Source organism: Petromyzon marinus, chromosome 9 (genome assembly GCF_048934315.1).
Source record: "Petromyzon marinus isolate PM22_M1 ecotype Great Lakes invasive population chromosome 9, UKy_Petmar_22M1.pri1.0, whole genome shotgun sequence".
NCBI lineage: Eukaryota > Metazoa > Chordata > Hyperoartia > Petromyzontiformes > Petromyzontidae > Petromyzon > Petromyzon marinus.
Window position 1 is genome coordinate 10,444,110 of NC_133675.1, and position 288,358 is coordinate 10,732,467.

Here is a 288,358-nt window from a genome sequence, read left to right on the forward strand (position 1 = left end):
TATTTCACGTGGGAGGGCACGCGCGCCGCTGGTTATATTAGCCGTTCCGGGGCCACACGGCGGCTAAACGCTCGCACTCCATCACTCGCGGTGGCCGGTGGCTCTGTGTCGGCGCGATATAAAACCCTAATGGGGCTCCTACGGTCGACGGCGGGGTCTGCTGTGCACAGTGGCGCTAGCGACGCCGGCAGTGGGAGCTGACGAGGGGGGGGGGGGCTGGGGGGGGGGCCGTAACGCTAAATGGGAAGCTGGTGGTGGTGGGGGGGGGCCGGAGGAGAAAAGGGGCACGGAGAGAGCGGTGAGTCACAGCGGGCATTAGCCGTGCCGTTTGCGAGGCGTAATCGCCGGGAGCTTCGGATCGCTGGACCTCTCTTGCCCCCCTCCCGAACCCCCGACACCATTTGGACCACCCGATCGTCCTCACTCCACCCGCGTGTTCCCGGGCCCCCCACCCCCGTCGTCATCATGGGTCATGCGCCCCTGCGGGAGTCAGTTTGGCAATCACTTATTAACGGCAAGAGCCGGAATTTCTTGACCTCACTCAATGTACAGTTTAATTGTATTGATTGTTTTTATTTTTGTTCAGCCAGGGGTGTTTTTGCGAAACCCCACTTAATTCCTGTAAGAAAACTAATTTTGGAGGCCAGGGTTAGTGGATCACGCCGAGATGAGTGTGGTGACGCGCACGCTGCTTCCATTTTCTGCACGCTCAAGGGGTGTGGCTGTAGGAGAGAGGCTCTCAGCCAGCAGGCCTCTGACCTATATCCGCGGTGCTTCGAGTGCTGTCCCCATCGGAAGCTTAAGCATTGCCCGGGCACTCTGGACTCCCCTCGCATGCAATGAACAATAACTTAGCAAGGAACTGACCAAACATTCCAAAGTACTGTATAAGCCTCCTGAAATAAAAACCATGACAACTCACTGCGGCTTTGCCTGGGTAAAAAAAAGAAATCTTCAACAAACTACAATTTAAATTCAAGAAGCATTCCCAAGTGCAAATGCCGATTAAGATGCAAATCATTATAAATCGTCAACAATAGTAGTATCACTACCGGTGACTGATCTTTTTTTGTTTTTCCTTTGCCGGGGCCACACTTCTTTCCGCGAAGGCAGCGATTCTTGCGGTGCGGTCGGTGGGTCATGCGGACGAGCCCGGTGCGATGCGCACGTATAATTGTTGAACTTCTTTCGCATCGTACGTAGCCAACCGTTGCTATTCGGCACCAACCACCGGCGCTGCAGGTGACTCGATCGACTGGACATTCCGATGCGATTACTCGGGAACACGGAGCGAACCACGAGTTCACCATCGCGAGCCGGGAAATGTAGCAACTGCAGCCTACTGGAAGCGGTAAATTACGGGCTTTCAACTGCACATAAAGCGAACCGCACAGCGGGTCGGACTGTGGCAGATTCGCTTGAGTCATCTCCGGCATGCCACGTGACACCGCGCTAACCCCGCCGCGTAATTCCATTGCAAGGTTCGGCACGCCACGGGCCCGCCACGATTCGCCACGGCAAGCCACGCCACGCCACGGCAAGCCACGCCACGCCACGGCACGCCACGGCAAGCCACGGCACGCCACGGCAAGCCACGGCACGCCACGGCACGCCACTGGCTCGCCACGCCACGGCAAGCCACGCCAGGCCACGGCAAGCCACGCCACGGCAAGCCACGGCAAGCCACGGCACGCCACGGTACGCCACGGCACGCCACGGCACGCCACTGGCTCGCCACGACTCGGCAAGCCACGCCAGGCCACGGCAAGCCACGGCGCGGTGGCTCTACGCGATTTTTTTACGAGCACGGAAGGAGTCGACGGGAGGAGCCGAATTTTTCCAAATGACATCAGCCACCATCGATCACTTCGCTGTCGCCGCCGCTGCCGCCGCCGCTGCTGCTGCTGCGAGCTCTCTCGGAAGGAACCCAGAAAAAAATATGCAAAAGGTTACCGAAGGCACATTTCAGATTTAAAACCCTTGGAATCACAAAGTCCTGGGATTCGTCAGAAAACGGATATCTATGGATAATTGAAGAGACGCGCCGAGTAAATCACGCGTGTTGGGGGGGGAAAGGACGTGACCTGCATGGGAGAGCTGAAAAAATATAAATATATAAATATATACGCGGCAGGGCCACAGTGGCCCCACTGGCTTTTACTGCCACTCCGCAATGAAAGATGTCAGCGGAGCATGTCTGGTACTGTGGGTGTTCATGCGATAGCCTTTACATAAGTCACTAATATCTACAAAACAAACACACACACAGAACAAAGATCTGTCCCCCCCCCACCCCCCTACAAACACCCTCCCCTTCCCTGCCTTTGATAGACTGTGCAAGGCGAGTGCTGTTAGCGAGCAGCTGTTTTAGTCCATGAGCCCACACCGCGTAGTTCACTCATCGGTGCCACCTCAGGTGGCATACCTTTATCGGTTCAAATTTCTATATGCGAGCAACAGCGGTGAATTGCTAACCATTTGAAGTGAGTGGGTTACCAAGTAAAGTCCACCTGTTCGCTAACCACGTGAATGATTCGGTACGACAAGAAGTTGTACTCTTTCTGGTCTGGAGCGGCCATTACCACTCCCGGCCACCTTTGTCTCCCCATTGCTCACGTGTACACACTGCAGCTGGCAGCATCGTTTCATTGTGCACCGTGCCGACTTTCACAGGCGCCTGCTAATGGCACATGCCCCAACAGTGTGCTTGGCTATACAGGAGTCTTTGTCTCTCTCAACACTCACGCACAAAGGCAACAATTCTCCCCCCCGTATTGGTGTGTCAGCCTGAATAGGTGCTCACTGACAGCACGTTCCCAAAACCAAGACAAAGATCCTACTATATTACCTACATAGGCTATTGGGGAAAGTGCTGTTAACGAGCACCTACGAAGACCGGCACACGAACGGGTCGAGTGGCCAATGCCACCCTCGGCCACCCCTTCTCCTCCCCAGTGCTGATGTTTAAACATCGCATCAGATACCGTGCTCAATTGTTGGTTAAGTTGTCCTAGCGGAGGCCCGGGACTGGCTCAGATAACAACCACTGGTGTTAGCCGTGGCCGGGAATCGAACTCGGGTGTGGCTGGATTCGTCGCGCAGCAGGATAACCGCGACACCACCACTCCCCTTTACGCGCGCACACCCAGACACACGTGACAGTGAACACACATGGAGCATGCTGTGTGTTTGTGATGATGATGACACCTGCCACAGCGCTGCCCTCAATCAAATGACGAAGCAGAGGACAAAGGGCGCTTTGGTGTGTGTGCGAGACGAATGCGACAAAAACGCCACGAGGCACGGTCCCATGGCTCTTGGCAATGAGGCTGAACCACGCTCAAATATACGACAGGGAAACGCGTCTCGCACGCGATCCTATTGCCCACTATTGTGATTATCCAGCGTGTCAATTCTTCAGGTGTATCCACGGAAATACACGGATGGTAAAACAAAATGTTATCATCCCAATATATGCGCTTACCTCCCGCATGTCGGAGTCACCTCAATGCGCATGTCCTGACAGTGCTCAGGCCTTCTCATTATCCGAGCCTTAGTGCGGATAAAGGGGAGCGACCCCGGCACCTCCCATTAGCACGGTTGGCTACGTACGGTGCAAAAGAAGTTCAACATACATACGACCTGGAAGTCATGGGAAATGTGGCCAGGTGCTAAACGTTCTGCATCCAGACACCCGGTGGCCTAGGTTCAATTCCTGACCGTGTGCACCAGTGGCATTTGGTATCTGACCCAGATCTGACATCATCACCATAATAGGAACTTGCCAACTCTCAACAGAAACTCGCTCACAATACTTGCTGCAAGAACAGTAGAGTTTCAGGCTGACGGAGGAATATTTACATGTAGAATAAGTAAAAATGTATGGCCCTTTGTCAATCCACTGCTGGATTAGGGTATTTCCACAGAGTTTTGATAGAGGTTATTTGTTCATGTTCGTCTATGTATGTTGAACTTCTTTCGCACCGCAAATAGTCAACCGTGCTAATCGGAGTTGTGGGGGTAGGGCAACAAGCTAAACTTCATAAGCAGTTCAATTTGTGTGTGTGCTAACTATTACTACCATGACCTATTACTACCATGACGTGCAGAACAATTGATGCAAAACCTGAATACTTCTCAAACGATGTATTATTTGTAATTGTCATCACCATCATCATCATAAAGCCTATGGTGACGCGGCCCAGCAGTTCAGCAGTTATTCACGGTTCGAATCCAGCAGCCGCCCGGGTTACTACTGCGCGAGCATTAACCGTGTCAATACGACTCCGATTACCACGGTTGACTATGTACGGTGCGAAGGAAGTTCTACATACACACATGCATGCATACGTGCCGTCTGCTTCATTGGCGGACGTTAAACACCACCCCTTCCCCGCCCCCTCTCCCCACGGCGTCGTTCGCAAGAGTCAGGCCATCACGTGCCGACACATCAGGGTCCAACTTTGTCAACATTCGAAAATAACCCCACAAAATGACACCGCAATCGGGGTTACGCACACAGCAGCAATCATCGCCCCCTGCTGGCGGACTAATGGCCCCGGGTCACTCTTGCAAGTGAGACTCATCCTGGTCTCTTGCGTTCTCACAAGCCGGTTAAAACAAAATAAACTTGATATTAACAGCGCAATACACGGCATTGCAAGCATCGTAGATGGTGCTACATAGCGAGGGGGCAGATTACAATGTGAATACTGTACACGTTTTCATGTTGGCCAAAGGCCTTCACAGGGACACACACACATACACTCGGCAGAGAAACGTCTACTGTACTATGACTTTTTTATTGTATGCAGATCCGTGTTAATGTGGCACGGCGAAATATTGAAGCGATTCAAGGGATGACATCCATGGAGATTAATGAGAAAAATTCACAGCTAAAACCGATAGCAGTGAAGGATGTACCCAGTGGTTTTGGGGAGGGCGTGCTTTGTTAAAAGAAGAAAGGGGAATGGATTTTCTCCGTAACAATCACTCTTACAGGTCACTAATCATTACGACAATCGCAGCGATAATTGAACGCAGCGGCAATCCTTCGTTTATCAAAACGCCCGGCGCTGCACGAACACCAATTGAAAAATAATTTATTTTATTTAGCGAGTGTTTAAAACGTACACGCGCGCGCACACACACGAATTGAAATAAGCGAACCACACCAACTCTCCCTACGCCTGCAAAAAAAACCCCACACAGACACCCACACACCCACAGCGTCCCAGCGCACTGCACAGTTTATCACAAAGCAATTCTAGAAATTAGGCAGCGTAATGCGCTGTCCGTCGCTCTGAGATGTGAGATAATAAAAACACGTCACTCGCACGCCCGCTACAGATGGGGGGCGGGCGGGGGTAGGGAAACTCAAGCCCAGCGTCGTTTCTCCCCCCACCCTCTCTCTCTACCCCCACCACCTCTCCAGACCTTCAACCACGTAATAAGATTTTTTTTTTAAGCGAGGGCCTCCACAACTTAACAAGGTTCATCAATTTGCACTTTTATTTTTATTTCGTTACGATGCCCCGAGCCTTCCGTCGCGAGACCCGTGCAGCGCGCGTCTCCACGTGGGACAATTGCATCACCGTTTTTTTTCTTAAACTCTTCACCACCCACCGCTCTTTCCCAATCCTCCCACCCACTCTCATGCCCCCCCCACACCCCCTCCCCCCCGGCTCGTCTTCTTAAAGGGGAGCAATAAATGGAACGCTTTTGTCCGCACGTTTTGTAGCCGTGTCTGATTTTCATTACGCCGCGTTCGTGATGAAGTGAGCCCATTTCGCGTGGGCCCGGATGGCCTGGGCTGGGCTGGGGGAGCGAGTGTCAGGTGTCGGCCCGCAAGAGCGAGTGGCTCTAACGCACGCGCCGCCAATGTCCACCAACCCACTCGCCCCGCACTCTCACTCCACTCTCTCTCTCTCGCTCCTCACTCATTCTCGATCCCCCCTCTCTCTCTCTCGCTCGTCCCCCCCCGCCCCTTCTCTCTCTCTCTCTCTTGCTCCTCTCTCGCTCCTCTCGCTCGCACGGCAAGGCACATCCCCCGTGCCCAGGCGCACATCTGGTAAAGAGTGCAGACAGTCGCGGGTTCCCGATGCGGGGATTTATATCAAAGCTCGGGAGTCTTTTTTTTTCGTCTTCTTCACGTTAATTTTTTTCTCCCTGTTCTTCGGCTTTTTTTCGTGGATTTTTTTGTACGTAGGTTTTTTTTTGTGTGTCAGCTCCGTAGTTTTTTCCCTTTTGGCGAGGCTGTAATTTGAGTAAGCTATGCGTTGGAAGGATAAATCTCTTTTCATGACTCTGGCCGACTCGCAGGTTATTTTTCAATAACGGGTCAACCGCCTCACATTCACCTTATTGAATTTATCCAAATGCGCTTCCCACCTGCAAAAAGGGAAAAAAAGAACATGTTTTGCCGTTTTCGGGATTATGAAGCCGCCAAAGATTTATCTGGCACAAGATATTTACAAAAATGGTCTGCTCCCCACTTTCATATATTATAATATATAATATGGATACAATTAAAGTCAATGCATAAAAAACATCGCTCCGGGGTTATGCGTGTAAAATATGACCGAGATGAAATATGGAAGCGGGGAGCGTGCATTTCTTGGCACACACAAAAAACTCCGTTGAGCACTCGCCTTTTCTGCGACTAAAAGCTTTTTTCCCCGTGCGCAATATGGTAATCAAACATTAGAGGACCCTCTGCTTTCAGTTAATGTGAAAAATGTCCTTCCAGAAATCGCTCTGATTTTCGCATTATAATCCAGACACATGTCCAGGCAAAGAGCGGAGCACGGTTGATGCGCTGTAACTTGTGAATATTAAAGTGCTACCTCCGGTAACGGAGCGTACATCTTTTTGCGTTTCGTAATAAAAGTGCCATTTTTTTTTTAAAAGCAGTGGTTATTTACAAAAAAAAAATGTGAGTAAACGTAACCACGAAGGAAAAAGCGCAGCCCCCTCAACCGCCCGCTCACGCCACTGCTGGCGGGAGTTGCCTCCACCAGAGGAGACCCTCTATACGGTCATTTTTATATTTTGGCCTCCTCTTCCACGCAGTGCCCAGACGTCTTGGACGAGGTGGGATTACCCACACTTTACCCCACTACACGTGACCTGCCGATCGACGAGGTGACGAGTGCACATGCGCTGCTGCGTGGACGGAGGTGGGCCCGAGGGATGTAAGAAACCTGCCCGTTGTTTTCGACTGCCAGGACGGGAGATCGAAACGTGAATCTCTGAATTGCCCAGTGTATGTAGGTAGGTATGTTGAACTTCTTTCGCACCGTACGCACCTAATCGTGCTAATCGGAGGTGCGGGGGAAGGACAACAAACTATAAACAAAAATAAGTTGAGTTTGTGTGCGCTAACCATTCATCCACGACGTGCAGAATAATTAATGTAAAACCTGAGCAATTTTCATACGATGTACCATTTGTAATGATCATCATTATCATCATAAACCATGTTTTACCCACTGCTGGATGAAGGCCTCCCCACGCTCCCGTCATCCCTCACGGTCCTGCGATGCCACAATCCGTCTCACTGCTGCCACGAGAGCCGATCGCATTGCTCCGTTTCATTCACCCAGCCACACAGTTATGCAAAGACAAATATCCCCCGTAGAGCCATTACAGACTTTTGGAATAAGTGCTGTTAGCGTGCACCTATGAAGTTCAACACAGCACGTGTACAGGGACATACACGCGTGTACGAGCTCGTGATTCGTGTTAACTCCCTCCGTTGTGTGTGTGGAGCGGTGGTGCAGTGGTTAGCGCGCTGCTCTACGAACCTGGCGACCCAGGTATGATTTCCGCTCACAGCCAACACCAGTGACGATTATCTGAACCGGTCCTGGGCCTCCCTTAGGTCGACTCAGCCTAAAATGAGTACCTGGTGTGGAGTGTAAACATTGCCACTGGGAGAAAAAGGAGGCCGGGCGTGGTGCTGGCCAACCACCACCTCGTGTGCCGTGCCGGCCTTTATAGGTGCTCGCTAACAGCACTTGCCCCTACAGTCTGTTAAGGATATACGGGGGATCTTTGTTTTTATATATGTATATATGGGAGTGCCCACTGATATATGTGAACGCATTTGTCACTCGAAACATCTGGGCCAGAGATACCTTCATTACGCCACACGAGGGCTTATTCACAGAGGACGATTCGTTTTGTCTCGGAGATTATTGCCTATTGATCGCGCCGCGTTAATTTGACTGTGACACAGGCGCACAATTGTCTACTCTTGCCGAGGGAGCCCTGGGATCCGTTAACGCACACGGCGGGCGGGCGGGCGGAGCAAATTGCTCAGCCCGACGATGTCCAGGAATACTTATTATTATTGGACACGGGGGTTCGCGTCGGCCCTCGCGCTGGGTTTCGCTGTCTGGCCGGCGACCTCTGACCCAGGCCGGGCCGTCTCGTGGCCCAGCGAGCAACGGGCCCGTGTCGCGGGCTCGCACGGTTTCTCGTTCTCTCGGCCGGCGGCGAGCAGCCTTCGGGCCGTTCGTGTTGGGCTTCGACTTTGCGTGGCCGCTTGAGAGCCGCTGTCGGCGTTTCGTTTTGGGGAAGAGTTTGGCGGCGCGCCGCGGGTCCCGGAGCCCGGGGATGAAGCTCCACGTGGGGACCTCTAAAGGTTTTTTAACGAACACGCCCGGTGTCGCATCGCACAGTCGATTGAAAGAGTGACGTTTCGTCAGCGTCTCACGTATTTTAATTCGATAAAACTTTGGAAAGTAAATTAAACACATACAAATGTAAGACGTCTTCTTGGTTCTTTCGGTAAAGTCACGTAGAATGGAAATAAAATAATAAAAATAAAACATAATAAAATAAATGTATTTTATAATAAAAAATTAAATAGTAATAAATTTAATAATATAATAAAATACATTTATCTTATTTTATTATGTTTTATTATTTTATTTCCATTCTACGTGACTTTACCGAAAGAACCAAGAAGATGAATCCCTGCAGTCACGAAAGCTTTAAATCGAAATGTAAGAAGCTTTGAGAATTCGCCGCTGGATGAGGGACCTCGCCAAGCCGTGTCATCGCATGAGTGGCGTCCGTGACCACACTTAGCTGCACATTCGTCAGCGCGGGTTTGGCGAAGGGGCGCGGGTAGCCGGACCGGTTCCGACACCGACGTTAGCCTTGGCCGGGAATCGAACTCGAGTTGCCGTCGAGTTCAGAGGTCAGCGCGCCAACCGCTCGCGAATAAAACACAACACCGGCGTGCTCAAGCGCTGTTCTACAATGCAACAATCACGCGTTCGCGCTTACGGATGAAAAAGGAACACGGAGGGAATGACGCGGCTAACGCAGAGACACCGCCTCCCCCCCCCGCGATATAAAACAACGCCGAGCGACGCGATCGGCACGCGCCCTCCCGCCTTCTCCGCTCTGCGCAATTGTAACGCGATTAGGCGGGAGATCAACAGATTGGCCGATTGCGTTATGCAAATCGCCTTCTCGCGGCACATGCATTGGTAATTACAGCTTGTCATCGCCGTGCCCTCCTGCCAGACTGCGAAAATGAAATTAAGCAACTTCACAATCCCCTTGTTAATCGCGTAATCCTTCTGTTCCTCGGCGCGCGCGCGCCGCCGCAGAGGGGATTGGGGGGAGGGGGGGGGCGGAGGGGGGTCATGCGGGTGGGGCATGGGGGATGAGGGGGTCTTGGGAGGGGACGGGTGGAGTGAAGGGGGATTATGAGGAAGGGGATCATGGGAAGGGGAGGGGGCGTGCTGTATACGTGTGTGGTATTTTAACCTTTCCTGTAATGGGTCTCCTCCAGATCAACTCAGCCTTTTATGAGCACCTTCTGCAGTGTGTGAATCTCAGCAATGGGGAGACAAAGGCAGCCAAGCGTCACGCCAGGCTACCTAATGCCACCGTACGGACGCACAGATCTATTCAGATTGGGCACCTGACTTCGATTGGTTTTACTCATCGGGCAAAGTCCACACTGCTCCAGGTGTTCTGATAATCCACCACCACCACCATCATCATGTATACAATCCCCATCATCATTATCACCATAACCATCAGTGGAGCGAATGATTCTCCCGCGGCAGAGCAACGCGCTAGAGCAGACCGGACGGGCACGACGCTCACAACGGGGCTACGGCAGGGGTCGGCAAACCTGCGGCATCGGAGCGGCATGCGGTGGCACTTTAAGGGCTGTGTCGTGACAGTTGTTGAGTGAGGACCACCGCATGCTTTGCGGCCCTTGACATATCGAGGAGGTCTTTTTTTTGTTCACCGTATTTCGAAAATATGGCTCTACTTGTTATTTTGTTTGCTGACCCCTCCTGGGCTACGGGTAACGCGAACCGGGCACCCGGCGGCGATTACACAGGCCGAGGCCTGCTGGGGAGACTCGGAAAGCCTGAACCGCTTCAGAATGTGCCCACTTAAAAAACACACTTGCCGGCGAACGGAATTGCAAAATTGCGAAACGTTTCTAAAACGTTGTCTACATCGTCGACGTCGTCCACAGAGGGCAGCCCCACAAGCTCTCAGCCACCCTCCGCTCACATTCCGGGGGATTCCTCATCCTGGGTGCAAGAGGAGGTCTGTTCGTGCGCAGAATCTCCTCGGTCTGCTCTATCAACCGCGGACTGTGTCACCACGGCGGAGATGATGGGCGGCGGTCAGGTGATGAGGAGTCGAAATCCACCCCCCCCCCACTTCGCTCTCCACCCCCACCCTCCCGGCCAGGCACTCCCCACCCCCCCCCAGCTGCTTCTAAATCGACTCTCGACTTCAGCATCGCCAATCAAAGAACTCGCAGGGGACGAGTTCTCACTCACTCGTTACTCAATTGCTGGGACAGTAAATCAGTTAGCAGACACGTGTCGTGACGCCGCGCGACGATCGCACGCACGCTGCCATCGCCACCAACAATGCCAACTGCGACCAAGGCTACAATCGTCAACGCTGCCACTGCCACCAAACTGCCCTCCACCCCCACACGCACGCACACACCAGCACCAACGCACCACCGGTGCCCACTTTCACCAACGCCAGCACCAATGCCACCATCAACACCAAAGACCCCCCGTGTAGCCTGAACAGACTGTAGGTGCAAGTGCTGTTAGCCAGCGACTATGAAGTCCGGCGGGGCACGCGAGGGGGTGGGTGGCCGACACCACGCCCGACCGCCTTTGTCTCCCTAGAGGCGGTGTGTTACGCACCGCACCAGGTATACCAATTTGAGGCTGAGTCGACCTAGAGGAGGCACAGGAACGGTTCAGATCATCGTTAGTAGTGTTGGCCGTGAGCGGGAATTGAACTCGGGTGGCCGGGTTTGTAGCGCAGCGCGCAAACCGCTACACGACCGCTCCCCACAACCCATCAACACCACCACCATTAACAACCAAAGCCACAACCATCAATGCTGCCATCGCCACCGCACTCCCCTCTCCCTCTACGCCCACACACCACCACCATTGTAGCCACTACCACCAATGCCACCACCACCAGCAAGCTCATCACCACTACTTTTTATAATACCCCCCCAAAAAACCTGTTTTATGGATGATATTGGTCGTGAAAGCCTACGTGTTAAACTCTACAACCTACTGCAACCGTTACTACTGCAAAGACCACTGCAAAGACCACTGCTATCACTACCACAGCCATCACCACCAACACCACCACCATCACCACCAACACCACCACCACCGCACTCCTCTCCAACTCCACCACGAAGCGCACACACCACCACCTCCACCACCATCCTCCCCGCCCCCCCCAAAAAAATAACAAACTCCCCATCACCGCCCCACGTTCCCCGCCCGCCCGCCTGCCCCTCCGCGTCACACTTAAACAAATTACCCCGTCCTCGCCTCGTCTGTCGACCAGCAGCCAGATGGCAGCCCAGCCCCACCGCGTTCTACACAAGCGACGAGCGCACGCCCGCCCGCTGCCAATCTCATGGCGGGAGCCGGAGCCGTTTGGGGTGGGTGGGGGGGGAGTCTTTAACGGCCTTTTAATTCACCTTCTATAGGGCGCGCGCTTTACATGCATGGCGCTGCTTAAGGAGATTTAAATGACAAGGCCAACAACTCCGATAGCGGGAGCGGACGTGGGCGAGAGCGGACCGCGGGAAGTGATCCCCAGGTCCCATTGTACGGGGTCAAGGGGGTCAAGTGGCAAGAGGACCCGGACTGCGCCCTGCTAAGGTGGCAGGTGCCCGTGACGAGTGATGTGTTTATTATTAATAATACTCATTTACATTTGGAAGGCGCATGTCATCCGCGTGACGGGGCCCTCTCGACGTCCGCTCCACACACATGGTCGCTCAAATGCCGGCTCACCCCTTCCATCCGGCTCTCTCTACCCTGGGTCTGCCTCTCGGTCTCTGCCCCGGTGCTTTCATATTCATGGCCTTGCTTGTTTTTTTATTGGGAAATAATTAACCCTGAGATAACAGCAGAAGAAGAAGAAGAGGAAGAACAACAGCATACAATACAACTTTGTTTTTTACGACTTAACTGTTTATTTTATTTTGCCAGGTAAGGGCCACTCTTTTCAGAAACAATCTGGCCAGAAATGATAGCCCAACGAAGTGAGTTATTACGTGGAAATATATAGCGGCCAAATACGATAAACGCACGCGACCACGGGGAGAGAGACATGCAAACTACAAATATACAGGCATCGAGATCGAACCCATGACCTCCTGTATATCTGGCGAGGTAGTTGACATCTCACCAGAAAGGAATGACAGTCGAGTTACGATGCAAAACAACTTTGGCACTTTTTCTGGCTTTCCTATCGCAGCGAAATGAGCACGTGGGCTACATTGGCAACGTTGTGGGCAGCAGAATCCACCATTGTACTGTGCTTCTATGCTCCCGCAGCAACGCGCACTTACCGGCGTGGTGAGGTACGGTGAAATAACCCCCACGACACAGACAGCTTGTGGAGGCCCTCATCTAGCAGTGGATTGACAGAAAGGGCTGTACATAAAGACTACGCTGTTGATGATTTCAAATCATCATAGACTTCTCCAAGAATGCGATGACTCAGAGAGTTAAATTCTCGCACCTTAAGAAAGCAGTGGATAGCCCTTAACAGAGTAAAGGGAGTGGAGCGGTGGTAAAGTGGTTAGCGTGCTGCACCATGAACCACCAACGGCCCAAGTTTGATTCCCAGCCATGGATAACATCAGTGGCAACTGGCAAGTAGTATCAGAACTGGTACTGCCCTTCACCAACCCGGGTGAAGCATGGTCTAAAATCCCCACGTGACCGCCAAAGTTCGAGGAGGCCTTCTTCCAATGGTGGACTGAGAATTGTTTAATTTCATAAAAACGCAAAGCACAGGCTCAATTAATGACATACGCAATTAACCAACAACACCAACAGACACAGAGCCTTCCAACAAAATGTTATTATTGTTGTTGTTTGCACGATTTTTTTTTTATATGAACGCGTTTTGTTACTGGGCGTGGGTGCCGTGCGCGCGGGAAGGAGATCTTCCCGCGAAGCGCGTGATTATCGCATTATTGTCCAATTTATCTCACTCCTTTACGTTGTTTAGCGAGCTCCTTGATGTAATTTACAAGCGAAACAATATGAGCGTATTAACCTCACGCTGGGAGAAGGAGCGCGCGCGCGGGCGTTAATGCTTTTGGCCTCATCAGTCCTGATGAAATGCTCGCGAAGGTCATTTGGGCCCCGGCTAAAATCTTTACTGCCCCCTGCACGTCTCTCTGTTTACATATAAAAATATATGCATTTGCGCGTTTTACTCCAGGACGGAGCTCCGGATCCTTGTCGGTCGGTGGGTCGGAGCCGCTGGGGCTCCGGCCGTTGGATCGGGAGTTCAAACCCGGGCCAGGGTCATCTCGGCGATCTCAATCATCGGCATCTCAGCGCTCGCGGAGAACGAACACCGCCCTGGCAAGGCCGCCCTCCCGTGGGAAGGCAACGGCGCGCCCCTACACGATGCCGACAGCGCCGCCCTCCCAAAACCGTAAGGAGGTCGATACAATTTACTCGGGTGTCCACGGTGGCGGGATTGCGCGTAGTAAAATATGAATTAAGAAATAGATCGGACGGAAGGTGTTTTTATTGATTATTTATCACCAAGCCATCGGCCCGGGACGGCACGTAATAAATTGTGCGCGATGCCGCGGTGGTGTTCCCGCGGTGTGTCCCGCGCGCGGATCTTTCTCACGAACATCTTGCAACTTCAGCGGCAGGCGTCTAATGGACCACAACCCTGCGGATGAGACTGTGGAAGTCAAATCTGGCTCCGCACTTTGGCACGTCTCTGGGACGCGTATACATGCGCAGGGCCCTCCCACCAATCCACTGCTGGAAGAGGGGAGTTCCCGACACCGTGTGGGTTCCTGTGGGGTTTCTTTGGCCATACCTCACCACGCCGGTCGGTGCGGGTGAATAACGGTGGACAACGTAGGCATGGGAGACAAGGAGAGCACAACAACAGGGTTCTTTTTGATTTAAAGCTTTCGTGACTGCAGCAATTCATATTCTTAGTTTTTTCGGTAAAGTCACGTTGAAGAGAAACAACAAAATAACAAAATATATATAAAACAATAAAAAATTATCACGACGTTTCGACCATAACTCAAACGGTCATCATCAGGTGTGTCGGTTTGCATAAATTATGCATACATTATGCAAACCGACACACCTGATGATGACCGTTTGAGTTATGGTCGAAACGTCGTGAGAATTTTTTATTGTTTTATATATATTTTGTTATTTTGTTGTTTCTCTTCAACGTGACTTTACCGAAAAAACTAAGAATATAGGGTTCTTTTTGTTTTCCCACAAGGCAGCCGCACAGCAGCCTACGACACCTGTTTTATGCAAGATATAACCGACCATCGAAGCACCCATCTGGCTTTCAGCCCTGTTCAGCTTTTGAGATCTGACGAGATCGGGGGCATTCTGCTGATTTTGTCCCAGGCCTGCTTTAACCGATGCCAATGAAAAGCATTCGTCCTCGAAGCCCATGGGCTGAGAGAAACTCCTCATCATAATATTAAATTTGTTGTATTCTAAAACTGATTCTAGTCTCTATTAAGTTACAAAAATGTGGAATTTTATGTGATTGCCTGAGGACTGTCAAGTGACAAACGCGCCGGCCAACATTCCTTTGCGCAATGGGACACTGACATTAAAACAAAATTATTTAAACACCGACATAAAATCACCGGGATATACAATTATTACCTGTTTGTTCAGTCACTATGGGAATAGGAAGTTGAAGTGAGTAAATCAAAATAACGACTCATCAGTAATTTATTTTAGTAGTGAAAAGATCCACGTGTCCGAATTGTTTGGATTTTTTTAAGGCTTAAAAACGTCAAGCAGTGATTCATGAAATTAGCGGCTTCTGCATATTTTCAAGAGACGTGCCTCTTGCAGGACGGCGTGGCCCCCACGAGATGTCAAGTTGATTCATACGACGGTGGAATAAATACTCACTTGCATCCCCTTTGTAAATCCATAGCTGGATGAAAGCCTCCTCATGCCGTGTCGGTCATGGGGTTAGTCTGACCTGCACTGCACCACGCCCGGTCAGTGCGGGGTTGGTGAAGGTGTGGGGAAGAGTGCGCCCAGGCACGGCTTCAGATATCACTCGCCAACTGACGTTAGCCGTGGCCTGGAATTGAACTCAGGTGACCCGGTTCACAGCGCCTTGCGTGATAACCGCACAGTGCCACATCTTTACCCTAAAATGGGGAACAATAAATTAATGGTATCAAAAGTTTTGCATTGTGCTTCGACGGAGATTTACACCCCGGATGATTGTAAATCTCCCCCGCCCTCCCCCCCCCGACAACTGCAAAAAAAACCCCTGACAAGACATCCTCATTAATCCAGTTTCATGTGACGCTGGAAGGTTTCTAGAAAAAATTACCTCCGTTCGTTTTTTTGTACTTCTTTTGTAAACTCTTCTGTGATTTTATTTAAAATAAATATATCCTTGACGTTAATTAATCATGAAATCTTATTTAGATTTACTGCAACGGGACACAGTATGTGTATCGTAATGTATTTTTTTAAGCAAGCATCGATGAAGAGAAATAATAATGGACTCGGCAGGACGAGTCCATTATTATTATTACCATGCTCCCAATCGCCGTAATGCCTTCTGTGCAATGTTAAGCGGTCTAATACATTTACAGAATGACACTACGCACATTTATATACACATATGAGACATTTTGGAATATTCCATTTGCAATGAGAGGAGTGGAACGGCGTATCGAGTCTTTTCCAGATTCTTAATAATCTCAAGACGGATTTATTCATCTCCAAAGCGGTTTCCTGCTGACACCATTTCTCGAGAACTGCCCTTGGGGCGTTCAGTTTGTTGCCCTTCCCCAGGACCTCCGATTAGCACGGATGGCTACGTACGGTGCGAAAGAAGTTCAACGTTCATACATGTTGAACTTCTTTAGCCACCAGTGCTATTCGGAGGAGCTTAATTTTGACTTGTCTTGGGCACTTACATTATATATATCAGTTAAGACCCACGAAGCTGTATAGCTATTCTTTTTTAGAAGTGAACTGGTCACAAATGATAGAGCTCAACGAAGTAGCTTATCGTGTGGAACTTCATAGAAGCCAAACACTCTGAACGTTTCTAAATGTAAAGGGAAAGACCGGAGGACCCCAGCTAAAATCCACGCTACCACGGTGAGAGAGGCACGCAAACTCCAAATACAGGCATCAGGGTCTGGATCGAACCAACGACCTCCTGTACACCAGGCGAGGCAGTTAACATATAGCCACCGCGGCGCCCTTTAGAAGCGGCGGCGCTCCAGTGAACGATTGAAGCACGTGCGGACGTGTGCTGTGCTGAATTAACAGTGTGACAGCCACCGCGGCTCCGGAGAACACGTGTCCGTGGAGAGAGATGGAGGGAGGGGGAGGGAGAAAAAAAAGGCGCAGATAAATGATGCGTTAGCCAAAGTGCAGCTCGGTGCAGATGAAAGCGTGCGCTACACGGAACGAATGACATTTTCCTTCTTTAAATCCAAACCAGAAAGAGATTTATCACGGGGGTAACGCGCGTCTATTTACCAAACGTGCCTGCCCTGTTTTGGCAGCAGCAACCTATGTAGCAGAATTCACGTAGGTGTACGTTCGCAACAATTCATACTGCCCACACCCCCACCCCCGCCCCTTCCCTCCCCCCCATGACCCTGCCTACCTGACCACCACCCCCTCTTGTGTGTACGCTGAGCTTCTTTCGCACCGTACGTAGCCAACGGTGCTAATCGGAGGTGCGGGGACGGGGGACAACCAGTTAAGCACACAAACACAGTTTAAAACACGTGAGTTTTCACGTCGAAATTATTTCAAAGTGCATATCTCCAGTAGCTACTTGCTGCGGTTCGGGGTCACGATGATATTCTTGAGTCGAATTTTGGCAGCTTTGAGAGGCCATCATCTGGCAATGGTAGTCGATGGACCAAGGCTAACAATGACGACGACGATGATGATGGTGATGATGATGACGGTGATAATGACGACGATTATTATGACGATGATGACGATGATGATGATGACGGTGATGATGATGATGGCGCGTGTTGGGGGTGTCGTCGTGATCCAGTCAATTGTCCATTTCGGGTTGTGATTTTATTCAAGAATCAATTTTGTCGTAAAATACTCTGGCAATGTGAACCCATTGTATGCATCATTCTCAACGACAAACGTACATCATGTACCTAACAATGTACTCGTATTATAATGTATTATTATTTAGTTTACAGCCTCTTGTCAATACTGCTGGATGAAGGCTTCCCGCATTGTGTCGGTCACTGGATTCGCGTGGCAATATTCCCCCACACTACTCAATGTGAATTGTTAAAGGGGGGAGGGGGGGTTCGCATTGGTTCAGATATGACATGCCGCCAATGTTAGCCATGGTCGAGAATCAACCTCAGGTTAGAGTGACGAGCTGGGTGTGCCAATCACGGCACCAACACTCCCCCTATGCAATACATACGGATTCGAAAAAGCACGCACGTATCAATCGTTAGCCTAAGAATATGTTTTCAGAAATGCATCGATGCATAATTACACCTCCAGGACACACACACACACGTTATGTATCTTTTCCACGTGCAAAAAAAAAACCCCACCACGTACAAAAATACATTTACTTAAATCCCATATACCGTACACAGAAAGATTAGTATTGACGACGCGAGCTCACGAGCAACTTTACATTTCATCGGCGCAAAGCTGGCTTTCGTTTTTATAGCGCAGCCCAAGTGCAGGTTCATAAATTATTCAACTGTTACCCCGCGAAAGCGTTCCGCCTCCAGAGTGATGTCCCCGCGGAATGGGCGCTCCGTGTTTAAATACACGTGCAGAATGGCCTTGCGAGTCAGGGCCGAATTAACGCAGAGAGGTGGGAGGGGGGGGGAAGGTGGGGGGGGGGAAGGTGGGGGGGGGGAAGGTGGGCGGGGAGGCAAGGTGGGGGGGAGAGGTGGGGGGGAGAAGGTGATCAAGGTGGGGGGGGGAGTTGGGGGGAGGAAGGTGGGGGAGAAGGTGGGCGGGGGGGCAAGGTGGGGAGGGGGGGAGGAAGGTGGGGAGGGCTCTTTAGGGGCTGCGGCCGGGGGCCCCGCAGACTTTGAAGGCCCTCAAACAAACAAAAAAGAAACACGCACTGCTTTAGAACGGTAGAAATGCAACCCTGTGTCACCGTGATACAATCTCACGAACGCATTATCCACTGCCGGTTACGGGGGATGAATTAAACATCTTCTGCTTGACCTAATTTCGTGGTGTCGCTGCTCAAGTTCGCGACATCACGCGACGAGCCGAGTTTCTGGAATAACCGCGGTGAGAGAGAAACAAAGCAAATGGCGAGTTTGCCCTTGCGCGTGGGCCGTGGGAAAATAAGTCGATATACAGAGAGCCCCCCACACACATACAACACGTAAACAGCCCCCTCGCCCCCCACACACAAAACACGCAAACAGCCCCCCCCCCCCACCGCCACTTGACACAGCGCTGCTCTCCATCAGCGCACTTTCCAACAAATCCCAACGCTGAATGCGACCTGTTTCTTGTTATGCTCAACTTATTTTGCACCGTGCATAGCCGACCGTGCTAATCGGACGTGCGGGGGAGTGGGAGGACAAGAAAAGTAAAAAAAAAACACACCAAAAGCAGTTCTAAAGAAATTAGTTTTCAATCTAGATGTAGAAGTCCATAGCTCCCAGTGGCTTCCTAATGTCGGAAGGAAGAGCGTTCCAGACGGTCGCACCCGTCTCGTCTAAGCACCGTCCAGACTGAAACCCGCTTAGCTTCCGAGATCTGGAGAGTCTGAGTGCACTCCCGGCGGATTCGGTCGCAGGTCGCTTTTGCGTTGCATGCGGTAGAAGAGCAATTCAATGATCGTACATTCCGATCTCTGCTGTCGTTTCATTCGAGAGCACGGAGTTGTCCGTCTGTCCCCCACGTCCCATGGTTCTAAGAAATTCTCATCGCGGTTGTGGTGGTGGTGGTTGTGGTGGTGGTGGTTGTGGTGGTTGTTGTGGTGGTTGTTGTTTACCGAGGTAGAGCCTCGCTCTTTCTCTCGTAGGGATGTCAATTGAGTAGCAGCGAGCATGGAAGCGATGTCCAGGTTGGAACTTTACAACGCAGGGCCTAGCTACACGGGGCCTTGCCTCCTGCCCTCGCCTGATCGCGTTTGCTTCAATTCTCTTGCTTAGTTGAGCAATCTTTGGAAGAACGTAATCAACCAGGCTATGCGTTAATTGTGTGTTGACCGACTCTCTGCGTTGCATTGCATGACATTTCCAAATTTTACTCAGTTTGTTTGATTAAGTGTGCTTTCTCTCTCTCTGTGTGTCTTCGTGTTGTCGCGCTATTATTTCCTGCAGTCACCAAAGTTCCAAATCTCTCATTGACACAAGGCCGTAATTATAATATATTATAATAATTATAATATATATTGGGGGACACACATCCCCCCCCCAATAATCAAATATGCTCAAAATGTCCCCCCCCAATATATTGATATAAAATATTTTTAAAAATAATAATTGCGATGCTATGTTAATAAAAATAACAATTTGCTCAACCTTGGCCACAAAATCTGGACTTGTCTTCATACAACAATGGATTGATTTCTGTTTATATGATTGCGTTGTACTTTATGAATCCATAATCTCTGCCATTACATACTATGAAACAAGAAAAGGTAAAAAAAAGAAAAACAGAGCAATGTAATACAATACACTATTAGACGTTATTGTATCAAATAAAAAAAACATTCCATCCCATGTGTTAGTGAAATTGTTAAATATTTTATGCAGGAAATGCATGAAATTAGTTTTCAAATTTACATTTTTTTTCTGGGGAGGGACCACAGACCCCCTGGAAGATTTAGTCCCCCCCAATGTTGACTCCATGGCTACGGCCTTGCATTGACATACTAATTTATCTACCCCCCTCTCTCTCTAATTAAGTTCTCGACACAGAGGCGATGTTTCTCTGTGTGCCTATGTGTGTATCTCTCTCTGTGTGTCTCTGTGTTATCTCTCTCTCTGTCTATGTATCTCCGTGTCTGTGTTTTGTCTCTCTCTCAAATTGAGCAATCTTTGGAAGAACCTAATCAACCAGGTGGGGTGTTGACTGTTGTGTTAGCCGACTCTCTGTGTTGTATTGCATTACATTTCTAAGTTTACTAGGTTTGTTTTGTATTTCATTTGTACCTGATGATGATTGCTTATGTTGCAATCGAAACGTCGTATGCTATTTGCACACAGCGTTGGTGTACAGTGCTTTTTCTGGAATATTTTGCAGTTTTTTTCCTGGATTTTCTGTTTGCACAGTCACATAGTTACTTTCTTGTTCATGTTTTAGTTTTTTGTTTGTTGCGGTTGCACCCGATTCAAGAGCCGAATGGCTCACTGAGCTATACCAAATAAATTAAATGAAACTGAAACTAAACGCGACCCCACCGTCCACGTGCCATTCTTCCTGTGGGCCGGGTACAACACATTGCTTTGGTTAAATACCCCCCCCCCTACAAACTCGAGGAAAATATCACTTAAGATAGTTTATGCAACGGACCACTGGACCCAGATGGCAGGATGCCGACAGCTTTGCCCGAGAGGCTAGGGCGGTGAGGGGGGGGGGGGTCTACCTCCTACGTGGTGAAGTATGGTCAAACAAACCCTCATGACCAGGGAGAGCTTTGTTCAGAAGTGGACTGACAAAAGGCTGAAAATGCAATGATATATGTTTTTTTTTACATATTATAACGTGCTATGATTTAGAATATTTATACTGTTGACTTTTTTTTAGTGCAAGCCTTCCAGGCACTGTGATTTTGGTCTAAAGGGAATTTTAAATTATCCTTCTAGTAATGTGCCTGGGATATACGTTGTTCTGCCTCATTAAAGCAAGCCAGTTCAACGGAAAGTATAGCGCTTGTCACATTATCATTCAATTAGTGATTTACGTAGCGGCTACATTTGCATATGTTAATTCAGCAAAGGTGAACAGGGAAAAACTTGAAATAATGCTATTGAAAGCTTGCAAAAATAGAAAAAATATATAAATTGCAAGCTTGCAAAATTAACAATCTTATTATTTAAAGCTTTTCCCAGCCATCCGTACTGCCGACTCCCTGGGCCCTATTCGAGTCCAGTAGTACATGAGCCCAAAAAAGTAATTGCCTACTAGGTATCACCTGCGATGACACAAATGTAGTCGTTCTAATTTCTTCGTGTGGTCAAGAGCAGTTAATTATGCGATGACCATTTGAAATGGATGGCTGTATGAAAAAAATCGGTAGCTCGTCAAGATGACGGTACCGATGTCTGCCCTGGGCGATCGACGCGAGGCTCCTAGCGAAATTAATTCAAGCCGCGGTGGCGAGATGTCAACTACCTCGCCGGGTATCGAGGAGGCTGTGCGTTCGATGCCGACCCTGGCGCCTGTATGTTTGGAGTTTTCGCGTTCTCCCCGTGATCGCGTGGATTTCTCTCCGGGTCCTCCGGTGTTTCCATCCACTTTTAGAATCAACATCGCGCGTTTCGAGTATTTGGCTGGTATAAAGTTCCACGTGATTAGCCGCTTCGTTGAGACATCATTGGTGGCCAGGTAGCCTCTGAAAAACACCTATACAGCTCAGTGAGCCTTACCTGGTAAGATAGAAAATGATTTCATAGTTTGACATGTAAGCTGTACCGTACTGGTATTGGATAATAATAATAATAGCAAACATACAAAGGGATAACGCGTCCACAAAGTATAAAAGAGTTCACAACGCGTGCTTTATGCATCCGAGGAAAGGGTGTGAAACGCAATAAACAAAAACCGGACCCGGGAAAAAAAAAAAAGGACGAGGGAGAGAATTTCCCCCGTAAAATATGGAACAATTGCGGTTACACACCGCGCCAAACAAACAGGGGCCCGCTCGATACGTCATATGAGGTGTCACGCGGAGCGGCGGCTCCGAAAGCAATAGCGGTCGCTGCAGCGCGCGGCCACGGCTGGGGGGAGGGGGGGGGTGTATTCATAGCTAAGATATTGTAATCTAAAATACATACGCACGCCGCAACATGAAGGATTAGCCGAGCAGTGCCCTATCACGAGACGGCGCAACAAAAGCGTCTCTGGGCGGAGGGGTCGGTGGGGTTGGTGCGCGCACGCACACACCGGGCGCGCGCAGAAGTCTGTGCCTGGGGTGTAAACATCGCCACAGAGGGAGGCAAAGGTGGCCGGGAGCGGTGTTGGCCAACCCGCCCTCCCCCCCCCCACCACCTCGTGTGCAGTGCCGGTCTTCGTAGGTGCTCGCTAACAGCACTTGCCCCAACAGTCTGTTAAAGGCTATACTGGGGAGCTTTGTCTTTGTTGTGTGCGTGGGGAGCGGCGGTGCAGCGGTGAGTGCGCTGCTGCACTACGAAGCCAGCGACCCCGAGTTCGATCCCTGCACTCGGCCAGCATCGGCGACCGTTACCTGAACTAGTTTTGGACCTCACCGAGATCACCTCGGCCACAACTGAGCACCTGGTGCGGTGTGGAAACATCGCCACTGGGGAGACAAAGGCGGTGGTGCTGGCCACCCACCCCCTCGTGTGCCGGACCGGCGCTTCATAGCTGCTCGCAAACAGCCCTGTCCCCAACAGTCTGTTAAAGGCTATACGGGGGGGGGGGGGGGGGGTTGTCGTTGACAATCGTGTGTGTGTGTAGTAGTTAACGCACTGCGCTCCGAAGCCTGGCCACTCAAGTTTGTTTCCCGGCCACAGCTACGCATTAACGACGAACATTTTAACCGACCTTGAGTCTCCCCTTGATCAACTTTGTTTTAAACGAGTACCTGGTGCTGGTGAGACAAAGACAGCATGGCGTGGTGCTGGCCACACCATCCACTTCGTATGTGCTGACGAACAACACCTGGTATTTGAATCCCGGTCAAGGCTAACGTCAGTACAGTGTGGTACTTAATCGGGTGTCCTTTCCCCCCCCCCCCCTGGGCTTCCACTTAGGTTGACTCAGCCTCAAATGAGCTCCCGGGTGTGGTGTGCATACATCGACACTGAGGAGACCAAAGGGTGGTCATGAATCGTGCCAGCCTTACCACCCATCAGTGGGTCAGCATCCATAGGTGCACACGAACAGAACTTGCCTCGAACATTCTATCAAGGCTAAACGGGGATCGTTGTCTTTTGTGTGTGTGTATATATGCATTACTGCTGTTGCTCAGAATGTACTTAAGGGTCGGGGTTAGGGTTAGGCTTTGGGTTCGTGGTAAGGGCGGCTCAGTGGGGTAGGGTGGTGGTGGTGGGGGAGCGAGCGAGACGGTGGGGTGGGACGGAGAGCTCGAGGAGAGATGAGGGTTGGGAATGTCGGTCTAATAAATAACGCTGGAATGGAATGGGATCAAAGAGTGGCAGGTCACATGCCCAGCAGCAGGGCATGCTGGGTGATCCAAACCAGACTGCGTAGCCCGCGACTGACGATAGGCAGGCCGCCCCTGCCCAAAAATTCACGGAAAGCAGTCACGGCGTGCATGATTGAGGTTATGAAAGAAGCAATCAGTGAGGCTGACCCATACGCCAGGCCACAGCACAACTTGCAACTGTCGACAAAAATGATTGCACGCTCTCACAAACACTAAACGATGGAACTCATTAGAGCATTGAAATTCATTTTAAAACATGCAGATTAATTTTTGAATGCTCTGCGCTTCTAAAATATGAAACATGCCACCCCTGTTGATGGAAACATTAACGTACAACCCTAACGAACAACCCTAACGTACATTAATCCTGGTGGAATGAATACGCTGAGGAAAATGACTTTGTTTTCAAAAACGCTCTTTTGGAATGTGTTGAAAAGGTATGTGATGGAGCAACGAAATATATTACATAAAGTTAATATTTTAAATGGCATGCGATTAATAGGCAGCGGGTGGCTATGGTAAAGCTGGGCTTAGCTGCCACCCCAAACCTATTCACCAGATTTTGCGTTCAAGCAGCCGGCACAGTAAAACCTCTCGAAGCCAGCCTGGACGAGAGAACAAGGTCACCATGAGCAGAGGACGTGGTGGAATGGCCCAATCGGTGAACCCGTGCCCTTGAGCGCGTCAGTCTACCACGTGCTCTGCTAGTGGTGCCCTTGAGCGCGTCAGTCTACCACGTGCCCTGCTAGTGGTGTTCTTGAGCGCGCCAGTGTACCACGTGCTCTGCTAGTGGTGTCCTTGAGGGCGCAAGTCTACCACGTGCTCTGCTAGTGGTGTCCTTGAGGGCGCCAGTCTACCACGTGCTCTGCTAGTGGTGCCCTTGAGGGCGCCAGTCTACCACGTGCTCTGCGAGTGGTACCATTGAGGGCCCCAGTCTACCACGTGCTCTGCTAGTGGTGCCCTTGAGGGCGCCAGTCTACCACGTGCTCTGCTAGTGGTGTCGTTGAGGGCGCCAGTGTACCACGTGCTCTGCTAGTGGTGTCCTTGAGGGCACGAGTCTACCACGTGCTCTGCTAGTGGTGCCCTTGAGGGCACCAGTCTACCACGTGCTCTGCTAGTGGTGCCCTTGAGGGCACCAGTCTACCACGTGCTCTGCGAGTGGTACCATTGAGGGCCCCAGTCTACCACGTGCTCTGCTAGTGGTGCCCTTGAGCGCGCCAGTCTACCACGTGCTCTGCTAGTGGTGCCCTTGAGCGCGCCAGTCTACCACGTGCCCTGCTAGTGGAGACCTTGAGGGCGCCAGTCTACCACGTGCTCTGCTAGTGGTGTCCTGGAGCACGCCAGTCTACCACGTGCTCTCCTAGTGGTGCCCTTGAGGGCGCCAGTCTACCACGTGCCCTGCTAGTGGTACCATTGAGGGCGCCAGTCTACCACGTGCCCTGCTAGTGGTGCCCTTGAGCGCGCCAGTCTACCACGTGCTCTGCTAGTGGTGTCCTTGAGCGCGCCAGTCTACCACGTGCCCTGCTAGTGGTACCATTGAGGGCGCCAGTCTACCACGTGCTCTGCTAGTGGTGTCCTTGAGAGGCCAGTCTACCACGTGCTCTGCTAGTGGTGTCCTTGAGAGCGCCAGTCTACCACGTGCTCTGCTTGTGGTGTCCTTGAGGGCGTCAGTTTACCACGTGCCCTGCTAGTGGTGTCCTGGAGCGCGCCAGTCTACCACGTGCTCTGCTAGTGGTGCCCTTGAGGGCGCCAGTCGACCACGTGCTCTGCTAGTGGTGTCCTGGAGCGCGTCAGTCTACCACGTGCTCTGCTAGTGGTGTCCTTGAGTGCGAAGTGTACCACATGCTCTGCTAGTGGTGTCCTTGAGGGCGCCAGTCGACCACGTGCTCTGCTAGTGGTGTCCTGGAGCGCGTCAGTCTACCACGTGCTCTGCTAGTGGTGTCCTTGAGCGCGCCAGTGTACCACGTGCTCTGCTAGTGGTGTCCTTGAGGGCGCCAGTCTACCACGTGCTCTGCTAGTGGTGCCCTGGAGCGCGCCAGTCTACCACGTGCTCTGCTAGTGGTGTCCTTGAGGGCGCCAGTCTACCACGTGCCCTGCTTGTGGTACCATTGAGGGCACCAGTCTACCACGTGCTCTGCTAGTGGTGTCCTTGAGGGCGTCAGTCTACCACGTGCTCTGCCAGTGGTGTCCTTGAGCACGCCAGTCTACCACGTGGTCTGCTAGTGGTGCCCTGGAGCGCGCCAGTCTACCACGTGCTCTGCTAGTGGTGTCCTTGAGGGCGCCAGTCTACCACGTGCCCTGCTTGTGGTACCATTGAGGGCACCAGTCTACCACGTGCTCTGCTAGTGGTGTCCTTGAGGGCGTCAGTCTACCACGTGCTCTGCTAGTGGTGCCCTTGAGCGCTCCAGTCTACCACGTGACCTGCTAGTGGTGTCCTGGAACGTGCCAGTCTACCACGTGCCCTGCTAGTGGTGACCTTGAGGGCCCCAGTCTACCACGTGCCCTGCTAGTGGTGACCTTGAGGGCGCCAGTCTACCACGTGCCCTGCTAGTGGTGTCCTTGAGCGCGCCAGTCTACCACGTGCTCTGCTAGTGGTGCCTTTGAGGGCGCCAGTCTACCACGTGCTCTGCTAGTGGTGCCCTTGAGGGCGCCAGTCTACCACGTGCGCTGCTAGTGGTGCCCTTGAGGGCGCCAGTCTACCACGTGCTCTGCTAGTGGTGCCCTTGAGGGTGCCAGTCTACCACGTGCTCTGCTAGTGGTGCCCTTGAGGGCGCCAGTCTACCACGTGCGCTGCTAGTGGTGTCCTTGCGGGCGCCAGTCTACCACGTGCTCTGCAAAAAAAATAACGTACTAAATCTTGCTTCACGATTTGCTGGCAATGATCATCACTGCACGCCAATTTAGCACATCACCACTGAGCCGTTATTAAGAATAACCTGTGGCCGCAGCCTCGGCTGCTGCATAATTTATAGCAAACAATTTCCGAAAAGCAAAAAAGAACGAGCGCTGATTTACGCACGGGTTCATTTTCTTTCTTTCTCATTTGTCCATGCAAACAAATTTGTCAATGTAATCAATTGTGGAATGATTTAAGGTGCCTGCCTCCACGGTACACTGTCGACGCGTGATTTCCGATTTCTCATCATCGCGGGCAAACGAGGCGGTCCTAATATTTTACAGCCCCTTTTTGTTGTCAAGCCACTGCCGCGTTGCTCTTGGGCGATTGTTTGACCATACTTCACCACGTTGGTCAGCGTGAGTTGGGGAAGATGGAGGGAGACAAAACTCAAGTGGATAAAAAAAGAGAATGCTGGTCTTGTATAAGCGACCTGGCCACAGATGATAGCTCAACGTAGTGGCTTATCACGTGGACTTTCATAGCAGCCAAATACTCGAAACGCGTGTTTCTAAATGTGGAGGGAGCAACCGGAGGACCCAGAGAAAAATCCACGCAACTACGGGGAGAACATGCGAACTCCAAATATACAGCAGGCGTCAGGGTCGGGATCGAGCCCACGACATCCTTAATACCAAACGAAGCATATTCTTGGTTCTTTCGGTAAAGTCACGTAGAAGGGAAACAATAAAAATATTAGACAATGATAATTTTATTGTTTTATATTTTTATTATTTTAGTGTTTCCCTTCTACGTGACTTTACCGAAAGAACCAAGAATATGAATCCCTGCAGTCACAAAAGCTTTAAACCAGACGAAGCAGTTAACATATCGCGACCGCGGCGCCCCTATCACTTCTCTCCTGGGGAATGATGTCTCAATATCCCTTTGTTCTAGCTCCTAGACCTATACCGCATGGGAGGCACGGCGTGAACAACGAGACGACCCCGACGATGATGGCGATGACAACTAGTTTGGCCATCGCTCACCAATACAGATAGCTACGGCCAGGATTCAAACTGGGATTCGCAGCGGTTTGAAGCACGCTAAGGCTAATAATAACAATTATAATAATAATTCTAATATTTGTGAAACCACCAAATATTCGCGGCATTAACGTGAAACCGGCGGTAATCGAACGCCGTTTGCGGGTGACATTTCGGCTTATAGCCTTAACAAACTGTTTGGGGCAAGTGCTGTTAGCGGGCACCTGTGAAGGCCGGCACGGAACACGAGGGGGTGGATTGGCAGCACCACGTCAGGCCGCCTTCGTCTCCCCAGTGGCGATGTTTACACACCACACCAGGTACTCATTTTGACGCCGAGTCCACCTAGGCGAGGCCCAGGACCGGTACAGATAATCGCCACCGGTGTTGGCCGTGAGCTGGAATCGAACCCGCTCCCCACACAGACACACACAGACACAACAACAACAACCACCATTCGCCACTAAGTGGCGGTGACGTCACCACGACGCTTGTGCCAGGACATGTGCATCTTGAGGCCACGTGAAGTGTCGAACGCTCGCTGGCAGGAGGTCACGGGGCAGACCCAGGTGCCACGGGTCGACTGACTGAGATGACTGGCTGATGCACCACCTGTGCCCCCTACTGTGCCAACCTGCTGTGCTTTAGCCACCCGGCGCTCCGCTCGTTGTTGTGAGCGTCGCTCCTCCGCCCTCCGTTGTTGTTGGAGGGCGACTGCCTCCAACTGCCTAGTAGCATCCTTCACGAGCCTCCTCCACAGAGGCCGATCTTGACACCGCTGCAGTCATCGGCAAGTCCACTCAGCTCCACGTCCTCCTGTACCACATCACTCCATCTCTTCTCTAGCCCATGCCGCGCCCGTTAAGCCAGCCAACACAGCCTTGCCTGCCGGAGGAGCTCACCGATGGGACCTTGCCCAGATCTTTCAAGGATTTGTGAGCTCCTCACACAATCCAGTCTGGTTAAACCCAGGATGGATCGTAGGCAGGCCAGCCTAAATGTTTCTAACCGGCGAAGATGTTCCATTAGGGGGGTCCACGTTTCGCAAGCGTAGAAAAGGGAGGGAATGACCGTGGCCGAGAAGACCTGAAACTTAGTGCGGAGCGACAGACCAGGTAGCTTCCACACAGCGTTACGCAACCGATGAAAAGATATTGCCGCTCGACTGATTCGGAGTGAGACCTCTGCTGTTAAACTGGAGCCAGTCATAAGCACACTGCCCAGGTATGGGAAACTCTCCACTCTCTCCACAACTGCCCCATCACCGATTGGGAGTTGTGGGGATGGAGTGTCCGATGGTACAAAATACCCAGGCAGGTGCTTAGTTTTGGTGGGGCTGATGGTAAGGCCCCACCTCTTAGTGGCACGCTCCAGTCTCAGCAGCAGCGTCTCCAACTCCTCCTCTGACTGAGCAGCTATTACCAAATCATCAGCATACATAACGTGGTTGAGCAATAGGGAGCCATCCCTTGACCACACCTGGGCATTGATCAGCCTCCCATTATATCTGTACCATATGGAGATTCCCCCGGTACAGCTATTGAAGGCTTCACGAACTACGTGGTCAAAATAGATGTTAAATAATGTGGGAGCCAGAGGACATCCCTGTCGCACTCCAAGGTGTACAGGAAATGGCTCTGACTCCCGGCCACGTAGTTTTACCCGGGCCCGCTCACCATCGTGAAGGTCCTTAATGATCGTGAGCAGAGGGTCAGGTACTCCAAAAGCACGAAGAACGACCCAGAGCCAGGCCTACTGATGGTATCATAGGCCTTGACCAGGTCAATAAAGCAGAGATGTAGGTCTTGTTGGAATTCCCTACACCTCTGCTGTAGCAGACGGACAGAAAATATGGCATCTGTGCAGGACCGCCCTTTCCTGAAACCGCATTGGGGCTCCGCAAGCCTCTCCTCAGCGTGCCTGGCAAGGCGATGCTGAATAATCCTTGCCAGGACCTTTCCCGGCACACTGAGGAGTGAGATGCCCCTGTAGTAGTTAAAAAGGGGGACAACCAGGGCATCCTTCCAATCCTGCGGAACCCGTCCAGTGGTCCAGACTGTTGCTATGATGTCATATAGGGCAGTCTGTGCACAAACACCACCCTCCCTCAGCATTTCGCTTGAGAGATCATCTCTGCCCGCTGCCTTTCCTGGTCTCAGACTCCGGATCGCCTTCAATACTTCCTCAACAGATGGCACCTCAGCCAGCCACTCACAGGGGGTGACTTCTTCCAATATTTGAGGCACCGCAGCCTCAGCAGGGTCATTCTCACTTTGTGCCACGATGTTTTCCTGGCTGAGGGATTTTCCCTCCCCCAGGACCTCACAGAAATGCTCAGCAAAATCTGCAAACCTGTTCCTGGGGGTCGGAGATTGGATCACTGTTTTTTCCCCTAATTATGGTAATAGGTGTGGCGCTGCAGGTTACTTTTTTGATGGAGTTAAATAGAGATTTGTGATCACGGGCCACTGAGGCAGACTCCATCTCCTCAGCAACCCGCGACCACCACCCATCCTTGCAGCGCCTCACGGCTCTCCGAACCTCCGAGCGAAGGCTGCGGTAAGCCTCCTAATTCTCTGACGTGGGATGCTGTAGACGATTAGAGTGGGGCTGTCGCTTTTTCTCAACCATCCTGAACACCTCCTCTGTCAGCCAGGGTCTCTGGGGAGGTCTGGACCGCGTACCTAAAGCAGCCATTGCAGCTGCATGAGTCACAGTCCTAAACCTCGCCCATTTACCCTCGACATCAGGAGGAGTCGGGGACGATGTCAATCCCAGCCGCAAGCGATGATGAAATTCTCGCTTGCAACTTTCATCAGATAACTGAGACCAGGCCACTTTAGGTCGGAATGGGGTCCTGGGTGTACACCCGCCACCAGAGTGGAAGAATGGCAAGCGCATCTTACAGATGACTAGTCGATGGTCAGAGGGCAGATCAGCTCCACGGTAGGTCCTGGTGTCAAGGACATGGGCTCGCATCCGCTGGTCCGTCACTATGTAGTCCAGCAGATGTTCTTGCTTGGACCCGGCATGCATCCATGATGTTGTGTGGATGCGCCGATGCCGGAACAGCATGTTGGTAATTACAAGCCCATGGGCTGCACAAAAATCTAGCAGCCTCCTACCGTTGTTATTGAGCTGATCTGGCCCATGCCCTCCAATCACTCCAGACCAGGTGCCAGTATCATGACCAACTCGGGCATTGAAGTCACCCAACATGATGACTCTATCCCGAGGGGCCACTTTAGCCAGCACCTGTGACAGGTGGTCATAGAAGGCATCTGACTCATCCCTCCACGGATGTTCATCTTCGGTGGGGGCATAAGTAACCACGACCACCATTCCTCGCCTCTGGTTGATGGGAAGGCGAGCCCAAAGTAGCCTGGGGCTTACAGCTTCCCACACCTCACCGCCACACTCCCACGCCCCCTTCATTCTTTTGTTCAAAAGAAGAGCCACACCCTGTTGTTTGGCAGTCTGCTGCCCCGAGTAGAGGACTGTCCACCCCTCATGGTGGCAGGAGCCAGAGCTGGTCCACCGGACCTCCTGAATGCCGCATAGATCCAGGCGGTACCGGTCCAGCTCCCGACAGAGGAGTGGCAGCCTCTCCTCCGCAGTGAGCGTTCGAACATTCCACGTGGCCACCCGTAGTGGCTTTTCGTTGTTTCTGGAGTAGCCCCGAGGGTAGGTATTCAATCTCCTGGCTCCGCCAATTGGGGTTTGGCCAGGAGACGTCATAGACGCCTGGCCCCCCGGGGCCTCCGGCACAAGCTTATTAGTTACATATTTCAGTTTAACTCGTGGTTTCGTGGTAATTAATTGAAGGTGGAGGGGTTACCAGCCCCTCGCACCCGTCCAGAGCCCCCGTTTAGGCCCTGTGGTGGACACAGATGCCATGAGGGGAGGAGCCAATCAAAATTGGATCTCCCCCCACAGCACCGTCCACGACAGAGTTGCCCGTCCGGCACCGCGAGGAGGTAGGGGGTTGTTTTGCCGGACACACAGACACACCTACACACACACAGCCACACATACAAATCCACACACACAGACACACCCACACAGACACACATACACACGCAGACACACGCACACAGACACATCCACAAACACAGATACATCCACACACACAGACACATTCACACAGACACATCCACACACACAGATACATCCACACACAGACACATTCACACAGATACATCCACACACACAGATACATCCAAACACACAGACACATCCACACCCACACAGACACACAGACACACACACATCCACACACACGCACAGACAGACACACAGACACACACAGACACATCCACACACACGCACGCACAGACAGACAGACACACACACAGACACATCCACACACACGCACGCACGCACAGACAGACAGACACACACACAGACACATCCACACACACGCACGCACAGACAGACAGACACACACACAGACACATCCACACACACGCACGCACAGACAGACAGACGGACGCACAGCAAACGCGCCCGCTCCCGGGGCCATGACCCCGAGAGCACGGCGAGGGCGAAGAGACTTTGAGGAGGGAGCCACTGCTTGTCTCTCAACTCCCCGTAATAGGATTTGCTTCGCATTCGAGGTAACAGGTAGGTGACACATCACGGCCGAATTTCATCGAGCCGGTGACAGATGCACCCCCCCCCCCTGTCCCCGGCGAAGCGCCGCGCGGCGCAACCCGTAATTTGATGTAACGCGATTTGTGTAGCAGCTGTGTCTGACAGTTATCGGAGTTATGGCGTGAATTATGGAGGTAATTACGGCAATCTGTTCCTCGCGGTCACTTGTCGCGTTTATTTTTTTTATATTTATTTACTTCCACGCCTGGACACCACCCCCCCCCCTTTCCCCCACGCCCCCCTCCCACTCCACCTGCCTGCCCCCCTCCCACTCCACCTGCCTGCGTCTCTCTCTTACTCCGTTCACATGACAGGAAGTTTTATAAACGTTGACCTTTCTTGTCCTAACCAATGATGGCGGCGCACGCAAGGACGATCTTGCGCAGGTCACGATGCGCGGCTAGCGTGACCCCCACCACCACCACCACCACCCCGAGCTCGTTACAAAGGTGATGTGTTCTTTTTTGCCCGGAATGACCGGCGCTTTCCCACTCATCATCATCATCGGCCATGATCTACACAGTGCTGCATGAAGGCCTCCCCAGGCTGTCCACCATCTCTCACGGTCTCGCGATGCAACGATCCATCGAGCGCTCACACGCGAGCTGATTTCATCGCTCCGTCTTCGCAGCGCGCCTCCTCTTCTCTCCGTTGTGGGGGAGCGGTGGTGCAGCGGTTCGCGCGCTGCGAAACCCGGCGACCAGAGTTCGAATCGCCGCTCACGGTTCAAAAAACAGTTGACGGTTATCTGAACCGATCATGGGCCTCCCCTAGGTCGACTCAGCCTTCAAAGAGTACCTACCTGGTGCGGTGTGTAAACATCGCCACTGGGGGAGACAAAGGCGGTGGTGCTGGCCACCCACCCCCTCGTGTGCCGTGCCGCCTTTCATAGGTGCTCGCTAACAGCACTTGCCCCAACAGTCTGTTACAGGCTATATGGGGGATCTTTGACTCTATTCTCTCCTTTGGCTGCCACTCGGTAGTTCGTCTCGACATTGAGGCGCTGAAGACAAACAAATGGATTCAAGAGCGCGCGCAGGTCAGACACACAATTGGAAACCGTTGCTATAAGGCCGTGGCAGCCGAGAGAGGCACATCGACCGTGGAGATGGAGCAGTGAAATGTATCTCGAGTGAACATCGCAGAAGAGCAAGAGGCGGCGGCGGCACCTTTGGGAGTCCTTCATCCACCAGTGGATTGATCATGGCTGCTGCCGCTGCTGCTGATGATGATGGTGATGTAGTGCTCGAATTGCAACACAATGGGCAATCTCATTAAATAAACGCAGTCGGGCTGGTACGGAATTGGACATAAACACGCGCGGCCGAGACCTCGCAATTGGCAATAAAAAAAACGCGAAATCTAAGCAATGTAATTTTGCGGAGAATTTGTAATGTTTAGCACCAAAAAAGATCTGCACATCGTCATATAAAAGAGAAATTAATTGCAGGATGTGAGCTGCACAGTTTGATGCGGCACGGTACAATAAAACAGTCGAGTGGCTCACGTCTCCTCTGTGGGGGCCCTCAGATGCCATTACTTTAAGTGGAATCTGAGTCGCTGCTGGGAGCGATGTTTCTGCTGCTTTTAAAACAGATATTACCATTAGGCACTAAAGGCATTGCTGGACGATATATAAAAAGAAGCAAATTCCCAATTATGCCTCTCTCATATAATTATTGCTCGTCAAGATGAGCACCAATTTTCATTAGCTCCGCCAAATTCCCGACACGAGGCCAGGCATATTCTATCAAACCGCATTACCTTCAGCCCTTACAATCACCACGTTTAATTTGTACTTGAAAAAAAACACGTCAACACAATAATTAATGCCCTGTGATTATCCAGGGACGCCTCACCCAGTCCAAAGACTCGGAAGGGTGCTGCTTCATTCGTATGTTTTGCCCATACTTTGAAAGTTTGGCTTGACTGGGGCGGTGACGTGGGCCCAGCGGGATCGCGTTTGCCGATTATGGCAGAAAGTTCTTGGCGCGCGAGCCCGGTGGCCGCCCTGGTTAATAGCGATAGTACACACCGTCTGCTTCAAGGTGGACGTTCAAGATCCCCCTCGACGTGTAGGCTATTGTCAGGGTCTAAATTTGCCAAGTTAGAAAAAGTGACTCGCAAATTACACACATAGCAATTATGCCCCCCGCTACCGCCAGAATAATAATACCCGTTGGCACCTTGTACCCACAGGTACAGCTGTCCCTGTGGGTGCCCTTTAAAATATATAAAATTTGAAAGGGCACCGATGTGAGTCAAGTTGCTTATCGCGTGTAAAGCGCTCCAAGGCGGCCGGGCGTATCGGACGAGATCTCGAAAACATATAATTGTGGGATGGAAATCGGAGTACCCGGAGAAAACGCATGTATACGAGGGGGGTGCTACTCAGCACTGCCATCTCCTGGCAACCTTGCGGGCCCCGCAACGACAACACTTGGCAAGCACTGGAGGTCACCCATCAATTTACTAACCAGGCTAAACGCGGATTAGCCTCCAAGGTCCGAGATCGGGAGCGCTTAGGGTGATCTGGTCTTACGCGCAGCGGCTGCTATGGGCTTATCGAGAACTACCGGTCCTCTCGAAGTAATATAATTCGTGTGAGAATATGGCTAACGCCTGTGAATTAAAACAAAACGTAAAGGAACAATATCAAGACCATTGAAAGGTTCCGCCTACCTCCATCCAGAAAACACTGCGGGATATCAATTTTTTGAAAGGTACAGAATGAAATGGCATCGGTGTGCGTGTTCTCTTGTTTCAGCGCACTGCCACAAATGCACATTTACATCGGAAATACTGAGAGAGAAGAGGGAAATGTGGCCAAAAAAAACAATAAGCGCGGACGTCACTGCCACAACAACCGACTGGGGAATTAGGAGTGAAATAAATGACAGCGGCGACCGAAATGTGAAAATGCGAAAAGAAAATGAATTAAGGAAAAATGAGAGTGGGGTATTTTTCGGAAAAGTGAGACAAAATACAACGGCGGCGCATGGAATGTGTACAGATACGCGGCGAGCGAGACACACGTTCGAAAGAGCAACGGGCGGAATCTGCAAGCTTAAAAGGACTGCAATATCTCAGGAGCTGAAACAGTGGCGGGCAATATGACCCAATCAGTCACTCACCTGCGTGGGCCGAGAGTTGAAAGCACCCAGGGCTGTCACTTGTACCAATCTTTTTTTTTTAGAAACACATCGATTCAGGCATCAAATATAAGTCTTCCGGGGCTGCGAATATAAATCTGGTACACGCAAAGCAATTATAATCTGAACACCTTGAACCCTTTTTTAAGATATTTGCTTGATTTGTTGTTGTCGTTTGTTTGAATTTGTTGTTTTACTGGTGGCCAGGTGGTTAGTTAAATAGTGTAAAAACAGACTGCAAGGGTTTGCAAGATGGCTTTTACCTCGAGCTGATATTTCCACACCACTTTTCTTCACTTATTTTGATCTTTTTTTCCTGCATTTTCTGTTTGCACAGTCACATAGTCACTTTAAGATGTTTTCTTGTTCATGTTTTTGTTTGTTGCGGTTGCACCCGATTCAAGAGCCGAATGGCTCACAGGGCTATGCCAAGTAAATGGAACTATGAACTATGAACACTTTTATTTGGCATTCTTACCAACTATTTACCATTTTCCCTTTCGGCGTCACAACGAAGCAATTTCCATTCGGGGCTTGGCGGCGAGCAGTGCACTACCCTGTGTCGGAAAACCGCCGTGGAACCTATCGTCGCGGAAACACTTCTGAATTTAACATCTCCGCCATGGGCACATTTTAATAATGACCTGTAAGGATTGCCCCTTGCAATGAATGCAACTGAAAATGTTGAGTATCGGAGCGGCATTGATTCGCAATTTATTTTTTGGGTTAGATCGTATGTGTGAGTAAATTGTGTGTTGTACGCCCTCCTCCACCCGACACAGCCACAGATCTATTACGAATCATAATATCTGTCAGGAAAGCCTACGTGTGAAATGTATAGCGTCATTCAGCGGAATTGTCTGAAAATTTGTATTTTATATTTAGGTTTGTTTTTGTGCAGTCATCAGTGACCGAGCTAAGACCATAAGCACACTCCACTGGAAAAAATATATATATTTTAATCAGAGGCAACTGAAACCAGGATTCGAACCAAAAATCTCAGCGGGTTCAGCTGTGGTCTGACCTCTGGGTCACCCAGTCACCTTAGGACATTGCTCTTAAACGGTGCACGTTGAACCGCTGTAAAATTAACTTTGAACACAGCGTGACGCCGTGCGTACTAGGCCAGGCCGCAATACGGCGGTGACACTCGTCGAATCCTCAATGCCAGGTCAAGAACGTCCTCCCCTGGGCCAAACCGCCGCGAGGCAATGACCGGCACGCAGATGATGACCGATCAATGTTTGTACTACAGCCGGTGCTGCAAATAACACGCACATTGCTATCAGATATGAAAATGTGGGCCGGCGTCGTCTTCGCAAGCAGTTCAAAGTGTTTGTGCACGCGCGGTAACATTTTTATTGCCGCACAAATTGCTCGAGCATGATAGCGTTTAAAAACGAAATCCCCTTGCAAACACTGCAAATTAAGTGCTACATGGGTTGCTTGGAGAGAAAAAAATACTGCTCAAAGGCTGGGAGCCTGTGAACTAATAACGGCCTGAACGGATCCCGCAAACCTTAAACGGTACTCATTTCTTCCATATCAAAATTTCGGAGTAAGTGGCATTGATGTTTTTCATTTTCTCAAAACAACTGCAATGTATTGCAATTGGAGGTAAATGAAATAGAAATTGCCCCATTTTATATTGACCTTGCAAAGTTTGGCAAGGTGCTGAAAACTTTAATGAAATCAATTCGCCGCAATTTCTTTTCCACGCGGGACACGGCAGGCGGCATTATAAAATATATCCACTGGGCAATATCGCCAGTAAAATGCTCGCTCCCAGAATGCAACATTAATAGACTTTGTGGAAGTTTGATTTCCCTGTATAACACATTAGGCAATTTTCGGCACAGCCGCCGCTGTCATTTCAAACGGCAAAACAAATTACGACGGCCGCAGACAGCCGCGAGAAACAGAATCTATCTCAATAGAGTAATCCCTTGTCCGTATGTTTGTATTGTTTAATTCTGACACACAATCACTTCATAACGTATAGGCTCTGAGCTCATAACCAGGCGATATCAATCTCTGGCTAATTGCATCTAGGCCATTCGCCACCTCTCTTTCCATCACGCCTGCCTAGTTCCATAATGTCATCTTTTTTTCAGGGCCACGGGGAAGTGACTTAACGGCAATCTATCCCACCTTGAATTCTGTTTGTTGGTCGTCTCTCCCCTCACCCCACCCCCCGTGTCCCGTCCCCCCCCTCCCCCCCCGTACGATCTCTCCCCTTTCCCACCACCGCACGCTTCCCCTTCCCTCCTTCCTCTATTTCCCACCCTACCAGCATCCTGTCACGCAGACGGCAACACCCGCCCGGTCAAAGCAAATTGACAAACTCATCAACGTAATGCAATTTTGGCCGGGCCGTCCGTGCGATATTACTCACATCAGTCAGGGTTAGCGAGCGTTGGCCGCCTCTGCGAGCGGCAGTAGCAACAACAGCACCTCCGGAGGCCGGCAGACGAAGGTGCATGGTCTCGGCAAGGATGGACGGGACGGAATTCGTAGAGCATTCATCAGGGTCACTTGTATTCAGCGCCATGCAATTCACAATACGAGGTGAATTTACACATCGCGTCTTGATGCCGGTGCATCTCAGGACGCTGTACAACCGCAGAGAGGTTTGAGTTTCTTTATTTTGAAGAGTTGCCAGTCAATGATAGGTCTATATTCGAGACTATGAGTCTCTGTGCGAGACAGATGCAAGACAAACATTGTGGATTTGTAAAGAGCGTTTAAATGCGACCGCGTCTCAAGGTTCTGTACAGAACCAGTGGGCGTATTTATTTTGCAAGAAAGAGGCGGTCAGTCATAGGCAGATGAGAGGCGATTCTTGGGCCTGAACATATGCCTATATATCTTTGTTTGTTGACATATTCGTGTATTATTCACTCAATATGTATAATGCTTCTGTAACTTAATTGTTTCCATAATAGAGGGGTTTTGTTTTGGCTTAGATCGCCTTCTAACCCCAAAACAACCTCGATTATATATTCTTGGTTCTTTCGGTAAAGTCATGTAGAAGGGAAACAATAAAATAATAAAAATATAAAACAATATATTTTATATTTTTTATTATTTTATAAAACAATATTTTCAATATTTTTATTATTTTATTGTTTCCCTTCTACGTGACTTTACCGAAATAATTAAGAATATAAATCCCTGCAGTCACGAAAGCTTTAAATAAAAATGTAACGTCGATTATGGATAATATTGGCTGTGAAAGCCTACGTGTTAAACTAACTTAATTGTAACTGTGCTATGATCAGTCTAAAAAAAATTATGCGCTAGTCAACTCCCGCTACGGCGAATGTATGAACATTGGTGTACGTGCTTGTGCAATATTTTACAATACCCATGTAACTGTGTTGTTTTTGCCCCGACTTCTATTTCCTTCACTGCTGTATTCTTTAGTTTCGACTGCCAACTTTGGCGACCCAGGGCCACTCTTAGAATTTTTTTTTACTCTCCTGGTCTCCCTCCCGATTTCTCACGTGGCTTCGCTTGATACATTTGAGGGCCAGGGAGTCAACAACAATGGTGGCTGGCGGTGGTTAGGGAGTTCCACACTATGAGAGCACGGTACGAAGGCCTGACCGTTGGCTCTGACGGAGAGTCTTGGTTGTTGCAGCAGAGAAGTGTGTGAAGGGGGCACGTTTTTCCCGCACTTACACGCATCTTCGAATCGTCGGGAAGTCGCGATTGTGGTCGGGGATGTGTCGACTTAATAGACTCATTTCATGGTCGAGGCAAACTTTTTTTTGCTGTTTGCACTTTTTGTTGTTTCGGTGACATTTCTTAATTTCATTATTCATTTTTTTTATTTTGCTTGGTAGTAAGGGTTTTCATTTGCTTTGTCGTGGCTGTATATGGGATTTAGTCCTTATATATAATTAATGTGCAGGGTTGTGGGATGCTGTTCGCATGAATGACGCTATATAAAATGAAAGTATTAGTATTATTATACACCCTGCTTGCAAACCAGGGGAGGAGTGGGGGGGGGTTGACAACCTCAGCGATGTTGTGCCAGCCGCGTCCAGGGCAGGGCTAATTGTTCCCATCGTGTTTGCTGTGCAACTTTACGATCGGCAATGCTATAAGCCGAGGTGGTTCAAGCACTGCGCGATAAATCTGGCGACCCGCGTTCCTATCCCAGCCACGGTTAATATTGGTGGCGGGTGACATCTGAACCGGTCCTTGGTTCACCCACCTTCACCAACGCAGCCTGACCAGTGGGGTGAAGTATGGTCAAAACAACTCCCACCATTAGTTTCAGCAGGTCTGACTGCTGATGAAACCATGAAGGTTAAAACCGCCCCAGAGTTTACCTCGCTGTTTTCAAGCAATGGTCTGGCAGACTCAATGGGTAATGGATAACAAAAAATGTTATTATATTTTATTTATTTGAAAAGAAGTACCATGAATATAAGAAATATATCTTGTTTAATAAGGATGTGGACAGCCACTGAGGGTGTGACGGATTTCTTATTTCATTCCTGTTGCTTCATGCCCCCTGTACCGTTCCCGTAAAAGTAGGCATTGATGCCTACTTTATTGAGGGCCATATTGGCACATAAAATAAAGATTGATTTATATGTTTTGCATGACTATATATACACACACAGGCAATTCATAGCGACATAATGACACAATTGACTCCACCAAATAAAGGAGCGGTATTTTTTTGGAGGCGCTAATGAAATGCATTAATAAAAAAAATATTTTTAAAAACCAAAAGTGTAGGCATGTCCAAGTCTAAATGTTACTTAATAAAATCCCAGCGCATTATAAAGTGCAATAATTGCAATTATGATGCATTGACCGTGTGCTCAGTGGCTATCTATGGGGCAGTTATCAATTTGTCTTTGTGAAACTTGTATGAGTAAAAAGTTCCCTGAAAATGTAACGTTTTGCAATTCGTAAAAAAAAATCAAGTCAAACTGGAATTTGTGTTAGGAAAAGATTTCTCTCATAGAGGTAAACGATACGACAGTGAAATTCAAGCAAAAGTGGAAAAATGTAACATTAAGACTTGAAGAAACTTGGCCGCTTGTGGTTTAAGAACTATTCCAAAGAATAAAAAGTGAACACTCAAGCAAGTATTACATTTTTATCACCCACATTTAATTTCTCGATATGCCGTGTAAAAATATTAAAACACTTCCTCGGATTGAAAAATAAAAGTTATATATAAAAAGCCATGCTTGAATTACTGTACATCGATATAATACAAACTCTCAGTATTCCAATTATTGGAAACCCTCATAAAACATGATCTCATACGTATAAAGTCGCAACATACGAACTTGCCTGAATGAGGCTCTCAATCGGTACTTATTGTCAGCTGTGAAATATGGATAAAATAACGGACACTGACAAAGAAAGCGGATGTGTTTAAGTTGTTCAATGATGCAATGAGAGATGCACGTTTGGAATAAACACAATCCTGTGGAGGGAGCCGGTAGGAACGTTGGGTTGCTCGGTCAATGGCCAGGGTCAACAGCGGCACGTGGTGTATTCCGCAAATATGCCCGACTGTGAGGGCGGGCACAAGCCGGCGTGAGTAGGTTAAACGTTGAGTTTTATAAGGGCACCACGGGGTGACCAGCCCCTCCCCAACCAGGCCCACCCCTCCCATTTTTGGATGCACGACGGACGGACGGACACAATAATCCCATGTGGGCTGGTGTAACCAGGAGGTTCCTACGAGTACAAATTCCAGAGAAGGTCAAACGCGTGCATGATGGAACAAGTGCAGTAACATCACATTGGCTGTGATGTCTCTGGGGGAAAGTCAGCGGGCTTGGCAAGGCCACGTTACTGGAAGGGATGATAGCCGATGGACAAGACTGGTGATGGAATGGTAGCCAAAGTAGAGTACAAGACATGCCTGAAAGGACAGCTACGGTGGCGAGGTGTTAACGACCTTGCCTGCTATAGAGATTAGGGGTTTGATCAAGAGCCTGACGCCTGTATATTTGGAGTGTGCGTGTTCTCCCCGTGTGTCGCGTGGATTTTTCTCCGAGTTCTCCGATTTTTCCCCTCCACATTTAGAAACACGCGTTTAGAGTATTTGGTTGCTATAAATGTCCACATGATCAGCCACTTCGTTGAGCTATCCTTTGTGGCCAGGTCGCTTCTGAAATTACCTATATAGCTCAGTGGGCTTTATATGGTCAAAATTAAAATAAATAGTTTAGTTTTAGCTTAGATAATGTGCAGAAAAAAAGACGGATTGTGGCATCGCAGAACCGTGAGGAATAATGTCGGCGTGGGCAGGCCTCCATCCAGCAGTGGATCGATTGTCACGTGGTGACTCAAAAACACGGGTCACTATAAGGGCAGACAGCTGCTCCGTATACGTGACAATAGCTTCTTCTGAACACGGGAAGTATTTCCCGATCAAAGCAAGCGTTTCTTTTCATGCCGTTTATCTTTTTGACATCCGTGAAGGCCGCCACACGCCGGTTCATGGGGGTGGGGGCAGGGCGTTACAGGGCAGGGCCGGCGAGGACCGGTTCAGATCGCCATGTCCAGGAACGGAACTCAGGACGCCGGCTTGCTTGCGCAGTGCTTATCAGTGTCACTGCCACGTTGTGGTGCACGTGCGCGCTCAGTTGAACCGCTTCCGTTGTAACGATGGGGTGTGTGTCGTTTCCGAACATTGATGGGGGCCGTACGACTACTACTACGACGCGACAGCCCCGCTGTGTGAATGCGAGGGAGCCAGGAGACCGTGGCGCACCGCCGTCTCTCTCGCCCGTGAAGTCTGTCAGCGCGTGCCGGACGGACTGATCGCCCTGCACGTGCTGGAGGAGGAGGCGGCTGTCACATGGCTCTGTGGCTACGTGGGCCGACGTCCGCTCACAGAACGTCCGACACACATGTGTATATTTATTATTGTTTATCTGGTGGTCTGTGTGAAAGTCACGTGTAACATCATTCGCTAAAAATATATATATCCATTGTAATTTATATGACTACATGAACCCCCTCCCCTCCCCCTCTGATCTTCGAACACGATTGGCTCACAGTAACGACATCACATTTACCCCTCTATTTAAGACCGAAAACAGGAGGATTTACCCACAATTCTGGCTGTCACCTGATGGGGTTGGATGTAATTACCGGCAAGACGTCGTACTCGAATTGTAAATGCCGTGGGTTTACTCTCCAACACACCGGTGTGCTGAACTAGTAACTAATTGGCACGTTTTGTTTACGCGACAAACCTGACTAATGGGTTCTGTCTAGTATTGGCGGGTTTAACGACACATTTATATTTAGGCGATACAATCCAAAACTCTATTATGGAAAAAAAACTAATTTAATATATCTAAGTGAACAACACACATGGGTTTTTTTTTTGTCCTCTGCTAGTCCTCGAGTAATGGAACACGTTTTAATTACTCCGAGCAGAATGGCTGCATCCCGCTATGCTGGAGTCAGATTGCCTGAACGACGTTCGCGAATGCCCTGAATCGTGTTCACCGTGCAGATGCGGTTCGTGTGCCAGGCGTGATCAGCGGGTGGAAAATCCGCTCAACGGGTTTAATCTCAGCAGAGGGAACACTGGAGTGGGGCGTGGGGGCAGCTTTGAGATTTTTCTAGGGCCCTATTGGGAACTATTGATGGGTGGGGGGGGGGGAGAGCTTTACCCGAGCACTTCCGTTTACTGGAGAAAATTATTTTCCTTCATAACCGGGTGATAGCCCATTGGGACTATGCCTAAGCATGAAATGGTGCATCGATTCAGAGATCCATATTGTTTCTTCTGCTCACTATAAAAATATGTAGAATCGTACGTGTGAAAATCGATTTAGGTTACATGGAAATGCTATGCTAACGTTACATTTAGGGTAACGTTGTGAACAGAATTGCACAAACGTGACCGGTGAAGTAAAAATAATACAAACGAGCAAAGACTGAGACGAAAACGAATTGATTTGTAACTTTGCTCCTTACCTGTGTATCGATGGTTCCATGGTAATTCACCAATTTATTGAGGGGCTGTTATCTTGGTGTGGTCTGAAACTGTTTTGGTGTTTTTTTTGCTGCCATGCCCAAGCTTGATAAATTTGACTGTTATATATATAAAAAAATCGTACTTATATTTAGTGACTTGCTTGCCTTCTCTATTTTGCAATCCTATAGTTTTGTTTGTTTTGAAACTTGCTGACCCGGCCACAGTGGACATCTGTGAAAAGGAACGTCATACCTCATCGGATTCCTGCAGGATAAATAAAGATTCTGATTTCTGAATAAAACTGTGAGCACGAATTCGGATAACTTAACACATAGTCACTGTGGGGTGAGGGCTGAATTGTAAGATGCCTACGTGCCTGACAATAATAATAAAACATTACATACATAACATGTACAATAAGAATAACTAGTGCATAGCTCTAGCAAGCTTGCCTCTTTACCTTTTCTGAATTAACATCAGCAAATGTATCCGCGACAAAAACAACTGGTTCATTGGATGTTATTGTGCTTTACTTTGAACCGGCTTGCTTTAATGAGGCAGAACAACGTCGTATCCAGGCACATTGCCAAAAGGAAAATGTTCCCTCTGAAAATCCCTTCGAAGAGAAACACATGCATCGAAAGCTTTCACTGAAAATTGTGAATTGCATAAAATAAAAATAGAATGTACAGCTCTTTGTCAATCCACTGCTGGATGAAGGCCTCTCCATACCGTGTTAGTTATGAGGGTTGCTTGACCGTACTTCACCGCACTGGTCAGTGCGCATTGCATATCATTGCCCATTTATTTACTTCACAAGCTGGTAATTTAACTACCCATTAGTTAATCCATGCCAACCCATCTACGTCTTAATCATTTGCAGCCCTTTGTCAAGCCACTTCTGGATGAATACTTCCCCACATCCGCTTGACCATACTTCACCACACTGGTCAGCACGGGGGGCTCATGAAGATGCCCCCCATCCCCCGGGCCAATTCAGATATCACTCGCAACTGACGTTAGCCATGGCCGGGAATCAAATCCAGGATTGTCAGCTTCGTAGCGCAGTGCACTAGCCACCACGCTACCACCCTCCCCCCGCCCCCCGCATACACAATCACCCATTACTTAATCCATCCTTGCACATCGCTCAAAATGCGGCAACTCGTGGCAACGGGTTTGTGGATTGGGGAAAACTCCCGCAAAGAGTGGCCTCAAAAGCTTAAGGGAGGCAATAAAACGCTTTAAAAAATCCTTTCTTATGCTGTGAAATGAAGGACCCGAAGCCTTTCCGACAGGAATATGATGGCGAGATGATTTCAGATCTCGTTGCTCGACAGATCGATACGGCTGGAACAATAAGGGTTATCGATCACTGGGCGGCTCAATAACGTCATAACAGTTTTATTAAAGCGAGCCTGATGTTTGGAAACAATATTTACTGTTGATGGAGGCTGTCAGACGGCACAAATTTACTACAGTTGCACTTTAACCTATCCTAAGCACGCGATAAAGGTTAGCTCAAAGTCCAGGATGCAGTGTTATTAAAAATAATTGCTTCATGCTTTAACACCCGTTATTCTATCGCACGCAATAATCACAGCACTAAATTGCATAAGGGCCAGGTATTGCATATTCCAAAGCACAAACATCGTGTTTTGCAGAAGACAGTAGAACTTCGTTTGATAACAAGTTGGCTACTGCAGATATTATAACCCATATATGACTATAGCACAGCTAATTTGAGTTCCAGTGGCTGTTTTTATTAAACAAGGCAGCCACGCGGCACGGCTTTGGGTGTTTCTACAACGTCTCCTTGGATATTCGATAAGTTGCTTTGGCTCAAATCTGAAAATGAGAAAACAAAATACACTGAACAATGCACAAAGGTATGCACTGTGTGTACAACAGGCTCTCAGTGTAAGCATTCGGAGAGAAAAAAACACCAGTTCCTGAAGAACTACAATCATGTCATCATGTCTTAAGTCACCATCAATAAATTGAGCAAATGTGACCAACCAAATGGCAGCAGTGAGACAAAGAGACAAACGTAGACCGGTTTCATACATATTAAGACTCATCAGTACGGTAGTCATAAATGTTCACAGCTGCGTAGTCTGCCTCTGCTGCTGCCTGCCGGTTTGTCAAAAAAATCCAAATGTATATTGACGGTTACTTAAGACAAGATAATACCAATGCAGTTAATCGGGAACTGGCGGTTTTACATAATACTGAAGGCCGAGGGCATTGAGTTACACACAGTTGCACGTTGTTGTGCATTGTTGAAACTTTTTAGTTTGGCTGTCGGGACCTTTGGCATCGACACAAAAACAAAAACGAGACGCATTATGTGACACACCTCGCGCTAATTGCTTCCCGCGCGCCACTATCACTGTTACGTAACTCCGCAACGCCACTAATGATTGTTTCGCATTATGTAACTGGAATGTTCTCATCTTAATTGGTCCATTGCGTGAAATTTTATTTTTAAATCGCGGGGGTAAAAGAAAAAAACCTACGCGTGCTTGTGATTTTAATGAACGCATGTCACAAATAAGAAGTCAGGAGCTTTCGTCCGATATAAGCCGTACGTTTACAGACGACGCGTGATGAAGATGTACATGAACATCAGAAGCTACATTATAAGCACACCACCTGCTAGCAATACCAGCTGTGCTTATACCAGAAGTAGTGTGCTTGCATAAGAAGTTGCCCTTTGCCTTTTCCCCCAGCTGTCTAATGTAACCATGTGGAGCTCATATTCCAGCCGTGCTTATATTAGGTGTGCTTATATGCAGCTGCTTCTCTATGTGACATGACCGAATATGTAATTACAGTGTCTCCCTATGGGAGAAACGTAAATGAGGCACGCATCAGCAAGAATGTGCATATCGCATTACGCAGGAACGTGTTAGTGCTCCACCAAACAAGGAGCAGAAAAAAATATTACTCTAATTAGATAGCTTTCCTTTGTTTATAACCAGGTGGATTAGCGACTATGCGCAAGTTGGAGACATCACAATGACTTAAGTGGGCTTGGGCAGGACGTGTCGCCAGGAGGGGTAACGGCCGGTAGTCAAGACTAACAAATGGGTGGCAGCCAAACTCGGGAACGCACTCAAAAGTACAACCAACGCGTAGATGGAGTAATGATTGTTGGATCGCATCCAGGAGAGATGGCGGTGGCTCCGGCAGGGAACAGTTCAAGGCTGATATTGATGAAAGCCAACTGAGATGTGTTTCCTTTGCAAGGATTAAATGTTGTAGTGAAAACAAAAACTTTCGCAAAAATATTTCACAGTGGAGAATGTTTTTTGTAGAACTGGACACAAAACAATACATGAGAATAAACCGTCAGAAAATACATCCAAGCCAGTATCTTCTGTGTCAAGTCATCAACGCCTACTATTGTCATGAAACAGAACACTTTTCACGATTGCAAAGTCTCGTTGTGTTGAAAATAAAATAATACAATCTAATAATTAATCTGGCAACACGAGTTCAATTCCTGGTCACGGCTAACATCAATGGCAAGAGATATCTGAACTGGTCCGGGGCCACTCCTTCATCAGCCCGCACCGACGTGCATGGTGAAGTATGGTCAAACCCACATAGCCAACACACCGTGTGGGACCCCCATCATCCAGCAGAGGGATTGACAAAGGGCTATAAACTATCATTATTAGTTCAATAATGCAAGATGAGACAAACATGATTAAACTTTAAATAAAGACAGTAAATCACAGGACACAGAAAACTAAAACGTGTGCATATATGGAAACCATTAAGGGATAACAATTACAATTTGAACCTGTTAAGGGAGAGAACTTAACATTTTACGACCATAGCAAGGGTACCTTAACATTAGCGCCTTATGCTGCTGCATAAACACATGTATTTAAATTAAAGAATGGATGCATTAATAATGAGTAAGGCAGACACTGCTGTTTTGATATTCCAATGCATATATATTTGACGAAACATAGTGATTGGAGTGATTGTGCAGCTGTTAGCGTGCCGAGCTAAGAATCCAGCGAAGTGAGTTTGAATACCGGGCCATGGTTAACATGTGGCGAGCAATACCAAAACCTGGGCCCTGTCCCACATTATGCCAATCTACACTCACCGACGTGGTGACATATGGTGACACAAATCTGACTGACATGGCCTTCATCCAGCAGTAGATTGACAAAAACGCAATGTAAATGGCTGTGAAAAAATTCAACACAGTACCTGCATAGTAATATCACAGACAGGAAGGAAATCTACTGAAAATGGTTTGAAGGAATACATACAAACAAATAAATCGGTAAACATTGATTCACAAGGTGAGCACAGTTAACTGAATTCTCAAAAATTTGAGATGAAATTGAAAAACTGCAAAAAACACGGTCATCTATTTGATCACATTGGTGTTAGATTATGAAACAGTAAAGGTCACATTAAAATAAATCATCACAAATACCCCGTTACAAATTGATTTGTGGCCAGATCGGTCCAGAATGATTTTGATGCCTATAAATAATTTTACTCCAACGATTAGTTTTCCAACAATTAGTGCCGTCTCTGGGACACTGTGTTACTTGGCACATTCAAACGCGTTTTTTCAGGGTTTTTTTCCCTCCAAAAAGGGTGCATTATAACTTTCTGGCTTTTGAACAAGGCTTAAATATGAAGCCACCAAAAGCACCAAACACACACACACCACGTATTGTCTTAAAAGTCACCGCAGCCTTAATTTGCGTTTGGCATTTCACAAATGCTAATGAGATTGCACATTTGGCAAAAGTACTTAGTCACGGTGTCACTTGTACCCAAACAAAGGCTGACAGCAAAAGAAATCTGAATTGGCTTCGTCTCCAGACCCAACATCTGTTCCATGAGTGTGTTTTTCTGACAATGACCTGATCAAAAGACGTCCAGTGAGTGTCCAGGATAAAAGAGTGTTAGCCACACTGAATATGCGCAATCTCATTAGATCTGAGAAGCTGTGCAGGGTTGAGTTTGCCTAGCGATTGGATGGGCAAATACTATAAGTTTAGCCAGGTATTGTAGGTGTGGTGTGATTGTGAGGTGGCCAGAAAACAGTGCTGAGTATGCCTTTGTTGTTTTTCTCTCAAACGCTAAACATATCAATGTAGGACCCTCCTATAAAAACTAAATTATTGAGACTCAGTGAGGCACTATTTGTGTAAATAAGGGGCATTATTATGATTGGACATCTTAGCCAGTTTTAGAGTTTTAGAAATGTTGTTTTCACGCACAATTGTTTAAAAAAATATCGGTGACTGCTTATAACACTGAGTTGCAGTATGAGTTATAATTTCCAGAAACGGGTGAGAACCAAAATACGTGACATTTAAATGTAGACGATGCCTCGGATGATGCTGCTGCTGAACTGCTTTTGTGTTGGAGCGCTGTCTTTCCGACAGCTGTTTCTTCACCTGAGGACGGCTGCTTGTGTTGTGGCCGTAACGTCGTGATAATTTTATTATGTTTTATTTTTATTATTTTATTATTTCCCTTCTACGTGACTTTACCGAAAGAACCAATAAGATGCTTTTGTTTTGTTTGTTGTCCTTCCCCCGCAAGTCCGATTAGCACGGTTTGCTATGTAAGGTGCGAAAGTTCAAAATACATAAATCACAGTTGGTGCTGGTTAAAAGCCACACATACCGCCAACATTTATGCAATACATTTTGGCAGGACTACTGCTTTCACAGTGAAAATCCTAACATTTTTTAAATTTAATTGAGGCTTGAAAGAAAATCCTGGATGGGTATCAGTTGCTTCAATCCACGTAAGTGCACATTTTTTTATGCACCAATTCAACATCCAAATTTAAATCTAAAGGAGTACGTAGGAATATGTTCACACACGTTATGTCACGTAATCAGCCACGAACTCCTGAGGACTTTGCTTTTCAGATTTTATGAGAAGTCTTATCTGTCTCGTAAAAATATGGCACAGGCTTATCACAGCCTTGTTAATAACTTACCAGGTGATGTGGACACACAATGCCATGTCATCACGTGACATAACACCATTGCACCGAAAGTAATGGAGGTGGAGTTGTGGCGCAGTGGCTAGTCCATTGCACTACGAAGCCGGCAAGCGAAGTTAAGATCCAAATCGGTCTTAGTTCCACACCACCTTCACCAAGCTCCACTCACTAGCATGGTAAAGTATGGTCAAACAACTCCCACGACAACAAACTAAACACAAAAAGCAGTTCTAAAGGAGTCTAACGCCTGGACAAACTCCACACCTGTGGATACATTTTAGTTGTATTAATAATGGCAATGTTGTACAGTACTGTGCAACGTTACGATGTTACAAAACTCTTCACATAGCTCCCATCACAGGTGTCCAACTGACACATTCCCAGCGTTCTCCCGCCACTTTACAGCACCACCATTACAAGGGCCACTTCTCCACATTAGCTAACCCAAGACATCTGTATCTCTCAAATGGTTCAAAATGCACCTTTAACAATGTGAGTTCAACCCGGGTAAAGCTTGGAGAGCTGAATGGAGTTCAAAATAACTTACAAACATCTTCTAAAAGACCCAAAGCAGAAGATCCCTGGGTTTGATCTTCCACGAAGCTCATGGTCAACCCTAAACCGCATCCACTGCACAAACCATGGCAGACGTGGATACCTGATGCACAAATGGAAAATGGAAAACTCTCCAGTGTGCGACTGTGGTCATCCAGAACAAACCATACAACATAACGACGCAATACCCAATCCACAAATACCAAGGAGGCATTACAGCGATGCACTCCGCTGCTTCTGATGTGGTTATCTGGTTTGATCGCCTGAATGTGAAATTGTGGTTGTTCATCTACATCAGTCAAACGAAAGAAAGTTTAAAACGTACTTTTGCAAATGATTATTTCGTGTTGTGTACAAAACTTTGCATCGAACCAGAATCCATATCTTCGACAGGGTCCTTGCCTATAACGTCCAACAGTTCACCATAGTTGGTTCAAGCAAGTCTGACACTATACTCTTTGGTTCTATTCGGTAAAGTCACGTAGGTATGGATCCTTGCAGTCACGAAAGCTTCAAATCTAGAAAAGTCTGACACTGTCGAAGCCGGTCCAGTTTGCTTGTTTTAGAAGGCCCTGTAATCGACAGGAAGTGTAAACATGTATATGTTATGTCGAGGGAGAGATATATGGAGGACATACGTTGCCTACTTATTCACATTAAGTAAAAAAAGCCAACATTGCCAATAATTATTCAATAAATATTCGCCAACACCCTAATCGTAGCAACCTTCCTCCACAAATGTGGATATCTTGATTTACGTTAACCATCAATGTGCACACATTTGGTGACGCTGGGTTGCCAGTGGTGTATAAACACAATTAACAAAACTGAACACGTTCGTATATAACGCTGCTTTAAATGTGAAACTGTCTAAATCTACGACCATGGCATTGGGTCCTTTCTCACAATTCTGGTCACAGTCTCACTCACAGATGAATGTTGGCGAGTTCGATATACCTGAGCCTTGGCTCAGTGGAACACACTTTTAACTGGAGGTTTTTTTTTCAATCCGGTAGTTTTCCACGGAAAATTTTCCATAAATAACTTTCCGCTTAGCTGGAAACCATAGTTCATAGTTCCTATAAGGACAACAGGAATACATATCTCTATAGTTTGGGGGTGTAGTGGTGGCGCTTGTTAAAGCAAGCACACTGATCGACCAGAGTTCGATTCTGGATCAGGGCTAACATCAGTTATAGGGGCCGTCCATAAATGACGTCACGCACCTAGGGGGGGGGGGGGTCAGACATTTGTGACGATGTGTGACGAGAGGGGGGGTTGAGAAATGTGACGTTACATCAAAATGCGCAACTTTAAATAAATATAGACAACACGTTCTACTTAATTACAGACTTTTTAATAAATGTTTTCTCCTACATCAGAGTGCAGCGCCACATTAAATACGTACTACAATGACAATAGTTTAAAGCGATTTGAAACATGTTTTTTTTGGGGGGGGGGAGGGCAGAGCTTTGTGACGTCATATTTGAGGGGGAGGGTCTGACTTTTTGTGACGCCATGTGACGAAGGGGGGGTGGGAGTAAGCGCTCCCGTAACTGTCTCACACGTGAAGTATGGTCAAAATACACGGGCCCCAATCAAACAGTGGTCACAGTGGTCGAACTCGCCCTACTGACGGGTTAACCCCTCCATACACTTCATATTCCTAGGTCAAGTCAATCTCCGTATAATACAGCAGGCAAAATACTCGTGACCATAATTAAACATTTGTTTAAGGGTTACGACTCTGCACCACCGCCACCACTCCCCTCCCCATGGGTCATGGGGTGAGATAATTATAAATTGTAGAATTCTGAGTACAAAGACAAAGATCCCCCGTGTAAACCTTAACAGACTGTTGGGGCAAGTGCGGTTTTGCGAGCACCTACGAAGGCCGCCGGCACGGCACGCGAGGGGGTTACTCAATGTCAGGCAGAGTCGACGCTCAGGGCCGGCCCAGCACCGGTTCAGGACCGGTTCAGATAATGGTAAATTTGTTGGTGTTGGCCGAGAGCGGGAATCGAACCCGGTTCGCCAGGTTCGTAGCGCAGCGCACCAACCGCCACGCTACGACTCGTTAGACTTTGTGAGCGGCAGACGCCGTCTCAAGCACGCCACAGAACTCATTCACCCTCGACCCCCACCCCACCCCCAAAACATTGCGCGACGCAGCCGCCCACGCGTCCCCACCACCGGGTGTAACAAGTGAATACCCTACCGTCGGAAGTGACGTCGGTCGTTTCTTTTGTTTCTTCTGAAAAAATAACAAAGTAAAGGCTAAATTAAATATCCTATTTCCAACATGGTTGGCAAACGTCTCTTTAAAAAAGCGGCTAAAAAAATAAAAAATTTAGAAATCATAAAAAAATAGATCTTCCGTGAGCGTCGCCGGAAGTGACGTCACCGAGAACGGGGCCCGCCTGACGTCGCTTCGTCTTTTATTTCCCAGCGTCGACAATTTTTTATTATTATTAATATTATTTAAACTTACCACAATCTAGCAACGAAAAGCACCCCAGCAATGGAAGCGAACAGCGTGCCCGATGAAAAAGCCGTCGAGTACATGGTGCGTATGAAAGTAACAACCAACGGTGAAATAAAGAGAGGCGTTAATCTTCCCGAGCGGAGCGGATTCTTCTGTGGTTGAGGCCTACTACCGCAGGCTCCATAGGCCCCGGGCGTCACCGTTCGTTTAACATTGGCCCCGCAGATCGTTATTAAGTAGACATAGCCATCAGTTAGCGCGCTCGTGATCATCACGACTGTTTAAAGGATGTCGTGATGATGTCTGCGGCGCTGTCACGTCTTTTCTTGGCGGGGGAGTTGTGTTCGCTTGTTGAGGTAATTAAGGGCGCGGGGGACGAGGCTGCGGCGTCATTGTGCTCAGTGTGGTTGTAATTGGATTCAAGCGCTCACCACGGCCCGTTGTGTCGGGGCTGCTCACGAGTGAATTCACGATGGACGGTGATGTCGATGTTGGCGGTTGCCGTTTTGTGGCGACCGCCGTTGCATCGCGCCGCAGATGTGGTCGCATCGCTTATGGCCCCATACGGGCGTAATGCCGCATAGAGACGTCACATCACGGTGTGCGACGTGGTAATCAACATCGCACACCGCGCGGGTAACATACGTGTGATTGTATCAATATATACCATGTCACAGTTGGTATCAATTTCAGAAACATCACGGATGTCGTGTCACATTTGATGTCACGCCACGGCTTTCATAATTTCGCATGTCAATGCTGTCGCAGCCGTCCTGTGGTTCATCACAGATACATCAAGTACATCATGGTCACAGAGTTGGGATCATAATATCAGTAACATCACGAATGTTATGCCACATTCATGTTATTACACCACTGCGATCACATTTACAAATGTCCACCTTTATGTCATTAACACATTGTAGGCACTGCCATTGCCACATTTGATTATCATGACGAACATGATTGATGTTATGGTCACTTTACAGAATCACAGATATCATGTCTCATCGTCTAACCACATACATAAAATGTCACATTGATTTCACCACCATTGGACATGTCATTTAATGTTTTTATCACACCGCTGGCATCAATCTCATAAGTTGGGGTAGCCATCAAACTGCTTACATCACATTGAGGGGTGTGATTATAACATCGTAGATTATCACAATTGTCATCACAGACATATAACATTGACAGATGTGATCATTACATCTTTGACTTTACATCACATAGTTATGGTAATCAGATCACAGATTATATCACTTTGACAGATGTGGTAATCTCTTAATATATATTATAACTTTGACATGTTCTGATCACAAAAAGGCATCCGCTTCGTGCACTGACAAATGTGACCAAAAATCATCACACCACATACAGACATCACACAACATAACTCTATCCACCCGTTCTTCGCGCAAATTGGAATAGTTTGTATCGGATGTGCTCAAAACATTTCGATAACGACGTACAGTTTATCACAGTTTCTCATTAACCGTACTCGTGTGTTTAATATATAATGATAGGGCTTAATGAAAAAGTGTGCGACAGTATTCGTACGGAAAGCTGGTACTTGAGAGTGATGAAAAAACAAGGGGTTGCGATTTTATTTGCTTCACAAAATACTTTTTTTTACACTTCCTGGTACAGGCCCGACAGTGACGCATTTAGTTGTGAGGCATGTCGTAAGTGTAAACGCGTTGCCGGCATTTCTTAATACAATAGACTAATGCTATTGTGAACATCTAACAGAAACCTTTAAAATTGAAAGGTGGCCTTTAAGTACCCATTATTTTATAATTTTTCGCGATCAACTCTTGTAAATGGTGGGGGATGAAGTTTTCCCGGCAATTTGCATTGTGTACACTGCAGACGAGATTTCAACAGCATGTGGTTTAACACTTCCTCTTGTGGTGACATTTTGAAACATTAGAAAATAAACTCAATTGTAGTTGGTTAAAAATGAAAGTGACTTCAGTGCTTCTTTAAGTTGAATAATATACATTTATGGGAATCTATCTGGAGTGGTCACTAAGAGTAAAATATAATGGATATCTTAGTGATAATAGCGTTGAGTCGTTTTTGTGAATATTATTGACAGAAATACTGTCTCCAGTTACCACATTCAAATGTTTTCTGGAAAAATATCATTTATGAGTTAAGTTTCATACTACAGTTTTTCTACAAGAGGGATTTTATGGCATACCCACCCCTGTCCAATGCAGTTATATAAACATAACTCCTGAGCATGGATACACTCAACAGGACACTTTCATTGACCTTCAGGGATTGATCTGAAAATGTAATATGGCATATAGAGTTAGCAATTGTGGAAACATTTTCCTTATACAATGTTTTTTTTTATGTGTAGCAGATTGCTTTATAAATAAAACACCGGTCTTGGTGTAACTGATGAGCCCTTCAGGTTAGTGGTTATACTCGCACTCTATTGGAATTATGTTTAGTGTATTTTGAACAGTCCTTACTGAGTGGATTACTTGGCAAAGGTTTGTCATACCGGTTACTTATCAGGGGCATGAAAGTAGATAACGTGATTGCATATTGTGGTAAGGATTCAAAGGGGACATAAGGACGCAGTGGGCCCGTCTGAGAATGTTGTCCCATGTCCAGTATTAGTTGCCTCTTGGTCTATGGAGAATTACATTATTTACATAATTAAGAATCAAGCATATTTTATTATATTTCTCTCACTGTTTAAGTGTATTGTTAGGAAAGACCTTAAATGTTTAACTTTTTATAACTGCATTCCTAATAGCAGCCGCAGGCGCATATAGTGAGAATATGGATTGCAGCAATGAGTCAATGGAAGTTTTCCTCAAAGACCTATCTTTGTCAAATTAATGTTTTGTTTATAGTGATTCTTCTCTTAACAGTAAACTAATTCCATGTTGAAGTATGGCCTAAATACATGTTATTTCCCTGCAGCTGATCGATGACTCGGTAGCATTTGGAATGTCACAAGTTTTGGTTCGTAAATCTACAGCCTTGGGAATAAGTTGTTTATCTGCAATGTTAAAAGTTTATTCAGTGTCTTGTGCATGAAGGGAAGGTAATGTTGCTGCTGTTGATATTAGATACTTAGTAACAATGTACACGGGCGCCGTGTATCATGGCGCCGTTAGGAATGATACTGTAGAATGTGTCATGTTCTTGTATTTCACCGATGGGTGTGACCACATCACCCACCTTAAATAATTTTTAAATATTGATCATTCCTCTGAGTCCTTAGCTCAAATTTTATATATACGAATCTGTAAAAGACTGACCACCTGTTTTGGTACCCCCCCAGGGCACCATCATATGCTACAGTGTAGAGTGGAATGGCATGGCCAAGCTTTCTGAAAGCAATGAAGTTGGGTCTGGTCAACAAAGGCTGTGTTAACAGTTGGCACATTTCCATTTTGTTCAAATCAGCTTTATTGCGCACACTTGGTGTGGTCAATATGTCAAATCTTGACATTTTTTTGGGAAAAAAACGGTCATTATTCTCATGATGTTTATTATTTAGTGTAATCTTTATTAAACCCATATGTTTCTTGCTCATTGAGGGTGTTTCTTTGGAAAACGGATTGTCCATTTGCAGTCAAAACTCTTTAACTGCTGATGTTCATGCAGAATATTGTTTTTTTCTTCAAAGATCATTCGTAAACAACATGTGGGAAAGGTTTTAACAAAACGGCATCTATGGTTAAATACTAGTTTTCATGCATGTGTCCAAGATATATTGTGCAAAATAAAAAATATGCATAGTGTGGCTGCCAAATATTACGTGGATCTCAGTGATATGAATCAGCAAGGGATCCTGAATATTTAGCATTTTGGTGGAACATAAAATGAAATAATCGTAAACGCATTGGTAAATTGTTAAAGCGAGTCTTATAAAAATAGGTGGCACATTTCGTGTTGTAGTACTCTGTTAAGTTTTAAATGCAGTTATTTTATTTTGAGTGTTTACCTTCCCCCACAGTGCTGACAATTCTACGAGAGCCAAGTTATGTTTACATTGCACTTCACGTGTTTTAATGCCATTGGATAAAACTAAATACAGGAAATATTGACCAAATTAATTCTATTGTATAGAACATTACACAGTTGTTAGTAGATTGAATGGTATATCTTTTGTGCTGTTTAAACCCAGGGTTCAACATGCAGCTAACCATACGCCATTGTGCAGTAATGCTCACCATGACGTCACAGTATATTTATGGCAGGACTGATTGTTATGTGAACTATTTGTGACGTGTATATTTACATGTGGTAAAGCAATATACTTACATTCGCACAAATGAAGATAAGAGATATTCTCTTTACAAGTTTTGGCTACATCTTTTAAGGGAAACTAAAATTTGCGTACTATCTTCACCTAGCTAAACTTATTGTGTCACAGAGAATACATTTGAAAACAAATGCTTGGGCATGCTTGAGGCTCTATGATGAGTAAATGTTTACCTTTGAAGCTGCATGCATTTCTATTGGATGATACAAGTATCTAGGTGCTAATGGCATTTTGATCGCAGGATACAGACGATGTGAGAGATGAATGTATATATTTTGTGTTGTGCCTGGCTGAGTGTGACTTCCAAACATAAAAATTGAATGTATGGAGTTTCATTTATATGAACATCTAAAATAAACTAACAAGTTTAGGGAAATTCTGACAATATAATGCAGTGGTGTTTCTAAGTTACATAATTCGGCTTTGTAAGGTGAGCACACATTTGCACGGGAGAAAAGTCCTATCATGCATCTCTTTGATGGATTATAAGTCGATTTTCAATCCACGCATGAATGCAGCTGCATTTGGAGTTGCACTACAAAAGGTGTTATATTTCTCTGGCACAAAGCGGATTAGCCCGCGCACGCACACACCTTTGGTTGGTCCACAGTGCGCGAATTGCAGTGTCCCCTGACTGTTTAGCATGCAATGTTACGAAGCTACAATTAGCCTGTTTGCGAATTGTGACAGGAAATTAAATTATAACGGGAATGAAAATAAACTTGTGGCTTCAGTGATGAATTAATAAGCTGTCTTTGATACACAGACTGGCTCTCAAGGTGACTTGACAAGGCAAGACTTGTTGGAGCGGTCTGATTGGCACACTGCACCGTGGCAGCAAGTTAATTGCAATGCATACCTAACCCACTGACATATGTGCTGGTGTGTTATTAGCAAACCCATTCATTGGTCTTGTTTTTTTGTTGTGTGAACTTTGTTATGCATACAAATGTAGTATTATTAAGACAATATGAACGTTTTAGGAAGATTTATGTCAGATAATTATTGTGCATAAGTAATTACATTCACTTATGTTAAATGTGGCCACCGTTGTATTTCTTTATTTGAGGTCTATTTCTATAAGGCTCAGGAATACGTTTTAGGGTTTTGTGACAGGCTGCTTTACAAAAAAAACGAATGGCACTTCAAGTTAGCTCCTGGTGTAATAAGCAGTACTTGGATATGGTTATTTTACGAAGAATAATAATTATAATCAGTCAGCTAAAGGCTACTGTCAGTGCCTGTTGTGTCAGAAGGCGGCACAACTTGATTTACATTGTTGTTGAAGATACTTTCCAACAAAAGCTAATGTAATGTGCTTTGTCCAAGTGCTTCATCCATTGACATTTGTTCAGCAGCTCTCTGCTGCAATTACTCTTCTTCACTGCTTTTCTTTGCCAATCTTATGACATTGCCAGATCTCAATTGCCAATAAATAAATCCCAAAGGAGGGATTGAAATGGCAATTGATTAGTCGGGTGTGAAATGACTTAGCAAGTGATTATATTTTTCTGCATAGGAGTATTGCCACATGCTCGTAATGTTAGATTAATAGTATTTTGCGAATGTGCTGTATTCTGAATGTCCCAAAATGCATTAATAGTTTCAGTGGTGGCTTAACATTTACTTTAATTCAATTAAGCTACAAGAACAACGTGCCCTTTGGAGAATGTTATTAAAGTGATGCCAAAGTAATTTCTAAAAATACTGAGCAATTACACATGAAGCATATTTAGCCAATGTGCATGCTGTGCCTTGAATAGCATGATCCCACGTAATAATAGGCACCTCAGCACTTGTTTTTCGCTATGGGTGTCCCTTATATTGCAGATGTGATCACTGCATGCTGTCTGGAACGCTAAGCAAGTTTTAAAATATATATTTTTGTTGCGTGAATTTGTTATTAACTTGTAATTAATGATATTGGGGTCTTGAGGACATTTGAAAAATACCACTCCATTGTTTTCTTCGTGCACCTGGAGACATAATCTGGAATTAACTTGTGCTGAGTTTTAACAATATTTTATTTAACACGATTCTGCACTTAGTATATAGCCCTGTATTATATATGTATTAAATTAAATATTTGACCAGGAAAATCCCTTGAGATGGCACATGTGATATGCAAGGGTGTCCAAGATTAATCCACTGCTTAATGACGGCTACCCCATAACATGTTGGTCAAGACTGTTATTTGACCTTACTTCATCACACTGGTCCATGCAGGTTGATTAAGAGGGGCCCAGAATCAACACAAGAGTAATAGAACATTATGTTCAATGCATGACTTCAGCAAAATGATTGGCATGGCTGTACACACCGAATAAAGCATTGTAAACAGTTGTAACACGAATGCGATGGAAGCAATAGAAACATTTGTCGTTCCGCAGGACAGACGTGGCCTCTGATAAAAAAGGCGCTGCAGGGAAACATAACTGGCAGTATCTTCACAGCACTGTTCCAGCTTTGTTAAACATCATGACCGCTTTTTTATGGAAATAGGCCTAAATCGTAAATGCTCATTAAATATATTTTTGCCTTGTTATTATTTGAACACGCTAGATGCCAATAAGGTAACATGTGCTGTAGCATAGAATTTTGATGGCACACGGCATAATTTCATTGCCTTTTTGCGATTTCTAATCATTGCGGGCTTCAAAAGCAGACCCAGTGTTGCTTGCTTAGGCAACGTCAGGTTATTGTTTTAATGTAAAATCCCTTTGCCAGCTCAGTTTTATCCCACTTGCGCCATCTCTTGGCTCCGTGGCCCTGAGCATAATGCGTTCCAAGGGAGGAATGGGGGAAACAAGAGGGATGGGCGCAAGAAAGGAGGCTCAACGGTCGGTTGGTTTTTATCGTGTCTTCGGGGCACGGCAGCGCACATGCTGTGCCCATTCCACGCCTTCAGCACCGAAACCTGCCCGTGATTGATGATGCTGTCAGTGGGCACTGGCACCTTGGGATGGGCCTGAGGCATGATGGGACCACAGCTAGTGCTTCTCATCCTCCTTTTGGCAGGAACAGGTGCCAGCCAAGCTGGGGAGGCAAAATTCACTTAATATGAATTATTCTCCCACTTTTTTTCCCCCTTCTAATTGAATTTAAGCCAAAACATGTTCCTGGTGCCTCCTGTGCTCTTATTTGTGCCGCTGGGCTGTGTGATGCTTTTCTGCCTTGTTTTAGACACCACGTGTCTTTCATTGGGGCCTTTGGTGTGTGTTGTCATCTATTTTGTTCAAGTATATCAATAACACGGAGTTTATAAATTGATTGAGCAGTTTTGTTTCTGTAAATGCAGACCTGCCATTCCATAAATTCTTTGTAGGGTTTCTACAGTAGTTTTTGCCATTTCAGTATTTTTTAGGATAACCAACAAAGCCTTGGCTATAATAGAATTTAAAATGGCCCTGAGGAAGAAGATTTGGGAGGACACTTTACCAATGGAGAAGTTAAAGGAGTTTTCAAGAGCCTTGCAGAGTTATAAAGTCTCAATATCCAACGTAAATGTCAGTTGTGTTGGGGTTTTTTGTTTGTTTATAGCCCCTTATGTGCATTTTGTTGGTAAACTCTTCCATTGCAGAGCTGAGATGTGTGAAAAGTGCTCGTCTTTGATTGATCCCGGTCATATGTGGCTGGAGGGCTGTCGGACATCAAGGCAAAAAAAATCAGAATTTGAACGAGGCGCTTTGTTTCCTTCCCGTTCTTGTCTTGTGCAGAGCACGTCTGCCCCTGAAGATAACAATGAAGATGAACCGCCTAAGAAGATTGTTGCAGAGAAAAATTCAAAACGCCTGGTAGGTCTTTAGTGGAAAGTGATATCATTTGCATTGTTAGCCCTGAATAGCTTTGTGCAGTATCAAGCAACCTGCTTACAATTTTACAAATACATTATTTATCGCTAATCGTTTTTTTATCTTGTTATTGACGTGTGTATCGTTGTTTTCGAAATAACATTTTGCGTGCAATGTGGTATATACCCGATGTTTTGTTCACAATTGTTGTCAGCGTGAGTAAAATAACCGACATATGCTTTGCCGTCAGATATAAGTTGCACAGTGTGATGTGATACTGTTCTAAGATATTGCTGACAGTCATTGCTATAGAGCCTGTAGAGCGGTTTAATATAACAGTTTCCATAATGAGTCCCATTTCAGCCATTGCGTGGTCCGGGCAGCTAAGCCCTGGTTACAACCCCTAGGAGGAGTAACTGGTTTCACTTGACCATTTCATTAAGAGCTATGAATTTTACATCTGTCTCATAATATATTTTTTACATATGTTTATTTTTTTTTATTTTTTAAGTGCCATTACTTTCAGTTTTTAAAAAAAAAAAATGTATGTCTGGCATGCCAGCATATAAATTATTTTCTAGAGCAGCCATTTTCTGCAGTGAAAATACATTAAATGAAGCCCCAGTTCTAGTTTAAAGCCAACACTTTTATTGATCATGTTTTCATATCAGACATTACCCCCTGTACATTCTGCAAAAATGGGAGTTCTTCATTGCAATTTGCAGTTTCATTTCGACTTATTAGCTTTCTATGGATAGAGATGCTTCTTAAGCATTGTATGTAATAGCTGAAATTGCATCCATGATAACCAAAATTCGTACTTTTCTAATATTATCACAGCTTATGGGATTTTTATTTCTTTGTGCTACATGATATTTGGGAAACAATTTATGATGTAATTATTGGAGCGCGAGCGGCCCCTGGGGTTAATTGGTACTACTTCAACGGAGATGTGGATGGGCAGAAAATATGATGTACTTGTCCTTTTGACATTGGCTTTGCTGATCAGATAGTTGCAAAACAATTTAAAATGCCTGTTTTCCTACATCTCCCGCACAAAAAAATGGCATTAGCAATTAGACTGTCGAGGTCTCCGCACTGTGGGTGGTCAGTCCTTTTTAATTGAAAAGAAAGAACGGCAAAAACTTTAAATGTTTCTTTAATCGGGTTGCCACTCAGAAGCTGCTGATCTGCCATATGGTAAGTCGTTTGAGAAAAGGAGGAATGATAATCGAGCCACTGCCACCCGTGGAGAGCATTTTGTCAATGAGCTTAGTTTAGCTGTGAGTGAATAGGCTGGGGCGTGAATTCAGTCTAGCTAAGCAGATTGAGGTTTTTATTGTATTAATCAGTTACTCTGTGCATTAGGGCTTGTTTCGGCATGTCTGCACAGTACTTTTTATTAAGTCACGCTGTGTAAACAGGGCTATGAACACTTTTCACTCTTGGTTGCGCCGCTGTTAAAATAGTTTCTCTTCTCGAAGTGCTTTGCTGCCTACTGGCACATCAGTATATCCGGGGTTATTGAGAGGTGAGATGTTTTGAAATTTTCTTTCTGTTTGGCCTTTGTTTAAACTTGGTCACGCATTAGCTTTCCAGATTTTGGGAAACGGAATTGTTAATGACATAAAAAGGCATTTGTTAATGATAAGTGAAAGGAATTCTATGGATGCTGTTAATGTTAAACTCGGATGCCTCTATAGCTGCATTTTTTTAATATTTGTTACTTTCTATTAACGTTTTCCCTAAATATTACTACATGCATTATACTGAAAATATATTCTATGTATTTAGTATAACATAAAATTTGTTGGTGTTATTTAAAAGTAAAATAAAAGTCATTCTTTATTTCTTAACACCTATTGTATAATTTCAGTGAAGCACAATGGCATCTGGCACGTTATGGTGCCTCTTCTTGTGTCCCTTATATACAAATGTTGATAATGCGCCTTGCCAAATCCACCTAACAGATTGATGTCGTACCCATTCAGAATTTTACACATTAACCCCAGAGTGCTGCCTGTGACACATCCTGCTACGAACCCTTAATAGATTAATGGACGTTGTAAATGTGTTACCACTTAAATGAACCACGGGTGGTAATCCTGTGTTTGTACAATAGAGAGACAATCTCAAGCTAGCTTCTCTTCTAACATACATATGCTGATACGGGGCACACTTTGTGTGATTTATTTTTATTTCAAGCTTTTTACGTTTGTGATATTTTGAAGTTATTTTGCAAATGAAGGTCATTTTAGCTAAATATTCCAAAGGAGGCATGAATAGACCATAACTTTAAATAATGTACCCTAAAGCATGTAGCCCTGCCGTTCTACGAGCATACATCTAACTTGCGTTTGCCCATAATAGCGTTGTGTATGATGGACCTGGTACCTAGAGTGAATGTATAATGCTTATTTCATTCAAGTGCATGGGTCGTGGAGGGAGCAGTCCTCTGAGATTAGCCTGGCTGTACAGCTGGGAGCTGATTGAGTTGTTCTGGCAGTCTATAAACCTTACGGTCCTGCGCTGTTTAAACCCCCATCGGCCGGATCTCATTTGCAGCATAAAGGAGTTTGGCCCGAGGGGGCACATTTTACAGTGTAATCCAATTAAAGCATTATGGGACTCTTGCAATGTTTTCTCTAATGGGAATAGCCCCGAGTGCTGCACCTTCTGGCCCATGACACCATCTGAACTTGTCAAACAGGAGGACCTCTCTCTTAGCAGTTTGCGGCAATATTGTCATTGTCTGTCTGATATGCAAAAAATATAATTATCTCTCTATGGCCGTATGCTTGGCTCTGACGTTGAGTGGCATCGGCTAGCTGCTGGAAAGTAATTTGCAATCGATTGCACCTGTTTGTGTGTGCAGGATTTGCTGTTAGCCAGAATGTTGTCATCAGTCTTGAGTAGAGATTCAAAAACCAATGTACACTTTACATTTTAAGTGTACATTTTATGGGTGCACATAGGACAGATATACCTAATAATTGACCAAATGTTGCTATTTCATTTTGTGGAATAGGGCTTATGACAAGCAAAATACATCATAATGCTATGAACACAAGGCTGTATTTTTTTTTAGCTTCTCACCACTTTAATTTAAGCATTGTATTTGCCATTGGAATGTAGCATGGATGTCAGAGATTAGCAAATGAATATGGGCAAGGAAGGGAACTGGGATTTGTGCAATACTGAAATGTCACAGTTCTCTTCAGGTCATGCTGACTGGGCATCTTATGCAGAGCTTGTCTAAACAACTTCTTCTTTAGTCTCTTTTTTCCCTCTCCAAAATGTAAAAATAAAAAAAAATAAACAACATTACCCCTAATAGTTGACGAGCGTAGTGTCTACTATACGTGCAGTTAAATGTTTAAATTGCATACAATTGTCAGACTTTTTCTCCTTGTATTTCTACAAAATATCCAATTACCATAAGTAAGAGTGCAGGGGGTAATGAATTAAATTACTTTCACCATAATCCCATCGGTTTAGACATGTGATCCTAAACGAGACATCATTGGTACAAGGCTGCCTGTCTTTAAGTTGTTGATTGGTTGAATGCTTCACTGATCATGTGTAATGGGGGCCAGTTCTCTGGGGCTTTTCAATTCCCATTTCACTTGCAGTGTGCATTTGCAAAGTGAAGTTTTTTTTTTAACAAATGATTAATCCAAAAGGTTACAAACAAAAGGTAAACAATACATGACATCAATTTAAATACAATTTGGAAAGTACAAGTAATGTGGCTGAGTTGGTCTGAATGTTCTAAACTGATGCAGTTTTACATTTCTAAGTAAAATGCCACTTTGGTAACTGATGTATACAGTTTTTTTCTTCAGTTTTGCAGAACATTATGGCTGATTTTTTTGATACTGTGACAAACTGACAATGCCGCTGCACATTTCCATCTTCCAGTGCACTTCCGTTCATTCCTCCACCTCAGACCGCTTGCACTTGCAAGGGGGGCTTCCTTTTTTAAAGTGTTTTGCATTAGCATAATCAAATTTATGGTGGCGGTTGATTGAAGCAAGGAACGCAATATGGTGTCCTGTAATCAATCATCTTCTCCCTGTCAAATTAAATCCCAGGCGTGAGAGCTGTGATGGGGGAGCAAGAATGGCAGCTAATCACACAGCCGAAAAATTGATGTGCTGTTTGTCTCTGGTTGCTCAAGCGTGTAATGGTAGTTACAGGGTATCCTCTCTTTGGCAGTGGCGGCAGGGGGGGGGTGCGGAGGAAACGTGCAGCCTAACGGCGCGCGCTCACGCTGGATTTAGTACTGCGTGCGTTAGCAGATTTGAAGGGCGGTTATTTACTGGTATTGTTGACTGCTATTGTATGGCACGGTACACGCGTTAACTGATTGAGCGGCAGGGCTCTCTTTAATAGCTGTGATATTTTCCTCACTCCTCGATTCCGTATTAAGAGGTTTGTACCAATGCATAAAAATAACATTTATTCATCCTGAAATGTTTTATATTGGGTAGAATTGCCTTTTTGATTTACGTGACAAAAAACATGCATTTTTCCTTAGATTTAGAAACTGTTAATTGACTACATTACCCAATGGTACCTTTATAAGTGATCGCTGGGGCGACCTACACCTGTATTCAGCTGGAGAGGATGCACCTGTGCAAAACTGCAACAGACTGGTGGTGCATCGTACATTTGATCATGATAGTTATGGTGATGCATCATACATTTAATGATAATGAGGCATTATAAGTTTATAGATGGTGATGATGAACCATGTATTTGATGATAATGATTCATCATGCGAATCATGATAATGATGATGCATCATATTTTATGACAATGGTGATGATCCAGCATTATAATAGGTGCGACTGAATGTAATTAATGGGTGAATCACTTGCATTAAGATAAAGAGTGACCCTGCTTCTGAATAAATCATTCTAAAACGCAGAGGTCCATCTGCTTGCCTTCTTTAATCCCTCAACGCAGGACAATTGACACACCCCTGCTGAAACACTACTGTGTTGACCTTTCATTTATTAACTAAATTGTAAACTGTGTTTGTGGTGGAGTGTTGATGGTTGCTTGACTTTCACGCAAATAGTGGTGTGTTGCTTTCAGAATCATACCTTTTCGATCCTTGATTCATTTTCTTAAATTGCGACAAGTCACCATTTGATATCTTGCAATGGTTACAGAACATCACTTTTTATGTTGAGAAAGTACTTAGCATATGTTAACCATAGTTATTATTTGTATATTTTCTGACCAGCTTACTAAGATTTGTTCGCAATTATTATTTCAGTTATTTATTTTTTCAATTTATTCGTGCATTAATGTTTCATTTGTAGCTCTTCGTAATTTTTTTTCCATTTTATTCACAGTTTTTACATTTTGTATTGACATTAATGCCTGAAGAAACATGCTAGACTAAAGAATGTAACTTTAGCTTACAGATATTTCTACTTTTTTCAGAGCAACTATGGTGGTGCAAGCTCGGATGAGTCACGCTGCATTGATCAAATGAGTTTATTAGGAATTACACAGGTATAATTTTATTGTTTCTACTTTTCCGGAAAGATGCTGTCATGATGTTAATCACTGGAATTAATTCTGGCTGCCATTGTTTGCTACAAGTAATGCGGCCATTTTTTAAAATGTTGTAACTTTGGAAATTGTGCAATTAAAGATGAAGGCACATTTTTAAATGTTTACGTAAATGTAACGCTATTAACTCAACGTTCATGTATCCATATCACTAACGAAAACCCGTTTTAAAAAAACGAGAGAAAAACCCATTAAATCTTAATATAATGAACAAATGGTACCAATAAAAACATCCTTAACAGCTTTGTAATGGTATTGCTGTACATTTATGGCCCTGTATTACATCTTTGGCAATATGAAAACTATGATGATATAAGTATTGTTTTGATTTAAAAAGTAATGAAATCAAATCTATATTCTCCTTTGTCGTTATGAACATTTCCATACTTGCTGTCAACACATTACACCCATAAAGCCTTTTTCTAAATTATGAATTTGAATTGTTTATATAATATGTTTTACCCTTCAGTGTACATACTTTTTCCTTCTCAAAAACACTGACAACTATAAGCTTATAGGGCTGACATTAATATTGGCTGCATACACTACTTGTGGCATGCAATTTGTTTCACCAAGAATGGTAACATTCAACATTTCTTAACAGGCACGTGCTAAAACATCTTGATAGTATAATACAGTTTGCCTGGAAACAGAAGTGTTCCTAACGATCATTGTTTGTAATTTGCACTTAACTGCAAGACTTTCTGTGAAATATAAAATAACCAATGATTGCTCTGGGATTTTTTTCCCCCTTGTGTCTTCATTGGATGCATTGACAACAGTTGTGTATATGTAGGTCAATCTGAATTTCTGCATTCTGGCGTTTCAGGTGCACGCTGCACTCTTCGCACTGTGTTTTACAGCCTATAAAAAGTAACGGGCATTGGCCCCCCATACTCTGAATTCTATTACAGACAAAAATCCTCAGCAATGGCAACACCAATGCTCTCGTTGCCAAGCGGAAGTCGTCGGCTAACTACGAGAAGGAACGCGAAGTTTGTGTGAAGTACTTTGACCAGTGGTCCGAATCGGACCAGGTGGAATTTGTGGAGCACCTCATATCGCGCATGTGCCACTTCCAGCATGGCCATATCAACTCCTATCTCAAGCCTATGTTACAGCGGGACTTCATCACTGCATTGCCGGGTACGTAGTCCAAAGGTCGCCGCGTCCGGTGTGTTTACCATGTACACATAGAACCCTTTGTCACTCCCCTGCTGGTTTAGGGCCTTTCTATGTGCTGTGGGTCCTGGGAGATATTTGGCCATACTTCATACTTGCCGATGCAGATTGGTGAACGTGAGGAGCGCACATACGTTGGAGGATTGTACACGGCAACAGCATATTTTGCCCTCTGATGTCAACGTAGCCCTGCAGCCTTTAACCTATTTTATGCATTGTGGGGGTCCCTCTTTAAAGCACAATCCAGGCTTTCAACCCGGTTAACTTTCGAGATCAGGGTGAATTTGTCATGATCGTGTTTACCATAGCATGGCACATTTTTGCACAGGTACACTTGTGGTCTGTGCACTTGCCACAGGAAGTTTGATTCCTGGAAGTTTGCCACTTGGAAATTCGCGTAGAGAATTTCCAGAGTGAGTAATCTGCTGTGAAATGCACCTAAATTTTTCCGGTGATGTCATTCACTGCACTAGAGTGGGGGTCATTGTGAGCCCTAGTCAAAGTTTATTTGGAAATTACAGGCAAGTAAATAAAACATGGCTTCAATTATATGTACCCCTTGATTAATAACTTTTAAGGCACAGATTGTTAATATCAACTAATTTAAAGTAATCTAAAAACTCCATCCCATTTAATTCAGCCACAATGAGTTATGTTAACCTGGCAAAGAGTTGCACTCGTGCTTTTCTTTGTTACTCAAGTTTGTAAAAAAAAAATCTATAGATTATCTACCAGTGCAAACACCTTATTTAAATTACTGTTTCTGAGCACTGTCTACAAATTGTGCCATTGTGGAATAATAAGGGTTTTTTTGTTCATAAGATAAAGCATAAATTGCATTGTCTGTGCGGTAATACAAAGCTGGTGCATGTGCCACTGAATGACTCGTACAATAGCACACCGTGTCGGTTTTGGTACCTTCCCTTCTTATTTTTCCTTCCCATTGACCTGCACTGGAATGATAAGCCCATCCATCATCTCGGGCAGGATTTTCATAAACTACGATAAATCGCCTGGGCCGGCTCTTGCGCCTGTGCCCCTGTGTTTAACATCATACCGTATTCAACTCTGCTTTCTGTCACTGTCGGGCCATCACTGACCATGCACCCAGCCTTGGGATTATGAAGGACTTTCTTTTTTCCTGCAAATGTCTCAGCAAGGTGAAGACATCTGGAAATGCGAAGTTATATTTTGGTGGTGAATGTTTACGGCCATGCGGTACGCTCGTCATTGCAAAATATGACTTAATTTTCATCGCAAAATTTATCTAACCATTAGGGACGTAAAATGCCCCGCAGGCTGGACGCAAATAATCTCAAAACGTTTAAAATATCCATTGGTGCTACAGCGTATTGCATTTTTTACGGTTCCCTAACTGCACTTGGTGATCATGCAAAAGTCCACGTTGCGAGTAATTATGTTTTGCCCGAGAGTTTATTGACACTTTGATATAATGCCTCGACGCATATTGGCTTAGGTATTGAAGGAGCCGCAGGCTATTGCTAATAAAATTCCATTCTGTACCGATGCTCGGCTAGCCAAATCTCTGCATCAAGAGCATTGGGCACGCGGGTCGGTGGATTTTTGGATGCGAGCGCACAATCCAGTGCTCCATCTACAGGCTGCCAGCTGACCTTGCAGATAACTGACATGTGCGTTGACACCCCATCTGTTAGCTTTTGCCGTAATCATTGTAATCCAATAACATCTGAAGAATTGATAGGTGCATGTGTTGTGTTAAGAACTCATTTGTCTCATTAGGGTCCCACTGGGCCCTTGGTTTCTCTGACAGGCAGCAGTGGCTGCTGATTGTTGCCAGCATGGGGTATGAGAGGGAGAGGGACGGCGCTCGAACATTATCAAATTGGCTTGTTATGTCTAATGCTCCTGTATTGTCTCATAAAATAGAGAATGTTTTTTGTGTTTATGTAGGGGAAGAGAAATTAGATAAAAGACAAACGTGAATAATTATGCATCCACATCTCTGAATTACAGGTTTATTTGTACGTCCTCATGTAAGCGTATGATATAATGCATATTACATATGATTTAACAGTTGAACCCTCTTAATGGAGCATGGTTCAAATTAATTATAGTACTTAAACATTATGAGAATTTAGAAATATCTTAGTGAGAGAGCAACTGAATGAAGAACTTGATTACTTTTGATTTAAAGCTTTCGTGACTGCAGTAATTCATATTCTTAGTTCTTTCGGTAAAGTCACGTTGAAGGGAAACAACAAAATAATAAAATATATATTTTTTTATTGTTTTATATATATTTTATTATTTGTTGTTTCCCTTCAACGTGACTTTACCGAAAGAACTAAGAATATAACTTGATTACTGTTGAGTTTTGTTCAGAGTAACATATATGTGATGTGTGTTTTATTATAATTCCCTTGATTTTAGCATTTTATTATTAGATAACCAACTCCGTTTAGTCAGAACACTATTTATTTTGCTGCAGCAATATGAAACAGCTTAGAAATAGTCAAAATTGCAGAGCTGTTAATGTAGTGAGAGGTGACCAGGTGGCTCAGACGTCAGGAGTGCTTAGCTGATTCAACCAGGTTATCAAGCGTAGGGATTACTCTTTGTTTCTTTCGCTAAAGTCATGTAGAAATAAAATAAATTAAATAATAGAATACGACGTTTCGATTGCAACACAAGCAGTCGTTATCAGGTAGAACTACGTTTGAGAGAGAGACAAAAGACATACTAGGAGACACACAGACAGACACACAAGCAGAGAGAGTCAACTCAGAGACACAGAGACACACTTTACCGAAATAACCAAAGAGTAATTCCTGCAGTCACGAAAGCTTCAAATCAAGTGTAGGGAGTTGATGCCTCAGTCCAGTCATCAATTATTTAAAATAACCTATAGCATGAGATTTGGTTTGCACTTAATTTGGCTAATTTCTTGCTCTGAGAAATAAAAATGTCAGCTTCACTGTCCTGTGACAAATATTAATCTTGGTAGTAGGGTGGGTGGGACATTTCTGTGTGTCGATGCCGTCGCCCACTGTACATGAATTCCTCTTCTAGCAGGGTGGGTGGGAAAAGTGCTGCCCCCTACTGTTTAGACCAGAGGTCACTTGAAGGAATCTTGAAGGTAGTTCTGGTATCCGCTTCATTCCGCCGATCTCTATGAGAGTTGCAAATGAATTCTTTGTCTCACAACACGATGCCATTTCCAAAATTGGTGGAAAATTTAGAAAAAATTATTAAGAGAACAGCTGTGCGGTTCGAGAGAGTGCTTGGTGGGTAATGTCTGGTGCGGCTTCACACTACCACTTTGTTGCAGCACGAGGACTGGACCACCTGGCGGAGAACATCCTGTCGTACCTGGACGCGCGCTCACTGTGCGCGGCTGAGCTGGTGTGCAAGGAGTGGTACCGCGTCATCTCGGATGGCATGCTGTGGAAGAAGCTGATAGAGCGCATGGTGCGCACCGACTCGCTTTGGAGGGGCCTGTCGGAGAGGAGGGGCTGGTACGTGCTAGCGGTGGCGTTTTACTTGTCCTTTTTTCCTGCTCAGCCCTGCATTACATGTCAGTCTATTGTTGAATGAGGGCCTCCCCATTCCAGACAGCTATACAGTGCTATGCTCCCACATCCACTCCAGTATCCAAGGCCTTGTCTCAAAACCGTCAGTCAACCGACCCGCAATTGGAGGTTACTCTTTTTCTGATGCCGCCCCTCTAGTCTCAAACTCTCTTCACCCTGCCTTCTTTGCTGCCAACTCAAGTCTATGCTCTGTGACTGTTTCCTATCTATGAAGTCTTATGACAACATGTTTCTATCCTTGTTTTGGCAGTTTCCCATGACACACAGTGTCTTGAGATGCAGCTGCGTGCAGATGCTATATACATTCAAATTGAATTGTTTTCTGTTGAGATGGGACAGGACTTTTGATCAGCAAACATCCTGGAGATTCAAATAAACTACAGGGATTTTATACACAAGTGTTTGTAAATACATGTGTATTACATGCTGTGCAATGGATGCGTATATAATGTAGATGAAAATGCATTGATTCATATTTTAGCTACGATTGGTTTTCAGCAATGTATTGTGGCATATATAAATTTCTTAAAGCCGTAAGTTGATACAACTATGATGTTTGTGTAGGTTTATGTGTGCATGTACACTCAAGCAATATTCTGTGCTTCTTTAAGTGACATTTAAGTGTGGGAGCTGTTCTATGAATTTGGTGATCTGAGTTGGATTCCTGGCCATGGCTAACATCATTTGCAAATTACTATCTGGGGGTCTTCCCCCCAACCCCCATCATTACCAACCCTTAATGGCCTGCATGGTTTAAAGTATGGTAAATAAAACCATCACCAACGTGGTGTGGTGAGACCTTTCAGCGGTTTATTGACAAAGGGCTGAAAACACATGTCACCTGCCTTAGCTATTTAACAAGTTGAAATGTGAGAATTAATTCGGCACACTGTGCCATGCTTTTTTTTATGTTGCCTTGCCTTTTAAGGAGTTGATGTAGCGAATGTCTTTGTTGCAAGTTCAACTTTTGAGAGTATAAATCAACAGTTTTCTTTCCGTAACAAAACTCACGAGCATCATAGACATTGCAAATCAATACTCGCAAGAAGAGATTGAACCATTGCTTTGCAGCTGCCAACCTGTTAAATGGGTACCTTTTTTCGCCTTGTGGCTGAATTAAGTTAAGAGCTGTGAACGTGTTCTTAAACTGTAGGGAAAAAAAAGTGTTTTTTAGGTACGAAATATTTACTCTGGCATTTGTCAAGATGTCACTGGCATGGGATATCATAGGTAGGGACAGAGGCAAGGTTGTGAATCTAAAGATGGGGGTGGGGGGGGGGCGGAGGGAACTAAAAAAACCTTCAGCTGTGAGCCGAATAGAATGTTTTATGCTCTGTTTCATGTCTGGGTTTTTTTTAGCTGAGCTTTACACTTTCTGCACATGCCACATGGGTAGCTCTGAACGACTGCCAGCTATTCACAGACCCTTATGGGAAGTTCTTTCAAGATGTCCTGTAACATATGGTGCTCTTTCTGTATGCGTGAGCATAACGTAATTATGAAAATGTATCTGCTAGAATGAATCCTGCTGCATTTGGGGAGATTTGCAGCATGTTTTGGGTATGCCTCAAGACATTACAGCAGATTGAATATTATGACTGGTCAGCAACACTGCCAGATATCTGCATTATTCACCAAACTTTTTTTGTATAAATTTCCCACAGCCATAAAATAATAATTGATTGCCCTCTAAATAGTCTTTTTTTTTTTTTTTTTTATAAAAGGCTGTTAATGTTTAATAGCATTAACATTTTATCATGCGATTTTATACATTTATTTCAGTGTGATTTAATGTAGTTTATTTAATTACATTTTAGGTAAAATTATTCACACGTATGTCTCATTTAAAATTACATCAAATTGTGTAACGTGTAGGATAGATGCTTTTCATTTTGCTTGTTCCAAATGTATTCCATGGCATTGGTGGGTTCAAAATGGGTACCAATTGAAATAAAATAAAGTAAATTAAAGAGAAACATTAATTAAATCATAAGAGGCTCTTTGACTAACCCCAAAACCCACAGAGCCATGAAAAACAATTCCTTGTCCTATTATGTAATAGGCCAGAACAATCTACTTTATATAAATCAGCACACATACAATTATGTAAGGCAGCTGGGCATTTAAATGCTATTATGTACTTTTTTATACCGCTTTTTCAAAGGCGAGCGAGCTTTATCCCCTACGCTCATGAATACACGCACGTCTGTGCATGTCCAAAAATGGAGCCTTACTGATAGCTTACCTGGGACCAGCTGTGCACACCACCTCCTGCAGGCTTAGTGGACACTAATGGGACTAATAGCTCAAGGAGGGGGGCCTCAACATTATGATTTCTTTTTCAATTCCTCCAGCTGGTTATTTGTCTCAGGACAAAACAGGCCCCTATAGAGCATGCTGCACAAGACCCTTATTACGTTTTTATTTATGTGGGGTCCGCAAGCAGGACTTTCCCTGCTGAGACCGCCTCAATATCGCCAGGACCTTCTTTGACAGCCTTGCATTAAAAATGTCACCGCTTTGAAAGCTGTTTAAAATTGCCTCATCCTTCATTGCATACCGCAAAAGGCTACAATAAAGCTGACAATTTGACAGTCTCGCATAATATGTAGTGTTCCGCAAAACTTTCTGCTGCATTTATTTTTACGGAGCAGAAAAATTTGCTTTATTAAAATGTTGAATAAAAATTCCCAGGGCAAGGTAATGCATGAGAGCTTGTCATAGAGTAAAAGATTGCAAGGAATTTTCCCAAACTTTCTTCCAGGGGCTCGTCTGAATATAATAATGTAATTTTAAAAGTTTGGCGCGAGTGACTATTTTGCCGATTGTCACACACTCCCATCTCTTTCCCAGGTGCTTGTATCTTTTCAGAAACTGGCCAAACGGTGGCCCACCTCAAGCCAACTCCTTCTACAGGGCCCTTTACCCAAAAATAATTGGGGACATTGAGGTTTGTGAAGAAAAAAAAAAGTATTCCACGTGAATTCATTTTGTTTCTTAGAACATATGTATGTAAATATTTGTTTTAAATGCATGGCCTATTACCAAATCATCGAATACAATTGATCTATGTTATATCTCGGAAGCTAAGCAGGTTTGAGCCTGGGCAAGTGCTCGTATGCTTGCCAAGCTGTCATAGGTGTCTGCGTCACTGTGCTACGCGGCAGGCAGCTGATGGCAGTCGCAGCAAAAGCCACTGTACTGTATTTTGATGCTTGCGCATGCATGCTCCCCACCTGCACCATGCTGTAATGACCAACACGTGGAGTATTGTCGAATAACCCCCACAGCCCACGTGGCATGTGCTGGCCCTCATCCAGCAGTGGATTGACAAGGGCTATAGATACATGAGTGCATGGCTCGGGGAAATACGGCTGTGCAGGACACGCCTGTAAGCATCAACACCGGTGATATTTATTGATTTTTCAGACGATCGAGTCAAACTGGAGGTGTGGCCGACACAACCTCCAGCGCATTCAGTGCCGAAGTGAGAGCAGCAAGGGTGTCTACTGCCTGCAGTACGACGACGAGAAGATCGTCAGCGGCCTCAGGGATAACACCATTAAGGTAAAGGCCACTATTAAGGTAAAGGCCACCACTGAGGTGGCTCCAGTGCAGCAGTGTTCATAGTCGTTGAATAAGCACCGCGGAAAATCTGGGTTTCAATTCCGGGCCGCCACCCGCGCGTAAATAAGGTTCTCGAGTGTCGTGAGTTTATAGTCTCACCAGTGGCCACACAAAGGGGGAAAAAAAATGTGTTTTTCACTTAGTTTGGGTAAAATTCCACCTGAGAATGAATGTCTGTTTTGACTGCCTTGTAATGAACATCAGTAGAGTAGGGTGTGGAACATTCAGCACCCCAAGTGGAGCAACCAGGTGGGGTTTGAATATTGTACGTAATTTTTTTTCTCTCCTTTTTCACTCATGACGTAAAATATTTACATTTGCAGGATATTAATGTGGATGGTTTTTCACAGCATCATGGTCACTTAATATTTTTTTAATGTTTTTATTGTATGTACAATTATATGTATTGCAAGTTTTTATTGGCAACAAGGGTAAAGCCTTTGATCCTGGCAAAAAGGTCTCATAGATATAGTTTAACTGTTTTAAAGACATTTTCTTGTTGTTCATATTTGACCATGCCTTTGTGCTCCACGCGTCTCAAACAGATCTGGGACAAGCAGACACTGGAGTGCAAGAAAGTTCTGACAGGCCACACAGGGTCCGTGCTGTGCCTCCAGTACGATGACCGTGTGATTATCACGGGCTCCTCCGACTCCACAGTCAGGTAAGTACTGTCATTTACCATGAAGAGACAACAAAATGTATTGCGTCATCAAGGAAGAATCATTCCACGAACAGAAGCTAACACACTTAAAAAGGGAATGTGTGGAACATTAAAGACAGGCCCGAAATTATTCACCACCCCAAAGAGGTTGAATAAACTACCACCTCTCTGGCCTCTTTCTGTGTGCTGTGAAGAAGCGCCATTGCCCAAAACGTCACCTATCATACACTTTTTCTGTTATGGCACTTATCGACAAATGTGTTGAGTTTGTTTGATATGTCTGGTTCTACACCTCTGCTGATACAAAATAACCAAATACAGAGTACGTCTTAAAGGTTTGCCCAAGTAATGTGTTTTCATATACAGTGAAACCTTGGATTGCGAGCATAATTCGTTCCAGAAACGTGCTCGTAATCCAAAGCACTCGTATATCAAAGCAAATTTTCCCATAACAAATAATGGAAACTCGGATGATTCGTTCCATAACCCAAAAATACTGTATTCATATAAAAATGATTAATACAAAATACATTTTTATATTTTTATTATTTTTATTTAATATAAAATAATCAAATTTATTAAATACATTTAATCGTGGCTAGTGTGAGGGAGACGAGAGAGAGGAGAGGAGGAGGGTTATTGTGTAGGACGACTTTCACTTGCAGTACAGTTACTAAAGAACAGTCACGACACTTGGACACAAAATTAAAAAAATGCTTTACGCACACACACGTAGTCACAACACTATAGTACTGTAGTAAACAGTATACGCTCGCACGGATGTTGACTATACGAGTGAGGCACGCCGACTGAGACCGAGCATGGGCGATGATTACCCACAATCCCGCAGCGAGAGAGAGAGAAGAACCATTGGCTCACATGACGCCCGGCAGACAAGGCGTATACTGTACACGTACTGCTCGTATTGCAAGACATCACTCGTTTATCAAATTATTTATTTACAATTTTTGCTCGTCTTGCAAAACACTCGCAGACCAAGTTACTCGCAATCTAAGGTTTCACTGTACTTGGGTGTACAATTTTTGTCCATTTTTTTCTTGTTTTTTGGTATATTAGTCTAAATGAAAATGAAGCGTTGCATTTACATATAAATTGCACATATTGAGGATGTCCAGGAAAACATTGATAACCCAATTAAATGTGTTTATATAACCCATACTCTAACGTCATGAGCGCATGGTTTACAAAGCAACTCGGAATTTCTTGGAGCACAATTTATTGCCCACACAATTAATTTTAAAATTCGTTCTTTCAGCAACTTAGTCTACTCGCTATCAACAAAGGTGAGGTGGGTTCTGACGTTTTTCCTCGGTCATGCCTTAATTGTGAATAAGCGATTAACATGCGTGATTATTTACATGTATCTTGAGCGTAAGAATACATTTTATTAGACGAATAGTTTTGCATACCTTTACATTCCCAAGTGGGTTGCCACCTGGTTATGCAACAATTAATTTGCTCGTATAAACCCCTAGGTGAGTGGTGAAGGTCCCATCAGCAGTTCTCAATTGGGCCTTCAAAAATCATAAACCTACCCCTGCAGGGTTTTATACCATTGTATTGCTAGGGCATCGCACCATACTTTATTGCACTGCCTCTAACACAATGCCCTGCATTAAAATGGAATGTGCACATCTCAAGGAAGATCCATCCACTACCATCACAAGTGGACATTAAAAAAAAAAAACCTCCGCATGAGATTGCGGAAAGACACAGCAGTGAGAGCCACTGAAAGAAATCCATCGCAAGTCAAATGAAGTAATTTCTTGGCTAATGTGAACATGGCCTTATATATTTCTATTCATCCAGACCTAATTAAACACATCAGACACACCCCTTCACACGTTTTTCCTGCACGAAAAATAAGTGGGGGTTGGGCAGGACGTGTCGCTGGAGGGGTTGACGGGCGTGGTTGCGACTCTTGATGGCGTGGCACCCAAATGAGAGGATGTCCACTGCGAATGGAGCGATTGAGATTTGCTCGTCTACAGGAGCCAGGCGTAATTGTTCCATCATGCGACCGTGAGCGATGGTGACGGTTTAGGGGAGGTATTCATTCACCAGTGGATATACGTTGGCTGACGACGATGATGCTCATGCAGGGTGTGGGACGTGAACACGGGCGAGATGGTGAACACGCTGATCCACCACTGCGAGGCGGTGCTGCACCTGCGCTTCACCAACGGCCTCATGGTCACCTGCTCCAAGGACCGCTCCATCGCCGTGTGGGACCTCGCCTCGCCCACGGACATCTCGCTGCGCCGCGTCCTTGTCGGGCACCGTGCCGCCGTCAACGTCGTCGACTTTGACGACAAATACATCGTGTCGGCTTCGGGAGACCGCACCATCAAGGCGAGCGGGGGCGAATGGGGACGTAACGGGTGGCGTCATTGAACCGCGTAGCGAGTGAATCCGAGCGGTCGGGTCAGTTGAGAGAGTCGCCAGGAAGCAGACGGCACGAAGGAGGTTGTGACGTCGCGACTTCTCCTTGGGTGCCGTTATTGTGGTTTTTCGTTTGCTGTTTTGCGTTTAGAATCTACACAATCGGTTGTTCTTCAATTGGCAGGGCCGCAGTCCTACGAGGGCTCAATGAGTCGTGAAAGGATGCAGATTAGTGAGATGAAAGAGAGATAAGCAAGTTATATAAATGAGAGAGCTGTGACAAGAAGTAAAGATAAGTGACATGAAAGCAAAGTGAACGAGAAGGATTGGAGACCTTTAGATATTAGGTACAAATTAGTGGTGTATATGCATTATGTTAAGATGCCTGTTAACGTCAATTTATGTTATGAAATATGACATTGGTGGCCAATGCATGTTACATTTAATGTAGTTGAAGGACCCTACTACACACATACTGCACATGTATAAGAAAGCATGTGCGCACACAAAATGATGCAATAGCCTACAGTGCCAGGTTAAGGCAACTTGGATTTTTACAGGTCAGTGTTATCATCCCAAGACTTAAAACGTGCATGCTCGTACAATTTTTTGAATGGTTAGAATTCAGCATTAATTCCTGAAGTTCACAAATTGAATATGAGGAGCAGCGTCGCTGCAAGAAGACACCTTTTCTGTATGGCATTTTTGGGGATTGCAGTATATTACAAATTGACGTCGAGATTTCATGTCCATTCGATTGCGTCAGGAAAAGCTGTGTAGATTTGTTTGAGATCACCGTTGAATGATCTGATTGAGCAGTCAGGATATTTAGCACCGTCAGAGATGTCGCATCTGAGTCACAAACTGGACTCTGGTTAATTTTCCATTTATGGAGAAAGTGTCCACCACATCTTCCATGGAGTGTCCGGATTCGATTTAAGGAGGACCAGATCTTCCTCGGTAGATCAGATTCGGGTTGATTGTGGGGTCGCTGATGATGAGTTTCTGCAGCAGGTTGGTGTTTGCCCAGGGCTTCCCTCCATTGTACTTCGATGGTCTTGTCTTCGTCATGGAGGTTCTTTGCATATTGCCAGAAAAGTTTTCTGGATTTGAGCCTGTGTGGTGGTGGCATGGAGATGTTCTTGTTGGGAGTTTTGAATTTTTGATGGCCTTGCGGGGCTGCAGAGGAGCGATGTTTCTGAGGACCGGAAGCCACAGCAGCGGTGTGCTCTTTAGCATTTCTGAGATGATCCTCATGGCTACAATTTGGCTCTGTATCCACCAGCTTGTGCACACTTTTATTCCAAGCGGGAGCGCAAAATTCTGTCGCAGAGACGATTAGTGCTGTGGTGGCCATCCGGAGCGTCGTTGCGTCTGCTTCTCATGTTGCTGCGGCCAGTTTACGCACGAGATTAACTCGTGATTTTGTTTCTACAGCAGTATTCTGCAGGTGTTCGCAGAACGTGAGGCTCCTGTCGATAGTTACAACCGAGGTATTTTGGGTGCTTCTCGTGCTGGACCTCTTCGCCACAGAAAGTGACGGCCAGTTTCTGGTCGGCGTTTGCATTGTTCCGGTCGAATGATGTAATGGCAGTTTTCTTTGGGTTTGGGCGAAGCCTCCGGTACTTGAAGCACATTTCGAGTTTCTTGAGGTCTTCGCACATATCGTTTTGGACCTCAGTTTGGGTCCTTCTTTGGACGGCAAGTGCAACTCACCGGCGTCGCCAAATTTCCGGCTGATGGTGACAGGGAGGTCACCATATATGTTAAGAAGTGCCGGAGCAAGCACTGATCCTTGTGGGAGCCCGTTATTGAGTAAATGGACTCTGCAGACAGTGTTCCCTAAGTGGACACGGTTTTGCCGGTTGGCCAGAAGCGATGATAGGAGTCGTAGGGTCTGCTGGCATCTAATGATCTTTTACACCTTTAGCATGAGGCCCTCCCGCCATATTGTGTCATATGCCACTGATATATTGATCAAAGCAGCTCCTTGTGATGTCCTTGCAGCTGGTAGCCAGCTTTGTGTGTGGTAAGTGCCAGCACTTAGTCGCATATGTTGTGGCCGGTGCTGAAACCAGCCTGTTGAGTTGGTATAGCCTCCTCGAAGATCGGTGACATACGGGTCGGGTGCATACTTTCCAGGAATTTGTACACTGTACTCAGCAGGGATATGGGATGGAATTTATTTGGGTTTGTGGTTGATATTCCAGGCTTCGGAATGGCAATGACCTTCGTTTGTCCCCATTTTTTTTATTTTGCCTGAGGCTATTATGTCCAAAAACAATCTGCCCAGCCGGCGGCATCCTTTATGGCCAAGATGTTTCAGGAACTGTGGATAAATCCCGTCTAATCCACCTCGTTAATTTGTTGATATACACACATTCCCTTGTATCCGCGAGGGATACATTCCGGAGATGCCCGTGAATAACAAAATATTTTGAATGAATTACCTTATACATAAGCTATTAAATGTGTAAAAAGTATCATAACACACAAAAGTGCGTAATATACATGAAGTAAATAATAGTTTATAAATGCAGTCATGTAGAGTTCCAGATGCCATTCACGGATAAAAAGTTTGTGAATATAGAGGGAATACTGTAAATGTACATTTAAGACAAGATTTTACATATTATATTAAAGGTCCTTTAGAAGGGTTTGATTGAGAAGTATGTGCTGCAAGAGTTGGGTGGCAAGGCTGCACCCAAGACAGGCACATGTGGACAGGGTCCATTTCAAGTGATTGACTGGAACACGTTGATAGCTGTTCCTTTAAGTGTGCCAATTTGGAGATATTGACTCTTGAGAATTTCGTTGTAAAAATCAATGCACATCCCTCCGACTTGTACAGCAGCTCTTTCAGATGTAGTCACTGTTGGATGCTTTATAAATCGCCGACGATGATGAATACAAAACGTCACGTTAAATTGGTACACCGGGTGGTAGGCGCGGCTGTTTCAAACCGCTCGCGCGTGGGGTTGTTTGCGAGAATGTTGATTTCGGTCACACTAGTGTGCAGCTCACAGATCAAACTGTGTGATTGCCTCGATGAGCAAATAAAATATTTGGTAATTTATACTGTTCTGGGAATGTACCCACCGAGATTCGCAGATGCAATTTGCAGATCCGTTAGGGGAAGGCTTCGTTTTTGAGACTCGGCCTCCGTATAGGCCAGGTTGTGCACTGTTATTGACCTGAATTATGATTTTTAAGATTCTGCATTTAACGCCCCTGATCTTTCTGAAGAGCACCATGGAACATTTAACTTGTGCACGGAATAGTTGGGATTTGTAATTATGAAAAAACAATCCTTACTCTTGTTCAAGTTAATAATTTCCAAAAAAAACCATAGGCAGCATAGCTCTGAGGGAGCTCCAGGCATTACCAGCTGTTCTGTCTGCTCTAAATCGAAAGCTCAATCCGTGGAAACATTTCATACCCTGTTTTGGCCACTAGAGGGCTCTGTCGTAACTGAAATATACAGCACTACGTAAATATTAAATATCTGAGCTTATTAAATGCACAGCATGTAGAGCACTTAACTTGTTTATTCCCTCATCCATTGCCCAACAATGTACAAGCCATTATTCATTCTAATTAAATTGTTTCTAGTTTCTTTCCTCTGCCTACTTATCCTATTTTTACGATATGTATATATGTTGTAAAAACAGAATGTGCTTGATTTAGAAATATCTGTTAATATTACTGGGCTGAAACTAAAAACCCTATTCTGTGCAACCAAAATGATTTGGTCCATCTGTTTTTTTATAAAGAAACCACATTAGGCACAGCCATTAGATATCATGTAACCTGCAGTGAAAGTAATAATATATTATTGGTTCTTTCGGTAAAGTCATGTAGTGTGGTTTTTCACATTGCAAGAAATTTTTCTTGCTGTGGTTTTCACACCTGAGGATGATTGCTTGTGTTGAGTCGAAACGTCGTGATAATTTTATTGTTTTATATTTTTATTATTTTGTTTCCCTTCTACGTGACTTTACCGAAGGAACCAAGAATATGAATCCCTGCAGTCACGAAAGCTTTTAATCAGTAATAATATAGTCGTTCTTTAATTGAACCATACCGGCTGCATTGATGTGCGCACTAGTAAATCTGGGCGGGCGCATTCTGCTCTGTGGAGGTGACAATGTCACTCTTCTTAGGCAGGTATGGGAAGTCTACGGCCTGCCACTTCAACTCCTTACAGCCCATCGCCATCCGAGGCCTACCACTTGAAAGCGACTTGCAAACGACATTTATCCATCGCTGCAAACATCGCGGCCACAGTAACCGTGTACGGGAAGATAATTCCAACCTGGAAACACCGTTTGTAACGTCAGCGCGGCAACTCACTCTTGTCACTGCACGCGCCTCTTGCAGTGACAAAACTTGACTGAGGTGTGTCAATGTGTGATGCAATGAAGGAGTTTGAAAGGCCTCCTGTTTTGCCCTCGGTGAGGGAAAGGTTCCCCCACCCATGTCTTAACGGGGATGCAATGGTGTGTGGGTGTGTGTACAGGTGTGGAACACGAGCACATGCGAGTTTGTGCGCACGCTAAACGGACACAAGCGTGGCATCGCCTGCCTGCAGTACCGCGACCGCCTGGTGGTCAGCGGCTCGTCGGATAACACTATTCGGTGAGCTGGCCTTTCATTTTGCAAAGCATAAGCGACTGTTATTTGCCAGTGGCCATGCATGCACAGACCAAGAACACCTGAGCGACTTCCTTTATCACGCACAACTGGAAGGCTCATGTTTCGGGCAGTGAAAGCGCAGCCAAAATAGTTAGGGGCTGAGGACCCATGCAGGTGTCACTCACCACTGATGTTAGCCCTGGCCGGGAATCAAACTTAGGCCGCCGGGTTCGTAGCACAGCACGCATACTACTGCCACCAATTAAGAGGGTAGCTTTCTTGGCTTTTCAACTGGGCTACAAGTTACAGAGCATTTTTCTGATGAGCCAATTCTGGAGTTGGACTTTCAAACTCATGGCCCAACTTCAATCAGCCATAAAATAATTAATATTTGGTTAACGATGTGATGATTCAACTCAAGACTGTCTCACTGGGCAAATGCTGCGAGTTATTTTGATTTTGGGTCGCGGTTTTATTCTACCGTCGTTTGCACTGCGGCTCATTTTGTTAACTACATTTGCCCAAATGTACATATGCCACCATTTGTAAATAATCGATGTGCACATTTAAATGCATATATAAACCTAAAAATAATACATATTGATCAATGGTTTGATGCACCATCGCGCGCCTGGAGGTCCATCGTTATCTCGTTTTCGGGATTGTTGAGCTGGCGCGTCTCTGCTGCCGCCTCTTACCACGCAGGCTCTGGGACATCGAGTGCGGCGCCTGCCTGCGCGTGCTGGAGGGGCACGAGGAGCTGGTGCGGTGCATCCGCTTCGACAACAAGAGGATCGTGAGCGGCGCTTACGATGGGTGAGTTGCTGCCACGTCCGCGCCCAGATGCTTTTTCCGGCGTGCGTGGATGGGACACACGTGTCACCTTTGAGGCCAAACTCGGCGATGTTACGAACTCCGTTGTGGCAAAATGAAAACACTTTAGATTACCTTTCCATCAATCTCTTCTTCATCGTCCCTGTTGTACCACGCTGTAAATTGTGACAGATGTGTAATTGTATTTTAAAACATATTGTGTACTATTGTGGAAGGTCATGGGCATCATAGAAACATTTCTATTTCCACGTAAGTGAAGGCAGCCATGGGCTAGTTTTTTTCTTAGTGCAGAGACACAATTACGATGTGTGGTTATGTACATATACAGTGGGGGTGTATGGATAATTTTTCACGTAGAAGTCGTTTGACCATTGGAGCTGCTGGTTTGAAAGTGTTCGGTATTGGAGAAGGGGTTTGTGTCTGCAGGAAAGCTTTCTTCAGCCAAGCTGCTCAGAAACATTATTCTTCACTGTTAACACGAAGCAACGTTATGTATTAAGATTAATGTCGTGAGAATTGTATTGTTATTTTTATTATTTTATTCCCATTCTACGTGACTTTACCGAAATAACCCAGAAGATTAAATATGTAACAAGGTACATGGGGAAAACTACTTCGTAGACATGGTATCGCGGGGACAAAGTATGTATATAATTTTTATTGTACAACAAAAATACTTAACATATCCCAATGTTTGTTTGTGGTGTGCAGTAAAATTAAAGTGTGGGACCTGGTAGCAGCACTTGATCCACGAGCCCCGGCCGGCACTCTGTGCTTGCGCACATTGGTGGTAAGAAACAATGAGTGTTGTAATTTAAAGAAAATTTTTACGATGATTATACATATGATTTGTGTAGAGTAGCATGAGATATTGTTTTAACTGCAAGCAACTCATTTATGCCGGTGTCAGCTGACAATTCAGAGCAAGTCTTCTACTCCTATTGTTATGGAAAACGATTGTCTTCAAAAAGCAAAGTGTTATTGTTATTCAGTAAAAAAGGTGAACTGTCACCTTTTTCGTGACTTTGTACACCATACACGTTGCATTCCGAAAATGTGAATGGGTTATATTTATGATTTGGTGCGGTCATTTGCCTGTAATCCAATAATTTGGGATGCGCCCGAGCTCCTCGGGGTTCAGCCTGGATAGTGCTCCCACGAGTGACCACAACACACAAACGCGTGGTCACAGAGTTTGCGTGGCCATGTGGTGGACAGCAGAGGGCAGTGCAGCCAAATCTGTTGTACTGAACTTCTACACTCCCACGTCTATGCTGCCCACCTTTACCAAAGCTACACCAACCAGCATGGTCAAGCATGGTCAAATAACCCCCACGACCTGCACGGCCTGGGGAAGCCCTCATCCAGCAGTCGAAGTAGCAAGAAGGGCTGCGCACGGGCAAGATAAATTGTACACTTTGTCCGTGCATGCTGAAGTGCAATGGCCAGGGCGGTTTCCGAGTGTAGCTTGCACATTTGTGATGCGCGCCGTCGTCTTCCCCGTCCCCCTCCCTCTGCCATGTGGAACCTCTGGCGTTGCAGGAGCACTCTGGCCGCGTGTTCCGTCTGCAATTCGACGAGTTCCAAATCGTGAGCAGCTCGCACGACGACACCATCCTCATCTGGGACTTCCTCAACGTACCGGCAGCACAGGCGGAGGCGGCCCGCTCCCCGTCGCGCACGTACACCTACGTTTCCAGATAGACGAACTGCAGGTCCGTCTCACCAGACTGGCGCGGCCCACGCATGCACACACCCACCCACCCCACCCGTCTTGCCTTTGGTGGGATGTGTATGGCAGCAATATTGTCGTTAAGCGGCCAATTGTAGTAGCCTAAACAAACGTTTAGCTAAATGAGAAACGGTCATTAGCATTGTTTAAACAATGTAACTTGATGTTGGAGTTTTTAAATAATTTTCAAATTGGCAAGTATGCTTTATGATCTGTTATTACTTTGACATATCTTGTAAAATGTGATGTTTCTACTAATAAGCTACCATAACCTGTATATTGCTTTTAAATCGAACACAAATTGGAGTTGTTTTTTTATATACAACAAATTACACCTTAATGCAGCAGTTGTGTTAAAGCACTGGTTCATCATTTTTCTTTTTCAAATTTGTTGTGTATTATATAAAACGTGCACCTAATGGCCACACTACAACAATATGACACACCTGCTCCCGACACTGGCGATTCGCGACCTGACAAAATTGCTTCGTTTCTCTCCAGGGACGCTGAACGAGCCTTCTCCCTGGATAATTTGGCGATTAGACGGATAAGCTATCAACAATATTAATTGTGTGTAGGCTTTGAATTTACCGAGGGATTCTGGATGAAACCGACCAACACTGAAGCTTGACCTCTGCTAACTTTGTGGGACATCTTGGCACAAGTGCATTTGGCTGGTGCCAGGGCTCCCAGCTAAACACGGTGGGCACTGTGAGCAGCCAGAAGAGTTTAGTTGATGGATGACCTTATCACTACAACCACAGTTCGACACTTAACTACGTACCTACATCTCGGTGTATTTCAACGCTCTTGCCCCGACCCCCCCCTGTCTTCTTGACTTCATGGCTGCTTTTTTCGTGGCATTTGAAAACCAGCCTCAAGTATGAGTTGGGAAAACTTGTAGCTATTGTGAATTGCTTTGTAATAGGACTAGTGAGGTCGTGCTTGGTTGTGTAAATAAATCTTGTTTCTTTTTTTAATTCTACAACATGACATCTTGTCACCAGGTGTTTGGCAGTTTTGACCTACAAACATGTATTGGATGCTGCTATGATTTCATGTTGAAGCCAGCTTGTATTTCATCATGTTTGCCCACTTGACCATTATACTATATTTATCACAACCTTACTGCTGAGCACATTATAATTGGTGTTTAGGGAAAGTTGTTTAAAAAAATAAATAAAAGTCTGTTACATCATTAACCAAAGGCTCAACTAAATTTATTGCTGCCACTTTTCAGTAGATGCCATTATAAGAGAAAATAACAAATTTATGCAGGTATTATCAAATGATAGACGGACAGCAGTGTTCTTACAGGTGAAATGAGTGACGATCTGCACCATCTTTGTTTTAATATTAGTTTAGTTGTGTATAGAATCCATTTTCTTTTTTGTACTTTATTTTTTAGTGTGTGTGTTGTAAATTCACTGTTTGACTATTGGCCACCGCTGGACTTGGACATCATCTCGAGTAGATTGCATGCAGCTTTTGCTACGTTTCTTTTGTAAATAATCTTTGCTCTTGTGCACGTGGATGACCCCACTCATAACATTAGTACTTTCAGTACGGTTTGGATTAAAACAAAACTGTTACATGTACATATATGGTAGCTTTGCTTTACAGTTCTCTTGACCGTGTTTCATGCATGTATTTGGAAAAAGAGATCAGACTTGCAAATCCCAATGCATTAAGAATTTAGTTAATTGCAAACTACGTACGTTTAGCATTTCAACACATTCGACGCTGCTTGAGTAGAACATCTGGTTTTGGATTTATCATTAAATCTGACCGATTTTCTGCTGACGTGACTTAATATTCCAAACAAATTGAGGTGGGGCATGTATTGAACATCTCTGCTTGCAACTCAGTCATCTGTGTGCATCATACAATTGCAAATAGTGCATATTTTCCCCTTTATGTATTGACATTAGATTATTAGAATGCATAGATAGCTGATTTCAGTGTCATGTTACCATAAGCAGTTTCTTTGGTCTTTGTAGTTTATTTTTGTACATTAATGTGTAAAGTCCATGATAACTAGGGTACTGATGTGCCTGCTGTGTTTGTAATGCTGTACGTCTTCAATAAACTGTGCTTAACTCCGATCCGTTTTAAACAGAAGCCTATCATCACAACCCCCAGTGTTTTATGGATGGGAATGTTTTTCAAAATAATTTTGTATCAATGTGTCTGATGAAAACTGTATGGATCCCTTTTTTTTGGCAAGAAACTTTAACCATGTAAAAATCCTACTTAACATGCATGTAAATTCATGTTAGCTTTCTATTTTCATTGGCTAAGCCATTGGATGCATTTTAATTGTGATCATAAAACGTGTGCACCTGTGTCTTATATTAATTAATGACACAAACGATAAGTGTAGTTGAATAATGCATCGGTTTTGTGTATGTATGGATATGGATTTTTGGCACTAATTGCTGTTCGTGTGTAAAATTTACTCTGTCGCTCATGCCGTTTGGAAGTGTAATCTCTCACCCTTGATTCACTGCTGGCAATCTACGAGACAGATATTACACCAAGTGGTGCGTACATTAATGTATAAATCTTTGCCCACGTCGAGTCATTTTTTTTTCCTGAATAAAAATAGTTTATTCACGCAAACAATCTTGCGAGTGAAGGATTGAAGCTGCCAAGTCACGGTGGTCTATTTTATTTATATTACTATAGCAAAACAATTATATTAACACTAAAATATATATTTGAATTTACAAAAATGGACAGTATAAGATACCGCTTGTTTAGTTGACAAGGCAATTCGACCAGTGTTATCACATGGCTTCAGTTAGCCGATGCATATGTAATACTGAATTTAAGACCATTTATACCCTTTTTCTGTTTTTACTCTTCCACATGTCGGGAATGAAACACATTTGGCTCAGAATTATAACTTTACAATGTTAGTCTTGAGTTAGACTGTAGTACATGTAGTAGAACCTGGAACCTTTCATTGATACATATCTATAACTTACAAAAATATACATAAAAATACCATTTGGAATTATAATACAGCACTTAAATATACAATTACCTTCCAGAGAGAAATGTCAGGTGTGCAACTACCAAGGCTGGCTATATACATTTCAATGTCATGTGACCAAAGTACCCGTGAACAGATTACAGGGGCTTGTGTGCGAGTAAGTAGCAGCATCGCTTTTGTGCCAAACCGATCTAGCCAGGGATTTATATTTGGATGCTTTATAACTCACCAAAAACAACAAACAAAGAAACGACCTGTGCTGTAGAATCACACAAATACGCAGCAATAATTAATGTCGAATAAATATTCTTTTTTGGGAAGCAAACAGGGCACTTCAGTGCTCTAGCGACTACCATGTCGTGAAGAAATACTTAGTCCCTGGTCAACAATTTTGTCTTGAATACGAAGCAGTCATCAGCTGACGGGGCCTTCCGAAATACTGTAGTACAAGAGCAATGGTGCTGGCTGCAAAAGAGAAGCGAAAAGGCGCGTGACTTAAATGCGTTGCATGTTACACTTTAAACGTTGAGCTTCAGCACAAATATGTAATGCTTCATTTAAGCGTTGACTTGCCTTTTGATACCAGTACGTCAACCAAACTTCCTTCAGTGTCGTGTCGTCCAAAAGCGACTCCTCCTCAAAATGTACAAATACCTGGACACACGAGCACAAAAATCGTACAACATAAAATCTTTTAACGTTTTAAGTTCAAGGGTTACAACACGATGGCGGCACGCGTCTTCGCGTTGCGAACGGTGGAATGAACTGGCAGTCTGGATGTGAATACGTGGCTGGACCGTAGATGGGGGTTGGGGGGAGTGCTGGTGATTGATCGCGCGTGGCTGAGCGCTGCGGTGCCACTGCGCATTCCGCGGCCGCGATTTCCTCGGCAGACGTCTCGCGCCACCGTGCCCGCGATGCCGTGAAATTGCGGCCGATTGGAAAACAAAAGTCGCTTGGGAAAGCGGCGCCCCCCCCCCCCTCAACGCTCGCTGCCCATCGCTACTTCAGCTGCGCAGGATTTTCTTCGCAGAGATGATTTTTAACCGGCCGTCGTAGTGACGGTTCGATTCATTCGTCGAAGGAAATACTTTTTTTCATGCTCCCGAGACACGCCTAATTGTGCGCATGCGAAACAGCCCATTATCTGTGCAAATTATACGGAAATTATGTTGTTACATTTAAGTTAATGGAACAAAGTTGAATGAATGAGATAAAAAAAAAATCTTAAATCTATTCCCTGAATTGGCAATCAAATCACTGGGGACGGGGTGATGAATGGTTATATGCTTAATTATTTGTGCTCAATAATGAACATTAATGTTGAAAAAAACATCTTTATTTGGATGTGTTTGGGTTGAACCATTCATCGACGTTCATTGCAGTCACCCAATTTTTTTTTTATAAACTAAAGACGCATCACAAATCTACACTTACCCACACAATTGCATATTTTGCTCATAACCAGATTGGAATAAGGAAAAATGGGCGGAGACGGGCATTATTTCCAACATTTCACGTTAATATTGTATGTGGGTAGAAGTGACAAATGAAGAACTCTTTACCGATATTAGATTTTGAAGAGTATGCGAAGCTACAGTGGAACGTATCTCGGCAGACACGAATCTGAATGAATCGCAGCCGTGTGAACCGTTGAGTAACGCACGCACCTGGGACGGGGGGCAGACGCCCAGCTTCTTGGAGAGGACCTGCCTCAGCTGTGATACGGTCGTGCGCACTGAACACCGTACAAACTTTTGCTGCAAGAAAAAAGAGGATGACAGGTGCACCACGTCAAAACCCTGATAAAATTCTTAACTGACGAGAGCGAAACAAAAATGCTCTCTGGAACACATCGGCTACTCATTGGGACAGAAAACGGGCATAGCGGTTGGGAGGATGCGATGTACAATGTTTAAGGAAGGTGTGCTATGCCTTAGGATGGCTATTGCCAATATTCAGTGCAAATTTAGGAAAAGTCCGAGCACGTGTAAAAGGTCCAAGGGTTGACGCTCAGCTTCAGGCTCGGCACAGCAAATGACTGACCGCCGTGATGTAAGCGTCAGGTACAGGGTACTGTGAAAATTCAAGCATGCGTTCATGATTTATTGTGCTCCTCAACAGCACAGAGGGAGTGATGGCATTGGCTGGTCCAGACATGCATACGAACTAGAACCGTCGTAAAAGTCCCAAGCGTGCATTGCTGGCAGTGCAAACATTCATCTTGCCCGTGATTTAACCCCCACGATATGCACAATGAACAGCATGAAAACCAATGTACCTCAACGTTCAAAGTCTACTGGAATATCAAGTTTTACATTGGAGACCTTATCAGTACCTTGGCTCAAGTCTCACACTCTTCATCACTTGGGCACGGAATTATAATTACCAAAAATGTGTTTTAATGCATCTGCATTTATTACATCTGCACACCGCACGCAACGGTGTGAAAACACTCAACATCCACACACTTCACGTTCGATGGCCCATGCTTTTGCAGCGCGCGACTCTTCCATGAGCACCTCAAAAAAATTCGTCGCCACAAATTCGTCGCCCACCGGCGGCACGCACAGCCGCCGCCGTGTTTTGTCACGAAAATAAGTGGAGGCCACGGCTGCTCGGGCTTGCCAAGTCCCAGCGAACGGAGGTATTTGTCAGAAAATTAATCAGATTTCACGGGCTGCTCCCGGCATGTGCCAAAGCAGTCCCGCGGACAGACGCATGCGGTGCATTCATTACTCGGCTGCCTCGCCAGTAAACGACCCCATCCATCATCATGTATTATCTCTGCATTAGCCCATCCTCCCGTACCCTGCTGACTTCATTTCCTACAACACGCGCGCTGCTCTTAACACAAACGCACGGGAGCCGGCCAGAGGAGGCGCGCTCGTCTCCGCCCCCCCCCGCCCGTCCCACACCCCCCGCTCGTCCCACACCCCCCACCCGTCCCACCCCCCCCACCCGTCCCACACCCCCCACCCGTCCCACACGTCCCACCCGTCCCACATCCCCGCTGCCTCTTGATTTGTGTTGCAAGGAGCTCCAGCGACGGTCGCCTCTTTAACCTTTTGCTTTCAGTGTGCGTGTGTGTCGAAGGAGTCGAGGGTGCCAATTTTTATTGCTGCGTTTTAACTTGCCGGGGTAAATGTGCCGCAGACGATGCTGTGCGTGCACGAGAGAAACGCATACATTTGGTTGTACAATTTCAGCGTTCGTTTAATATTTAAAAAAAAATCTTTAGGATAAATAGATGGACAAAATTACTCAAAATAATATGGAATATAAGCAAAGTAGAATATTTACATTCTTAAAATAGTTTCTATATATTGCTTTTACTCGGGTAAAACAAGTCATTCGAGCATTTCACAAAACAGCCGAAATGAATACAAATGCTAAAGCGTTAATTGTTTCCTTCATTTACACCGAACACGTGCTAATTCATCATGATGGGAGTTTAAGCACAGCGCAGCAATATGGTCCTGATCAAGCCCATTAGCCGCCAGCCCGGTGCGGGGGGGGGGGGGGGCAGCTTCCTCTCTTCGCCAGCGGCGCCATAACAGTGTAATTAGCCCACGCCGCTCCATCATCCTCCGCTTACCTTCAGCACCGGCACCGGTGGCTCTTTGCCCTCCGCCCCCTGCCTCGAGCTGCGGTAGGAGAGGGGAAGCAAAGAAAAAAAGTCAGAAAACTACAAAGGACACAGGGCTCCATCACCCCGTGCCAGGGTCGCATTGCCAGAGGTCGGGGTCACGTGTGCCCAAAGCCTTGGCGAGTATTCTTCAAAATAATGAACAAAAAAAATATCAACAACTGTTGTAACCAAAGTTTTTGTAGCTCTGAAATAATATACTTTTTTTCGTTGCATCTCATGCAGGAAGCCCACCCTTTTCGGAAAAGGTAAAGTATTAAAAAAAACGAGTGGACCCGCTCACAATATGCGAACAATTTTCAATGCAAATACATTAAGAGTAATAGTACGTCCTGGTCGAATAGGCCACGTGGAAAATGAGTAATATTGAACGTTCCGTGCTGAAGCTCAAAAATTACAAAGCAGGTGTGTTCGTGAAAATATACATGAAGAGTGGCTTATTTCACGTGCATTTTTCCCAAAATTCCAACCAGCTAAGTTGCGGACCAAAAATCACAGCAGGCGTAAGTATCGGTGGACAACATTTTCAGTGCTTTAAATGATACTGTTTTTTTTCCCCGTTTAACTGCCATACAGCGAAGTACTCTCGGTGGCAAAGCGCTGCCCTCTACTGTGTCGACCAAAGGTCACTTCAAGAGATCCCAGAGACAGTTCGGTGATCACCGCTTCCGCGGGCCATTCTCTAACACGACGTGTTGCATTGCAGTGCGAGAGTTCTGAATGGATACTTCATCACATGACACTACACCGGTAGGACAATCGTGATAAAACTGGAAGGAAACATACAGAATAAAGTGATCGCACTTATTCTCCCAGAGGTAGTTTAATGATGAAAGAGAAATTCTAATCATAAGAGCAAAAGTAGGGTTGGGCGGGGGGGGGGGCAGGTTTTATAAACGCTGTCCCCTGTGTATCTCCTTTCCAGGTAGAAAACAAAAACCAACAATGCAATCGACAGATCGATGTGTGTGGCCATAACGCGGGTGTTTTAACGAGGGCTGCTTGGCCAGAGTTTTCACTGAGTAATCAGAAGAGGGGAAATTAACGGCGGGGATGTGCTCAATGTTCCGTTACGAGCGGAGGAGGCCGCTAAGTGCGGCCATGAACAATCGTGGACGCGCGACACTTAATCAAGGCACTGCGGGGTGTAAACAACCGCGCTGATGAAAATGGCACCCTTCCCCGCGCTCCTTCTTAATGTGCGCTAAAAAACCCATTTGCATGACATTAATGGCTAAATTACTTCATCAATTGACAGCTGAAAAAGTGCAAATGTAACACACGACATTCATTAGCGTAATGAAGTACACGGGATACAAAATTGCACAGCTTTGCGCGCCCAATGGCCGGCAGTTTGTCTGCAGAGGAGACGTGCTTATTTCTGCTCCTCTTTCCCGTAGTGCAACGGCACCTTAAGAGGCTTTCTGGCGGCGACGAGGTCGTTGATATACAGCGGTGCGGGGTCGCGGGTGGCAGACGAGCGATCGGAAAGGGAGAATGACTTTTTGATCGAAATGCACCCGCAAGTGCACTTTTGGAAATGTCAGACGTTCGGTGGCAGTTTAAAAGAGGGACGTCACACCACATTTGCGAGAGCTTTCCAGCCTACACGGACACATTTTCAACCGTGCAGGATACCCACAAATTCACCCCGCTGAAAACTCAAAGCGTGCGATGTTTTAATATTGTTTTGATATTTTTTGCGGTGCAATTCTTTTTTGTCTTGCAAAATATATTTTTTACATTATTATAAAATATTTCCAAGAACCGCATGCCTCTTTGGTAAAAAAAAGCAAACAGCGAAGCCTCAAATTCTTCACGATTTCATTTCACAACTGTATTTTATCAGGTTTTATTGAATGATGATGAAAAATGTTTATGCGCCACGACAAAATGTTTATTCTTCACGATGCAGGCAGGTTTTTCTTTCTTATCGAGTAAAGGTAATGTTGAATAAGAGAATAATTAAAGGATTAAGTCTCAATAATGTTATTATGCACCTCGTACATTTGCACAATTACGAAGACCAAATCACATACCTGATTATACAAATAAAAAAAAACTATTACATGGAGCTCAATGCCCCAAAGCAATATCACGACATTTTAAAATGATGTTCACATGCATGCTAAAATAACAGAACTTGGATCGGGAGCAGCCTGAATAGAGTTCTTAACGCGGGAGAAATTTGCCGTTGTTTCAATTGTAAAGACACTTGTCCCAATCAACAAAGCAAAAAAAAAACAATCGCAAGTTGTACGCAGGAGAAGCGCTGAGCCAGACACAACGGCCACAGCAGGCTAATGGGGTCCGGCTCCAAAATTAACAGTGTCTTCTGCCAGCTAAGGCAGCCTCCAAAGCCCAAGCAATTACGGGCGGTGGACAACCTGGCAATGATGGATCTGGGCACTTAACCCGCTCCCTACTTTAATCAATATTTCATCATGAGCCTCGCTGAAAGATGACTCGTGCTCTGGTGCTCTCTCCACATTACCAGAGGAGAAAAAAATATATAGTGCCCCCCTCCTCCCCACTGCCCCCCCCCCCCCCACTTCCCAACTCACTCCCACCTACACTGTTAAAAAAACATAATACCACCGCACAGAAAGCATCAGTCCCTGTGGGAGGCTTGCGCAAAACAACTGCCGTCGCAAGCAAACAAAAGGATGATGAACATAAGGGGGGGGTTTCACACTTTGTCTCCATCGCAGTAATTGGACTTATGATTATTTGTGGCCGCTGAGTGTAATGGAGAGCGGAACCCGATTGAGGCATGGCGTGAGAGGGCCGCTCGTGCCAGGTGAAGCCGTCAGCAATCATTACACGCAACGCTTCGGAACAAATGATCCCATTTAATAAAAGGCGTCCGTTTTACCTTTTTGAGTACGGAAATTGAGTTTTCTCCATCGCCAGAGGAAATGTGCAAATCCAATTAAATGATGTACATGGCTGATCATAAAATATTTTGTACCAACCACCTACAATGAAATTTTAATATTGTTACCCGGAATGTACTTTGGCAACACTACACCAAATTACAAGCCTAAATTGCATTATATAGAAATGAATTTAAGAATATGTATATGGTACATTGCCCCATATACATTTTATGTTGACACTATGAACGGAGAGGAAGTGAATACGAAAACATAATGTAATGACAAATGTATATTCAACGAGGTAGCAAAAAATAAACTAAAGCAAAATAAAAACAAAATATTACATTGTGTTCATTTAAATATTTTCCAGGAAGCTGTGTGCGTACACAGGAATATGCATTATTCAGACGGTCTCCACTATCAGGCGGGCTTGACAGTGTTTTTGTTGATGTCATTAGCTCACAATGAAGACACACCAGCGTGCGGGTAGTCATAACTCAGGGCCCCGAGACAAACGACTTTCTCAAATTCGCACCTCGGCGCTGAAGGGCCCATTATCGCGTAATAACAAAAAAGACGGATGGCTCCTTTCACGGCGCTGCGGTTAATGCGATTCTGCCGCACGCCGGGCCCAGCGTTAACTCCAGCCTGCCCGGCGCGGCCGCCGACGTACTCCCGCCTAGACGGCCGTCTCGGCCCAACCGCGACCCGCCGCACCGTTTACCGGCCCCCGCCAAGCCAAGGATCTCCGGCCGATCCCTCCCCCCGCCCACCACCCCAGATCGTCGTGCGCCGTGCTCTGTCCCAGCGGCAGCTCGTGCACAGAAACGGGCGGCCGGGCGAGGCGCGCGGGACCGTGGCAAGACCGCTAGAGAGTTAAATAAGGGCAGAGGAATGGGCCCTGTGCGCCTAATCCGATATTCCTTCAATTATCTCAGCACGAGCAATGGCAGAACAGTTGCTCCCCTTCAGCAGATTAATATATTAATAAAAGTGAGAGGGCGAAATAGATGAGGTCGGCATTTTGCTTCCGCGACTCTGCCTGCCCTCTATCTCCCCTTCTCCTTCATCAGAATAATGTGGCTGTAATGAAAATGACATGGCGCTCAATATCAAGGTGAAGGTTTCCATTACGGGCGACCAATATTGCAGGGGCGGCCCCCAAGGAAGAGGGACGGGGGAATGTGCGATGACAGCTTAATTAAACTCTGATGAGCCAGATTATTTGTCTAATTCTCAATCTGGTCAAGAGGTCTCTGCTTTATTAACTGCATGCATTTTTGCGGAGTCTGCGCGAGCCAGGCGGATGGGGAAATGTGAAATTATTGCACTCAAGAGTTAATGCACAAGTATTAAAGATAAGCGCTGCTAATGAGCGTTTACACTTTCAGTGCTCGCAGCCATTATGCTCTTTCCTTGCGTGCTCCTTCACCGTAAGCAACGGGCGTCTGGGCACTTTTTTCATTGGATTTGCGTAAAAGTTCACCGTGTATTTAGCCTGTACATAATCAAAACTTCTCCAAATGACCGTCCGCGTTTACAGACGACATTGTGGCCGGCGTCTGATACTTGATAAACTCACCGTTCATTTTCCACCTCCAATGGTTTAAACGTTACCGGGGGGACTATGTTCACTCAAAATTTTTTGTTTTTTAATAAACGTTTTATTTTAATACTCGAAAAATAACGTTTGGAATCACGCGAGCGCGTGACTTTTAATGCCACCGCACGATCGCTTGCTCAAACACGATGTGTCCAATGGATTTTGCCGTTGCCAGCACGAACAAAAATACCCCCCTTGAAAATTGTGGTACGAGAGCGCTCCACACCAGCGCCTTCCCATTGCAAACAGCTTGCGTGTGAACTCTGACCAAACCAGTCTACTTACTGTTTGTTACCGCTCATTGCTTGTAATTTATATTGATGGATGTCCTCTTTTTCTTTTTTTTTATTCTAATCATCTGCGGACACGAATAATCACTCCTGCATGAACTAAGCTGTGCTATGCGCCATTTACCCGAGTCATTGGAAACTAGCTTTCCTGCCGCTGCTACTGCAGCAGCAGCAGCGGCTGCAAGTGGCCTGATTTTAATGCATTAAATATGCTGACAAGGCTGCTAATAGACTGGAATAGCAATGAATCTAAAAGTTATACAACCTCTAAAAACAGCCAATGTGTTGTGCATGCATTGATATTAAATTCGACGTGAAGATTTATTCCACCGTTTATTAATCGCGTCAACACGTGAACTATGGTCAACTAATAACGCACAACATCTAAATAACCCCCTCGTAGAAACTGCCATTAGGTGAGACAGTTTTTTTTCCGTTTTCATCCAAAACCCGGTATTTAATGATGGAAAATATACAGAAAATTGATACGGTAGCTGAGAAAACATATTGCTTACTTTGTTACAGAAGCTAATATTGCCGCTATGGCTGTAAGCTTTGTTCAAACACACCGCAAGGTGCTTGCCAAATCTTTCTGACAACAGAACATTATGGCGTGCGTATTACTTCAGCTTTTTGAAATTGTGTATTTTTCACTTTCATACTACGCTCCGTAACCTTCCCCTCGGCTCGCTGTGGCTCAATTGCACTTGAAAGGAGAGACGGATTTTTTGTAAACAGGGATGACAAACCGGCATTTATTTTGTTAAAGGTGGTCGATAAAATGCCGGAGATCTGATCGCCAGCCCTCTGTCCACTTCTGGCCTGCAGGAGTCACTAAAGCAGATTTTGTCTTCGAGCAGCAGTCAACCTTCAGCCTTTGCCCTTCCTCCCAGTCATTAAGAGCTGCTCACACATGCCTAGCAGCTCATTTACCCCCAATCAATACCCAACGCCAGACCCGGCTCACAACTTGACATTACAAACAGCCTCTCTCATTCCCGCTGCCTCGCACCCTTCCCGACCTCGCCTGCCCCACCCGTTGGCCATCGCACCCCCTCCCACCTTCTATAGTCCTTTTTTTTCCACCCTCCCCACGCATTTGACCCCCAACCCCATCGAAAACCTCGCCCGATATCACCCCAAGCGGGAATATGGACAGGGTGGCCGCAGCCTTGAACTCTCTCCGTCCCTTCTCTCCCCACTCCGTCCCCCCCCCCTCCCAACCCCTCAAGTGACGCGGGCCAGCCATCAACGTGACACACATTGCTTGAGACGCGAAGCGAGAGATTGGTCGATTTCAATTAGGGGCCAACTACACGCGGCAATCTCTCAAGCCCAATCACAATCCGTCAGCGGCAGGCGGTGAGATGGCGAGGGGGGGGGGGGCAAGGCGAGGCCACCCACCGCTCCGAGCCTCGAGGCTCCATCCCGCAAAGAGCTCGGTGTTGAAGAAAAGAGCGGGAAAAAAAAGAGAAAGTAAAACCGTCTTACAAATTAACTCGGCACGGTCAAGCCTCCAGGCCATTTTTTTCCAATCACTGCAGTATTTTCTCGTTTGGCCATTACCTTGGTAGAATACATTATTCGTATCACTGTGTTTTGGTTTCTCTCCCTCCCCTCACCCCCTTCACATTATTAATAACACCGTCAATACTTAACTAGGAACTTTTATGCATGTTTTTTTTTTACAAAGTTAAATAGTCATTTTTAATACATTCAATACCTTATCGTTTGGAATGTAACTTCTACAATCAATTTAAATGTATTGTTAATATTAATTTTCACTCCCACAAAGTGTACATTTTTAAACGTCAATGTAATTAACCAAAAATGCAAACATATATACCACGATCGGCTTCCATGGTCCTTCCACTGCTGGATGAAGGCCTTCCCAAACTGTTTCTGTCTCTCAAGTCTCATGAATCAGCTGCACATGATGCACATTTCCCCTTAAGCCACCGCTCCCATCGTTATTTCTTGCCGAACAGAAATGCGATGTCGCTAATTTGCGAACGTTCTCCGATTTATGTCTCTCCTTTTGTCTCTCAGTGTAGTGCCAAGCATGCACCTTTGGACGCTTCTTTTTCATCTTTAGTTCCATGTTAATTGCTCAACGCCCATGTTTCTCGTCCATTGTTCACAGCAGGTAATATATAATTAGGAAACACTTTCTTATTTATGGTATGCGATCTCTCTTCAACTACGACAAATAAATACCAAGAAAAAAATAAGTAAAGAATGTACACGAAAATACGTGCATGTGTAAAATGTCTGAAAAACCATAACGCCCCATCAAGCCGACAGGGACATTAAGGTTTTTTGGTTTTGCTAAAGGACTCGGTATTTCAACTACACTGCCGGTGATCAGATTGTACTTTAAGAGAATTGTTGAAATGTCTTTGTTTCATTCCCAGAAGCGCTTTTGTCTCATTTGGTGGGAGGAGATAGAGGATGGAGGAGGATGAGGATGAGGGGGGAGAGTTCGCGGGAAGAAACTGGGCACAAGCCCCCCTTCCACCGCACCCCCCCCCCCCCCCCCCCCCGTTTGCGCCGGCCTGCTGCACTTAAGCGCAGGCTTTTGCTGGTAGTTGGGCGGGCGGTCGATGGGCTGATAGACTGCAGTGCCGGCGCGAGACGCATGCGGTAAACATCTTTAACTGGAGCCATCAATCACGCACTCCGCCAACAGCCTCCCGCCGCAGCGCACGCGGTAAATCTCCCCGATTCGCGTGCACGGCCTGCACCGCAAAACGCTTAAATCAATTACCACCCCTTAAATACGTTTGCACCTTCTGTCCGATCGCTCCCCGCAGTAACAACTCGTTTTGGAGAGCTCACTTTCGGCACAGCTGTATTAACGGTGTATTTCTCCCTGCTCGCCGCTGCGTTGTACGGCCTTGCGGGGAGAATTTTTTTACATTTCACGGGGGCAAAAGCCTAATTTCTATGCATGTGTTGGGGCCAAAATGCATCGGCGTAAGAAGTAATTTAATGCGATTGAATAGCACCGTGACCAAAAACTGGTCAAACTCCTGCCTACACCCGATCAGATTCACATGCTCTATGCTGTTTTTGCTGTACCTATTTAAACCTAGGTCCCCCTTAAAGATACACTTCTCATCTCAATGGGCTTTACCTGGCCATAAATAAGAGTTATCTACGGGGTGAAGTGATATGCACAATGCACTATACACCCGACGGCCAGAGTTCAATTCCTGGCCATGGATAACATCAGCGGCGAGTCATATTTCAACCGGTCCCCCTGTGCACCTCTCCCTTTACCAACCCGCACTGACTAGCGTGGTGAAGTATGGTTAAACAACCCCCCATGGCGTGAAGGACTTCATCCAGCAGTGGAATTAGGATGGCTGCAAATTAAGTATTTTTTTATCCCATTAGGCATCTTACCTACTCGCTCTCCTTGCAATTTGATGTACTGTCACAATTTGGGGTTATTATTCTATTTAAGAATAGCTAACCTATTACAAACAACATACACAAATGAGAGCCAATCGTTTTCTCACGCACATCACGATTGGACGCACGTATCTTGAGCAAAAAAATCAAACTATAATTTATTAATCTGCACATCGTTACATACCGAGCCTACTATCCATCAACGCTTACAATCATGTCCTTTGTGGCACAGCTATTCCACACTTTAAGTAATTTATTACAGTACCAATTATCAGCTTGATGACAAATCAGACACCAAGAAAATAGCTGGGGGAAAAAAGCATTGCCCGTGATCCCACACGTGAGACTGGAAGGGAAGCGATGGGCGGAACTTGGTGACATCGTCAGCAACATCAGCTTCGTTGCGCTGGGTGCAGCTTCAAAGGGGATTCCTGTCTTCGGGGTGGCTGGATGTGGGGGTGGTGGCCCCCGTTACTGGGGTGCCACGGTAGTGAGATGTTAACTATCTCGCCTGGTATACATTATGCGTGGGTTCGATCCCGACCCTGACACCTATATATTTGGAGTTTGCAGTGTCTCTCTCCCCGTTGTCACGTGGATTTTTCTCCAGGAATTCTGTTTTTTTTTCCCTCCACATTTAGAAACGTGCGTTTAGAGTATTTGGCTGCTATAAATTTCAACATGATAAGCCACTGCGTTGAGCTATCATATTGTGGCCATGTCGCTTCTGACAAGAGCTACGCACCTCAGTTGGCCTTACCTGGTAAAATAGAAAATAGTCAAGAGTATTAAAGAGTCCTGAGTAATCGACCACAAGTCGATTACAATGTTTTATCGAGTAATTCACTTAATCGACGAATTATCCCAGCCCTCGTAACAACCCTAAACCTAAAATCCATCTCTACGCTCGCTATCCTGCCCTTGTGAGCCAGAAAAAGAGCCGGCCACGAGCCGCCATATGCTACCGTCAGCGACGAGTTGAGTCGCACGCACAGTGTGGGGGACGCGAGCGAGCGTGCCGCGAGGTACCCGGGTGTATGCCGCTCACCCGTGTCTCTCCAGGCATAGCCGCACCAGCTCGTCGTAGCAGTAGTAGTGCGCCTTGGAGAGGTCGAAGGGGAGACTCTGCAGGGACGTCTGCTCCGCAGCCGTGCTCTCTGCAGGTGCGACGCCGATAGCACAAACGTCACGTGCGTCGATCGCCGTAAGCCCGGCTGTTTCGCCGCATCGTAGTTTGCAACAATTTGATGGTGATCCAGACATCCCAAGTTTTTTTTATTGTTGCTGTTGCTTTCTGCCCCCTGGCTGCCCCCACCCCCCACCCTGATGTTTCTAGCAATTTAAGAACTGGTCCTAAAAAAAAGACGTTTTAAATAAATGTCCATCAGGCCCAATGATGTTCAGTGCAGTCAGTCTCCAACTCTTATGAACTCTCTCTTCTCTGGCCTCTATATTTATATTCAATGAAGAGGGGCCTTTGCCTGCAACATCACCACATACATTTTTTGTTTCAAGTAATTGTGCTTGTTCGCCACTGCCAATGAGTTACATTCATTCATTTAGAATATAATATGGACAATAATTAACAATACTTTTGTAAATATTGCGGTTTGCGTCTTGAAAGTACATTAACATCCTTTATACAATGGCGACGATCGTGCCAAGCACTTAATGACACTGATAAGGTGAACGAGTGCCACCATTGTATTCAACAAGTTCTGCGCATGGAATGGTTTGTATTTGCGCTTGCAGCCATAAAACACAGGCACATCAGCACACAGGCAACCGCTCACCCACCTTCAGCCTGAACGACCCGGTCAAGTCCCCTCGACTGATAAAATTCCCTGATGCGGCGTTCTTCATCTGCGAGTACACAGAGAGAGGGGCGGGGGGGGGCGTCAATGTTAAACGCTGCGAATCATCAACACATGGCCACAGCTGGAGGCCAGTTGCCACCGAGGGGTGTTTGCCAAAATGATCTCTCAGCACAGGTCATTGATGATGGGTGACCTGGTAGCCAGCTTGTGGTCAAGAGCACAATGTCGTTTCAAACACCACGCTCTTCTCAATAAGTTTAAACTTGTAATAGCATATAAAGGGGTGTGCCCCTTGTGTGGATAAAGAGCTATACTGAAGTGACTTCAGAAGTAGTTCTCCAAAGACGACTTTCAGGGCTGTTCTCTGATGCAGAATAGTGCAGTGCTTGCTGCACCAGTTCCAAATGGAGGTTCCTTCATCTCATCACGTGACATCAATAGCACAAATGGAATATAATCATGGTAAACATTTAAGATGGAAAAATGCAATTAATAAGTACAACTCATTCAAAAATGCAATCCCTCCCTCCCACAATTCTTCAGGAGTGTTTAATAATCCATATTGTTGACCCCCCCCCCTGCCCAGAACACAATGCAAATATTTACAGAGCCAAAAACACACTGACTACTACTGCGAGTCACATTAAGCCTCACGAAGACCAAATAGCCGAGAGGCGGGACGAATCCATTTCAAGTGAAAACAATCACAACCAAACGGTTAAGCCGGCTGGTCAGCCACAAATGACGGTGACGTAAACTCTACCTTTGGAACACCCAACCTCTTTTCGATTGTCATATCTGCTTCAGAGTGGGCCATTAAGATTTCACGAATTGCTATTGGTTTGTTAATGTGTAAGTAGGACCTGGCACGGGTTTTTTTTCCCCCCGCCCCTTCCGAGTTGTGGCAGCTATGGTAAACGAATGTTTGGCAGTCATCTTTTCGGGACAGCAGACTTCAGCCGGGAGATGGTGTCGCCTTTAAAAATGAACATGGGTGCCAAAAAGTCTTCAAGCGCTATGAACGTGCTCGCTGTCATCATGAACGTGACGGTCGTGGTCGTCATCGCTGTGCTCTTGTGGTATTTCATTGCCTTCGATCCAAGCGCTAAAAAGGAAACCGCAGACGAGGTACGTAAAGCAGAACAGTCACCACGCTTCTGTGTTCAGATTCCAATTGTTTGCTTAATCGTGACTTATTGCAATGTCACTTTTTCTTTTCTTCTTTGGTTCTTTCGGTAAAGTCACGTAGAATGAGACAGTCTCGTCCCTTCACCTGATGAAGGCCGCTTGTGTTGTGGCCGAAACGTCGTGAGAATATTATTGTGTTATTTTATTTTATCAATTTATTATTTTATTCTCATTCTACGTGACTTTACCGAAAGAACCAAAGAAGATGAATCCTTGCAGTCACGAAAGCTTTAAATCGAAAAATGCAATGTCACTGTTAAACTCTACTCTGAATATTGTTAGGCTTTGATTAGGAAGACTTTTAATAGTGTTGTATCCACGTCGTTACTCATGATATTGGTTATCAAAAATTATGCATGGATTTTTTTAACTGCTGTTAAAAAAATCTTGACTTAAAAGCCTTCATGACTGCAGGAATTCAATAGCTTTGCGTCTATCGGTAAATAATAAAAAATATCAGCAGCTCTCCCGCTATATTTTTCACCCGATGACGATTGCTCGTGTTGCGATGGAAACGTCGTGATATTGTTGTATTATTTGTTCTATCTACGTGGCTTTACCGAAAGACCCAAAGAATATTCTGTTTAAAACGTCTCTGTTTGCACGCACATGAGCCCTGTGGCTGCGAATGAATGGGAAAATTAAATGTATGCTCCAGGAATAAAGTTTATTTTTAAAAAATGTCAATCTTTGAAGAATGCAGATATAAAAAAAATGTTTGAATGTAGCTTCGGAATAAATCAACGCAGCCGGGCGAACCACACCTCTGATGGAGCGAGTGCGAGTGAGTAGTTTAGTGCATTGGCGAGTGTTAGTGCATTTATGAATGTTCATGTAAATATAGATTAAATGTTTGTTTTGTTTATTGTGAAGCATCTGGAGAAGCGATTGCATGTACATGCTGTATAAATCTAAAATGCATTGAATAGTGCATTGCGTATTGAAATTCACTTGATCTGGGGCTGCGATGCAATAAAGTGAATCCTCCATGCCAAAAACTCATTAACAGGACTTGCCAAACATCCCAATGCAGAACCATCCTCAAAAAGAGTTCCAAGACTCGGCGAATCTTCCTAAACAAATAAAGTGCATTATTATTATTACATTACCTGCTACGACATATGCAATAGAAACACGTGGACATTGACACAGATATTAACACATGCTAAAAAGCACACGAAGAAACAGAGACAAAGCAGACAAACGTAAGATCAGATAACATTTCACAAATTACACAAACAATTGACTGAAAAGTAAGTGGTTTGGGAAGCACACATTGCAAGGAGAGACGATGTCCGGTGTTCGAGACTAACGACTAGGTGGCAGCCAAAGAAAGGAACATGTCCGAGAAGACATCCACTGCAGAGATCGAGCGACAATATCAGCTTGTGTGCAGGTGTTTGGTGGATTGTTGTACCACAGGAACGTAAGAGATGGCGACAAATTGACGATATAGCCCTCATCCATCAGTGGAGAGATCGTGGCTAACAACGGGTACAAGTGTATGAGCTTTTAGGTTAATTTAATTTACATTTTCCGATTACCAAGCAGTAGATCGATGAGGCGTGATGATGACGATGCTGAAAGAGGGGGGGTCGCGCTTTGCGAGATGTTAGCTACCTCGCCTGGTATACAAGAGGTCGTGGGTTCAATCGCAACCCTGATGCCTGTATATTTGAAGTTTGCAGCGTCTCTCTCCCCGTGGTCATGTGGATTTTTATCCAGGTTCTCCGGTTTTCCCTCCACATTCAGAAACATGTGTTATACAGTATTTGAGATATCATTTGTGGTCAGGTCACTTCTGAAAAATAACTATATAGCTCAGTGGGCCTTCCCAGGTAAAATAAAAAAAAATGTTTCAAAGTTGAGTAAATTCATTACACCTGTGTCTCGAGCAGAACGTTCAGCTGGTGAACACGGCCGAGCTGGAGCTGAAGGCCAACGGCTCCTTCCTGCTGCGAAACATTGAGGGCAACGTCGTTCTGTCGGGGAGCCTGGGCGTGCCGCGGGGCGCCGCCTGGGACCAGGTCCTCCCCACGGCCTGCAGCGAGGCACCTGGTGCCGGCACAGTTGCCTGCTGGGAGTGGATCGGCCCGCAGGCTAAGGCAAGGGGCATCTGCTTGCTTAGGGGTCGACGCTTGCAAAAAAAAACACCCGCTGGGATTTTTGCCTGCACCTCTTCTGACGCGTTCTGCTCCGTCGTTGCCTGTTCCACTGTATGCATCACTCCGACGACGGTGTTGTTCTTGTTCTGTGCTGATGCACCGCGGATCTACCTTGCAAACTTGCTGGCTAACTTGCTACACAGGACTTTCCGTGTAACAAATACATTGATTGATTTTACAGGACCCTATGTCACACAGGTGGCCTCCTCCCATCTAATATATATACACAGATGCGTCGTGCTGCAAACTTGAATGTTCTAAAAAGGCTATGAGGATAATAACGTGCGCAATTATAATCAAGTATATGCTCGTAACTTATATAAAAACTTGAGTTTGAGGCCACCCCAAACGTGTTCCCCAGAGATCGCTGGAAAGGATCTAAAAGGTAGCTCTGTAATATGTTCTTCTGTGGACCGGTCTCTTAACATAAAGGGTTGCACTGCTTTGCGAGAAATCCGAATGGATAATTTATCTCGTGACACAATGCCAAAAGCAATAAACGTGTGCAAATAGACCAAATCAGAAGTTCAACTAAGTTAAAGCAATTAGAAAGCAGGTGACCAGTCATGCGTAACTTGTATCACGTAAATTTAATTTGAGCTGAAATGTAATGATATTTGAGACGAGCTCACCTCTACTCAAGTACTTTTGAGGCATGGATTGGTTAATTAGGTGGCCAAAAAATGTTTTACGGTACAACAAGTGAGCATATTCACCAATCTGTGTGGACATGTTTAGTGTCCAACCCTTTGATAGTGTGGGTTTCCTATAGGTTACTCCTCTTTGACACCTAATAAACTGTCAAATGGAATTTTCCAAACATCCCAATGCAGAACATTCCTAAAAAACATTAAGAAGTTGTCACCTACAGATACTTTCTGGATTAAAATAAGAAGTTGCATTATAATTCACGTGAGTATCATTATGTTTAAAAAAAAATTTTTACACAACACCGATGGTAAATATGGCAAAAGGTAGTTTATAATTACATGTGTTTGACGGACAGGTGAAACTAGGAATAAGTGTGAACCACTCGACCACATCAAACATCTCCTGCCACGAGTTCCACTGGGAGACGACCAGCGAGGACTTTGAGCCCTTGGACTGCTTCAGCATGGCCAACGCACACTGGTAAGGATGCCACGTGTTCATAGTGCCATGCGATAAGAATGTACAACCGTGAAAACACAAGCATGACTAAAAACATATATTGCAATGATTGCAAAGGCAGACCATGTGACATCCCTCAGTGAGAAATGTACGTGCAATGCTAACGGGACACACACGTACACGCACAGCCCTTCTGCCAATCCACTGCTGGATGAGGGCCTCCCCACACCCGTGCGGGTCATGGGGGTTAATTGACTGTACCTCATCACGCTGATCAGTGCTGATTGGTGGATGAATGGAGCACAGACTTTGGAGCATAGTACTGCACAATAGTGCATTTTGCTACACTGCCCCCTGCTGACAACATAGCCCTGCAGCAGCAGCAGCAGCCGTCAACAGCTGTTTCAATTTTGCACGGTTATCACCGATGCAGGCACTGTTCAGGCTACACCCTGCTTAGTTTAGGGCGCTAAAGTGGCGAGATGTTTACTACCTCGCTCGGTATACAGGAAGTCGTGGGTTCGATTCCGACCCTGATGCCTGTATATTTGGAGCTTGCATGTTTCTCTCCGTGGTTGCATGGATTTTTCTCCAGGTCCTCTGGGTTTTCCCTCCACATTTAGAATCAACATGTGTTTTTGAGTATTTGGCCGTTATAAGTTTCCCACATGATAAGCCACTTCTCTGAGCTTTAATTTGTGGCCAGGTCGCTTCTGAAAAAGAAGCCATGTAGCTCAGTGGACCTAACCTGGTCAAATAAAAAAAAATGTGTTTATTTTTAATGTTCATCTTCTGAGATTGGACACAATGCGGGCGATTTGGTCCAATATACCGAACCAAATTATACATTTCCCCTTGCGTACATTGTGGCGGCTGTGAATCAGCATCAATGAAGACGGTGGCAAAGCATGTTCCGTCGCTACTTCTACGCCAACGAGGTCGGCAACGTGCGGCTCTCTCCTGAGTCGCACGTGGCTCTTTAAGGACTGCTTCGTCACCGTGACTTATTAGGGACCGCTGTCTCGACGAGGTTCATCACGTGCGTCGCAGTGCTTGAAATGTTGAGTTTTTTTTTTACAGAATAAAAAAAAGAGCTCTTCTTTGTTATTTTGGTTCGACACCAATGCTCGTGGCACTACCAACTGTTTTATTTGGTTTTTTCTCACGCAGAAATGTTCGCAAAATTAGTCAAGCAAATTTCAACTTAACGTTCATGTCGATATTAACAAATTTAACCTGGTAACTGTGAGGCGAAGGTTTCTTTGCTTCAGTCAGCAACATTAAAATCATAGGCATCTCTTGCAAGCGCAATTCACTTTTACTGTTAAGCAAACAAGCACTGCCAACGTTTGTTTTTAATCTTACCGCCAGACAGCTGGCAGCAAGGGGCTCTATGTCCTTGTGTTTCTGTATAATTATAAAAAAAATATATGAGAACACCGAAATAAATCAAAGGGAAATTTGAAACCACTCACGGCGATGTTTACGAGCTGTCCATGTTCTGCTCTGGTGTTGAATGCCAATATAAATAATGACTGTCAATAGAGTTGGGCGATTCCAACAAGAATCGTATTCGATTCCAACAAGAATCGCATTCGATTCCTACAATTCCACCCTGGTTGGTTACTGCAGGAATCACGATTCCTCTATGGGCGTGTCTCACGTTAACGTCTCGGTACATTTGGATAGCATATTCAATAAAAAAAACTCAGCCCTGACAGGAAAAACCACGTGCAGCACACAGTCTCTGCAGTGCGGGTGGCTCCAGTGGTAGTGCCGGTGGTCTGAATAGTAACATTTGTGGTCTCAACTCTAGCAATCAGAGTATACGCACACACAGAAAGTGTTTTCAGTAGTCCCTCGGTTAGCGTTTTTAATCCTTTCCACGAAAACTACTGTTAACCGAAATAACTGTTAATCGAATTTACTTATGAGTTGGAAAAAAAAGGAAAAAGCACGGAGTCTGCAAGAGAGCTGTTTCCACTGCCAAAACAGAAAACATAACGTAAACAAAGCCATTCGGGGTCTATACACTCATAAACGGGCGTCGCTGATTGGCCATGGCATGCTCAGCCCACTTACGAGCGCTCGGATTGGTCGAAATTGGCGTCCGCGTGCATAACAGAAACACTGTTTCTCAAAATGTTTACATTCGTCGAAACCATGGGATCCTATGGGAGTCAAAACGTTCACCACATAACCGTTAATCGATGTCACTGTTAACCAAGGGACTACTGTATATATATACCCGTATATACGCATATATATCTAAATGTTATTTAAAGCCCAGTCTTGTATACTCAAGCTGTCCCCAGCTCTCCCGGTCCAGCCACATTTCCATATATCCACGCCAAAAAAAAGAAGCGAACAGTTAAATTTACAGCTGATGTGATATAATGAATCCACAGTGGATGGCCCGTTAACAAACGGCAGCCTTCTTCTCTCCCAACCAGGTACGGTGCTGCGGAGATGTACTCGCAGCGGTGGCCCATCAACTCGTGGAACAAGACCATGTCCTTCTACCTGTCGGGCGACATGTTCTCGGACGAGCAGCAGTACGGTTCTCTGCTCGAGCGCTACTGGCTCTCCTCGGCGGGCGCGGCGCTATGGGGGGACGCCACCAGCCCACTCCACGCCAGCATCAATGGCAACGGCGACGGCCGCATCTGCCTCAAGGGCTCCTACCGCAACGCCCCCTACCCATACCCCGCGGCTGGCGCGTGGGACGCGGGGGGCGTGCCGCCGCCCAGCCTGCGCTACGCCACGTGCTCGGGGCCGGACATCGTGAGTACGCACGCCCACGTGGTCTCCGAGCGGCTGGGCAGGCCCACGGACGTGCCCGACGAGCGGATGATCCGGCGACCCGTCTGGTCGACGTGGGCGCGCTACAAGGTGGGCATCAACCAGAGCAGCGTGCTAGGCTACGCGCGCGAGATCCTCGCCAACAACTTCGGCAACAGCCAGCTGGAGATCGACGACGGCTACGAGACGCACTACGGAGACTTCACCTTCGACCCCGTCAAATTCCCGGACGCAGCGGGGATGGTGCGTGAGCTCAAGGCGATGGGCTTCCGCGTCACCACGTGGGTCACGCCCTTCATCAACACGGACTCGCCCAGTTTTAAAGGTGACGGTGTAACCGGGGGCTTACGTCCACACGGAAATGCACTTTGGGTCGCTGATAACTATTTACTACGACAATTTTTTTATTTTACCAGGTAAGGCCCACTGAGCTATATAGCTTTTTCCAGAAGTGACCTGGCCACAAATGATAGCTCAATGAAGTGGCTTATAATGTGGAAATGTAAAGGAGCCAAATACTCTATAAAACACATGTTTTTAAATGTGGGGAAAAAAGCCGGAGGATCCGGTAAAAAATCCATGCGACCACAGGAAGAACATTCAAACTCCAAATATACAGGCACCAGGGTTGGGATCGAACCCAAAACCTCCTGTATACCAGGCGAGGTAGTTAACATCTCGCCACCGTGGAGCTCCTAGACTGCAGTAGGCACCTGACTGGTATCCGCAGCCATAGCGATAGGTATACTGGATGTGGTGTGCCATGTGCAAAAACAATTGCAGGTCGCCAACCTGGACACACCTGGCTAAAAAACAAAGATGTGAATTAGATTGTGTGTGTGAATGTTAAAGGAATCTTGTAGATTCCATTAGTTTTGTTGTGATGTTATCACAGATTTGCCGGTGAGGACGACTACTGGTTTTCTGTGACTGTTTTTAGTATTGAGGGAACAAGGTAATAGCAAATATTTAAACAAATCTATGGTTTTACATATAGCAGGAAAATTATTAAAGGTTTCTTTTCATTTTTACAAGTAATACTTTTTTACACATTGTATTTTTGTGGAGACACGGATGTAGGATTATTTATGACTATAATACCAATGATGCTCCAAAACAGCAAACCATATGCTATACTATGAATGATAATAATTAGTAGCTCACCTGGATTTGACATACTGCCATTGACTTGCATAATGCCCTTGATATGTAACTAACAACTTCCACAGGCATGCACAATTATCAATTCTGGATCTGCACGCTCGTATATACCGTGCGTTCTCGTTTGCGCGTGTAGAAGGGGCAGACAGAGGCTACTTCATCAAGGCCGAAAAAAACCACGTGCCGGGCCTGCTGAGGTGGTGGAACGGAATAGGTGCGACCGTCGACATGACCAACGCGCTGGCGCGCTCCTGGTACGTCGCCAAGCTGGAGCACGTCCGCACCACCTACGGCATCGACTCCTTCAAGTTCGACGCGGGCGAGATCAACTACCTCCCTCCGCGCTTCGTGACGCGCGCGCCAATGGTGAACCCCGGCATTTACACCAAGCTGTACGCCGAGACGGCGGCACGCTTCGGAGGCCAGGTCGAGCTGCGTGCCGGATGGCAAGGCCAGCGCCTGCCCGTCTTCTACCGCATGATGGACAAGGACTCCAACTGGGGCTACAGCAAGGGGCTGCTCACGCTCGTGCCCACGGCCCTCACCTTCAGCGTGCTCGGCTACCCGTTCATCCTGCCGGACATGATCGGCGGCAACGCCTACGAGGGCGGCTTCCACGGCACCGACTTCCGGCCCGAAGAGGAACTGTACATCCGCTGGCTCGAAGTCACCGCCTTCATGCCGGTCATGCAGTTCTCCATCTCTCCCTGGCAGTACGCCGGTAACTCCACGCACGACGTGGTGGGAATCTCGCGCCATTACGCCGCGCTGCACGAGACCATCGTGTCGGACCACATCGTGCACTTCGCGCATGAGGCCGTGCGCACGGGATCGCCGGTCATCCGGCCCATCTGGTGGCTGGAGCCACGCGGCCACGAGGCGCTCACCAGCGACGACGAGTTTCTGATCGGAGACCGCGTGCTGGTGGCCCCCGTCGTGCGCAAGGGCGCCTTGAAGCGCGACGTCTACGTGCCGGGGCCGGCGCTGACGTGGCGCGACGAGATGACCGGCGAGCGCGTGGCCGGCGGCGGCTGGTTGCTCGACTATCCCGTCCCCATCGACAAGATCCCTTGGTTTACCAGGGTGTAGTCACAGTGGTGGAGACGTAGTGCATAAACGGCTCGGGTAGAGCAGTTATATCTCTGGGACCTTTTTTCCAGAAAGGGTAAAGCCTATTGTTATTTTTTTTTCCATCATGTAAATCGCACAAGAGCATGCCTATTTTGTGTGCTTGGTACGTAACGGTTTGCCCACCCTCGTTATTTGATAATTTATCACGATTTGGCATCGTCATTTCACTCAATTTTAAAACTGTGGTGATTAATAATGACTTGAACTCATAAGGCACTTTTTTACAAATGTAGCACCTGTAAAGGCTGCAGAGGTCACATATAAACCAATGACAACATGTATGAATCAAACCTATTTGGTGTTCATCGATGAGTGAGCGCATTGTTACATGCCTACTATATAGCAGGGGTGTAATGATGCAACAATGATTCTTCAGCTTACCATGCATTCATCCTATCGTGCGTGAGAAGCTCGCATGACCTCTGCGGCCACTCGAGACGCTATAATGCACTACACTGTTATAAAATGTTTCTTGTATCACCAGGGGGACACTTTTGGTAATCATGTCCAGTGTATGTACATTGTAAAAATACTTTTTTTTCTTCATCAACAAAGCACAACAAATGCCTGCAACCTACATGCATATCTCTAAACTGATTGGATGCTAAAAACATCCAATAAAAAAATTTATCCAATCCAAGAATCGTAAAAACTTAAGCCAACTTACTTTTGGGTTTGATGGTATATTGGTTTTATTAAGTGCCAAGTTTCGTCAAATAAATTAGTACCAAACTAATTATGTTATTATTTCTGCAATGTATTCTAATGCATGGACTTAAATGTCTATATGATATGATGACAGCAATTAGCTTTGGATGTTGCAAACACCACAGTTGCCTCTACCATAAACAAACCAGATCGAGCTACGTACCTCTATTGATGTATGTACAGTGAGGGAAAAAAGCATTTGATCCCCTGCTGATTTTGTACGTTTGCCCACTGACAAATAAATGATCAGTCTATAATTTTAATGGTAGGTTTATTTGAACAGTGAGAGACAGAATATCAACAAAAAAACCAGAAAAACGCATGTGAAAAATGTTATAAATTGATTTGCATTTTAATGAGGGAAATAAGTATTTGAACCCCTCTCAATCAGAAAGATTTATGGCTCCCAGGTGTCTTTTATACAGGTAACGAGCTGAGATTAGGAGCACTCTTAAAAGGGAGTGCTCCTATTCTCAGTTTGTTACCTGTATAAGAGACGCCTGTCCACAGAAGCAATCAATCAATCAGATTCCAAACTCTCCACCATGGCCAAGACCAAAGAGCTCTCCAAGGATGTCAGGGACAAGATTGTAGACCTACACAAGGCTGGAATGGGCTACAAGATCATTGCCAAGCAGCTTGGTGAGGTGACAACAGTTGGTGCGATTATTCGCAAATGGAAGAAACACAAAATAACTGTCAATCTCCCTTGGCCTGGGGCTCCATGCAAGATCTCTCCTCGTGGAGTTGCAATGATCATGAGGACGGTGAGAAATCAGCCCAGAACTACACGGGAGGATCTTGTCAATGATCTCAAGGCAGCTGGGACCATAGTCACCAAGAAAACAATTGGTAACACACTTGGTAACACAATTGAATGTAAATCAATTTATAACATTTTTTACATGCGTTTTTCTAGAGTTTTTTGTTGTTATTCTGTCTCTCACTGTTCAAATAAACATACCATTAAAATTATAGACTGATCATTTCTTTGTCAGCAGGGGATCAAATACTTTTTTCCCTCACTGTATGTATGAGTTTTATCATAAACACACCACCTATTTCATGCAATTTGTATTCTTTACCTATTTAATGCCATTTGGGTGGCAGGGTGGTGCAGTCCTAGTACTTGTGCCCTAAAGCAAGAAGGGCCATGGTTCAATTTCTGACTTGGGCACCTTTCTATGCCAAGTTTGTATGTTCTCCCACTGTTCTGTATAGGTTTATTTTGAGTTCTCCGGTTTCCTCTCATAGCAAAAAAAATGCGAAGTGATGTAACTGATAGTGGCCAAACATTTAAATGCTGAAAAAAATTGATCTGCAAATTACGCAATTGAGATGACAGGTAGCAACATCGAATACTTGGCAGGACCCTCCTGAAAAAGTCTTGAGACTCAGGGAGGATTTTATGGATAAACAAGCAAACTAATGATAATTTGTCATATAAATTGTATGGGTTTACATACATGATTCTATGATTCAATGAACATATCGATTTTTTAAAATATACATATTAGTGAACATAGTGGCCGAGAGTGCCAAGAAGGGTCACATGATCCCATTACAGAGAACATATACTTTTAAAAATGTATTCCTCCACGCGAGATTCAATACAAGCTCCGTGAGCTTAAGAATCAATATTAATCAACAAATCGATGCCTCGTTACACCCACAATAACTTGCCAAAAAATCAAAGGTTTATATCATCAAAGTGGCAGTAGTCCCCTTCTCACAGTATTAAGATAGTTTCATAAGCTTACATGCTACACAGAAGAAGGCCACTCACCATGCAGGTGATGGGGCTTAATTGGCAATCAATCACCCTATTGGTCAGTGAGTGTTGGTCAAGGCAGGGGAGCAGAAACATTGGAGCACTGCACAGTATAGTGGACTTTTCTGCACTGCCCCCGGCTGACAACACAGCCCTGAAGCGGCCTACAATACCTATTTTATGCATGGTGGTCACCCTTCCAAGCACTATCCAGGATCCGTGATCTGACAACACCAGGCCCATTCTGAGTGATTTGGCCAGATGCACAACTGGAACACAAATTAAACAAAGAGAGCAAAAAAAAAACCCAGCACGAGCGAAAACATCTTGTCAGAAGCACCGCCACAGCAGCTCACCGTTCTGCAGGCCGGGCACCAACTTGTACACGATCTCCTGCATCACCCGGTCCAGCTTGAGGTTAAGAAGGGGCTGTGTCTCGTGGATCTTGATGTTGCACATGGGGCAGTGCTTGCTTGTCTGCAGATATTTCACAATGCAGCTCTTGCAGACTACCTCAGCAAACACAAAAAAACAATGGCAAACGAATTACACTCACATCTATGTATGTTGGTGGAAACAGAGCTGAAATGTCAGTTCTCTATTTTTACAACACATTGTAGTTAACTTGGTTTTCACCTCTTTAAATGAAGGACGTAATTATTTTTTTGTGTATAGGATAGTCGGAAAACTTTACCTAAGTATAATAAAGCACTCAACCCTGCTCGCACACACACCTGTCTTCTACAAAAACCACAATCGGTTTTCGCGTAGTTTTTTTTGTTCCTAGATTTGCTGTTAATGTGAATTAATAAGAGGGTTTAAAATAATCTACACTCTAAATCGAAAGTTCTATCAAATGTTTAAATGTATCCCACTCACAATCGGCATACATGTCCCATGATCATCCATTAGCTATGCTGGATGAAGGCCTTCCACCTCTCAGGGTTTCCTGCACGAGCCAATTGAATCACTCCATTTCCTCCTCGGACATTCTCAGAAGATGTATCCCTCTTTAGCTTCCACCCCTTTGTTAGTTTTGACCACTGGCCATCATCGCTAATGTGTTGTGCTCTCCTTGTCTGGCAGTTTTGAAGCAATGAAAAAAACACATGAAAGTTCTAGTGTGCAATTCTAGATTTGAAGCTTTCGTGACTGCAAGGATCCATACTCTTTGGTTCAATTCGGTAAAGTCACGTAAAAGTATAAAACAACAAAAATACTTCTAGTGAGCACCTGCTTTTGTATGTGGGAATATCACATACAAAAGCAGGAATATCATAATCCGCATTTATACTGGAGGATATAGACAGAATTTAGACGGGTCTTAACATATTCTCTCAAATATGTAAAGTGGCCTTGTAAAAGCGGAGTAACGTCTCCTGCTTCTTATTACAAACCCACGCCAGTGTGGTGTAAGGTAAGTGAGATCCCCAAGCTCTTTACTCACACGTGTGCAGACATTCTGTTATGGTGGTGGCATCCACGAAGTACCCGGCGCAGAGTATACACACGATGTGTTCGTTCAGGTCCTTAATTTTCACGTTCACCTCCTCCTGTAGGCGAGACAAAGCCAAGATTCACTACCAACATCGATCAACATATCGGCGCAGCATGAACGCACACAGAGACGCTACATTTACCCCCCCGGTTAGCTTTTAAGACCGCAGTGGCAAGTGCTGTTAGGGAACACTTCCACTGACTGCACAGCACACATTGAGATGGTGTCGTCAGAAACATACCTGTCCGCCTTTGTTTCCCTTCACATAACACCAAGTATGTACACAAAATGTCAGTGTGTCTTGGGAGTCCCAAGACAGATTCAGATACCACTCGCCACTGATGTTTTACAAAGGCAGGTATGGATCTCTGTTGTTAGCGAGCAGCTTTAAAGGCTAACACGACGCACGAGGGGGAGGTGGGTGGCCAGCAATCACGCCCGGCCGCGTTTGTCTCCCTAGCAGCGACGTTTACACACCGCACCATGTACTCACTTGAGGCTGAGTCGATCTAGGGGAGGGCCAGAACCGGTTCAGAACATCGTCACCGGTGTTGGCCGGGTTCGCAACGCAGCGCGCTAACCACTACGCCACCGCTCCCCACACACACACGTACATGCGTAACGACTACTGTACAGACAAATACACAACACAACCACACACATACACAGAATTAGATACCGCAAATACGCCAGACAAGAAACAACATTCGGCACGCATCATTTATTCATGGTGGCAAGCACTGTACAAAGACAAAGACCCCCCGTATAGCATTAACAGACTGTAGGGACAAGTGCTGTTAGTGAGCAGCACCTATGAAGGTCGGCACGGCACACGAGGGGGTGGGTGGCCAGCACCATGCCCGGCCGCCTTTGTCTCCCCAGTGGCGATGTTTACTACACACCGCAACCAGGACACTCATATTCTTTGCTTCTTTCGGTAAAGTCACGTAGATAGAAAAATAAAAAAAATCAAGTGACTTCAAATAATAACAACAAAAATGTTGAGACCGAGTCGATCTAGAGGAGGGCCAGAACCGGTTCAGAACATCGTCACCGGTGTTGGCCGTGAGCGGGAATCGAACTTGGGTCTCCGGGTTTCGTAGCGCAGCGTAGCGCTAACCGCTACGCCACCGCTCCCCACTGCACACACATGCGCACGTACTGTCCACGAACAACACACTTATCCCGCACGCAGTCATACTTCTTACACATTCTATTAACAGAGGCGCACACAAACACACGGGAGGCACACAACAACAACAACAAACAAACACTCTCCCACCACGCGTTCGCCACTCAGTCCCCCTCTCCCTCAAACTCCCCCACCCCCCTTTCCCACCGGGAACCCGGCCCACTGTCCCTGCCGGGTCGCAGCAACCTTCCGCGGGCAGCCCGCGCAGGCAAGCGAGGGGGGGCCCGACCCTCGGCCTAGGCGATTTCTCTACCACCCACTTTTCGGTCGACGCCCGGACTCCGCCGCGGCCCGCGCAGCGTCGACGATCGCGAGCCGCCGCGCGCGGATCGAAACACTTCCCCCCACCCTAACCCCACACACCCCCCCCCCCCCTCCGAGCGCCTCACCTCGTTGCGCAGCGGGTCGAGCTTGTAGACGCTCTGCAGCTGGTTGCGGAGCCTCATGGCGTTGGCCAGCGGAGTGTCGGACGCCATTGTCCGCGTCCGTGCGGCGGCGCGGCGCAGGACCCCCGCCGCCATCGCCCATTGCATTTCCCAGCGCGGATCGGCGCCGTAAGGGCACCCCCCCCCCTAACCCCACACACACCCCCCAACACCCCCCCCGCTAACACCAGCTGTGCCGGAACGACACGGGGATACACAAACGCGGAACAGCAACCACCGTTGACTTGAAAAAAAATCATCATATTTTTGGTTCTTTCGGTAAAGTCACGTAGGTAGAAAATAAAAAAAAATAATAAATACATTTAAAAATACAAATAAATTGAAAATAATAAAAGCAACAAAAAAACCCCCACGACGTTTCGATCGCAACACAAGCGGTCTTCATCAGGCGGAGAGAAAAGAGAAAATATTACCTCCGTTCGTGAATTTATTTACATGTGTATATATTTTTTTTAAAAATCGCTTTAACGTGTAGGGTTTCGCGACCAATATCAGCCACAATGTAGGTTTCTGTGTGTGTGTGTGGATTAGATCGCGTAAATGTGTCGTTAAACCCGCCACCACCCGACAGTCAAATTAGTAAGGTCTGTCACGGAAACAGAACATCTGTGTTGGAGATTGTAAATGTTGTGGATTTGGAGAGCAAATCTGTGTAGGAGATTGTAAATGTTGTGGATTTTCTCTCCAACACACATTGGGTGTGCTGTACTAGTAACAGATTGGCATGTTCTGTTTAGGTGACAACCCTTACTAATTGGCTGTGTCGGGTGGTGGCTGGTGTAACGACACATTTATATTTACGTGATCTAATCACAGAAAACCCTAATATTATGGAAAATAAAGCATGCGTTCGTCGTTAGTAGTGTGGTCTTAAAAGGAAATCAGAATATATATTTATCCTGGAGGAATCCGATGAGCTATAAACCTCTTTTTCATAGCTTTCCATTACACATGGACATCTTTCTATTTTTACAGCTGTACATCAGCAATGGACATCTTTATTTACTTGCTTTATCACTTATATTCTCGACAAGCACGCTAATGGGTGTCACAGGTGTCCATATATAATGGGCGACGTTTCAGGCAATGGCCCTTATAGCGCAAAGATTTACGGTTTGGGTTTTATTTTGGCTCGGGTAAAACCCATTGGGAATGGGTCGGGGGGCATTCTGATAACAGAAGGCTGGGATTTTATGCACACAGCGTTGGTGTACGGTGTTTTTTTTCCCAGGAATATGTTTGCTGTTTTTTTTTTAATGTATTTTCTGTTTGCACACACACATTGTCACTTTAAGATGTTTTCTTGTTCGTGTTTTTGTTTTTTTGTTTGTTGCGGTTGCACCCGATTAAAGAGCCGAATGGCTCGCAGGGCTATACCAAAATAAAGAAACTGAACTGAACGTGTTGAGTTTCTGCTGTGATTGTGCACCACTACCAATGCAGTACCATCAGATACCCATTAGCGTGTTTGTGGAGAGTACAGGAATCAAATAAATAAGCAGAGAATACTTTTTACTTTTTTTACTAAGTAAAGCTCACTGAGCTTTGTAGCTCTTTGTTTTCAGCAGCGACCTGTCCACAATTGATAGCGCAACGAGTGGCTTATCATTGTGGAAATTTGTAGCAGCCAAATAATCTAAACGCGTGATGATTCTACATGTGGAGGCTAAAACCGGAGGACCCCGAGAAAAATCCACACGTCCACGGGGAGAGAGACACGCACACTCCAAATATAGAAGCGTCAGAGACGCTTCTCAAACCCACGACCACCTGTATACCAGGCGAGGTAGTTAACATCTCCTAGCCACCGCAACAGCCCTCTTATCAGATATGGGTCCTAGTTCGACGCCTACCCATCCATATTTGTCTCTCTACGTAAAAAGATGTCAGCTTTATTTACATATCCCATCAGTTACATGATCGTCTGGGAGTGAATGGTTTGCGTCGAGCTCAGACCCATATCTAATAGAGGGCCTTGTCGATAATACCCAGCATTGGTTTGGACAAGCCAGACACTGTTAATGAGAATGATTGTGAAAACTGGTCGAGCGATTGCTGCTGAATAAAAATCAATCCCAGAAGATCGTGTGGCTGATGGGATTTGTTAAACAAATGTTGTTTCTTTATGTGGAGAGACAGATATGAATGGAAGGCATATTGTCCACTCATTTAGAGTCAGCATATGGTTCTACATAAGGCTGGGGCTGACGATTCCATGTGAAATATACAATACTCTCCATAATAAAGGTTTTTTGGTTAGATCACGTTATTTATAAATGTGTCGTAACCCTCCACCACCCGACACGGCCAATCAGCAAAAAAGTGTCACGTTGACAAAAGACAATTATATATTCTTGGTTCTTTCGGTAAAGTCACGTAGAAGGGAAACAATAAAATATAAAACAATATTATTTTATTGTTTCCCTTCTACGTAACTTTACCGAAAGAACCAATAATATGAATCCCTGCAGTCACGAAAGCTTTAAATCAAAAGACAATTAGTTCACTACTTTAGCCCACCGGTGTGTTGAAGAGTGAATCCACAACATTTACAGTTTGAATACGACGTTTCGCTAGTAATTACATCCAGCATCATCGGGCAATTCGCCAGAATTCTAGCCAGAATTCTGGCGAATGTTGTGTATTCACTCTTCAACACACCGGTGGGCTAAAGTAGTGAACTAATTGTCTTTTGTCAACGTGACACTGTTTTGCTGATTGGCCGTGTCGGGTGGTGGAGGGTTACGACACATTTATAAATAACGCGATCTAACCCAAAAACCTTTATTATCAATAATATTGGTCGCGAAAGCCTACGTGTTAAACATACAATACTCTATCACTGTTATATGTGTTACTTTTATTGTGAGTGTTTTTTTACGGATACGTTCGTTTATTTTTAACATTGTTTGTTCTTGTGCACAACTGCCAACGAGAATCGCATTTTTCTATATATGTATTTCCCAAACTCAACAGATTTGTCAATAACACATAATTTGAAAATAGAAAATATATACAATATGCGACGATTTGGGCAATGGCCCCATCTTCAGAGCACATATAAAGACCAAACATTTTGAGAAATTATATAGAAAACATTTTATTTCAAAGATCATGCAGTACATGTCTCCCACCGTTCTCTACACACTTATGTAGTCTTTTAAATTAATATGCGAGACGCAGAGCTATTGCGTTCACAGCATTCAATCACCCGTTCAGAAGAAAGTCAGAAAGAGGGCCATTCGACATCAGTGGTGTGTCTATACATGGATAATCGTGTAAATTAAACATAGTCGGTCAAGGACACAGAAAATACTTCCGAACCTACAACACCACATCCAGGTGTACACATCTCAATATTACTTTGGCTACTAGTCGCGTGCCTACTGCAGTCTTACTCGCGACCCAGAAAATCGTGAAAAGTTCAATCTTGAGTTTACTGAAGCGGGAATATCGTTGCTGCACAGTAGTGTAGCGTTCGACAATCGATGAGGGTCTGGTTTAACATGTTTAAAACATAATACTAAACAAAAAAATGTGTCCATTTACTGTAAACAAATGTTGGACTCGTGTTTTAATGGAAAACAAATGAGTAGAATAAAACTGGACTGTATTTTTCGATTTAAAGCTTTCGTGAATGCAGGGATTCATCTTCTGGACTGGTTTAGAATAATCTTGAGTCTCATCACTGTGTGGCCTGTCACACAAAATGGTATAAAGTACAAATGGGGTTTTAATTAGAAATAGAAGGAATAATTACGTTGATACAAATGAAATATTCCTCTTGCCATTCATTGCACCCTGAATTATTTCACTCAAATTTACTGTACTGTGTTTAAACAAACACATCATTCAGGACGTTGACATTTTATCCTGGTCGTCAGCAGGATACATTTCAGAAGCATGTATGGAAGAAAACGTGGTATTCATCCTATTTGTACAAATTTTATTGAATAACATTCACTCTATTCATTTTTTTGCCAGGAAAAAGTTCTACTTTTGACGTGAGACTAGTTGGTAACCCAATCAGATATATTCCTGCATAATCTATTTTTGAAAAGTATAAAATCACTGATATTTAACATTTCTCCTCCTTCTAGTGTAGTGCTCTGCATCAAGGTATTCGAATTTGGCTCATCTCAAACGCTTCTTCTTTGCATGGCTGACGTTGATGCAGAGCAACAGCTATAATTTTACGTTGAGGACGTTGAGCCAGATGATTGTATCAGGCGTAGCGGAGTGGTGTTGTACCGCTGTGTTGGTAGTCCCTGCGTATTTGTGAATCGGGCATTGCGTTCGTTGATTGTTCCATCGTCTGTTCTGTGGGTGGTGACCCGAGTCGTTGTACACTGACCGGAAAGTTTTCCATTTTCCATTTGTGGATCATCATCAAGTATCTGCATCTGCTGCTGCTGCCACGGTTTGTGCGAATAACGGATTAGGGTTGCTGCTGAGAAAATAAACTCGGGACATAAAATACACATCTTCACAAAATCCCGCTTTCTCACATAATTGGCTGCCTGGAATCTGAATTGCTCCGTTTTTATGCTCCCAATGATCTGCGTGTACATGTGATTTACTACGCGAGGCTCCATAGCGCTGGATATTAACTACTTTTTTGTTCCGTGCAAAGTTTGTTATCTATTTTTGACACTTCTTAAGGGTTTGATTTCAGTTAGTTTTGTTTTTATTTTACACTCAACACAAATGCATTTAAATGTATTTTTTCCAAACCAATATTAATACAAAAAAAACTACTGTATCTTTCGCTTTCGCTGCCTCCTACAGAATGCATTCAAAAAAATAACAAAGACATGTAAATTTAGATATTATAGTCACGAGGATACGTTTTAAAGCAGGTATATTACTTATGTTAACGACTGTTGAGCCGAATGAGCAAAAATCTTCAAAACGTAATAAACGCAGACCCAGCGAGTATAATGCACAGTTCTGGAGTGGTGGACAATACCAATAAACATGTTGTGGTTTTAGTACAGCCCGTTGCCAATCGACTGCTGGATGAAAGCCTTCTCGTGCTGTGTCGCCCATGGGGATTCTTAGACCATATTTCACCATGCTGGATGATGCGGGTCTGTGGGTGGGAGGCAAAGGATCAGTTTAAAAGTCACTCGCCACTGATGTTAACCGTGACCGGGAATCGAACTCAGATCTCCGGTTTCCAAGTGTAGTTTGTTCACTCTAAGAAATATATAAACATGGATATATAATCTAACGTCTCAAATTTGGTGTAATTGTGCCACTAACACAAACTTATTCTTGATAATGCTATTGTTTAAGTGCAAATGAATCCTGACTGATGTAAATGACCATGCCCTCACAGTTAAGTAAATGTAATTTTCAATTTCATGGTCTCCTTGTTAATGCAAATATTATCTCTACATTCATAGCAATGTGTTTTGCCATTGTAAATGTATTATCATGTTCCCTAAATAAGTAAATGGCTACAGTGTCCCCATATTCACGAAATGTATATCGTTTTCAACAAAGAGGTATATTAGTAATTATATTCAATATTTTCTTTAAAGTACTGTACTGTATTTACATGCCTATTTAAACACCGGTCATAACATTTAAAACATTGTCATCGTTCCCCCATGGTGTTAAGTGTAATCTCCATCTCTTGTTCTGCAACACTCTCTAGCCTCTGTTTATGTTAGTTTGGAGAAGGGCCATTTGCCCGAAACGTCGCCCAATATATATTTTACTTTTAAATCCAGTGTTATTGACGAATGAGCTGAGTTAATTTTTTTTCCCGACGCGACAGCATCGCCGAATGGTTTCTTTAATCCCCGTGAAGGTTGACTGAGTGGAGAGATATTCGAGCCCAAGCCACACAACGTGGCCTCTTCTGCTTCCGAATGGGGAAATGTAAAGTGGGCGGCGCGCGTTCGCGCTACCAAATACAACGAGACGCCCTGCCACGTAGCTGCCCGCGGAGCTCGCACGTGGTGCCTGGTCAATGCGACACCGCCGCGTGTGGAGACGTCAACGTCGCCTGCAGGAACACAAACTGCGAAAGGGTGATTCTAAAATGTGTTGTAAACCTCTTAGGGTATTGTCATTATTCTTTGGGTCTTTCGGTAAAGTCGCGTTAATAGGTTCAAGGGAAAATAGAAGCTGTTTACGTGACTTTACCGAAAGACCCAAATAATATGAATTCCTGAAGTCACGAATGCTTTAAGTCAATCAAGGTATTGTCATTTTTTACACGCGGCGTTAATATCGCACGATTGAACCGTCAGTGGAAACCTAAAATAGCCCCAGGTCGTCTTTAAATCCTAACACATTAAAGGGTTCAATGCATTCGCAATCGTCACGTGCAGCATCACATCATTCGTACGACTGTATTGCGGGATATACTCTTTGGTTCTATTCGGTAAAGTCACATAGGTAAAAAATACAACAACAAAAATCACGACGTTTCGGCCACAACACAAGCGGCCTTCATCAGGTGAAGGGACCAGGCTGTCTCTGTTTCACTCCAGCGCTGTCCTCGAGATAGCCTGGTCCCTTCACCTGATGAAGGCCGCTTGTGTTGTGGCCGAAACGTCGTGATTTTTGTTGTTTTATTTTTTACCTACGTGACTTTACCGAATAGAAGCAAAGAGTATGGATCCTTGCAGTCACGAAAGCTTTAAATCTAGAATTGCGGGATATGTTTAAAAGTACAAATTTACGGTTTACTTTTAAATGAAGACTTTACTTTTGGGACTTCATCCGATAAACGTACGTTGCTTTTTGTTGTAAAGTCAACTTACATGTGTATATATAAATACCGCTGAACTGCAATGATGTTCGAGGGGAGCGATGCGATACGAACTATGTTCTATTGTCGGTCACGGCTCTCATCAGTGGCGCGTGATATCTGAACCCCCCCCACCACGTTCACCAACCCCGCATAGACCAGCGCGGTGAAGTATGGTCGATGGCGAGCGGGCCACACATTCCCGGTTTGTAGGACTTACAAATAAAGTCTGTTCTCCTATAACGCGATCAATGTCTTTGGCGACACTTTTTAAACATAAAAAGTAACGCGTGTGCGAATTGTATAGAAGGCGACTGAGTGAACAGAAAGTCCGTGGCGTGAGTCGGAATAAGCTGCCCCGGCGGAGCATTACAACAAGGCGGGATGCTGCTGGGTGCTTCTCGATGCTTCTCGATGCTGCTGGGTGCTTCTCGATGCCGCCGGGCGCTTCTCGATGCTGCTGGGTGCTTCTCGATGCTGCTGGATGCTTATCGATGCTGCTGGCTGGGTGCTTCTCGATGCTGCTGGGTGCTTCTCGATGCTGCTGGATGCTTCTCGATGCTGCTGGGTGCTTCTCGATGCCGCCGGGCGCTTCTCGATGCTGCTGGGTGCTTCTCGATGCTGCTGGATGCTTCTCGATGCTGCTAGATGCTTCTCGATGCTGCTGGGTGCTTCTCGATGCTGCTGGATGCTTCTCGATGCTGCTGGGTGCTTCTCGATGCCACCGGGCGCTTCTCGATGCTTCTCGATGCTGCTGGGCGCTTCTCGATGCTGCTGGATGCTTCTCGATGCTGCTGGGTGCTTCTCGATGCTGCTGGATGCTTCTCGATGCTGCTGGGCGCTTCTCGATGCTGCTGGGTGCTTCTCGATGCTGCTGGATGCTTCTCGATGCTGCTGTGTGCTTCTGGATACTGCTGGATGCTTCTCGATGCTTCTCGATGCTACCCACACGCCGCAGTCTTTGTTCAGCCCGCGTCTCACGTGTTATCCCAGACTCTATCTTACCCTACATTATTGTATAACGACGAGATTTGTTTTTTTCCCATAACGCGGTGCTCTTGAGGAACGCAACTACCGCTTTATAGCAGGACAGACCGTGTTACTTTGGCGGGGCTGACATATGGGGGCTCACTTGCGTCGCGCGGACTTCCGATGCGCTTCTGCGGCCGTCTGGAAAGCTTTTCCGATATGAGGAAGCCAAGTGGAGCTAGGCACTCTATAAAGTAATCGAGGTTGTTGAAAACTCATTTAGTTACAGACGGCTTTTTTGCGTTTAGTTTGCTGTCCCTCCGCTCCTCCGTTTCGGCACGGTAGGCTACGTACGGTGCGAAAGAAGTTCACCATAGTACCCGATGAATATTGTGTAAAGTAACGATGCACACTCATAGCTTTCAATGCCACCCACGTCATGGCCACACACTATGGACAGAAGATCTTTCTCACGCCAAAATGGATGCAATGATTCGAACACATACGTGTAGAACATTGACACGTAAGGCTGTGCATTATACTGTACTAGCTTTACTACCCGGCTTCGCCCGGGACTTGGATTCACCACACCCGGCCGCCTTTGTCTCCCCAGTGGCGATGTTCACACACTACACCATTTACTCGTTTGAGGCTGAGTCGACCTAGGGGAGGCCAAGGAGGGGTTCAAATAATCGTCACAGGTGGTGCGCGTGAGCGGGAATCAAACTCGGTTCGCCGGGTTCGTAGCGCAGCGTGCTAACCACTACACTACAATGCGTTACGCTTCCACACACATACAGACACATACACAGACACACACAGACAGACACACACACAGACAAACAGACACACAGACACACACACAGCGTGCTAACCACTACACTACAATGCGTTACGCTTCCACACACATACAGACACACACAGACAGACACACACAGACACAAACAGACACACAGACACGCACACAGCGCGTTAACCACTACACTACAATGCGTTACGCTTCCACACACATACAGACACATACACAGACACACACAGACAGACACACACACAGACAAACAGACACACAGACACACACACAGCGTGCTAACCACTACACTACAATGCGTTACGCTTCCACACACATACAGACACACACAGACAGACACACACAGACACACAAACAGACACACAGACACACACACAGCGCGTTAACCACTACACTACAATGCGTTACGCTTCCACACAGACACACAGACAACAACCGCCATTCGCCACTAAGTGGCGGTGACGTCACCACGACGCTTGTGCCAGGCTATGTGCACCCTGAGGCCACGTGAAGTGTCGAACGCCCGCTGGCAGGAGGTCACGGGGCAGACCCAGGTGCCACGGGTCGACTGACTGAGATGACTGGCTGATGCACCACCTGTGCCCCCTACTGTGCCAACCTGCTGTGCTTTAGCCACCCGGCGCTCCGCTCGTTGTTGTGAGCGTCGCTCCTCCGCCCTCCGTTGTTGTTGGAGGGCGACTGCCTCCAACTGCCCAGTAGCGTCCTTCACGAGCCTCCTCCACAGAGGCCGATCTTGACACCGCTGGTACCAGTCATCGGCAAGTCCACTCAGCTCCACGTCCTCCTGTACCACATCACTCCATCTCTTCTCTAGCCCGTGCCGCGCCCGTTTAGCCCCCTCGATCCGGCCGAACAAAAGCTGTTTCGGCATGCGGTGGCTGGGCATGCGGGCTACATGACCCAGCCATCGCAGCCTTGCCCGCCAGAGGAGCTCACCGATGGGACTTTGTCCAGATCTTTCAAGGATTTGTGAGCTCACACAATCCAGTCTGGTTAAACCCAGGATGGATCGTAGGCAGGCCAGCCTAAATGTTTCTAACCGGCGAAGATGTTCCATTAGGGGGGTCCACGTTTCGCAAGCGTAGAGAAGGGAGGGAATGACCGTGGCCGAGAAGACCTGAAGCTTAGTGCGGAGCGACAGACCAGGTAGCTTCCACACAGCGTTACGCAACCGATGAAAAGATATTGCCGCTCGACTGATTCGGAGTGAGACCTCTGCTGTTAAACTGTTTAACAGTTTAAACTGTTTAACAGTTTAACACACAGACACACACACAGCGCGGTAACCACTAAACTACAATGCGTTATGCTTCCACATGCGCGGGTGACGTGACAGATTTGACGTCACAGCTCACTTGCCGTGCAAAAAATAAATGCATTATTGAGCTCCCCCCCCAAAAAAAACAAGTGTATTTTTATAATTTTTGCATGGTGTACAATCTGGAAAGTACCCACATGGCAAATTTCTAGTTTGTTGCATGTCGGGAAGTACACTAAACATTTTGAACAGACACACATTCACAACTTTGCCTTTTATATATATGGAGATTTGTTACTTTGTTTCGCTCTTCTTTGTTGCATGGCAAATTCGCCGATCTGACCAGGGTGAGGCGCTGTGTTAAAAATCTGCACTGGGCTGTATGCCTAACCTTGGTGTGAATTATTCATTCATATGTTCTGGTTAGAGGACCTTGGAGTTGGGTTTTTTCCCCTCATTTACATCATCTTCAGTGTCATTGTTAAAAAAGTGGCCAAAAATCGTGCTTTAAAAATATATATATTTAGATTAAATTAAGTGGATTTATTGTAGGTGACTTTTGTTTTGCTTGTAGTATTTGTCTTGATAATTACTGTTCTCTCATTTTATCCTCTTTATCAATTTTCATTTCCTAGATATATGCCCGGAGGGACGTTACTACAACAAAAGCATGTCCAACAGGAGATCCACTATGGAGATGTAGTCATGAAATCAGTTGCTAGATGGATTGCATAGCAGGCCTGTGAGGACACGGCAATGGGTTGGGTAGGCCTTCATCCAGCAGTGGATTGATCATTGCTGACTATGATTTGGATGCAGCATCACCCTTTAAAAGCTTCAGATGCAAACTTGTGTAGGCCTAGGTTTTCAAAATTTATGAAAATGTAGCCACCAAATTGTGTGACCTCAACATTAAAAGTGTTCCTTTTCGTATTTTGAATATTATACGCACAGGCTCAAATATATGTTTTACCAAATTTAAACTTTATAGCCGTTGTTTAACTGTTTTACAAGATGAACCAGTGGCCTGAATTACTCGATTATGAAAATGCATTTCGGAAAGTGTAAATGACATTTAGCTTATGAAATGGCATCATTTCTAAACTAAACTACTATTTCCAAATTGTTAATGTCTAATGTTAAATTCCATTGTTTTTTTAATTAACATCACTATCCTTTGTTGATAATGGAACACAATCCGTGCACTGCATTGATTCAATGACAGTTACATTTTCATGTTCAGCCTGTGACAAGGATATGCCATTGCTTGATGAATTTAGGAGCCACATTAAATAACTAAATAATGTTAACCTGTTTGTAATCTGTCTATGTCTCCCGTAGATTTTTTTAATGTCAGTGAGGAATTTTGCAATGTTTTTTTTAAGCCTATCAAAGGATACACATTTCACGTCACCTAAAAACGTTCAAACACTTACAGCCGGCACACGCGAAAAAATATTTTCCCCTTCTCACAACTTTTCCACATTTTCATTCCGTGCTCTTGAACGTGTGACTAATCAGCACAGGCATCTCATGTGAATTAGCGCCGACGTTTAGGATTATTGATGGCATTTCATCACGATGGGACCCGGAGTGGTTAATGTTGCTGAGTGTCTGCTCTTGACGGTAATGTTGCCATCTTAAAGGTTTGAAAGCGAGTGCGTACGGGCTTGACGTTCTCACAGTGCATAAGTGGTGTCAGTTCAACCCCCTTCTGAACTTCACCACTTGACGTGTTGTTTTTAATTCATTTGTGGAATGAGAAGGGTCTCTTGGGCATACCATGCAGCACATGTTTGTTTAAACAAAGCCCACTTACTGGAACTGAAAGCGTTAATAGGCACTCACATTAGCAGTTTGGTCTGCGTTTGTACAGCAATACCGGCTCCTCGTCTTGCGCTAGAATTTCCAAAATACACAAGTGGCTTTGACCCAAGCTACAGTAGTGACGAGTGGTCGATAATTTTTCGTCTTGTTACCGAGTGGCTCGCAGAGCCTGAATACTTTGTATTGATGGTAATGTCACTTTTGGGATGTTTGGTCAAATGTTAGTTTTTAGATTTTGTGAATTTACGTTGTATTTCTCTAAATTTATTCGTTTTGTGGTACAGAGCATTTAAAACACATTTAACATTTTTTTTACATGAATCAGTGATTACGTGTAAGGCTGGAATTTTCCAGGTTGTTTCTGGGCTTTTATCTAAAACTATGTGCATTCAGTCCAACATTACGTGATGTCTTGGAGGTTATTGAATCACCATCTGCAGCATGGACATGATGAGCTACTACGTTTTCCTTTGGCCATATCCGAAGATTCCCGAGGTTAAATTATGGTTAATGGTAAGGGTCTCTTGATGTGGTATGTTTTATGTGGCATGGTGCAGGATTTGTCTGAGTTATAAATCGGGAATTGTCTGATTTTATGGAATTTGACATTGTGGTTTGTAATAGTGCTTTGCTTTGTATTCGCTCTTGTAACCCACGTCTCCCTTAAAATAGACTTACAATCCCATTGGACTCTCATCTTTTGTCAATCCACTGCTGGGTGAAGGCCTACCGCATGCCATTTCGGTTATGGGGGCCGTATTACCATACCTCACTCAGTCAGTGCAGGGTTGATGAGGGGAAAAGCCCAGGATCCGGTTAAGATGCCACTCGCCACTGATGTTGGTCGTGGCCAGGAACCAAAGCCAGCTCGCTGGGTTTCACCATGCATCGTGCTCAACGCATCGCTACCGCTCCACCCCAGTGGTCTCTTGTTTATAAATACACATTATTATAGTTGTCTCTGTCCCGTAATAAATTCTCCCACTGCTAAGCAAAGCTGGGATAATGGGACAGCTGCCCACAGTGGTCGACCCCACCAGGTGTCGCTGCTACGATGCGTTCCGTCTCGTTCCACGCTCGGACACGGTTCGCGGGCCGTGATGACATCACAATTGCATACCTGCCTTCAGGAGGGACGGTGCGTTCCACGGTTAATGTCAAACACCTGTGCTCTCTTTAAATGGCTGTTGTGGCTCGTGCGCAGGTGTGGGACATAAATTGCAGAGTGCGCCAATTCTTGAAAGGGGTGTATACGTAAGCCTGTGCCAGAGAGTTGGCAGGTATATGAAGGCCACAGTACTCTATCTAGAGTGATAAGAGGGTTCATATTGGGTCAGGTTGAGAACAAATGCAGTGTGCATTTCTTAATGTGCTCAATTTTTTTTCTCTTGCAGAGTGTCCCATGCAACAGCTTCCTGAAAAACAGCCTTGGGACTCGGTTGATGACGTTTTGGGTAAAAAAAAAACTTTTAATATTAACATGCTCTAGTATTATTGAAAAACCTTGGATATTCATTTTGATGGGTTTATTTTACAGAGTTATTGCTATTGAAATGTATTAAAGTCTAGTTTTAGAAACGAGTTATCATAACTTGAATCTTGTAGGATGATATGATTTATGTCCATTAACAGTGCGTATGAAAACAAGACAGCTGGATGCATTTTAAATGTGAGTGACGTTTATTATTATTAACGTGTTTGTATACATTTGAATACAAATTGAGTTTCTGTAATAGGTTTTGGTGACAAGTTGTATAATACGTCTTGTATATGACAAATCAACTACACACATAAATATACAGGAAAAACAAGAAATGTGATATTTTTTTTTTTTAATGGCAAGTTATAGCGTAACTCTATTTTGATTTAAAATGAGGCATTAGGGTAGAACCTGAATTTAAATTAAAATATTATCTACATCTAGCAAGAACACCAGAAGGATCGAACCTCTGCAGACTTTTGACATCTTTATTTTTCTTCTCGTAGTATTTCAGCTAATGATAAAACATACCATTCTTAAGAAAATTAATAAACCGAAGGTAGAAGGGACTTTTCTTTTAATACATCTATTGTACGTCGGTGACAATGAGTACGATGAGAATTCGGTCTCGGAGAGAAAGGAATGTGTGGAAGAGGATGGTTTGCCGCTCGCAGCAGTAAAAAAAAAAGGACTGCCACGGTGCTTGCTACATTATTTCCACGCGATCAAAGGCGGGGGGGGGGGGGACACTGATCAAAACATCTTGGGTGTTCTCGGTCATCCTCCACTAGATTTTCCCACCAGCGCTGGGCCTCCATCGGTCGAGGCAGGAGTCTGTAATAGAATCCCCCTCTAATCAGCGTGGAGAATTGTCATTATTTCCACCAACCGCCTCACTATTTCAACCTTTTTTGTGTGTATTTATTATTTATTATGAATGCATTTTTTTTACGGTGGCGCAATGGCTAGCACGCTGGGGTGTGAACCCCAGTGACCTGATTTTGATTCCTAGCCGCGGCTAACATCAGTGGCAAGTGATATCTGAACCTGTCCTGTAGACCTCCCTTCACCAACCTGTAAACAACCATTTAGCAGTGGATTTGCCAAATTGTCATTTAAAAATAATTGTAAATTCTAAATTAGAAGTTTTCGTGACTCCAAGGATCCATACTCTTTGGTTATTTCGGTAAAGTCACGTAGATGAATTTTTATTGTTATTTTCATTATTATTTTTCATCTACGTGACTTTACCGAAAGAACCAATTTGTAAATGACTTGACTCATGACGTAAAAATTCAGATGAAAAAAAATAATGTTCAGGGCTTCTCCATCGGTTTCATTTGTATTGCCAATGAGATGTTCCATCGTTCAACTTACAAGACATTTACAAAGTTGATACATTTAATTTATGTAGTAAGACATGTTTCTATAAACTAATTTTTTCATCAAGCTTTTTGTTAATTCTTTGAAGAGAGGCCCCTTGCCTAACACAAATATATCTGGATATTCTAAATGTGTGTACCAAACTTCCATATTCTGTCTAATTATACTGAACTTATATATGAAACCACTCTACCATTGAGCTTAAAGATTAGAGTTTTAATCAAAGTATAGTAAATGTTCGACATCAACTGGTTGGCGTCTAGGGAGTTATGGCTTCCACTAAATTGGTCAATGATGCAGGATGCGGTAATATTACCTGTCATGTCCTGGATTAGAAACGTGGATATTGATGAAGGAAGGGTAACAAAAGCTGAAAAGTGTTCAAAGAAGCGTGGAGCGGTGCACGCTTGGAATTACACTGAGATACAGGAAAAGAAACACGTGAATTAGAGAACACATGCAAATTGGAAACATCACGTTCACTTATTCTTAGTTTTTTCGGTAAAGTCACGTTGAAGGGAAACAACAAAATAATAAAATATGTATAAAACAATAAAAAATTCTCACGACGTTTCGACCATAACTCAAACGGTCGTCTTCAGGTGTGTTGGTTTGCATAAATTTATTTTTAAACGGCGCATTTATTTATTTATAAAAACGTTAGCGCCACGCGCAACGATTTGGCAGTTTATTTAGGACTAGTCCATTTATATTCTGAAAAGAGGAGGGGGGAGGAAAATTGTCAGGAAAATTAAGTGGGATAGGATAGGACACGACGCTCGAAGGGATGATGGCCCGTGGTTGAGACTAACAATGGAGTGGTAGCCAAAGTAAAGGGCATGATCTCGGGAGGACGATTCACTGTGGAGATGGAGCGATGAATTCAGCTCGGGTGCAGGTGCAGATGGCTTGGTTATAGCATCGCCAGACAATGGAAGATGGTGGCAGCTTGCAGAGGCCTCACTCAGCACTGGATAGCTCATGGCTTTTGATGACGATTAATGTCATGTGTGTTGATAGTTTTTTTATTTTTTGTGCAATCGAAAAAAAACATCGTGGTTTAGTCTTAAACCACCATTACAATAAATGTAAGTAAATGCCTCTGACTGATCTATTATTCAGTTTTTCTGGGGTTTTTGAAATCTTCATTTACATATTTTATATTTCGTAGCTTGTGCTATCAAAAGCTAATTATTTAACGGTACAATATTCTTTTCAACATTTATATTCCTGACTGCATCAGTACTTTTTTCAAAGTCAATCAACAACATTTCTTATGAATACGGACGTACCGTAAATGCGGAATTAGGCAGCTGTGTTCGGTGTATCACATCTGTGTCCGCTGAGATGGAACGCATTTTGATGCTCTCACCGTTGCAGAACTGATGGATGTTTCTGTATTTTCCGGTACATGGTATTTTGTGTACAATTTACACGGGTGTATATACATTTTGACATGTTGCAATTTTTTTTTTAAAGTTTAATGTGTTTACAACTATCATAGGTGACGTATTTTGAGTGGCTGAAAAAGTTTATGACGCTATTGCAAGGGATACAAAAGTAATTGAACCACTATCACAACAATTATATTGCAATTGTCAGCATGCTTTCCTGAGTAATTGACAAACGCACAGACGCACGTGGCCACCACAATTAATGTAACAGCAGGTTTTAAAGCCCGCACATGTTGTGGTTTTAATTGTTTTTTTTAACGACTTATTCCCACCATTACATTGTTTAATTTGTTGTAGCTTTTATCATTTGCACATTGTCACATTGTACACGTTGTTACCTCTGCATTTTAAACGCCAACACGTGCACGATTTAGAAAATGGACAGCGAAACTTTTCCAACGATAAACTTTTCGTCTGCACCGGGATTGATGCCCAATTGGCCAATAATCTCGAGGACGCCGCTTGGACGAAGGCGCGCTGCGGAATTGCCGCGCACCGCACGCACGCGGCTCCTGGCCATAAGCTTCGTGCGAAAGCCGATCCCAAATAGCTTTTTAATGACACTCTGCTTCATTTAGCCCTTAATAAGCCGCTCGCATCGACGTGGTGTCCGGCGCGCGAAATGAAGTGCGACCACGGCCACTGTTGGGGGGGCGGGGGTACGGCGAGTTTGTTGTGGGGGGCTGGAGGAGGCAGGGGGGCGTAAGGAGTGGTTGGGGGTTGGGGGGGGCGTAAGGAGTGGTTGGGGGTTGGGGGGGGCGTAAGGAGTGGTTGGGGGGGGCGTAAGGAGTGGTTGGGGGGGGGCGTAAGGAGTGGTTGGGGGGGGCGTAAGGAGTGGTTGGGGGGGGGCGTAAGGAGTGGTTGGGGGGGGGGCGTAAGGAGTGGTTGGGGGGGGGGCGTAAGGAGTGGTTGGGGGGGGGGCGTAAGGAGTGGTTGGGGGGGGGGGCGTAAGGAGTGGTTGGGGGGGGGGCGTAAGGAGTGGTTGGGGGGGGGCGTAAGGAGTGGTTGGGGGGGGGCGTAAGGAGTGGTTGGGGGGGCGTAAGGAGTGGTTGGGGGGGGCGTAAGGAGTGGTTGGGGGGGGGGCGTAAGGAGTGGTTGGGGGGGGGGGCGTAAGGAGTGGTTGGGGGGGGGCGTAAGGAGTGGTTGGGGGGGGGCGTAAGGAGTGGTTGGGGGGGGCGTAAGGAGTGGTTGGGGGGGCGTAAGGAGTGGTTGGGGGGGGCGTAAGGAGTGGTTGGGGGGGGGGCGTAAGGAGTGGTTGGGGGGGGGGCGTAAGGAGTGGTTGGGGGGGGGGCGTAAGGAGTGGTTGGGGGGGGGCGTAAGGAGTGGTTGGGGGGGGCGTAAGGAGTGGTTGGGGGGGGCGTAAGGAGTGGTTGGGGGGGGGCGTAAGGAGTGGTTGGGGGGGGGGCGTAAGGAGTGGTTGGGGGGGGGGGCGTAAGGAGTGGTTGGGGGGGGGGGCGTAAGGAGTGGTTGGGGGGGGGCGTAAGGAGTGGTTGGGGGGGCGTAAGGAGTGGTTGGGGGGGGCGTAAGGAGTGGTTGGGGGGGGGCGTAAGGAGTGGTTGGGGGGGGCGTAAGGAGTGGTTGGGGGGGGCGTAAGGAGTGGTTGGGGGGGGCGTAAGGAGTGGTTGGGGGGGGGCGTAAGGAGTGGTTGGGGGGGGGCGTAAGGAGTGGTTGGGGGGGGCGTAAGGAGTGGTTGGGGGGGGCGTAAGGAGTGGTTGGGGGGGGGCGTAAGGAGTGGTTGGGGGGGGGCGTAAGGAGTGGTTGGGGGGGGGCGTAAGGAGTGGTTGGGGGGGGGGCGTAAGGAGTGGTTGGGGGGGGGGCGTAAGGAGTGGTTGGGGGGGCGTAAGGAGTGGTTGGGGGGGGGCGTAAGGAGTGGTTGGGGGGGCGTAAGGAGTGGTTGGGGGGGGGGCGTAAGGAGTGGTTGGGGGGCGTAAGGAGTGGTTGGGGGGGCGTAAGGAGTGGTTGGGGGGGGGCGTAAGGAGTGGTTGGGGGGGCGTAAGGAGTGGTTGGGGGGGGGCGTAAGGAGTGGTTGGGGGGGGGGCGTAAGGAGTGGTTGGGGGGGGCGTAAGGAGTGGTTGGGGGGGGGCGTAAGGAGTGGTTGGGGGGGGCGTAAGGAGTGGTTGGGGGGGGCGTAAGGAGTGGTTGGGGGGGGGCGTAAGGAGTGGTTGGGGGGGGGCGTAAGGAGTGGTTGGGGGGGGGCGTAAGGAGTGGTTGGGGGGGCGTAAGGAGTGGTTGGGGGGGGGCGTAAGGAGTGGTTGGGGGGGGGAGTAAGGAGTGGTTGTGGGGGGGCGTAAGGAGTGGTTGTGGGGGGGCGTAAGGAGTGGTTGGGGGGGGCGTAAGGAGTGGTTGGGGGGGGGCGTAAGGAGTGGTGGGGGGGGCGTAAGGAGTGGTTGGGGGGGGGGAGTAAGGAGTGGTGGGGGGGGCGTAAGGAGAGTGGTGGGTCAGGAGAGGGGGGGGCTAGGGAATGGTTGTGGAGGGGATAGAGAGGTGGAGTAGGGAGTGGTTGGAGGGTGGCGGTGAGAAATGGGGGGTCAGTGAGTGGTTGGGACGTGGTGGTGGGGGGGGGGCACGACCGCGACCTTTCCCAGGCGCGCTTCGCCTGCGCTCAGCGGCCGTCCAGGCGAGGCGCAGGTCCCGGTGGTCCGCCAGGCCCCCCCCCGCCCCCCCCCCGAGTTCCCGCGGCAACGGCTGCTCGGGGCAACCGTTCCGCACATTAGAGGACACACAGCCGTGAAGCCCTCACTCTATGGGATTACTGCAGGGTTATGATGTAGGTCAGGGATTAAAGCGGAGTGCGGAGAGAAGAACTGCGTGTAGTCTTTCTTTCTTCGTCGACGGAGAGCTTCGTCGGTTGTTTTGTTTCTCTGCTGCTGTTGCTGCTGGCTGGATTTGCGCTGTAAAATAATAAAAAAAGGCCACGCGGTTGTGACCCGCCCCCCTCCCCCCCCCGGGAATCATAGCGGCCACTGTGGCGTGTGGCCAACAGTGGGAATAATCTGCACGGAGCAAAATTGTGGCCAGTGATTGCAAATTAAAACTTGCGGCGTGAAATGAAAAAAACGTTTAAAGATCTATACCGTATGACGTGTCGCAAGTGGGCTAATATTTATGAAAATAAAAAAAAATTCCGCGTAGTTATTCCATTTTCAGTTTGTTGTTTAGATTTGCTGCTCTTCACATGAATCTATAATAATTTACTCTTTGGTTATTTCGGTAAAGTCACGTAGGTAGAAAAATAAAATTAAAATAATATATCACGACGTTTTGATCGCAACACAAGCGGTCGCCATCGGGCGGAAAAAAAAAATATTTGTAAAGATAATTTTACAGAAGTTTACATTTACGTAGCAATTCAAGCACGTACTAGTACAGTGCTGTGCTTATTTTTGTTTGTCTTAAATCAAATACTCCAAGACTATATATACTGTAATATTTTACGAATAATTATATCCCTTTATCATTCTACAGCTAGGTGAAGGCCTCCCTATGCCATGGCGGTTTTGGGAATGACTTTCCATTCTTTACCCTGCTTGGTGAGGTTTGAAGGGGTAGCCCCAGAACCGGTTCAGACATCACACCCCACCGATGTTCGGCATGGCCCAGAACCAGTTCAGATATCACGCCCCACCGATGTTCGGCATGGCCCAGAACCAGTTCAGATATCACGCCCCACCGATGTTCGGCATGGCCCAGAACCAGTTCAGATATCACGCCCCACCGATGTTTTATCATGGCCCAGAACCAGTTCAGATATCACGCCCCTCCGATGTTCGGCATTGCCCAGAACCAGTTCAGATATCACGCCCCTCCGATGTTCGGCATGGCCCAGAACCAGTTCAGATATCACGCCCCACCGATGTTCGGCATGGCCCAGAACCAGTTCAGATATCACGCCCCACCGATGTTTTATCATGGCCCAGAACCAGTTCAGATATCACGCCCCTCCGATGTTCGGCATTGCCCAGAACCAGTTCAGATATCACGCCCCTCCGATGTTCGGCATGGCCCAGAACCAGTTCAGATATCACGCCCCACCGATGTTCGGCATGGCCCAGAACCAGTTCAGATATCACGCCCCACCGATGTTCGGCATGGCCCAGAACCAGTTCAGATATCACGCCCCACCGATGTTCGGCATGGCCCAGAACCAGTTCAGATATCACGCCCCACCGATGTTCGGCATGGCCCAGAACCAGTTCAGATATCACGCCCCACCGATGTTTTATCATGGCCCAGAACCAGTTCAGATATCACGCCCCTCCGATGTTCGGCATGGCCCAGAACCGGTTCAGATATCACGCCCCTCCGATGTTCGGCATGGCCCAGAACCGGTTCAAAAATCATGGCCGGGAATGAAACGCAAGTCATTGGGCACATAGTGCAGTACACGAACTACACCAACGGCTGCCTAAATTAACGTTACAGGTAGGTGGACTGCAAAGTTTTCTCCTAATTTAGCTTCTGGGTTAATGGCTCATGTGTCATTCGACGTGGATACATTTGAGCGCCTGGGCTTTAGCTGACCGAGGTTTCCTAATGCGCGGGGGGTATGGGCGGGTGCATGTGTACGTACTGTATGTAGAACTTCTTTCGCACCGTACGTATGGTATGCTTGGCAAAGACTCTGGTCCAAATCGCGTCTAGTGGTCCGGATTGGGAGCCGTTAACCCCCTTCTGGACATAAAGGGTCCAGGCTACTTAACTACACATTGCCCTCTGCTGCTGCCCACCTGCTACATTTAGTCCAGAGGTGGGGAACGTCCGGCCCACGGGCCGTATGAGGCCCGCAAAATCATTTGGTGTGGCCCTGCCAAGGCAACCGCAGGCAGGACTCGAAATTCAATAAATATAGGAGCAAACCTGTAAAAGCAGTTGCAAATAGCAACATCATCAATACCAGCTAACATCACGCCTCACTAAAGAGAAGCAGTTCCAGCCATCGCATTAGGGGTGACTTAATTAAATGTTTGACCAAATATAAGAGACTCATTTTTAAGTTGATAATTTTGTATGGCCCGCGAATGATGTTATAAATATCCAAATGGCCCTTGGCAGAAAAAAGGTTCCCCACCCCTGATCTCGACCCACATCTGGATGGAGTCTAGATTCCTGGGAGTGCTTACTATGCTACGACAAGCTGTGTACGTTTTATATGTTTTGTGTTGTCACGCAGGAGCATTATTTATCATCGTCATCATCGGCCACGATCAATCGTGTGCAGGAGCTGGAGCTAGATGGATCGTTGCATTGCGTGACTGTGAGAGATTGGCATGGCCTGGGGAGGCCTTCATCCAGCGGTCGGGGTGTTAATGATGCCTCCCCACCCACTCCTTACTAGTTTATGAATTGTCACTTTCGATTAAATAACTAATTTAAACATTCTGATGATCTTATCGGTCTCCAACGATCGCAGGGGCCACATGGACCTATTACTCTGTATAAACAAATGCAAAAGCATGCACTGTGTTGCATATGCAGTGCGATTAATGCATCATTACATCCCTTCTGAGCACTTTTTGGTTGTCTGGTCCTGCTATTATAATTGCGACTTATTTTTGTTAAAGTCTAACCCATTGTCAATCTACTGCTGGATGAAGGCCACCTTGTGCTGTATCAATCATATGGGGTTCTTCGACCATACTTCTCCACGCTGATCATTGTGGGATAGGAAGGGTGTGTGGGAAGGCCAGAGCCAGTTCGCCATTTGTGTTAGCCGTGGCCACAAATCACCCGGATTCAATAGCTCAATGCGCTAACCACTTCGCCACCACTCCACCGTCCTACCAGCGTTTGACATCTGCAAATGGCACCCTCTGCTGGACGAGCAATGGTAATGCCAACAGGAAAACTGGATAACGTCTGGTGCGTACAATGGAGAGCGTTTTGGACATTGCTCCTGTCTCACACGACCATGGGTGAATGAAACCATCAGTAGCAGACTGTTAAAGAAAAGCTGGCATTTGTCATCATTGGCAGGCACACACCGGGGTGTAAGAGAGCATTAGGAGGCTAGTGAGCTGAGCTGTCATCATCCAAGCGGGATAGTTTTTCGCTGAACCAGCAAGGCTGAAATTTCCAGCAGTATCCAGAGACCCGCAACTCAGTTAACTGAGAGTCACTCTGGTTCTGAGTGCGTCACGATGGAAGAGAGAAATTGTGTTGAGTTGTGATGCGAAGAAGCAATTTCTCGCATGATGAATTCAGTACAGTAATTGTTATACTGGGATGTTAGTGCCGGACAAGTGAACGGTTTAAAGAAGAAATTAGTTAATTTATTTTGAGCAGTGCCATCTTGTGGACAAATAATCGGTGATTCCAGTTCTAGAGTTTTCCATCTGTGCAGAATTCAGATAATACCTTTTGGGATATTACTGACATTTTATGTTCGGTAACCTTTGGAGTGTTTTTGTAAAATTTATTACCATGTCAAGATTGAGATTTTTCGAATTTACCATGAAAATAGTCATTTAATAGCTTGTCACATACGTGCGCTATAGGCATGCCATTAATAAAGATATTCAAAGTTGATTTAATGCCAAAGCGGTTTTGTTATAGCCAGCAAACACCTCGTTAAACCCTCTCAAGCGACGCATACAAGGCTCGTAGAGCCAGACTAAGTCACTCTCAACAGAACAATTGCGTTTACATCGCGCCTCACAAAAACGGGGTTACCGGAGGGCGGGTGGTGGGGGGGGATTACAGGCGCGCGCACGCGCGCGCCTCGTTCAGATGATGTTGTACACCTCGTGCCGTTTTGCCCTTCTGTCAGACGAGTGCGCTTATTACAGTGGCAACACGGGTTTGGATGGGCTCATAAAGACCCGACGGCAGGCTCAGCGCGTTTGATCCGTGGCGACAAAGCGGGTGCGGAGCGCCGGGCTCTGTGTGCGGCTCTGTCTCTCCTGAAATCCTGAGTGACAGTGTTGACATCGGGCTTGGGATCAAACCGCGGGGGGCAAGGGCTAACAGTTATTATCTGTTCGAGGCCTACCACACCGGCCGCCCAAGGGATTTTAAACATTTACATTTGTTTTCGCCACAAAATCTGTTCAAAGCTGTACAAAGGTCTGTCAGTGTGGCCCTGATGAAAACACAATGGGCCTGACAGTCGGCCAAATTAAGTCTTCCCACACAAACGCTTGAAACTGATGCCCGGGTTGCAAGGAAAACTCCGGGGCATTTTATTTTGGGTCCTCATCTTTTTTTTTTATGGGTTCCCCCGAGAATGGGCTGTGTTGTGCCGCATGACGGTGCTGCTTTTATTTTGTGCGCCCGCGTATTTCGTTTCGCTTTGTTATTGTGCGTGTTTCAGCATTGTGCTTAATGCTAATGTGTTAGTGCAACCATGCATCAGAGTGCAAGTGGGAACGTATTGTATTCCTCATGAGAATTCTGTGTGTAAATGTATGGAAACCAATCTGGGCTGTTGAAGTTGTACAGTATATAATTGTACATTTTCATTGTTTATTTGAATATATAAGTGGGAATTCCAACAAATCGAGCAACCGCAAAGTCAAAATAATTTCAACTCGTGTAACGTGCCGCACAATGTTTGCTCGCTCACGCAGAGCGAGCATGACTGAAGTGCAAGGAGGAACCACAGACGAAGTGGAAGGCAGCCATGAAGTGACCTTGTACCAAATTCCCAAATCCCGCAAAATTCTGCCATCCTCTAACATGCAGACGTTATCAGTGAATTAATGATGAGTGTTTACATGCGGGAGGAAACCAGAGCACCCGAAAAAAATCCACGGGTGAGAGGGGGCAACACGAACCACCACCACCCAGGCCGATAATGCACATGGGTTGCATATTGAAGGTTATTATCTATAGTGTTAAAAACATGGCTTGTTTGTGGAGTAATTTGACGCCTGTATGGGTAACGGAATGCATCATCACCAGAGTGGATGACGACGTTTGTTTGAGAATGTCTGACACCATGACATCTTATGATAATTCTCCCTGATCATTGGTTGACATGCTATGCCTGATTAAACTTAGGACTGAATCACAGTCCGTCCTAATTGGTTGACATACTCAATCGGGTATAGTACGAATGATTGCCGATGCTTTTTGAACATCTGAAATGTACTTTCGACATGGTGAAACTACCAACATGCACATTTTCAATTCCGCGTTTATGAATGAAAAATAAATAAAGGGCTTACAGAAAGTCATTAACACGCTGGCGTTTTTTTATGAACCCGCATAGCACATTGCACTCGGGTAAATACAGGGAGACCTGGGATGAGCAGATGTTCACCAAACGCTGCCAGTCGCGGCTCACCGAGGGAATACACATTGGCACCGTGAAATACACACTCGGTTTGCAGAACACCGCAGGCAGAAATTGGCCGGAATGGACGGCACAAAAGCGTTTGTCCACCTCAGGGCCCTGCCTGAGAGCCATGTCTGATTGCTGCCTCCGCATTTCTGTTCCTCCTTGCCACCGTTAATCCAATTTGCTATGTGTGGGGGCGATGCGCATAAACATTGCTCTCTTTTCTCGGCCGCTGCTCATCCCCACCCACGCACGCTCACACACAGCCCGTGCTTCCCGGCCCTGCCACGTTTCAGCATAACAATGGGCGCTGATGGTCAGCCTGGTTTATTAGAGGCAGCGCGGGGACCCTCTGGGCAGTGCGGAGGTGTGAATGAAAGGGGATGTGATACACAACACGTGGCTATAGCTCAGGGGAATTTTTTTTTTATCTCGTAGGAGAAGGATTGGAGAAGGGGATAAAAAGAGGGAAAGCAGGCTGGGTCGGGGGCAGGGAAGAGGAGGAAGAGGAGGAGGGCGTTAGGTCCAGGGTTCATGTAGAGCCTCCTGCAAACCCGGGCTTTCATCGAAGGGGCTTTGCATCAGATTTGACATGGCTTAGCCCGGAATTAAATCCGGGGCCTCCTTTCTACTATCTGGAGCAGTGAAACGCATCTTTATCCGCAAAGGGTCAAAGTGGTCAGTTGAAGTTGAGTCAAGAATGTGAACTTAGTGGCTCTCGGAGCCTAAGCTGAAGAGAATCGGCTGAACTTTGGTCCACGGTCATTATTGTTAGTGCGGTAAACCTTGCACCCTCCCGTGGGGACTGCTGAATAACGCACCTCCGCGCCACCGCCGCCAATGAAACGTTGGTTAAAGCGGCGTCGTTACTTTTGAGAATGCGCGTTCATTTGCACACGGCTGACCCCGCGCAACAACACCAGGGTCGGTGTATCACAAAGGACACCCCCCCCCCCCCCTCAATTGCCGACCGTCACCTGGGCTCGCAGATTTTTTTGCGTCGGCGGTGCTCGCCACGGCCTCCATGCAGATAAAAGCGGCCGAGCCCTCCCCGTGTTGCTCCTAGGCAGGTAGCAACAAGGGCTGAGATTTTGGCCCCGTGGAAACTGCGTATATCTATGTGACGCTTACATCTGCGTTCCTATGCGTGCGTGCGTGTTGTGTTGTGTGTGTGATGTGTGTTTTTTGTTACGCTTGTGTTATGATGGTAGTGCTTGTGTGCCGTATGCCACCATCGCCGATGCTTTGGGCTCGGAGCTGTGATGCAGGTTCACAATGGTAACAATAGCTCCTGATGAGAGAGATCGCTTGTGTTATGCTGGGAATGTGCGGTGAAAGCCTACCTTAGCTTTGAAGTTTTAAGAGAGGGCTGGAACACCTTCAAAGTGAATGCAATAAACCTTCCACCCAATAATCCACAGATTATAAATTTTGCTCGTGGCTGGCAGAAACACTTCTTATTTAATGCAAACGTTGTTGTGGAGAGTCGGGGCATAATTATATTTATTTTTATTTGTCTTATTAGTCGCAAGAGGCTTGATGTCTATTAAAGTTGCATTACTATTTTATTTCATTCAGATACGCATTTATAGCGCTTGTTAAAACGTCTGTCGTTTTTCTTCCATTTCGGTTGCGTTTGATCGCGGTTTTATTTGTTGCACCCAAGATAAGCACAGCAGTTAATGTCTGTAAATTGTACGACACTCAATCAAACATGGCTTGTTTTTTGCACAGATCTGGTTAAGATGCATGCTGGTTAGTAGGGGCGGGTGCGCTGATGTAGCGTTGTGTCGATTAATATCGATTCTTAAGCTCACGAATACACACGTCAGGTCGACGTGCTTAGGAATCGACGTTCTTAGGTTTGCAGATATTTTATGCGATGGAGTTCACCTGACACGTAAATTCACGAGAAGCTGCTACATTCGCCATAGCGTTAAGTTCAGATTATTGATATCCATCGCAAGCTTCAATACCGACAGTTGAATTAAAGCCTAAGGACGGACTTATGGGCAATTAATGTAATAGTCACGCGTGATCACGGATTAATTCGTGTTGATTATATGCGTCGATTTGATATCTAACACATTTGCCCTTTTTACACAGCTGTAGTTGAAGTTGGCGCGTCGCGCCCTCTGCTGCCATTGCATTGTTCGCAGCTCATTGGAGTACGTGTTACCACAATTTAATATTATGGGCACCACACGATATAAATGTTTTACGTGCTTTACTGTTTTCATACGGAATTTAACAAAAGGAACTGCTAGAATCGTGATTCGGATGACCACACAAACTCGCTCGGTGGCTCGCACCCTGATTACTGCGCGGGTCCTTTAAACATATGGGTAAACAATTTATTCAACCGTTCGTAGCGCTGTGTTTTGGTGAAATGCAGTCGACACAGCTTGTCAGCAGCGTCATCATTATTGTCGTCATTGTAGGGGCACATGCGCGTCTTGTAAATGTTTAAAAAACGGTAATTTAAAAGTTGAAAATAGATATAATTACCAGTGTGCCTCCATCATTATCATCGCCATCATCGTCAGCATTATCATTGTCGTTTTTTTCATCTGCAGCAGCAGCAGCACCATAGTCATTGTCTATAATATGGACGAATATAATCACACGGCCACATAAAAGCATAGTATATGGTAGTAATAGGTTGTTTCTGACGATGAGTGAGAGATGATGGATACATGTGTGAAAGTTGTATGCTGTCACATATAAAATTCCTACGGCATGCAAAGCAAACTTTCATAAACGAACCATCACACAGTTTCAAAGCAGGAAAAGTATAGAAAAGGAGAGACAAACACGTAGCCTTGGACAGGCACAGCTATTCAGAGTGCTCGCTACTGCATACGTGTGAGTGTAAATCTTTATATAGAATATACGACTGACACCATTACACTTATTTGAGGCCTTGTCCGTCAGCTCTTGTGCAATATATATGTTCGCACGAAGGCACAGATCACTCGCTGAGCAGAGACGACTGTCAGGGTAACTGCTCTTGGCAAGCACCAATTTGTGTAAGTGAGAGTGGGGTGGCTAGAACATACCTGACTGCCATTCCCTTCCCACTAGTGATGTTTACACTGCTCGATAGGGCCTCTCTTTTGAGTGAGTCAATCTAAGGAGGCACACCTGAAGGAATTTCTAAAGTAAATTCACCTCTGCTTGATTAACTTGAGCAAGGCATATGATATCATTAAGAGGCCAAGGCTTTGGATTTGGGTTGTTATGTTTTTTGGGTCCCTGACCCTCTGCTCATGATCAACAAGGATCTTCATGATGTTGGGCAGGTCCTGATAAACCCTGCGTGGCTGGGAGCCAGAGCCATTTCCTGTTCACCTTGGGGTGCGGCAGGGATGTACCCTGGTTCCGACACGTTAATATATTTTTTTAAGCACGTACTTTTGTACAGATACAATGGCTGATCAATTTGCGAGGGTGGATTCAAGGTGAGCTCCCTCTCGATTATTCATGTTATTTAATCTGATAATCTGGTAACTGCCGCCCACTCTGAGAAGGAGTTGGATACACTGAAGCTGGAACTTGGAGCTGGAGTAAAACACCTGCTTGGATACTCATGAAACACTCCATAGCTGGGTAGTGTGCTCATGACTATGCACACCTCTTGCTCTGAATTTATCTCGCGGAATTATCGTCTAAACGGCTACCTAATGCTGTGTTTCGTGTCTGCGTCGCCACAATCAATAGTTGAACCTGTTAATGAGAACACCTGCTCTGGCTTGAAGAATTCAGGCTGACCTACCTACGATTCATCCTCGGTTTAAACAGGCCGAATTGCATGAGCAGCTCACAGATCCCCGAAAGATCTGGACATTGTCCCATCAGTGAGCTCCGGCAGGCGGGGAAGTGTTGGCTGGGTCTTATAGCCCGCATGCCCAAGCAGCTTTTGTTTGGCCTGATTGAGGGAACTAAATGTGCATCACGGGTAAAAGGAGTGAAGGGCTGATAAGACCAGGAGGAGTTGGAACTCAGTGTACTTGCCAATGGCTGGTATGAGCAGTGTCAAGGTTGGCATCTGCAAAGGAGGCTCGTGCATCATGCGGTTGAGCAATGCTCACAGCGTCGATTAGACCGCCAACAGCTAAACCACAACACGTAGTCACAGTGGGGAGTGCAAATGGTATACAGTGAGGGAAAAAAGTATTTGATCCCCTGCTGATTTTGTACGTTTGCCCACTGACAAAGAAATGATCAGTCTATAATTTTAATGGTAGGTTTATTTGAACAGTGAGAGACAGAATAACAACAAAAAAATCCAGAAAAACGCATGTCAAAAATGTTATAAATTTATTTGCATTTTAATGAGGGAAATAAGTATTTGACCCCCTCTCAATCATAAAGATTTCTGGCTCCCAGGTGTATTTTATACAGGTAACGAGCTGAGATTATGAGCACACTCTTAAAGGGAGTGCTCCTAATCTCAGCTTGTTACCTGTATAAAAGACACCTGTCCACAGAAGCAATCAATCAATCAGATTCCAAACTTTCCACCATGGCCAAGACCAAAGAGGTCTCCAAGGATGTCAGGGACAAGATTGTATACCTACACAAGGCTGGAATGGGCTACAAGACCATTGCCAAGCAGCTTGGTGAGAAGGTGACAACAGTTGGTGCGATTATTCGCAAATGGAAGAAACACAAAAGAACTGTCATTCTCCCTCGGCCTGGGGCTCCATGCAAGATCTCACCTCGTGGAGTTGCAATGATCATGAGAACGGTGAGGAATCAGCCCAGAACTACACGGGAGGATCTTTTCAATGATCTCAAGGCAGCTGGGACCATAGTCACCAAGAAAACAATTGGTAACACACTACGCCATGAAGGACTGAAATCCTGCAGCGCCCGCAAGGTCCCCCTGCTCAAGAAAGCACATATATATGCCCGTCTGAAGTTTGCCAATGAATATCTGAATGATTCAGAGGACAACTGTGTGAAGGTGTTGTAGTCAGATGAGACCAAAATGGAGATCTTTGACATCAACTCAACTCGCAGTGTTTGAAGGAGGAGGAATGCTGCCTATGACCCCAAGAACACCATCCCCACCGTCAAACATGGAGGTGGAAACATTATGCTTTGGGGGTGTTTTTCTGCTAAGGGGACAGGACAACTTCACCACATCAAAGGGACGATGGACGGGGCCATGTACCGTCAAATCTCGGGTGAGAACCTCCTTCCCTCAGCCAGGACATTGAAAATGGGTCGTGGATGGGTATTCCAGCATGACAATGACCCAAAACACACGGCCAAGGCCACAGACCTTAATCAGTCTCCAGACCTTAATCCCATAGAAAATCTGTGGAGGGAGCTGAAGGTTCGAGTTGCCAAACGTCAGCCTCAAAACCTTAATGACTTGGAGAAGATCTGCAAAGAGGAGTGGGACAAAATCCCTCCTGCGATGTGTGCAAACCTGGTGGCCAACTACAAGAAACGTCTGACCTCTGTGATTGCCAACAAGGGTTTTGCCACCAAGTACTAAGTCATGTTTTGCAGAGGGGTCAAATACTGATTTCCCTCATTAAAATGCAAATCAATTTATAACATTTTTGACATGCGTTTTTCTGGATTTTTTTGTTGTTATTCTGTCTCTCACTGTTCAAATAAACCTACCATTAAAATTATAGACTGATCATTTCTTTGTCAGTGGGCAAACGTACAAAATCAGCAGGGGATCAAATACTTGTTTCCCTCACTGTATCTACCAGTCGTCTCAGCCTGTGAAGTGTAACACCTTGTTCTATCCCCTAACCTCTGGCCAGTGAGCCTTTGACAGTTCACATACCCTCAAAGTGTACCTAGGATGGAAAAATACCATAATGAAGTGACCACCACTTCATGGTGAATGGCGGCTGCTGTTGTTTGTGAATGCGCACGTGCATGTGAGTATATAGGGAGTAGTGGTGCCGTAGTTAGCTCACTGCACCACAAACCTGGCAATTTCCATTCAGTTCACGGCCATGGCTAACATCAGTGACAAGTGACGTCTGAACTTTCTGGGTCTCCGCTAGGTCAACTCGGCCTTAAGAAATGCTCACTAACAGCACTTGCCTTAGCAGTCTATGTAGGCTATACGGTGAATCTTTGTCTTTTGTGTATAAAGTCAAATCGACACCTGCAAACCCTTTAACTCGCCACTAAGAGAGAAAATTAAAAAAAATACAAATAGGATGTTCGTCCGAAAGGGAAAATTACACGGCGCGCAAAGCTGCGCATGAGCGATGGCTTTTGATTTGGATTCAAAGGGAGGGCAATGATCTCGCGCTGAAGGTGGCCACGGCCGTAAATCGTCGGGCAGCTCGCGAGCAAGCAGCGGGGGCGCCGGCGGGGGTGAGCGCGGGCGGCCGCAAGCACGCGTGACGTCTAACGAGCGTGCACATGAAAGGCCCGGAGCCTCCCTCCGGCACGCACCGCACAGCTCCAGCAACTCGCCCCCCCCCCTCCCCTCCCGTCACAGGGCGCACCCTGCAAGTGTAGGGTCCCGTCGTCGGTGCGTTATTAAGCGAGGACCAGTTTTCCGTGGCCCAAATGTATTTAAAAAATGAGGGGTTTTTTTTGGAGAAAAAAATCCACCCCCCCCCCCCACCAATTATATATTTTTTATTGTGCTATCAAGTGATGTCGTGTGAGCGTATTCGTCCGGCTCTCTCGCAGAGTTGTATGACCCTTCATCTTAGAGAACGGCCCACAGAAGAAGATACTGCAGTCACCTCTGCGATCCGGTTTAAGTGATCTCTGGCCCACACAGTGCAGCGGGCAGCACCTTCCCTAACACTCTGCCACTGAGAACCACGTTACTCGTATGACCGTCAGCGCTCTATATTTTACGTCTCGCAGCTGGAATTAAGCCAGAATCGGTGACTGTGCTCAAACCTATACTATAAATCTATACTGAACTTGCTACACTTGAGAACCGAGTTTAATCACAGTCGGCTGCCTAGATTCAAACCCAGGGTTTTTTTGCAGTGTCCAGCTCAGCGCTTTGACCTCAGCGACCCAGTCACCTCCATCCTCGTGAGTCGTTGATGCACCTGTTGTACTGTGTGTGATCTGTCTCGGCAGCACGTTGGTTCGAGCTTGCGGCTCTCAAATCGGAAGGTTGCGAGATAGAATCCCAGTTGTTGAGTATTAACGTAGCTTTCTATCCCCCGAGCGGATACTAAAATCAGTTACCACATCGTGGCACGTTGTTGACTCGCTTTGATTGTCGCGCTCAAAAAGTTCAGTTTTTGTCAATTCTTGCGAAAGTCTTCGTGCCCTTTGCCATAAGAATGTAGTTTCCACCACTGCATCAGAGATTTTGACAGTAGATGAGCTCTCTCTTGTGCTCATATTATCCGGAATGCCATGTTGACCCTTTTGACCTTTATATTGCATGATCCCTTTTGGGATACTATCGCTCACAGTATATACACCACTGGGATATTCTGCATTAACTGTTGTTTTTTTGTTTCAGCCACAAAAAATCCAGAATTCTCTCTTGTTTTGGCGTCTTGATGTATTATTTATACTAAATAATTGTAAATATTGATCCTTAATATTTACATCATGCAAAAATCGGAGACAGCATATAAAAATGCATATACTTTTTTACTGTTTTGAATGTTTATTTTTATTGATTACATTTTCTTTTATTTGATATATGTGCACGTCTGAAATTTATTTAACTAAAACACACACAGGTGCTCATTAATCCAGAACACGCTTCCCAAAAAGGCGTAGCCCAGAAAACAGCAATCGGAATTATCTCTTGAGACACGAACCCACGCACCACTGCCAGTGGGGGCTTTAAATATCCCTTTAAGTTGTTTTGGCATTACGATGTTTTGGCAGAATGCACGCCAAGTTACGTGGCAACAAAAACGAAAACGTAAACAGATAAACAAGGTGATTAGCCATCTGCCTCCCACCTCCTGCATCCCCTTATTGTGGTTTGGCACCATCACAAAGACATGCTGCCCACTTCCTAATTCTTCATGGCGCCTCTTACGTCCCGGCCTCTTCACTTAATAAAGTAGCGTGTGACGTGGACTTTGGTTCCAAGGTGAAGAGGGAGGGCTTCACACTTGGAGTAACCCAAAGGGGCAAGGAGGGATGCGCGTGGGTCAGAGACCGAATTAGAATCAAAGACGAGGCACTCGAGGTGAAAACAAAACAAGGGGAGAAGCCATTAGAGAGAGAGAGCCAGTGCCACGGCCATGGGAGGGAATGTGTGTGCGTGTACGTGTGTGTGTGCGTGGGGGATGAGCGTGCGAGAGATGGGGCCGTAACGTTCGGACGTTGTGACGTTTGGTCGCAACCATGGGGATTTTTCTTTTTTTTAAACTACCGTTGAGTTACAAATGGCAGATATTTATAGAAGTGACGGAGACAAAATTAAAGTGCAACTCATCTTCATCGACCGAGCGCCAAGCTCACTCATTGGGAAATTTCCTTCGACCATGATGCTTCCCCTACGTGGAATGGAATTGTGTCCCTCTTATGTTTAAAATCCGTCCCCACTGAGAACTTGGACTCGTTCCTTATTGAATACGAATGTAAGTGCTTTCAAACAATACATTGTAAGTCATTTAAAAATATCTTGCTTTATCATTTCCTTCTTTTGAAATGATGATTTGCCATTTCTATTAACACTTAATGTTCTCTCAGGTCTCGCTTGACAAGGAGATTCTTCGTCTCAATGGGCCCCCTTCAACCCCCACATGAAGTTACCCCCATGATCGTGGAGGTCTTCACCCAGCAGTGGATTGACAAAGGATAAATATTGAATTAGTATACTCTCAATGAGCTCTTAACTGTCTCATCAATAGAGCACATTTATGGATGGAGAGTTATGCTGTTCAAGTCCAGGCTCAAGACCTTCCTTTCTTCCTCTGCCAATGACCGACTTTGCCTCCCTACAAAATAAACACGCCCCACCGTTTCTGCACAGCGTGCATTTAAGATGCAGTCGCATTTAGGCACTGCGTTAAATCCCGATCGCAATTGTATCGGCCCCGGCGAGATGTGCTGCCAAAACCCGTCGCGCCTTTCCCATCTTCCCATCCCTCTCTCCGCTTCCCCCTCCACCGCGCCCCCCCCGCCCCCAGCGAGTGTAACAGGACCTCTCTTCCCCGTGCCGCCGACTCGCTCAGAAGTCGTGTTTGTTGTGCCCTGGCTGCGGCTCGTTGCCGAGCTGTGGCCTCGCGTTTCTGCCACCGAGCGGCCCCCGATGGAGGGCGATAAGGCCGCCGCTCAGGTGCGCCTATCTGCTACATACTGGCTACACTTAGCCCCCCCCCCGCCCCCTCCTGCGTGTGGGCTGTGGGTCCCGTGCAAGGTGCGGGGCGCGGGGCGAGCGCGGCGGAGGGGGAAGACCCCACACCGGCAATCGGGGCTCGTTGACATCAAGCGGCAAACAGCCGCTGTGATCATTAATTACACCGCGGCCGGCGGGGCCGTGCCGCTGCGGGGATTACGCCCTTTGGAAGGCTAACGGCGGCGCTCTGCTTGTTCAATGTTGACGCGTAGGCTCGCCGGGTATTTATGGGGCTAGCTGCCAGCGTCGCTCGCTCGCTCACACGCTCGCTCCGATTCACGTTTTCTGTTGCGCGAAGCGCACGCGTTGCCCCGTTCGGTCGATCCTGCTGCTTGGATGAGTTCCACGCTGCGCCATGCGGGTCGTTGGCGTGGGCGGTTATTTGGCCGCGCTTCACCGTGCTGGTCAGCTGGTCGGTGAAAGACGGGGGGCATAGATGTATTGTGCCACAATGATCTCCGCTGAGTGCAGGTCTCAGGTGAAGTGTATAAAAAGCGAATCGAGAGCAAACTACTCGAGTGATTATAAGTTTTGTGTGTTTGCTGACTACGTCTAATATTCAAAATCCTTTGTGCTGTGCGGTATTCAAAGTGGGGGGCGGTTTTAGTTTTGTTCTTAAGTGCAATCGATTACAATTTTTATTTTATTCCAATTAAATAGTTTGCCAATTGCAAGATGCCGACCTTCCTCATTGTATCAGTTATTGGAGTTGTTTGACCATACTTCACCACGGTGGTCAGTGCAGGTCAGTGAAGGTGGATTGTTCCGAAACCGGTTCGGATATTCCCCAGCACTGATGTTAGCCATAGGCTCTAAATCGAACCCAGGTCGCCGAGTTAATCTCGCACTCATGCATTGGTGAATGGCGAGAAACATATGCAGTCCCCTAAATCAAATATCCCTTATCACATAACGTGATGGCTCTAATATTGACATATAGTTCCTCATTCTTCGTGTAATTCCAAGCGCCCATCTCTCCGTGCTCTTTTCACCTGTTTCTTCCTCCTCCTTTCTCAACGTCCACATTTCTGTTTTCGTCGGTAATGAATGCTGATTCGTACCGTTCTGCTCTCGGCATACACTCAGATTTGTTTTACCATGCGCGTTCCTTTTCACGACAACGCTCCACAGCTGGTCTCGTGCATCGCACTTCATTCCATCGTTTTCGATCCCGGTGTGCCTTCAATATCTGCCCTAGGTGTACCTGTGTAAAGACCGAAACTGTCGACCACTGGCCTCTGACGTGGCACGTGTGCAGACGAACAGTCACCAAGTGTGTTAGGGGCCTCCGATTTTGTGCAGAGAGGCCTCTAAAGATGATTCGTTGCGGTGATAGAATTAAACCGATTGGACGAGAAATTCAAATGTAAAAGGCGGGAAATCGAGGGTGGACCGTCGGGGTCACGGTTGACAACCGTTAGGGAAGGAGGACGATGATTGGCTGAGGGACAGTAGGGTGAGTGAACCTTCGAGAAAGGGGGGGGGGGGGCTCGAGGGATATAAAAGGGGAGAGCGCGAGGGGAAGCGACGCTTGGAGAGAAAACGATGTTCGAGCGGCCCAGGAATAGCGATGGTGTCCAAAACCAAGGCTCTCAGTGAAGCAAGAACGTGCGTCGGCGTCACTACACCTGCACCGCTGCGTGTTGTTTGCGGGACCGCCGCTCGTGGACTTTGCGGGTGTGTTTTTAAGAGCAAAAAAAAACCACACCACGCGAGATTTACATCAAAGACACAATTGCACGCGCTCGCTCGCTCGCATGCCAAGTCAACGCGTCGTGTGACTGTTCAAATTGCATCTGTGTGGGGGGAGGTAGGGGAGATTTTTTAATCGCCAGAAAAAACAGCGAATCCGTTTCGTGCATTTCGAGCACAAACAAGCATGGGCACTTTATCGCCCGCGATGATGGGAGGAGACGGGAGGAGGAAAACAGCAGGGGTGGCGGTGGGAGCCGGGTTGGAGGGGGAGCGGCAAAGCGGCGTTGGAGTGGGGGCACTAGCAGTGGACCTGACGCAGAGTGGCGGAAAATTACATAACAGAAAAGAGCACGCTCGGTGCTTGGCGGAGCTGCACTGCACGGCGCAGCTGTGTGGCCACATGAAAGCATACTTGCATTATCACAGGCTGTGACGATGGCCTCTTAACGCGCAGATGATCTGATGGGGCGCGCACGGCTGCGAAGGTTTGTAGCACTTCAGACGGGCGACGGCGGCGTTGCCCGCGCATCTCCTTGATCTCCCGCGCCGCTAATGCCACGCCGCCTTGCTCTCTGCCGGGCCCACATACATTCGGTATAGCCCCGTGCGGTACTATATCGCCTTGAAAGCATCTTCGCGAGTGAGTTAGCCCCATGCGTGCCATATTTTTTTCTCGCGTCTTTTAAAAAATATCTATTTGGACAGACCCAGGTGACGGCGGTCGTCTCTCCCGTGGCGGCAGAGAGGAGGAGGGGAGGGGGGTGGCGGCTTTCCGTAGGCGAGCGCTCGCCGGCCAGCGCCCGTGTACGAGCGGCGACACGCGCGGGCACCCCGCGGACGCTTCTTCCAAAGCAGTGGGCACAAGCAGGGCGAGATCACCCGTTCAAAGTGCCGTAATTACGTAAGTCATTTTTAGAGAGATTATCGTGGCCTTCGCTTTGATTTGCAACGGCGGCCCAGCTCGGGTTTATCAGCGTTCCCACACCATGGGGCGTGGTGTCACTCGCCCCACTCCCCTCACGCCACCCCTGTGATCCACGTGCGATTCCGCCCCACGCGCCTCCACATGTCCGGAGCGTTGTGATTCGGGTACCCTAACCTACCGACCAACCGGGGGCGGCCACATCGCGGGTCAACTTCGCGTTGAGATTGGTGCAGGCCAGCTGTGGAGCGAGAGAGGGAAGCTGTAGGCGGTGGCGCTCGCAACCAGGCTCACCCTCGTACACGTGCTACACGCAAACAGCGACCTGTACGTATGTATGTTCGATCCCGTGATAGCCTCGGTTAACAGCAGTGGTGAGTGATATCCGAAACCGCTCCTGGGCTCCCCATTCACCAACGCACACTGATGAGCGCGGTGACTAATGATCAAACAATCCACCGTGACCGACACGGCATGGGAAGGCTCTCATCCAGCAGTTGATTCAGCAGTAGTGAAACTATGCATATTCAATTCAAGGAAGTGTGGATGTTCACGCAAGACCACGTTGACTTACCAACTTGAGAATGTGACCGATAAGTCCTTCAGGTGGGCTAAAGAAAAAACATTGGGCACAAGAATGATGGAAAAAAATACTGTAGTCTGTCCCAACATGCTATACTTTGAAACATGTCACATTGCTTCTAACCACCGTCCACCGATTGTCACCAGAAGTGTGCGAATCCAGTGTGGGATTTAGCCCAGCTCTGCATGTTGCCTGTGTGTGTCCCACGCATCCCATCACGGTGTGGGGTCCATGCAGAAAAAATGAACTTCCCCTCAGTAATAAACAAGGACCTCCGAAGCTGTTGAACTGCCTCGCTTGCCTGTTCTTACCCAAGTGCCCTCCCACCTGTACTGTGCCCATACAATAAAAAAACACACGCATATATAATAAATCAGCCGAGTAATTGTTTAGAAAATAATTTGTCTCGCAATCTGCAATACTACTACGACCATCATCATCAGCCATGATCTGTTCACTGCAGGGGTGAAGGCCTCCCCCAGCGGACACCGTATCTTATCGTCCCACGATGTAACAACCCACCTTGCACCCGCACACGGGCTGATTCCATCGATCCATCTCCGCAACGTTTGTGCTCTTGGTCGCGTTTCCCCCCTTGATTTCCACTCCATCTCGACCGGAATCCGTCATTTATTCCAGTCACTTCTATTAACAGGCAGTGCATGCATTCTATAATCCGTGTGTTCCTCTTCCTGTCGCTCAAATGTCACTCCAAACATTCTCCATGATGCTTTGCGAACTTTTAATCTTTTGTTCAATTTTTCTTGTGAGTGTCCTTGTTTCTGATCCATATGATGTGGCAGGTGACGTTACTGCACCCTGCTTTTGACTGCTTCAGCCCAAGCCTTATATCTTAAGATGTCCAAAAAGTAGAACGCTACAATCCAACTCTTTCAGATTTTCCCGTTCCATCTTTGCCGGTTATGCCTTTTGTCGTGTCTTCAGCACGCGAGAGTCAAGCTGTCATAATGCTAGGCAGATAGCAATGCCGTGTTAGATGTATCTGAATAATAATGTATAGCCCTTTGTCAAGCCTCTCCATGCTGGGTAAGTCCTGGGGGTTGTTTGACCAGATATCACGCTGGTGATTGCAGGTTGTTGATATCACTCGCCAGCCTAAAACTAAATTAAACTTTTTATTTTTTTTATTTTACCAGGTAAGGACCACTGAGAAATGTAGCTCTTTTTCAGAAGCGACCTGGCTATCGCAAATGATAGCCCAATTAAGTGGTTTATCACGTGGAAATGTATAGCAGCCAAATACTCTGAACGCATGTTGGTTCTAAATGTGGAGGGAAAAATACTGGAGGACCTTGAGTAAAATCCACGCGACCACGGTGAGAACACGTAAACTCCAAAATATACAGGCGTCAGGTCAGCATGGAACCCACGACCTCCTGCAAAGTAGGTGAGGTAGTTAACACCTTGCCACCGCGGTGCCCATGCATTAACCATGGCCTCCAATCGGAACTCAAGTCAATATAGATTTGAAGTTTTCGTGACTGCAGGGATCCATACTCTTTGGTTCTTTCGCTAAAGTCACGTAGGTATAAAATAAAAATGTTGCGAACATAAGCTTATGTTGCGATCGAAACGTCGTGATTTAATTTATTTTATACCTTTGTGACTTTACCGAAAGAACCAAAGAGTATGGAACTCAAGTCGCTGGGTTTTACTCGCACATCTCCACAAATCACTGTGCCACCACTCCCAGTCTAATCACCTTCCTACTCTCCGCTGTTTCTCTTAATTGAACTCTGCTCTCGCGCTCTTATCAATTAAATTGTCACCATCTCTCCAGCTATCGCGCCTGTGCGATAACAATGCAGTGGCATATTTCCCACATTATTTTATTTCAATATTGTTTTTTTTCGGTGGCAGCATGCGAATTGCTGCCTATAAAGGTTCTTTTGTTATCGAGTCAAAGTAATTTTTTTTCCTTCAGCCTATGTCATGCCGTAATGCGTTCGTAGAAAATCAAATTATATCTGCTCTGTTTCAAAGTTGCTTTTGATAGGAGAAAGAGCTTTTATCTGTGATATGCGCATGCTGGTGTGATTGCTGACTTGCGGGCTTCGTTGAAAATGCAACGCCGAGGTCGATAAGGGGGAGTGGGGGGCAGGGGGCGGCGGGTAGTAGGGGATGTTGAAGGATGGCTCCCACAATAATGTAAGCAAAGCCGAACGCCGCGAAACAAATTGTCCGGTAATATAACACGCATGAGAGAGGCACGCTAATTTCTGACATAACTCTCAAAGAATATCGGCTACAAAGAAAATTTACATTCACACGATATCAGGAAGTACTATCCGTGTGTTCGCTTTGCTGTTGAACACTCAGCCCAGACGTAACTTTGATGTAGGATAAAAAAAAAATCTCCAGGTGGCTGTGGGGTGGTCGGAGATCAGCGTTGCATCTGCTGTCTGAAGCGCAAATATTCAAGTGCTTTGTTATTTTCGCACAAAGTGCCGCTTTTATTGCGGAGTTCTCGTTTAATACGGTAATGGTGAAACTCATGCGGGGCCGCCTCGCCGGCACAACAACACCTCTTTGGGAAGGTCCCACGTTGGGATGTTTGGCCAATTCCTTGAGTATTTTGCAATCACTTTAATGTAATTTTCTTAACGATTTAAACTTTTTTAGTCCCATGTCTTTTTGATGTTGGAATTCAAGCGGATAAAAGGCCGCCAGAGACTGAATCACCCGGAGTGCGCCCAATCTCGCTTGGTCTTTTCTAAAGTTATAAAGCAGGTCCGAGCCTGGGTAGCGCTTGCACGGGAACCACCATGCATAAACAGGTGTTATAGACTCCGGTGCTATGTTTTTGGAAGCAGAGGGCAGTGCGGCAAGGTCCATTATTGTACTGTGCTTTTACGCTCCTGCGTCTATACGCTCCCACTTTCAGCAAACTGCACGGAGCAGCGGAATGAAGTATGGTCAAACAATTCCCCATGAATCGACATGGTTTCGCAAGGGCTTGCATTGAGCGGTGGATTAGCAAAGGGCCGAAATCTAAGAACACCTACAGAAACGTTGGCTTATTTGTGACCATTTGCGACGTGTGTGTGCCCACAGCGATTGATCGTTGCTTCAGGAGTGGATCAAAGATCTTCCTGACCCCTACCGCACCTCTCACCTGGCCTCAGCCAAAACACAGCCACACTGCTCTCAAGGCCTGCCTGGTTCGTTTTATCCCCACACTCAGACATTGCCCTCTGCTGGATCAGCCATGCCTACACTGCACCTGTTAATTGCTGTCTGTGTACGTATGACGCGAGGCAGTGTGTGTACAGGGTGCGTACCGCGTGAGCTACGGAGGCGGTGGTGCAGCGATTAGCGCACCACCCTTTGAACCCTGTCACCCGAGTTCAATTCCCGGCCATGGCTAACCTCAGTGATAACCAATATCTGACACCGTTCCTGGGCCCCGACCTTCACCAACCGATGAAGGCCAGTGCGGTGAAGTAAGGTCGAACGAGCACCGTGACCATTAATGTGCGGGCAGCCCTTCATCTAGCTCTAGATTTATTAAAGGCTGTAAATTAGTATTACTATACTCGGCGGATATAAACACGGCCACCTACCAAGAGTTCTTACTGACCTTTGCAAGTACATTGTTGGCGTCTGTGCTAACAACCACGAGACCCCGTCGCACTCGAAAATCCACGTACTTCCATTGCGTTAACATTCTCGGCACCGTGTCTTTCCGCTATCACGTCCAAAAACACGCGGCCTCTCGCCAAGCTTGCCTGCCTCACTAGCTCGGACGCGGTGCATTAGCGCCAGCCTTGACAAGCCCGGCCGACGTTTTTGCGAGCGGCCCCTTTATCTAGCGGCCTTGGCTGTGCCGCACTGCACCTGCCCACATGCCCGCCCGCCCACCTCGTGCGCAAATTATTTTTCGTCGCGGGCCGGAGGGCCGCCCTCCAACGCGCGGCGGCGCGCGTCGTAGGGCGGCCACCGCGTTTGCGTGGCAAGTCTCAGGCACGATAGCGCAGAGGGCACGGTAAAGCAAAATTCGACATCAAAGGTCCACGTGGTGGGGGGGGGGGGGTGTGCGCGGCGTGACTCGCAGATAAACGCCCCCCACCCCCCCGTGCGGGTGCACTCTTCGGCAGGCCTCCGTGGTGCACGCAAACAGCCACGTGCCGTTTGCGTCTTCACCCCCCATCCGACCGTGGCGGAGCTACTCCCACAAGAGCTACCGGTGCATGCTGGTAGCTCTTGCGGGAGTGCAGCCCGGTAGGCGGTTTTTTTTTGCTCCCTAAAAAAGTCGGCCGCTTGTCTCAGCCCAGCGGGGTGTGTCGTAACGCTGGCGTGACTTGCAGCGGTGCGAGATATCTTCAGATACGTTTTGCCGCTCGTTTAAAAAAACAGGAGTATTTTTTTCTCTGTCTCTCTCTCCCCGTGCGTATGCAAAGAAAAACATAAACAAACGAGCGGGCGAGTGAGAAAATAAATAAAACACGATAGATTAACAAACAACAACAAAGCGAGAAGCAAAACTGTAAACGAAATCAAAAATGAAGTCATAAAAGACATTTTTTTTAACAAAAGAGATCAGTGCCTGAGATATATCAAACGTCTGAGATTACAACTTGAAAGAAAACGAAAAAAAATGACAAAAGTGAAAAGTCAGGTGGAAGATGAATTGGAGCGAGATAGTGAAACGCAACGATAAATGGGTGTTTTGTTTTTAGGGTTCACTAAAGCTTTCCCTTTGAGACTGCTGTCCTCCCCACCGACCCAGCAGAACACTGCTCGTCGACCTGGGCTCGCTTAAGTCACGGTGGCGTGATGTTAACTATCTCGCCTGGTATAAGGAGCCCGTGGGTTCGATCCCTACCCTGACGCCTGCATATTTGGAGTTTGCATGTTCTCCCCGTGGTCGTGTGGGTTTTTCTCCAAGTCCTCCAGTTTTTCCCTCCACATTTAGAATCAACGTGGATCTAGAGTATTTAGCCGATATGAAATTCATTTGTGGCCAGGTCACTTCTGAAAAATAACTATATAGCTCAGTGGGCCTTTCCTGGTAAAATAAAAAAAATAGTTTTTATAGCTAAATAGTTTTATAGTTTAAGTCTTGCCACTCCCTAACGGTGCTCCACAATCGGCCGTATGGCCGTGAGGTGCCACCAGATATTGCGCAATAATCTGCTCGTGGCGTGTGGCCGGCTGCGGACAGTTTCAGTCGAACTCGTAGAACAGGCCGGGCTGTTGGATGCCGTGTGTTTTTTTGTCCGATAACGTCACTGACGTCGCGACGAGATGGCACAATGCCGAGGGACACTTGATTGGACATCCAGGCATGTGACGTCGCCTTTGACCTTGTGAGCATTTTCGTTTCGAGTAATTCTCGTCGTAATTTTGTCAAGCCAAACACGACGCGGACGATAGGTCTGGGAGGCGCACGATCACGTGCTGCGTGCATTTTTATGGGAGACGGTGGAGTTAGAAATTCATTTTTTTGCATGCACCTTACGCAAGCAGTTTGCGTTAGGAGCTTCACAAACTGTTATAAAAAGGCACGTGGGAAGTGCATTAAGTGCTTGCTGCTGTTTTGTTTTCATTGAGGGGAGCTTTACAAGCACGCGCAAAAATCACAACCTCTGCTTTTTATTGTCTCTCTATTTTTTTTTTAAATACAGCACCGGTACATCCAAGTAATTTCTTCCCTTATAAATTGAAGGCAACGCTAATTCTAAAGTAATCCGAGCTTGGCAATTATATTTTACAAATAAACATATCGAATTCTTGTAAAACTGTCGGAGTGGAAGATCAATTGTGTGCTCGCCGTACAAGAAAGGGGCCAGCGGTCACCGAAACGTCATTAAATAATAATTATCCTCTTTCATTTTCAGACAACGCCAACTCCCACGAGCTCGCTCGCTCTCTTACCCTAAGACAGACCACGGCGGTTGTGGAAATGCTTGGGGAGTGGAGGGGGGGGGGGCGGTGGAGGTGGGGGGGTGAAACAATTTGGGAGAAAACGCATTTTAGAATTCCTCCTCCTTGGTGGCTGGCTTTGGGTTGGTGAGCGACAGCCATGGAGGTATAGTTTTCCCAATAAAAATGGTAAAGTGGCGGTGGTTGTTAAGTTCAAAGGTCACCATTCACTGCTGTTGGTGTTTTGGTTGTGGGAGGAGAGCAGAGAGACACAGAAGGGTCACTCGCTCTAATGTGGAGCTCCTGGCAAGCTGAGCAAGACAAATGTGATGTGCCCGAATGGGCAAGGGGCCCTTTTAAGCTGTCACTCTTTGCATTGCCCGCTTAAACCCCTGAAAGTGTTTTTGTTTTGGCTCGCTCAAAACAAAAGGTGTTATCGCCTGCACATTTCTTTCTGTTTTTTTTCTTCTTTTTAGTTTTTTTTTTTAAGGCCCAACCGTGTCTCTTCTTTAAAAAAAAAAAATTGCAGCGGGGAATCCTCTGGGCAAACACGCACCTGTCTGTCACCGGAGTGCGTTCCCACAGCGCCGGCTGATACTCCTGGGATCACCTTACCCCGCGCAGCCTCCGCCGCGGTCTTCGGCCGCCTCGGCCCGTCAGCTCGACCGCCGTCCCCTAATCCTGAGCCCGCGGGACCCCTCGCGAGCTTTTTGTCACCGCGCGCAGAGGTCCCCCAGCATGGGTACCCCCCCCCCCCGGATTGATTTCCCTGTCTCACGAGGCTTAAGTGCGGGCCCCCCTTTAAAAAATGGAAGTAAACTTAAATTATGTTCGATAATTCCAACACTCGTCGTCGTTCAGCTGTGGGCTCGTTCGAGGCCATGTTGAGGCACGCCTCCATATTTGTGAGTTTGGATTTAAAATTAAATGTGACTGAAAACGTTTGTGTCAGGTGCGGCACGAGGCTGGTTTATTGAACTTTAACTGCGTATGCGACGCGTTACGATTAGCTACGTTGATCGCGATGGCTGTGAGGAGTGCCCTCCGTACACTTAGCGATAATTGCTTTTATTAATTGCGTAAATGACACGGCGATCTAATCGTGACTTGTAAATACGGGCAAAAAATGGCGTAGGAGACAGAGCGGAAGAAAATGACGACGAAGCTGCGTCCCGTTTGCCTTTAAAAACCATTACCTGCCGGTCAAATTTTAAATGGGCAATTAGACCCGCTTAGAATGCACTTAACATTCGCAATGTAAATGTCAGCACTTTTGAACCATACCGTACTTTTAGTGTCTCTCATTAAAAAATTTTAGTTATATTTTAAACTCCATGCCACTTAAAAAATTAACATTTTAAGTCGTTCATATTTTGCGTGCGTGTTTAGTTTTGTTCCGTGTCGCAAGATCTTTGGACCGTGTGCTGCGTTGTTTCTTTGACCTTGTGGCACCGTCTTGCCATAGTGACGCAGGTCTTCCATGAAAGAGACACTTTCAGTGTCCTTGCCACCGTATGTTTTAAGCACGTTATCTCGATCGATTGTTTCACGAGAAGTAAACGTGCACATCTATGTTCCATTACTCCCGCATAATGCGTATTCTGTAGCCTCTCTGATCGGCACTACCCCGCAGCGCAATCAGAAAAAGAGCTGCGTGAATGAGCGGAGGTAAAGAGAGGCAGAGGAATACCAAGACGTGGGTGGCTTCTGTCTGGAATGACCTGGGGAATGTGGGAATTAGCTTTGAAGACTTCCCTGGTTGGCTCTCTTTTTCAAAAACAGTTTTGTTTTTTTGTTTTTCCCTCCACCCCCTCCCTCGAATGTTGTTCCATTTGTGCTATTGGCTTCATGTCACGAGACGTAGTATTCTTTTGGAACTCCTGAAGAGTAGTGCGTCGTGTGAGATAACAGCCCGTGGAAGAAGATATCTGAGAACTATTTCTGAGATCCCTTCAAGTGACCTCTTTTATCCGCTCTAAGAGTGCTCCACTTTCCCATGCGCGCTGCCGCAGAGACATTCAACACGTGGTGGTCAAACTAACATTTATTTTTTATTTGTTGGAAGCTGGAATTATGCAAAATTAAACAAAACCCAAATTTCACGTGCAGTCATTGGTGACTGGGCTGAGACCATCAACTAAATTCAGTTATCAAAACTTGAGACTCAACTTTAATCACAGACAGTTGACACCCGGGTTCGAACCCATGGTCTCAGCGGTACCAGCTCAGTGCTCCGACCTCTGAAAGCCACCCGGCTTTTCCTCGTTTCCTTTCGACGCGGGAAAAAGTGTTCGCGATTGAAACGGTGCCCAGTCCAGGGTGCCCTGGCCGGCAGTGAGCGACATATATTTATTTCCGTGAGAGCGGAGCGAGTGAGTTGGGATCACTCGGTGTGACGTAGGAGCTCCAAAAGACAAAATTCAGGCCAGTCTCACAGATCGACTGAACGAATATACATATATGTAAACTACCCAACGTGATTTAATTTTCAATGGCCAAGTTTTTTTGTTTGGACAAATAATACCCTCAGATTAAACACGAGAGATCTGGTTGTATATGTTTACTTAAAAGCGGTTATGAACTGGTCAAGCGCTGGAATTCTGTGTTGAGACGAGCTCATGGTGACGAAAGGTCTCCTTTTCCCTGCTCAATGACAGTGATTCGGTTTATGGGGGGGGGGGGGGGGGGCGGGCGACATTTGAACAAATACAGAAAACCCTCAAACCATAATGCCCCACTTTACGTCGGGGATGTGTTCCTGGACGGTGCGGACGATGAATGTCGAAGCGACCTACGGGATAGGTGGTGGAGGCGAAGGCCGAGAGGCGCCGGATACGAGAAAGGACGGACGATGCTGTCAGCGATGTCAGTGTGGGGTTAAGGCGACGCAAATCAGGTAGCGGTGTTAATAAAGTGACGGCGTATTTGTATTCATGTGAGGCATGAGGCAAACAATTACCAATTAAGCAGTGTACAACATTATTAACGCACAGCACACATTATTTGCTATTAAACTTCAGTAAGATCATTTTAAGCTCATGTCGCTGGGTTATGAGCGCCTTGCACCATTGCTCTACCCCGAGTTCCAGCTACGGATAACACCGGTGCCGAGTGACCAGCATGGCGCCGCACTGATCAGCATGGTGAAGTATGGTCAAACAACCACCATGACTGACACAGCATGGAGAGGTCTTCATCCAGCAGTGGATTAATATAATAATTTAAGATTAATTTTAAATGAGATGTAGGGCAGGGCTTTAACGTAGATGCGTTATCTGCTTCCCTGCCTATTTATTGACATACCACACCCATACTTTGATATTAAATGTCAATTTCAGTCACCGTATTGGATGGGCAGGACATTTAGCAAAGAAGGGGGGAGTGATGGCCATTGGTCGAGATTAAAGATGAAGTGCCAGTCAAAGGAAGGAGCACGTCCCCGAGAGCACGTCCAGCGCAGAGATGGAGCGACGCGATCGGGCTCACGTGCAGGAGCTGGATGGATTGTTGCATCGCCAAACCGCGAGAGATGGCGACGGCCCGGTGGTCCCCTTCATCCAGCATTAGAAATGTCACGGCAGAAGATGGTGACGAAGAAGAGGGAATGGGAAGCTTGGCCTTTTTGCCGGAGGCTACGTGGATCGCAGGGGCACGCGTTACGTGACCGCCGACGGTCAAGTTGGAATGTTTATCGAGAAACCGGCCGACGTATCGCTATCATTTATAAAAATTACGGTCATGTTCTCACGAAAAATAGATATTCTGTTTAAATTTATTCCATTCCGTTTGTAAACTATGCCTTGGAATATAACACACATCCTTGGCGACACAGGGCTATCTGGAAACCGTCCGCAGTGTTTGGCCGCGTGAGACCAAAAGCTGTCGCAAAGTGACGATCTGTAAAACAAGTTGAAAGCGGGAGAACATTAACGATGATGCTTGCCATCTTTAGAGGCCATGTGGAGAGAGTGGGAGACACTGTCTGCGCCACGTTAACCCAGCATTATGCAATGTACATTTGCTGCTGGTTAGTGCCATGAACAACTCCTGTCTTTCCAAAAGCCTGCCGTTTAAAGGGGGGGGGGGGGGAAACGCCACCTGAGCCGGACTTTCTCACACGGATTCCCAGGGTTATCTCGTGGCAATACGGGGGCCACGACAAGGCCGGGCCAAGAGGAGACAAGTGTTCGATTTATGATCGCAGATAAAATCAGTGTCTTTGCTCCTGTCCTCCTGCCGCCGCTTCTCACCCATCGCTCTCTCTCCCTCTGTTGGGGCCGCCTCTGCCTGGACTATTTGCGCTTTGTAAAAAGCCCGGGCGTAACAAAGGGTATAACAGGTAACGTGAGCCCATCTCGAGGAATCTCCCCTGACAAATCTGTCCCCCCGCTCGTCCGGATAGTGATCCCGCGTTACCTATCGCTCTTTACACCCGTAAACATCAACAAACTACTGATCCTTATCGGATCACCCCTCAATCCTCTCCTGCATCGTCGCCGCAGCACGGCCCACGGGGGCCCGGACCCGTGTCCCCCCCCCCCCCCCTTTTTGAACCGCGCGCTGTGTGGCTTTTCGCATCTCCCACGCCGCAAACGAGCCCCCAAAGCCCGCTCCGGAGATTCGCGGGCACGTAGCTCGACGCTGTGACGAATCGGATGAAATCTAAGTGCGTTTATTGTCGGCGACGGATTTGTGAAACGCGCTTTCTGATTTTCGCTCTTTTTTGTTCACGTTACACATTGTATTGACTATAACAGTAGGTTTTACCCTTTCTGGCAATAAAACAGTTGTGTTAAGATGTTAAAACACCAAACTGAAACCTTTTGTAAGGAATAATGTCTGCATTAACCACATATACTCGTGGTGAACATGCAAACAAAAAAACATGCTCTGGTAGTAGATGATGCATTGTCTTTGAAACTGATTGGTCCACACCAGAGACGGCTTTCTTTAGAGCCTCGTCTCAAACGGTGTTAGACCGGAGGACGCCAAAAGGCGAACAGCACAAAGACAATGCCACTATCAGGACATTGAGAGCTCGGGGTGAGCAGCTACATCATGGGACCTCCCTTGCTAGTATCAAAATATAATGATTGTTTTGTCTGTTTTAGCAAAAATAGAGTTTCGCCTTGTTTGTCATTAAAACTGCTCCATAACTGAGAAGTGTGTAATCAGCCTACTTTGAGGGTAAGAGACCCTTCTGCTTTGAAACACCCCTGTGCATTGTGGATGACTGACTTCTGGGTGACAATTTAGATTTTGGTGTGAATATAAATATATCAGTTTCGAGAATTTTATGAACTGGGTGTGTGGGTATTTTTTAAAATTATAAATTTGCTTATGCGCCACTGCCTATGCAGTCCATTATTTTTGTTTGCAGTTTCTTTTGTGGCTCAATTGGATCATGCATCGTATTTAATTAAAACAAATTACGTAGTATATTGTTATATTTGTTCTACACTTCTTTACAGTTTCGTTGCACCATTTTTATTTTGGTTAAATAAAACGCAGGGAAACCTCGACAATATTTTCAGGAGACCAACCAAAGTGAAATTTAGATGTAGGGAATGCTAATTCCGACAACATTTGGGACTTTAGTTCTGTCAATTGTGTACAATGGGATTTTAGGGACTTTACAAAAGCTGTGTTAAAGTAATAACTATTGAAACTAAAACTTGTTTTACTTTACCAGGTAAGGCCCACTGAACTCTATAGCTGTTTTTCAGAAGCGACCTGGTCTCAAATCATAGCTCAACGAAGAGGCTTATTACTTGGATTCGTTTTTATATATATAAGGCAAGTTGACGTTAGATATGGTCAGGGGCGGAGCCACGATTTTCAGCCCGGGGTGACATCAACAAATTTTAATTTCAAGAATGATTAGAGAGTCAGGCTGTTGATCTAGACGCCATCGGTTGGCGACACACTCTGACAATGCAGTTGCACGGAGTCCGCCAGACCGAGTGTCGTACACTTATACGCAGAATGTTTTAGATTTTCGATTTTTTTCGGGGGTGACAATTGTCTACCCTGTCACTCCCCTGGCTCCGCCCCTGGATATGGTTATAACGTTAAATATGCTAAAAAGCACAATGCTCATTCGTTTTAATGATATTTCACTGCATATGTATTTTTTGTATTTCAATTAACAAAATCATCCAACTGCCTCACACTTTTTTTACGACGCAAAAAAAGTAATTACCATTTCATATCACCCCTGTTGATTAAACCAATAACTTCATTCCGCACGCATTTTCCAAAACGCCACATCATCGTCAGCAATGCCAGTAGCGTTTGCCATTTACTACCCGAGGAGCCATGCAACGGGGCGGACTTCGTTTAGATTAACTGCACTTCAGAGGATTTTAAAAACCCCAGGACCACCAACAACACAAGCAGCGTCCCGGTTCACACAGTGGTCACAGTGGGTGAACGCTGCTCATCATCTCCCTCCTCCCCTCTCTGCTGCTCCCGCTTCCATCCAGGTCGCCCTCCCCTCTATACCCGGCTACTTACCTCTCCAACGTCGCCCCCCACCTCTTCCCACCGCTCCTTCCCCCCCCCCCGGCTACCCTCCTCCTGCGGGGAGAAACCCAAACCTGCACCCGCTCGGCTGCCGTGTCGGACGTGCTTCGGCATCGCCGCGCAGAGCAAGCGAGAGGGCCGTCGCACGGACACTCGCCCCGTGTGTGGATTAGCGGCTCTCCCGACTGAAGCGAGCGCAAACAACAACAACAACAACAAAAAGCAAATGCCACCACAAGCCCAGCGCGGCACGAAAGAGGATGCGGCGTGCTTCGCCGGATTTAGATGTTACTTTGATAGAGTTACGTTCTCAGCCGTAGATAGGTATCGATGTTCTTTTTCATCTCCGCTGCTATTCTTTTTAAACCTACCCCTGACATATCCAGCCTGCGTCCTCCGAAATCCCCTGATAGCCTCTGACCCATGTGCGTCCGTGCGTCCAGTTTGTTTGTTGTATCAATACCCGTCTGCTCGTTAAACTTCGTCGCTATACGTTGACGACGTCGCTGTGTTCTGGCAATAATGGCAACGGCTTCTTCATGTCCCGACGGATGTTTTTATTTTATTTTCTCCCATAGAGATGTAACTTTTATGTTTGGTTTGGGGATCTTACACATTTGAATGTGCGATTTCGTTTATCGTTGTTACATACAAATATAGGGTTTATGGAAAATGGAAGCTCTTGGCCTGTGACTGTGATGTGCGAAAATGCAAATATCTATCACTTTAAAGTGTTTTTGTTGTTGCAAGAAAGGACAGCTTTGACTGTTGTCTGTGCTTATGCACCAAACAGCAGTTGGGGGTATTCAACCTTCTTGGTGGGTGCAGTGCTCGACAGAGTGCTGCCAACCGACCCCACAGTCTGACTGGGCGACTGCAATGCTCACTTCGTGGGAAACGATGGAGATACCTGGAGAGGCGTTGATTGGGAGGAATGCCCCCCCCCTCCCGATCTGAACCCGAACGAACATTTTTATTTTACGCAGTACCAAACAAAGGGGTGACTTTGCCACGGCAGAGCGCGCGAGAAGCGACGAGCAAAAGATGCGTGCTGAGAAAATGAAGAAAGTAAATTCCTCTGCGGGCAGTGTATTCAACAGATGTTATTTGCTGCGAGTTGTGCAAGCCGGACCAGGCCGCGTGTTTAGGATCCTTACAAGTCGGTGTGTCGCAGCCAAAGGCTCCGACGGCACAAACCAAAGCAACTTATCAAATATCCCTAAGAGTAGCAGGAGAAACGTCCCAAGCCGTCGTTCGCGGCTAGCCTTGTTTTGAAAAAAAAAATCGTCCCGCTGTACATTTTTCAAAGAGAAGAACCCAGTGGGTTCAGTCAGTGCAAGATCGGTATGCCCATATGCTCTTACCAAGGCACACTCCATCAAGTTTGTGACACGGAGCAAAAGGGGGCCGGTTACTCGACATGAGCGTCGTCATCGTCGTCGGGTGTTTGTGCGTCCGTGACGTCACGCCAGGCGCCCGATCCCTCTTGATGTCGCTTGCGGTCGATGCACCAGCGAGCACAGCGAGCTTGGGCCATTAGCGCGAATGTCACGATCGGGCTGAAAGAGTCCTTTTTACGATAAGTAAGCTGGTGACAAATGCCGTGGATTATCTCTTCTCTCCAGATACGTCGTAGAGTGGCCAATGATGCTTTCCTCCACTAACCCGCATTGACTACCGTGGTGAAGTATGGTTAAATAACCCCCCCCCCACGACTGACATGGTGCCTTCATTCAGCAGTGTATACCAATGATTTATCTTTTTTAATTCAAATGAATCAGAGTACTGCTATTAGTCTGATTCATTGTCATAGTAGAGCTCATAAGATAAAGAGTTGTTGGTGGAGTGTTTGAAATGGCTATTATGGCCAACACTTGGCCCGTTTGCACAGAATCAATGTTTTGATTCGCACACCTGTTCATTTTAAGCAACACATTTCCAAATGCAAATTATTTGACGATGCTCCGACCACAATAACAAAAAAAACTCAACACATTCTTCAATAACACTGTGGCCTTAAAAAGAAAATGTATATAATAGGTGACGTTTTGGGCAGTGCCTCCTCTTCACAAGCACATATGTCAGAGAGGTAGGGTGTGGGTGAATTAGGGCCATTGCCTGAAACGTCGCCTATTATACACATTCCCAAAGGATCGTCATCTGCTGTATAGTGTCCCATGCGTTTATAGATGAAGGTGCAAATCCATCAGGAAAATCACTGATGACTGCCCAATACAACACGTGCATTCCGGTGGAACAAGCGGACTGCACTTAGCTACCCTAGATGCTGTGGAACTACGTACAAAATAAATACAACAATTCTAGTCTGTTGCTGATTTCAACTGCCATACGGTAAGAAGAGGATGGATGGAAATGTCCGTCCATTCCACTGCAGTGGACATGTTAAAGTGTGTGTTTTTTGCCGAGAATAGTTCATTGGTGATTTCTGCACGTGCTCATGTTTTCACTTGTTTTTAAGGCTTCTACCGGCTGTTTCCCCATGAAATGGTGATTTATCTGGGCCACACCAAAATGTATCTACGGCCGTTGAATACAACGAGCCAAAGTTATAAAACATCATGTTCCTTATTTCATTTCTTTTATATCATCGTTGCCTGCATGTGGAGAATCATTAACATGTCCACAGCCACAATATATCCTAGAACAAGACTGAAGCCCTGGAAAACGTGTTCTGGAATCATGCTCCTGACCCCACGATATATCCTGAACCATCAAGTAAAATTGGCAACTTCACGTGCAGAAACCAACCTCTCAAAACAATATTCTCATGACCGATCCAACCACAGCACTCCGTGGCTTCATCCTCTTGCATAAGAACCACAAATAACCACAGACGTACAACCCTACAGCATATCTCCTCACCTATTTCATAAATTAAAGACGAAAGACAGGTCATCTGGGGCTATGGTGCTATCCAAGAAAGGATAGACCACCTGGTAAACCTCTGCCCATTTTGACATGATACTTGAGGCATTTGGGGGAGAGCAGTGGTTAGGAAACCGAGCAATCTGATTTGATTCTCAGCCACACCTAACATCAGTGGGGAGTGATATCTGAACCGGTCCTGGAGGCCTCCCCCCACTTTCACCAATCCGCATGAACCGGTGTGCTGAAGTTTAGTCAAACACTCCGCCCCCCCATGACCGACACGATATGATCGGAGGCCTTCATCCAGCAGTGGATTGACAAAAAACAGTCAATAACAGGGGGCATGCATGCCACTAAGACCTAATGCAATTAAATGGCAAACAAAATAATCTAGACATTAACTTGTAACCCCATTGTGGTTCTTTTCCCAAGCCATGTGCCAGAAGAAGCCATAAATAATATTCTGCGATTGCCCAACCAAGCCCAATTCATGGAAAAGGAGTTGCACTTTCAAATGCCCCCAGGGGAAATGGGTCCATGTGTGTGTTTTTGTGGACAAAATATGGGCTAAAGTGAACAGTTTGTTTTGAGTTAACAGCGCAAATAAAAGTGTTTGTTTTACCTAAGGTAAACACACACATACCTTTAAGGTGTCCGCCACTTGCATTACACATTGTGTCCGATCTAACCGCCACGCAGAGCGGGGAAGAGAATTCCACTGTCGGTCGACAATGTGAGATTAGCCGGCGGCAGCCGAGAAACTCTTTCACTTGCGTACCAAAGTTCCCGGCGTTCATTAATATTATTCCTTTTAATATCACCCCACCCCCGCTGCCCCGCTTCCACCCTCTTTAAGCTTCGTGACATTGTTTTTTAAATATTTGGTTTTGAGAAATATGTGAGTCACACGCGCCCGGGCTGCCCAATGCTCAGCAGCTCTGCATTATAGAGCGTGTTTACATTCGCCGTGACTTTGAAGTAATGCTCATCAAGCAGCAAGGCATGCAGTCAAAAAGCATACCAAGCACGGCCACCTTGGGTTTTTTTTCTGTGGGGATAGGCAGGGGGTGGGGGCTTTCTTATGGGGGGGGGGGCGGGGGGGCCATGCCGATGATGGTGGCTTGGAAAGGAATACTCATGGGCAGGAGGATGGAAACACAAACCCTCAGGATGAATCATGCCTGGCCGGTCGCTCAGTCGGTCGCTCAGTCGGGCTCTTACGCTTGCAGAGCTGACAAGGACCAGTGGGGTAGTTTAGCCTCCCGCTGTGTCGCTAAGTGGGCGGTGGGGCTGTGCCCGCTGGCTGCTATGCGCTGGCTGTCGCAGTTTCAAACCTCTCAGTCTTTTTCTACAACCCCCACTCCCCACCTTCCTTGCCACCCAGCCGAAACCCCCCCCGCCGCCTCCACCCAACATCCCATCTCCACTTCCCACCCACCCACCTTCTCCTCCCCTCCCCGCCAGCCACGCTGATTGGATTCCAAGCTGGGAGAGACCGACCGACCGCTGATTTGAGGGGCCACGCCCCCCTGCCCACGCGCTCCCTGTGTGGGAGCTCCCCTGCGGAGCTGAGTGCTTGGCGGTGCTGGCTGAGGTCCACCGCATGCACGCACACGTATGCATGCACGCACGCACGCGTATGCACACGCGCACGCACACTCTGGATGGCAGCGTGCCACCGCGCACTCACCATCCTGGCATCTGAACAGCTTGGAGGGGGCCTTAATCCAGCAGTGGATTTATCATGGCTATTGATGATGATAGTGTATAAATGTGACCACTTCTGAAGATGGGCCCTGCCGCACTTATAGCCGCGGCACGGGGAGGGCCTCCACACAGCCGACGATGGAGCGGCCAGTCTATAAAAAAACTATTAACTATTTTTTTTTTACCAAGAAAGGCCCACTGAGCGATATAGCTCTTTTTCAGAAGCGACCTGGCCACAAATGATAGCTCAACGAAGTGGCTTATCACGTGGGAATTTCTAGCAGCCAAATACTCTAAACGCGTGTCGCTAAATCTGGCGAGAAAACCCGGAGGACCTGGATAAAAATCCACACGACCCGTCTGGCGGAGACAGTGGTGACGTAGCCACCACTGTATTTATCGGTTACGATTGGATTTCTCATTTAAAAAGAAATGATTGGTGACGGAGCACTCAGCATATTTTCTACGTGACTGGATGTCTAAAATGTTCTTGACTAAAACGCTTCAAAAAAACATACACTTGATGTTGTTCAGTCACGGTGGTCCCAGTTCTGCCAGGAAAACTGAAAATTGTGCCAGTGCATGTTGGCAAATCTGCAGTTTATCATAAATGTTTTGTTTGCGAGTCCATGTTTGATACTCAACACACCTAATTGACGGGTGGAGCGGTGGTGTGCTGGTTCACACATTGTGTTACGAATCGAGTGACCCGAATTTAATCCCCAGTAAAGGCTAACATCAGTGGAGAGCAATGTATGAACTAGTCCTGCCCCCCCTGCCCGCCCTGTCACTTCACCAAACTTCAGCTTCCCGCACTGACCATCATGGTAATATATGGTCCAACAAACCCCCAAGAAAATCATGGCATGGCCTTCATCCAGCAGTGGATTGAAAAAAATCAGCCGTAAATTATTATTTTTTATCATTACTTAATACCCTCTGGCTTGAAAGTCATACCCAATACTCCTATAAATCTCTTACATCTACTTAACATCAGCCACAATTGGGCGCGAGCTTGACGAAGCGACCACAGAAATGCTTGTGCGTGAGTTTGTCACATCCTGTCTAGCATATTGCAGTGACTCAACGCCGCATACATTTGCAGTCGGTTTGAATGCAGCCTCCTTAGTTGATCTGCGTAGCGGGGAACTACGAACACATCAAGCCGGTTCAGGAAAAAAATTGCACCAGGCTTCCAGTCCAAGAATGCACTACTCCATAATTTTTTAAATCTTGATACTGACGTTTAAGGCGACACATGGACCTGCACGTTCTGATCTTGTGGAACTTGTTTCCCTCTCTGACCCTTCTGGGGCATTACGATCGGCGGACGACTATCTGTTGGGCTGGTAAACAGAGCTTTTTGTCGAATTACCACAAATGTGATGAAAACCATCTTCCATTGCAACGTATGCCGTGCCATTCTTTTCTTAGTTTTAAGAGAAGCCTCAACACATGGCTCTTCTGTAAGAAATTTTCTAAATGAGCATGGCTTATGAGAAGTGGATGTGTGGTAAATTGGTTGAATGCTTTGTTAATAAGAGCTGAGTGCGCTGTGATGATGTACAATGTATAACGTACGCAGCGGCAGTGTTTAGCGCGCTTCGCTACAAACCCGGCAACCCAAGTTCGATTCCCGCTCACGGCCAAAACCAGTGACGATTATCTGAGCCGGTCCAGGTCCTCCCCTAGGTCGACTCAGCCTCGAATAAGTACCTGGTGCGATATGTAAACATCGTCACTGGGGAGACAAAGGCAGCCGGGCGTGGTGTTGGCCACCCACCCCTGTTTGTGCTGTGCCGACCTTCATAGGTGCTCGCTAACAGCACTTGCCCCAACAGTCTGTTACAGGCTATCAGGGAATATTTGTCTTTTGTATCAACTTATCATATGGCAACCTGGAGTGGTTCTTCTACAGAAGGAGCAATATTCATGTGGAATGTACTCGACTGTACTGGAAGGCCACTATGAACACCTTTATTGAGATTGCATGAAGTACTAAAATACATTTGTGGACAGGGAGTCGGACAAGAAGACACACGAATATCATACGTAGGCTTTCACAAACAATATTGCGATTCATAATTGGTTTATAGTGGGGTCAAATGTCGGTATTGTGTCAGCTAGACTTATGGCCCTTCACCACCCCCACAGCCAAACAAATCAAGTTGCCATGTATGTGCTAATGTGCCAATTTATTTATATTTGTCAACAAAATGGTTACGTTGACTGTAGAGCAATATTTTAACAATTCATTTGACTTTTTTCGCTGAAAAGTACACCCAGTATCATGAACATTTTCTGAAAAGCAAAATTAATTGGCACGTGACGACTTGATTTGGTTTTTTTGCTGTGCCGGGTGTTTGGAGGGTTATCGCATGCATTGCATCGAACCTGTAAGAATCAATTTTAGATTCAAACATGTTGTATGTAATGAGTTCAGTTCGCTCCTGCAACCACTGGAAACGCTACCAGGCACAGGAATGTTAAATAATTCCCTCTTAAATGAAACACCATGCTGATGATCGTATTTCCCTATCATCATAAAGGTCAGTTGTCGATTGTCTCGCAACTCTGCAAGCTATTTTTTGAATCTCTCTCTCTCTTAACTTGTGCTGCTCTGAATGACAAAATAAGGAGACATTCCTCTTTGGGTGTTTGATGCAACGAGCGACTGAGCAGAGCCCCTTCAACCCCACGGTCTGGATTTGGGGGGGGGGCGTAAGAGGCCTGGCTCTGCAGTCCATTTCATCCGAATTGAAGGGAGGCAATTGTTTCCGTGTGACCTTAAACATAAACACGTGACCCCTGCTAATTACTTAAATGCTCACATCACTTTCAACATTTAATTTGAATTTATTTTTGGATTTTTAGAACCGTAATGTAATTGCGGGTACATTATCCATTTGCTCTGATTTCTAAAGCCGCAGAGGTATTATTAACTCGAGCAAGTAATGACAGCCCCGGCTCTCCGTCTTGCATCAAAGCGTTTTTCGGCCGCGATTGGAATGTTATGGGGAATTAAAGGGGGAAAAATCTTAAATGAAAGTGAAATCGAATGAAGAATGGGATAAAAAGAGAGAGAGCGGGCACAAAGGAATAGCATTGGACAAAAGAATCACAATGCGCTGGAAAGTGAGTGGGTGAGGCCACTGTTGCAATAACGGAGGGACGGGCGGAGGGGCTCCTCGACCGACTACTGCCTGCGGCCCATTGTCAGCCCCAACATGTCAGGAGTGACGGGGGATGTGGCAGGGACTGCAGGGAGAGTGACGGGGATCCGCGCATATCTATGCTGGCGTCTCGGTGTGTGGGGCGCGGGCAAACACTAACAGACCCATCAGGAGCCCAGTGTGGGGTCGCCCGCGCGCGCGAGCGTGTGTGTGTGTGCGTAAGTGCGTACGTGCGTGCGTGTGTGGAGTGTTGGCCGGCCGGCCGGCAGGCAGGCAGGCAGGCAAGAGAGACAGAGCGAGGCAGCTTGAAGCTTTGCTCGGAGAAGCGAAGAGGCCCCCCCCCCGCCCCCCGCCCTTTTCAAAACCATTTTTTCGCGAGTTGGCTCCAACAGTGTTAATGACAGACCGAGGATTTTACACATTCCAGCCGGTTAGTTGGCGAGCACACTCCAGGCAAGCTGCCCAGGCCGGCCCTCCATGTGCTAAAGCAATTTGGAGCATCAGGTTTCATTAGCGGAGGCTCCCTTTGACTTGTGTTTGTATGCGTATGTCTGCATGTGTCTACACTTCTGCACCCTCCCGTTGGCAGCCGGGTCGGTCGCCGGTTGCGATTGGGAGCGGGCGGTGGGGCTGTAGGCCGGAGCGCGCTGGCTCTGCTGCAGGTCATCTCCAGGGGCGTGCTGCGACCACCCTAATTAAAATCTACTCTTATCGGAGGATGCACGCTTGCTGGCTCGTGGAAGAGAAAAAATTGAGTAAACTTGCAATAAAACTCACGAATTAACTACTGCTTAATTATTTTGCCAGGTAAGGCCCGCTGAGCTATATAACTCTTTTTCAAAAGCGACCTGGCCACCAATGATACGAAGTGGCTTATCACGTGCAAATGTATTGCAGCCAAATACTACGAACGCGTGATGTTGAATCGAAATGTGGAGGGGAAAAACGGAAAAGAATCCACATGACCACAGAAAATGCACACTCCGAATATACAGGCGTCAGGGTCGGCATCGAAACCACGACCTGCTGCATACCAGGCGAGGTAGCTAAGATCTCGCCATAGTGGCTCCCCAAAAGCTTTGTCAATTAAGATATTTGTAAGGTCAGGATTATTTTGATTCACGGGTATCAAAAATAAATCCGTAGATGGTTAAACTTTCAACAGCAGTTTATAACGTGTAAGCGTGCGTGCGCTTACACAGCATGGTGGAGAAAGTGGCAGCACATTGCTTCGTGATCTGCAGTGCAGTTGCAGCCGCCTGGGTTCGATTCCTGAGCACAACATACACGGTCGACTTGGCTTTGAGTTGTTAACTTCCTGATGCATTGCGTGAACATCAGCACTGGGGAGACAAAGGTGGACAGGCATGGTGTGAGCCACACTACATCCTTGTTTGCTGTGTCGACCTTAGGCTTATTTGGGGATGTTTGTATATATCCACATACATATGCAAAGCACTTGCACTCTGCGTGTGTAGTCTTCATATCTTGAAAAAGGAAGTTAAATCTTGAGCAGATTTCTTCGTCACGAATTACCACGTTCAAACAGCATCAGAACGGATACACTATTACGAAAAACATTTCTTCAGTGTCCTGTTTGTTGGTGGGATAAAATGTGATTACTTTCACCATTTATAACTCGCAGCCAATGTAGACTAGGGGGTTCAATGATGCAGACATTTTCTTCTTTGGTTCTTTCGGTAAAGTCACGTAGAATGAGAATAAAATAATAAAATAAAATAACAATAAAATTCTCACGACGTTTCGGCCACAACACAAGTGGCCTTATTTTATCAATTTATTATTTTATTCTCATTCTACGCGACTTTACCGAAAGAACCAAAGAAGATGAATCCTTGCAGTCACGAAAGCTTTAAATCGAAAGATGCAGACATTGTCTGGGGGGCACCCCTTGACTGTGAGTGTGTAGGTGCATCTTCCGTGGCTTGCTGTGAGACGTTGGTAACCGCTCTACTTTAACCCAACGATCAATATTGAGCTTAAGGAAACCTTGAAAAAGGACGTCAATGTGGTCTTATCGTGCTCCGAGCCTGGCACACGTGCTTTTATAATGTTATTGCCATTTAGTAGCAAATGGCAGTTGCTACGTGTGTGACAATGTGGTTGCGGTTAGCACGCTGTGCTACGAACCCAGTGACCCGAGTTTGATTCCTGATAACGGCCAACACCAGTGACGATTATCTGAACCAGTCCTAGGCCTCACCTAGGTCGACTCAGCCTCAAATGAGTACCTGGTGCGGTGTGTAAGCATCGCTACTAGGCAGACAAAAGCGGTCGGGCGTGGTGCTGGCCACCCACCCCCTCGTGTGCCATTCCGGCCTTAATAGGTGCTCGCTAACAGCACTTGCCCCACAAGTCTGTTAAGTTTATTGGCTTCACCCACCCGCAATAATTAGCACGGTGAAGTATGGCCAAACAACCCCCCATCACCGACGCGTCCAAACCAAGGCCACCCCCACTGCCAGCAGCTCTGGATCGACAGCCAATGGCATTGGCAGTAAGCAATACAAAGCAATGAACTGATATACATTTTACAACACATCTTAAAATTATCGTAACATATTAATTGATACCAAGAGGGAGGGAGATTCAAAAGGATGTGCATTCTTACTGTCGTGGCAGCGAGGTCAATTGCCCATTAAAGTCTGACCGGGAAGGCATGGCCGTGAACTGTGCGAGAGATGCGATATCGTTCCACGCGAACTGAGCACCCCAGGTGGAGGTAACAATGTTCACAATCAGTTTGTGGTATTTGCTCGTGGACATAACAGGAATTTCTCGTCGCGTCTTTGGCGAGTCTCGGTTTTTATCGAGTGCAGCAGTCGAGGCGGCGGCGGCAGCGGCATCATGGGGAACTCGAGTGCGGGCAGGCCGAGCGGATTAGCGGAGAAAAGCAAACAGCTGTCACACGTCAATCGTAGAGACAGTGACAAGGTTCCTGAGTGACAAATATTGTCCACTGCGGTTTCTCCCGAGAGGATGCTGCCTTTTCATCTGCGACACCCCCGCAAATCTTTAATGGCACGATCCCCCCCATCCCCTGTCCGCTACATTGCAATCCCTTTAAAAGTGTTTTGTTTTTCGGGTGCGCTCGGGGGGGGGGACCAAAAAAAAAGAAAGAAACGGAGCCGCCGCCGCTGTGGCTCCGTGGCTACGCCGCGATTCGGCCGCGAGATTCGACGCTGAGCGCACATTTTTTTTATATCCCGGGCGGAATGCGAGCGAGAAAAGAGGAGTCTCGCTTTCATCGCAGTGTTTCCAGCTGCCATCGTAACGGTTGTGAAAATACGGGGAGAGAATTCTCTGTCGGGGGGGTTGGTGGGGGGCGGAATAAGGTGCGTGATTGTCATTTCGCCCATTCACGGGGGTCTTCATTTTACACCGATAAAAGGGCCCCCAGTGAAAACATCAACTCCGGTACCTTTTGTGTCGCTGCGCCAGTCGGTGTAAGCTCCCTCGGCAACTCGCGACATCAAAGAATATTTCTCTACTTACGCGTCTTGCGCCATCCACAAGTGTTTCCGTAACCCCCCCCCCTCCTTTTCATTTGAAGGGTCGCTTTCCGTCACTTTTCAGTCGCCGTACAGTTTGTAAAACGCTCGCCCCGTACAAAAAAAAACGCGCCTCTTTGACCCCCTCGCAGACGTTACATTTCATTTGGCGTCGACGAGATCGTCCGCTCTTGAAGTCGCTCCTGTTAACGTCGCAGACGTAGATCTCTCTTTCACGTTTCTGTGCACAGCAGCAAAGGCGTCTGCCTGGAATTGGCTGCCTACGTTCAGGTGATGCCTTTCACGAAATTGCCGAAGGAGGGGACCGACGCACTCTGGGTTGAATGTGTGCGCCGCCTTCCCGACGCAGCACAGATGGATCCCTCGAGCTTTTGATTTCCTGTGAATTTAATTGATGTCTCTTTTTTTTTTGGCGTGATTGCTCTCTCTCTCTCGCGTTCTCTCTTACAGACTGCCCCGTACTCCCCCCCCCCCTACCCTGTGCTCCCCCCCCACCCCCCCTCTGCTTTTTCCTTCCCTCTCTCTCCTGATCATCTTCAAAGCGCGCGTTGGTGGGGACTTGTTAACGTTTTTGTTTGGTGTATAAATCGCTTCTCCATTCAGGTGTCCCGTTACTGCGCGACCCCCGCTTGACCCCAGCAAGCCACTTAACACTGCGGAGGGAGACTCTCTGGGCCGGGCAGCCGGTTAGGAGTGGGGGGGGGGGGGTGGTAGGGTGGCTAGAGGGAGGGAAGGGGGGGATGCAGCACTCTCCTCCCAGCAGCATCGCCTTTCACAATCCACACATTCCTTCCTGCTTTACCTTTGTGCCGTCTTGCTCTCCTACCTCTCCCCCTGTCCGCTTACCGTTTAGCAGCAGGGAGGGCCGCCAGGGCTCACAGGGAGAGGCAGAAGGGGTGGCGAGTTGGTGATATGAAACATTGAGGCTGCATTATGTTACCGTGATGTACGTATGTACGTTGAACTTCTTTCACACCGGACGTAGCCAACCGTGCTAATCAGAGGTGCGGGTACAAGGACAACAAACTAAACACAAAATGGAGTTCTAAAGTAATGATTTTTCAATCTTGATTATTTAAAAGTGCACAGCTCCAGTGGCTTCCTAATGTCGGAAAGAAGAGTGTTCCAGACGGCCGCAGAAGCGCATCTGAAAGTGCTCAATGCAGTGACCGTCTTTGTTCGATGGCTAGCCAAAAGCCGCTGCTGTGAGGATGACCGGAGTTCACGTGATGGTTTATGCTCCTTGACGAGATCAGCGAGGCATTGTGGTTCATTTTTGGCAAGCATTGTAAGCGTGTCTCGATATATGCGGCTGCATCAATGGCGTAGCTATCGAGCGTGCAGGCGGTGAAACTGCATCAGGGCCCAAAGTCCGGACTGCAGATAGCGGGGAAATTGGACTTGGGGCCCCTTTTAATTATTTGCACCAGGGCCCATGCCACCCACGTTGCAGCACTGAGTGGCATTTAGGTGTTGTAAAAACGACTTCTATTGTATTTGTGTTCATCAATTGACTTTATCACATATAGTTGCGTTTTTGTGATAGCCATCGTATGTAGGTAGCCGACCGTGCCAATTGGAGGTGCGGGGGAAGGACAACAAACTAAACACGGGCTGATGTTGATTGATACTTAATCTAGAATCTAAAATATAGGTGTTTTCTAAAATATGGGTGTTAGTGTTGTCACACAATTACCACGCGAAAAAATAAATTTTCATCTTTTGCCGTTCGTTAAGCAGTTCCTGCTCTTGTGTTCTGCTTCTTCGTAACCTGGAGACGGACGGCCTGCGTGGCAATCGGATCTTGCCAGCATTTGCCGCGCGCGGCTGTAACAGACGTTGCCCTCTCTCTGGGTTTGGGCAGGGAGAATTATCGTAACCTGCTGGTGATGTGGCCGCATGAAATAAAAAAATGTTAAATTTATTGCAGCGTCTTTTTATTAGCGAAACGGGGTGCACTGGAGCAGATGGGTAAATAAACAAAAATAACAACGCGTTTTATAAAAGCTGTCGTAAGTTAGCCGTCGCTTGTCAACACCGTCGCGATTGCCTTTCCACGCACCTCCGATCAGTGTGGTTGGCTACGTACGGTGCGAAAGAAGTCCGACATACCATTGTGAAAACGCGCTTTCACATTTTGCGAGTTTGTTGAACTTTTTCTAAGAAACAAAAAATACCTCCGCCACCGCCGCACCACCACCACCACCACCAGACTGTCATTATGTTCCGTGCTAGGTACGAGCCCCGTGCACCATGGCAACAGCGGCACTTGTTTAGCGCGTGGGTCCTCGCCGGGGCGTGCTGTGCAGGTAATTGCTCGCCGCAGAATAACCTTTACAATTTTTTTCCAACCCCCCCTCCCCTGCCCACCACCCCCACCAGTCCCCACCACCACCACCCTCCCCGCCGGATCGTAGCGTCCGGCGCGATCCGGAGCTCGGACCGACGACGCTGGCCGCGCTCCAATCAGCGGAGCATGTCAACGGGGTCCTTCCCGTGCGTGAACCCACTTTAGCAGCTAATCCCCTCGGTGGGCCCTGATGAAGCTGGGGGGACTGCAAATACCAAGTAAATTGCTGCCCTTAAAACTCTAATTGCAGGCTTACGGCGGGGCCCGCTCGCGAGCCGCTCCGCGTGGAGAGCCCAAGCCACGTCGTCGCGTTATTTTTGTTTTGTTTGCCGTGGTAACTTTTTTCCCGGGTGAATCGGTCGTGCCGATATGTGTCTCCCCGTGCGCCTGCAATACTTCGCTCACCTCGCGTGATTTGATGGCGGGGGAGCTGCGGGCGGCTCCCAGTGTCCGGTTTATTCGCACAAATTGCTCCTTTTATCTGAGCGCTAAAGCGTGGGTAAACACGGGTAATAGGATAATTTGACGGCCGCTTTCAGAGCACTCCCCTTGTTCGCAATGAAGCTCCGATAATAGGAAGAGTCGCCATTGGAGGCGTTTGGATCCTGCTCAGATCGATTCCAGGCTGTGGAAGATAGGAATGGACGTATAACAGCTATATGGATATACGGATGAAAGGAGCTTCAGTGGATTCGTGTTTGTACCAAGGTGTGGGCTCGGTCGGCATTGCGATATCGTATTTACAAGGTTTGTACCAAAAGTCCGTACCATTGGGGTACAACTTAACCCGGAGGCAATGAATGAGGCAACATGGCTGGGAGTTTTGGTACGCACCCAGCATAAGCAGGGTCTGAACCTGGTCGCGAGATGGACGCGTTTCGGAGGGATGCTCCCAATGATTCTATTTTATGGGACGAAGGTAAACGCAAGCAAATCAGAACGCATTTGGCACTGCACCTTTGCCTTTCACTTTGGCTGACAACATGCAATAATGGCAGTCATAACTCATTTTCAGATAAGACATTTATTACGCCGGAGCTGATGTGCCAAGCATTGTGCATTATAAAGCAGGAGCCTTCAAAGCCGGAATTTGCTCTAATTGGTTGGCAACGTGCAGGGCTCAGTAACTTCCCGCTGAATATTCGTGCAGGGTCGCTGGCGGACTGGAGGAAGCACGTGACCGGTAGCGACAGCAATTGCGATGCGACATGTACCGCATGTGGTGTGCAGTGTGCCATGGACAGGCCCGGATGAAGTCGATCCCTAGTGACGATCGATGCAACTTTTTTTTAATGCTTTCGTCCACGCAAATATATATATATTTTTCTGAACTTACCGTACGTACAAATTGTCCACGAGGGTCAAGCAAAAGCTATTGCTGTTGCTCCCTTGGGCGCCACAGTGGTGTGATGTTAACTACCTCGCCTGGTATACAGGAGGTCGCAAGTTCGATCCCGACCCTGATGCCTCTAAATTTGGAGTTTGCGTGTTCTCCCCGTACTCGCGTGGATTTTTCGCCATGTCCTCGGGTTATTTCCCTCCACGTTTAGAAAACACGCGTTTCGAGCAGTTGGCTGCTCGACATTTCCACACGATAAGCCACTTCGTTGCGCTGGCATTTGTGACCAGGTCGCCTCTGAAAAAGAGCTGCATAGCTCGTTGGGCCCTGACCTGGTAAAAGAAAGAAAAATAAGTAAGCGGGTTTTTTTTTTACGTTTCTGCCAAACGTCGATGGGCACCGTGGCCGTCGCGTGGGCGGTGGCGCAGCCAGCAGCAGCCTCGCGGTGTTTCATTGATTCATTGAAACATCGCGTGGCAATCTCACGCTCGTTTCGAGATAGGGAAGCGTCAGTAAACTTGCGTAGCAAGCAAATGCAGGCGTTGTGTTCATCGCGACGGCCGTTGCTGGCACATTGACCAGATTTTCAGGTCACTTTTTACTTCAATAACAATAATAAGAAAGAGCTGTTTGGAAAATCCATGCTATTGATGAAAATTATTCATCAAAACTCCCAACTGCTTACCAATAGGATACAAATGTGTATGTGCTTAAAATTTGGACGAATACATTCATTCAGGGCACTTTAAACGAGTCGATATAATTTATGCATGATGGATTTTGTCCGATTACAGACGGTTGTAATCGCGTCGTGACTCTTGACGAGGCTGAAGTCCATTTTAGAAATTATTCACTTACTCCATTCATTCCAACTTGTTCGTGGACACTCAGTGAATGCTGCATAACAACAATGATCTTTCTCCTTGGGTCTAGTCCATTCAGGTGGCTCGGTAGGGTTGATCAGGGGACCTTGGTTTACACGAGGGAGTGAGTGGTCGACCCTTTCCTGGTGGTGGAGGTGGTGGAGATGGTGGTGGAGGCAGTGATGATGTTGCTGGGGATGGCTGTTGTAGTGGAGACAATGGTGGTGGTCGTGGAGTCAATGGGGGAGGTGGTTGAGGCATTGGTAGGGGTGGTGGAAGCCGTAGTGGAGGTGGTGGTGGAGGTGGTAGAGGTGGTAGAGGTGGTGGTGTAGGCAGCAGTTGTGGTAGTGTTGGCGGTGGTGGAGATGGTCATGGAGACGTTGATAAGGTGGTGGTGGAGGCAGTGGTGATGGTTGTCTAGGCATTGGTGGAGGCGTTGGTCGTAGTGGTGGTGGTTGTGTGGGCGGTGGTGTTTGTGTAGGCGGTGGTGAAGGTGTAGGCGGTCGGTGCCTTGAAGCTCCCTTGAGACGCAGGCTCAGCACGAAAGATCCCCGACGGATAAATAAATAAGCGAACGACGCCAGAGATTAGCGCGAGACTTTGAATGTCACGCTGACGGGAACGCGCCGTGTGACAGCCGCCACTCCAGGCCACGTTAACCCCGCGGTGGCCTCGCCACACAGCAAGCCCGCCGAGCGGGGCGGCCTGCAGGCCCGCCCACGCGCCGGGCCCGCCCCGGCCGATCCTACTTCCTCCCCTTTATTTTTATTTCTACGCCTAAATCCATTGTGCCCACCTTCAGAATCGCCACTGACGAGTGTGCACGTGTGTGTCTTTGCTCATGTTGGGGTATGTGGAGCGGCGGTATCGCGGTTAGCGCGCTCGCGCTACGAACCCGGCGGCCCGGGTTCGATTCCTGCTCACGGCCAGCACCGGTGACGATTATCTGAACCGGTCCTGGGCCCTCTCCTAAGTGGACTCAACCTCAAATTTGCACCTGGTGCGGTGTGTAAACATCGCCACTGGGGATACAAAGGCGGCCAGGCGTGGTGCTGTCCACCCACCCCCTCGAGTGCCGTGCCGGCGTTCATGGGTGCTCGGTGACATAACTTTCCCCTAATGGTCTGAATGGCTACACAGGACATCGTTTATATCGGCTTCGGCATTGACACTACATGAGTTGAATTTCCGAGTTTACTGATGGGGATCTCATATGTTTGTAGGTTTTGATTTAAAGCTTTCGTGACTGCAGGGATTCGTGTTCTTGGTTCTTTTGGTAAAGTCACGTAGAAGGGAAACAATAAAATAATAAAAATATAAAACAATAAAATTCTCACGACGTTTTGACTGCAACACACACCTGATGATGATTGCTTGTGTTGCAATCGAAACGTGAAAATTTTATTGTTTTATATTTTTATTATTTTATTGTTTCCCTTCTACGTGACTTTACCGAAAGAACCAAGAATATGTTTGTAGGTGTTTAGCATGAGACGTAAAGCATCGTAGAACTTTATGCTGACCTTTGCCCTTTGAGCAAAAGAAACCAATTAACTTCCGTGCTATAATATTTGGGGGCCCAAATATAAAAAAACATGGATTTTGGATCGTTGTTTTTTTTCTTAAATTATTATTTGAAAAAGCATAGACTCAACTATGTTTGTGTTACATTTGAGCCTTCTGGCCCTTCTAGAATGCCATTAGACTTTTCATTCGGTAGCCACCATGATCATTGATATATATTCGATGTGTTTATTCCTTCGAGCACACCGTGATGACTTCCATTATGCACTCAACCACTACATTCTATGTGTATTAGATGTGTCTCGTCCTATAACATACTTAGAACATTCACTCGTCATTCAGCCACAATCATCTGTGTATTAGATGTCTCATCCTATAACATAATTAGAACATTCACTCGTCATTCAGCCACAATCATCTATGTGTATTAGATGTGTCTAGTCCATCTAGGACACCATTAGAAGTTGCATTCGTTACTCAGCCACAATTGTCTGTATGTGTTAGAAGTGTCGGCACGGCAGGGAGTGTGGGCTGTGCATCTGTTGAAACATCTGGCTCTGTCCCGTGACCTCCTGCCAGGGAGCCATCATCACTTCACACGGCCTCAAAATGCTCCCAAGTCTGGCACATCACTGCGGTGATGTCATTGCCACTTAGTGGCGAATGGCGGCTGCTCTTAATGCTTTCCAGCTCAGGTTGAAAGCGTTAATTCATCATCAGCTCTGTCCGTCTGGCTGTCTGTAAATGGGGACTGTCACGATAACTCTCGTAAAGTTAATCCAATATAAACAAATGACTTTCCTAAGGTTTTGTTGCTGTTAGGGACTCACTCTGTGGCAAACCGGCCATATTGACTCGACACATTCGTCAATACCACCACTGCCTTAAAAGGAAAACTATATAATAGGCGACGTATCGGCCAATGGCCCTTCCTCATAGAACATCGCCAAAGATACCGTTGTCTTTTAAAGGCCAAGGGTGTTATTGACGAATCTTCAGTTTTTTTGTTGTTATTTGTGCATGTGCACCACTGCTAATGCAGCAGCATGACCAAATAAGTTGTTTTAACGTTCAGGAAAAGGTTTTCCAAAACCCAGCGATGAAAAAAAAATGTGGTGCTAAAATGGACTCGCCTTGCGAGCCGATGATGCTGTTGCTCGTGATGTCACCGAGGGACGTCACACGCTATGCGTGAGCCTCCCCTCCTGATGACATGTGTTTTACGTCATGTCACGAGATCATACGTGGCGCGTATCGTGTGAAATCATCTGGTTGTGCGGCTACGAATGAAACGTGATTGTCACGAATTAAACCACTTCCAAGGACAAGCGCCTGTTGGGACAGACTTACAGAATCCATGCGGATTGCGGCCGGCAGCGATGCTGGTCACAACCCCTCCCTCGTGTGTTGTGCTGGCCTTATTAGGTGCTCGCTAACATAACTTGCCCCTGCAGGGTAAATGGGGATTTTTGTATCTGCAAATAGAGATTGATGAGTCCGGAGCCACCTTGATGAAGATGCTAGAATTGTGTTCTTGCAGCGCATAACTGGGTTCCATTCCCATGGAAATTGCCATCCCTGACACTTTTCCCCAGATATTAACTCCATTGCCTGGTATGTTTTCATATTCAGGAAAAGGTTTTCTAAAAATCAGTTACATAAAAAAAAATATAGAGCTTAAAAGGTCAGGATCGTGGGTTCGATCCCGAACCCTGACGCCTGTATATTTGGAGTTTGCATGTTCTCCCCGTGGTTGCATGGAGTTTTCTCCAGGTCCTCTGGTTTTCTCCTCCACATTTAGAAACAGGCATTCAGAGTATTTGGCTGCAATACATGTCCACATGATAAGCCACTGCGTTTAAATAATTTGTGGTCAGGTCGCTTTTGAAAAAGAGCTATAGCTCAGTGGGCCTTACCTGGTCAAATAAAAATAGTTCAAGTTTAGTTTAGTGTTTCAAGGTGACATTACAGAACTTCTTCTGAAGTCACCGCAGTCCGGCCTCTTTGTTCGCACAAGGGGCATACATTTTACATGCCCTGGATAGAGGATTCGTTGCATGTCAATCAAACCGAACAAGTTTAATTCTCAAGAGTTGGAATTCAGCCAATTGTCGTAAAAAAATATTGTATGTATTGTTGTGAGTAATATGTATGCAAGTGGCACTAGCATATCTGCAGTAGGATCTATGTTTGCATATACAGCTTACCTTTACCCCGACATCTACAGAGTCACCGTCAGCCACGGCCTATCCACTGCTGGATGAAAGGCTCCCCAAGCCGTTCACATTTGTCACAGTCTCACAATGCGACAATCCCTCTGGCTCCTTCCTTCACACGGGACGATTCCATCGCTCCGTCCCCGCGGCGGATGTATCTCCGTCGTGCTCCACGGTGGCGAGATGTTAACTCCCTCGCCTGGTATACAGGAGGTCGTGGGTTCGATCCCAGCCTTGACGCCTGCTGAATATTTGGAGTTTGCATGTTCTCCCCATGGTCACGTGGATTTTTCTCCCGAGTTGTCCGGTTTTACCCTCCACGTTTAGAAACATGCGTTTAGAGTATTTGGCTGCTATCAATTTCCAAGTGATAAGCCACTTCGTTGAGCTACCATTTGTTGCAAAGTCGCTTCTGAAAGAGACCTATATAGCTCAGTGGGCCTTACCTGGTAAAATAAAATAAAAAGTAGTTTAGTTTATAGCTCCATCGTTTTGTCGCCATCCTGGAGTTAGGGTTTGACCGCCGGCCATATCCTCCTTGCCATGTGTGTACTGCATTGTATATTGAACTTCTTATGCACTGTACATTGCCAACCATACTTAGCAGAGGCGTGGGGGAAGGACAACAAACTAAAAACTAAAAGCAGTTTTAAAGAGATGAGTTTTTAATGTAGATGATTTAAAAGTGCATAGCTCCAGTGGCTTCCTAATTGGAAGGAAGAGCGTTCCAGACGGCCTTAGAAGCGTGCATCTGAAATCTCGCAATGCGGTAACCAACATATGTCCTGCTCAAGCTTAGTTTTTTTGTGTGATGCGTTGGCAGTGGTGGATTATTGTGTACAGTTTTTCTTAAGACTTATAAACACATTGTTACTCATTAATTGGCATTACATATGATTATTTTTTATATATATAAAATAGTTTGATTTAAAGAGCATGGTAATGCACCTACTTTTTTTAAGAGAAGAGAGAGTCATAGGCAGAGGAGAAGAGGAATACATTAATAACCGTATTCATATACAGCTTAGGGCAAAGTTAATATAACAAGCGCCAGCTGAAAAGATTAATGGAATTCAGTACGCACGGTGACAACACTAAATTGAGAAAGGATATGCCTTTCGTGTGCCATAGCAAGTAATGTGCACTCACTAAAAGTTTCGGCACATTGGTAGAGTTGCTTTTAATTTTATATATATTTAAAAAATCCATTAGCACTCCAACTTGCTTTCATCCACCTCTTCGCTTCATCGTTTTGATTTTGGTCCGCCTTCAATAACTGACTCAGAAGATGGAACAGGAAAAGTGCGCAAAGAGGCATGGAGAGATGCACCCTTGAAATGACATTGAGATGCAGAAAGAGGAAGGCATCGACTTGTGAACGAAACATCACATTGACCGTGAAGAAAAACAGGTGAGCTTGGGCAGTACCCGTCGCTACAAGGGAAGATGGCCGGCGGTCGAGACTCACAACGGAGTGGCAGCCAAAGGAGAGAACGCGCCAAAGAGGACATAAACTGTGGAGATTTGGCGTGCAGGTTCTAGGTGGATTGTTACATTGCAGGACCTTGAGAGATGGCGATGGCTTTGGGAGGCCTTCATCCAGCAGTGGATTGATCATGGCTTATGATAATGATACCTTCTATAGGTTTATCTGTGTCGGCTTTGGGACTTTATAAGGGCAGTGTGCAGCCAGTCACATTTAATTGTTCTTGGAAAATATGGGTTTATAAACGAGCCACACTTTCCATGACACTGCTGACAGTGTTAACAAATCGTTAATAATTGTTTGAAATTGCGGATCACTTGACGGGTCCGTCTACCGTGGACATTAAAGACCTCTCGTGACGTCCTTTGATAACGAGCCGGGGCGTCACCCACACTCTTCTGGATAAAAGTCCATTCCAGGTAAAACATAAATTGACCCGACTCATTAGGTTTGTCACGATCCAACCAATTAGCGATCCAATGAATCGTCATGAATCGATGTCGCGATGCCATTCAAAGAAGCAACCTTTTTTGTCTCTTTTTTACCATCTCGTTTGTATTTTCTCTTTGTTTTTTTTTTTTGCATTGCGTTTTTCGTTCGCCTAAACGTACCATGCTCATGTAATTTGCTTCTGTAGCAATTTCCATAAATTATAAATAATCCATTCTTTAGCAGACAAGTCAATGCATGTATAACAAGCGTGAGAATTGATTTTGATCTGTAAATCGATGCACCATTACATGCCTGCTGATCACGTAGTTTAATCATAATTCATATTTAAATACCAATCAATGCTCCCGTGCAAGATGGATCTTTCAACAAGTGATAATTTTTTTAAGCCATCTTATTTTTCGTGAGTACACATCTTTAAAACAGAAAAAAAACGAGACATATCTCTCTTAAATAGAGCACCGGAAACAAAATCTGTACGTTGAACAGCCCCGTCTTTCCATTTGTCACGCATCCTCGCCATTACCAGACACGGGCTGCTCGCGATGTCCTGGCATTCGGCGGACAAGACTCTGGTTGGCGGACGGCCACGTGGGGACACAGGGCAGGCTTCTCGTCCCCGTCCTCCCGGTCGGGTTCTCAAGAAAATTCGTCCTCGTCGTCGTCACGCCTGAGCAGGAGCTGGTGAGCGGTGGTTGTGGGCGACGCGGTCGCCAACTCGATACCCCCCACGTTGGCCGCTGGCTCGCCGGGCCCGTGCGGTCGCGTTTTTTCAGCCTCGCAAGGTGGTGCTTCGTTGTCAAGCAAGCTTGAGCTGCTGGTGGTCTATCGCCCCGCGTGGCCCCCCTGTGAGTCACACAGGGCTTGTTCTCCCTTACTTGGAACAGAGGGGGTCAAAGTCTTGTGTGCTGTCTCGTAATCCCTTTTCTGACCATAGCATTATCATCGAGGCAGGCACGCAAGAAGGGCCTCCTCCCTCGCTCTGTCTTGTCTGTCTCTCGATCTGTTTTTTTTAAATGCTTGCACGTTTCAACCAAAATTGCATGGTAGCAGCATACCTCGGTGTATGTGGTCAGGGCACACATCTGGAATTTTTTTTGAAGATATTTTGACAGCGTGCAAGTGTTGTGTGTGTGGTTTTTTTTCCGTCTCCGTGCGTGGAAGTTTTATTGCGTTTTGAAGCAAAATGATGTGGACGCCTCATGCCTGTAGAGAAACACATTAGCGCGCTGGGTTTCCATTGAGAAGTACAGTCGTGTGGAATAACTCAGCTTATTCAAATTAAATTGCACGAGTTCCGTAATTTATGGTTTTCCAAAATGGGTTTGTTTCTCTTTGATGGCCACCACTGGCGTCACGCGCTGTGATTTACGCATTGTTTTTACGGTAACTTCCTGATTATATTATAACTGTCTTCGATAAGACAGAATCTGTCACGTGTAAGCTTTATTCTGCCTCAAAACGCATCCACTTCATCCGAAATGCGTTTATTCAGCAAAATGTAAGAGACGCATACATTTTTATCCCGTTAATAATTAGGATATATGTTGGGAAGGACATGTACATTTGTATCCATCCTATTCGTTTTCAAATATAAGCATCGCTTATTTGACATGAAAGGACAATTGTAAATTCGGTCGTAGGAATGGGGGTTCTCATCGATTGGGTTTGTCCTGAAATGTGTGTGGAAATGACCAAAGGATTCTCTAAAAATTTTGTGACACCAAGCCGAGTTATTTAAAGTAATTATTTCTTCAAGTAAGACATGTAAGCGGGCTTGGGTCAGGACACATGTCCTGGGAGATGATGATGGCCGCTGGTCAAGATTAAATGATTAAAAAAATATATTTTATCAGGTAAGGCCCACTGAGCTATATAGCTCTTTTTCAGAAGTGACTTGGTCATAAGTGATAGCTCAACGAAGCGGCTTATGTTTTGGAAATTTATAGCAGCCAAATATGCCAGACACATGTTTCTGAATGTGGAGGGGAAAACCGGAGAACCCGGGAGAAAAATCCACGCGACCATGGGGAGAGAGACATGCAAACTCCACATATACAGGCATCAGGGTTGGGATCGAACCCACGACCTGCATACAAGGCGAGGTAGTGAACATATCGCCACCGTGATGCCCTAAAGACGGAGTGGCAGCCAAGAGCGGGGTTGCCCGAAAGTACGTCCACCGAGGCCGTAGAGCGATGAGATTCAGGTGCTCGATGAAATATTGCATCGCTTGTGCATGAGGGTTGACGATGGCCTTCATCAGGCAGTGGCTAGATCATGGCTGATGCTGATGACATTGTTTCGCGTGCACTTTCCAACATATTGACAAAGGTAACTTTATTGTTACTAACTAACTACAAATAGAAATATTTCAGCGCTGACGATACGAAGGCTACTGCTTAGCACGGTGCTGGCCACACCACCCCACCGTGCACCGTCCCAGCCTTAATAGGTGCTGGCCAACGGCACTTGCCTTAACGGCCTGCAAAACTAAATGTGGAAGCCTTTTATCTTCTTCTCATGCAAACAAAGATCCCCGTATAGCCTACGTAGACTGTCGCGGCAAGTGCTATTGGAGAGCACCTGCTCGGGCTGACACAGCATATAAGGGGGTCGTGTCGCCCGCACCACACCGGGCCATCTACGTCTCCCCGGTTCCCATGTTTACACACCACACCAAGAACTCACTTAAGACCTAGTCGACCTAGGGGAGGCTCAGGACTGGTCCAGATAATCGTCACCGGCGAGTGGGAAATTGAACGCCGACTCGCTGGGTTTGTCGTGCTAACCACTGCACCACCGCTCCCCCCGCCGACTCATACGCGCGCACGCACGCACTCATTTGTTTTTAATAAATTACAACAAAGATGCCACGTGCGTCGCGATCGCCAGGACCCGCGGCCGGCCCTTCTTTGCCCCGATATGGCTTTGCTGGGCAAGGCGTGCACTGTGCTTGCCGGCGCATTGTCTGTACAAAGAGCACTTCAGGATACAGTAGCAGCTCAAATTCCACGGCTTAGAAAATGTAATTTGGCATTAAGTGCTTGGCAATGGCCCTGGCGCGGTGGCGCGGTGGCGCAGCGAGCGAGCCCCGCGTCTGTGCCGCGGGCGCTGTGACTGAGCTAATGAGGGCTGTCAGGTCGCCCATTAGATCGGAATTTGAAACGGGACACAAAATTAGGGGGCTTCTGCCAAACAGGCATCGCTCATATTTTTTTTGTTATCCCTCATAGATTTTTTTTTGCCTCACTCTCAAAGGTGCTGAGGATTATTATTTTTTTGTCTGAGATAGTGGCCCCTTGCATATTGTTTTAAATGTTATTGTTACTACTACTACTACCCTTGCCATTGAGTTGTTGCTGTTCGCCGATTCGACGGGTAGGTCGTGAGCAGAGGTGCCGAGCATTTGACGATGGAAGTTAGTGAGGACCTGCAATCAAGCCGGGGATAGGTAGGGGTATGTCCACAGGTGACGGTGAAGAGGAACAGTGTTGACCAGGGCAGAGCGGTGGGAACGACGCGTGGGGGGTTAACATTTGCTTTGGGGCCGTTATCCAGCGGTGAAATCAAAATGGCTGCTGCTGCTGACGACGACGACGTTTTTGTAGTGATATTGGTGACGATGCTCAATCCTGGTGTGTCCGTCTATAAAAAAAAAGTTAAAACACGAACATCTGAAACGGCTCGCGTTTAAAGTATATTTAGAATTTCATTAATGGATAACATTTTTTTTTGTAGTAGTAGTAGTATTTTTTCTTTGCTCAAGTCCTGCACGTACTTTTTGTTCGCTAAGCCGGTCGGCACTGTAAAGCATCGTGTAATCGCCTCCTTTTGAAGCCTTCACTCAGCAGGTTAATACAGTTTTTGGAACCATCCGATTTTTAACTCGTGAGTACGTGCCCGGGCAGTCTCGAAAATACTGAGTCTTAGGCACCACGGCCATTAATTACTGCAAAGCTATTAATGCATTGTGATGGACTTTAATTATCGCCCTGTGTCAAAATATTTTATTATATTCCATTTGAGCCTTTAATTAACTTTGTTTACCTACGTATTACACCTTTTGTGACGGAACTAATCTGAGCCAAAGCACCGAAGCTGACGCATTCGTGCGGCTGCTCGCAATGGAGACGCGATTTGTTGGTCTATTGCGTCGTTTTCATTCCAAATCGAGCGCAAATTATAGCGTTGGGTCCCACCGAGCCACTCTGTGGGCCATGGGTGTTCTCGAGGGCGCAGGAGCGGAGCGGCGGTTATGCCGCTCCGCTCCTGCGTGAGACGGAGAAGCGAGCGGGGCACTCCTGTGTGAAGTTTCGGCGGACGATCGGTGTTGCCCAAGTGTCGCGGTGACTTCGTGGGCAATCGCGAGAATACATACGACGCACAGAGCGCTCGCCGCGTTTGCCGCACACGATCCAAGTGTGTTCGGCGGCTGTTGTGGTGGTGGTGGTCGTCGTTTTCATCATCGTCGCTTCAATCATTGCCATAATGTTGTCGTTATTGTCATCACGGCGGACGTGGCTTTCTTCGTTATCACATTGGTACTTTCCACCGTTCTTACTGTCAAAAGCATGAATCATCACCATCGTCATTGTTGTCATCATTGGCCAGTGGCGGCATTACGGTGACTTATCGTTATGATGGGCATGGTCATTATCATCATCATCACCACCACCATCATCAACATCACAGTGGACATTGCTGTCATATATGTTGTCACTATCATTACAATGGGCATCATCATCATTGTCACCATTAATGATCAATAATCACAACATTATATCACTTACATGTATCCCATCTGAATAAATCACTGTGATGATGTTTTGTGTTATTTATCATAATATATAATCAGCATCATCACTATCACAGCCATTCGTATAAAGAGGGTGAATCCGTTTAATGCTGCCCTCTCTATCTGCAAAAAGGGCATTGATTTGTGAGGCCATTGCCTGTTGTTTTATTAATAAACCTAGGCATATTATGTCATGTCGAGGTCCCGTTGATCATTAGCAGATTACGCAACCCTTGAAATGCAGCGTGACGGCTCAAATTGAGGCCTGGCATTCAGAACGAAGCTACCTGGGACCTATTTTATTACCAATTCTTCAAACATGACAACGAAGATAATTCTGTAAACAAATTAGGCAGTTGTGTTGTAGCGTATTGCCATACACATCCCTTTGTAAAACCGCTGCTGGATAAAGGGCGCCCTCCCCACAGTGTGTCGGCGGTCAAAAGTGGAGTTTTGCTTGATCGTACTTCACCGCACCGGTCGCTACGGGTTGGAGAAGGTTTGTGGCTGTAGAACCCAGGAGTGGTTAAGATATCGTCACCACTCGCCACTGGTGTGAATCGCCATGGCCTGCGAGTCTAACTCGCGTGTCCAAGTTGGAAGTGAGGCGCGCGATCCGCTCTGCCACCACTCCGCCATTGAGAGATCGTTTTCACAGTACACGTAGAAATGCACTGAGATGTTAGACGATTTTCTTGTGTGAATAATAAGGATAGGCTTTAACCTGTCTGGCAATAAAACAGGTGTTAAGATGTTCAAACACCAATTGGATACCTTTTGCAAGGATTCAAGTGTGCATTAACATGCAAACAAACATACTCTGATAATATATGGGCATTGTCTTTGAAACTAATTGGCCTACACCAGAGACAGCCTTCTTTGTGGCCTTGTCTCGCCAGTGTCAGATCAGAGAATGCCAAAAGGCGAACAGTACAAAGACAATGCACGTATCAGAGCACGTAAAGCTTGGTGGTGAGCAGCTATATCATGGAATACCTTTTTGCCAGTTATCAAAGTATGAAAAATATATTTTTTAACCTTTTTTTTCTCTCTCTCACCTACAGGGCCGTCAAAAATGAAAGTGGTTTGACTGTCTTGTATTCTGACACACTGCTGCAGGTGGAAGCCATCGACGGTATGAATTTAAGTAACCTACCCCCGATCCCGCAAGCCCACGGCACTCGCTCGCACGCAAACGCCGACTCCGCTGCTGGTGCCGGCCATCCAGCGATTGCTCCGTGAAAAAAAAAACCTTTCCGTTAGATGACGCAGTGGTTCGCTCTCTCTTCCCCTGTGCGATTAAGCACATAGTCGAAAACCCGTTGCACGATTCAATTCGAGAACAGATAATCGTTTTTTTTAATTTCACTTCTACCGTCATTCTTTCGTACCGTCTATCGTTTGTGCAGCCTGCTTCGTGCTGAACCGTCTGGGTCTCATGATAATCATCTGCAACGTCTGTAACGTCTTGTCCGTCTCGTTTACGTTGGCCCGTCTCATTTTTTGCCATCTTGTCACAAACGATCAAACGTTTTCATGCCGCTCAGCGCCCGCGCGGGCGAAGTTTAACAATCAACATTAACAGACGAACTCGTTCGTCGCTCCACGCCCACTCTTCAAGTTCAAACCCCCTGCTCGTATTTCTCGGGCGCTCGGTCCCAATCGGCCTCACGCCTCTTGCGCTCGCGGGCGTTGCTCTGCACCCAGCGTAGGGGGGGGGGGGCGGCGCGGCGGTCCGCGCGCTCCGGAAAACAACACCTGCGCCCTGCCGGCACGGCCCCGGTCCTCTGGTCTTCACGCTGTCGGCTGCGGCGCAGCGCTGGCCCCCACAGTGCTCCGAGCTTGTCTGGGCTTGCCTTCAGAAGCAAGCGCGGGGCCCTTTTACATATCACCCGCCCGGCTGTGTGGGTCCCTCATCCTAACTCCACTGCCCCCCACCAACCCCCCCACCCCAACTCCCCCACCCAGGCTCCCCATTTAATTTAATTATTTCGAAGGGGAAAAAAACCCAGCTCACTTTATCCCTCCTGTGTCTGCGCAGATCAATGGCAAAGTGCCCCCAGCAATTTTAAATCAATATTGCTGCGCGTTATTATTAATCAACACTGTGATCCTCTGTGAGCTGACAAAGCACCACGGCAGGCTCCCGCGTTGGGAACACATGCTCCGTTTTTAACCACGGCGCGTGGAAGTGTTAGTTTTTTGTCTTGTGTGTGTGTGGGTACGTGTGTGTGTGTACGTGAGTGTGTGTACGTGAGTGTGTGTGTGTGCGTATGTGAGTGTGTGGGGTGGTTTTTTTTCAATGCTGAATTAAAATGGTCATTTATGATTCCACATTTCGGACCAGCTCTGCTGTGGAATATACATTAAACCACGCGGATTTAACGATTCGTACGAATCGCGATTCGATACATTTTCACAATTCAGGGCCTCAACTTGGATTTTTTTTATATCTATATATCTACAGTAAAGGAAAAAAGTATTTGATCCCCTGCTTATTTTGTACGTTTGCCCACTGACAAAGAAATTATCAGTATAATTTTAATGGGAGGTTTATTTGAACAGTGAGAGACAGAATAACAAAAAAAAACAAAAACGCATGTCAAAAATGTTATAAATTGATTTGCATATTAATGAGGGAAATAAGTATTTGACCTACCCTCAATCAGAAAGATGTCTGGCTCCCAGGTGTCTTTTATACAGGTAACGAGCTGAGATTAGGAGCACACTCTTAAAGGGAGTGCTCCTAATCTCAGCTTGTTACCTGTATAAAAAGCACCTGTCCACAGAAGCAATCAATCAATCAGATTCCAAACTCTCCACCATGGCCCACACCAAAGAGCTCTCCAAGGATGTCAGGGAAAAGATTGTAGACCTATACAAGGCTGGAATGGACTACAAGACCATTGCCAAGCAGCTTGGTGAGAAGGTGACAACAGTTGGTGCGATTATTCGCAAATGTAATAAACACAAAAGAACTGTCAATCTCCCTCAGTCTGGGGCTCTATGCAAGATCTCACCTCGTGGAGTTGCAATGATCGTGAGAACGGTGATGGATCAGCCCAGAACTACATGGGAGGATCTTGTCAATAATCGAAAGGCAGCTGAAATCATAGTCACCAAGAAAACAATTGGTAACACACTACGCCGTGAAGGACTGCAATCCTGCAACGCCCGCAAGGTCTCCTGCTTAAGAAAGCACATATACATGCCCGTCTGAAGTTTGCCAATGAACATCTGAATGATTCAGAGGACAACTGTGTGAAAGTGTTGTGGTCAGATGAGACCAAAATGGAGCTCTTTGGCATCAACTCAACTCGCCGTGTTTGGAGGAGGAGGAATGCTGCCTATGACCCCAAGAACAGCATCCCCACCTTCAAACATGGAGGTGGAAACATTATGCTTTGGTGGTGTTTTTCTGCTAAGGGGACAGGACAACTTCACCGCATCAAAGGGACGATGGACGGGGCCATGTACCGTCAAATCTTGGGTGAGAACCTCCTTCCCTCAGCCAGGGCATTGAAAATGTGTCGTGGATGGGTATTCCAGCATGACAATGACCCAAAACACACGGCCAAGGCAACAAAGGAGTGGCTCAAGAAGAAGCACATTAAGGTCCTGGAGTGGCCTAGCCAGTCTCCAGACCTTAATCCCATAGAAAATCTGTGGAGGGAGCTGAAGGTTCGAGTTGGCAAACGTCAGCCTTGAAACCTTAATGACTTGGAGAAGATCTGCAAAGATGAGTGGGACAAAATCCCTCCTGAGATGTGTGCAAACTTGGTGGCCAACTACAAGAAACGTCTGACCTCTGTGATTGCCAACAAGGGTTTTTGCCGCCAAGTACTAAATCATGTTTTGCAGAGGGGTCAAATACTTATTTCCCTCATTAAATTGCAAATCAATTTATAACATTTTTGACATGCGTTTTTCTGGATTTTGTTGTTGTTATTCTGTCTTTCACTGTTCAAATAAACCTACCATTAAAATTATAGACTGATCATTTCTTTGTCAGTGGGCAAACGTACAAAATCAGCAGGGGATCAAATACTTTTTTTCCTCACTGTATCTTTTTCTAACATGGTGGTGAATAGCAGCTTCTCTAGTGGCTGCATGGGTGACGTGAACCGGTTACATACGAACATAAGCCAATCAACAAGCATCGGTTATTGCACACACGATACGATGCATGCATCGTAAGATTAATAATCAATAGTATTGATTCATTGACCCCTTTGTAAAATAACGTTTACATCTGTCTATTGTGACATCTTCAGAAAGCAGGTCCCCGTGCATTGCAGTATTGAACAAAACCCTCGTTGCTATACCAAGTTTACGTCCTTTATTTATCACTAAATTATAGCCCACTGTGGGGGGGGGGGGGGATAACAATGGCTGCAGTAGTTCACATGTTACACTATGAACCCGGTGACCCGTATTCGATTCCTGGCCACGTGCTAACATCGTTGCTGATCGATGTCTGAAACTGGTACAGAGCCCACCCCTTTACCCGACCCACGCCGTTCTGCACGGCGAAGTATGGTCAAACAAATACTGTGACTGACACGGCATGAGGAGGCTTTCGTCCAGCTGTGGATCGACAAAGGGTCTGTAAAAAAAAATTGTTATTAGAATTATTGAGACCACCGTTGAGAATAAACTTCTTCAGCCGGTCATTGTCCCTGACGGGATGAAGGTAATTAAGAGCTTGAGAGCCTTGAAGACCCGACAAACTCGACTGGGTAGGGGCACCTAGACCAGTCGGTTGCCCAGCGAGGGGCGAGACAGAGCATTCTCCCTTCAACCAACACGCACTGACCAGGGTGGTGAAGTATGCTCGACAAAATCTCGGTGCGACTGGCTTAACTAAAACGTGACCCCAGAGAATAATTCTTCCTTTGATTTTTTTTTTTTAAATAGAGACCTGGGTGTAAAAAAAAAACCCTTGATCTGCAATAATAAGCGAAGTTCGAATTAAGGAGCATAGAACAAGGACGGAATTGAGCGGCGAAACGGCGACGCAGCGTTTCACTTTGTCTCTAGAGTTCTGCAATGCGCACGCTGGGGCTGCACGGCGTCCCTGCGGTGCAGAGCGTCGGCACATCTCACGTCTCGAGCAAGTCGAAACAAATGCAGCCGAGTGTAATCCCGGCACCAGACTACTAATCACGCTCTACATTATACTCATTACAGGTCACTCACTGATGTCATGTACTGGAATGAATCCTCCTCCTGCCCCCTCTTTTTTTTCTCTCTCTCTTCATGTTTAGCAGTAACCTTTCGGCCGATCCTATTATTGTTTACAACAATGAATGCGCCTTTTGTCATTCGATTTATGCATTAACGAGCCTGAACCTGTGATCTCCGCGGTGTGAACGTTCACGGCGGCGTGGAGTGGGAACCTGATGCGCAACTGCCGGATGATTTGCCGCAGTTTTTTGGGGAGAACCGCTGCAAATGGCCAAGGCCACATCAAAGGGCCCCACTGGCCCATTGCCGCGTAACGCATTAATAGAACGGCGGCGTGGTCGTCTGTGATTTACGGCGTCGTCTGTGCACACAGGCAGCAGAATCGTGATCAACTGGCACACACCGCGGGAATGCAGGAGGCCCCTTGATAAATATTGGGAAGAGTTAATGATGAAACCTATGATGGTAAAACCTAAAATATTCCACCACATGGATGAATAATAACAACAACATGCATAACTTACAGCACTTTGTCACAATGCACAGCTCGGATGATGCCTCCCCACGCCGTGTCCGTCATGGGGGTTGTTTGACCATACTTCACCGCGCCGGTCAGCGCAGCGCGCTAACCGCTGCGGGCACTGCACCCCTCATTCTGCAACATTCGCTCTTAAACAAACAAAGAAACAAAAAAAGCCCAACTTCACATGCGCGCGTTTATCGGCGCTTTCCCAATTAGCGCACCGATGGAAATCATCGGCGCTTGACGACATAGCGGTCGCAAAACATTGCGCAGGAGAACGGCTGGCAGAGAGAGCACGGCGGGCGCCCGCAAGGACACGGCGCGGAGAGCTGGGGGAGGGGGCGGGGAAGGCTCGCAGGCGGGTAGCGTCAGCCAAGCCAGCCTGGGACACGTTTACCCATGAGAGCATCGTAGTCAACGGCACCATCATCCACGGTCAGTCCCCTGCTGGTTAAAGGCCTCCCCAATCCACTGCCGTCTGTCATGATCCTGCGATGTAATAATCTACCCAACACCTGCACGCACACGCGCTGATTCCTTCGCTCCCATCTCTTCCCGATGGACGTCCCTCTCGGACGTGTTAGCGACTGCCGTTCCATCAATCTTATAAAATGTTCTCTTTCGACTTCTTTAATCAGGAAGAGCCTCGCTTGAGTCTCAAGAGACTTGTTCAGGAGGGTCCTGCAAAAGTTTTCACAGCAGGTGGTAGTATTGCTACGTGTAATCCCAATTGAGAAATTTGCAAGGGTCAATTTTTCAGCATTGGGATATTTGTTGTCCTTCCCGCACACCTCCGATTAGCGCGGTTGGGTACGTACGGTGCGAAAGAAGTTCAACATACATACATACATACTCTGCGTGTGCGTTTGTTTCCTCCTTATTCTTGACCATCTGCCATCGTCCCTGCTCGCGACGTGTCCTGCCGCAAGGGCACAGGTGTTGAAATCTGCCGCGGCGTGCGCGGCGGGCCTGTAATTTCTCAAGCACCTCATTTAATCATTTTGGTTTTGGCACTCCGGCAAGAGCACGGATGGTAATTTTGGGTTTGACCGAACCGCGGCGATGGCACCCACCCAAGGCTCTAAGCTGGCACTTAGGGTAACACCGCACCTCGAGCAAGGGGCAGCCCTCGCTGGCGTGCTGCCCTGCCGACGCTGCCGCCACCGGGGCCACCCTGCCCACGGGGTGGGGCAGGTGCCAAGGGGGCTGCCCCACAACCGCTACGTTTGTGGGACCGTGGTGCGGCGAGGTCATTGGCCAGGCGATCGCTACGTCAGCAAACCGCTTATGAGTGGCGTAGCTAGAGCCGTCCCTGGGGTATGGTGAATCTGGGAGAATTCCCCGGGCTCTGGGGGGGGGGGGGGGCACGCTTCAACTTTATGGTGTCAGATGCAACACTTCCCATTTAGTTTGACGGCATCGAGGGGCGAGGTGGGCCCACACAGTGGGATTTTCCCCGGGGCCCGCACACCCCCCATATGGACGTACCGGGCGTAGCTATCGGTGTCCAGGGGGTGCAACTGCACCGGGTCCCGTGAGCTGGTGGAACCCAGGTCATGGGTCATGACTGGGGATGGGGGGGGTATTGGACAGGGGGCTCATTTCATTCATAGCACCAGGACCCATGCCACCTACGCTGTGCCACTGGTGTGCATCCACCACGCTCGGCTAAGCCAATTCAACAACTTTCTGTGAATGATGAGAAACTCATCGGACAGAAAAGTGCATGCAGGTTGGAATAAATGAGTAATAATACACGACAAAGGTGATTTATGGAGACAGCAGAAAAGTGGGCCTATGTGACCTTAAGATCAGAACTGCAATCACGCCTTGCCTGAAAACGAATTTCTTTACAACTGCTTTTTGTGATTAGTTTGTTATCCTTCCCCCGCACAACCTACGTATGGCGCGAACATACATACATACATACGTGACATCACCGTTCTGCGTGTATAATCCACACAGCCATCGACTCCAAAGAGACAACATTTGTGACCATCCCTTGCTTTCGATAGCATCAGCATTACCGTGACATAACTGTACCGGTTGCATCCTTGTTAGGAGTCATGAGTACAGCAGAGCTATCATGGCCGACTGCTCCGTCGGTGGCTTTACATGAACAAGGCCTCCCTGGTCACGAACTTTGCCATTATCGCATCTTTTGCAAGCGATTTGCAAACGAACGTAAATGCACAAGGCGGTGGTGGCGATGCACGTGACCTGTAATCCCGCACTGTGGAGGTGGCGAGGGTTGGTGGATTACCGCACAAACGTTGTGAAATTGCCTTCCTGGGGGCATCGAGGTGCCCGCACCCTGGCTCGCCAGGGCAAGGCGGAACAGCAAGTGGACTAGTCGCCATCTGTTTACATCTGTACGGGGGATAGAGGATTTTTCCACTCGCGCAAGTGGGTTTTGTTTCCTGGTTGCTCTGATTTCCTCCCACGTTTATCGCAAACGTTCGTCATTAATTCGTTGAAAACATCGTAAAATAAAATGAAAAAAAATGCAGCAGGACCCTCCTCAAAATGAGTCGTACGACTCAGCGTGGCTTTCCTGGATAAATAAGTAAATAAGTACGCTAATCGATTAGCACGCTCACAATTTAATTCGTATATCATGAGCATAAGGATCGATTTTATCCGATGCATCGTTACGATCCGAACGGCGACCCACGTCGGTGAGAACATCGGCTTGTGCTAAGGCGTGTTTTATTTTTGGAACTCGCTGCCCTCTCAGCTATGTAGCTCTTTTACAGAAATGACCTGGTCACAAATGATAGCTTATCTAAGTGGCTTATCATATGGAAATTTATAGCAGCCGAATACTTAAACGCATGTGTCTAAAAGTGTCTAAAAGTGGAGGGAAAACCGTAGGACCCGGAGAAAATTCCACTTGACCAGGGGGAGAGAGACATGCAAACTCCAAATATACTCACGACCTCCTGTATAACAGGCGAGGTAGTTAACATTCGCCACCGCAATTAACACCGACGATTCACACATCGGATTTAGCCGCGACACTCGTGTACGCCCGTCGCAGTAGCCTTTTCACCGATTGACGCACGCGTGATAATTCCCATACATTTTCCCCCCGTGAAGTTAACTGCGAAGCCACATTGGACATCATCACACCAACAAGGGAGACGATCACCGGCACACATCGCTGACGTCCGTCAGCTGGGGGGGGGGGGCAGTGGAGGGGGCGGGGGGGGGGGAGAAAGCTGGAGAGATTGGCGAGCTCGTGGCAGGCTGCTCGCACCACCTCCCAGCGACTTCATTCGTCTTCTGGCCGGTCGGCCGGCTGGTGTTTGATCTCCGGAGCTCCCCTGGCTCCTATTCCGTCACCCGAGCGGCGTGTTGACACCGCGACGTCGCGCTGTTTTCGGGGTCAGCTGCGTCCGCGGGGTCGCGCAGATCGACTGTCGGGCCAGCGGCGCTGCCCACCGCGATCGTCGACCCAGGGTCAAACGCCCGGGGAGGAGGGCAGGTGGCCGGGGTGCCAGACCAACGCGGCGGTGGCAGTGGCCGGAGCGCATCTCTCTCGGCTCGAACGCGCGCGCAATTTGTCTGCCCGCGCTTGTTGACAGCTGCCGTCCATGGTTGTGGAGAGAGCGGATCGTCAGTCAACGTGAAATGTGATTGAAACGCTGTCGTTGCAGTAATAATTAATTGAGTGTGTGACGATGCGTCGATTACACCTTTAACATTGATTCTTACCCTTGCAATACGTGCGTCTCGTCGTACGTTTGAGGATCGGTTATTTAATTGTTTTATGCAAATTCTGAATTCGGGCTAATGGAGTGGATACAACTGTACAAACAACGCAGGAGAAGTAAGAATACAGCCGACACGCTCAAGAAATTAGACAAAAAGCAAATTCATTCTCGATTTGAAACGTGACCCCGAATTATGAGAGTTCAACCAAAACGATGGAGGTGGACGGTACATTTTGTAAAAGCGCAACATTGGTGGAGGGTGACATCTGATCCGGTCCTGGAACCCTCCGCTTTCACCAACCCCACACTGACCAGCGCGGTGAAGTATGGGCAAACGTTTCTCACAGTTGGGAAGCCTTTATCCAGATGTGGTTCGACAAAGGGCTCTACATTTACTAGGGGCTTGATTATCCACCTCTCCACGGCGATTCGATACATTTTTCAGCATCACGAGTCAATTTTCAGAATCTCGTGTGTTGTGAATTTATAAATGGATATTAATTTATGGATCAGTAGCGCAGAACATGATACAAATAAATAATAAATAACTGTCGACACATGACATTCATTAAAATGATATATCTGTTGGTCAAACAAAAGCAAGTACTGCATACGTGACTCATTGTCACATAATTTTTAATTATGCTCAATATATATCTTTTTTTTATGCGAGTCCGGAGTTAACTTGAGAAAAATGGTAAGCATTTAACACTGAGAAGCTGTCTCAAGTCACTGATAAAGTCCAGCTCGGGAATAATGTTATTTTAAGACACAAACGAGTGAGTACATAAAGTAACTGAGGAAGAGGCAAAGGGGATATCAGTTAGAAAGGCTGTGGAGCTGCCAGCAATGTAAGCCAGGAGGAGCCGAGGGAGACTGATGGCGAGATAGGAGGATGCGATTGAATGAGGTTTGAGGACAGTGGATGTGACTCAGAATCTTTATTTATCCTGGAGAAATCCGATGAGCTATGAAGCACTTGTTCACGGATGTTCAGTAGGGGCGGGTCAGAAAGTTACAACAAACTACCAAAAAACGATGGGAGTGCAAAGTATACGTATGGTAAATTTCGATTTAAAGCTTTCGTGACTGCAATGATTCATCTTCTTTGGTTCTTTCGGTAAAGGTTCTTTCGGTAAAGTCACGTGACTTTACCGAAAGAACCAAAGAAGATATACGTATGGTAAGCAAATCACTAAACATAAGTAAATAAACGAAAAAAACTAAACTTTTTATTCTACCAGGTGAAGCCCACCGAGCTGTTAGTTAATTTTCAGAAGCGACCTGGCCACAAATGATAGCTCAACGAAGTGGCTTATCACGTGGACATTTAGTGCAGCCAAATAATCGAGAAGAGGTGCAGAATAGAAGCAGATGGAGAGAGAAAATCCGAGCAGCTGACCGCATGCACCAGTGGAACTTATGACTTAGAAGAAGCACACACAAATATTTGTTTTGTGTTTCCCAGCCCACGCAGTGTGTGTGTGTGTGGTTTAGAACCAATTATTTGGCTTTGAGTTTAGGTATCGGATCACGCGAGTGCACCTGATACTTGTATCATGTGTTGAGAGCGTCAGTTCAAGGCTCGGTAAGAGTGAAATCACTCTCTGAAAACAAACAAGGGATCTGCCCAGCGTAGTTTGGGCAACTGAAGCCTTCCCACTCCAACAAAAATAATGCTTGGATAAACCCCACGAGTGAATTCAGAGGGGTTTTTTTAATCTTTTCATTTCATCCAAAAGTACAGAAACATGACCTCGACTATTTTATTCTTCCTCATTTGATTGGTGAAAGCGAGATTAACATTCCTTGGTGATTGTTTTAAAAGCAGAGCCCCTTAAACTCTCCGTGTGAAAACACTTTGGCATCTGGTAGAGCCATCCTCTGAAATGCTCGCACGAGCCTCGGACAACTGTGCAAACAGCTTCAAATTGTTGTTTCACTTCTCCACCTTTTGCCCTTAACTTCAACTCTGTGAATTTTCCACAGAGGCAACAAACTGGAGGTGGGGGGGGGTGGACTCCCTTCGTTGGTGTTCCGGCTACGGGAGCGACTCTCGACCGCGGCGCTCTTTAAAAGCCTGCACGGAAGGCCCAGCTTGCCCATCATACCGTGGCCCTTGTCGCCGCCGTCGTCGTCATCATTGTTATCGTCGTCGTCGTCCGACAAGAGGAACATGATGGCCCGGAGCAAGCCAGGCAACTGCGGAGCAATGCGCTGCAATGAGTTGACCTGTCACTGCTTCATAGTTGGGAGGGCCAGGTGGGGGGGTGAGTGGGTGATATCATGGCAAAAAAAAACTGTCCAGAAACTATGGTTCTGATGTTGAGAGGAAGGGAATCAAGTGACTTAACGAAGTTCATTTAGTGGCCATCTGTTGGATGAGCAGGATACGGTGAAATGTAATCAACGTCGGACTGTCAGCTGCGTCGGTGAAGCACTCCCAATTATCACGGTTGGCTGTGTACGGTGCGATAGAAGTTCAACGTACATATCGTTATTTAACATAGAAGGATAAAATATGGGTTGTCAGGTTTGTCCATCACAACCATTGGCCCTCTCGTTGCAGTGGTTTTTGGGGTCAAGGCAGTCGTTGCTGTAGGCTTCTCAAGTGGAAACAATTTGTTAAAAGCGAATCCTAAACAGACATTGAACAATGAGGAGCATTGCAGGTGATATTTGACCGCAGAGGTGTCGAGGTGTAGGTCATCGGCTGCATTAACGGTCAGAGTTCACGGATAAACTTAGGTTTTCACGTCGTTTGGGGTGGAAATCATTCACTCAAACCTTGCGAATCTATTAATTCTCAGGAATCGGGTGTCACGGTTTGATTCGGTGATCGATTATCATGTTGACTTTGCGGTGAGGGTGGGCGACCTCGAGCCGGCTGGGGTCTCGCGCGACGGACTCATTGCATGCAACGTGCACGCTTTGGAAGGAAGAAAAACAACAACCATCGATTCTCACGCATGCAATTATTCGACGCGTGTTTCATGTGCTTTGTAAGCGACGTGAATTTGATTAATCGGAGCACCATTACGTCCCCACTGCCCCTTAGTGCTTGCCTGAGAATGGGAAAACTTGAACGCGTGCCCTCGCTGGGAAGGTAAAATGTGGCGACTCAGGGCTTGTTACCTTGATTTGGTGAGTCACGTCTGCATGGCTCGCACAATCCATCAGCAGGGCTTGACGGGAAGGGCTTAAACCACTTGCAACTCAGCGAGTGGAGCAAAGTCAGCATAAATATATACACACGCGCGCACGCACACTCGCAGAAGGACATTGCTGCCTGCCAGCCTGCCTCCTAATGCGACACAAAGTCACTGTCAAGCACACACACACCAACAAAGATCCCCGAGTATAGCCTGAACAGACTGTTGGGGCAAGTGCTGTTAGCGAGCACCTATGAAGGCCGGCACGGCACACGAGGGGGTGGGTGGCCAACACCACGCCCGGCCGTCTTTGTCTCCCTAGTGGCGATGTTAACACACCGCACCAGGTACTCATTTGAGGCTAAGTCGACGTAGGGGAGGCCCAGGTCCGGTTCTGATAATCGTCACTGGTGTTGGCCGTGAGCGGGAATCGAAACTCGGATCGCCGGGTTCTTAGCGCAGCGCGCTAACCATAACCCTACCGCTCCCCACACAAAGTCATTGTCAAGCACACACACGTGCACACACACACGTGCACACACACACGTACATACACGCCCAATCATGCGCAAAATGTATATGTTAAAGTCTTGCCAATTTTGCAGCAGTAAGCTTTTAACTATCATATTCACTTGAACATTTAAAAACGATCAATATCCCTCTTTGGCCGTATTGGCTGTTAAGATAAGTCCCATTAGTGAGCACCTATTAGGTCCAAAACAAAGCACAAATTGGTGGCGTGGCTTGCACCGCACACGGCCCCGTTTGCCTCTCCATTGCCGATGCTTATACACTGCAGCAGGTACTCATCTAAGGCTGAGCCAACCTAGAAGAGGCCCAGGACTAGTAAGGATATCACTCGCCACCGATATTAACAGCAGCTGTGAATGGAATGTAAATCACACGCACACATACGCAGACAAATTTACCCTGTATAAGCTACATAAACTGTTGGGGCAAGTGCTGTTAGCGAGTGCATTATTGGTTCAAATATTCGCCACTGATGTTAGCTGTGGCCAGGAATCGAACTCAGGTCACCGAGTTCAACAAGCAGTGCGCTAACCACAAGACGACTGCACACAAAGACACGCACGCACACAAGCAAAGAGAAAGACCCCCCATATAGCCTTTTTCTTATGACTGTTGGGGCAAGTGCTATTACCCAGCACCTATGAAGGCCGGCATGGCACGCGCTTGACCACCTTTGTCTCCCCAGTGGCGATGTTTACACACTGCAACAGGTACTCATTTGAGACTGAGTCGACCTAGGGGAAGCCCAAGATCGGCTCAGATCATTAGCATCACTGATGTTGGCCATAAGCAGGAATCGAAACTCGGCTCGCTGGATTCGTAGCGCAGCGCGCCAACCGCCACACTACCGCTCCCCACACACACGATGCAAACAAACGCACGCACGCACGCGCACACACACACACGCATCACGATATCCACCAAGCAGGCACCCTCGGCTTTGCGGGCTGGATGCCGTAGAGCCGGGATATTTACGCTGCCCTGAGCCGCGTGAGCCAAGACCCGGCTCACCTGTCGGCGCGGCGTTTCACCGAGCCAGCCGCATGGCAAGGGCACTCAACGATGAAATTAGAAACGTTTACTGAAAGCGCGCGCCATAAATCACGGCTTGAAAGATCCTCGAACTAAACAGTCAAAAGTCGAATCGGGGAAACGCCGGGCACGCAGCTTGCCGCTTTGATCCTCCTCCACATCGCGCAACGCGGTTTCGGAAACCGTCGCGAAAAGAGTCTTACACATTTGAAATCCCTACCGGTTGAACGGTGGCAGGATTGCTACGTCGGGTACGTGTTTGGACGGTGACCAAATCACCCGGAATGCGCCTGATCTCATCATCTCTCGGAAGCCAAACGGGGTTGACCCTTGATAATGCTCGGATGGGCAACCGCCGTGCATAAAACAGGTGTTGCAGGCTGCATCGCTCCACGTTTTTTTTTGTCCGCTCCCCCCAAGCGAGGCATTAGAAAACCTCAGTCCTTTATCCCCCCCCCTCCCCACCACCACCACCACCACATAAGTCCAGATGACAAACCCCTCTCGTAGGGCCTTGTCGACCTAAGTGACAAATGACGTCCCTCTCTAAGCAGGTGACCGGCCCACCAGCGGTGCCCAGCCTTCCTGCGCGCGCCAATCACTCGCGTCGCAGCCCAGCACCCAGCTGTGCTAAGTGCCCGCGTGAGCACCGGGCAGGGGACACGGCCGCCACTCCCAAAATGAGATACCCCTCCCCCATCGAGGCCACGCTGAGGTGTCCCCCCAACCCCCCCCCCCCCCCTACAAATAAAAAGCAATGTTCGTTGAAACACATTTTCAACAATATTCATCGCTCCCTTGCGGTCTCGTGCGCAGATGCTAACGCGCTCGCTCTCCTTTTGGCGGTGAGGTGCGTCCTCGAAATGCCGTGCTAATTTTAAACATTTCCACTCTGTGGGGAAGTCGCCCGTAGTTGTTTCTATCCTGTGGAGAGACTCACCCCTGCCATAGGAATGTGTAAGTTCCATTACGGGATCTGGGCTGTAAGCGGTAAAGTCAAGTTTTTTTTTTCTTTTACACGCAGTGCCTTTCTGGCATGGATCTGCCACCCAAAGCGCCATCATCACACGAGCACCGCCTTTATAATTTGTGTAAGGAAATGACCGTGATTTATTTATTTTAGAGTGGAGTTCCCCCGTTGTTTTTGTTACAGAACTGTTAATTCCATGGAGAACAACCTTACCCTATTAACAGGCTGTAATACCCTTTCTATAACTTTAAACATTATAACAATAAAGTTCATAATAAACAAAAGAAACCCACCACTGAAACCACCGAGAATGACAGGCCACGATGCAATGTTGCAGCCGTGACTGCAGTGCCAGGACTCAACTGCGGCTGCCTGGGTCAGGATGCTCGTAGTGTTGACGCAGATAACAAGAACAATGCAGCATTTATTTTGCAGGCTGTTAAAAAAAAATGTTTACTTTGGGAGTGCGATTTTTATTTTTTTCCCCCTACAATTTATTTTCAGTTACCAGGTCGCCCCAATAACCCCGCTAGACGCAGGACGTGGTATACCCACCTCCGTTATTTCGAGGGCACACTGTAACCGCACGCTGGAATTTACATCTTCCATACCGCTCGCGATTGTTATTCGAAAGAAGAGATATTTCTGCTGATGTTATGGGAATTCATCCTCGAACAAAAAATTATACTTTTATGTTTCACCCGCCACTATATTTTATCATCAAAATCTGCGCGAGTGAATTTATTTAGAAAAGGCCCAATCAGAATTATTATTTTTAAAGATGAGCTTAAGCATGACGGCAACGCGCGCGTGCTCAAATATGCGGCGTGAGTGCTTTTCATGGAAGGCGGCCAACTTATGAAAAGCTCCGTCTCCCGTGCAGACCCGGACGATGTGGATGGCCGGCACCGAGATGGGAGTCGGCTGAGTGGAGAGACCCTCGTGGGGTCGTGCAGCAACACCGGGAGGTCGGTCGGGCAGGCGGGCGGGCCGCGAATCTCTCTGAGCGGACTTGAACGCCACGTTAAGTGCCGGCGCGTGATGCGAACTGTTGGGGCACGGCGGCGACGTTGGTTGGCAACGCAGGCCGCCCGTTTTGCGCGGTGGCGGCGGTGGTGGCGCACGGGGCCCTCGCACCGCTCGGGCTCACGCAGCCGATCTGCGCTGACGAGTGTCCTCGAGCGGCGAGCGCCGGCATTTCAAATTAAGCAGATGACGCACAGCTTGTTTGACAGTTGGGCTTTCAGCTTTTGCATTCTTGAGATGCGTCGAATGTTCCCGAACACTGTTCGTCTGCAAGCTTCGCTGACTTCGGTGGGGAAGTGCAATGGCGCAGTGGTTAGCGCGCTGCGCCGTGATACCCGGCTACACGAGTTTGGTTCTTGGCAACGGCTAACGTCAGAGGCGAGGGACCTCCGAACCGGTCCTGGGTGGTACCCCTGTTCAGCCACCCACACCTGACAAGCGTGGCAAACTTCTAAACCTCCTCCCCCCCCATGACCAACACGGCATGCGGAGTCCTTCACCCAGCAGTGGATTTTACGAGGGGGTCAAGTTACTATTACAGGCTGCGGTGGCAATGTCCCCGGTGCCTCGAGATGTCGTGCATAGGAAGGCGTGCTGTGAATCCGAAATGACGATGATCCTCATAACCGACCGGAGGGCCATCGAGCCTATGACGGTGAAATTTCGTGGAATTTAGCACTACTCTGAAACGTGCCATTCCAACGCTTGTTACGAAACAACATTTGGCTCATTTGTGTGTGTGGGGGCGGGGGGGGGGTTGAAGGGGGGGGGGGGTTGGTGTAAAAGGCGGCGAGGCTGCCTTGGCAGGGCAGGTGGTGCCACTTGATTTGGCGGGTGTTGGCGCAGTGGTGGAGGGAGAGAAACGTGGCGTGAATGCACACATCGTGGATCGCACAAAAAAGAATCATACTCGGGAGTGGAACAATTTATCCGCGCCCCCCCCCCAACAATCAATTCCCTTTTTTAACATTGCAGTAAATGGTAGTGCCTCTAGTGGCTGCAGGGTTTCACGTGAACCCATTATATACAACATATGCCAATTGAAATAGATTGGTTCTCATACGCACAATGCGATGCACGCATCTCCAATTTGCTCTTCAGTATCAATCGATGCATCGTTCCACCCCTAAACTGTCGCTCTTCAAATTTATGATACATTCTTTAATTCGCTTGTACTCATTCTCACATTTCGTCAATTATATTGCAGGGTGCATAGAGCCACACATTAGTAGGACGCCAGTTCACATTCAACCTGGTATCCCTCCCGAAGTCGCACCCTTCCCCAACAGCGCATATCTATTTATTGTATGATTATAACATGGGCTCTTACTTCTCGTACTGGGTTATTGTGAATGATATAGCATATAAGAAGTGGGAGGCCTGAATTATGAGCAGAACAGGCCAAATTATGAGGTCAAATGTCATACATTTTTCAGAATGTTGACCTGGTTCACATGAACTGAATATGATACGCCTTTAAATGATGCCTCATTCATTTAAACCGGTGCAGCGGTCTAGGACAAACATTACATGCAACCAGATTATGCCCTTGTCATGTACAGTACGGGGGATGCGGCCGTGGTGTAATGGTAAGAACACTGGAGTTGCAATCCAGAGGTCACCGGGTTCAACCTCCCGGCGTGGCAGTTAAAGTTTCTTAAATCCCGCGCCCCCACCTCTGTCCATCCAGCAGCATAAATGGGTTTATCGCAGCTCAGTGATGGGCATGTCACGTTTGTGTGGGCCGCATACCCTCTAGAGCAGCAGTGGCCAACTGGCGTCTCCCGGCTCTTTAGTCCACAGCATGCGGCTGTTTATCGATGGGGCATAACGCGGAACGTACTTCTACTATCACAGTAGCAAAGAACAATGGGGTGACTCCCATTCTGCGCCGAAAACTGTCAATATATAGACACATGTACACACTTGGCTCTCTGCAAAACTCATGGGTACTTTTTTTTGGCTCTTGGTCTGTTACAGGTTGGCCACCCGTGATCTCGAGGAGCTCTCTGGAGCTCCCCCGAGTGGAGTCCCTTTCCGCCAGCAGTAGCGTGAGCAGACAATCTCCCGGGCTGCATCTTTACCGTGTGTATGGACACAACGGGTTCAACTTCGCGGCACCGCATCCACGTTTCTGCCACTTTGCGGGGGCACATGGATCTCTCTGTCCCTGCTGCACTGCGCGTGGTGATGCCAACCGCCGCCGCCACTGCTGCTGTGGTTAAGTGCCGCGTGGGCTCGGCTCCAGCGTTGGACAGGGCAACGTCTGGTTGCCGGCTGCTAATAATGATCGACGGTGGTGCCGAAATGCACAGAATGCACATCGTTGGGGGGGGGGGGGGCAGCAGGCAGCGTAGGCGAGCTGGCATTTTTGCACTGCCAACTCGTACGCGACTCTGTCATCGATTTTTACTCGCGTTGCCAACCTTCGCGGCCGATCTGTGCGATCAAACTGCGTCCACAGTGGGCAAAACTCCTCTTGGGACACAACTCGCTCTCGTGGCATTTAGAATTGCGTTTACTTTGGTGAGTACAGAGAGGGGAATGCTTACGTGGATTTGGGGAAACAACCGCACATCGGAGACGTTATTGTTTTTGAATTTTCTTTTCCAAAATGTAAGTGGGTCTTCGTCCGGAAACATCGCTGGCGGGCACGATGGCCAGTGAGCGAGGCTGGGTGACGGAATAAGTAGTCAAAGGAGTGAACGGCGTGCCTGCAGGAGGATGGCGAACCACAGAGACGCGGCAGCGTGATCGGCTCATTTGCAGGAGGGGAAGGTGAGACGCCCTGGGGAGGCCTTCGCCCGGCAGTGAATGGACCATCGCTGATGAGTGTTATTATCGATGGTGACAGGGTGGTGAGTCGACGTGACGATGCACAGTGTTGTGCTGACTCACAGGAACACCGCTTATCGCCGTCCCAGCTTCGCTTCGAATCAGTAAACGGAATTGTTTGATTTCTCAATAGTGCGCGCTGGTTGAAATATTCCACGGCACTAATTGTTGTCTCATTTCCCCAGATGTTATCATCGGGAGAGTTATTTTGTTCAAAGGGCATGCGTCTGTTGTGCGTGCACACGCGCGGGCGTCTGGGTGTTTGGCCGCATTTTTAAGATCCTGCCCTTCTCGGTCGTGATATCGACGCGTCCTCTTTGGAAGAGGGGTGGGGGGGGAGCAAAACAAAGTGACGTTAGTCACACGCACTTAGGTGCAAGCGGCACAAAACAGAAGGCACGCCGCCGCTCTTCAACTTTGCTCCAGAAGTAACCAAAAAAATAAAGAAATAAGTGTCTGGATCCGGGCAATCGCCGTCAAATATGCAATGTCAGTTCGCGATACGATCTTACAGTAGGGCTCTCTACCTTAAGAGTATCGAGTATCGGGTGGGATTAGCTGCCATGGAGAATGCGTGGGTAAGGTTAAGGTACAGTCTGGGCTGTGAGAGAAGGCTGGGTGGGTGTTTGTATCGAGGGAGCACACACGCCGATGGGTGCTGCGGGGGGGGGGGGGTGTGCAGAAAGGACAACGCGCGCCGCACAGCCCTGATGAGGCTGTCGAGCTGAGTTCGATTCCCGTGCCGGCCGTTGGCTCAGGTCCGTGGTCCGTGGCGAGTGAGATCTTCTGAAGCCGGTCACCGGCTCCGTTGTCGACCCACACTGTGACCACCGTCAAATGTGCAGCAGCCTCTTTACATCGCATTTCGTGTCCGCGTTGCCCTGATGTGTTCACGTGACCTTTCTAATCAATGTTGCCGCGTTTCTATTCTCATGGACCCAGGTATCCGTTGGAAGGAGAAAAAAAACATTGCATTATTTGGGTCTCATCGTCAGGTATGATCTATCCACTGCTGGATGAAGGCCTCCCCCCAAGCTGTCACCGTACCTCATGGTCTTACAATCACAACAATCAAATCACAACAGGTTGCCACGGTGGCGAGATGTTAACTACCTCGCCTGGCATACAGGAGGTCGAGGGTTCGATCCCGACCCTGACGCCTGCTGTATATTTGGAGTTTGCGTGTCTCCCCGTGGTCGCGTGGATTTTTCTCTGGGTCGTCCACTTTTAGAATCAACAACATGCGTTTAAAGTATTTGCTCCGAATTTCCACGCGATAAAGCCCCTTCGTTGAGCTATCATTTGTGGCCAGGTCGCTGCTGAAAAAGAGCCACATAACTCAGTGGGCCTTACCTGTTCAAATACAAAGTTTAGTTATCTGACCAGCACCTGCCCGCATTCAAGCTGATATGATTGCTCCGTCTCCACGGTGGATGATGTCCTCTCTCGGGTGAGTTCCCTCCTTTGGCTCCCAACATATTCGTTGGTCTCAAACACCGGCAACCACCGTCACCACCACCGTCGCCACCACCACCGTCACCACCGTCGTCACCACCACCACCGTCGTCACCACCACCGTTGCCACCACCACCACCGTCGTCACCACCACCATCACCACCACCGCCACCACCACCACCGTCGCCATTTAGCGACGCGCCCTGCCCGAGTCCGCTTTGTGATTTCTCGAACTCATCACCACCATCCTCTCTGATCCATGTCTGGCTCGTCTCTGTCTCTCGGACCAATTTGCAAGCCTGCGCCTAATGCACTCTTCTATATATATATACACTCGACACAGAAGGCGGCAACAGTTTGTCTCAAGGTAAACGGAGCAAATGTGTTGTTAAAAAAAAGTTTGCACAAAAAAAGTTAATTTAAGTTACATTTTGGAGAGACACGACTGTGACACCCTTAGGGTAATTACTGAAGGCAGACCAGGATCAAAATGAGGATATAAAGAGGTGTGGGTGATGGCAGCTTTGAGAGCTGTTGGAAAACTGATATTTGATCGTGAATTGCCTGTGATGACAAATTGATTGGAAACGTGAACATTGAGAGCATGAAATGGAACAAAAAGCTGCAAAGTACACAAGCAAACATGCACAGGTGCGTGAAGAGGCTCATTCCACAGAGAGAAAGAGGAACGTGTGGATTCGAGAACACATGCCAAGTAGAGACATCACAGTGACTGTGAGGGAAAGTGTATGTGGACTTTGGTAGAACGGCGTCGCGAGATGGGATGATGACTGGTTGTCGCGACTGACGATGGAGCGTCCGTTATCAACGATCACGATCCCATCCAAGAATTGATTTCTCATTTAAACTCTGCGGTTAATGTAAGAGCCCCTAAGTGGCTGCAGTAGATCACGTGAAGCCATGTATAGACAGCATGTACGAATCGACAAACGTCGATGAGCCCGCGCTACGATGTCACACGTCGTGATCATAAGAACACGATGAAGATTACCAACGAGAGAAGAGAGGGGTCCGTCCGGTCCATCTGGCTCATGCGATTGTTCTTAGCAGATCGATTCTAGAATCTCCTCGAGGTGTGTATTGAAGAGTCCCAGTGAATCTGCTTCCATCAGCACGTGATGTGGTCGAGTGGGCATAAAATGTTTCCAGACTCCCACCGCTCTCTGCGTACAAAACACAATCACCTCCTGGCCCTTGGTACTGAACTTTCCCACACGTGGCTTCCAAGCCTCGGCCTCCGGGGTCTCTGCGTTGAGATGAACGCAGTCGTCCGCATCGACTTGATCAATATGATTTGTGGACCTGGATTAAGTGCCTCCCTCCCCCACTACACGGATTTCGTCTTCTCTGTTCAAGACGCAAGATAAATCAATTGTAATAGATTACCCAGCGCATCGTAAACGCACCTCGCGTGTCTTACCTGCCCTGGTCGTGGCTTAGCCAGGCTCGCTCAGGTGATGGGGGAATGCACACAGCCACTGTACTCTCATGGTGTGGCCACGTGCTCGGCCTCTGTGAACGCACGCTGTGTTGTGCGGTGCGTCACAGCGATGTGTAAACACGGCAATCGATAATACAAAATCAGGACGCCTTTATCTGCAGTAACACGGCATATCTTAGCAGTGCCCTCGCCTTCCTATTGCGCTGAATAAATCAATAAGTAAACTTTGTCACCGATTCGGAGCCATAAATCCGCTGGAGTGCGATGCATTAGCCTCGGATCCGTGCGCAAAATATTTCAGGTTAACAAGTGCACTGTACTGGTAAAGCTGCACACACGTTTATGTTCACTTGTTCAATGTTTCATTTTTCATCAATTGTATCAGCCATTGTCTAATCCACTGCTGGATGAAGGCCTCCCTAAGTAGTGCTACCTACAATCCATGTCTTGCGCAGGTTCTCCTTTCGCTGCCATGTCACCACCGGTCTTGTCAATTGTGTAACATTCATGCTTTGTTGTTGGGTCCTTTGGCTCTTTCCGTTTGAATGTTTCATTTCCGTTTCGAGGCTAGACAGTTGTGTACTCGTACTGCAAAACATCCATTAATGACAAGATTCATCGACTCAATCATCAATTATCTAATCAGCTGCCTTCTTTGACTGTACAGTAATTGCATCTTCAGGGTTGTCCATCAGCCATCAATCATCTCTTTCTAGTGATGTGCCTACCGAAGAAAACCGACTTTGCAGGGGTTTATTTTTTCAATATAAAGCCCTCTGTCATTCTTCTGCTAGATCGGTTTGTGGGAGACGTTTGACCATACTTCCTCACGCTGGTCAGTGCGAGTTGGTGAGGTGGTGACGAAGAGCCGATTCAGAGATGTCTCGCACAAAGATGTTGATTTTGGCCGGGACTCAAACTCGGGTTGCCCGGTTCATACCGCAGTGCGCTAATCACTGCACCACCGCTCCACCCACAATTAAAGACGATGCGTCTCCTTCAATGGGATTCTTCCCTGATTCATGTTTCCGCCTGTTCTTTTCATGAGCATGACAGGCTAGGATAGACCGTACCAAAAATATATATTTATAAAAAAAAACACGTGCATTTCGTCTACATTTGTAAATGGCATCGCCGGAATGCCGGGCGCATGATTAGTGAACGCATTGTGCTCGCTAAGATAACATCAAAACACTCGCAGCTGACTGCAACAACAAAGCGTCGAAAAGGACGTGGCGATCCCCATTTCGTGAGTCGCGGAAGAATCCTGTGAGCGATACGGGAACCGGGGTTCGAATTCGCTTGGCCATGGAGGCATAACCCCCAACTCCCCCCCTCCCTCCCCCGTATGTTACCCGTCTCCCTGTGCCTCACACCTGCACTCGCTGGCATAACACGGGTTCAGTTGATGTCGGTGCACGCTGCTGCTGCTGCACACTCGCAGTGGGGGCTGGGTGATGTTCTCAGTACCCTCCTAACCCCCCACCCCACACACCCCTCAACTGTCACACCCTGGGAGATTAGGCAGCTGATAAGGGCAGTAAACATGATCGCGCGTCCTACGTGTATGGTCTAGTAAATGTCACCGATTGTGACGTTGATGTAAAAATTAGGGTACGGCATATAGCCGGAATTTGAAATACGTGCGACACGTGCTGTAATTAATAATACAAAAATGTATAAAGGGTATTTAGAATCAGGAAATTCTCACTGCAGAGTCATCAATCCCTTGTTCAGTACAGTTCTGCTTTGGGTTATGCAACATTGTGGCCTTAATGTGAAATACATATATAAGAGGTGACGTTTCGGGCAATTGCATGTCTTCATAGCGCATCGCATTTTAAGACGTCACCTATTTAACACTTTACGGCAGTGTTATTGACGAATGTGTTGAGTGTTGTGTTTTTTTTACTAACAAATATCTGTAGCTTTGTACACAATGGATGGCCGAAGGAGTCTTTACCGGGCCATGTCTTGTCTTACCCCTTGGGGTCTTACAAGTCCGCTGGCCGGCGTAATCTGTACAAGGCGCTTACTCCGCTTCCCGTGCAGATTTCACCTTTCTGAACACGTTCTATGTCCAGGGTGCTTGAGCAGAGTTGGAGTGTGCGTGGAGAACCGATTACCCCGCTTGCATTACAGTGTTGTGGGTAATGCACTGAATAAACACGTGTACTCCCACCCTGTCTCTCCGCATAAAACAATTGCGTTGGCAGCAGAGGGCAGTGTTGAAATCTCAGTGACATAGCGCTGTATTGTACTGTACTTAGATGCTGCCACGTGTCACCTATCTGCTTTTACCAACTCGCACTGGCCTGCACCCTGTTTGGGAGAACCCTAATCCAGCAGTGAATTTATATTTTTTAAAATTATATAAAAAAGGGTTGTTCATGGAAATGTACGTCATATAGATAGATTTATTAATCGCCTTCGTGATTAGTCCTGTAATGCACGAGAAAAGAAAACGAACTACCACCGAATGACCAATCATGCAGATACTAGCCCGTCAAAAAACTCGTAGGCGGTTCACGCGACGCAACACGAGCCAATTCGGGATCACTCGGTCCATGGATCTATTGGCAATGAAGCGACGCAGGTTTTAACCCTCCGTATTGCAGCGCATCGTGGGGGGGGGGGGGTAAAGACATAACAGAATGACTCCGTTTTCTCTTACACGTATACATAAAACGTATTCTAGGTCATCGGGCTATTTATTGCATTTCCAGATCAACGTTAGCGGGCAGCAGTTATTGGTTTGGTCCCATATCTTGAGCGGGGCTGCTCCCGCCAATGACGTCTGGTCGTATCGACCCTGCCGATGAGACCTCAGACGGTCGAACCCGGCCCAGAGTTTGCTTGCTCCAGTCGAAAATCTGCCGCTTGATAATAATAATAGTTGGTCCTGAAAGCCAATCGACCGATGAACTAAGACACTTTTGTGTGTGTGTGTGTTTACACGTGGAAATCAGAACGGGGTGGGGTGGGGGTTCGTGATTACAGCAGTCACGTAAAAAAAAGCTCAGATTCTCACGGTCCGGGCTACAATGAGGCGAAGGTGGGGGGGGGAGGCGGAGGGGCGGGGTGGGGGGGAATAGAGGGCGACGCGAGGCTTTGAAGTTCAGGAGCGGCTGATAAAAAAAAAACCTCGCCTGACGAGATAACGAGAAAACCCCATTACACGCCGGCTTACAGCGCGAACCTCGCGCTCTTGTGGGCCCCAACCCATCTCGCTCGCGAGCCGGGCATCTCCACCGCTGTTGCTGTCGTTGTTATTGTCATCATCTAAGCGCCGCCTCTTTTTTTTGTGTGTGTGCGAACAACATCCAAACACCCTGCCACCCCCCCCCCCCCTCGGCCAACCCCACAACCTCGTCCGCTAATCTCGGCCGAACCACCGCAAATCTGCGACGATGAGCCGAGAGATATGAAAGCTCTCAACGCATGCGGAGCGATTGGGGCGGTTGGGGTCAGGCTGCCCCCTGTGTTATTGGGCCTCGTCCGTGTGTTTTCTTTCCCACCGTCACCACCACCATGCATACAGGTGCACACTCACGCCGCGAATGTAACTGATGTGGTGTTTGGTGCTCGCTAACACCACTTAGCCCCCCAAAGAGTCTGTTTAAAAAAGGCTATACGGAGGGGGCCGTTGTCTTTGTGGTGTTGGGTATTGTCGTGAAACTTTTCTGTGCGCTGCTTGCGATGCCTTTGGCGATGCACGTCCCTGATACAGAATGTGGCGGCCACATTTGCCAATCCACTGCTGGATGAAGGCCTGACCCCACCCACGCCTTGTCGGTCCGTGGAGGTTGTTTGACCGCGTTGATGAGTTCACATATGACCGGTTCAGATATCACTCGCCGCTGATGTTAGCCGTGGCCGAGAAATTATCGGGGTTATCGCGACGTGCGCTAACCTCTGCGCCACCACTCCACCCCAAATATACACAGCATATCTATTACAACAGGTTAATTTGAATATTTACATGCAGACTTGCGTAGCTAAAAAAAGACCAATGAGTCACACCGTCAAGGGGATACAGCCACTGCGTTGTTCACAGACAACAGTAGCCTGTGCTGCATTTACATCCACAACAGTGAAGACTTGAAGATGACGCGGCGGAGAGATGGGATAGGTCCAACGCATTGTGGAAGGGAATACACATTGTGTGGTGCAATTAAAGTATTTGATGCCAAAACACTTCCCGAGTGTGTTGTTTGATGTAGCCGCGCCTGCCATCGTACAGAGGATTCGCTGTACCCGTCTGTGCGGACAGTCGAATCCTATCTCCCCCCTCCCCCTCGTACGCGCGGTTGTCTCCGGGTACACCAGTTGTCTTCCCACGCGTACAAAAAATGAGTTGGCCGAACGTCCAAACACGTGGCCCGCCTGGCCATGCATTTTGAGACTGCGTGGGGCCTTTCTATGACCACTGCGTTTCTTTTCTCGTAGAGTCCTGTGGGAATCCACTGCTGGATGATTAAAGCGGCGAGTAGTTTGACCGCGCTTCGCGCTGATCAGTGCGGGCTGCTGAAGGTGGCGTGGAGGGCTGTGTGTGTGGCGGCGGGGGGGGGGGGGTGATCGGCTCATAGATCACTTGCCACTGATCTTCGCCCCCCCCCCATGGTGAGACACTTGATGTTCAATTTTGTTCCCCTTCCAATTAGGCTCATGGGGTGATGGAGAAGGAGCGATACAGACGAGATTATACGACTCGAGACGAGATCAACAATACGGACGAGACAGACAATACACACGGCACAGTACACATGAGACACAATAGAAACGAAACACTTCGCAGACGAAACCAAACAAAAGAATCAGTTGCTCAATCGAAAACCGCGTGGCCCGGAATCGTTACAATCAAATGGCAATATTGTTTTGTTCACTCTACGATATTGCACATCACGATATGGAGGTTATCGCGATATCAGCATTCCCATAATGCAGTTCTAATTGCGTTTCGTGTCGTCTGTATTGTGTCGTTTGCTTTGCTGGACTTCCAGTGGCAGTGACGATTTACTCAATAAGTTGTACAACTTTGGGGTTCGCCAGACCGAAGCCTCTGTCACGAGTCTGCTTTTAATCGTCGCGAGCTTTACAAATTCCCCAACGCTGACACGCCACGCATGCTGGCAGTCGCGCAACGAACAGCCAAAGGGTCCGGTGAACTACGAACATTGTGACGTCACGTACCATCACGAGGAATTTTAATTATTGGTCGTGAATATCAGAAAACGAGACTGGACATATAATGGGCGGGGTTCTTTTGTTACCAGGAAATGTTTAGGGTTTCAAGACACTGGGGGAAGACAATTGAATTAAGTTACCTAAGTATCATTAGAACAATTGGATGCAATTGGGAGAAGTACATTTCATGGACGGAGCTAAACTAAAGTAAACTTTTATTTGTATTTTACCAGGTAAGTCCCACTGAGCTATAGAACTCTTTTTCAGAAGCGATCTGGCCACAAATGAAAGCTCGACGAAGTGGTCTATCACGTGGAAATGTACAGCAGCCAAATACTCTCAAGGCGTGTTTCTAAACGTGGAGGGGGGCAAAACACGGAGGAGCCAGAGACAAATCCACGCGACAACGGGGAGAGAGACCATGCCAACTCCAATTATACGTCAGGATCGAACCCACGTCCTCCAGTATAGCAGGCGAGGTAGTTAATATCTCAACCACGGGGGGAGAGAGAGAGACACGCACACTCCAATTACACAGCAGGCGTCAGGGTCGGCATCAAACCCACGACCTCCTGCATACCAGGCGAGGTAGTTAACAGTTATCATGGAAGACCACGATCGCCGACGTCTTTGAGAGAGGACACGGAGCACACACAGAGAGATAACATGCCGCTTATTATATTTACAACTTCAATCACATTATTTTATTTACTCTATCAATATTCAATGAGGAAATTTGGAACATTTCCGCAAGGACAAAAAAAAACATGAGCAAATTAACCCCATATCGCGATATGTCGAGATTTGGCACACACAAAAAAAAATGATGGTCACTGGCTACCTCACATCGTAGTATCGTCATATCGCGGCAAGCTTGACGATTAATACCCCTCGATCATCCTAGAAGTCTGCCCAATCCACACACTCAGCGGAGGCCTACCCATCAAGTGGAAGCAACCGCTTGGCTTAGGGACTTTGCGTTCGCTAAATAAAATCGATCGGATATTTTCATCGATTGACGTGCAACGATGCCATTAAAACCTCCATTGATTCCGTGATTGTCACGCTTTGTAAATCGCGATGCGATTCCGAATATTATTCGTCATGTTTTGGATATGTCGTTTCATCTGCATCGTTTCTGTATTTCCGTCTTGTCGACGTTTCGTTCTCTCCACCTGCTCTCGATGTTAAATGTGCACATTCACAGAACACGTATAGCTGCTGCTGCTGCTACATTCTATGCTCTCGATGTTAAATGTGCACATCATTTACAGAACACCTATAGCTGCTGCTACATTCTATGCTCTCGATGTTAAATGTGCACATCATTCATAGAACACGTATAGCTGCTGCTACATTCTATGCTCTCGATGTTAAATGTGCACATCATTCACAGGACACGTATAGCTGCTGATACATTCTATGCTCTCGATGTTAAATGTGCACATCATTCACAGAACACGTATAGCTACTGCTACATTCTATGCTCTCGATTTCCTAACACAATATTTTTTTTCACACTGCGTTGGCCAGTGGTTCTTAAACACAAACAACAACAACAACGACTTAACGCACTCGCTCTAAACGGAAACGAAATCATATAATCGGCGACGTTTCGGGCAATCGCCCTCCTCCTTCATAGCACGGAGCGACGGCTTGAATGTGTCGATAAGTCGCGCACGAGATTAGATGTGCGCATGTATATTGAACCTCTTTCGCACCGTACGTAGCCAACCGTGCCAATACGCGCCCTGTCGCGAGCGCAGTAACGATGTTTAACCGATTCATCGATGGATGCCCCCACGGGCATGCGGTGCCGCTGTGAGTCGCCGAGTCCTGCTCACACGCTCCCTGCCGGCACGAGCGACACGGGGCGCTGCAAGGGGTGGACCTCGCACGTGCGCAGCGACGAGTGGCGACTTGGAGGTCAACGTGGGTCCCCGCCCAGCCAGTTTGACGCATAGGTTCGACTCCTCCCACACCATAGGTTCGACTCCTCCCACACCATAGGTTCGATTCCTCCCACACCATAGGTTCGACTCCTCCCAGACCATAGGTTCGACTCCTCCCACACCATAGGTTCGACTCCTCCCACACCATAGGTTCGACTCCTCCCACACCATAGGTTCGACTCCTCCCACACCATAGGTTCGACTCCTCCCACACCATAGGTTCGATTCCTCCCACACCATAGGTTCGACTCCTCCCAGACCATAGGTTTGACTCCTCCCACACCATAGGTTCGACTCCTCCCACACCATAGGTTCGACTCCTCCCACACCATAGGTTCGACTCCTCCCACTCCATAGGTTCGACTCCTCCCACACCATAGGTTCGATTCCTCCCACACCATAGGTTCGACTCCTCCCAGACCATAGGTTCGACTCCTCCCACACCATAGGTTCGACTCCTCCCACTCCATAGGTTCGACTCCCACACCATAGGTTCGACTCCTCCCACACCATAGGTTCGACTCCTCCCACACCATAGGTTCGACTCCTCCAACACCATAGGTTCGACTCCTCCCACACCATAGGTTCGACTCCTCCAACACAATAGGTTCGACTCCTCCAACACCATAGGTTCGACTCCTCCCACACCATAGGGTTCGACTCCTCCCACACCATAGGTTCGACTCCTCCCACACCATAGGTTCGATTCCTCCCACACCATAGGTTCGACTCCTCCCAGACCATAGGTTCGACTCCTCCCACACCATAGGTTCGACTCCTCCCACACCATAGGTTCGACTCCTCCCACACCATAGGTTCGACTCCTCCCACACCATAGGTTCGACTCCTCCCACACCATAGGTTCGATTCCTCCCACACCATAGGTTCGACTCCTCCCAGACCATAGGTTCGACTCCTCCCACACCATAGGTTCGACTCCTCCCACACCATAGGTTCGACTCCTCCCACACCATAGGTTCGACTCCTCCCACTCCATAGGTTCGACTCCTCCCACACCATAGGTTCGATTCCTCCCACACCATAGGTTCGACTCCTCCCAGACCATAGGTTCGACTCCTCCCACACCATAGGTTCGACTCCTCCCACACCATAGGTTCGACTCCTCCCACACCATAGGTTCGACTCCTCCCACTCCATAGGTTCGACTCCTCCCACACCATAGGTTCGATTCCTCCCACACCATAGGTTCGACTCCTCCCAGACCATAGGTTCGACTCCTCCCACACCATAGGTTCGACTCCCACACCATAGGTTCGACTCCCACACCATAGGTTCGACTCCCCTCCCACACCATAGGTTCGACTCCTCCCACACCATAGGTTCGACTCCTCCCACACCATAGGTTCGACTCCTCCCACACCATAGGTTCGACTCCTCCAACACAATAGGTTCGACTCCTCCAACACCATAGGTTCGACTCCTCCCACACCATAGGGTTCGACTCCTCCTACACCATAGGTTCGACTCCTCCCACACCATAGGTTCGACTCCTCCCACACCATAGGGTTCGACTCCTACACCATAGGTTCGACTCCTCCCACACCATAGGTTCGACTCCTCCCACACCATAGGTTCGACTCCTCCCACACCATAGGTTCGACTCCTCCCACACCAAAGGTTTGACTCCTCCAAAACCATAGGTTCGACTCCCACACCATAGGTTCGACTCCTCCAACACCATAGGTTCGACTCCCACACCATAGGTTCGACTCCTCCCACACCATAGGTTCGACTCCTCCCACACTATAGGTTAAACTCCTCCAACACCATAGGTTCGACTCCTCCCACACTATAGGTTCGACTCCTCCCACCCCATAGGTTCGACTCCTCCCACACCATAGGTTTCGACTCCTCCCACACCATCGGTTCGACTCCCACACCATAGGTCGACTCCTCCCACACCTTAGGTTCGACTCCTCCCACACCATAGGTTCGACTCCTCCCACACCATAGGTTCGACTCCCACACCATAGGTTCGACTCCTCCCACACCATAGGTTCGACTCCCACACCATAGGTTAGACTCCTCCCACACCATAGGTTCGACTCCTCCCACACCATAGGTTCGACTCCTCCCACACCATAGGTTCGACTCCCACACCATAGGTTCGATTCCTCCCACACCATAGGTTCGACTCCTCCCACACCATAGGTCGACTCCTCCCACACCATAGGTTCGACTCCTCCCACACCATAGGTTCGACTCCTCCCACACCATAGGTTCGACTCCCACACCATACAGAGGAAAAAAAGTATTTGATCCCCTGCTGATTTGGTACGTTTGCCCACTGACAAAGAAATGATCAGTCTATAATTTTAATGGTAGGTTTATTTGAACAGTGAGAGACAACAAAAAAATCCAGAAAAACGCATGTCAAAAATGTTATGAATTGATTTGCATTTTAATGAGGGAAATAAGTATTTGACCCCTCTGCAAAACATGACTTAGTACTTGGTGGCAAAACCCTTGTTGGCAATCACAGAGGTCAGACGTTTCTTGTAGTTGGCCACCAGGTTTGCACACATCTCAGGAGGGATTTTGTCCCACTCCTCATTGCAGATCTTCTCCAAGTCATTAAGGTTTCGAGGCTGACGTTTGCCAACTCGAACCTTCAGCTCCCTCCACAGATTTTCTATGGGATTAAGGTCTGGAGACTGGCTAGGCCACTCCAGGACCTTAATGTGCTTCTTCTTGAGCCACTCCTTTGTTGCCTTGGCCGTGTGTTTTGGGTCATTGTCATGCTGGAATACCCATCCACGACCCATTTCCAATGCCCTGGTTGAGGGAAGGAGGTTCTCACCCAAGATTTGACCGTACATGGCCCCGTCCATCGTCCCTTTGATGCAGTGAAGTTGTCCTGTCCCCTTCGCAGAAAAACACCCCCAAAGCATAATGTTTCCACCTCCATGTTTGACGGTGGGGATGGTGTTCTTGGGGTCATAGGCAGCATTCCTAATCCTCCAAACACGGCGAGTTGAGTTGATGCCAAAGAGCTCCATTTTGGTCTCATCTGACCACAACACTTTCACCCAGTTGTCCTCTGAATCATTCAGATCTTCATTGGCAAACTTCAGACGGGCATGTAGATGTGCGTTCTTGAGCAGGGGGACTTTGCGGGCGCTGCAGGATTTCAGTCCTTCACAGAGTAGTGTGTTACCAATTGTTTTCTTTGTGACTATGGTCCCAGCTGCCTTGAGATCATTGACAAGATCCTCCCGTGTAGTGCTGGGCTGATTCCTCACCGTTCTCATGATCATTGCAACTCCACGAGGTGAGATCTTGCATGGAGCCCCAGGCCGAGGGAGATTGACAGTTCTTTTGTGTTTCTTCCATTTGCGAATAATCGCACCAACTGTTGTCACCTTCTCACCAAGCTGCTTGGCAATGGTCTTGTATACTCTTTGGTTCTATTGGGTAAAGTCACGTAGGTGAAAATAAAATAACAAAAAATCACAACGTTTCGGCCACAACACAAGCGGCCTTCATCAGGTGAAGGGACGAGACTGTCTGGAGGACAGTCCCTTCACCTGATGAAGGCCTCTTGTGTTGTCTGGAGGACAGTCCCTTCACCTGATGAAGGCCGCTTGTGTTGTGGCCAAAACGTCGTGATTTTTTTGTTATTTTATTTTCACCTACGTGACTTTACCCAATAGAACCAAAGAGTATGGATCCTTGCAGTCACGAAAGCTTTAAATCTAGAATGGTCTTGTAGCCCATTCCAGCCTTGTGTAGGTCTACAATCTTGTCCCTGACATCCTTGGAGAGCTCTTTGGTCTTGGCCACGGTGGAGAGTTTGGAATCTGATTGATTGATTGCTTCTGTGGACAGGTGTCTTTTATACAGGTAACAAGCTGATATTAGGAGCACTCCCTTTAAGAGTGTGCTCCTATTCTCAGCTCGTTACCTGTATAAAAGACACCTGGGAACCAGAAATCTTTCTGATTGCGAGGGGGTCAAATACTTATTTCCCTCATTAAAATGCAAATCAATTTATAAAATTTTTGACATGCGTTTTTCTGGATTTTGTTGTTGTTATTCTGTCTCTCACTGTTCAAATAAACCTACCATTAAAATTATAGACTGATCATTTCTTTGTTAGTGGGCAAACGTACAAAATCAGCAAGGGATCAAATACTTTTTTCCCTCACTGTAGGTTCGACTCTCACACCATAGGTTCGACTCCCACACCATAGGTTCGACTCCCACACCTGCCGCCGGCCCGTCTCGTTGGTAGATTACGGCGGGCTGGCAGTCTGTATTTACCAAAAGAGACGTTAAAGACTGCGTTGCCGTCAGCATTCAAGAGACGACGGGTAGCCAAAAGCCCCCCCCCCTCCCCCTCACTTTCGAAAACGACCTGCAAAGGAAAATGATGTATATATATAAATCGACCACACTTAATGTGTGCTTACTGTGTACTTAGTTGCCTAAATGTTATTGGATCCAAATTGGACTTTCACGACTGTTTAGTGGCTTCAAGAGTTCGTGAAATAGATCACATTAATTTGGATGTTCTCTTAAAATATGCTTCTGGCGCCATTGCACTGCGACTGGGTTATAAATAAAGCATCCAAGTCCATCTATGCTTAGGCCGTACTATAAATAATGGAGGAAAGGCCACTGGATGTGATGGTAACATCACAAGTTGATGATGTCCGATATAGCACGGAAGTGTTGCTTCACTACGACACCTCGTTATGAAGGATTCGTATTACAAATCACTTGTACCCATGACCGGGTGAGTCACTTATCAGATTAGGTCGGTGATTAATGTATTAATGTATATTTTTTTTATTTTCCTACTTACGTGACTTTACCGAAAGGCACCAAAGAGTATGGATTCCTGCAGTCACGAAAGCTTCAAATCAAGATTAATGTGTATATATATTCCTTTCTTTTTACACCCTGCTCAGTGAAGTTCTCCCCAAAGAGCGTGTTGGTCGTGGTGGTCGTGGTGTGGTGGTCGTGGTGATTGTTTGTTATGGCGTGGTGGTCGTGGTGGTCGTGGTGTGGTGATCGTGGTGTTGTGGTCGTGGTGATTGTTTGTTATGGCGTGGTGGTCGTGGTCGTGGTGGTCGTGGTGTGGTGGTCGTGGTGGTCGTGGTGGTTGTTTGTTGTGGCGTGGTGGTCGTGATGTGGTGGTCGTGGTGGTCGTGGTGGTCGTGGTGTGGTAGTCGTGGTGGTCGTGGTGATCGTGGTGGTCGTGGTGTGGTGGTCGTGGTGGTTGTTTTTTTGGTCGTGGTCTGGTGGTCGTGGTGGGTGTTGTGGTGTGGTGGTCGTGGTGGTTGTTTGTTTGTCGTGGTGGTCGTGGTGATTGTTTGCTTGTCGTGGTGGTTGTTTGTTGTGGTGGTCATGGTGGTTGTTGAGCCATACTTTACCACACTGGTCAGTGCGGTTTGGTGAAAAAGAAGATTGGGGAGTGTAAGGAGAGGGGTACTCATTTAAGGCTGAGACGACATAGAAGGAGCCCAGGACCGGTGGAGATCATCACCGTGGTCAAGAATGATCGAACTCAGGTGACCGGGTTCACTGTGCCACCGCTCCCCAAACCTCAATGTCACTGCTAATCGTGACGTGTCCACTGTGTGGATCTCACCGCAAGAGTCTGCGGTGAGATCCACACACTGAACATCTTGCTCTAAAGGGGAAGGTACGTGTTTGATCTTTAGATTGCCGCCGCTTTCATCTTCTTTTGCGTTACGTGCGCCTGTCGTTTAAAGGTTGTAAGTCCTCAGCAACAATGGGGTCCCGTGCGTCAAAACATAGCCCATTTAAAAAAAAAACAAGTTCCCCTTCGTACGAACGCAGTCATTGTATTAATTTCATTCTTTCCAACCCCCAAAGAGAAGAAGAAGAAGACGACGACTCCCACTAAAGAAATAAAGAAGGCAAAATGCCACCTCTTGGAATGCCCTCTGAGCCAACAAGAAGCAATCTATCGGCATGCAAATGAGCGGTGTATGCCCCCCCCCCCCACTGCCCCCTCTCTCCATCGGTGCGCGTGACGTGGAGGCAGCTCCAATCCACAACTTCAAGGAGGAGGAGGAGGAATCGTCACCGCTTTGTTTGGGTCCGAGTACAAACGCTGACTGTGGCGTGGCGTGCGTCCCTCCATATTGTCCGTGTGTCATAGGGACTCTCACGCGGTGATACTCTTGGGGTGCCACATGTATCGTCAAAGATCCCGCCCTCCCATAGCCGTAACAGACTCATGTGGGTAAGCTGTTGTTAGCGAGCAGTAGCTATGAAGGCCGGCACGGCACACGTGGGGGTGGGTGGCCAGCACCACGCCCGGCCGCCTTTGTCTCCCCAGTGGCGATGTTTACACACCGCACCAGGTACTCATTTGCGGCTGAGATGACCTAGGGGAGGCCCAGGACCAGTTCAGATAATAGTCACCTGTGTTGGTTCCCGCGAGGGTTCGTAGCGCGGCGGCGTGCTAGCCACTACGCTACCGCTCCCCGCACATCACCACCACCAGCAGCAGGAGCATCAGTCGGTGCCTCTCCATCCATCGTCCGAACCACCACCGGTCATCCCGTTTTGCGACGTGTCCTAAGTCCACTAAATAACCATTCAATGCATTGTATAGTAACAACATCAATCGACAGACAATGCGCCTCCTTCCCACACTAAACAAAAAACCGTAAGTTTTACACAACCCATCATCTACACGGCCTAATGGGAATGATTTTTTTTCCCCCCAACAGCATTGGTTTAATACGAGGCTTTGTTCAAACCAACAATGTTGGCATTTGTTTGATCGGGGAAAACGTGCTTTGTGAACATTTTCCAAGTCTGTTTTAACGCCGCCGCCGCCGCCGCTTTAACGTTTGGGGCAATCGCCCTTCATCGTGCATCGCGACTACCTTGTCCGAGTTTTTTTCTTTCCCTTCGACTCCTCTGAGATGTGTCTCGCCGGGCAGTGTGTGGCCCGTCAAACAACCTGCCGCTGCGTCGCCTCGTCTTACAGGACAAGCAGGGGTCCCCCACGCACACGAGGTGATAATTGTATACGCGGCGCGCTCAGCTTCACCTCACCCCGCCCCCCCAAAAAAAACCGGTTCGCTAAATAATAAACACGGTCCCAAGCAAGCCCGCCACGACACGGAGACAAAATGTCTACACACGCCCCTCCTCCTTCCATCGCACGTGCTTGTAAAACATATATAAGCAGACAGACGCTCAACACTCCCGCAAATAACACTTCCCTACCAGGAACACACACACACCCACGCATACATATATATAAATGATACGGGACATTTTGGGTAATGTCCCTTTCTCTGCTACGAAGGTAGGGTCATTGCCCAAAACGTCGTCTATTATACATGTGTATATCGTTGAAGGGCAGTGTTATTGACGAATTTGTTGAGTATTTCTTTTCTGTGCTTGTGTACCCACTGCCAACAGCAGTATCACGTTACCATATACGACAAATATGTCGTTATGTCTCCACATATAAGTGTTTAGACCATCAGGCTCTTGGCTTCCCAGCCAAATATTATCAAGCGGCATTATTGCGTCTGGACCGGTTTTGACCTTCTGGGTCTCATCGGTGAGCATAAGGCGGTGTTAAACAAATTCTTCTGGATGAGCCCATGTTTTCGATTTTAGATTGTATTTATTTCAACAGGACGGGCCCAATGAGCTGTTCGGATCTATTTCATGAGCGTCCTGCGACGGCGCTGACGATATTGGCAAGTGCACTCCATATAAACCACGGGGACCCTATTAAACTCAAAAGTAATACGATACACAATCTTATTTAGTGCATTTGGCTGCTAAAATTTTCCACGTGATAAGCCACTTCGTTTGAGCGATCATTTGTGGCCAGGTCTTTTCTGAAAAAGCTCTTTCGTGCAGTGAGGCCTTATGTGGTAAATTTTTTAAAAATACATTTTTTTAAAATAAATAGTTGCGTTTATTCCCTTCTTCGTTGTAGCGGAGCACGTGGTATAGGTTGAACTCGTGGTCACAGTGCCCCCCCCGCCTCCCCGAGATAAATCGAGCCAGCCAGGCCAACCCGATGAGGCCAGGGCCCACTATAGGGATCACCGATCATGTCCTCTATAACCCAGGCGTGTTGAATCGGGGATTTGGTGTACACGCCCCCCGTAATCTGGCCGGATTTCGTGTGTTGCTTGTAATTGCCCGTTTATTGTTGCACGCTCTGGGGACAAGGGTGTGTTTTTTCTTCTTTTTGCTCACCACGCACAGACATGCTGCACGAAATCTGCGCGGTCGTGTGCACCGACGACATCTGGAGGAGATCCAATGATAGCACGTAAACATCGAAACGACTGCAATTTGCAAACAAGAAAAAAACTCAACACATTCACCACTAAGCTTGAAATCTGACTTGACCACCTGAATGTGAAATCGTAGTCGTTGTCGTCGTGAAATCGTAGCCGTACGAAAGAAGAAGACTTCCTTAAAAGAAAAAAGAAACTTCTCAAACAGGCGACGTTTCAGGCAATGACCCTTCCTCATTGCACTATTTGCAAAAAGGTCACGTGTTCATCGTAACTTTGTTCAGTGGCTCTGTCGAGAACGCGCGTGCAATCGCGTGCCAATTGATGGCCACGGTCATATCCGTCACGGTGGACAAAGTTTGAAAGAACACGAATGAGGATCACGCATTATTTGGGATCCCAATGGGGTTACGGCCTTCCACGTTCTCCGTCAATGGCCATCTCTACGATTCACGTCACATCGGGCCATTAATGTTGTATGCGGTCCAATGCATTGGCTCTGTGTGTGCCTACGAGACAATCGCCTGTGGACATAAGCGATCAGATTAAACATTTACTCCAAAGTGTGTCTGCCACGTTTTGTTTTCAGCTCGAAAAAATAACGGCCCAACCACACCGATCAGAGACATCTTGAACATGTGTATTGAGACTCACCGAGATGTTCTTGGACACACAAACACACTGTGTATCATATATAATATATGTAATAAAATGTGCATGATAAGTAAAGAAGAATCGACGGATTAATTCAGCACACACATACCAGACAAAGATCCCACATGTGTCCTTAAAGGCTGATTGTTGTTTTTGCGAGCACCTATTAAGGCCCACACGGCACACGAGAGGGTGGAACAGCTGACAGTCACGCCCGACCACCTGAGTCTCCACAGTGTTGATGTCTACAAGACACCGCACCGCGTAGTGGTTTAAGTCTGAGTAGACCTAGGGGGTTAGTGGGATGGGGGCAGACATGGTTTAGATAATCAGTCGCACTCGCCACTGATGTCAGCCGCGGTCAGGGATTTAAATCAAGCAGTTAGGTTCATAGCTTAGTGCGTTAACCGCTGCGCCACGTGCATACAGCAGTCGTCATTCGCAACGAAGTGGTGTCGCCACAGCGACTGTGCCAGGCTAGGTGCACGTTGAGGACACATGGAGTGTCTAAGGCTCGCTGGCAGGAGGTAACGGGACAGACCCAGGTGTTGTTGCTGGAGGGCGCCACTTGCAACCCCAATAGCCACAAACGACAATGGTCCCCCGTATGGACTTTTAACAGACTGTTGGGACAAGTGCTGTTCGCCGGCACGACACACGAGGTGATGGGTGGCGAAACACCACCCACGGTCGCCTTTGTATCCCCGGTGGCTTTGTTTACACACCTTACCAGGTACTCTTTTGAGGCTGAGTCAACCTAAGGGAGGCCCAGAATCAAACTCGGGAAGCTGGGGATCGTAGCGCAGCGCGCTAACCGCTACACCACCGCTCCCCACCATACAAAGACAAAGATCTCCGTATAGCCTTAACAGACTGTAGGGGCAAGTGCTGTTAGCGAGCAGCACCTATGAAGGCCGGAACGGCACACGGGAGGGTGGGTGGCCAGCACCACGCCCGACCGCCTTTGTCTCCCCAGTGGCGATGTTCACACGCCGCACCGGGTACTCATTTGAGGCTGAGTCGACCTATGGGGAGGCCCAGGACCGGTTCAGACGATCGTCACCGGTATTGTGCCGTGAGCGGCAATCGAACCCGGGTCGCCTGGTTCGCAGCGCAGCGCGCTAACCGCTACGCCACCGCTCCCCACACGCACGGGCGCGCGCGTGTGTGTGCGTGTGTGCGCGTGCGCGCGTGTGTAATTGGCGCGACGTCCGCGCGTCTCTTGACCTACCGCGTTCGGATGCGGTCACCGTCAGCCACGTGTCGATTGATATATTTTTAATTGCAGGGATCGCGTCAATGGCAGGGAGGCGGTAATTAAAGGCGATGGGAGCCGACGCGGTGGGGGGGGGGGGGGGGGAGGTGCTGGTGGGGGGTGGGGGGGGGGCTCGCGGCGCATATCCCGATCCGCCAAGTCTCGCACCTTGCCGCCGTGAAAATTCCTCGCAGTTTTAATCGCCACTGCAGTTGTTTATTGCGACGTTTTACACGGCCTACCGTCCCCGACAAATCTGCTCGACTGCCCACCACCACCACCACCACCCCCGCCTCCCCCTCTTCCTCCTCCTCCTCGCCCCGTTTTCTCTCTCGGCTCATCTCGCACTAAATAAACACATTAAGCTTAAAATAAAGCCCCCCCCTCTCACTCTCCCTCTCTCTCCGCAGCTTGATGGATCCGCTTATATGAGCGGCCCAATTTCGTCCCAGCGCTTAATCATTAATTGATTGTCTTTGTTTGTTGTGATTACCGCGCCGCGTTGTGTCCGGGACTTTGATTACGGTGCTAAGGAGCGGTTTCCATCCGCGTGTCTCAAGAAGAAAAACATTCCCCCCCCCCCCGCTCGCCCCCTCCACCCCCCCCAATTATAATACGATTGTGGTGTTGGTATCATGTTGTTACGACGAGGAACCCATTGGGGACTCCCGCAAAGCAGGGTGTCATTCATGTTCCAAACAAAAACACGGAACGTGGAAGAAGATACTACAGAACTCATTCTGAGATTGCTTAAAATTCCCTCATCCACAACTAGGGAGTTGCTACGCTTTGTCACACGCACCGCTGTGGCTACTGTTTGCCGTATATTTCACTTAAACCGATACACGTGATCAGAATTGGACGTTTTGCCACTGTAAGTGAAACATCCAAATTCAACAGGATGGAAGTTTTGTTTTTGTTTTTTTGCAGACATTGGTGACTGGGCTGAGACCAACGATTCCGCTACTCTTGAGCACCCACTTCATTCTCAGGCAGTTGAAAAACAGACTCGAACTGACGTTCTCAGCGGGACCGGCTCAGTGCTCAGGAGCCCTAAGCCACCCGACCGGCCTCATCACCCCACGTGTCCTCATCGTTGAGCATCAATAAACCCCGCTGTACTTTTATTCTACAAAAGCGGCCAGACTTTCCACGTGTCATCCATACAAAGTATATGCGGAAGCTTGTTTTTAGGGAACTTAGAGTGTTTCTGTTGTCTCCTCGGCCATATACAGTACTTATCAGCAGTCTCTAGCCGCACACGTGCTCGCTGATGAGGCCTGACGAGGGCGAAACGCGCCCACGTGTCTCATGCTGCCAGCTGTCAAATGCCTTTGTCGAATGTCTGTTGGCGGAATGATTGAGTGGTGTTGGTCAGGGGCACGAAGTTACCGAAAGTTTACCGGTCTACATATATCCAGCGTTCGTGCGCGGAAAAAATGCCCATTCTTTCAATTGGCAAACAATTCTGTTGGAAAATAGAGAAACTTACAATGTAATGCATTCATTCACCTATTCCTTCACTCACTCTTCCGTTTATCAAGTTTAGAACGCACTTCCATTGGCCCTGCGCTCGGCTCGAGATTAACTCCTTCCCTGTTTACCGTGGCTCAATTTTTCCGGCATGAATAAGATCGTGCTGAGGCTCAGATAATTGTCAAAGCCATGGAGATGATGGGGATTTGGTGCGCCTAGGTGACGAGATGTTAACTACCTCGCCTGGTATACAGGAGGCATCCCGACGTTGACGCCTGCTGCATATTTTTTTTTATTTTGCATGTTATCTCCCTGGTTGCGTAAAATTTTCTCCAGGTCCTCTGGATTTTCGTTCCACATTTAGAAATATGCATTTCGAGTATTTGGCTGCGTTACGTTTTCACATGATAAGCCACTTCGTTGAGCTATCATTTGTGGCCAGCTCACTTCTGAAAAAGAGCTGTATAGCTCGGTGGGCCGTGTCTGGTAAATAAAAAAAAATAGTTTTGTTTTAGATGACGAGGAATGTTAAAGAAAATCCCCGCTAGAATTGTGACTGCTGTGCGCTGTTAGATGCCTGTGCGAGTTGAGTTTCTCTCCTTTGAACGGTGCTCAGAGAGCGCAGCAGTCCACCTTGTCACAAAGCGCCGAGTGTCGCTTTCACGAGGAGCGAACCAGTCTCAGTTTTGACCAAGAGTTTCCGTATAAAATGTACGGATTTATTACAACTCTCTAGTGGGGAGTAAGTATGCCGCAGTGTCGGACTTGGTGCGCACAGAGCGTGCATGACATTAGAAGTGGGGATGGGGGGGGGGACCTGGACGAACATTAACATTCTACATTGCCAATGCGGCGCGTTTTGCTTTGCAATGAAAGCTGTTCTACAAATGCGCATCGCCGTAATTTGCGCAGTGAAGATTGCAGTTTTATAGTTTGAGTGTGCAGGTGAGGCCCGTCAATGACCCTTAATATCGTCAATATATTAGCCCCCATCAGGTTATATATGTTGATATATTTACGCACACATCTTGAAGTTATTGACACAACTATTAATTACGCATTATCACATATCCACTTTGCTAGACATTGACAACGACGCGAAACCTCAGCGCTTTTCATACACGTCGTACGCATTTATAGATTTCGTGTGTCGCATAGCGAGTACGCGTGTATGTGTTTCTATGTGGGTGTGTGTGTGGGGAGCGGTGGTGTAGCGATTAGCGCTACGCTGCGCTACGAACCGGGCTTGCCGAGTTCGATTCCCGCTCACGGCCAACACCGGTGACATTTATCGACTCAGCCTCAAATGAGTACCTGGTTCGATGTGTAAACATCGCCACTGGGAAGACAAAGGCGGTCGGGCGTGGTGCTGGCCACCCACCCTCTCGTGTACCGTTCCAGCCTTCAAAGGTGCTCGTTGACAGCACTTGCCCCAAAAGTCTGTTAAGGCTATACGGGGGGATCTCTTTTTTGTGGCTATGTGTGTGTGTATGTGTGTTGCTGCTGTGTTTCATTGTTTCACTGCTATAAATGCTGTTGGAGAATCCCGGGTTACTATGAATAGCGTGCGCCCACGCAGTCCCACACAGCATGACAAACGCCTTGCTTGTCATCGATTTTTTGTTTCTTTCTACTCGACTGCTTGATTTGTTGTGCATTTGTGTTGGCGGCCCGGGGTGTTGGGTGAGGGATTCTAAGGGGGTGGGTGGTAAATGGTGCTTGCTGGTGGTGAGTGGTGGTGCGGTGAGGGAGGGAGGTGGAGGGGAGGAGAGGGAGGAGGGATGGAGGGAGGGAAGGCGGGCCGGCGGGAGAAGCGAAATGCGTGAGTGTGTGCGTGAGTGTTGGTGGCAGGGGGTTGCAGAGGGGATGGTCTGGCGACGTCACAACCGGAACACAGGCAGTGGGCCATTTAAAAGTCATCATTTAAATGAGAGGCATAGGTCCAGGGAGGGCTCGGGCGAGGGACAGGTGTGGGGTGATAAGGGGCTGCGTCGGCACCGCGTGCAGCCACAAGACCCGCGCCTGCTGTGGTGCATCGCGGACAGCGCAGCACGGCGCAGCGACTCGGGGACTGACTGCCGCCTGATCTTTGAAGAGAGACCGACAACGCAGAAGAGACAGAGTCACAGAGAGCGAGAGAGAGACAGACAGACAGAGAGACAGTGACGTGCTGAGAGAAGAGAGGAGTCTTAGACATTTAGCGCGGCGTCCTCGGGACTACTGCGCATGTAATTCACGCGGTGGTGACGTCGCTAGGGGAAATATTCGCGGCGAATTGATCCGCCCGGCAGAGGAAACCGGCCCGCTCGTCCCATCTCCGGCAAATCGAGTCGCAGACCCCGGACTCGCGACCGTCTGCGTCGCTGCGGCTCCCAGCGAAGCCCGGAGCATCACCTCGCCACTGCCATCCTCACCCCTCCTGTTCCTAACCCCCGTGCCTCCATCTCCCCCCCCCCCACTCCTCCTCCTCCTCGCCCCCTTCTCATCGCCCCCACCAAGCAACTAACCAAGCCCCCCACGTCCTACGCCCCCCCCCCCTACTCCCACCCCCCACTCCCCGCCCCCACTCCCACCAGAACCAACTAGCCCCCCCCACCACCCCCTTACCCTACCCCCCATCCTCATCATCACATCATCCTCCGCTTGCCCGGCCGGTTGCATTGCAGCAAGAGGTTGCGCCGGCGAGGATTAACGACCCCGCTGTCTCCATCGACCGCGTCCTGCGCCGCAGCGAAGAGCGCCGCGCGCCGTCCAAGATGCGACCCTCGCACTGCCGGCGGCCACTCGCGTCCCTGTAAGTGGCGGTGCTTCGAGCGCTCCTCGCCTCTCTCCGTACATCCAGCGCACAATTTGATCGTTCTTCTGCAGCGCTTTGCCCGCTATGCCTCGCCTCCTTGAGAGGGATGGGTATTTCAGCACGGCGGCGTCTGTATGCGCGTGTGCGTGCCGTGTGCGTGATTTGCGCATAGCTACGGGAGACCTTTAAAGCGGACGGCCCGCGCTGAACTACAGGCTGTGTAGAGGTTATGCAAGGGCTTGCGATGGGGGGGGGGGGGTTAATATTAGCGGTGAACAGATAATAGTTAGTTACAGCGATGATGATGTTGACGCTACTAACGATGCAGCGACCGAAACGTTCCGATTGACGCTGCTTGTATCACTGCGTTGCAGAGATAAGAATTGTAAAATGTGCAGTGCGGCGGAGGTGGGGGGGGGCAGGACAGGTACTCGGGCTTCTGTGCGCGCGATCTGACCTCTGTAGGCGTGCGCGCGCGCGTGTGTGTGCGCGCCTGTTTTTGCATGCACGAGTTTGTATATTTGTCAACGCACGTATACTTGTGCGCGTGTAAGAAAGCATGTGTATTGTATGAGTGACTGAATGCGTGTCTGTGTATATCGGCAGTCTGTTAAGGCTATTCGGGGAAATCGTTGTCTTTGTGTGTAGGTATATGAAACTGCTTTTTTGTGTTTAGTTTGTTGTTGTTCTGTCGCACCTCCGTTGAGTACATACGTATACTGAATATAAATAGTGTATACATGTGAATGTATGAATGCGCGCACGCATGTGTGGATGCGAAGCGGGAATTGAACTCAATTATCTGAATCGGTTCTGGGCCGCCCCTAGGTCGACTCAGCCTTAAATGAGTAGCTGGTGCGGTGCGTAAAACATCGGCACTGGGGAGATAAAGACGGACGGGGCGTGGTGCTGCCCACCCTTGACAGCACTTGCCCCAATAAGTAAATTGAGGCCACACGTTGGGATGTCTGTCTTTGTACGCACGTATATGTGTGTATGAGATTGTGTGGTCGAGGCTCGCCGATAGCCTCCCGTCGCTCGAGGAACCCTGGAGGCGCGTGTCACCTGGCACAACAGCAGCAGCAGGATGAGGAGGAGGAGGAGGCACGTGTTCAGTGAGAGATCGTCCGCAGCGAGCGAGCGCGGCGGGATTGTGCCGCGGCTAAATCTGTTTTGATGGATTTCTTGTTGTTGTTTTCTCGCAGATGCCTACACTTCCTGGTGCTCTGCTTTCAAGTGCAGGTACGGGACCGCTGATTCTACTTTGATAGACGACGCGAGCAACAGTTTGTCCGGCCCCGTGACGTTGAAGCGTTCAATGTCTCAGCACCCAATATATATTTTATGAGCGTACCCCGATCGTGTGAATTGTACACACACTGACACACAAATACAAATATCCCCCGTTTAGCCTTGCCGGACTATTGGGCCAAGTGTACACGCGCACGCACGGCACATATCCAAGGGTGTGTCGTTGTTGCTGCTGTTGCTGCTGCCGATTTAGACTTCTACGAAAGTTGTCTTTATTTATATTTTGGGTGGAAACGGTCGAAGTCCGACGTCGATGTATCCCATCGGCGGCACTGGGTGGTACGCATCCGACAAAAAGAGGCGAAATGTTTTGGCAGAGATGATGCATCGCCACGTGCGGCGCAACAGCTTCTCGAGGTGTGAACAAGTCCATCGGGGAGGGGGGGGGGGGGTTAGAGGACAACTCAACCGCGCAATACTCGGGGGTAAAAACTAAAAAAAAGTTGGTCGAAAGTATCGAGTGTTCTCACAAAAAAAGAGTGCTCGGTGATTGAAAGTTTTTTTTACGGATATGGGAGAAGAAAAGAAAAGTTACCGGAAAGTTATCGATTCGTGATCCCTTCCACGTGATCCTAACAGCTCCCACAACCAGCCCCGTGGCACAGACGCTCTTAACTTGAACAGAATCGATATTGATGATGCGCCGATTGGTCACGCCGTGACCTCTGTGCAATTCAGCTGTCACGAAACAACTTCTGGATAAGATATATATCTATGAATGTGTAGCTATAACTGTAACTAACGGGGATACCATAGCTCACCACGAGTTCATAGTAACCATGAAAGACAAAACAACGACAATAATCTCCCGTTTAGCCTGTAAAAGACTGTTGGGGCAAGCGCTGTTAGCGAGTAGCACCTATGAAGGCCGGCACGGGCACACGAGGGCGATGAGTGGCCAACACCACGTCTGGCCGCCTTTGTCTCCCGAGTGGCGATGTTTACACACCGCACCAGGTACTCATTTGAGGCCGAGTCGACCTAGTAACCACAGCACACGTACGCACATGCATGCATTGCTTCGGAGCCGCTTATAGCCCCGCGACGAACGAAACGTCCCGGGTGTAGCCCAAACGGCGCGGACACTCGTAGAGAGATGATCCCTCCTCATCTTGGAAGCTAGCAGATAGATGGCAGCAGAAGGCAGCGGGCTGCGTGAGTCTACATTCATTATTATCATAATGCGCCTTCTCCTTTGTTTCTACTCGAGGGAAGTTTTATTTTGTTGTTTCGTTTCCTATCTCTCTCTCTCCATCTCTCCAACGCCGAGAGTTGGGTAGAGTTGCGAAAGGTTTAGACGTTTCGGGGCGTAGGCCTGCAGCAGGTGCCCTTATCCAGTGGGTTCATGTATACTGTTTCAATTCTTAGAGCATGTTAGAGAGCCCGTTGAGAGCAGAAATCTCATGTTCTGTTTTAAGGGAGACCTGGGAACACGTACAGGACTCATCTATGTGTGTTGAACTTCTGCTGTACCGTACGTAGCCAACCGTGCTAATGGCTAGGGTCCTAGTGCTACAATAACGAGTTAAATCATCTTCACGGCAAACGACCCAACATAAGAAATGTCAACATTTAAACTGATAATAAAAATTATGCAATTGGCTGTATGTATTTATACGTATTAATACCACACACCCGCACGCACCAGCGTGGTGAAGTATGGTCAAACTTCGCCCACGACTGGCACGGCGTGTGAAGACCTTCATCCGGCAACGGATTGACAGAAGGGCTCTATGCATGCGTGCACTGCTGCACAGTTATTTGTACCTGCGAGCGCTGTTATGGATGTTTTGTATCGGCATCGGTCATGCTGTTAGCGCGAACACAAGACATATCTTAGCTGGCACGGATCAAAGCCCCTTGATGTGAGAGTATGGACACACATCTCGCGTGAGAGCCCTCCAAAGGGGCTATCTATAGCCTCAATGAAAACAACACTTTATAAACAACAACAGCAGCAGCAGCAACAACAATGCAGTCGTCACAAATAAACACGCCCTCTCTGCAAGCAGTGACACGCATTGAGATTGATAACATTATTTTAAACCAGGTGAGAGCCCATTAAGAGCAGATGGCTCATTTTTTTTGTTGGCAAGGGAGACCTTGGGTGCTCTTAGGTCAAAACAATATGCGTACATTTATTTATTTTCCCAGCAAAATTTCACTGACTCCTTCCTTGGGACATATGCCCAATTAAATTTTTTTGAGAGAAAATAAACGAGGGCGTCATTTGCAGGAGTTCTCGGAGAAACCCCACCACGCAAACGGGGAGGTTGAACAACCCCAAAGGTCTATAAAGACCAACTTTTGTTTTGTGACACGACTATCTTAGAGAGAGAGAGAGAAGGGAGGGAGGAGAGACGTAGATGTCATCGCGTATGTAAAACACATCGATGCAATGCCTGCACGTGTATGCTGAATGTACCTATGCGTACGTTGGTGTATGTACCTGTATCAGTGGGTGCATGTCCGCGCGGGCGTGTGTGTTTCTGAATGCAGTGTACGTGCGTGTGCGAAAGCACGTTCACGTACGTGCCTACGCACGCGCGCACGTGTGTGTGTCCGTGTGTGTGAGCATTTACTTGTACGTGAACTGTGAGTACATGTGTGTGCGTGTGTGTTGTTTGTGGGGAGCGGTAGTGTAGTGGTTAGCGTGCTGCGCTATAAACCCGGCGACCCGGGTTCGGTTCCCGCTCACGGCCAACACCGGTGACGATTTTCTGAACCGGTCCTGGGCCTCCCCTAGGTCGACTCAGCCTCAAACGAGTACCTGCTGCGGTGTGTAAACATCGCCACTGGGGAGGCAAAGGCGGTCGGGCGTGGTGCCGGCCACCCACCCCCTCGTGTATCGTTCCAGCACTTGCCCCTACAGTATCTTAAGGCTATACGGGGGATTTTTGTCTCTTTGTCTTTGTTGGGTTCGATTCCCGCTCAAAGCCAACATCAGCGACTGGTCCTGGTGCGATGTTTAAACATCCTCACCCACCCCGTCGTGCCGGCCTTAATAGGCGCTCGCTAACAGCACTTGCCCTGTTGAGGCTATAGCGGGGAAGTGAGGGGGGGGGGGTGAATCTTTGTGTGGGTGCGTGGGTGCATGTGGGTGTGCGTGTGGGTGCGCGCGTGGGTGCGGGTGCGTGGGTGTGCACGAGTGTAAGTAATGGAGAACTTGCCTCCCCCACTCACTGACCAGGCGGCGCCGGATTTTACGCAGCACGTGGAGGCGCAGCTCCAGCGACCGGACGCCGTGAGCCGCAAGCACATCCGCTCCTATCAGCTCTACAGCCGCACGAGCGGGAAGCACGTGCAGATCGTGGGCAAGCGCATCAACGCGCGCGCCGACGACGGAAATAAGTTCGGTGAGTGTGGAGTGAGTGAGTGAGAGAGGAGCGGTGGCGCAGCGGTTGGGTTAGCGCAGGGGTCGGCGACCAAAATAGTAAGAAGAAGCGTAATTTTTTCGGCGAATTCGGGAAAGAAACAATAAAAAACCCTCAGTAGTTCAAGAGACGCAATGCCACGGTGTATCACGAGACGGCCCTTGATAAACAACTGTCACGAAGCAGCTACAGGTTACCCGACCCTTGGGTTAGCCACCAACAACCCGAGTTCACATTTCCAGAACCACGGCCGACATTAACGAATCGATCTTGGGACCTCGGTCCCCCAGATCAACTTAAACCTTAAAACGAATATAACACGAGTACGTGGTGCGTTGCGTGTGTGCAAACATCGCCAGTAGGAGGGATACAAAGGCGGTCGGACGTGGTGTGGGCCATACCACCCCTTCGTGCATTGCCAATAAGTGCTCGCTAACAGCACGTATGTGTGTGTGTGTGTGCTTGCAATACAGAGACAACACCACACACGAGGGACCTTTTGAGGGTTGAGTTGAACATGTATCTGCTTTTCAGTATGGGTGGCCACAATATATAAAGACACTCGCTTGAATCTAAGTTTCGTTTTTATATTCACAACTGCTCGCTTGGAATGAATCATCCATCCCAAATGCACACACACACACACACGCATACTTACTTGATCGACAGAATATGCACCTATCAACTTTGCATGCTCATACATGTCGACACACACACGTACATACGTATACACATAGGTGTATATGTGTGTGCCATGTATGTTGCGTGGCATGTATGTATATGGTATGTATGTTACACGTGCCCCAGACGTTGGTATCATGCACTGCCCAGCCCGTCGTTTCGACCTCAGTCCACCACGCAACGCCGGTCTCTCCCCGCCGTCTATCAGGCTAAACGAGAGACCTTTTTTAAAATTCTGTTTGCTAAGTGATCTGAACTTGCCCCATGCCTATAACCCTCCGCGCCCTAGGTCCGCTGAGCCTCAAACGATGAGAGCAGGTGGACTGTGTACACGAAACAACTTCAACTTTAAACAAAAAACCCTTTCCCAACAGCTCGCCCAATACGGCAGCAATGTAACCCGGCGGGAATCACGTACACGTGTCTTTTCTTAAGAAACGTGTTGCAACTACCTGGTGTCTTGACGAACGTCGGCAGTGATCGATCCACTGCTGGATGAAGGCATCTCGGATGTTGCTCGATAGGTGCTCGCTAAAATTACGTGTCGCTGCAGTGAGTGTGTGTGTGTGTGCATATGTACGGCATGTATGCACACTAGACGGTGAACAAACTGTGCGTGTGCATTAGCTCCCTTACATTCATCGAGACTATTGGGGCAAAGTTCTTCTTTGCAAGCACCCACATGCATTAAACATTCACACACGAATACCCAACCAAGAATACACACGTTCAATGCAAACGCAGACAGATGTTTCCCGCACCTCCGATTAGCACGGCTGGCTACGTGCGGTGCGAAATAAGTTCAACATATGTACACACATGCACACAGACAAAGGGTCATACACAGACACACAAACTCTCGTAATGTATAAAGACACAGACAAACACAAAGGTACCAAATACAATGCTATCTGGACTTACGTAACATCTAAAAAAAATGCAACTGCCCACTGAGCATGCTGTGCAAAGCATTGAGACATTGGAATCTTGGGGAAAGGAAGGTGATTTATTTACACACACACATATACCCCCAACACAAAACACTCACGGAAACACACACTCGTACAAGCCTAAAATAAGGACAGATTCAGAGTGTAATGAAGCTAACGTCTGGGTCACCACAAAGACAAAGATCCCCCGTTTAGCGTTTTACAGACTGTTGGGGAAAGTGCTCTTAGCGAGCACCTATGAAGGCCGATACGGCACACGAGAGGCGCGGGGGGGGGGGGGGGCAGCACCGCGCCCGGTCACATTTGCAGACAGCACCAGATACTCATTTGAGGCTGAGTCGACCTAGGGGAGGCGCAGGACCGGTTCAGATAATCGTCACTTTGTGTTGGTAGTGCCCAGGAATCGAACTCGCGTCGCTGGGTTTGTAGCGCAGCGCACGAACCGCTGCACCACCGTTCCCCTTCCCCCCGCCCCCATTGAAGAGTCAGGAGAACGTAGACGGCACGTGGTCCGTTTAACTTGGCACAGACGAAATGCGCGCGTGTTGGTCAATGGCAATGGCGCAGGAAGCTGCTCCTCACACCCCCCGGTGTAACTCAAGATAACACTCCGGATCGCTCTGCCTGCCCGGTTATAATTACACGCGGATGGGGCTGGCGGCATGTGGGCGCTCAGCTGATTCAAGCGATCTCACATCCGCGCGCGGGTGCAAGCAGAAGCCCATCGGGCCCATGGCTCGTTTCGCTTGGCGCATTAAATGTTGTTGTTGTTGTTGTGCCCCCGATGCTTGCGCGGGCTGAAACGCCGCAACCCGCCCACCCCCTTGCCTGTCTGGCCCTGGCTGCGCCCCTTGTGTTGCGAGGGCTGCGAAGATACGTGGGTGTGTGAGTTAATCACTCAGCGTGGCAGCCCATGGAGCCGCACACCGGCTCAGACAGGACGTGCGGTGTCAGCTCATCGAGTGAGTGTGTGTGAGTGAGTGTGTGAGTGTGTGTGAGAGTGTGTATGTGAATCTATTTGCGTGTGTGGGGACGGGGAACGGTGGTGCAGCAGTTAGCGCGCTGCGACGCTCATGGCCACCAATACCGGTGACGATTGTCTGAATCGGTCATGGGCCTCCCCTAGGTCGACTCAGCCTCAAATTAGTACATTGTCCGGTGTGTAAACACCGCCACTCGGGGAGACAAAGGCGGCCGGGCGTGGTGCTGGCCACCCACCTCCTCGTAAGCTCGTTATCCTTCACATGTGCCGTGTGTAACCACCAGCCTATAGGCTGTTGATGTTTAAAGACAAAATAGACACTAATTTGAAGACATCATGCAGACATGATGCCTTGTTTGTAGGTGTCTATTTGGTGTTTGAACGTCTTGACACCTCCTGTATTTATGCCAGTAAGGTGTGAGCCCCTTTTTATCATGAATTATCTCGACACTAACTGAATGCTCCAATAGCCAGCCTATAATAGGCAATGGGGGTGATCTTTGTCTATATCTTTGTATGTATGAAGGTATGGACGTGTATTGAATTCCCTATACTTTATTTAAACAGACTCATGAGGCAAGTGCTGTTTGCAAGCACCTATTAAGCCCAACTGCAGCCACCGATATTCCATAGCAATCGCAGTGGTTTGAGTTCCATTCCAGGCCACGGCTAACATCAGTGGCGAGTGATATCTGAACCGGTCCTGAGGCCCTCTCCTCGAACAATTTCAGCCCTTTAATGATGTACCTGCGTTGCGGGTATGTAAACATCTTCACTGGGGGAGACAAAGGCGGCCGGACGTGGTTCTGGACGGCCACCCCCTGTGCCGTTTTGGACTTCATATAAGAGGTGCTCGCTAACAGCACTTGCCCCCAACAGGCTACATGGGTGATCTTTCCCTTTGTATAGTGCACGACAGAGGCCGCTCGCTTCGTTCATCGATACTGAGCAGCGCGCGGCTGCCCGGCCCTGCGCTCGCTGGGCCATTGCCTCACGCGTCCTGGCAGTCTGACTGCCTTCCCACCCCCCTCCCTCGATACTGTTGGTTTTCCTCTGCTTCTTCTTCTTCTTGAGCGGTACACCTCTCCCGTGTTTGTCTAAGGCGACTGTAACAACTCCCCGTCAATGAGCTTCACCCGGAGCTACCGACGTTGATGTGACATTGTCCTAGACGATAGCAATACCACAGGGCAAGCAAGTGGGGGATGGAGGGGGGGTTCTCCTTCATTATTGTTCTCCTCGCTTTGCACAGCGATCACTCCCCTGGGTACTTTGACCCAACAACTCGGCAATCACATCTTGTTGCATAATAAAGGGCAGCGGCGATTTTATTCGCCGCTCTGCGCTCGCCACAATCACTTTTGCTTGCCACAGTCCGGCTTCCGAGTGAGACGCACGCGAACACTCCACATCGACCACCTCCAAATCCCTCCCACGGGCTGCCGATACAATCCCAGGTCAATTTCAAGATCGCACTCAAAGTTCTCACGTTCCGTCCATTAGTTTCGCCTCCTGCCTGCCTCGGTTCCACCCCCAGTCAACCTTCGCTCGGCGGGAGATCGCTCATTCTCCTATGCTGCCCCCATTGTCTGGCACTGCTTTCCTCCTGCCGTCGGTGCTGTCGCTTCCCTGCCCCTGTTCGCAGTCCAGGCTCAATGAACACCTTACTTCCCCCTCCTCTACCTACAGGCTCGCCTGCCCCTCCCTCTGTATTATAAAATAAAGACAAGTACTGCTCCTGCGACAAATACAATTGTGAATCGTACAGAGCTTGGAGTTGTCGCAATAATAAGAATGGATCGCATGGGTGCCTCTCCACGCATTGCGCAACACGGTTCGCCAGGTGAATCGTTTAACGCCGGGCTGTAATGTGAGAGCACGTGCGACTTGCTTGAGGGATGTGCAGCGGTGTATACGGCCCACAATAAAGACGCTCGAGCAGCGCTTATGGTGCAATAGAAAAATCACCCTGAGCCCGTGCAGGACGTGAAAAGGGGCGACTTGCCGTGGGTATAGAGCACAAACCAACACCACCAGCACGTGCGTTTTAGCAACCTGCGTCGAATGGGCAACGCGCGGTTTTAGCGTACACCTATCCGGCATAAGTTCAGTGCAAAGTGAAGTTGGCGTTGTTTTAATGCAGCAATGTCGAACCTCTTTCGCACGGCACGTAACCAACTGTGCTGATCGGTTGGTGCTACACACATACGTACACACACACAACGAACACCCCACACGTATGCACATGCATGCATACACGTGCACATACACGCAAAGAAGCACACGCTAACAAGCACAAAGACAAAGATCGCCCTTAGAGGCATAACAGGGCACCAGTGAAGGCTGGCACGGCACACGAGAGGGTGGGTGGCCAGCACCACGCCCGGTCGCCTTTTTCTCCCCAGTGGCGATGTTTACACACCGCACCTGGTACTCATTTGAGGCTGAGTGAACCTAGGGGAGTCCCAGGGCGGGTTCAGATAATCGTCACCGGTGTTGGCTAAACTCTGGTGGCCGAGGTTCGTAGCGCAGTGCCCGGCACCACCGTTCCCCTACCAATCCCTACACCCAAGCATACGCACATACACACACGGGCGCGCGCAAGCAAGCGTACACACACACACATACACCCACGCACTCTCCCTACCACGCCGTGTGTTGTGTTCATTTGCCCAACGCGGTGTGCGTGAGCATCACTCGGCGTTGAGACGCGCTGTGCGGGTCACGGATACCTCGTCGTAGAGGTAATTTGCAATTTGCTCCGCTTACAAGCGTCGTCAGAGACGCCGCTATTGGCGAACGTCTCAAAAGTTTCCGAGTGATTGGACCTCGTTGCTTCGTCATAACATTGCACGTGCGATCGGTTTGGTCGAGGTTGCGTTCGAGGTTGGTGTGGGTGGGGGTGGGGGGGTAGATGTGAAAAATTGCAATGCAATAATTTGTGAATTCGAGCAATAATTTGTGAAGATGGATTATTGGGTACACGGACGTAAGGGTTGGGGGTTGCGTGACGGTTGAGATGCCACTCGCCACTGATGCGAGCCTTGGTCGGGAATTCAGTTTCAGTTTTATTTATTTGGTATAGCCCTGTGAGCCATTCGGCTCTTGATTCGGCTGCAACCGCAACAAACAAAACACGACAACATCTTAAAGTGACTATGTGACTGTGCAAACAGAAAATCCAGGAAAAAACAACAAAATATTCCTGAAAAAGCACCGTACACCAACGCTGTGTGCAAAAATCCCAGTGGGATGCAAGTCAAACAACAACAACCACAAGACAACTTAGATTAAGGCCATCAGTCTAACTCCGTACTACAACAAACATGGCCAAAACAACAAACGTTTTCGACATCACCAAAATAAAGCCATAAAAGCAATGTAACAGCGAGTGGACGGTCAGGTCCACTGATCCACTCATTCCCCTTCCCCACTCCACCCACCATGCGCACACGAAATCGTTTTGATAACAAAGTAGTCAATGAGGTTGGATTGGTCTATCCCTGCGATCATTTTATGATTAAGTTAGTTCTTGGATATATCTGAAAGTAAATGGAAATCGTCAGAGTGGCAGTAGTCTAGCTCTCTGGATAAAGGTAAATAAATAATATGTACGTCTGTCACCCTGTGGGTTTTATGAAGCAATGTTTTTTTTTCAGCAGCCTGTTTTTGTAAGCAGGGCACGTACACGTACTCGATTCAACTGTACTGGAGTCTCATCAGCACAAGTCAGGCCTGTCACACTAATTGTTTGATGGGTACAGGCTTGAGCGACAGCACCAATGGTGCTGCCAGGCATATTAATGTCTCGGCGTCATTCTTCCCCCGCGTTAAAACGTGAGCGCTTGCGCTAGTCGGAAGATCCGCAGTGCCGATTAGTGCGCACCCCCGATTAGCACGGTTGTCTGCGTACGGTGTGAGAGAAGTTTAAACGTACATACACACACACCCACCAAATCTGGCCAATTTCCTGAGTTCCTAAGCCCCATCTCACTAATTTCACCTGCTAAGAGTGGGTTAGGTGCAACTGTGGCAAAATAGCAACTCTCACCAACATTAGCATTAGGTAGGGAAATTCGGCCAAAGGATTGCCAAATGGTTTTGCCCTTCACCCGAGTGGGAGATTGCACGTTCACACAGAGGATCCATGCATAGGCTGATGGACGCAAATGTTACTTTTTTATGATGAGACACAGATGTAATCCTCCTTATTTATTCATTTATTATACCCAGAAGTCTCTATCCACTTTGGTGCATGAGATTATTTTTTTTACTCGGCTAAACTTTTTTTTTACTCGGCTAAACTTTATAACCCCAAAGCGTTACATACCATCGATACATATGTTATAAAATCGTAACGTGTGTCATTATAATCGCTTTCATTGTAGGGTCGTTGTCTTATATAATACAACAAATACATTGCACTAAGTGGTCCAGTATTGTTACGAGATCACATTTTATTGCCATGACCTCTGAGTTCAGTGCGCCATCCATGCACACACTGGCGGTATTCTTGCATTCCGTACAGCGTCTACTGCCGCCTTGAATTGGTTGAAGGACCTTCACGTTCAACTCTGACATCATCAATACAAACTATTGCTTGTCGTACGAAAGCAGACACAGTTAGAGCATGCTCACTTTATGCTTTGCGGCGATTATTGTCTAGCACCATTTTTAAAGCTAAGGTGGCTGGGTGGCTCAGAGGTCAGAGCGCTAAAGCCAGCACCCGCTGAATACCTGGGTTCGCTCCCGGGTTTTAGCCACTTGTGAGTGACCTGGATTCTCACGTGTAGCGAGTTGATGACTGCACAAAAGTACAAACTCTTGGATTAGAACTTAATTTTGTTTATTATACGAAATTCAGCGCCGAGAATTCACAAGTATCATGTTTGACACATTGTGCGAAGGGTAAAAAGCAGCTTGAATAGGGAGGGGGGGGGGTAACAGCAGTTCATGACCGTTCTTATTGAAGAAATAGAGGCTCAAAATAGACGCCGGAGGCGTCTGGAACGACAAAACTCACGAAAGAAAGTCACAGCGTCCTTTGCATGTCAAAGGTGACAACAACTTCGTTCTTGCTAATGTTATGCGCACGGCCTGTGCAACAGACCAGCAGCCTGCTGTAAGCAAGTTTTTTTTTTACATTCATTTCGACTGCAGTAGAATTAATCTGACAGGCGACACCGTACGCGTGGAATTGAAAATGCGGGGGCTGTCACCAATCGCTACCACCACAGTTGATATCTCACCTGTCGACATTTACAAGATCGCCGATAAGCTCACGCACAGACTGCTTCTGTGTATTATACAAAACCGGAGCAGACCCCTCCTCCTCCTCCTCCAATCTCGCACGCACCCGCTAACTTATCGGGGTGTGGGCATTACAAGCGCAAATCATAATGTATTATTTAGTTGGCGCAATTGGGTCGGCGAGTTGGTGGTGGTTTTACGGTGGCACGACGAACGAGGAGTGTCTTAATAACTTCTCACCATCGCGCTTTGGCAAGAGGCTCCTGTAACGTGCGCACACGTCCACATACATACACACGCGCGCGAGCGCATGCAAGGTTTGTGGTTTTGCGCGAACGGCCTCGGCGAACAATGATTCTCCTTAAGTGCGCGCGTGGAGCTAATCACGACGCAGGGAGGGTTCCAAACCGCAGGGCAAAGAGCGCTTAATCTGAAATGTGGCTGCGCGTGTGGCTGCAGCGAGGAAAGGAAGGGGGCATTGGCACCCGGGTCAGAGCGGGTCGCACGCGGGGTGGAATGAGTGCTGCTCTCGTGGAGGAGGAGGAGGAGGAGAGAGCGCAGGAGTTAAGTCACGTGGCTCAGGGATGGCTTACGGCAGGTGCATGGATGTTTGAATGTTGTGGGCTCTGGCTTTGTGTGTGTGTTTACGCCTGTTTGTTTGTGTGCGTTTATGTGCATGCGTGGTTGAATGGATGTGCGTTTGTGCCTCTGTGTTTGGGAATGTATGATTGTGGATGCGCGCGCATGCGTGTGTGTGTGTGTGGTGGGGAGCGGTGGTGTAGCGGTTATCGCTACGCTGCGCTGCGAACCCGGCGGCCCGAGTTCGATTCCCGCTCACGGCCAACACTGGTGACGATTATGTGAATCGGTCCTGGGCCTCCCCTAGGTCGACTCAGCCTCAAATGAGTACCTGGTGCAGTGTGTAAACATCACCACTGGGGAGACAAAGGCGGCCCTCTCGTGTACCGTGCCGTCCTTCATAGGTGCTACTCCCTAACAGCGCTTGCCCCAACAGTCTATTAAAGGCTGAGGGATATATTTGTGTGGCCAACCACCCCTCTGGTGTGCCGTGCCGGCCTTCATAGGCGCTCGCAAACAGCACTTGCCCAAAAAGTATGCTGAGGCTATATGGGGGACCTTTGTCTGTGTACGCAATTCATAGAATACCGCAGCAGCTACCGATCGCCCACAACAGCACATTTATCGTATCCAGCCTGCAGAATATTGCTGCGTTTACAACACAAAATAAACAAAGCAAACACCACTACGTTGGGCAATGCATTCGGCCGAAAAAGCGGATGTACAAAGGGCTGTCAATGATTACATTCATGATATAACACACACGCACGCGCGTATGCTCAGGTCGAACACATTTAGCAAATGCGCGGTCTATACCATAAACAAACGCGATCATAATATCCTCCTCGTCCACGCCACCTCGGTTGCTGCAGCTGCTGCTGCTGCTTTAACAGCTGCTGCTGCTATCACCGCAACCTTGGCTGTGTAGATCCCCTCCCCAACTCGTTCTCATCGCCTCCTCCTCCTCCTCCTCCATTCTCTTTGCTGTGTGCCCCGCAGCCAAACTGACCGTGGAAACGGACACGTTCGGCAGCCGCGTGCGGATAAAAGGAGCAGAATCCGGCTACTACATCTGCATGAACAAAAAGGGGAAGCTGGTGGGCAAGGTGAGAGCTGCAACCACGCACCTCACACGGAACTTGCAGCCCGCGCACGTGGGCTGCAAGTGTAGCCTGACACTGGTGCCAGGCTAGGTGCACTTGGAGGACACGTCAAGTGACGACAGCTCGCTGGCAGGCGGTCACGGGACAGACCAAAATGTTGTGGGTTGACATACAACGACAAATACAGACGTACAGACACGTACATAATGCACCTTACAGGCCACGTGGCTTTGGCACGAACCCCTTCTCGCACGCCTCCTCCCACACACAGACATCAACATCAACAACAACCGCCATTCGCCACTAAGTGGCGGTGACGTCACCACATCGCTTGTGCCAGGCTATGTGCACGTTGAGGCCACATGAAGTGTCGAACGCCCGCCGGCAGGAGGTCCCAGGTGCCACGGGTCGACTGACGGAGATGACACATCCATGCACACGGACACACGCACGCACACGTGCTACATACACGCGCGAACACAGCCCACGTGCTCTGCCAATAATTAGATTTTTGAACACCTCTTCTCATTCACACGCACACACAAAGATCCCCCGAATAAGCTAGGATAGAATGTGCCGTCAGAGATCACCTGTTAAGGTCGCCTTTGTCTAGCTCGCGCTGATGATTACACATCATACAAAGGAACTCATTTAGAGCTGAGTCGGTCTAAGGTGAGGGCCCAGGACAAGTTCAGGTGATACTACTTACCGCTGATATTACCTGCGGCCGGATATTGTGCGCGAGCACAGGCACATACAAAGGCAAAGATCCCCCGCGTAGCGTGAACAGAATGTTGGGGAAAGTGGTATTAGCGGGCACCTACGAATGCATATGGTGACAAAGATCCCCCGTGTAGCCTTAACAGGACTGGGGCAAGTGCTGTTAGCTAGCGCCTATGAAGGCCGGTACGGCACACGAGGGTGTGGGTGTCCAGCACCACCAGGCGCGCACACACGCGCATACGCACGCACGCGTCTCGTTCGTGTTTCGAAACAGACCACGTGACCTGTGGTTATAAGCGAGATTGCTTATTGATAGAGGAGGTGATGGAGGTGGGCTGTGGTAGGGGCGCAGTGGTTAAGTGTGTGTCGGGCGGGGTGGTCTGGGTGGGTGCGCGTGTGTGTGTGTGTGCACGGTTGACCCACTCACTCTCTTTAGCACCCGTTTGGCTGGAGAGTTGGTGTCAGTCCCGGCGTGTGGATTGTGGTTCGGGATTTACGCAAAAAAAAGTGCAAGGAGGAGATGGTAAATCTGTACGTGTATAGGCCTTTTTTTACGCTTTCTTTGTTTGCATGAACGCCTGTTATTATTGATTGCGTCTGATAAAAGCACGTTCCGCACGCGTGCACCATTCACGATGCGCGTGTGTTCACGGCACTGCGGTGCGGCACGTTGCTACTCACGCGGTATTATTTGGGTGGAGCGGTGGCACGGTGGTTAGCAACGCTGTGCACTATGAACCCGGCTACCCAAGTGAGTTTCATTCCCGGCCACGGATTAACATTGATGGCGATAGGATATGAGAAATGGATCTAGTCCACACTCCCCGCCACACACCCCCTCTCTCCGTCACCGGCGTGGTAAAGTATGGTCAAACAATCTCCCATAAACTTCATGCGTTTTTTTCTCTCTTATTCTTTACTGCCATTAACCCTATACGATACTGTTGCTAGCCCTATCTTGTCGCTCGTCGTATTTTGTCATTGCTAGTAACATTAATGATTGCTCATACTTGACTGCACTGTTGTTACATAATATGCACGCAGGAAATCAGAATTATTGATGCATCCGCCTACGTCCGAGGAATGTGGATTTCCCACCTCCAGACGCTCGTTTGACCTCGTCATTTGATCAGTGGGGATACTCAAGTAATTTGCAGCTGTGGCGCAGGGACAATGCAAGACACTTATCTACTTAATTTAAGAAAACATTATTACGCTCATAATTCCGCTTAAACCAAGCCAAAAGTACCATTATTACACTTGGATTATACGGTATACTACTAATAATGATTAACTGCATCGTATATTCATATTAGCGTATGAGGAGCGCATTGCTGAGTGGTGCCCCGTGAGTGGAATGTTCGTGGCTTTAGGTGACCGTCAAAGCTCGCATAACGCGGCGTTGACTTGTACGCATGTACGTCGAACTTCTTTCGCACCGTACCTAGCCAACCGTGTCAATCGGAGGTGCGGAAACCAACGGTATCGATGACTTGCACACGGGGCATTCAGTGAGCGATCTATATCGATGGAGAAACCCATTGAAGGTCCGTTGAGACGGCGAGAATTTTCCTTTTGCATTCGTGCTCGAGAGAGGCCCTAGGCAGTATTCTCGACGGCAGTGCATCGAGAGAGGCTTGTGAGCACAAGCACGTACGGTGTCTCAACACCAGCAGCAGCAGAGTGAGACACGTACAAATCACCGCTGGAGACAGATCACGCGGAGAGAGAGAGACGATGCATGCGCCCGTAACATCGTGCCACGCTTTCGCCACAGCATTCAGCGACTTATCTAGGAGCTCGCCTGTCCACATCCAGTGAACGCAAGCTGCACGCAGACAGCGCACGGGATGATAAGGAGATGGGGGGCCGTTCTTCCAGCATTAGGCGCGTCGATGAGTGACGGGTGACTTCCGTAGCTGCGCGATTCGTTCGGGCACCCGGTTTGTCTTGATACAAATGGATAGCGCTTGAGGCCCCTTGTCCAAAGTTGCGACGTTTCCTTACCGCCTCCCTGCACCGACGAGATACCCGCGTGTGCGGTCGCAATCGCGGGTTGACGCATCGTTCATGCGTATGGAGCAAGGGCAGTTGAGCGCCTATTTAGGTGATGGCGTTGGCTCGCAGCCTGCAAAGTGCGGAGTCGTCCCGCTCTTCCCATTGCTGACGGCGACCGACACGAGCGAATCAAACATTTACGACTTTACGGCTATTTGTCAGTCCACTGCTGGATGAATGCCTCCCCAAGCCCCGTGTTGCCCATGGGGGTTATGTTGACGGTACTTAGCCACGCTGCTCAGCGCGGGTTGGTGACGGGGTGGAAAGGAGAGGGAACCGGGGACACGGTTAGATATCACGCACCGCTGATGTTAGCCCAGGCTGGGAAAATTAAAAAAACTCAAATCGACGAGTTTGTAGCGCAGTACTCGTTTGAACAATTGTGGCCATACAGAGTCGATCGAGTAAGAGCCCATTCTGACCAGAAGGGACCAGGCACCTAGGGTGTTAATGATGCGCTGCGTTCACTCGATAGCCTTTGACCTAGGTGGAATAAAAAAAACGTGACCTAGATAAGTCACTCTGATTGCAGTTGCATTAAGGAATGTGTTTTCTATACAGAAAAGATCCGCAGGACGGTCCTCCATCGAGTTCTGACGGTATACGTTGCATTGTAAGCTGTACCGAATGTGCAGTCGTGGCTTGGGCTGACCTTTGACCGCGGGAGTGTTTGTTGATGAACTTGTGCTGTTTGGTAAATGCTGCCGCCTTAAATGTGCGTTGAATGGGCGCACATGGTGGTGGTGCGGGAACACGTGGTGTGTGTGCACGTGGTGTGTGTGTGTACGTAGTGTGTGTGTGCACGTGGTGTGTGTGTGCACGTAGTGTGTGTGCACGTAGTGTGTGTATGCACGTGGTGTGTGTGTGCACGTGGTGTGTGTGTGCACGTGGTGTGTGTGTGTGCACGTGGTGTGTGTGTGCACGTGGTGTGTGTGTGCACGTGGTGTGTGTGTGCACGTAGTGTGTGTGTGCACGTGGTGTGTGTGTGCACGTGGTGTGTGTGTGCACGTGGTGTGTGTGCACGTGGTGTGTGTGTGCACGTGGTGTGTGTGTGTGCACGTGGTGTGTGTGTGCACGTGGTGTGTGTGTGCACGTGGTGTGTGTGTGCACGTGGTGTGTGTGTGTGCACGTGCTGTAGAAGCACCCATCCCGCGACTTCTCCAGCTGTTCATGGCTCGCCGCGGTGGTTATGAGATGTTAACCACCTCGCCTGGTATACAGGAGGTCGTGGGTTCGATCCCGATGGACTTTGGATTTGGTAAAATAAAATAGTTTAGTTTCGTTCACTTCATCAACCTACACGATAGACGCGGTACCTTAGACATACGTACAATACACGCCAGTGGTGGAGCGGTGGCGCCGTGCTTAGCTGATTGAGCCGTGAACCTCACCACCTGAGTTGGATTCTTAGCCACGGCGAGCATCAGTGGCGGGTGGTATATAAAGCCAGTGTCCCCGCGCACCTCTGCACCCCCGCCCGCCCCCAACCCAACACTAACTCGCACTGACCAGCGTGGTGAAGTATGGTCAAACAACCCCCATGACTGACGTGACGCTTCGATGCCTGTATCTCGACATTACAGATTCAATAGAAAGTGCGTCACGTTTTCTTCACCTCAAGCACGCGCGTGCGCTTCGATACTACTCTATGCCTCAGCGCGCGTATATCGCAACGGCTTACAATATATCCCACTCATGTCTGCAGAGTAAACATTAAAATCACCACCACCGTTTTATCTCAGACACAATCTCACCGCGAATTGGTATTTTGTATTAGTTCAGTGTCACGTGTCAGCGAGCCCTTTATTTGTTTACACCCGAGGGTTCATTGACATCGCGACGATTTTGTCTATCAACGGAGTTAAATCATTGTCGTGTCTGTCCTCATATTCGCCACATCGATTCGCGTATCACATGGGCGATTCCCCCCCCCCTCCCTCTCGCCTCTCCCCCTACCTCCCTGAATATGAGAATCGTTTTGGGGCCCCGTGATGATCTCCGCTACGTGAACAACGGCCTTGCATCGGCAATTCATCAGAACCGCAGGGGACAAATTGCATATTTCCCTCGGTGACATTCCTGGCTTCTGCGAGTTGTATCCCCGCCCGCAAACACGGATCCATCACCCCCCCTTGCTTGCGGGTTCGCCAACAGTCGGTGTCTGTATGCCCGTCACTCGGCCAACGTGTCAATAATGCGAGCCACGCCAACAACTTCCCCTCCACCTACCCCCCGCATCGACCGCGTTGTTACTGGTGCTGGGCGAGCGTGGAGGGTGGTAGGCGTGTCGTTCGATGAGTGTTAAGGTGACTTTAAAGGACCACCCCCCCCCCTATCTGCGTTCAAATCATCTCCTTCTGTACGGTGAACGACTGCTGATCCCTCTTGCTAGCTTGACCTTGTTTAACGGGGGGGAAGGGGGGGGGGGAACTGGGAGGCGGCAACACGGTCAATGTCACGAACGAACGTTAACCCGACGTTTGAACGCCGAACAGAATGAGTTACATCAGCCGATTTTATTCCACCGCTGTAAGTCTGCTGTAGCGCTCACCCCCGGTGTGTGCGATTATCGTAGAGGTGCTTGGATTCGCGAATCGACGTGTTGGGTTGTTGTTGTTGTTGTTGTTTTAACATGGATCGTGGCGGACTTCTCTCACCATTGGTGACTTCTCGCATAGCGGCACAGCACACAACTGCAGGAAGTGTGGTGGGTGGGTGGGTGGTGGAGCGGTGGCGCAGTGGTTGACGCGCAATCACGTCTAACATCGGTGGCGAGTGATGTCCGAACGGGTCCCGGTATCCCTTTACGCACCTTCAATAACCGTGCGAACCAGCCTGGTGAAATATGGTCGAATTGAACCCCCCCCCCGCCCCGCCCCGCCCACTCTGATTGACACAACACGACTTGGGTAGAGGCTTTCATCCAGCCATCCAGCAGTGGATTGACCTCGTCTGCTGCTGCTGCTGCTCATCACGACGACACAGATCCTCCCCAAACAGCCCCCTCCCGTCCCTCCTCAACTCACTGACCCCTCTCCCTCCCCCGTCCGTCGCTCTCTCTCTCTCGCCGCGCGTGCAGAAGGAGGGTAAAGACACGGACTGCGTCTTCAAGGAGATCGTGCTGGAGAACAACTACACCGCGCTCGAGTCGGTCATGTACGGCGGCTGGTATATGGGCTTCACGCGCAAGGGCCGGCCGCGCAAGGGCTCGCAGACGAGCCAGCACCAGCGTGAGGTCCACTTCATGAAGCGCTTCCAGCGCACCTCGGAGGAGCGTGAGCGCAAGTTCATCCAGGTGGCCACGGGGGCCGCGCGCCGCAGCAAGCGCATGCACGGGGCCGCCGCCGCCGCCGGATCGTCGTCCTCGTCGTCTGCGTCGTCGTCTGCGTCTGAGTCGTCGTCTTCGTTGGCTTCCCGCCCGCGGTAGACGCGCGAGGAAGGGAGCGCGCGCGTTGCGTGCGCGGGCGCGCGGCGCGGAAGAAGGGGCGGACGCGGCAGGAGGGAGGGGAGAAGAGAGAGAGGGAGGGAGAGAGTGCAGAGAGAGAGTGGAGGAGGAGAGGAGATCCCAGAGGTTGAAGAATAATGGCTGGGTGTAGCAGGAGAGAGTGGAGAGGGGGAGAGAGAGGGAGGGAGAAAGGTCTTGAGAGGTAGGGAAATTTGACCGCTGGGGAGAAGACAGTGGAGAGAGACAACGAGTCCGATGGAAGCAGCAGACAGCAGAGAGAACTGGAGCAATGTACATAGCGAGAGAATGTATAAAGCGTGCGTGTGAGAGAGACTTTGAGCAGAGTGAGTGTGTAAACAGTGTGAGAGAGTACGAGCTGTGTAGAGAGACGTAGAGAGAGATGGGGGGTGGGGGAGGTGAGAGAGAACGGTGTTTCAGAAGATATCGTGTGGCCTCATCTCGATCAGATAAACCCAACACCCGCATTATGCAGAAGCAGGAGCCGAGAAAATGAGACAACTAAGACACCTCCATTGTATTTATCATTGACAACAACAACAACAGCAACAACGGCGGTGGCGGGCCATGATGAGAATGAACAATACCGATCTACAAACGGAAGAGAAAGAAGAAAAAAAAAACAAAAATGGAAGTAATTTTTTTACGACGAGATGTTTATTTTTGTAAAAACCCAAACCTCTCGATAAGACTGCGCTGTCAAGAAGAGTGGACGAGTCCTCCGTGTCGCGGCCACTGGCGCCTTCCAGCAGGGACACTGTCTCCCTGCACGTGTTTGCCAATCTTCGCGTATTTATTGAACCAAACGAGCGAGCGATCACAGTACACTCGACACGGGCAAGCCGACCCTTGTGTTCTGTTTCTTTGGGTTATTGTTGTTATTATTATTTTGTACGTTTTTTTTTTACACACCGTTCCGATTAGTCGACTGACACTTTAGCGCATCGCTGGACGGTACTATCGCGCAGAAGGGGGGTGGGGGGTAAAGAAGCAGTGTAGCCCTGTGCTTCGTACATTGTACGTTGTCCGCCCTCATCGGAGGAGTGTACGCGATTGTAAAGTTTGTCTGCAAGTGCCGTTAAGAAGAGAAAGATTAAGGGGAGAAAGACGAAGATTTGTTGACCGAAGACTGCATACAAAGAACTAAACAAGACGAACAAAACATGGATGATAAAGAAACACGTTCGTGATGAACTCCATCACAAACAGACACACACAAACACTTACACACGTCTGCAAGGAAAGAGACCACACAGAGAGACAGACGCAATGATGGCTCCGGTACATCCTTGAGAACTTTCATTTAAACTTCAGAAGACTGCTTTATTTTTATTTTTTTGCAAAAAAATAAGATAAATGTGTTTCCGAGGTATTGTAGATTTTTGTAAAGTTTTCCTGCCAGTAAAGAAAGAGAAACGGTTGTATCCTACACAATGTACACTTAAGATGATGCTCCATACGAACCTCACCGTTCACCCGCAGACCAGTTGCAGTATACGCTGAGCTGCTCCGATCCCGCCAGCACACACGCGCTAGCGGCCCCGTGTAGACTGCTCGCTTACAGCCACCCGCACGTGCCGCGCGCCCCACGCACGCGCCGCGCCACCCACGCACGCGCCGCGCTACCCACGCACGCGCTGCGAGAACCCACGCACGCGCTGCGCATCCCACGCACGCGCTGCGAGAACCCACGCACGCGCCTCGCGACCCACGCACGCGCTGCGAGACCCACGCATGCGCTGCGAGACCCACGCACGCGCCTCGCGACCCACGCACGCGCTGCGCGCCCAAGCAGGCAGGCAGGAAGGCGCTCGCTACTTCGAGAAGAGAAAACTTAGATGCCTTTTTAAGTTGAATTCCGTTCCGTTGATATGACAAAAAATTAACATATCGTATTTTTTTTATATATATAATGTATTTATTTATTGTTCAACCGACAAACTTGCATTAAAGATGAAAACACTGTAAAGCTACCTGGCCCGAATTCATTTGTTGTCGCCGAGTTTTTTTTGCAAGCACCCTTTAGAGAGGAAGAAGCAACGCAGTGTTTAAAGTGCTGCAAGACCTCGAGTGAAGCGGCGCATTAAACAGATGTTGGCTTAACCGATTAAGGGATTCCTTTAAACGTGTCCAAGCCGCTTTGCCTTGCTGCCTTAAACGAACGTGTTTAGCAAACATTGCCGCGATGATCTGAACCACTGTTATCGCCTTCGGTGAACGCGTCGCGCGCTGCGAGTCACGGGCATGACCCCGCGTATCTCTTTCCGTTCTCACGTGCCAAGGCAGATCTGCTTCGCCAGTCGCTGCCCTATTAAAGCAAATCAAGGAAGCACGCGACACCGACTGAGTATTGCGTTTTTCATGACAACGCAGTGACTCTCATTTATCATCATCATTCATGTTACGTGTCCATCCACTGTTGAATGAAGGCCTTCCCGCTTCCGTGTCGCGCATGTGGATTATTTGACATTACATTGCAGCACTTCGACTAGGCTGGTCGGGTGCGGGTTCGTCAAGGGGGAGGGAGGCTCAGGAGCCGCTCGGATATCGCTGGTCGCTTCGCCTTGGTTGGGTGTCGAACGTAGCAAAATTGCGCGAACCGCCGCACCACCGTTCACCAGTGTGGCATGTACACTATAGGGCTTTCGGCGATCGTGATCTTGAGCGAGTGAATTGGTGAGTGATGCAAATTCTAGTTTTTAAATATATATATAGAAGGGCAAGTAACCCGAAGTTTGGCACAATTATAGTCGAGATCTTGATTATATTATAATTTAAACAATTCCAAAAGACAATGTTCGCTTTTTGGTCCTACAGAGTTTGATTAGTTTAACTCTTGGTAATTATTAAAACGATCATCATCCTCGGTGAACCAAGTGCTTCCCTGGATAGAGTTGGACGCAAAGAAAACAGGCAAAGCCCGCTAGCAGTTACTCAAACACAAACAAAGATCCCCGTAAAACCTTAACAGACTTTTGGAGCAAGCGCTGTTCGCGAGCGCCTATGAAAGCCAACACGGCTCACGAGAGGTGACTTTATTTCCATAGTGGGTTATATCTAACACACTCATTCCAGACTGAGTCGATCGAGGAGAGGCCCAGGACCGGTTCAGATAATCGTCACTGGTGTTGGTGGGCGTGGGTGGAAATCGAACTCGGCTCGCCGGGTTCGTAGCGCAGAACCCTAACCACTAAACACAAAGAAAAAGACCCCCGTATAGCCTTAACAGACTTTAGGGGCAAGTGCTGTTAGCGAGCACCTATGAAGGCCGGAACGGTACGCGAGGGGGTGGGTGGCCAGCACCACGCCCGACCGCCTTTGTCTCCCCAATGGCGATGTTTACAACACACCGCACCAGGTGCTCATTTGAGGCTAGGGGAGGCCCAGGACCGGTTCAGATAATTATAATTGTCACTGGTGTTTGGCCGTGAACTGGAATCGAACCTGGGTCGCCGGGTTCATAGCGCAGCGAGCTAACCGCAAAACTACCGCTACCAACTACAAAAATCCCCCATTTAGCCTTAACAGACTGTAGGGGCAAGTGTTATTAGCGAGCACCTATTAGGGCCGGAACGGCACACGAGGGGGTGGGTGGCCAACACCACGCCCGGCGGCCTTTGTCTCCCCAGTGACGATGTTTGAGGCTGAGTCGACCTAGGGGAGGCCCTGAACCGGTTCAGATAATAGTCACCGGTGTTGGCCGTGAGCGGGAATCGAACCCGGGTCGCCGGGTTCATAGCGCAGTGCGCTAACCGCTACACAACCGCTCCCCACCTACTAATTACACACACACAGAAACACACCGCGAAATTGTGTACTTTGTGATGGCTAAGTTATGGATCGACGGTAGAAGTACGCACGTGACCAGTAGCCACAGCAATAGCGAGAGGTGAACAACGCCACACGAAAGAAGGTGCAAACCATCGGGCAAATACCTCTGACGACTGCCCCGAGACAGCACGCGTGTCCATGGTGGAACAAGCGAACTATTCCACTGCGCTCCCCGAATACAGCACGCGTGTCCTCGTGGAACAAGCGGTACGACGCCACTCCGCCACCCCCGTACAGCACGCGTGTCCTGGTGGAACAAGGGGACCATTCCACTCCGCTACCCCCATACAGCACGCGTGTCCATGGTGGAACAGGCGGTACTACGCCACTCAGCTACCACGCCCGGATGACGTGCAGGAATGGCTCACTCAAAATTAAACGAACAATTGTAGTCTGCTGCTGTTTTTCAAAACGCCACACGAAAGCAGAGGAATCGTTTGATTTGCCTGTGTAAAGGAGGAGCACTGGCGTATAGAGCGGACGTCTCCAAGGGACGGTCTGAGGTGGTTACGAGAGTACAGGGCTGGTTTTAACCGCGGTGGCTCGGATATGTTAACTACCTCGCCTGGTATGCAAGGAGGTTCGTGGGTTCGACCCCAACCGCTGTCACATGTATGTTTGGAGTTTGCATGTTCTACACATTTGGAAACATGTGTTTAGAGTATTTGACTGCTATGACTTTACACATGATAAGCCAATTCATTGGACTATGGTTTGTGGCCAGGTTGCTTCTGAAAAGAATGTGTATATAGCTCAGCGAGCTTTACCTAGGTAAAATAATAGGGTTTTTGTTTCTGCTTATGGAGGAGATAAAAACAGCGACCTTGATATATGCGGATTCTATTTAACGTAGATGACAGTTTGCGTGGTAATTTCCGCCACGTGTGCGAAGTAGTAGCGATATGCAAGCCCGCAAGACAGCCGCTCAGCCAGCTTGCAGGAAAGCAACCGTTCGATTCCAGACACAGCCGCTGACAACAGGCGATCGTGATATCCTCTGGAAATACCAATGCTGACGAATGATCAAAAAAGGCCATCGGATGCCATTCGCATTCGCAGGCAGGCAAAGTTATGTGGCTATCGTCCCCACGGTTTATGACCGGCCTATCATTCTTTATCTATCCATCATCGATGTGCTGCTGCGCTACCAGTGCATTATTGGCTAATGGATTAAAGCGTTCTCAATATTTCATGTGGAGAGACCGACGCTTGTTTATTTGTCTATTTATTTATTTTACTGTAACCCAGGTCAATCTTTGCAAAAAACAAAATGAATGTATCTGCGCGCGTCTGGTCCAGCATAGCGTTTCGAGTTAAACTTTAGTCAAGTTAGCATTTGCGTATGTATGTTGAACTTCTTTCGCACCGTACGTAGCCAACCACGCTAATAGGAGGTGCGGGGGAAGAACAACAACAACCTAAACATTAAAATGAGTTCTGAAGAAACGAGTTCTCAATCGAGTTGATTTAAAAGTACACAGCTCCAGTGGCTTCCTAATATCGGAAGGAAGAGCGATCCAGACGGTCGCAGAAGCGCATTTTAAAGCGCACGGTGCAGTGAAGAGGAAGAGGTGGAAGCTCGATTGACTTTTTAACACGTGGATCACCGTAATAAGACATAATGAATGCCCCTTCAATTCATCATCAGCAGCAGCAGCAGTGAATTTGGCCACTGCTTCGTTGCCACTGCGGGCAAGAGACGTGACCGTAACTCTACAGCGCCAGTTCATACTTGATGCGGGTTAGGCCAACTTGGCTTTGTAGTACACACGCTCGCATCTGTGTGGTACCCAGCGAAGTCTCACTGAATCTCAAAAACTCATGTGCAGGAGGGTCCCCTATTGGGGATGGTTGCTCAACTTAAATGCAACGCGTTTGCCCTTACGTGCAAGATAATCGGAATACCAGGATAAAGCCCACCATTCACATACGAGGAAGTAACACTCACATCTCCGCACAGATGGCTTCAATAATCTGCTGATGTGTTGCTTTTACTCCTGACTACCTCGGCTAAAGTGCATGACACGTGTTAGGAACCGCTGACCACACATATCACCATCAGCAGGATGTTTAGCTCATCCTCGCAAAAATAATTACGAGCAAGATAATGATATACTTGGTTCTATCGGTAAAGTCACGTAGAAGGGAAACAATAAAACAATAAAAATATGAAACAATATTTGTATTATTATTTTATTGTTTCCATTCTACGTGACTTTACCGAAAGAACCAATAATATGAATCCCTGCAGTCACGAAAGCTTTAAATCAAAATTCAAGATAATGATGTGCGGTCCAGGGTAAATCCACTGTTGGATGAAAGGCTTCCCATTGCCGTGTTGATCGTTTGAGTTATTTAACCACAGTTCACCACCGCGATCAGTACGGATTAATGAAGGACCGCTCTTTGTAATGACTTGCTACGTGTCTGAGCTAGCCCTCGCCACTCATGATAGCCGTGGTCGGGATTGGAAATCGTGAATTCGGATTCAATAACCCAGTTTGAGAACCACTGCGCCACTGCTCTCTCGCGTTAAGAACACCCGTCAGGCAACATTCGTGAATGTGAAATTAACTCTTCGCAACTTGGACCACTGCTCAGCAAAACCGCACGTGGTCGCGCGGCGTGCCTTGGATAGATAGATCATCATTCACTGCGGCAGCTTCGTGAGAGGCGGCGGCTTTCATCCAGCAGCGCATTGGCCATGTCTGATGATGATGATGATTGATGGTCACGCCGCCTGTTGTGTCACGTGTTGTGCCTAACATATACACAGGGCAGGATCGGAGTTGCATGAGGAGCAACCACAGTGTGCAGCTCGACGCTGGGTATGAAGTGAACTTCTTGGACTGACTCCCACATCAAGAAGCAGTTTTTTTTTAATTCAATCCAACCAGAATGGCTCATTGTTGTTTGCTTGAGAATAATGTAACGTACGTTGAATTGAGCGGGGGGCTTTTTTGGCTACGATAATAGACCTATAACGAACCTTAACAAAGCGAGAGAGAGATCTCCACAGCCAAAACCCACAGCGTCTGCGTGACCGACTTTTTTTTATAAAAAAGGAATTCGGCTCAAAAGTCAGAGAACAAAACACTGTAACTTACAACAATAACCCCCCCACCCCCAACGATTGAATAGCCAGAAAACTGCCTTTTAACTCTTCCTCGCTTTCTTCTTTGCGCGCTCTCTCTCTCACACACACACAGACACACACACAGAGGGACAACGTTTCTGAGTTTCTGCTGCGGGCGAGTCTGCCGCAACACATCGCACCGAGGTGCTTCGTGAAATGTGCGTGCTCTCCAACAACAACAACAGCAGCAGCAGCGACTACAACAACTATAATTACAACAGGAACACAAACTGCAGCAGAGGCAACAATTTGAAGGCACAGGCGTTTATCTGCTATACCAAGGTATTGACGACGACACCGATAGAGCCCGCCTGTCCGGGCCCGCTTGCGTTGTGCAGCAACAGCAGCGGTCAGGAGGAGCTTCATCTGTAGACGCGGGCAATGGGCCAGGTATTTGTTGACGTTGATCGGCGAGGTGAATTGGCAATCTAAATGTGTGTGTACGTTGAACTTCTTTCGCATCGTACGTAGCCAACCGTGCTTTGTCGGAGGTGCGGAGGGAAGGACACACGAGTTATGTGTGAGATTGCGTCTGTGCATAATAGTGGAATGTATGTACCCGGGAAATCCCCAAAATGATTTTTGTTTGGTAAAATTTTGTTTATGTTTATATAAACGTCCTGCTTTTGGGTGTTTAGAAAAAATGCACGCAGTATATTTGCACCTCCGATTGGCGCGGTTCGTTACGTACGGCGTGAAAGAAGGTCAACATACATTCGTACAATAACACTGATTTTCCAGCTTCTTTGCTAATGAATCCATTGTTGGAGGCAGGCCTCCCCACGCCATCTTGGTCATAGGCTTATTGGACCACACTTCGCCACTCTGGTAAGTGCAATTTGGGGGAAGAAAGAGAGCCAGGACCGGTTCAGTTTTCACTTCGCCACTGATGCTTGCCGTGGCTGGCATCACCGGGTCCATAGCGCGTTGCGTCACCCCCCCCTCCTTCCCATTGTGTGCATGCTAAGTACACACACACACATACTCAGTCCAGTCTCTCACTCCTGCATAACTCGTACATGTGTTTATCAGCAACTACGCGTTATCTTGTTTGAGCGGCCGGGAAGAGCGTATTTGGTTAAAGCCGTCGCGCGAGAGCGATAATTTGGCATTCTCATTCCAACAACTCAGAGGCAATTGAAGGCGGCCATAGCCACTGGCGTCGGCCATTACCGAGGGCGTAGGGGGTGCAATGGCCCAGGGGGCCACGGATTTGAGGGGCACAAACGCCGTGCCGCGATTGGACGGTGCCGGGGGAGGTTGAGGTGGGGTTAATTGTACACCGAGGTGGGGAGGGGGGGGTAGCGTTTAATTCATGCGCACCAGGGCCCCCAAATTAGTCGATGGGACAGGTCACGTGTGGTAGGGTAAATGTGTGGGTACTGCCCCATCTCTTGCAACGCATCTGTGCCAGCGTAGACGAGTGGGGCGAGATCACTCGCTGCAGCCGGGAACCCTTCCTCCGGCAGTGGCCGTGAATGAGCAATTGCAGGGCCGCGGCTTTACCGTGCACCACCAGAGCGGGCACCATACCGAACCACGCACGCGACCCTCACTGGCCACGACAGCGGTGGGGTCGGCAAAACGGAAATAACGCGAGGAGCCTTTTATTTTCGAATTCCAAGAGTCGCACTGCAGTCCTTCAAGAGCCGCACTGCGGCTCCGGAGCCCGCAGGGGGGTTGCCGACCTCCCCCCTCCCCCTTGCGGGCTACGAGAAAGAGAACGAAGAGCAAAAGTCACGTCACCACAAGTGTGCCTGCCGCGAGCAAGCCCGGGGTTGCGTGGCTCGGCGGCTGTGCGTGCTGCGCTACGATGTGCTGTGCGTGCTGCGCTACGATGTGCTGTGCGTGCTGCGCTACGATGTGCTGTCCGTGCTGTGCCACGATGTGCTGTGCGTGCTGCGCTACGATGTGCTGTGCGTGCTGTGCTACGATGTGCTGTGCGTGCTCCGCTACGATGTGCTGTGCGTGCTGCGCTACGATGTGCTGTCCGTGCTGTGCCACGATGTGCTGTGCGTGCTGCGTCTCTCGTAAGCTCCCACCCCGCCCCACGCGCGCCTCTCCCGCGACAGCCGCAGCAGACATCCTTTCGCCTTCCCAGTTATCGCCATCGGTGGACCAATTACGTTTTAATTAGCGGCAGAACGCGGAGCGCGCGCGCGTGCGCGCACACAATGGGAAATAGGTAACGCTTTTATTAAGTGCTGCGTAATGCGCTTACTTATTTGCAGGCGTTGTATAAACAGGTGCGTGCGTTAAGAGTGGTGGTACATTTCACGTGCACGCGTAATAATACTTAACTACGTTTTAGTACTTAAGGCAAACATTTCAAGTATTATTTTTTTTAAGAAAGCATGCATGTGTACGTGTGCGCACATGTCTTGGGGAGCGATCACGTGGTCGTTAGCGCACAGCGCGACGAACCCGGCGACCAGAGATCGATTCCCACTCACGACCAATAGCAGTGGCGAATATTTCAACTGGTCCTGGTTTCCCCCCTAGGTCGGATCAGCCTTAAATAGATACCCGGCGCAGTGTGCGAGTCTCATCGCTTTGGAGACGAAGGTGGCCAGGCCCTAAATATGTACCCCGTGCCGTGTGCAAAACATAGCCACTGGTGAGACAAAGGCGGCCGGGCGTGATGTGTGTACGCGCGCGTGTGTGTGCGTGCATGTGTGCGCGTGTACGCGCGCGCGTGTGCGTGCGTGTGCGCACGTGTGTGTGTGCGTGTGTGCGCGCTCGCATGAAAAGTGAGACATCAACACATCGCGAGGCACGTTTAAGCTCAAGCCTTTTAACCCCTCATCATTTACCCTTGCGGATGCAGTCACACATACAACAACAACCGCCATTCGCCACTAAGTGGCGGTGACGTCACCACGACGCTTGTGCCAGGCCATGTGCACCTTGAGGCCACGTGAAGTGTCGAACGCCCCCTGGCAGGAGGTCACGGGGCAGACCCAAGTGCCACGGGTCGACTAAGATGACTGAGATGACTGGCTGATGCACCACCTGTGCCCTCTACTGTGCCAACCTGCTGCGATTTAGCCACCCGGCGCTCCGCTCGTTGTTGTGAGCGTCGCTCCTCCGCCCTCCGTTGTTTGTGGAGGGCAACTGCCTCCAACTGCCCAGTAGCGTCCTTCACGAGCCTCCTCCACAGAGGCCGATCTTGACACCGCTGGTGCCAGTCATCGGCAAGTCCACTCAGCTCCACGTCCTCCTGTACCACATCACTCCATCTCTTCTTTAGCCCGTGCCGCGCCCGTTTAGCCCCCTCGATCCGGCCGAACAAAAGCTGTTTCGGCATGCGGTGGCTGGGCATGCGGGCTACATGACCCAGCCAACGCAGCCTTGCCTGCCAGAGGAGCTCACCGATGGGACCTTGCCCAGATATTTCAAAGATTTGTGAGCTCCGCACACAATCCAGCCTGGTTAAAACCAGGATGGATCGTAGGCAGGCTAGTCTAAATGTTCTAACCGGCGAAGATGTTCCATTAGGGGGGTCCACGTTTCGCAAGCGTAGAGAAGGGAGGGAATGACCGTGGCCGAGAAGACCTGAAGCTTAGTGCGAAGCGACAGACCAGGTAGCTTCCACACAGCGTTACACAACCGTAACGCACACACATACACACACACACCTAGCCCTTCACAGCGGCTCTCTCGCTTCAAGCCCGGGTCTCGCCTCTCGACACTTGGTGAGTGGACAGAGTGGTGGTACTTTGACAGCAGAATGAAGTCCCATGAGGTCCACGAAGACGCATGTTTAGCCTACGAAAGTAGAAAATGCAGTGATACCCCCCCCCTCCGACCCCGGTTTACGTCGGAGGATGGGTTCCCTGAAAGGTGCGACGAATATCGAGACTACATTAATAAATGCGTTTTACAGGGTTGAGTGGAGGTGAAGGCTGAGAGGCGACGGACACGAGAAAGGACGGACGATGCTGTCAGCGACGTCAGTGTGGGTTCGAGGCGACGCAAATCAGGTCGCGGTATTCATAAAGCGACGACGTATTTGCGAAACGACGTTAAATGGGGAGACGTAAATCGGGGCATTCCTTTAATTTATATAATAATTCACAGCCCCCTGGTGCTAGATGATGGCCTCCCCCACGCCGTGTTGGGCATGGGGTATTGTTACCATTTGTTGGCGTAATAATAACAAAAGCAGTAATAATGATGCAACGATAGCTGTAATCAATAACGAAAATTCCCAGCTGGTGTTGCTCCATGTGTGTTATAAAGTAATGCAATGGATTGCGACATCTTAGGACGGTGCTGCATGGTGATGCGGTGGGAAGGCATTCATCTGACAGTAAATAGATAACGGTCAATTATGATGAAGTATATCTAATCGGCAATGTGTGTGCTGTGATATCAAAATTATCGCGTGTCATAGGCGTACAGGATGCCACCTGCACAGCGCAATATATTGCCAACTCGGACACATGTACCGCGAGGCTGATGAGCGATTTCTAAGACACGCTGGGGTATATTGTCTGAGAATTGGTAACTACGAATGTGTCAACCGTGACCAGAATCAGCGGCATTGATCCAATCAGAACGAGAACTCATTGCGTGCCTCCACCTGCACATCCCATCTGCCATTTGTGGATCATCTGTGTATCTATATGCATGTACATGTTGAATTTCTTTCGCACCGTACGTAGCCAACCGTGCTAATCGGAGGTGCGGGGGACGGACAACAGCAAACTTGCTGTGATGTCATTCTCTGGCGTTGCAAATTTTACGAGAAGCCACACTGGCACTCCCACTTACGATCTCTCTCGGTTCCAGGACAATCGTCTTTTGGGCCATGGGGCCACAACGCTATCCTTTACCGATACTTCTGTGCAGAAATTCACGGCGCCGCGCTGTTTAGTTACGGCAATGTTGCGTCGCGTTGCAAGATGTGACAGGAGGGCCTCATTAAAATGGTCACATCGGCGCCTTTCGCCGTCTAGAAATCATTTATTGCGTGCACTCTCACCCCGAGTTGTTTCCAGCCCGCACCCCGCTTTCTGAAAATCAAGAATATCTCATAATTTCCAGCAAGTGCTACACATTGGGTTAGCCGCGTGTGCTGGTGGATACACAGCAGTGGCGTAGCGGCAGAGGTTAGCGCTGAGACTCTGGTGTACGGGACGAGATGCGGTCCGCTCGTCCACATTTCCCTTTACCCTTTGTGGCCCGACGTCTGGTGCCCTCCGGCTCGCGGGCCAACGCGCAGTTCCCCGCCTTCACACTCGATAGCTACGCCACTGACGCACTCCCCCGATGCCATGTTCTGTGCCAGGCTTAGCTGTAGGCCACTAACTTTGGTGATACATAAATTTCGGCTTCAGTCTTGCATCAAGATTCTTACGCCGTGTTGCGGAGGTCAAATGCACGTTTGGACAATGCCTTTGTTAATGCGCGACGCTTCTCATGCATGGAACACTTGAGCATACATTGGGTTGAGTTCTGAATTTGAATTCGCCACTTGAACAACCCGAAAGCAGCGTTTGCATGCGTTTGTTTAACTTTGCCTCGTTTCAAAATGTATCTAAATGCATATTGTGCCAGATTCTTCATTAAGGCGGTCTCATAGCAGACAACATCTACGTTAGAGCAGTGGTTCTTCTTAACCTGGGGTGCACGCACCACCCCCTGTGGGTGCGAGGATGCACTTTCTGGGGGTGCGAGACATGGCCAGATTTTTTTTCGAAGGTAAATCATCGAAACACACATTAAGCACCGGCACGTAACTACAACTATGCTATTCTTAGCTCTTTCGGTAAAGTCACGTTGAAGGGAAACAATAAAATAATAAAATATATATAAAACAATAAAAATTCCCACGACGTTTCGACCATAACACAAACGGTCGTCATCAGGTGTGAAAAAACCAACGGCAAGATGCATTTGAAAGAAGTGTCGGTCCGCATTAATTTATTTATTTTCAAACGGTGTTTGTGTTTATTTATTTATTTTAAAAATTAGTGCAAACCGACAATTCGTTCAAATGTTTCTTGCCGTTGGTTTTTTCACACCTGATGACGACCGTTTGTGTTATGGTCGAAACGTCGTGAGAATTTTTATTGTTTTATATATATTTTATTATTTTATTGTTTCCCTTCAACGTGACTTTACCGAAAGAGCTAAGAATATGAATTACTGCAGTCACGAAAGCTTTAAATAAAAAAATACAACTATGCTGTTTCATCAAACCTCTGTAATTGAACACCATTATACATTTTTAACGATTGACAACCAAAGGGGTGCAAGGCTGCAGTAAAAGTTAAGCACCACTCCGATAGACTAACGATTCGGGCAACGGTCCTTCTCCACAGCAGACCAGAGCAGAACAGATCAGAAAGAGAAGCATTCTGCTATGTGGAAGGGTCGCTGCTTGAAACGTCAGCCAACTGACGTATATCTATTTCTCTTATACGACAGGGCTAATGATGGATGTTGGTGACTTAAACAATGTGCTTGCATCTCCTTGTTAAACAGTCTGTTGTGTTCATTTCCCTTCGTACCTAAATTAAATTAATTTAACTTTCGATTATTGCTTCTACATTTGAGATTGTATTTTTTTTCTATGTGTCAGGTCCCTCGTGCAAAAAAAAATCAATAATGTATCGCTCTCAATGGGCTCTCTCCTGACTTTCAGTAAAGCAGTGGCTTGGCGTGGTCAAGCATTGGGCTACCGCGGAATGGAATGGGGTGCTCCCCGTCCAATGTGCCCCCCCGCCCCAACCCCCTCTTGTTCTTAGTGCACGTAGCCCGGCCCTTTGGACCACTCCGGCCGCTGGGTCCCGCCGGTGCAGTTGCACCGCCTGCACACTCGCTGGGCTATACGACACCGCCAATGCAGGTCATCTCGACCAACCCCCCCCCCCCCCGTCGATGAATCGGTGCGTCGCCGCGTAAGATCTCGGCGCGGCCTTGGTTCCTGACACCTCCTCGGCGTCCGCGCTCTCTCTCTCTCTCGGCAGGTGTCCACCGCGCTCGGCAGATTACACCGGTTCCAGAAAATCACCGCGACGACGATGAACTAAGCTAAATTACAAAGTCTACAATTACGACACGTCTACAAAAAGGAATGCGTTGTTACTCTGTTCATTTTGCCGCGGCCTTTCATCTGCCCGGAGCGATTCAAAGAGGCCTTTGCTGGCTTTCAGCGCGCTGAATGGAGCGCATTCCTATCCGACCCTTGACAATGTCGGGCAATTTAACCCTTGCGCCGCCCCCACCGTCTCCATCTTTGCCCCTCGCCTCTCCGCCCCTCCCCGCCCCTCCTCTCCCACCCCACCTCTCTCATCCACAAGCCACGCTTAAGGAGGAGTTCGGGTCGGATCGATGCATTTGGCGCTTCGAGTCCCCCCCCCCCCACCTTCTAACCACCTTCCCCCCCACATTCCCCGCGCTGATTTTCAGCAACGCGTGTGATGATGCTAACGCGCTGCTGCAGCGCGGTGACAGTGAACGGTCTGCGACCAAATACACGCGACAGCGCCCGATCGCGTCGGATCTGTGAAGCTAAACATGGCTCGGCACCTGGTCAGCACTTAAATATTGGAGAGACTTCCTCTGCCTATGCATAACCAGGTGTTACGGCGGTGTTGAGTGTCGTGCGTGCTCATGTTTACTCCCACCTGGGGCCACAGCCTAACCAATGGAACTGGGCCAATGATCCCCAATGTGGCAGCAGGGACCCTCCTGAAAAGGAGTCTTGACTCAGTGAGGCCCGGATGCGTTCACCATTGGATGAAAACGAGCTGATAAGTATTGAAACTCTCTATGGTTCGATCACGAACCTAATTTATGTGCTGCTTCAGAGTGACCTTGTATTACGCACGCGACTTCGCCATCTCTATGCGATCCACCAACCCCGCTTCTGTGTTGTACACACGCGCCTACACTGCAATGCGTGACTCTTTCGTAGGGAAACAGTGCTGTCTGTACCTTAGCGATTTGGCTAATTGACCTCTTCACACGTATGCGCTGCAAACCCGCCAACCTGAGTTCGATTCCCGCTCAAGACCAATATTCAATGACAAATAGCAGAACGGGTCCTATGCCTAATCTAGATCGACTCAACATTAAATTAGTAACTGGCGCGGTGTGTGACCATCAGCAGCGGGGATACAAAGGCGGCTGGGCGTGGTGTTCACCACCCATCTCATTCTGTGCCGTGCCAGCCGTCATAGGTGCTCGCTAACAGCCCTTGCCCCAGCATCGTGTTAGACGCTATACGGGGGAGCTTTGTCTTTTATATACTATACTGCAATATAAGTTGGATTCCCAGCCCCGTTTAACATCATTGGTTTAGTGACATCTACACCGGTCCTGCCCTCCCGCGCCAATCTTCACCAACTCGCACTGACCAGCGTAGTGAAATATGGTCAAACATATCTAATGATCGACCACGGCTTGAATGGTTCTTCATCCAGCAGTGGATCAAGACAAAGGCTGTGCGTTAAGTTATTGGCACAAGACAGAGGCAAGTGTAAACAAATTACGGAACGTGCAGTGGATCAGTGGAGACCTACGGGCTATCCGCTGATGATGGACGTACGTGAAGTTGCAACGAATATGCAACGCCTGTAAAGTAATTTACAGTCGGGCCAATTGACTTGATTCCCTTACCACTGACACTCCCACCCCGAGGCGTTTCCATAGCTGGCAGCTGCATGCTCATGATATTCTATGGTTCTGTGGGAGATAGAAAACATAATAACAATAGAATAATGAAAATGAAAATAAAGTCAATAAAAAATAATTAAAATATTTTTAACGAAAGAACCATAGAATATGAATTCCTGCAGTCACGAAAATGTTAAGTCAAAATTGCATGCTGAGTTCTAATTATATCGAAGCCGGTGGTGCCTGGTAACCATGCCGATTAAAATTGGTCGAAAATATCGATCGCTTTTCCACCCCCCCCCCTCCACTTTCCATGAAGTGACCAAATAATGAATGTTGCTCGTCGTGAATGTAGACCCGCGTGGTGAAGTATGGTCAAACAACCCACATGACTCGCACGCCTTGGGGATGTTCAGCAGTGAATTGACACAATGGCGCCTTATTTGTCCAGATCATAGGACGCTTCGGAGAGTGAGACACACCGCAAAGCTGTGCCCGGTGGAAATAAAGTTATACAAGTCAAAGACAAAGATAAGACAAAGATCCCCCGTATAGCCTTAGCATACTGGTCGGGCAAATGATGTCAGCGATCACCTATGAATACCGGAACGGCACACCAGGGGGTGGGTGGCCAGCACCACGCCCGGCCTCCTTTTTCTCCCAAGGGACGATGTTTACCCATCGCACAAAGTACTAATTTGAGACTGAGTCGACCTAGAGGTGGTCCAAGACCGGTTCAGATAATCGTCGCTGGTGTTGGCCGTGAGCGGGAATTGAACTCGGGTGGCTGGGTTCGCATATTAGTCTGGTCACACATACACACTGAGCTCTCTCGCTCCTTTTCAGAAGCAACATGGCCACGAATGATAGCTCAACGAAGTGGCTTATCATGTGGGAATGTATATCAGCCAAATACTGTAAACGCGTGTTTCTAAATGTAAAGGGAAAAACCGTAGGACCCATAGGAAAATCCACGCAACCACGGGATGATCATGCAAACTCCAAATATACACCAGGCGTCAGAGTCGGGATCGAACCCACGACCTCCTGTATACCAGGCGAGGTAGTTAACATTTTGCACCCTTGACGCCCCAAGTTGGCAAGATTATCGGACGCGCCTCCGACTTTTGCTTTGAAATTAAAGGGGGGGGGGGGGGGTAAAGGTCGCGTCTTACAATCCGGAGAATTCGTTGCACGAGACACAGGCGTGTGAGTCACACACGTGTGAGCCACACACACACACACGTGTGTGTGTGTGTGTTTGTCTCCGGGTGAGAAGCACGTGGGCGTGAGAGTGATGCCCGCGTTGGGAGCTACGACACTAGCGAAACATCACAATGCAGGACCTTCCTGACACTAAAAAATAACCTCAAGGCTCAGTGCGGCTTTGCTGGGTAAAGTAAAACATAAAGCGTCATTGCAGTTAATTATACCGTTAAGAAAAATAACATTCAGGAGCGGGGCTTAGGCAGCACACGTTAGCGTACTAATGGCATGGCGGTCAATACTCGAAAGCAGAGTGGCAAGCAATAGACGGTAATTGCCTTGCGACATCGCACCACCGTGATGAGGGATAGCTGGCGACGGCGTCTGATATCTTCATCCAGCAGTGGATGCATCATGACTGATTATGACGATGGTGGTGATGGTGTTGGCGACAATGTGACACGAAATACAACAGCTGACCGCGACACAAAGCGTTATAATTTCACATCATGACCTCTGGTCCGCTCTCTCCTTGTCTGAGGGCGCCGCCCCCCAAACGTTCAACCAGCCCCCCCCCCCCTCGATTTTTTTGAAGTCACCAAACGAGAGTAATAACAAGTGGCTGGATTAAAATTCCAGCCCCTATAACAGTGCGTGCCTGTATGCATTGCGCGTACGCGTGCGTGTGTATGCACGTGTTGCGTGTATGTATCTTCAGAGGCAGCGGCAGTAGCGAGCCGGGAGACCCCGGGGTGCCCTGCATTGGGATTGCGCTGGGAACGCATCGCAGTCCGTTCAGGTCTACCTGAAAAACACAATGATCCAAACGGAGCGCCGGCCCTCTTATCAACCTCCTCCTTTCCCATGCACCAGCGTCCCAGCCGTGCTGGCCGCTAAATAAACACAGCAGACAAAACCTGCCCAGACCATAGAGTCTCCCCCTCCCTCACTCCCTCTCTCTCTCTCTCCCCCACACCAGCACCATTCTCTCCCCCCCTCTCTCTCTCTCACTGCCCCCTCCCTCTCCTCTCTCCCCTCTTCTCTATCGGTCTCTTTTGTCCCCCGTGCGCCCCGTCTGATGCCTTCTGATGCGCTCGCCGTTTCACTGTCCTCGAGATGTCAGTTACGCATCGTCCACTCGCTCAGAAGTTGCTTCAAGGGGGACCGATCTTTGGAAGAAGAAGAAGAAAAAAGAATAAAGAAAACACACAAAAAAAAACAACAAGAAAGAGAGCGAGAGGGGAGGGAGGGAGGGAGGGAGGGAGAGAGCGAGAGACATGGTGGTCGACCCATTCACCATCCTCTGGATCTTTATGCATCTTCAGATCTGCCGCATTAAATGGGCCGCTCGCCAGGGCAAGGCGTCAACGGCTTTCTCCCGGTGTGCGTCTTTGTTGGTCCGTAGTGAGATGATACCCGCTCGGCCCATGCGTTGCGGCCGTGTGTTTCTGATGTCATTGCACGGCCTCTGGTCAAAGCATCGTCGACTGACGCCCGCTGATGTGAAATTAGGCTGGCGGGTGGCACAGGGTTTGTGGGAATGGTGGCGATCCCCACACTGGATTTAAACGTGTCGCACGCATCACCATCATCATCATCAGTTGCATCGGCATTGTCAACAGCGTCATCATAATCATCAGCAGTGTGATCATCAGGATCGTCAGCAGCATACTCAGCAACTTAGCATCCCTGAGCATAATTGCTATACAAACAGGCAAGGATTCCCTATATAGGTTTCACGAGACATTTGGAGCAAGTGCTGTGAGTGCGCACACATTAAGGCCGGCGCCGGGCAACAGTAGCAGGTTCTTATTTAACACTGAGTTCATATAGGGGAGGCCCTGAACTAATTCTTATATCACTATGTTAGCCGTGGCCTGGAATCAAACTCAGGTTGCCGGGTTTATAGCGAAGTGGTGGTGCTAAAAACTGCGCCACCACTCTCCAACCCGAGTTGTACAATAGCTGAAAATCCAAATGCTGCAGTGACGGTGAAGACGATGACGTGTTTATATTGTGAGCATCATCCAGTAAAACAAAGCCATTGTCTCGCTCATGTCCGTTGGGTAGGACACCACTTTGTTGATTTCCCAGCCACTCATCGGCGCTCTGCAGGTGGTAAATGAATAAATAAATGTGCACAATTCATACCTGCGGCAGAACACGTTTTCTTCTTCTTCTTCCACCAAAATATAATGAAGATTCCATCCTTTGTGGGTCCCCGCGATGTCTTTTATGAGTTATGAGTCATCACGCGGTCTCTTGCGAGCGGTTTGATTGTTCGATATCGTGCATTGTTCATCTCGGTTGGACAAACTCAAATCTGTCATCATCTCACCACAAATGCCAACAGGTGCTGTTTATCCAATGGCCTGGAGCGCCAGGGTAGGCAGGACATGCACGCACACAAACAAAGACAAAGATCCCCCGTATAGCCTTAAACAGACTGTTGGGGCGAATGGTGTTAGCGAGCACCTATGAAGGCCGGAACGGCACACGAGGGAGTGGGTGGCCAGCACCACGCCCGGCCGCCTTTGTCTCCCGATGTTTAAAGATCGCACCAGGTACTCATTTGAGGCTGAGTCGACCTAGATGAGGCCTAGGACCGGTTCAGATAAGCGTCACTTGGTGTTGGCCGTCCGTGAACGGGAATCGAACTCGGGAAGCCGGGTTCGTAGCACACCGTTGCACCACCGCTCACACAGACACACCTATAAATGGACACCTATAGAATTCATCGCATTCCATTCCTCGTGTGCAATAATCTTCTATAATTGATAACAACAACACAAACAAGACTCGGAGACAGAAAAAAAGACGTGACGGCCTTTGGTCTGTGGCACCCACTTGCCTCGCTTGTTGTATGCACGGGAGGAGACGATTGATGCCGATGTTGACCTGCGCGAGCCACGGTGCTGAGAGACGTTCAGTGTGTGAGGTGGGATGGAACAGCTTTTGCGTGCAGTCCGCGCTCTGACATCATCACCATCATCAGCCATGATCTATTCACTGCTGGACGAATGTCGACCCAAAACCGTCGCCGTCTTTCAATCGTGTGATGAAACAATTCATCGGGCGCGTTTCACTCCTCTGGCTGTCACTCCGTCGTTAGTCTCGACCACGGGCCATCCGTCCCTTCCAGAGACGGGTTCTGCCCAAGCCCGCTCACCGTTCTTCACAGTCAATATGTTGAACTCCTTTCACACCGTACGTAGCCAGCCCTACCAATCGGAGGTGCGGGGGGGTGGGAACAGCGAACCAAACGTGCGTGTGTTCTCTGATTAACGTGTTCCTCTTTCCTGCATCTCAGTACAATTCCAAGCCTGCATCTATCCACAATCATTTGCGCAACTTTTAAAACATTTCGCTCCAACTTATTTGCCAGTGTCCACGTTCTAATCCACGTGCCGCACGTAGCGAGCAGCACGCACCCGTTAAATACTTCATCCTCTCCACACAATGTTGGTACGTTACTTTTGAGAATCAAAAGTCAACACTATTCCGCGATGTTGCGTTGACATTGAGCCTTGGCAATTACAATAATGTTTTTTTCCCCTCTCTAAGGCAGTGCTGTTATCGAATCAGTATGTTAATACATAGAGACAACATTTTAATCTGCTCTGGTCCGTCTCGTTTAATTATTTTGATATCGGCCTGCCTTCAGTTGCTGTCCAAGGTACGCAGAATTTGCTGTACAGTATCTTCGAACGGTGTCCCTCCGATAACCCCCCCCCCACTCGGCACTTAAATGTCTCCCACGGTTTGGGGAACCTGTTGTACATTCACAGCGATTTGACGAACACGCTCGCCAACTTAATTTACAAGGGTAGTAAATTAATAACAACAAAAAAGTAAGACACAGTGACAGCGCCAGCCACTTGCAACGACATCACCGCTGGTGACGTTGCGGCTGACGTACTTTTCCTCGCTTCGCTTTAGCCAATTGCGAGGTCGGAGGCGCTGCGCCCCGAAAATCTTCAGAGGAATATTCCGAGAAGATGCTCGGACAGCCGCTGCCGACACCACACGTAGCTGAAGTTGGTCACTCGATGTGTTTATACGAGGCACCGTCGGTGCCGGATTATCCCAGTAGCAAAAGTAGCTACATATGTGGCTACGGGCCCCGCTAAATGCTTTCAAGCTATCAATTCCGGTTCAGTGATTCTGCACTTGTTCTATTACTATAGTACTAGACTGCCTTAAACGTTTATGAACGACTGGGTGTTTAAGGTTAGCGATTTGTATTACCTGGATGTATAGCAAATTTACTTTACTATGCGAAGTTGAAACATCTTGTTTTCATCGTCATAATCACCAGGCACGTGTAGCGTGTGCCGGCTATAGGTGAATGACGGGGCTGAGGTGGCAGGGCAGGATCGATGAGAGAGAACTGGTACCGTATCAGATTCTGGCCGCCTGTAATTAACACCAAATGATTAATCCTGGGCGGTGGTGGTGGCGGCGGCGACTATTCGCGTGGCCTGTAGTCCAGCACTGTGGAGGCGAGGCGAGAGGTTGGTGGACCGCTCAAATGTTGCCACAATTTCCCTTCCCACGGGTCTCGAGAAGGCAGTGACAGCGAGTGAACTAATCGCCGTCCGTTTGCATCTGTACGGCGATGGGGTTTTGCCTCTTCGCGGTTGGCTACGTACGGTGCGAAAGAAGTTCAACATACGTTCGTGCGTTTTGTTCTTCTTCCCGCTGGTCTGGTTTCCGTCCATTTTTATAATGAACACTCATCAATTTGCTGAAAACATCTTAGAATGATAGCCGAATGTAGGACCCTCGTGAAAAAGAGTCCAAAGACCTAGTGTGGCTTTCCCGGATAAATAAGAACATTATTTTAGACAATTAATTCATATCATTTGGGTGATACTGCGTTGGCAGTGGCGCACGACCACAAATAAAAACGACTCAACACTTTTGTAAAAAAAACAGGAACTTAAAAGGAAAAAAAATATATCGTGGACATGTGCCCGAAACGTCGCCTATTATATATTTTACCCCCCTTTTAAGGGCACGCAGTCTTATTGACGAACGTGCCGAGTGTCTGGTTTTTTTTTGCCTGTGTGCAAATAAAAACTGGATTCTCGAGTGTGACGAGTTTAAAATGTCTCGGCGCTTGTCCTCAATGACCTGCTCAACGACAATCCCCCATCGACGTTTAATACCGCGATGGGGTTTGTTTTTTTTCAAACGGACGAGCACTTGCGATGCCACGTTGCGAGACTTCATCCTCGTCCCCGCTCATGTTTTAGAGATCCGAACGGAGCAGAGCCTGATCGGCCTCGAAGTTCGAGAAAGGGGCTTGAAGGTGCGGCAAGGTGGCCGTGCTCATTTAGCACGGCCATCGGAGTGCGGGAGTGGGAACACGAAAGATATTGAGGGGGGGGGGGGAGGGGGTGCGCAGCCTTGTTACAGCGAGTCCTCGTTTAACGCCGCAGTTAGGTGCCCTCCTGGACAAGTGCTGCGCTTCAAGCGCAGGACGCGTTAAGCGAAAACAGTTTCGCCAAAACATAATGTAAGGATAAAGTTGGACGAGACACGACGGACGCGCCGTGAGGATGGCGTGACGCGTGACTGCGGGTACGCAGCCACCGCGTTAGCGTGCCACGCCACGTGCCGTACGACATCGACAAAAGCATTCAACGTATTTTAACTGGTAAATATACATAATTTACCGATTTCTTGAGTCGCAATGCGGGGGTGCTCCCATCGCCCGCCCCACCCCCTTGGCTGGTTGTGGTGAGCGGTAACGTAGCGGTGTTACCGGTTTCGTGCTCTGCATCGCAAACCCGGCGACCCGAGCTCGATTGCCGCTCGCGGCGAACACCGGTGACGATTATCTGAACCGGTGCTGGGCCTCAAATGATCACCTGGTGCGTTAACATCGCCACTGGGGAGACAAAGGTTGCCCGGGCGTGGTGTTGGCCACCGACCACCCCTTCGTGTGCCTTGCCGGCCTTCATCAAAGGTGCTGCTCGCTAACAGCATCTGCCCCAACAGTCTGTTAAAGCTGTGAAGGGGGGATTTAAAAAAAAAAACGTGGAGGGGTTTGCTAGGATGTTTCAGAAATAAATGGGGTGTAGTGATTTACATAAGGCAGCAGTTTTGTCGCGATCTTGTATTGACCCTCCTATGTGCATGGCTATGCGGCTGGTGGAATCCCTGGATGCAGAGATAATCAGGCGATATTGATTTGCTCCCGGGGGTAATTATTATATTGCTTGAGAGCAGTCCCGTGTAACCTAGACCTGACGCCTGACCCTCGTCCTCATGAGACACCACTCGCCACTCACCTGACACCACTCACCAGATAATCACCACTCACTTGAGCCTCACCAGACACTCACTGCAATCCCGTCACCCGAAATGCATTGACACAGGACCATCACCTGATACTCAGCACAGATGAAATGCACACTTACGGATCAGCCATTCACCATTCGCCACACACACAAGCACACTTACCAGACACTCATCACTCGACACTCATAATCATTTACAGAAATTAACTACTCAACAGTCACTGACACTCACTAGGAACTAACACTCACTAGGCACTAACACTCACTAGACATTAACACTCACTAGGCACTAACACTCACTAGACACTAACACTAGGCACTAACACTCACTAGGCACTAACACTCACTAGGCACTAACACTCACTAGACACTAACATTCACTAGGTACTAACACTCACTAGACACTAACACTCACTAGGTACTAACACTAGGCACTAACACTCACTAGGCACTAACACCAGGTACTAACACTCACTAGGTACTAACACTCACTAGGTACTAACACTCACTAGGTACTAACACTCACTAGGTACTAACACTAGACACTAACACTCACTAGGTACTAACACTCACTAGACACTAACACTCACTAGGTACTTACACTCGGTACTAACACTCACTAGGTACTAACACTCACTAGACACTAACACTCACTAGGTACTAACACTAGGTACTAACACTCACTAGGTACTAACACTCACTAGGTACTGACACTCACTAGGCACTGACACTCATTAGGTACTAACACTCACTAGGTACTAACACTCACTAGGCACTAACACTCACTAGGTACTGACACTAATTAGGTACTAACACTCACTAGGTACTGACACTCACTAGGCACTAACACTCACTAGGCACTAACACTCACTAGGTACTAACACTCACTAGGCACAGACACTTACTAGGCACTAACACTCACTAGGTACTAACACTAGGCACTAACACTCACTAGGTACTAACACTAGACACTAACACTCACTAGGTACTAACACTCACTCAGCACTAACACTCACTAGGTACTAACACCAGGTACTAACACTCACTAGGTACTAACACTCACTAGGCACAGACACTCACTAGGCACTAACACCAGGTACTAACACTCACTAGCCACTAACACTCACTAGGTACTAACACTAGGTACTAACACTCACCAGGTACTAACACTCACTAGCCACTAACACTCACTAGGTACTAACACTAGGTACTAACACTCACCAGGTACTAACACTCACTAGCCACTAACACTCACTAGGTACTAACACTAGGCACTAACACTCACTAGGTACTAACACCAGGTACTAACACTCACTAGGTACTAACACTCACTAGGTACTAACACTCACTAGGTACTAACACTCACTAGGTACTAACACCAGGTACTAACACTCACTAGGTACTAACACTCACTAGGTACTAACACTCACTAGGCACAGACACTCACTAGGCACTAACACCAGGTACTAACACTCACTAGCCACTAACACTCACTAGGTACTAACACTCACTAGGTACTAACACTCACTAGGTACTAACACCAGGTACTAACACTCACTAGGTACTAACACTCACTAGCCACTAACACTCACTAGGCACAGACACTCACTAGGCACTAACACCAGGTTCTAACACTCACTAGCCACTAACACCAGATACCCTCCACAATAAAGGTTTTTGGTGTTAGATCGCGTAAATATAAATGCGTCGTTAAACCTGCCAGCACCCGACATCGCCGATTTGTAAGGGTTGTCACGTAAACAAAACATGACAATTAGTTACTAGTTCAGCACAACGGTGTGATGGAGAGTAAACCCACAGCATTTGCAATTTGTCTAAAACACCGTTGTGCTGAACTAGTAACTAATTGGCATGTTTTGTTTACGTGACAAACCTTACTAGTTGGCTGTGTCAGGTGGTGGCGGGTTTAACGACACATTCATACGTACGCTATCTAAACCAAAAAACAACCCCTCTGTTATGAATAACACTGGTCGCGACAGCCCGACTGCGTGTAAAACTTACCAGACACCATGTCGTGTGATTCACCACGTTCAGGGTATTTTGGCTGCTATAAATTTCCACATGGTAAGCCACGTCGTTGAGCCAAGTTACTCTGGATGTCCGGCTCGGTGGGTCTTACGTGGTAGAGTAAAACGTTGAGTTTCGTTGTTTAGTTGCGTTTGGCCTAGGCCGGTCCACTTCAATTTCCCTAAACGTTTCGCCGCGCTGCTGAGATACCAGCGTCAAGAAATTGCCCCCTTTGCAATTTGTAAACAGGATTGCAAAAGAGCTCTTAATCACATTGCACAGTTGGCCCTGCCGTTGCGTCTCATAAGCACAATGAGCGCTGAAAGCACGACCCAGTGCTGACAGTGGCTGAACGTCTCGCCAAGGCTCGAGCACCGGACGGCATTGTGCGATCGGAGAGGGCACAGCCGTGCCCTCTGTGTGCGCGTCGGCGGTGCGCATGCACACTCCGTGTGTGTGTGTGTCATGACGTCTTGTGCGGGACACGGGTGGAGAACACAGGTGGTGAGCATCTGCCAACACACACACACACAGTACTTGCCACGAATGAACCACAATTCCTTGCCGATTTCGGCATAAACCATCACACGAACTCCGGTCATCCTCGCAGTGGCTTTTGGCTAGCCATTCAACAGAGGCGGCCACCGCATCGCACGCATTCAGATGCGCTTCTGCGTCCGTCTGGAACACTCTTCCATTCCGGTATTCGGAAGCCACTGGAGCTGTGCACTTTTACAATCTTGATTGCAAACTCATTTCTTTATAAATGAGTTTTTGTGTTTAGTTTGTTGTCCGTCCCCTGCACCTATTTGCACGAGTCGGGTTTTGTGGAGAAACTCGGGGCCTCCGTCGAGTCCCAGCAAATACACTGCGACTCCAGCCGGCCAGGGCAGTTGAGACTTTTCCCAGTGTTGATGGCAGCTGCCCTCCCCGGCCCCCCTGCACCCTGCACCCTGCCCCCTGCCCCCCATTCCCTTTCTCACCACAACCCCACGCTGCCAAATTCACCTGCCGTTTGATTTACCCCGGAAGTCCGCCCCGTGGGCCAGGCGGTCCTTCGGGCCACACCGGCACCGGGAAAATCGCTTTCCTTACCCCGAGTAGCGAGAGCAAGCGAGCGAGCGCGTCGCGCGAGTGGATCAATGAACCCCAATGCATACTAATTTCATAGATCTTTGTTGCAGGGTAACGATATAATAATCCGCCGGGCTCTCTCTCTCTTTCTGTGCTCGCCGCGCCAAATATTTACAGTGTGACGCGACGCTCCGCACAGCATTGTGCGGGCCCCCCCCTGCGGTCCGCTACGCCGTCCCCCCCCCCCCCCCACCGTAACAGCGCCGAGTCGTGATTGCTTCCCCTACACGAGTCGGGGCCCGCTCTGCCCCGTCCACAATGAGCGCATTTTTGAGTTTGCGCGGCTGAAAGGATTCCGAGCGCTGCCAACTACAAGGCGGGCCGGGCGGGCGGTCTCGTAATCCCGTTAGGCCGCGATCGTGAAAGGTGTGGGGTCTCGCAGGGGCCCTGAGTGGACAAGGGATCATTCAGTGGGGGGAGAAGAGTATAGGGGGTGGGCTGGTAAGGGGAGGCTGCAGCCCCCACACACTTGGAAGGTTGTGGCTTTAGGCCCTCTCTACGTTGACCATATCTGTGGACAGGTGGGCATGAGGCAGTTGGCTGAATGTCAGCGGCGGGAAGAGTCCATGTGGTTCCTGTCGCTGCTGCTACTACTACGACTCCTCACACATTCATTGCAGCCGAGGGGGGCAGGGGGGGGGGTCAAACAAAACAACAAGGTGGTGGCGCTGCCCATGGTTTGGATGGAGGCAGTGTTGTTCAGCATTTTTGGTTCGGCGAGTGGTCGTTTTTTCCTAATGAACCTCTTGAACATTCATCCACTTCCATTGCTCTCCCCCCACCCAGGTGGCCCAGGTGGCCCAGGTGGGCCAGGTGCAGGCGATAGGGCACACCATGCGCGTTGCCTCCCTCGCTGTTCGGGATGTTCGCCCTGCGTTTTGTCTCGCGCCACGGTGGCTATGAGATGTTAACTACCTCGCCTGGTATACAGGAGGTCGTGGGTTCGATCCCGACCCTGACGCCTGCTGTATATTTGGAGTTTGCGTGCCTCCTCTCCCTGTTGTAGCTTGGATTTTTCTCCGGGTGCTCCGTTTTTTTTCCCTCCGACATCCAGAATCAACATCACACGCTTAGTGTATTTGGCTGCTCTCCATATCCATATGATGATAAGTGACCGCATTGAGCTATCATTGGTGGCCAGGTCGCTTCTGAAAAAGAGCTCTACATAGCTCAAGTAGGCCTTACCTGGTAAAATAAAAACAATTGTTTTAATAGTTGTTTCACTGCGACGTCGCGGTCGCACTTGCCGAGTGCTCGCGCTGATCTCTCTCTCTCTCTCTGCCCGCCGGTGAATAAAAAAAAAACGCCCCGATTCTGCCTGATCCTGGCAGATATCGAAAGCTAAGCAGGTTTGAAGCTGGTTCGTAGTGCTTGGACAGCGGGCTGTCTGGGAATGCTCAGGTTTGGGTTGTGAGGTATCCAGGCGTTTGTAGCACAGTTGTGAGCAGCACCGCGCTACAAATCGGCCACACTGAGCTACATTATTTTTCGAGGGCTAGCATCAATCAGCTCCTGGGCCTTCATTTGATTGATGCCGTACTTACCAGCGTGGTGAAGTATGGTCAAACAACTTGCATGACTGACACGGCCTAGAGAGACCTGCATCCAGCAGCGCACTGACAAAGGACTGTAAATGATCACGATGATCATCGCCAACATGACCACCACCATCATAAATTATGGCCATGAATAGACACTGCGAATATGATCACACCTTCGAAATTCGCCTCCGCATCTCGGATATCTCGGCAAGGGAGATCTTAGTCATTGTTGTCCAGTGGCGATTGGGATCCTAGGCATTTGGGGAATGTGTTGGAGGCAATGAAGTGGAGAGGCGTGGATCTGTGTGGCAAATGGGCCGATGGGAGAAGAGGCCTGAGAGCAGCACGAGGTTTTTCTTGTCCTCGTTTGTTGTGTACTTAAGTAATGGCAGTGCACGCCAGCAGCTTTAAACACGCTGAGTAATTGCAGTTGTCAATGCACACGTGAGGTGCTTACTAATGCCACGTTCCCACGGGCACTACCGGGAAGTGAGCCCGCCCAGGTGGAGGAAACCGGGAATGATGGCGAGGCCCAGATTCCCACGGGAGCATTTTCCAGGGCAGTGGCGTCGCGTTATTGGCATGGGCCCTTTGTGCGAGAAACGGAAGGGGGCACCTCTTTTGAAATTTCACGGCACCTGGGCTGCCCACCAGTCCCTGGGCCCTCGGTGGTGGTAAGACCACCTGCACGATGGATGGCGATGCCACTGTCGTCAGGCCACGTCAGATATAACCGGACTGCGAGGCTTCGCTTTGAGCGGGCTATAGGCGGACTTGCCCTCAGAAAACAGCGACGACGTCACGGGGTCAACGTGGAAGAGAGAAAGAGAAGGAGACGCGCTTAGGGCTGACATCGTGGGAGCCGAAGAGGAGGCAATGGCGGGGAGAGAATGCCGCGTCCATGGAGCCGCGTGTGTCTCGAGACGATGGGAGAAGAACGAGTCGTGCTGTGTGGCCCCGTCCTGGAAAATGCGCAGAATGTCTCAGGTCTGCTTTCAACGGTCGTGGGAACGCAGCGTAGAACTGCAGCTTGCATGGGCCTCAACCTTTCCCCCCCCCCCGCCCCCTGAGTTGACGGTGATACACCTTCACAATGAATACAAGTTTCATATTTGAAGTATGCTTTAAAACGAAGGGTTTGCTCACCCAAGTATTTAAATATATATTTACTTTCCACCTCAACAGTGCAACTCGATGTCCTTCGTTTTGCTCATGTTTTTGTCAGTAAACTTGAAAAATGGGACGAATGTTTTGCCAAGTAGAAGGCCGGCCAGTGGTCTTAGTCTCACAAGCGCGAGCAACTTCCATCGATGCTCACAAACGGCCACTAAGATGGCAGGGCCGCACCCCATTGGACCCGGGTCAACCTCAACACAGAGCGAGCCGTGGGCACGTGGTTAACGTGCCGCACCATAAACCCAGGTGACCTCTGCCTAACCAACCTGCCCCATGCCATTCCATTCTTGCCTATGGCAATATGGTCAGCAGTTAAATGCCAATGTCGAGGTCTGCTCGCCATGAGAGGGCTTCAGGACAGAGTTTTTTGTTGTATTGAAGGAGCGAGCACAGACTACGGTGGTTTACTATTTGGTCAATAGTTTTAGTTGCATGGCCACAATCGCATTCTGGCATCTCTGTTATTGATCATGCATGCAGGTGTGTGCATAAGCCTGTTAATGTTTTCATGCAGTGTCTTCGAGGAGAAATTTCGAAGCCAGGAGGTGAGATGTTTGGGTCTCGAACGAGGTGGTTGTATGTACGTATGTTGAATTTCTTCACAACCGTATGTAGCAAACCGTGCTGTTCTGGACTTCCACTCTGTTTGCCAGCGTTCTTCCAGATCTGGGTGAGATTCTAGGACGGTGATTTTCTCATGATCCCAGAAGGGGAATCGGAACTTGAGTCAGCGGCGAGGTACATTGTTGAAATCTTTGTTGATGATGGGTAGGTGGTTGTCGTTGGCAAAGAAACGTGTAAACTCCTTTGCAGTTTGCGTTTCTCTGCGGATATTTGGTGGCATAATGTTCCACAGGACAGGGAGGTAGGGGAGATGGTGTCTATTTCAGAACAACTCGCCCTGGCCGGCATGGATAAGCTTGGTCAAAAAAACTCCCCATGACTGAATTGATATACATATATTACTGTAACTATTTAAACGAACTACTCCTGAACCAATTTTTTTTATTTTGCCAGATAAGGCCCACTGAGCTAAGCAGCTTCCTTTTCTGAAGCGACTTGACCACAAGTTAAAGCTCAACAAAGTGGCTTATGTGGAAATTTATAGCTGCAAAATACTCTAAATGCATGTTGATTCTAAATGTGGAGGGAAAAAAACGGAGGACCCGAGACAAATCCACGCGACCAGGTGGAGAACATGCAAACTCCAAATATACGGGAGGTCGGGATCGACACACACGACGTCCTGTATACCAGGCGAGGGAGTTAACATAACAACACCGCCACAGACATTGAGCTGCCTGCTGCAGTGTCCGCTGTCTTGGCATTCACGAAGGCAGTATGGCCCTCTGAGTTAATGAAACAATCTCACCGATAGTCACACATTTTCTGGTGAATTCAACATTTGTATTGATGTAACATTTTGGTATGCATAACATTTCATATCAAATGTAAAAAAACCACGCTGCATTTGTTTTGAAAACACACAACACAAAGACCACATAGGAGGCTTTACAATCCCCTTGTTGTACAGAACGATAACCTTGAACATGGAATCTAAAGCGTTTAGGTTCAACTCCCAGTCAAGGTGATAGCACTGTAACAAGAACAAGGCCCATAGATGTTATCACACGTGGTCGGATGAAGTGTGGGTAAATCGCTGAGCAAATTGGAAGAATAAGACTTTACTGTTTGAATGATGGAAGCGTTCTGCTCATGGTGACGTGAGCTGCATGTGCATTACTCTACTTAAAATTGACTTGACTTTCCTATGCGCATGCATTCTTAACGCATGCGTTTTATGGTTCGTGGACAATTTTATTGGATTCGTACATTCCGAATATAACAGCAGTGGATAAAGTATTTTGTGTATGCACGCGTGCGTGTTGATGCAAGACTTGTGGGGAGCGGGAGTGTAGCGGCTAGCGCGCTGCGCTACGAACCCGGCGACCCGAGTTCGATTCCCACTCACGGCTAATACCAGTGACGAATATCTGAACCGGTCCTGGGCCTCCTCAGCCTTAAATTGATACCTGGTGCAGTGTGCGAGTACCATCGCTGGGGAGACGAAGGTGGCCAGGCCTGGTGCCTAGGCCACGTCATCATCCCCTGGTGCGCCACGCTGACCTTAATAGGTGTTCGCCAACAGCACCTGCCCTAACAGCCTGTAAGGGCTCTAGGGGGTATATGGTATCTTGTGTGTGAGATCGTACACGCATGCGTCCCTTTTTAATGCAGGAAATAAACGTGAGTTCTGCTCAAACGCACACGCCGATATCAGGCTGTAGAACGACGCGTACGTTACACACTTAAAAACACACACACACACAGACAGACACACACCACCCATTAACATACAGCGAACACCCTCTACGTTTCTGGCATTGCTGCTTCTGCTGCCGCGGACTGTTCAATAATCCATTAAAATTAACCAAATGTAGTCTCGACAAGTTCCCGTCGTGGGCACAAACTCAGCACGGCACGTCTGCTTATTGCGATGCAATTAAACGAGGGCTGCGACTGAGCACCGCGCCACTGGGGAAATAGACAACAGCCGCCCCCCTCCCCCCCCCAGCCGCTTCCACCACGACCTCAGCCTCCACGGCTCCCACCGTTCCGAGGACCCCACGCCTCTGTGGGCCCCCACCAGCGGCGGGGGAGGGAGGGAGGGCGGGCGGGGGGGTCGTGTGGTGGAATCGTCGCGTATGGATCCTCCTGGCTCACGCACGCGCGGTGCGGAGCCCTGCATGAGTAACGAGCTCCCAGCGGCCAAGATCGATTCTGGTGCGCGCGTCTGCGTTGCGCGTGTCTGTGTGACTGCGCGTGCGTGTGTGCTTGGGGAGCGGTGGTGCGGCGGTCAGCGCGCCGCGCTACGAACTGGCGACCCGGGTTCGCTTCCCGCTCACGGCCAACACCCAGTGACGATGATCCGAACCGGTCCTGGGCCTCCCCTAGGTCGACTCAGCCATGAATGAGTACCTGGTGCGATCTTTAAACATCGGGAGACAAAGGCGGCCGGGCGTGGTGCTGGCCACCCACTCCATCGTGTGCCGTGCCGGCCTTCATAAGTAGCCGCTAACAAACAGCACT

General features: G+C 47.8%; 4 protein-coding genes and 4 long non-coding RNA genes across 10 annotated transcripts; 7 read left to right on the plus strand and 1 right to left on the minus strand.

The window, feature by feature from the left end:
• Positions 1-52,567: 52,567 nt before the first annotated feature.
• BTRC (beta-transducin repeat containing E3 ubiquitin protein ligase) lies at positions 52,568-87,089 on the plus strand. Of its 2 annotated transcripts, XM_032950515.2 has the most exons (14): positions 52,568-52,733; positions 60,672-60,749; positions 66,204-66,275; positions 67,250-67,481; positions 70,828-71,014; positions 73,943-74,039; positions 74,519-74,656; positions 75,262-75,380; positions 77,504-77,753; positions 82,303-82,421; positions 83,124-83,234; positions 83,964-84,042; positions 84,795-84,967; positions 85,486-87,089. In XM_032950515.2, exons 1-13 carry the CDS (start codon positions 52,689-52,691, stop codon positions 84,954-84,956), a joined length of 1,689 nt encoding a protein of 562 aa, XP_032806406.1. In that variant the 5' UTR covers positions 52,568-52,688; the 3' UTR covers positions 84,957-84,967; positions 85,486-87,089. The 2 variants fall into 2 exon arrangements, with proteins under 2 accessions (XP_032806406.1, XP_032806409.1); XM_032950518.2 differs by lacking the exon at positions 66,204-66,275.
• On the minus strand, positions 85,309-116,922 carry PCGF1 (polycomb group ring finger 1). 2 transcript variants are annotated; one of them, XM_076065896.1, is made up of 9 exons: positions 116,753-116,922; positions 115,121-115,226; positions 114,030-114,182; positions 101,618-101,683; positions 100,869-100,977; positions 91,581-91,629; positions 89,653-89,742; positions 88,556-88,636; positions 85,309-88,447 (listed from the first exon to the last, which is right to left on the minus strand). In XM_076065896.1, the coding sequence occupies exons 1-9, from the start codon at positions 116,894-116,896 to the stop codon at positions 88,397-88,399; spliced, it is 849 nt and encodes a 282-aa protein (XP_075922011.1). In that variant the 5' UTR covers positions 116,897-116,922; the 3' UTR covers positions 85,309-88,396. The 2 variants fall into 2 exon arrangements, with proteins under 2 accessions (XP_075922011.1, XP_075922012.1); XM_076065897.1 differs by having other exon boundaries at positions 85,309-88,443; positions 88,552-88,636.
• LOC116940754 (myogenesis-regulating glycosidase-like) lies at positions 102,537-112,861 on the plus strand. Its single transcript, XM_076065769.1, has 5 exons — positions 102,537-102,765; positions 104,724-104,930; positions 105,997-106,121; positions 108,554-109,227; positions 110,200-112,861. Exons 1-5 carry the CDS (start codon positions 102,559-102,561, stop codon positions 111,150-111,152), a joined length of 2,166 nt encoding a protein of 721 aa, XP_075921884.1. The 5' UTR covers positions 102,537-102,558; the 3' UTR covers positions 111,153-112,861.
• A 5,636-nt stretch (positions 116,923-122,558) lies between the features above and the next one.
• LOC142924157 (uncharacterized) lies at positions 122,559-130,150 on the plus strand. Its single transcript, XR_012941320.1, has 3 exons — positions 122,559-122,850; positions 129,853-129,912; positions 130,091-130,150. It is a non-coding gene; the product is annotated as an uncharacterized LOC142924157 (long non-coding RNA).
• A 21,747-nt stretch (positions 130,151-151,897) lies between these two features.
• LOC142924158 (uncharacterized) lies at positions 151,898-177,731 on the plus strand. Its single transcript, XR_012941321.1, has 4 exons — positions 151,898-152,055; positions 152,779-152,974; positions 156,654-156,760; positions 170,343-177,731. It is a non-coding gene; the product is annotated as an uncharacterized LOC142924158 (long non-coding RNA).
• Positions 177,732-187,795: 10,064 nt separating this feature from the next.
• LOC142924159 (uncharacterized) lies at positions 187,796-194,651 on the plus strand. Its single transcript, XR_012941322.1, has 2 exons — positions 187,796-188,203; positions 193,382-194,651. It is a non-coding gene; the product is annotated as an uncharacterized LOC142924159 (long non-coding RNA).
• Positions 194,652-234,849: 40,198 nt separating this feature from the next.
• FGF8 (fibroblast growth factor 8) lies at positions 234,850-256,362 on the plus strand. Its single transcript, XM_032950514.2, has 5 exons — positions 234,850-235,800; positions 237,009-237,045; positions 240,305-240,470; positions 249,930-250,036; positions 255,894-256,362. Exons 1-5 carry the CDS (start codon positions 235,763-235,765, stop codon positions 256,239-256,241), a joined length of 696 nt encoding a protein of 231 aa, XP_032806405.1. The 5' UTR covers positions 234,850-235,762; the 3' UTR covers positions 256,242-256,362.
• Positions 256,363-262,878: 6,516 nt separating this feature from the next.
• LOC142924161 (uncharacterized) lies at positions 262,879-274,315 on the plus strand. Its single transcript, XR_012941324.1, has 4 exons — positions 262,879-262,936; positions 263,318-263,526; positions 270,000-270,100; positions 270,222-274,315. It is a non-coding gene; the product is annotated as an uncharacterized LOC142924161 (long non-coding RNA).
• The last annotated feature ends 14,043 nt before the right edge of the window (positions 274,316-288,358 follow it).

Excerpts from the sequence above, each read along its gene's own strand:
- BTRC (XM_032950515.2), top strand. The coding sequence starts at position 52,689 with ATGGAAGCGAACAGCGTGCCCGATGAAAAAGCCGTCGAGTACATG. Across the intron at positions 52,734-60,671 it reads AAAAAGCCGTCGAGTACATG|AGCACGTCTGCCCCTGAAGA; the intron begins GTGCGTATGAAA and ends TGTCTTGTGCAG. Across the intron at positions 71,015-73,942 it reads CTGTCGGAGAGGAGGGGCTG|GTGCTTGTATCTTTTCAGAA; the intron begins GTACGTGCTAGC and ends TCTCTTTCCCAG.
- LOC116940754 (XM_076065769.1), top strand. The coding sequence starts at position 102,559 with ATGTTTGGCAGTCATCTTTTCGGGACAGCAGACTTCAGCCGGGAGATG. Across the intron at positions 104,931-105,996 it reads GGATCGGCCCGCAGGCTAAG|GTGAAACTAGGAATAAGTGT; the intron begins GCAAGGGGCATC and ends TTTGACGGACAG. Across the intron at positions 109,228-110,199 it reads GGACTCGCCCAGTTTTAAAG|AAGGGGCAGACAGAGGCTAC; the intron begins GTGACGGTGTAA and ends TTGCGCGTGTAG.
- PCGF1 (XM_076065896.1), bottom strand. The coding sequence starts at position 116,896 with ATGCAATGGGCGATGGCGGCGGGGGTCCTGCGCCGCGCCGCCGCACGG. Across the intron at positions 88,637-89,652 it reads GCGTCTGCCCCCCGTCCCAG|GTATTTGTACATTTTGAGGA; the intron begins GTGCGTGCGTTA and ends TCGTGTGTCCAG. Across the intron at positions 88,448-88,555 it reads TGACGTACTGGTATCAAAAG|CCAGCACCATTGCTCTTGTA; the intron begins GCAAGTCAACGC and ends TCTCTTTTGCAG.
- FGF8 (XM_032950514.2), top strand. The coding sequence starts at position 235,763 with ATGCGACCCTCGCACTGCCGGCGGCCACTCGCGTCCCT. Across the intron at positions 235,801-237,008 it reads CGGCGGCCACTCGCGTCCCT|ATGCCTACACTTCCTGGTGC; the intron begins GTAAGTGGCGGT and ends GTTTTCTCGCAG. Across the intron at positions 240,471-249,929 it reads CGACGACGGAAATAAGTTCG|CCAAACTGACCGTGGAAACG; the intron begins GTGAGTGTGGAG and ends TGTGCCCCGCAG.